This window comes from Cydia strobilella, chromosome Z (assembly GCF_947568885.1).
Source record: "Cydia strobilella chromosome Z, ilCydStro3.1, whole genome shotgun sequence".
In the NCBI taxonomy this organism is placed as follows: Eukaryota; Metazoa; Arthropoda; class Insecta; order Lepidoptera; family Tortricidae; genus Cydia; species Cydia strobilella.
The window spans coordinates 26,947,670-27,236,027 of NC_086068.1; the positions used below are offsets into that span (position 1 = coordinate 26,947,670).

The 288,358-nt window shown below is 37.3% G+C and overlaps 4 protein-coding genes and 1 non-coding gene across 9 annotated transcripts in view; 3 read left to right on the forward strand and 2 right to left on the reverse strand.

Moving 5' to 3' along the window:
* The window catches only part of LOC134754320 (proton-coupled amino acid transporter-like protein CG1139), a 79,464-nt gene extending 78,028 nt beyond the window's left edge, over positions 1-1,436 (forward strand). For all 3 annotated transcript variants that reach the window (XM_063690581.1, XM_063690582.1, XM_063690583.1), the window contains one exon: positions 1,164-1,436. In XM_063690581.1, coding sequence (XP_063546651.1) covers positions 1,164-1,411 — 248 coding nt within the window. In that variant the 3' untranslated portion in view covers positions 1,412-1,436. The remainder of the gene's footprint in view (positions 1-1,163) is intronic.
* A 23,492-nt stretch (positions 1,437-24,928) lies between these two features.
* On the reverse strand, positions 24,929-64,540 carry LOC134753902 (GATOR complex protein NPRL2-like). The gene is made up of 9 exons (XM_063689865.1): positions 64,239-64,540; positions 62,565-62,656; positions 56,325-56,481; positions 50,141-50,252; positions 47,135-47,388; positions 46,448-46,558; positions 45,992-46,126; positions 30,320-30,480; positions 24,929-29,114 (listed from the first exon to the last, which is right to left on the reverse strand). The coding sequence occupies exons 1-9, from the start codon at positions 64,341-64,343 to the stop codon at positions 28,922-28,924; spliced, it is 1,320 nt and encodes a 439-aa protein (XP_063545935.1). The 5' UTR covers positions 64,344-64,540; the 3' UTR covers positions 24,929-28,921.
* A 7,684-nt stretch (positions 64,541-72,224) lies between these two features.
* Positions 72,225-231,528, forward strand: LOC134754318 (ecdysone-induced protein 78C). 2 transcript variants are annotated; one of them, XM_063690574.1, is made up of 9 exons: positions 72,225-72,337; positions 109,465-109,508; positions 181,067-181,188; positions 195,353-195,494; positions 208,087-208,366; positions 209,930-210,104; positions 224,291-224,404; positions 228,108-228,287; positions 228,959-231,528. In XM_063690574.1, the coding sequence occupies exons 1-9, from the start codon at positions 72,276-72,278 to the stop codon at positions 229,256-229,258; spliced, it is 1,419 nt and encodes a 472-aa protein (XP_063546644.1). In that variant the 5' UTR covers positions 72,225-72,275; the 3' UTR covers positions 229,259-231,528. The 2 variants fall into 2 exon arrangements, with proteins under 2 accessions (XP_063546644.1, XP_063546645.1); XM_063690575.1 differs by lacking the exons at positions 72,225-72,337; positions 109,465-109,508; positions 181,067-181,188 and adding an exon at positions 191,964-192,049.
* Positions 173,212-173,284, forward strand: Trnas-gga (transfer RNA serine (anticodon GGA)). The gene has a single exon. It is a non-coding gene; the product is annotated as a tRNA-Ser (tRNA).
* A 22,275-nt stretch (positions 231,529-253,803) lies between the features above and the next one.
* Positions 253,804-288,358, reverse strand: part of LOC134754329 (serine/threonine-protein kinase tricornered) — a 51,162-nt gene continuing 16,607 nt past the window's right edge. The window contains exons 3-11 of one of the 2 annotated variants that reach the window (XM_063690596.1): positions 266,304-266,436; positions 265,943-266,090; positions 265,676-265,786; positions 263,748-263,989; positions 263,249-263,388; positions 262,850-263,021; positions 256,092-256,256; positions 255,001-255,164; positions 253,804-254,183 (exon numbers count right to left, since the gene is read on the reverse strand). In XM_063690596.1, the coding sequence (XP_063546666.1) occupies positions 254,068-254,183; positions 255,001-255,164; positions 256,092-256,256; positions 262,850-263,021; positions 263,249-263,388; positions 263,748-263,989; positions 265,676-265,786; positions 265,943-266,090; positions 266,304-266,425 (1,380 nt within the window). In that variant the 5' untranslated portion in view covers positions 266,426-266,436 and the 3' untranslated portion in view covers positions 253,804-254,067. Of the gene's footprint in view, positions 254,184-255,000; positions 255,165-256,091; positions 256,257-262,849; positions 263,034-263,248; positions 263,389-263,747; positions 263,990-265,675; positions 265,787-265,942; positions 266,091-266,303; positions 266,437-288,358 lie in introns of both variants that reach the window. The other variant, XM_063690595.1, reaches the window with a different exon arrangement.

The following is a 288,358-nucleotide window of genomic DNA, read 5'->3' on the forward strand; positions in this document are numbered from 1 at the left end:
TGCTGGTGTACGGAGGCCAAGGCCTTTTTCGGGGAAGTGGGGAGACGCATGCGGGAGAGGGGTTTGGATCCTCGCTCTGGGTCCTTCCTGATGCAAAGATTGTCCATCGCGGTTCAACGTGGCAACGCGGCGAGCGTCATGGGCACCTTTGCATCGGGGGGGGGGGGGGGGGGGGGGTCGCGGGACGATTTTCGGGACGGCTGAAGTGTAACTTATTATTATTAGTGTTAGTTTCTAGGATAGTATAGTTTAGAGTAAGAGTAATTTGTTATTGTGATGTATAATTCAGAATTTAATATGATTTTCTTACCGAAATGGGTATGCAAGGTAAATAGTTATTTGTACAACAAGAGAGCAAAGTTTGATATTTCTTCGAGTGCTTATTTTGAGACCCGTGCAAGAGAAACATTAGTAGACGCTTGAGCGTAGTAAGGGACTCAAAAGCGCACGAGATGTAAATAAATTTGATCTAGTGTCGTACACACAACTTTTCACCTCAGCAGTGAGAACATATTAGACAACCTGTAAAATGTATTAATCCTTCTTGATCACTTATTCACTCATGTTTTCTTAAGATATTCTAACAATTCAGTTTAATTACCGCAATCAAACACAAGAACAAAACTAAATAAATTTCAGTAAAATAATATGAAAATAACGAACATCCATTGAAACTTCAAACGACAGCTTTTTTTTGTACTTACTATTTGTAAACTATAGTAGAGACTGGTAAAAGTAGAATAATTTATTTTGCGTGATAATCTGTGTATTTTTTGAAGTTCATTATTTTAATTGTACAATAAAATACGTAAAAAGATTAGTTATTAAGAAGTCATTACTCGTACGTGTTTATGAACGATGCGTTCTGACATTTTTCGGGGTCCTATACCGTTGAATATCGTTAGAACTTTTTTGTCTCTTTCTTTTTGCTAACGACGTGAAAGGGACAATGATAATAGAATCCAAGTATTACGGTACGGCTCCACACTATTGTGATTATTATATATAATACTTTGTATAGGTACCTACTTAATAGTTTGAAATTAGTAATGTAGAATGTTACATTTAAAGTTTACCCGAAGAGTAGAAACACCCTGTAAGAGAATATGTACATATGTATATATATATATATATATATATAACCTTTGTTTGTTTGTTTGCAGTCATTCTTGCCGAGAGCATACCCCAGCTGGGCCTGTTCATCTCGCTGGTGGGCGCCATCAGCAGCACGGCCCTGGCGCTCATGTTCCCCCCGCTGATAGAGATAGTGATGACCTCGCAGAAGCAAGGAGGAGTACCCTTCCACATGCTTGCCAAAGACATATTTATCATTTTACTTGGACTCTTTATATTTATTACTGGTACTTACGAAAGTATATCATCCATTGTGAAAGCTTTCGTAGCAAAATGACAACTGGACACGATTTTTCTGTAAATTTAATTGAAGATTATTACTTACCTGTGTAAGTTATAACTAAGTTACGTACAACCGTTTATAACACTAATCAAGCTCAAATTTTAATACTTACTAATCAATTTGATAGTTGTATATTTTAACAGATTGACAATCGTAAACGAGCTATCGTTTAGTTGGAATGACAAACATTTTAAAAACTTATAGATTGCCATTAGATGTCACTGTGCAACAAATTTAATTTTACCTAATTAATAATGATATATGTTATAGCCAACTTTCTCGTGTCGAATCATTGGTCATTACTTTTATAATGAGCAGACACAAATTTTAATTAACCTCAAATGATACGTTATATCCTCATGTCTAACTCCAAGAAAGCAATTTTGAAAATAATATCATTAACAATTTTCTTTTTAATTTTTCAATTTTACAAAGTTACACAGTTCTACTTCAATACCTATTTCACGAGACTTATGGAACTATACTGCAGATACGGTACATATTAATTATAAAATGATACGTAATATCCATATATCGAACGGGAAATACCTCTTTAACCCTTTAACTGCGCCTTTCATCAGTTGGTATAGTTTGTTTAGTTTTTGACACAAAATATCAAGATTGTATCCTTCAGATACGATATATGTACCTTACTGATTTTTTTTTTCCAAATTGCTTTCTTGGGGTTCGATATCAAGATATTACCATCCATACATACAACTTTCGGATATTTTCTAGCATAATATAACCCTGCAACACGTTCTGAATATAATAGTCTTGGTTAATTTTTACTCCCCGATCCACGAACAGCAGTGGTAGTTTGCCCCTAGGTTATGGACGGTATAGAAAGGACGACAATCTCTTATGGCAGAACTATTGCAAAAGTGACCATCGTTCAGCTTTAAATAATAGTTCCTCATCTCTCCGATGGCGCTAGTTAGGCTCTGGGACATGAGTATAACATGAACCATATAAGGCAACAAATAACCCGACCAAATTACGTAGGTTGTTTTTGGTAGTATTTCGGTGTATGGTGGCGCCGCCTAATTACTGTTTTTTGATGGACACTTTTCATACATAGAGATTTGGCTCCTTTATGTAGTCTCCATGCCCTAGGTGATATGGCACCCCACACCATGACGACCAACGCCAAATGGCGGTAATGCAAACTTTTTCGGTAGTATTTTTTTAATTCAGAGACAAACTTAGTCGGGTGCCGACCATCGTTCGATATCAAGTAACATGCGATATTTGTCAAAATAGTTTGCATCTAATGCTTCATTTCGGAGGCCAAATCAAATTACTTTGTTCCTCAGAGATGTTCTAAATTTGAATGTAATTAAGGTATCCTTTTATCGATACATTAAAGTGAACATTACGATGCACCCACAGATACATGTTTGTTTGTACTACCTATCTTGCAAACTTGTCATGGTCTTAGAGTTAGACTTATCGTGTCTGAATATATTGTAGGGAGGTTATGATATGGATGTAGATAAAAGGTTTTTATAGTTCTGTGGTAGGCTAAGTAAGATGATTTAATAGTTGATTTATTACTATTGCAGATTTATTACTATTAGATAAAATAATATATAATATATGTTCCAATATCAATCTGTTCGGTCTGCGGCATACCTAATTTAACAAGAGCATCTGTCCCTGCATGCTCGACTGAACTCTACTTTCCACATAGTCGTTTGCTCGGTCATATTATAATTTAAGAAATTATTATTGTGAATACAATGAAATTGATTCACATGCCGCTCGGGATAATTTGAGCACGAGTGTTTTAATAAAAGTAGCAAATAATACCATATAATTACATTAATTACCTACGTATTCGTACTATATACATACTTACCTACATTATAATATGTAAGCCATTAACCATTTTAACTTTAATAGCACAGTGAATATATTTATGGTCGATGTATTTATTTTCAACCGAAATTCTGAGGTCTGTTGATTTTTACTATGTCTTTTCTAGTTTATTGCCACGGATCATGGAATCCTGGGGTCCGCTTGGCAACTTATCCCAAGAATTAGTGTAGGTAGGCACTAGTTTTTGGTTACATATTTAAATTTATTAGATTAGAGCAATTATACCATAGGGGCCCACTGACTATCAGTCCGCCGGACAATATCGGCCTGTCAGTGAGAACAAAAATTTGACAGTTCCGAACAACTGACAGGCCGATATCGTCCGGCGGACTGATAGTCAGTGGGCCCCTTTGTATCGATAAGACATGTAGTGTACTTACCAGTAGCCAACGCTTTGCCATTTCACTCTCTAATCTGATGATTGACCTACCTAATTACTTAGTTACATTTCACTGTGCTTTAATATATTTAGCCCTTACTAATTAGGTACTAGGTAAGTATAATAACTTGGATTGAAGGATTTTTATTAATACAATAATAATACAATATACTGTATGATGTAGATTGCATGTAGCGGAGATGAGAATGTTAAGGTGGATGTGTGGCGTGACGAGAATGGATAGGATAAGGAATGAGTATATAAGAGGAAGCCTGAAAGTTGCACCCATAACAGAAAAAGTAAGGGCAAATCGCCTAGCATGGTACGGGCATGTGATGCGGAGGGATGAAAGTCATGTGACAAGAAAGGTATTAAGAATGAATGTGGAGGGAAGTACGAGGAGAGGAAAACCGAGGAAAAGGTGGATGGACTGTGTGAAAGATGATATGAAACTAAAGCAAATGAATGATGAGATGACGGGTGACAGAGATGTATGGAGGAAAAAGACATGCTGCGCCGACCCCAAGTGAATGGGACAAGGGCAAGCGAATGATGATGATACTGTATGATGTATTTTTAATAATACAATATACTTAATTTTTACTTTAATCATACCTGATACGAAGTAGCTTTAGTAACTATAAGTCTGTGATACAGTGAGAGTGAAACTAATGTGATCGATTATGAAAACTGTATTTATTATTTTCTAAGACATTATGGGTAACATATTATTATTAGTCATAGTCGCAAGTTTATAACTGTAATTATCCAAAATTGACTTAACAATATATTATAATGATATGACACATGAAATAAAGATGTTCATATTTATGAAGAATTAATTACATACCTACTTACTTAAATAAATAAATTGGTGATAATCGATACCTGTTCTTGTGTAATTTCAATACCTATACGTATATATATATATATATATATATATATATATATATATATATATATATATATATACACACCTGCGAGTAGATGGATAGGACCGGGGTATCGGCGGAAGGAGTTTCTAAATGCAAATAACCTACATTATAAGCATCTTATTAAATAATGGTGATCACAATGATAATATTACCCACAAATATGTATAATAAATGTTGGGCTTAATCTCACACAGATTGACATAGTCCCAAATTAAGCTAGGCTTGTAGTGCATGTAGGTACTTTAACATAGATAGATAAGGCCTTATTCGTAACGAATTTGCCAAATTCAGTGCTTTTCTTGAATATTTTCTAGCCTACTATATATATACACTCCACCATTGAAATTGCCAGAATCACAAAATTATTATGCAAAATAGTACATTTCGATGCTAGTGCGGAAAGTAGGTCATTACTAAGAATGACATTTCCGCACGTGTATCGAACGACGTTTTTTAATATAGTTGCGAAAAAATAAGAAAAGCAACAAGTAAGGAATGGAATTCGAAACTTTTATATTATTAATTCTGTGACATCATTGACATTATGAAGAGGTGTTTTTCTAGCTTTTATTCGACTAAAATACATTTTGTTATTATAATAAATAAATAAAATTCTTTATTTCAGGCCAGATTGCCCATAGATTGTTAGTTATATACAGACTTATAATATTAGAGTTAGTACATCTTAACCTAGGTATTACAGTTTTTTTTTTACTTATTTGGGGTCCCGGTAAACAGGACGATGAGCCGACGCCCAGTGGCTAAAAAACGGACAATTATTATTGAACCCACTTTAATGAGTTTTTTTTTCAAATGCATGTTCTATAAGACAGAAACGATTGTAAATATTAAAACATTGTACTATTATTACCTAAATATCGTTATTTACGATTATTTGTGTATCTATAAAAACAATATCGAATGTTGCCTTTGGAAACTTAAAACATTCTTGCAGTAAGAAAATACGCCTCTTCTTTGACAGGCGTTCCGTTCCATTCAGACAACTTATTAAGAACGGTTTTTCAACATTAAAAAATAAACGTGTTATAATACTTATAATGATGAAGAGGTAAGTTATAAAATATGAAATATGAATATTTTTCGTATTATTACATTAACAGTAGGTTTTTATGTTGATTTCGACGTTTAAAGGAAACTAATATTAACACTCATCAATAAGTAGTCATGAATTAGAACAAGTAAAAATTTAAAAAAATTGGAAAAGTAAAAAGCACTAGTTCGCGAAAACCAACTTTCCGCACGCTAAACAGCCACGAAAAGTAGCACTTTTTGAGCAACTGTATTAAAAAATATTTTTTTTAACTAAATCTTAGATAATTAATTTTTTTTTAGTGATCGCCAAAAAAAATTTTACGTCAAATAGCTGTCAAAAACTTGATACGTGCGTGTTGACGAATGCTGCACATAATTAATTTCCAACACAACCTGTTAACCATCATTATACCTAATTACCTACCAATTGAAAGGCGCGCATTATTGATGAAGCGCTGGGGGCCTAGCGGTAAGAGCGTGCGACTCAATCCGGAGGTCGCGGGTTCAAACCCCGGCTCGTACCAATGAGTAATATACTAGGTATGTCCTCCAAATCGGGCGCAAAGACTTGATTTAACAAAGTCCCACACTATTGACCTATTGAACGGTATGGGGTATAGTATCCAAGGAATTCTTTGGTAAAAACGACAAGAACGATATGCAACAAAAATATTTAAAAATAAAAAAAAGATAGGTCTTGATAGAACTCAAAGCAAGAATGTGTCAAAAAACACTGTAGAATGTATCTCAGAATAATAACTAAAGCATAGAAGCCAGGCAAAAATGCTTCGCAAATATGTATACCCGTCCTTTACTTCCTTACGAATTAGATAATGTGCCGAAAAGGGATGCATATATGCTTGTTATTTCTCATTTACGTACGGTGTCATAAGTGTAATTTGCTAGGGATGTAACTGTGTCGACTTTTTATATCGATAAATTATGCATATGTTTATGTGCCGTGTAAAAAAATAATCACGAAATTGGCAAATTGATAATAGTCTATCTAATGAAAGTTGAACCTGAGAAAACGCGGCATTTTCAAGAAATCTGTAGCAGGCGGCTCGTTGAATACAAGGATTGCATAACTTTTATAATTTTATAAGAACCGCCTGATATGAGGATTTATGCATGTACCTAATAATATAGCTTTTATCTCACTTGCAGTCTACCACTCAGAACCGTTTAACTATACCTCTCATTTTCTTATCATTAGAAAGAAGGCGACCGATCTTAACGTGTCGTTTTATCGAAAAACACTTGAAAATAAGTCACAACAAATATAATATACGATCATTTACATACTTTTGCTTTCATAAGTAAAATATTGCTATATTTATAAAAAAAAACTTGTCAATAAAAAGACACGTGCAAATGGTTTCTAATGTTAAAAAATTAAGTATAGTTTCTAGTCATGTACCAAATAGGAAAAAAAAAAAAAAACGTTCGTGTAATATATTTTTTAATTTAATAATAGGGAAACGCAAAACTCGGCGTAGGTGGCACCATTACCACAATCTGAGGGTCTATCGCGAAACAAGAAAATCGAACTCGTTATCTAACATCTCTGTCACTCTTGCGTATTCGAGCGATAAAGAGGCAGATAACGAAATTTCGGATTCGAGTTTTCCGGTAGGCCCTCTGAAAACTTTTCAAAAACCTGTTAAAGGCACAGAATAACTAATAGTACTAACGTACAGAAAATTCGCTCCTTTACAAAAGTCAGATTTAGGTATAAAATTATACCTATACTCGCCGCCTGCAAGCGAAATTGAAACGTATAACCGCGCACGAACCGTGAATCTTCTTTGCGCGCCGCAGTTTTATGACCGAGCTGCGAGTGTCGGCACGGGGTTGTCACTTGACAAGTTTTTGTACCTATACCTACTTATTTATTATTTTTAAGACAAATATGTAGGAATTACAAACGTTGATTCTGTAAACATAGTTTTTTTATCCGGAGATGGTATGTCTGATTCTCACGGAAGTAGTTATGCCACAGAAGTACTTATTTCTTTGAAAATATGTCGGTCAATATAGTCCGGAATTAAAAAAGAAATGTTATTTCTGCTTCCTTGTTCTTCCGTTTATTCACACATTCGTAAACAGAACAATATCTATAGATTTAGGTTTCGAAGGCATTATGCATTTTCAATTTTGCGCGAGTCGAGCGGCAGCCCATTACCATACTCCTGCCCGGGAGGCGCGCCGGCCAAATGTACCTAAACTGCGAAGTGACACCCCCCTGCTTTTTATTTCAGATTTCCAAAGGACGAGGAATAGGGGATATTACTGCAATGTTCTGCCACCAGTAGAGATGGGTAGGGGTGAGTAAATACTGAGTATTTACTCGGTATTTACTCAAAGCATACAGTAAATACTCGTATTTACTCATTTTGGTGAGTAAAAACGATTAATAACAAAATTTCAATATTTAGGTGAGATTTAAGTACTAAATCAGTTTTTATTTAATTGTGTTAACGTGTATTAATGATATTTATGTTATAAGAAGCTTATTACGCCTAGTTTTTGGCAAAAGGGTGATTATCAGTGAGAGGTCATTTGGAATTTAGCGGATATAGACTTGATAAAGTATAGTTAACAATTTTGTTTTAAATAAGAAGGTACTTAATGAGTAATTACTTTCAAAGTTACTTAATTACTTGCGTTCTAGATCAGTTATCAGTAATTTATTGCTTTCATAGGTACAATAAGGTCTTACATTAGATAAGTGCATGTTGCAAGCTGATTCACATATTATACAGTTTTTAACCAGTTGTTTATTAAAATAAAACTGCGACGAAAATACTTTACAATATAGCTCCTACCAGATAGCGCGGCGATTGTTACATAGTATGTATAGTAGTTCTTACGGCTAACTCTATGTCTAAATAGTAAGTAAAACCGCACGTGCTACTACCTGCAAAAAAGGTTCGGTCATTGGCATATAATTCTAATAGGGTATTTGACTACTAGTCAAATCAGTTTCTTTTTTCTAACTGTCAAAACGATTTTTCTCTCTGCTCCAAAGGGAGTAAAGGGGCCCACAGACTATCAGTCCGCCGGACGATATCGGCCTGTCAGTTATTCGGAACTGTCAAATTTTTGTTCTCACTGACAGGCCGATATCGTCCGGCGGACTGGTAGTCAGTGGGCCCTTTAAAAGACTCTTTTTTAATTATTTTATTAGGTCATAAAAAGTATGAACTAACGGAACTTATTAGTTGTATAATATTTTGTAAAGCTAAAATAATGAAATTTAATCGCGTTAGACTAATGCGTTAGTTAATGACATTAATTATTTTTCCCCTCACTAGCTCGGAAAGCCGTCTTTTATCCTTTAAAACAAGCGGGGAAAAACGCATTTTATCCACTAGTGGGGACAGTAATTTGACCTTGGATGAAGCGTGTTTAAGTAGCTTTTGACAGGTAACAAAACGTAAAACGCTCATTATTCATTCATTTCATTATACATGAATCGTTCGATATTAATAATGATAAAAAAAATGGTTTGAAAATTTAATAAAAAATACCAAATTAAGCTTTATTTTAATTCATAAACTTTAAATTCCATAAGAAACATTTGTTTTTAGGGTTCCGTACCGCAAAGGAAAAAACAGTTCCCTTATAGGATCATTAGGGTTCCGTATAGCTATAGCGGTTAGCAAAATGAAACTGCACTTGATGCAGAAAGCAAGCCGCTTTGCCCAGTGATACTAGGGACCAATCTGAATGATTTCATCCGAGGAAACACAAATTTCATCCACTAAAATTAAAGATGGCGGACCTTTTCCAAAATGGCGGCTGCAAATTTAAAAAAAATTTAGACACAAAACGGGTGCACCGATTTTAGTGATTGATATATCAATCAATTCGTATTGACACCTGTAATCGGGAAAAAAATATACCATTTAAGAAATTAAAGATGGCGGCCGAATATTAAAAAAAATATGTTTTTTTTCTTAATTTTTTTCCTTCTACTGATAATAACAACTAAATGTTCTATAGTATGGTCACATATTCTTTCATTTAAATGAAACCTGATAATATTAGCTACAAAATAAAATAAAAAACTTGACAATCCGTTGATTAGTTTTTTAACAATACGCATTAAAAAAAGCGCGTAACTCCCTTCTGAAACGGCTCCCTCGCGTCAGAACTGACAACTTTGATGATATTTCTTTATATTTAAACGTAAAAAAAGAAAATAATACATATTTACTTTATTTATTGAGCTATAAATAAATGTATTGCCGCTTATTATTTGTGACGTTCCACGGAAAAAGGAACCTTATGGAAGCTGGCGCTTACGTCGCATAGCACCGCAATAGTATTGGAGCGGCGTTAACAATAGCTTAAGCGCCAACCGCCATAAGGTACCTTTACCCGTGGGACGTCACATTTACTCCTCTTTATCATCTTCGTCCGATGTGGTTGAACTGTAAAAAAAAGGCAATTCATATGAAATCATAACAAAATATACCTACCTAATATAATTAAATTGAATATATAGAAATGAACTACGCCAAACTGTCCCGCCCCTCCATTACTATTTCAATGTGTGTAGTATTGAGGTTTCATGAAGTACCTGAATAGTATATAGCATTAATTCAGGATATGTATACCAATGTCACCACCCAGATAGTAATCCAGCTGGAACCTGTGAAAAGTTTGAAATAAGCAACGGAGTCCATCAAGGGTCAATATTCAGCCCGTTATTATTTAACGTCACCATAGATTACCTAACAAGGGCTCACCAAAACCAGTGCCATGGAACATATTATATGCTCATGACGTCGCCCTAATATCAGATAATGTCAAAGACCTCCAAAATCAACTAAACATTTGGACTAAATCATTAGAGGAAAATGGTTTGAGAGTAAGCCGTAAGAAAACAGAACACATGTCATGTTTGTTTGACGGTACAACAGATCCCAACTCAATCAAGCTCTACATAAATGATGTCCCACTGCCTACAGTGAAAGAATTTAAATACTTAGGGTCGATAATCAGCAACGATGGTAAAATTGATAGACGTAAAGCGAGGTTTAGACTAGCAAGAACTTGCATGCAATTTTCATTACATTGCGGTATCTGGTAAACATGTTGAATGCAGTTTACCTTAGTAGTCAGCAATGTAACGTAAATTACGGCGACGATATTAAACTTCAGACATCAGATAAACATTTTAACAAACTGTTGCAGAACTTATTAGTTAACAAATGCTACTATAAATTGAATGATTTCTTGGAAGATAAAAATGATCACGAATGTTACTAGTTTTAATTGAATTTAATGTTAAGGTTAATGATCACGAATGGTATTATTTTTAATCGAATTTAATGTTAATTATTAGTTTTAATTATTACTCACATTATTATTTTTATTCCATTTATTTTTTACCAATTCTTATTAAACATTGCATGACATACAAATTCTTAATCTTGACATTCTTGACATAACTATTAAATAAACAAATATTATACATATACCCTACATTTTCAATGTTAAATTTAATTGTTAATAATATCTCCAAGACATTAATAAATTTGTTGCAATATAATTTTAAATTACAATGTCTTAATCATTGTCATAAGACCTAGTTTATATAATGATTACATTAATACTAATACCTAGCATACTTTAAATTTAAGACTATTGCTGTGCCCTACCAGGGTCCATGTGAAACCCACTATGTATGTACCACCAAATGTAAACCATGGATGCAATAAATAAATTATGAATTATGAATAATTGCATGCAAGTTCTTGCTAATCTAAACCTCGCTTAACTCATAGAACCACAGTAGGCTGGATGAAGTGGAGGCAGTTGACCGGTGTTGTGTGATAACAAAATGCCTTTAAAAATAAAGGGTAAATTATATAAAACTGCAGTGCGACCCGCCATACTTTATGGAACCAAATGCTGGGCATCAACATGTTCACAAACTGCATACAACAGAGATGCGCATACTTCGCTGGTCAGCTGGAGTCACCCGGAGGGATAGGATCCGTAACGAATACGTGAGAGGCAGTTTTAAAATCGCTCCTATTAAAGAAAAGCTGAAGGAAAAGCGACTACGCTGGTACGGTCACGTAATCAGGCGGTCTTCAGATCACATGGTACGAGTGACATTGGATCTACCAACGACGAAACGGAGCCGTGGAAGACGCCCTGCTACTTGGCTGACAACGGTCCAAAATGACCTGAAAAACACAAATATTGACGCCGGAACAGCACATAATCGTCCTGTGTGGAGAAAGAGGACAAGGAGAGCCGACCCCAGATAATGGGAAAAGGCTTAGGTAGAAGAAAATGAAGAAGAATGTGTGTAGTATTGAAATAGTAATGGAGGGGCGGGACAGTTTGGCGTAGTTTATCTATAAGTACCTTTCGTTTTTGCAGTTGCCTTTGCATATGCCATATGCTGCATTCTGCATTGCACTGTGCAGGGTAGACCCACCCTCCGACACGTGCAGCACATTGTTTCGCAACCTTTTTTACAGCCGCAATGGTTCAGGTATGATAATTCACGCCATATCTGGCTTCAGACCATTGCGGTTCCCAACTGTCATTAGATGACTTCCAACCCCAAGAGGATGGCAATGGCACAGAGGCATCATCAAGAATAAGGGTATATTTTTTTTTCCGATTACAGGTGTCAATACGAATTGATTGATATATCAATCACTAAAATCGGTGCACCCGTTTTGTGTCTACAATTTTTTTAAATTTTGCAGCCGCCATTTAGAAAAAGGTCCGCCATCTTGAATTCTAGTGGATGAAATGTGTGTTTCCTCGGATGAAATCATTCAGATTGGTCCCTAGTATCACTGGGTAAAGCGGCTTGCTTTCTGCATCAAGTGCAGCTTTCGATGCAAATATCGCCGTAACCGCTAGTACTATGAGCCAACCCTCGGACTGACAGACAAACGAACGGACAGATGGCGAAACTATAAGGGTTCCTAGTTGACTATACGGAACTCTAAAAACGCGATAAGTCATAATTATCTTTTTCTGTTTTTCCCTATTTCACAAAAACGTATTAAATTTCACCCTACCCCATAACATAGGTTGATCTTATTTGTTAAACGCTTTTACTTTTTGCTCCAAACCTTTACTGCTAAAAACCTTATTAAACCTTCAAAGATTAGGAGGCTTTAAAGCTTGAGGCCAAAAGAAATGAGTGAGTCACAAACGTGTTTACGTTAAGTTTTCGACACATTAGATCTGTACCAATAACTTCTGAGGTTATAAGAATATTAATGTTGCTTATTTTTTATATATAGTTTCCAGACCATATACTAAACCTAAAAATAATATTTTGTGTCATCCTAGGTATTTGCTTAGGTAAAAATTTAAGTATTTCTTTTTTCAATCAGCATTCTGTAAAAAAATATTAGAGACGAAATTCTTTGTTTCCCTGTAAAGGCAAAGTGGCTTCCGACATACACACGCATTTTGTGTCATTTTCATCCACGGGTATAATGGCATTTAATAAATACCTAATATTGATCCTAAAACGCCTAAAATAAAATTATAGTCAGTAAATGAAGTGTTGTACTTTACAGAACATTGTTATATGTTATTCAAACAAATCTGTGTCAAATTCATCCACCGCTTTTATTAAAAAAAAAAAAAACTAATTAACACCCTGTATCTGCCACAAAAAAATCATATTATTAAGTTTACGTCTACAATATTATAATACCACATTGAGACATCATTCATAATTTGGGTCATTTTGATCCACGGTTTTTTTACTATCTGGCAAAATAAAACTCAATTGAGCAAGAAGGGCGTGCGCGGGGAAGGGTACCTACGCGGGTGGGGTGCTTATTATACTTGCGGCAATATTAGCTGGCGGCACATAATCTATCTATATCTTAATACTATCTCCTTTACCCTTGTTAAGACCAACCAAGAGTGAAAGAGATGGCATTATGAGCTGTCTCGCCACTTATTTTTGCGATACAGTGTATTTATTTAATTTCGGAGGCATAATTACATTGTCTTATCAACCTTACCAATCTTACCGTAGTGTGGGAGTAGGTATGTAAATATAATTAAAAATAAACTGTAGGCTGCACTCCTCATACTGACCAACATTTGTGACGTTCCTAATCAAAAGGTACCTTACCAATCTAACCGTAGTGTGGGAGTAGGTATGTAAATATAATTAAAAATAAACTGTAGGCTGCACTCCTCATACTGACCACTTTGTCGAGGACTCTCTGACAGGTTTTTTGTATAAAGATATAATCAAATTTCGTCTTTATGGTAAACGACAAAGTGGTACCTACCTTTTGATTGAGAATGTCACATCAGCGACTTTTAAAAATTACTTTTGTTTCGATTTTTAGTAGACTTTTTATGTTTATTTTAAGACGCAATTTATTGTGATTTTTGTTATGTTTAAGCGTGGCAAGCAACATAGATTACAATGATGATGATGTACATTAAATACAAGACTGTATAATACCTATATATTTGAAAGTTATTGAAAAAAAGTGTCATCGTTTGATGAGTAGAATATTATGTTTTAATTATTTTGGTCGTGTTACAGGCCCCACCTGGTATATTAGTATGTTACAAAATTATGGCTTGCGATTATCGTTAGCCAAGCCCCACAACATACCATGAATTGAACGCTTTCGTTTTAGGACGCGGACGTCTCCAACTCCAACGGATAACATTATTTTTTATCAATATAAAAAAAAACTAAGTAATATGTGTCAAAATCTAGTAAAGTCCCCTTTGTGGATTCTAAGTTTCCGAGTTACAGCAGTTTAGTGAAAGCTCGCAAAATTTACCTAAATCCATTTTGGACAAAAACTGATACAACATTTAGTACTAATTTAAAACAGAAAACCTAGTGAAAATTGTATTGGAAACTCAAAATCCCATACAAAATGACACTTAACGCAAACGTATCAACCACCTTCTCATTGAACAACAGGAATTGCCCATTGTAATAATTTATATGTAATGTTTTTTGCGTTTTTTTTTAAATATAAATTAAGGGTTGAATAAAGAGGAACGAAAATTTGATTATTTTTGCGCTACGACGCACGGTTTAGGAGATACAGCCCTATAAAGATTTTTTTTTGGTTTTTTTTCAGTTTTTTAGGGTTCCGTACCTCAAAAGGAAAAAACGGAACCCTTATAGGATCACTCGTGCGTCTGTCTGTCTGTCTGTCCGTCTGTTACAGCATATTTTCTCCGAAACTACTGGACCAATTAAGTTGAAATTTGGTACAAGTATATAAGTTTGTGACCCAAAGATGGACATGTAACGTAAACAAATTATTTTTAAAGACGGGGGCCACTTTTGGGGGTAAATGAGAAAATTAAAAAATAAAGTTTGTCAAACTATATCGTGTTACATATCATATGAAAGAGCTTATTGTGGGAATCTCAAATTTTAATTTTTAAATAATTTTAAGATAAATAGTTTAGAAGTTATTCAAGAAAATGGTTTAGGAGATCCAGCCCTATAGTTTTTTTTTGCGTTTGTTTTGTATAAAATAATGGTTACATAAAGGGGACCGAAAAGTTAATTATTTTTGCGCTACGACGCACGGTTTAGGAGATACAACCCTATATAGATTTTTTCTTTTTCTTTTTTGCGGTTTTAAATCTTAATTAAGGGCTTCTTAAGGGAAACGAAAATTTGATTATTTTTCGCTACCATGCACGGTTTAGGAGATACATCCCTAAAGTTTTTTTTTCTTTTTTTTTTTTCTTTTTTTGTCATTGTGTTTTTTGTATATTACTTTGCGATTTAATAAAAGGGAACGAACATTTTATTATTTTTGCGCTACGACACACGGTTTAGGAGATACAGCCCTAAAATGATTTTTTTCCTCTTTTCCTTTTTTTGCGTTTTTAAATCTTAATTAGGGCATTCTTAAAGGGGAACAGATATTGATTATTATTTCTTTACGACGCACGGTGTAGGAGATACAGCCCTATAAAGTTTTTTTTTGTTTTTATTTTTTATTGTGTTTTTTGTATATTACTTTGGGGTTCCATGAAGGGGAACGAAAATTTTATTATTTTTGCGCTACCACGCACGGTTTAGGAGATATAGCTCTATAAAGATTTCTTTCCTGTTTTTTTTGAGTTTTTTTAAGTATTAATTAAGGGTTTCTTAAAGGGGAACGAAAATTTGATTATTTTTGCGCTACGATGCACGGTTTAGGAGATGCAGCCCTATAAAGATTTTTTTATTTTTATTTATTGTGTTTTTTGTACATTACTTTGGGGTTCTATAGAGGGAAACGAAAATTTGATTATTTTTGCGCTACAACGGTTTAGGAGATATAGCCCTATAAAGATTTTTATTTCTGTTTTTTTTTTTGCGTTTTTTTAAATATAAATTAATGGTTACATAAAGGGGACCGAAACGTTGATTATTTTTGCGCTACGACGCACGGTTTAGGAGATACAGCCCTATAAAGATTTTTTCCTCTTTTTTTTTCTTTTTTGCGTTTTTAAATCTTAATTAGGGGCTTCTTTTTTTATCAAAGTAGAGTTTTATCAAAGAATGAAAGAAAGTCACGGTATTAATAACCAAATTTTACTTTAGTGGTACCTTTTCCCTATCACTGTCACAAATGTATGTGGCGTTCACGTAAACGCGATATTTTTAAGCTTTCCCTGCGCAATGTTGCCAGCTCGCTCGCAAATCAAACATGTACTTACAGTTCTTTTGCAAAATGGTGTCATTGTACAATATCTATAAGTTTTAAATAGGTAAAAGATAATTCGAAGCATTCTTTGCTTGTATTAGTATAACTTCTTTAAATAAGTTGCGTTAATTTGGCGCACAGGCGAAGTAGACATGCGTTGCGTACGGCAAGGTCACGCCGCGGCCCCACCCTGCACGGCCTCCGTTGCCCATTCAGACCGCCCGCGAGCTTCGTTTGAACGCAAATAATATGTTTGTAATATTTGTTTATGCAGTGGATGCAAGTGAAACTACTATGGTTTAGGAGATCCAGCCCTATAGTTTTTTTTTTGCGTTTGTTTTGTATAAAATAATGGTTACATAAAGGGGACCGAAAAGTTAATTATTTTTGCGCTACGACGCACGGTTTAGGAGATACAACCCTATATAGATTTTTTCTTTTTCTTTTTTGCGGTTTTAAATCTTAATTAAGGGCTTCTTAAGGGAAACGAAAATTTGATTATTTTTCGCTACCATGCACGGTTTAGGAGATACATCCCTAAAGTTTTTTTTTCTTTTTTTTTTTTCTTTTTTTGTCATTGTGTTTTTTGTATATTACTTTGCGATTTAATAAAAGGGAACGAACATTTTATTATTTTTGCGCTACGACACACGGTTTAGGAGATACAGCCCTAAAATGATTTTTTTCCTCTTTTCCTTTTTTTGCGTTTTTAAATCTTAATTAGGGCATTCTTAAAGGGGAACAGATATTGATTATTATTTCTTTACGACGCACGGTGTAGGAGATACAGCCCTATAAAGTTTTTTTTTGTTTTTATTTTTTATTGTGTTTTTTGTATATTACTTTGGGGTTCCATGAAGGGGAACGAAAATTTTATTATTTTTGCGCTACCACGCACGGTTTAGGAGATATGGCTCTATAAAGATTTCTTTCCTGTTTTTTTTGAGTTTTTTTAAGTATTAATTAAGGGTTTCTTAAAGGGGAACGAAAATTTGATTATTTTTGCGCTACGATGCACGGTTTAGGAGATGCAGCCCTATAAAGATTTTTTTATTTTTATTTATTGTGTTTTTTGTACATTACTTTGGGGTTCTATAGAGGGAAACGAAAATTTGATTATTTTTGCGCTACAACGGTTTAGGAGATATAGCCCTATAAAGATTTTTATTTCTGTTTTTTTTTTGCGTTTTTTTAAATATAAATTAATGGTTACATAAAGGGGACCGAAACGTTGATTATTTTTGCGCTACGACGCACGGTTTAGGAGATACAGCCCTATAAAGATTTTTTCCTCTTTTTTTTTCTTTTTTGCGTTTTTAAATCTTAATTAGGGGCTTCTTTTTTTATCAAAGTAGAGTTTTATCAAAGAATGAAAGAAAGTCACGGTATTAATAACCAAATTTTACTTTAGTGGTACCTTTTCCCTATCACTGTCACAAATGTATGTGGCGTTCACGTAAACGCGATATTTTTAAGCTTTCCCTGCGCAATGTTGCCAGCTCGCTCGCAAATCAAACATGTACTTACAGTTCTTTTGCAAAATGGTGTCATTGTACAATATCTATAAGTTTTAAATAGGTAAAAGATAATTCGAAGCATTCTTTGCTTGTATTAGTATAACTTCTTTAAATAAGTTGCGTTAATTTGGCGCACAGGCGAAGTAGACATGCGTTGCGTACGGCAAGGTCACGCCGCGGCCCCACCCTGCACGGCCTCCGTTGCCCATTCAGACCGCCCGCGAGCTTCGTTTGAACGCAAATAATATGTTTGTAATATTTGTTTATGCAGTGGATGCAAGTGACACAAATTCATATATCTTATTTATCCTGCATTTCAAATTAATAAGATGTAAACTTTAATATCTTTAATATTCTTTTGTAACGGTGACAGCCTGTTACAATAAAATCATCAAATATCTTATGAAGCTATGCCTCAATAAGACACAAAATCATTTAATGGACCTATTTAAACGATTAAATTCGACCTAAGTACTTTTTTTTTACTTTATTTTTTTTTGTGTCATTTAGAATATTATGACATAGTATCAGATTGCATTGGACGTAATTGACACAAACTATGTTTTCACACTAAAAACACTATCCTAAATGCAACACAGTTACATGTTTTCTCTCGAATATTTTATTCTCCAAAATAATTCAAAATAAAAAATAATTACCACAAATTAACAAATTACTAAAAAAGCAAATTATATATATGACACAAAACAAAATGTAAGATTTACATCTTAACAAAGTATTGATAAGCGAAAACAGAATTAACTTTAATATTTTTATAACCTAGGGGTCAAAATATAGCCAGCGGTACAGGTCTACATGCCTAACTTCACACCTAAAACGCTCTCTTTCTAACTATATAACGAAAACTGAGCCAGAATTATTCTAGGTAAATACTTTACGCCGTTTACGCGAATTAACGTTACAACGTGACAGATGTCATCGAAAAATCATGAAGTTATACCCTAAACAGGAGCGAGCTGTCACTTTTTTTGCCATACTAAATTGAACCTTATCACCGAGCCAGAAAGGTGTTCGTACCAGACTAGAGAAAACGGTCCACATGAGATAGCAAAAGTGGGTCGCGGTGTCCCACTCGCACATGTTGCCAATGTTAAAAAAATACCATTTTGGTAGTATTTATATATCAATAACTACTAAAATTAAATACCTTCTTATATTATTTAAGTGCTATATTCAGAGTGCGGTTCTGATATCTTTTACGTAATTTGTAAATAGTTATAATATCAATATTATTAACTGATTTAACCAAGCATGTGCACAACAAAAAATACATTAATTTTAATATGGTAGACATTGTAGTAACTTTGAATATTAATTGGTATCCCCAACTTGATAAAGAAATTTTCAAAATACATGAATGGCGGCGCTCAAGATTTATTTGCGAAATAAAGTATAAAATGGGTAAAAGATGTTGTGTGAAAGGTTGCAGAAGTGAAAGTTTTGTTGATTGTGGTATATCTTTTCACAGGTAAGCCTCAACTATTAAAGTTTACGATAAAAATACAAGAAAACATTGTCAAACTCATTAGGGTGACTATGATGTCGGCACGATGTGAATCGGCCTTACAGAGTTCTTATTACATACGTACTTACTTAATGTAAAAATAAGTTTACCTAAATAAGTATATCTTTATTTCGGCATGTTTAATTATTTGGTTGATAGATAGATAGATAAATGATTTATTTGTGCACGTAATGAGAGCTATATAATTGCCAAAATTTAAATCCAAAATCCTTAAATATTACAGACACATTTATACATAATATTCTATATATAGGTAGGTTAAACACAAATTTCCGTCAGTACACTAAGGCGGCAAATTTAAAAAAAAATGGTGCAATTAACTACGATGACGCTTAAAGAATAGCTGAAGTGTGCAAAAGAGAAGCCATTACGTATATGAACATACCATGAGTGCGAAAGAGGCAGACTACAAATGAAAAAAACGTGACCATTTTTAGGGTTCCGTACCCAAAGGGTAAAAACGGGACCATATCACTAAGACTCCGCTGTCCGTCTGTCAGTCTGTCTGTCATCAGTAACAGCTTTTATAACGACTAAATTAAGTAAGGTTTTGTGAAGCGTTTTACAGAGGAGAAAAAAACTATATCCATTCTCTCTGACTCCCTATGCATGAATGAAAAAAGATCTTGGCCAAACTATACATTCCAACTTATCCTAATATCCCACATACATATGACTTATGGTCACCCTAATTAGAAAGAGATGCAACCGCCCACTTTGACTTCTCATGTGGACACACTTTTTGGCCCGTGTACTCCATCCGGTTTATTAAAATCTAAATCCGTGCGAAAAATACGTGCGTTTTCGATGTGACATTTCTGTCAACTTGGAAGCAACAATATTTGAACGAAATATTTTTTATTCGGATGTTTGTTACCGTTATATCATGTTACAAATGCATTTCCTTTATTAAATTATCATTTAAATGCTTAGTTAATCATTGTAGTTTTATCACGACTTAGCTAAAACACACGAAATAATTTTTAAGAAAAAAAAACTGACTTCAATGGGGGATGCCGCTGAAAGTTCACTTATTGTTGATGGTGCACTCTTAGATTCCAGACAATGAAATGAAAAAGACAGCATCTTTTGCCTAATAATGTAGAAAAGGAGGTAAAACCACCCACTTTAGTAGTAGCATTTCGTTTCTGTAGGGGTCGCAGTTCTAACCTAACCTAACCTACTTTTCTGATAGCATTTCGTTTCTGTAGGGGTCGCAGTTCTAACCTAACCTAACCTACTTTTCTGATAGCATTTCGTTTCTGTAAGGGTCACAGCTCTAACCTAACCTACTTTTCTGATAGCAGTTCTGTTCTGTGAGAATCGCAGTTCAAAACCCAACCACCCACCTAACCCACTTTTCTAGTAGCATTTCCGGGTCCGGATCAGAGTCCGGGTCCGTATCCGGCTGTCCGGGTCCAAGTTTGGGTCAGAGTTCGGTCCGGGTCCGGGTCAGAGTTGGGGTCCATGTTCAGACCCGGGTCCGGGTCCGAGTCCGGGTCCAAGTTTAGGTCTGGGTCCATAAGGAAGAGAACAAATCGCCAAACGTGAACTATGTGTCATTGAAGAGTTCCATTCTGATCATTATCAGCAGTTTCCATTTCATCAAATGTCACTTTTTTAAATGTAAATGCTGGATTTGTTGATAAAAAAACAAAAATCACTATATGTATGCCTTTCACATTTGAGGAGTTCCCTCGGTTCCTCGTGGGTCTCATCATCAGAACTCGAGCTTGACAAAAATATGTCTTAAAAACTTAAGTTGCTTAACAAACATAAAGAAGAGGACAAATCGCCAAACGTAAACTATGCGTCATTAAAGAGTTCCATTCTGATCATCAACAGCAGTTCCACTTCATCAAATGTCACTTTTTAAAATGGAAGTGCTGGATTTGTTTATAAAATTACAAAAATCACTATATGTATGCCTTTCACATTTGAGGAGTTCCCTCGATTCCTCATGGATACCATCATCAGAACTCGAGCTTGACAAAAATGTTTCCGAAATATATTTGCTAGACGATATTGAAAGCATCATAGTCCCTAAAAAAAATATTAAAACCTTATATCAGATATGGCTAAAAAAACCGGCCAAGTGCGAGTCGGACTCGCGCACCGAGGGTTCCGTACTTTTTAGTATTTGTTGTTATAGCGGCAGCAGAAATACATCATCTGTGAAAATTTCAACTGTCTAGCTATCACGGTTCTTGAGATACAGCCTGGTGACAGACAGACAGACAGACGGACAGCGGAGTCTTAGTAATAGGGTCCCGTGTTTACCCTTTGGGCACGGAACCCTAAAAATACCCTTAGATCAAACCCTTAGGACATAGTAATTAGTAATACAAAATAATACACATATCAACAGTTAGACCAGGCTTTATCTGTATTTACGAGTATAATAAACGATACAGCTAGCTACATAGCTAGCACTAGTCCTTACAATGCCCCAATTTTATTTATATTTTTATAGGCTGTTTTATGCTCATTAGAATGTCATCTTGCCTAATAAAATTATATTTTCTACTTGAGGTAGTCAGGAAGACTTTCGACTCCAAGGAGGCATTTTTTTTATCAAAAAGTCAAATTCACTTAAAGACGAGTTAAAACACCTCAGAACTATCTCAATCTGAATACAATTAGAAAAGTTTTAACTATTGTAAAAAGATAATGTAATGTAGTAAAATTTGGCTTGTATAATATAATAACAGGAGAATTTGGTAAAGACTTGTCAGAAGACCGTGTACAAAAAAAAATAGGTACTGTGGAATATATAATGGTTTAAGTCACAGACAACGTAATGTTAAATTAGGTTTATAATTTTATTATGTAGTTTTATAACCACAAATTATTTAAAAAAAGTGCTGCTGCTTGATAATGCACATGCATTTCAAAGATTTACGATATCATGCATGCCCGGATTTTATTGTGTACAGTCTTTACTTATGCTTGTAAAAGGGTTAAACAATTATTTGTATGACTTATTAATTCACTGGACGGTACGTTTAATGTTTAATAAAAAGGCATCCTCCGATTACCAGCTATAATGAACTTAATGCTACGGTGCTATAATATAACTGCAATACCTACCTAGGTACATGTAATACGTTTTCAGTCGAAAATCCCTAAAACACTTTTCTTGTTCATTAAAATATATGTTCTATAAGTACGCCTTATAAAATAAAATTATAATAACATAAATGAAAAACCTTAACCCATTTTAAAAATACTAAAGTACAAAGAGCCTTCCTTAAAATCTATAATACTCCAAACGATGCACGTGAATCACGCGCCCAATTTTTCGCTCAAAATTCGAGACATATCACCTCACCTATGGATACTTACAAATAATATTTGTATGATAGATACACCTCACGTTTAAGTAGTAATCACAATATGTATGTAGTATGAACGTGTCAAACCGCTTAGTATTTTGGAACTGTCAAAATGCTCTAATAAAATATATCTAAATATATAATACTATTGTCGAAATACTACCAAATTCGGCATGCTATGCTATCATAGTTGCTATCGGATTTACTCATACTTTATCAAAATTATCAATCTAAAATATGCGTGTAAAAGCGAATTTTTGTAATAATTCAGTTGTGTCAGAAATAGGGGATATTACTGCAATGTTCTGCCACCAGAGTGCAGTACTAGCCTTTTTAGTAAACCATAGAGTAACTTATGCATACTGTACCTTTAACAGGTTTTTGACAAGTTTTCAGAGATAAGTCATACTTGTTATGGCCATTTTTTGCCCGGATGCTGCACTTCATGATAAAAGCAAGCCGCTTTGCAGTGCTAGTAGGGACCAAACTGAGTGATTTGACCCGCAGCAGCGCAAGTTTCACCCCTTAGGAACAGAGATGGCGCCACTTCTTTAAAAAATATTTCAAAAAATTCTACAAGCTAAACCAATGAACCGATTTAAATGTTTAATATCTCAAATGAAAGCTCATTATATAAATTACTTTTAAAAAAATACTCAAAAAATATATACTAATTACTTTCGACAAAAAACGGCATCTTAAGTTTTTTTTTTACTCGATTGATAGTTTTTACTTGATTTCTCAAAATAAATGTATGGAACATGAATAGCTTAATGCATGTATATATTACTGAATAAATAACAAGTATTATAAAAAAACCCGACACCGATACCTCTCATACTTCACGAAATATAAATGTTTGAATGTGAGTGTAAATTTCTTCAAAATATATTTCAAAAAATTCTACAAGCTTAACTATTTGACCGATTTCAATGTTTAATATCTCAAATAAAAGCTCATTATATACATTACTTATAAAAAATACTCATAAAACATATACTAAACCCTTTTGGCAAAAAACGGCATCTTAAGTTTTTATTCTTACTCGATTAATAGTTTTTACTTGATTTCTTAAAACAAATATTATGGAACATGAATAGTTTAATACATATATATATAGTACTGAGTATATAAAAGTATTACAAAAAAACCCGACACCGATACCTTTCATTCTTCACGAAATATTTAAGTTCAATTATGCACGTTCTTACAAATAAATCCTTTAAAAGAAATCTTCAACCGCAGTAAGTGCACTGATTTTAATATGAAATGTGTCATATGAAAACAAATCACCCAATTTATTTTAATAAATAAAAAAATTATCAATAAAAACTGAATAAAGTTTTTTCCTGGTGCTGAATTACAAAAAAAATATAACAAATCTAAAATTAGGAATTATTTTTATTTAAAGTGACTACATTTGTAAACAAAAAACTTAAATGTCCTCTTCGGGTTCATATTTATTTGCAGCCATGGTTTTATAGGTATTACAAATTCTTGGTAGTTCCACATGGACCCCGTGGGGGCATACCAATATTACATGCATACTTAGGATTTAATCTTAAATCTATGTGTATAATATAAAAGTAGGTCAATTTAGTAGATTTTATACATATAAGCCGAATTGAATCAGATAATTGTCAGTGTATTAAATACAAAAATAAAAGGGCAAATAATTATTATTAGGTGATGTCAAATTATATGGTTCACCGGTAGATGTAAAACTGAAAAAGAAAAGTCGTTTTGAAGTACTCGTACCATTCCAATACTACAAAATCACTGATCATACATGAACTGGTTGCTGTAGATTACTGTTGAATTATTTTTGTGCCTAGTTGATAACCATTAAACCTATCATTTTGTGCCAGATCGCTCAGTTTGGTCCCTACTATCACTGTGCAGAGCGGCTTGCTTTTATCATGAAGTGCAGCATTTTGTTCATAACAAGTATGACGTTTGTTTACACAGGACCTACCGGGAAACGCGAATCCGAAATTTCGCTATCTGCCTCTTTATCGCTCGAATATGCAAGAGTGACACAGATGTTAGATAACGAAATTTCGATGCTCGTGGTAGTGGCGGCCCCTTCGCAGAGTTTCGCGTAATATTCCCTATTGTGTACACACCGAAAAGGTACCATGCTTGCCGCTAACTGTCTATTAAGAGGGGCTAACACAAAATTATAGTTCTTATTCTGATATTGAATTTTTACGTTTTAATCAAGGCCAAATGGAAAAAACACACTGAAACCAGATTATGTTTGCAAGTGTAGACACATGGCAGACACCAACCAAAACCTTAAAAAGTTCAAGTTGTGTTGATAGAAAAAAAAACTAAAACATGTGTCATTTTCATTTATTTTCAGTAGTAGGTACATCGTTACGCTGCATATCATACCAGTATAATTTTAGAATAAAATAGTGATATAGCTGAAGGATCTGAGCAAAATTTTAAACAGAAGTACCTATATTTTCAGAGGAATTAAGATACGTAAAAAATAGCGCGACAAGCATATATTTTATCACAAGTTTCACGCGGCGCGCCAAATCTTTCGTTTCCTTCTAATTTTTTGGCTTTACGCCCCCTCTTAAGTAGCCTAAGTAGTTTTTTGTCGACGTGACAAAAATGTTATTCAACAATATCCAATAAAGCTATATTATGTATCATTTAAACTTTTTTATGAAGTGCAGATTTTTTAGAGAGAAGGCCCATTTTAGCAGTTGATGCCATAGGGGAATGTACTGCAACTGCTAATAATGACCAGCACTGTTTAGCTGATACATTTCGTAAAATAGTGTAACCCGATGCGTGTACCTACAGTCAAGTTTTTTAAATATTTACCTTTAGTTACCTATAGATGAAATTATGCGGTTCTCATTCGTGAGTAGTAAGTAGCGTGCCTGAATGTGGCCTTCCTCCTATATAGGTAATGATATTACTATGTTAACGCAAACGGCACCAGCCATGGGACATTAAAGAGAAAATTTGGAGTATTTTTGATATTTCACCGACACCTGTAAAAACTACTACCGTTGTATCTCCTATTCATCCCTTATGTTTTTAATGTATTTAATTAAAGATACCGACTGCAATTGGTTAAAATATTATTAACAAACTAAAACAATGTTTTTTGCTCCAGTCATGGGCAGTATGGAGCCATTAATTTTAAAACAAAGAAAAATCAATGAAATATCAAACTAAAGCAGCTCTATTATTGGTTTATGATGAAATGTTGCCAGTGTTTAAAAACCGATAATACATTTTAATTAAGTAAAGGATTTGTCTAAAGTTCTAAACCATCCCATTACTCGTGCCACATAGGGGTGTTACTATAGGTATTTATTTATCTATAAATACTCACCCCCTTATTCATACAACTTTAAGGACATGATTTAGTTAAATTATGTTTTATCCCTTTCTTACTAATACATAAGTCAAAATGACAGATAAAGACAAACGATTCATAGCTAATTCAGGCCAATAACACGTTTATGAATAATAGCACAATCGGATTAAGTCTAACCTCGAAATCCTTCCAAGTTATGAAATTTGGTATGTATATTAATTAAAGGTCTTTTTTTCATGTCCACACTATTTGACATTTGGGGACCTCGAGGAATCGCAGCCATCTTGGAATATGTGTACCATCCTGGAGAAATTTGCGTTTTACTCTAAATATACGTTCTCTATAAAACTTGGAGGAATATGAATTCCACTTTTGTACACGTTCTACCCCAATATCAACATTTTACTCGACTGCGACTTAAACAGAAAGTAGGGTTATGGGTTTAAAGATTGAAAATCAGTACAACCTGTAGCTCAGGATACTGGACGGATTTTTTATAATGACATATCGGTAGATTCCTCTTGCCCTTCACAACTTGTTTACGCTTGTTTTATAAAAGAAAAATCAATACAGCCGCCTTGAGAGGACGCCGAATATTAAATCATATTTTTACTCCTAACGCCTAAACTATTGAGTGGATTTCAATAAAATAGACATCAGTAGATCCATACACGTACACGAGTGCTACGCAATACAAATTTACTAAAATAAATGGAGGAAAAATGTTTAGGACTTAAAAATGTAACTTGCAAAACAAGATTTTAGGTCTTAAATGGGGTGTAAACAATAGTGGCAGTAATGACATTTGACACCTACAATTTCAGGGATTCCTGTTTACGTGTCATAAAATTGGAGCTTCGGGGACAACGGGGATCAAACGCCATCTTGAAAAGTATGTCTTTTTTGGTTTTTCTCGGAATATCTGGGTTTAATGTGAACACTGTGTATGGCGAAACGAAAGCTTATTAAATTTCACACTAAAAAGTTATACAACACCATGTCCCAAAAACGAAGCCTTTTTCTAGAAATAGGGCTTACAAGTTACAAGGGAAGTTTACAAGTTTCCACACACTTTTTATTTATTCGTGGTTGGGTAGATAATGTTTTTGTGTTCCAAAAATTGCTAAAAAAATTATACAAGTATTTTTTCTGACCCGTCTTAAAATAATTTTTTTGTAGGAGATGATTAAGTATAACCTTTTGACTTCTGAGACATATTTCTAGAAGAAAGCTCCGTTTTAGGGACATGGTGTCTTATACCTTTTTTTGTGTAGAACTTAATAAGCTTTTGTTTCGCCATACACAGTATTCACATGAAACCCAGATATTCCGAAAAACAGAAAAACCAAAAAAGACATACTTTTCAAGATGGCGTTTGATCCCCGTGGTCCCCGAAGCTCCAATTTTATAACACGCAAACAGGGATCCCTGAAATTGTAGGTGTCAAATTTCATTACTGTCACTATTGTTTAAACCCCATTCAAGACCTAAAATCTGTTTTTGCAGTCACATTTTTAAGTCCTAAACATTTTTCCTCCATTTATTTTAGTAAATTTGTATTGCATAGCACTCGTGTACCAATTAAGGATCTACTGATGTCTATTTTATTGAAATTCACTCAATAGTTTAAGCGCTAGAAGTAAAAATATGATTTACTATTCGACGTCCTCTCAAGGCGGCTGTATTGATTTTTCTTTAATAAAACAAGTGTAAACAGGTTGTGAAGGGCAAGAGGAATCTACCGATATGTAATTTTAATAAATCCGTCCAGTATCCTGACCTACAGGGTGTACTAATTTTCAGTATTTAAACCCATGACCCTACTTTCTGTTTAAGTCGCAGTCGAGTAAACTGTTGATATTGGGGTAGAACGTGTACAAATGTATAGACAAAAGTGGAATTCATATTCCTCCAAGTTTCATATTAAGAGTATATCCCCTGAAAGAGTATAAGCGCTAAATCTGGATTCAGCTATTATTTTCTATAACAAGATGTATTTTTTCCGCAAAGATATCTAGGACTGTTTTGTGTAGAATTTAGTAAGCTTTAATGTTGCCTTACACCATATACAAAGTGGAATTCATATTCCTCCAAGTTTTATAGAGAACGTATATTTAGAGTAAAACGCAAATTTCTCCAGAATGGTACACATTTTCCAAGATGGCTGCGATTCCTCGAGGTCCCCAAATGTCAAATAGTGTGGACATGAAAAAGAGACCTTTAATTAACATACATACCAAATTTCATAACTTTGGAAGGATTTCGAGGCTAGACTTAATCCGATTGTGCTATAACGCTAATGGCGTATTGTAGTTGAAATGTCAATGTAAACCTTGTTTATAATCCAACTATGGATATGGAATGAAAAATAACAACGGTGTTTCATTCCGTTCCCTCCAAGAAAAAGTAAAACAAGTAGCAATCTAATAAAGGTTGATGTTAAATCTTAACCTTAAAATCGGTTCTGAAAAGTCATTAATAATCATGAAACCTTAACCGAAAATGAAAACTAATAAATATACTGGGATATACTGTTTAAGAAACGTGAAAAACGAGAAAACTAAATATGAATTCAGGATTTGGTAACTACAAACATAATTATGAATATAGTTTGACGACTATTGACGTTTAACTGCGCACAGCGTGACTGTACTATAGTCAAAAACGTTCAGAAAAACTGGCGTATTACCCGTGGACTAAGTATTGTCTAAGCCTTAGAAAACTTAACGCTAATGCTTAACTAGGTATTGTATTAATTAATAGAAACAGAAGGCCAAGAGAGCAAGGCATTGACATGATTACATAGTAAGTAACTAGTTTATCTCCAAATGACGGCGACGTTGGGGTCGTCCTCGATAATCTGGTCGAGCGTGGGCAGGTCGATGCGCGCGAGGCAGCAGATCTCGTCGGCGCAGTGCCGGCCGGTGAACAGCCGGCGGATGCCCATGCCCAGCGCCTCCCCGCGCCCGAACCCCGCGCTGCGACAAGGCGTCCGGATGTACACCGGGAACCTATCATTTTAACAAATACAAATACATAACTAATATAAAATAACTGTACAAGTTCATTATTCATTATTCACTCATTCTTTACTGGGTTTTTGCTGCTAGGTTTCATCTTTGCCCCTGTTATTTAGAGATATGAGTATACCGGGTCCTTGTTTTAAATACGAGTTATTTACTATTGTCATTCAAAAATGTTCATTTGGTCAGGCGCGGATCCAGGATTTCATTCATTTCATTCTTGCCAAATTACAAAAATAGTAGAAATAAATAGTAGGTATAAGGATTGGGGTTTGTAAAAAAAATTAAACTAACAACAAAATAAAAGTTAATTTATCAAGACGAGACGATTCTTATGAGTGTATAAAATCAAAAGCGTTGCGTTATTGTATATGTATACTCATACTCATATTGCGGGCACTGTTTTGTCAAAATCCGAGCGGAGCCGCGGGATCATGGAAACTATTTGTTGTACTCATATTTAAGTACGTAGGGTGGGCATTTTTTTCCAATTGAAAATGAAAAAAATGAAAAAAGTTTATTGTGTAAATTTAAACATACAGTAAATCACGACCCTGTGTCCTGAGCTAGGAAACCCTGTATTACAGGACCCAGTTTCGTTATACTTTAGTCAATTGTTGAAAAATTGCACCGAGGTAGGTCTTGTGTCAGGGGTTCAGGGGGGGGGGGGGGGGGGAATTGCCCCTAGTGCCCCCCCCCCCCTGTATCCGCGCCTGCATTTGGTGCATGAAACCATAAACATATCTAGCGCAAAAATCTTTCACGATTACGATTACCCAAATGTTGAGATGAACTACGTCTACGTAAATGTCACACACGCGATGTTTTTGTTTAAGTTGCACTAGTGAGACTAGTTTAAGATGTAAAATTATGTGCTGTGAAGGACCACCGACCTCTAAGTCAAAGGTGATGTCTAATTTAAAGTTTTCAAGTAATTCGACCTAAATTACGTGAGTAGCCCTTGACAACTGTAGGGTGCCACGATCAGCTCTCTACTACAATCTATAACTCTGTGACTATACTGAACGCGACTGCGTGTATATTTTAAAATGTCCGAGACTCGCGGCAGTTTTTTTGTTGAAATAAACTATGCGAAAGGAATATTTTCAAATGTCTAGATATAAAATCCACAGTGCCCTGGTGCAGAGCACGAAAGCATCCGTAGCACACTACAGTAGTGGGATGGGGGGTACCTTTTCAGGCACTTGATGAGGCCGTGCAGCTGCGCGTACAGCACGAGGCGGCGCACGTCGAACGCGGCGCGCGCGCCGGCAGCGTGCCGCTCGCACACGGCGCGCAGCGTCGTGCCCTGCTGCAGCGCGCACAGCATCTCCAGCACGTCAGATATCGTCGGCTGTTAACATAACATCCATACTAATATTATAAATGCGAAAGTCTGTCTGTCTGTCTGTCTGTGTTACCTCTTCACGCTTAAACCGCTGAACCGATTTAGTTGACATTTGGCGTAGAGATAGTTTGAGTCCCGGGGAAGGACATAGGATAGTTTTTATCCCGAAAATCATCCTTAAGAGGGTGAAAGGCGGGGTGGAATCATGGTGGAATTGAGATAATTAATGAGTTGCCTAATATTTGTGTGCATATTATGCTCAAATTGAATGATTGCTATAAGACTTTCTACAGGCGCTATTCTTACTCTAGCTAGGGTTAACGACTTGCGAAATCCAACAAAACGAGTATGTATTGTAAGGTCAGGCATCTAAAATAAATAACAAACTACCCGACAACTTTAAAAATATTTATAATGATTGAATCAAAAAATATAGCTAACAACTGAAGCATTTTATTACGTATCAAAATATAATATTGTATACTTAGGGTTCCGTACGTCAGAAGTAAACAACGGAACCCTTATAGGATCACTCGGGCGTCTGTCTGTCTGTCCGTCTGTCACAGCCTATTTTCTCCGAAACTACTGGACCAATGAAGTTGAAGCTTGGTACACATACGCAAGTTTGTGACCCAAAGACGGACATGTAACGTAAACAAATGAATTTTAAACATGGGGGCCACTTTTGGGGGCTAAATGAGAAAAGTAAAAAATAAAGTTTTTTAAACTATGTATATCGTGTTACATATCAAATGAAAGAGCTTGTTGTGAGTTACAGTAATAGCATATACTAATCTATAGGTATGGTTGTGAGCATCTCAATTATATTTTTGTTGTAATTTTAAAATAAATAGTTTAGAAGTTTAGGTATGAAAATAGCCAAACAATAACCGTTCCCCCCCTTTATCTCCGAAACTACTGGGTCCAAAATTTGGTTCTTTACCTATAGATCACAGGAAAACCTATTAGAAATGTCCAGTCAAGTTTAAGTCGGACTTAATTACTTTGTTTTTGATCCGACCCCTACGGATTTTTAACCGACTTCAAGATTTCAAAGGAGGAAGTTCTCAATTCGGTTGTTTTTTTTTTAATGTTTGTTACTTCATAACTCCGTCATTTCTGGACCGATTTTGAAAATTCTTTTTTTGATTGTAAGTATATACATACAGATTGGTCCCGTTTTTGTCAAAAAGCAGTTCTGATGATGGGATCCATGAGGAATCGAGGGAACTCCTCAAATGTTAAAGGCATACATATAGTGATTTTAGTATTTTTATCAACAAATCAAGCACTTACATTTAAAAAAATGAAAATTGATGAAGTGGAACTGCTGATGATGATCAGAACGGAACTCTTCTATGACGCATAGTTCACGTTTGGCGATTTGTCCTCTTCGTTATGTTTGTTAAGCAAGTTAGGTTTTCAAGAAACATTTTTGTCAAGCTCGAGTTCTGATGATGGGATCCATGAGGAATCGAGGGAACTCCTCAAATGTGAAAGGCATACATATAGTGATATTTGTATTTTTATAAACAAATCCAGCACTTCCATTTTAAAAAGTGACATTTGATGAAGTGGAACTGCTGATGATGATCAGAACGGAACTCTTCAATGACGCATAGTTCACGTTTGGCGATTTGTCCTCTTCGTTATGTTTGTTAAGCAAGTTAGGTTTTCAAGAAACATTTTTGTCAAGCTCGAGTTCTGATGATGGGATCCATGAGGAATCGAGGGAACTCCTCAAATGTGAAAGGCATACATATAGTGATTTTTGTATTTTTATAAACAAATCCAGCACTTCCATTTTAAAAAGTGACATTTGATGAAGTGGAACTGCTGATGATGATCAGAACGGAACTCTTCAATGACGCATAGTTCACGTTTGGCGATTTGTTCTCTTCGTTATGTTTGTTAAGCAAGTTAGGTTTTCAAGAAACATTTTTGTCAAGCTCGAGTTCTGATGATGGGATCCACGAGGAATCGAGGGAACTCCTCTAATGTGAAAGGCATACATATAGTGATTTTTGTATTTTTATCAACAAATCCAGCATTTCAATTTTAAAAAGTGACATTTGATAAAGTGGAACTGCTGATGATGATCAGAATGGAACTCTTTAATGACGCATAGTTTACGTTTGGCGATTTGTCCTCTTCTTTATGTTTGTTAAGCAACTTAAGTTTTTTAAGACATATTTTTGTCAAGCTCGAGTTCTGATGATGGGATCCATGAGGAATCGAGGGAACTCCTCAAATGTGAAAGGCATACATATAGTGATTTTTGTATTTTTATAAACAAATCCAGCACTTCCATTTTAAAAAGTGACATTTGATGAAGTGGAACTGCTGATGATGATCAGAACGGAACTCTTCAATGACGCATAGTTCACGTTTGGCGATTTGTCCTCTTCGTTATGTTTGTTTAGCAAGTTAGGTTTTCAAGAAACATTTTTGTCAAGCTCGAGTTCTGATGATGGGATCCATGAGGAATCGAGGGAACTCCTCAAATGCGAAAGGCATACATATAGTGATTTTTGTATTTTCATCAACAAATCCAGCATTCACATTTAAAAAAGTGACATTTGATGAAGTGGAAACTGCTGAAAATGACCAGAATGGAACTCTTCAATGACACATAGTTCACGTTTGGCGATTTGTTCTCTTCCTTATGGACCACTTATGGACCCAGACCTAAACTTGGACCCGGACTCGGACCCGGACCCGGGTCTGAACATGGACCCCAACTCGGACCCGGATGGGTGGTTGGGTTTTAAACTGCGATTCTCACAGAACAGAACTGCTATCAGAAAAGTAGGTTAGGTTAGATAGTCTAACCCGTTCGTATAAAAATACCGCAAATCGATGTACAGGTTAGCCGTTTGGCACACACATACTAGAGGCCAAAACAAAATTTTTGATCCGCAGTTCCTAAAAAAATTTCGCTGCGGGGGAGTGGTAAAACATTTTTTTTTTGTATGGAAAAATTTTTTTGTCCAAAACCTATCGAGTGTGATATCACACGAAAGGGCTTTTTGAGGCGATTCTAAAAATATATCACATCATTACATTTCGGGCATTTTTTTTTTAATTAAAACAAAAAGAATTTTCGAAACATACCAAGTTATATACCTATAAGTTATATGGCTGTTTTTTTTTTGTACAATATACCACAAATGATACGTGATATCCTCATGTCTAACTCCAAGAAAGCAATTTTGAAAATAATATCATTAACAATTTTTTTTTTTTAATTTTTCAATTTTACAAAGTGACAGTTCTACTTCAATACCTATTTCACGCGACTTATGGAACTATACTGCAGATACGGTACATATTAATCATAAAATGATACGTAATATCCATATATCGAACGGGAAATACCTCTTTAACCCTTTAACTGCGCCTTTCATCAGTTGGTATAGTTTGTTTAGTTTTTATTGATCCTTTTTATTGATTCCCTATATAAACTTCCACCCCCCTTTTCACGCCCATAAGGGGTGAGTTCTGAGATAAAAACTATTCTATGTCCTTCCCCGAGACTCAAACTATCTCTACACTGAATTTCAAGTAAATTGGTTCAGCGGTTTAAGCGTGAAGAGGTAACAGACAGACAGAAAGACACACTTTCGCATTTAAAATATTAGTATGGATTAGTATGGATGTGATAAAATTAACATAGTTAGATGTTTGACAAAAAATGCGGGTTGAAATAAGATATTTATTGTTCGCAATTGCCACTGCATGCACATAAATATGTCAGTGCATTTTAGTTTTTTTTAACGCAGTTGCACCTCCCTGCGCAATATTTTGTTTTGCAGCGGCAACGAATAAGCTCTAAACAAGCAGCAGCCGCCGCTGGTAGGCTTGTCCATATGGGCTTCCAATAACCTGTTGCTGAGCGGCTATAATATGTCCCCAAACATAGCCTCCTTGGTAAACTGCACGGAGAATAATGTTTACGTAGCGCATCTTCCGTTGGAGGCAGATTCTCTAACTGGAGATTTCTTCGGCACTCATACTCGTACTTGCACCTGATCTGAAATCAGTAACAAAATGCATAGTGTTAAAATAAGTCTAGGGTTGACACCTCGTAATTCAAATCTGTTCAGACTTAATATTGTAAGACTTACTTGTCATACAAGACAATAACAAATTTTTCCAATATTGGCAACGCCTGCTCAATATTGCCTTGTTTGCCAAATTTAAATCCTTTCGTTACAGCAGGATATGCGCTCCAAGCTTGAAATACGCTTTTTGTCCCCTTTCCACACAAATAAGAAACAGTGTCGCAACCTGAAAAGGTGTGGAAGAATGGCAAGACTTCTGTCCTTTCTGGTCCTGTAAAATAAATTATACATCTATGCGGTACAAATAAAATCATATATTTAAAGGAAGTTTGCAGCACGTGACCGTTACCCTCGTACAGAAAGCAGACATGCGCATGATGGTCCATTATGTGGCTGATGCTGTAGCCCCAGGTCACACAAAAATTATGCTAAGCACAGTGGATACTGATGTTGTTCTCGCAGTTGCATGTATATCACAATTGCCGGAGCTCCAGGAGTTATGGGTACATATTGACACAGGAAAGAATGACCAGTTCCTCTCGTGCCATGCTATTGCATCTTCATTAGGTAACTTTTGTAGTTCCTCCATTAATTGTAAATAAAATAAATATCTCACCGCAGTACGAGACAGGTCATCTGGGCAATTGGTCACGTGCTGCAAACTTTCTTTAAATATATGGTTTTATTTGTAACGCATAGATATATAATTTATTTCACAGGACCAGAAAGGACAGTAGTCTTGGCATTCTTCCACGCCTTTTTAGGTTGCGACACTGTTTCTTTTTTGGGTGGAAAGGTGAAAAAAAGCGTATTTCAAGCTTGGAGGGCATATCCTGCTGTAACGGAGGGATTTAAATACGACAAACAAGGCAATATTGAGCAGGCGTTGCCAATATTGGAAATATTTGTTATGGTCTTGTATCACAAGTAAGAGTCTTAAATTTTTAAGTCTGGACAGATTTGAATTACGAGGTGTGAATTGATACCTAGACAATATTTTAACACTATGCATTTTGTTACTGATTTCAGATCAGGTACAAGTACGAGGTACGAGTGTAAATGAGTGCCGAAGAGTACTTTATACAATCAGAAATCTCCAGTTAGAGAATCTGCCTCCAACAGAAGATGCCCTACGTAAACATATTCTCCGTGCAGTTTACCAAGGAGGAGTTTGGGGAGGAGGTTTGGGGACAGATTATATCCTCTCAGCAACAGCTACCATGCCCTGCTGACTGGGGCTGGTCCAAACAAAATGGTTATTGGGAGCCCATATGGAAAAGCTGACCTGCGGCGGCTGCTGCTTGTTTTGAGATTATTCGTTGCCGCTGCAAAACAAATGAGCAAGGAGGTGCAACTGCGTTAAAAAAACTAAAATGTACGGACCTATGTGCATGCGAACAATAGATATCTAATTTTAACCCGCATTTTTTGTCAAACATCTTAATTTTATCACATTTTTAATAACTACTGGCGGAAGTTTTCGCAACATCTTTATTTATATATTTAATTTATATTTGTATATATAGTTCTTATATACATATAGTTAGTCAAGCAAATCTTTTCAGTAGAAAAAGGCGAAAAATTTATAAAATGTAGGCGCGAAGGGATATCGTCCCATATAAAATTTTAATTTTGCGCCTTTTTCTGCTTTTCTGATTTGCTTGACCAACTATATATCACGTCCAGAAGTAATTTATTAATGTAATCTACAACCAGAAGAATAACAACTTATCAGAAATCATCTAAACATACTTAAAAATTCTAAAAGCTGCATACCGCTCTTACAACGCGGGTACGCCGCGCGACACAAAACATTTTTTCAACAGAGTTATAAAAGAAAAATGTTTGACAAGTTTACTATTCTATATAGTAGGATAACTGGGCTATTCACGGGTATTTTTTTCTAGAGCAAATTCACATAGTTTTAATTCTATAGAGGATTTTCGAAAAAAAGGTGCAGATTTTTTTTTAATTTTGTATTTCTCGAATTTTTTGTATGGATGAGTGAAAATTTAGTCACAGAAATGAATTCTTCATCCTCGAATTATACGAAAAAGACACCAAACTTGATATATTTGCTAGATGTATGCAGATATAAAGCTTAAGAGTGGGGCGCGCCGGAGGTGGATGTACTGTATGGAACCTCGGGACAGTTTCCTGGGGGTGGCCGCGGCCGGCTCCCGCAGCGCTGGCGGGGACGCGGCGGCCGGCGCGGCGGCGGCGCGACGGCGCGCGGGGCCGACGGCCCGAGCGCGACGGCGACGGCCCGCTCCTGCGCGGCCTGTGTGACGGAGGTCAACGGTGTCCGGCGAGAGGTGCAAAGTGTTTATTGTGTGGTGGTGCAGGTCATTTTAAGGTAAAGTGCCCATTTAAAAGACCAAACAAAGTGTATCAAATTGAAGAGGACGGCTACGGTGACGACGACGAACTGTACTTCATCGATGGGGTCGATGTGGGTGATTATCATAAAGACCGCAAAAAATGGTATGAAACTTTACTTGTAATTATAATCGTAGGGCCGAGACTTTTAAGCTTGATACTGGCTCGGATTTAAACGTTTTATCAATGAAAAATTTCAAAAAATTGGGTCTTAACAGTACAAGTATAGAACCTGATAATATTAGGGCCGAATCATTTTGCGAAAATTATGTACCCATGATCGGTTCGTGTATTATTAATTGGTTATATAAAGAACGTTTATATCCGTTGCGGTTTGTTATATGTCGAGACGATAGAAAGAGTGTTTTGGGCAAATATGCTTGTGAGGACTTAGGTCTGGTCAAACGCATATATTCACTTTCCTTAGATCATTATGAGGATCTCTTTCATGGCCTGGGTAAATTGCCGGGTGAGTATACTATTAGTATTGAGGAAGGAGCGCAGCCGTCAGTCTGTCCGGTTCGCAAGATACCTATGGGCGTGCGTGACAAACTACAGGGTGAATGAGATCGCATGGTTGAAATGGGGGTCATTAGGAAAGTGTCCCACCCCACACCGTGGGTCAATGCGATTGTAGTGGCCGCGAAAAAATATGGCAGTATACGCGTGTGCCTCGACCCGCGGCCGCTTAACCGCGTCGTGCGCCGCGCTCGCTATCCGCTCCCCGCGCTCGGCGAAATTGCCACAAAGCTGCAGGGCGCGCGATATTTTAGCAAACTTGATGCTCGCTCTGGTTTTTGGATGGTACAAATAGACAATGCCAGTGCCGACCTATGTACATTTGGGACACCATTCGGTAGGTACCAGTTCTTACGCCTCCCGTACGGCATAAACTGTGCGTCTGAGGTGTTCCATTCTAAGATTCGTCAAATTTTGGAGGATCTAGAGGGAGTCGAGTCGTTCGTTGATGATATTATAGTCTATGGACGTACCTTAGAGGAACACGATGCAAGATTAAAGTCGTTGCTAGACAGATCGCGCGAGGTAGGTATTAAATTTAATAAACAGAAGTGCGAATTTAGAGTAGAACAGATTACTTATCTAGGTCATACGTTTAGTCATGAGGGTATGCGCGTTGACTCCGAGAAGGTTAAGGCTATCGAGAAGATGCCTTCTCCACACGACCAAGCGTCTCTGGAAAGGTTTTTAGGTATGGTGAATTACTTATCCAAATTTATACCTAAATACTCAGAAGTAGCGTCACCTTTACGAGCGCTGTTAAAAAAGAGCACTGAATGGTGCTGGGAACCGGAGCACGAGGCAGCCGCCGGATAGCTACGGGCGTTGGTGAGCGGCGCGCCTGTGCTGGCCCTGTACGCCCCGCGCGCTCCAGTGCTGCTCTCGGTAGATGCTAGTCAGCACGCGCTAGGCGCCGTGATCCTTCAAGCGGGCCGGCCCGTTGAGTTTGCGTCTGCCACGCTGACAGACGCACAGACCAGGTACGCACAAATTGAAAAGGAGCTTCTTGCCATTGTCTTCGGACTGGAGCGATTCCATCAATACGTGTACGCTCATGGTGACGTCACAATAGAGACGGATCACAAACCTCTGGAAGCATTGTTTTCAAAACCTTTAGATTCTGTGCCAGCGCGTTTACAGAGGATGATGCTTCGCATACAGGGTTATGTATAAGCCAGGTCGTCATTTCAAGGTCGTGTATAAGCCAGGTAAATATATGTATGTTGCAGATACGTTGTCTCGAGCACCCCTTCCGGATAACATTAGTGACAAGGTATCCGAGGAAATAAACGACCAGTCATGTTTCCTATTGGAAAATGTCAGATTCAGTGACGGTAAGTTGCGTACAATAAGAGAGGTAACTGCAGACGATAAAGAGTGTCAGTTAATAATTAAATATATACATTCAGGTTGGCCGCACAGTAAATATGAAGTCAACGAAAAAGTGCGAGGACACTGGTCGTTGCGAGATAGTTTCGAATATGTAGATGGTATAATTTTCAAGGACAATTTAGTATATATCCCTAAAGCGTTGAGGTCAGATGATGTCGCGTGCACGACGGACACATGGGCATCGATCGTTGTAAACGGCACGCGCGTGACGTCATGTTCTGGCCGGGAATGAGTCGAGACGTGGAGCGCCGCGTGCGCCGCTGTGGGGCATGCGCCGCGCGCGCGCCGAGGGCCCAGCGGGAACCCATGCTGCCACATGATATACCCGAGTTACCATGGATAAAGGTAGGTTCAGATATTTTCCAACATGGCTCGAAATATTTTCTTATACCGGTTGATTATTTTTCTAATTTTATCGAAGTAAGTCAACTCAAAAACATAGGAAGTAGGGCAGTCATAGAAGCCATGAAGGATCAGTTCGCAAGACACGGCATTCCTTGGGTATTAATTACGGATAACGGACCTGCTTACGCATCCAAAGAGTTCGCGGGTTTTAAAAAAGAATGGGAGTTTGACCATATTACGACATCTCCCCATTATGCACAATCGAACGGTCGTAGCGAAAAAAGCGTGCGAACTATTAAGGATATTCTCATAAAATCAATAAATTCTGGTACTGATTTCCACTTAGGACTTTTAAACTTCCGAACTACACCCCGCGATAACCTAAGCTCGCCATCTCAGTTACTAATGGGACGCACACTCAATACAAGACTACCGTCTCACGAGAGCAAACTTCGACCGAGCCGTGATAACCGCCGTGACTACGAGAGAATGGTATGTAACCAACAAACTAGTAAGCAGCACTACGACCAACGAGCACGGGCACTGCCGGAGCTACAGCCGGGCGACCCGGTGCTGGTGGTGGACGGGCAGCGCAGGAGACAAGCCTGTGTAGAGTCACGAGGAGATCAACCTCGTTCCTATTTCGTGACTGATCGCTCCGACAAGCGGATCAGACGAAACAGGCGCCATTTAATAAAACTTGAGCCATGTTCACCCGTCAATGACAGCAACGTTGCTGACAATTTGCCGAGTGACGACGAAGCCTGGTCGAGTGCCGACAGCGACAGGTCGCCGTCGCCCGACGGAGCTGGTGCAGCTCCTGATCTCGCGCCAAACTCACAACCACATACGGAAAAATCTCGCGAACCTAGACAGCCGGCGATTAAGGCACGCATTAATCATCATCATCATCATATACTTAAGAGTAAGTCTCTTGTCGGTGGAGCAATTTCCATGTTTCGCGGTCCTCTGCCTTCTCTTTGACAGCCTGATACGACACGACGTTGAGTTTTTCCTTTATTTGATGCATGTACGCTCTCCTTGGTCTTCCCTCCTTCCTCTTTGCTTCAACTTTCCCTTCTATGATGTTTTTGATAAATTCGTCGTGTCGCACGCATTAATATAAAAACTATATTTAAGTCATTAAATTGTCCAGGCCAGTGAAAGAAGTTCCCCTTATAGTAATTGTAAAGTTAGCTTCTATTTCCACTGTAATTTTAATAATGTACTTTAGGCATTAGTACTTATGGCTTATTTTTGTAACCGGGAAGATGCTGTGTGGGCATTCATACAAATAGGTACTAGCGGGTAGATTCAATAAAAATCAGTTGCTATGGATTACGCCTTTCATTTACATCAATACCAACTGATGAAAAGGCGCAGTTAAAGGGTTAAAGAGGTATTTCCCGTTGGATTACGTATCATTTTATGATTAATATGTACCGTATCTGCAGTATAGTTCCATAAGTCTCGTGAAATAGGTATTGAAGTAGAACTGTGTCACTTTGTAAAATTAAAAAAAAATTGCTAATGATATTATTTTCCAAATTGCTTTCTTGGGGTTAGACATGAGGATATCACTTATCATTTGTGGTATATTGTACGAAAAAAAAATCAGCCATATCGTGTCTGGAGGAGCCCAAAATTGGTATGTTTCGAAAATTCTTTTTGTTTTAATAAAAAAAAATGCCCGAAATGTAATGATGTGATATATTTTTAGAATCGCCTCAAAAAGCCCTTTCGTATCATACCACACTCGATACGTTTTGGGTTTTTTTTTCCATACAAAAAAAAATAATGTTTTACCACTCCCCCCGCAGCGAAATTTATTTTAGGAACTGCGGGTCAAAAATTTTGTTTTGGCCTCTAGTATGTGTGTGCCAAACGGCTAACCTGTACATGGATTTGCGGTAATCCTTTGAAATTGGGGTCGAGCGGCTAAGAGCTGTGACCCTTACAGAAACAAAATGCTATCAGAAAAGTAGGTTAGGTTAGGTTAGGTTAGAACTGCGACCCTTACAGAAACGAAATGCTACTGGAAAAGTGGGTGGTTTTACCTCCTTTTCTACATTATTAGGCAAAATATGCTGTCTTATTCATTTCATTGTCTTGAATCTAAGAATAAGTGAACTTTCAGCGGCATCCCCCATTGAAGTCGGTTTTTTTTCTTAAAAATTATTTAGAGACATTTCACTCACGTTTCTGACGTTTCACATAAAAAATAGGTACATTGTTTAAAATTGTGTAATGTACGTAACCCTTGGAACGTGGATCCGACTCGCACTTGGCCGGTTTTTTGATCTTAAATTTGTATCTTAATTTGTTTGATTAACTATTAATTATTTTACCTAAATTGACATTTGCTTAATATTTAATTATGATTTCGATAATCCGAGCCACCAGCATGTGTATCCGTGGGACACGGCACAGATTCAAACGCATTCAACATTTGTTCGGCTTCAATGATAGACGGTACGGTACGGTGCAGCCCTACCCAGCCCGTCTACCTCTACCTCTATCCTGCACTGTAGCTAGCGTCGTGTTCTTGTTGTTGCTCATTTCTGCTTGTTATAATTTAACTTCTTTGATAATGACAATTGTAATAAACAACCCTCTTAATAACAATACCACCCTTGAATAGTTTTCCAAATATATTTTTTAATGCTTATTATTTACTAATGATAAATTATTACCTACCGTATTGTATTGTAATTTTATAAGATCGTATTAAGAGTAAAAGGGGCGAAAGCACGTGACCGCTTCACCATACACATCTAGTCCCTTATTTTCTCTGGATATTAACGACACTACAGAAAATATTTTTAAGCAATTTTATGTAGGTATATTAACCACAGCTTGATTTTTTTGGATTTTTTAATTGTTATAAGAGTTATAGTACTATGCCTTATGGGAAACTGTCGAAGAGATAGTTCAGATCCGGAAACCGCTACCAAATTTTAGTATGTTGTTGGGCATGGTACTGGGTCTCCAAAACTGCCGAGAGACAGCGGCGACGACCATCTACTTCAGCGGAATGACGTCATCAAAATGGCTCCCGCCTCGTTGCGAATATTGCATATTGCACCCCAACTATGCATTGCACATACACGTGTGGGGTATTAAATGAAAGCCAATTAAATGTTCCATATTTCACTAATACACTATGTACCAAAATATACAATAGTTTAAGAGAAATTTAAAAATAAATAAAAATTATGAAAAAAAAAATTTGATTATATGGGTTTTTCAACCAAACCAAAAGTCGGACGTTAAAGCAATGTAATACAATATTAAAGCTGATATCTCAAGCCATACAATTATATCAAAATAATCAAAATCAGACTAAAAATGTGAAAATTATGCATCAAAATGTAGGTATTTGCTAGAACAAATGCATTAAAGTTAAAAAAATCGAAATTGGTCATTTTCAGGATAATTCGCATAAGCTGCTAGTATGTTATTAGCAATATAAAAAGGATCGTAAAACTGCTGGGAGACAATCTTTATAGTGCCTGAGCCTGAGTAACAAATAAGGCGTCATACATGTGACCGCTGCCGAAATTTGCAAAATCTAAATTATAACTATACCATGAGTCATACATACACGTGTGCTATATCAAACGAAAGGTTATTAAATATATTATGATTCGTTAATACATTATTTATAAAAACAATGTATATTTTAGGAGCTACAAACAAAGAAATAGTTATTTGTTATACAAGGGTGCAAAGTTGTATTTTACCCGCGAGTGTGGAATTGAAACATGAGCAAGCGAAAGGATTCTATAGTTGAACCACGAGCGAAGCGAGTGGTTCTAAAATAGAATCCTGAGCGTAGCGAGTGTTTCAACACACGAGAAGTAAAATACATTTGCACCCGTGTGTAACACAAAACTTTTCCCCTCACTATAGCGAGGAAAGTGCAACACCCACAGGCGTTAGATCATCTTCATCACTGGAATCACTAATTTTTTTACGATATTATAATAGAAAACACTAGAAATTCTGATTTTTACGTGAGTCGGTGAGAAGAACAGTGTATGTGCTATATCAAACGAAAGGTTATTAAATATATTATGATTAGTTAATACATTATTTACAAAAACAATGTATATTTTAGGAGCTACAAACAAAGAAAAACCACTTTTTTGAGAAAAGTTCGTGTATATATATTTTATAGCTCAACTAAAAACGTTAAAACAATGTTGCGTCTAATATAAAAGAAACCAGTTATTCAACTATACGTCACAGGTAAAATTTTTAATTTCTGATAAAAACTGTGGAAGTTATACCAAAAAAACTAAAGCGCGCCAACAATTCTACCTTAATGCGCTCATATTATGCAAAGAATAGTTCTAATTATGGGGTATTAAATGAAAGAACATTACATAAAATACATGAAAACGACATTTTGGAGTGGAATCATAATTTATAAAATGAATTTGAAAAAAAAATCAAAAAATAAAAATTGACTGAAGCAAGTACAAAATAGGTGTTGAAGTCGCTGACTTCTGTGCTAGGTAAAAAAACCTGTTACAGAAGTCAGAGTCCTCTCCCAGACAATAGAAATAGGCAGAATTTGCTGTCTACGTGTAATGTATTGTTTACATGGAACTACTGAACTGATTTTGATAAATGAGGCGTCAATTCATTCGCCTTTGTAGCCCAGGTGCACAAAACTTAAATTTTAACCGACTTTCAAAGGAGTACGGTTAGGTACGAAACGAAACCGTTGTTTTGCTTATTTATCAAATAAATTCAATTTATAAATTATAATTCCAGTCCAAAATATCGTTTTCATGTGTTTTATGTAATGTTTTTTCATTTAATACCCGATAATTAGGACTATTCTTTGCATAATATGAGCGCATTAAGGTAGAATTGATGGCGATGGAAGGATAGAATCTAATAAAAAATACCAAATTTAGCTTTATTTAATGATTTTAAGTCATAAACCTTAAAATTCCATAAGAAACGTTAGATTTTTTATAATGATGTTAAATATAATTCTGAACGCACAAGTTGAGTCGATGCAATTTCAAAACGCATCGTTGACATTTCATACGTCAGAACAGAAATGTCAACATTGTCAACAAAATTTTTACTGTTCTTCTCACCGACTCACGTAAAAATCAGAATTTCTAGTGTTTTCTGTTATAATATCGTAAAAAAATTAGTGATTCCAGTGATGAAGATGATCTAACGCCTGTGGGTGTTGCACTTTCCTCGCTATAGTGAGGGGAAAAGTTTTGTGTTACACACGGGTGCAAATGTATTTTACTTCTCGTGTGTTGAAACACTCGCTACGCTCAGGATTCTATTTTAGAACCACTCGCTTCGCTCGTGGTTCAACTATAGAATCCTTTCGCTTGCTCATGTTTCAATTCCACACTCGCGGGTAAAATACAACTTTGCACCCTTGTATAACAAATAACTATTTCTTTGTTTGTAGCTCCTAAAATATACATTGTTTTTATAAATAATGTATTAACGAATCATAATATATTTAATAACCTTTCGTTTGATATAGCACACGTGTATGTATGACTCATGGTATAGTTATAATTTAGATTTTGCAAATTTCGGCAGCGGTCACATGTATGACGCCTTATTTGTTACTCAGGCTCAGGCACTATAAAGATTGTCTCCCAGCAGTTTTATGATCCTTTTTATATTGCTAATAACATACTAGAAGCTTATGCGAATACCTACATTTTGATGCATAATTTTCACATTTTTGGTCTGATTTTGATTATTTTGATATCATTGTATGGCTTAAGTCTAAGACATCAGCTTTAATTTTGTAGTACATTGCTTTAACGTCCGACTTTTGGTTTGGTTGAAAAACCCAAATAGTCGAAATTTTTTTTTCATCATTTTTATTTATTTTTAAATTTCTCTTAAACTATTGGATATTTTGGTACATAGTGTATTAGTGAAATATATAATATTTTATTGGCTTTCGTTTAATACCCCACACGTGTATGTGCAATGCATAGTTTGGGTTCAAAATTCATTCCGCTGAACTAGATGGCCGGCGCCGCTGTCTCCCGGCAGTTTTGGAGACCCAGTACCATGCCCAACAAGATACTAAAATTTGGTAGCGGTTTCCGGATCTGAACTATATTCCCATAAGGCAGTGCACTATTAGGAGTTTTTAAAACTTTGTATAGAATTTGTTAGTCGCTCCTGACTCTTACAATAAACAAAAAATCGAAAAAAGTCACACCCCCTTCGTTTGACTTGATTCTTCGTTTGATCGTTATGGTTGATATACAATAAATTGTGTACAAATATTGTGTCAATATGTAGGGAAGAAAATGGGGATTAAGTTTGCATGAAGAAGCGGCCGTCCACTATCTTCTTACTTGATTATCCTCCTAATCTTAATTATACAATACAATACAAATATCCTTTATTGCACACCTCAATAAAATAAAAAATAAAACAGAAACACAAGCAGAGGTAAACAACAGGCGGTCTTATCGCTAAAGAGCGATCTCTTCCAGACAACCTTTGGGTAGCGATAGCGATTGGGTAATTATCTACCTTTTTGACATGTAAAATTTATAATTTTATAAATAAATTAATATGAATAGGCTCTCAGAGACTACATACTTTTATGCAAGCTTTAGGTATCTTAGCAATGGTGGTAAAAGGGTTAAATATTCACTGTCCTTGTTGTACGTCGCCTGAGAGGGTTAGAATATGACGACATCATCGGTGAACAATTAACTAGTTATTACAGCATTATACCTATGTAATTTCATTGTACTTTGAATCCAAGGGGTGTAAGCCCAGGTAAGGGTAATACCAACCTTTTCCTTGCTTTCTGATCCTTTGGTGATGAAAGCCAAACATGACTTCTGTAATTCCTTATCACTAAACAGCCGGCTAAGGTTCGGAGTAGCTCTGTACATGTTTGTAAATTTAATCACTGGTATTAATGTCACCTGTAATCACAAAACGCAAATGAATTAACAAACTCAACGGCCGCCCGTAACAAACGTCGAATCCCCGTTACGAGATTAGCCGCTCCAAGCTGCTTTTAGGAAATTGAAATCATCATCACCATCCTGGACCTTTTCCCTATTTGGGGGCCGGCCATGATGGTTTTAACAGTGTTTCTTACAAATCATCTATTATCTTATTAATTAGTGAGTCACCCGTTAAATATTTTATTAGTTACTTAACTATTATCAATTATAAGAATTGGCTCAACATATGTATAAGTAATGCGGGACTCATATACGATAGTAATATAATAATCTTACCACTCCATAGTAGACAAGGTTTTGAATACAAGACTTAACCAAAGTCTTCTCCACGTTAGTGTCGGCTGCGATCTTAGACACGTGGTTGTAACCGGTAATGTGGGGTAAGATCTGTAAAACAAACAAATCAACCTACCTACATTATTTTATAGAATACCTATCTGTTTATTTGCTTTTAGAACACTTCCTTTTGCAACCCCTTAAGATTAAATTACACCCTAAGTATTAAAATAGCCTTGTGTATTGTGAAAAAGATAAAAAATATAAATTAGGAAAAAGTTACATATCAGCCTTTTTGCCTCACAAAATGTTGAAATGGCAATGATCGTAACTAGGATTAGAGATATTTACTTTTATAATGTGCTATTATCATTTTTACTACTTTGATTGCTCATTGTCAATGAGTAGTATAAAAATTCAACGCGTGGGAATCACAGTTTTGTATTGTCATAAAAGCTTGTTTTCCGGAGTATGCTTAGCTTATGCATATTATACGCAAATTTTTGGTGAAGCATCCCTAAGATAAGCTTTACGTTTTTAATCATTAAACACTATAGTTGCAAGAAATTGCCAAGTACAATAAAACAGATTAAATTAAAGTGTTATGACCTCTTCTTTGCTTACATCCTTGAATACACATATAACAGTATATTATATAGAAACTGTATTGTAAGGTATTGACGTAACTTGTCGGGTAGTGAGATCCCAGTCGTCGTTGATGTCGACGTCGACGGGCACGTCGCTGTCGAGGTGTTGCTCCTGCGCGCGGCGCGCGGGCGAGGCGCGCGCGGGCACGGCGCGACCGGCCCCGGGGCGGCGGCCCGGCGCGCCCGGCCGCGGCGTGCCCACGCTCGCCACCAGCACGGGCACGTCGTGATCGTGCACTGGCGCCGGGTCTGCGCGCACCTCCACCACCTTCAGGTGCATCACCGTGTCGCCTTCTATATTAATACATCAACAAATTTGAATGGTGTTTTCTAGTTAAGTTACGCGTTATTACGTTTTCAAAGAAAACTCATTTTCATCCGAACAGTTACTTCTTCCCTTATCATGGACGAATAAAACAAAAAGACCGACATCTATACAAAATCGCGTTGTTCCAATATTCAGTTATTGCCAGATTGCACGGCACATTTTGCTCGGCGCTTGGACTCCTGGTTTCGGGTTCGTGTTCCGAAGCGCCATCAATTGAACGGAAGTTTAAACAACTGTATTTTGAAACAGGTCTCAGTTCCATCTACTTTGCTCGGCGCTTCCTTTGGTCAGAATAATTCAACTTTCGTTGATTAGATAGTGCTGAATGTCGGAGGGTCGCAACTGTGTACATATTATTTTAGGTATAGACACCGCCAGTCTTTTCGGTTTATTCGTCCATGCTGATACCATAAGACAGACAACAATAAACCATAAGCATATACATATACACGGTGTTATTTTTAAAGTTCGTTAATTTCGAGGGTGCATTTCTGAGCTTAAATTAAGTAACTTTCTCAAAGAAATCGGTATTCTTAACTCCATTTTGGAGACAATCAATGATTTATTTTATCTGATAAGGCCCCTACGAGCGTGTACATTTGCTTTAGGGCCTGTTTACGTATTCATTAGTGTTTAGCATGAGTTTTTTAAATATTTGCTACTTGCTACTAAACGCAAGTACCATCTCGGACGATAGATATTCGAAATACCATTTATATGTCATCGTTTTCAATTGCTTAGTTAGTGGTTTTAAATATAATGTCCGTGTTACAACAACGCTACTGATTAAGTAATTTTTAGGAAAAATACAAAAAATAAGAAAAAAAAATTACTGCCAAAATCGCGAAGCGTCTGGTTGACGTAACTGGTGACCGAAGAGCTGGCGGCTTCCTCGCACAACGTATCAGCATTGCGATACAGCGAGGAAATGCCGCCAGCATCCTTGGTACAATGCCTCAAGGGCCTATTTTAGATTTATTATTCAGAGCCCACTGTGTCCCACTGCTGGGCAAAGGCCTCCCCCCTCTTTTTCCACTCGTCTCTGTTTAATGCTATATCTGGCCAGCCTGTCAAGAAGGAGTCCAAGTTATCCCGCCATCGCCGACGAGGTCTGCCGGATCCCCGGTTAGACTCGTGGGGCTCCCACTCCGTGGTTAACTTGGCCCACAAGTCATCCGGCATTCGGCAGACATGACCAGCCCAGTCCCATTTCAACTTGGCCGCTTTCCGAGCTACGTCTATTATTTGAGTCTTAGAGCGCAGCGTGGTGTTTCGGACTCGATCTCTTAATTTTACACCTAATATGCTGCGCTCCATAGCTCTCTGGCAAACCCCGAGTTTGGACTTCTGAGCTTCCGTCAAGGACCAGGTCTGAGCACCATAGGTGAGAACTGTAAGTACGCACATGTCCATAAGCCTACGCTTGAGTGACAGAGGTAGGTCTCCCTTCATCAGGTGTTACATTGACCAATAGCTCTTCCAGGCGTTTTCGGTGCGTCTTTGGAATTCTTTGTCCTGTCGCGCCTGGAAAGAGACTATTTGGCCAAGATAAAGGTATTCTTAGACATATGCGATGTGTTCTCCGTTTATCTCAATCCTACGTTTTGTGCTGTTGGTCATGACCTTGGTTTTGGACATATTCATCTTCAGCCCAACCTCGAGGCTTGCGTTGCTAAGGTCCAATGACATATTTTATTATATTTTAGATTTAAGCTAGTTATTAATTTCGTTTTCGTAGTACCACTGTATATATCTTGTATGTAAATAAATATACTACAGTACATATGGTGCTACTTTCTCGCACTAGTGCGTAAAAGAGCACTTTTCGTGCATATGTCGAAAGTTTAAAGGGCCATATGTACTGTAAAACGTTGTACGATACGCGTGCGAGTAGGTTATTCGCAACTCGTGTCGATTTAAAACACTCCCTGCGGTCGTGTTTTAATTTATCGCCACTCGTTTCGAATTTCCTCTTTTTCCGCAGTTGTATCGTAAATAACTATTAATACACTATTCACAAACACCGATCATATAAATAATAAATATAAATATTAAATATAAATAAATATTATATGGACATTCTTACACAAATTGACTAAGTCCCACGGTAAGCTCAAGAAGGCTTGTGTTGTGGGTACTCAGACAACGATAATATATATACAATACTTATACAAATACTTAAATACATAGAAAACATCCATGACTCAGGAACAAATATCTGTGTTCATCACACAAATAAATGCCCTTACCGGGATTCGAACCCAGGACCATCGGCTTCACAGGCAGGGTCACTACCCACTAGGCCAGACCGGTCGTCATATAACAAATCATTGCCCGTATATTCTGCTAAGCTTTGGAACGCGCTACCACCTCCTTTGAGACAGTGTCAAACAGTGGCATCGCTAAAATATAAACTAAAAAAAAATGGGCTAAGTGCGAGTCGGGCTCGCGCACCGAGGGTTCCGTACTTTTTAGTATTTGTTGTTATAGCGGCAACAGAAATACATCATCTGTGAAAATTTCAACTGTCTAGCTATCACGGTTCATGAGATACAGCCTGGTGACAGACCGACAGACGGACAGCGGAGTCTTAGTAATAGAGTCCCGTTTTTACCCTATGGGTACGGAACCCTAAAAAACACCGTTGGTAAATCACTTTATTGCACATATACATGTAGTATTAATTTGACATATATTTTTGTAATTAATGATACATACCGACCAGCGTTGATTTGCGATGAGTGTTGAGATCGTGCAGAAGGTGCGCCAGCAGCGTGGGCAGCCGAGTGGCCCCGCTCGATACGAAACGCGTCTCTTCCTCCATTATAGTCTACCAATAAAAATCACTTCTTAAAACAACGGTACCAAAAACGTAAATAATTATTAAATAGAAATAAAAAAAACCTACGCTATAGCTTAGGCGTAGCGTGGCATATATGCCAAAAAAATTCATTTTATGCCAAAAACTGCCTTACATTATTTTGGAAAGAGCTAATACTCTTCAAACTGTCGGATCGATTTCTATCAAACATAGCTAAGGACCACCGCAAGGAAATTGCTTTCTCATAAAAACCATGCTTAGTGTAGGGTTCCGTAATTACCATTCTGTCAGAATAGGCTAAACGGGGGCTATTAGAAAGAAAGAAAGAAAGAAAATACATATTAGTAAGTATAATGTACATTTACGCTTGTAGTAAAGGAGTACCTTCGCAGACTTCGCAGCGCTTTGTACGTCTTTTACTAGGAAGAGAAGACTTGCAATAACTCAAAATAGCACAATCGGATTAAGTCTCTCCTCGAAATCCTTCCAAAGATATGAAATTTGGTTATGTATGTTAGTTAAAGGTCTCTTTTTCATGTCCACACTATTTGACATTTGGGGACCTCGAGGAATCGCAGCCATCTTGGAAAATGTGTACCCTCCTGGAGAAATTTGCGTTTTACTCTAAATATAACGTATATTTAGAGTAAAACGCAAATTTCTAGATTTCTAGTAGAACCTAATAAGCATTTGTTTCGCTATACACAGTATTCACATTAAACCCAGATATTCCGAGAAAAACAGAAAAACCAAAAAGGACATACTTTTCGAGATGGCGTTTTGATCCCCGTGGTCCCCGAAGCTCCAATTTTATGACACGCAAACAGGGATATCCCTGAAATTGTAGGTGTCAAATTTCATTACTGTCACTATTGTTTAAACCCCATTTAAGACATAAAATCTGTTTTTGGAGTCACATTTTAAGTTTTACTCATTTTTCCTCCATTTATTTTAGTAAATTTGTATTGCATAGCACTCGTGTACCAATTATGGATCTACTGATGTCTTTTTTATTGAAATCCACTCAATAGTTTAGGCGCTAGAAGTAATAATATGATTTACTATTCGGCGTCCTCTCAAGGCGGCTGTATTAATTTTTCTTTAATAAAACAGGTGTAAACAGGTTGTGAAGGGCAAGAGGAATCTACCGATATGTCATTTAAAAAAATCTGTCCAGTATTCTAAGCTACAGGGTGTACTGATTTTCAGTATTTAAACCCATAACCCTACTTGCTGTTTAACTCGCAGTCGAGTAAAATGTTGATATTGGAGTAGAACGTATACAAATGTATAGGCAAAAGTGGAATTCATATTCCTCCAAGTTTCATATTAAGAGAATATCCCCTGAAAGGGTATAAGCGCTAAATCTGGATTCAGCTATTATTTTCTATAACAATATGTATTTTTTCCGCAAAGTTATCTAGGACTTTTTTATGTAGAATTTAATAAGATTTAATGTTGCCTTACTCCATATTTTCATAGAGAACGTATATTTAGAGTAAAACGCAAATTTCTCCAGAATGGTACACATTTTCCAAGATGGCTGCGATTCCTCAAGGTCCCCAAATGTCAAATAATGTGGACATGAAAAAGAGACCTTTAATTAACATACATATCAAATTTCATATCTTTGGAAGGATTTCGAGGTGAGACTTAATCCGATTGTGCTAAAAATGGCTGAACCGATTATGTTCGTAGTTTTCATTGAAAGTACGAGTCACGATTTTCTCATATTTTTGGACCTATGGTTCAAAAGTTAGAATCGCTCTGAAAGAAAAAAAATATGTCCCCACATATTTTTTTAGGTGGGTGTCAGGTTTCCTGAGGATATGCCCAATCCAATGCCATTCGTCTGGATCTCCTTGTGTACGGGTGTTTGTCCAGTTATTTTCCATAAGTGAGCGTTTGTAATCCAGTTAGGCCAAAAGATACGAAGGATTTGCCTTAAGCATTTGTTCACAAACACTTGGAGTTTCGTCATTAGATCTTTGCGTACAAACCAGGTTTCGCACCCGCACGGCCTTTACATTGGAATTGAAGATCCTTACTTTAGTTCTTCTCGTCAGTCTTTACTCTATCGAATGTTTTTCCAAAGTCAACGAATAAAGTAAAAACCTCACACTGCATCTCCCGAGCCTCCCGACATTGTTCTAGGACCATTCGCAAGAGGTTGATCTGGTCCGCACATGAACGCCCTGGTCTAAATCCTGCCTGTTCATCTCTGAGCTTGCTGTCAATCACTTTTGCCATCCTCGAGAGTAAGATCTTGCAAAGCACTTTTGAGCAAATGGGTATACCCCTCCAGTTAGTGCATTGGGATAGGTCTCCTTTTTTGGGTAGTTTTATAATAATGCCTTCCTTCCATGATGTTGGAACTTGCTCCTGTTCCCAAATGCTCGTCAGTAGTGGCTCGAGAATTTCACCGGCGAGATATACATCTTCAGAGCCTCTGCCGTGATCCCATCGTTACCGGGTGCCTTGGCAGATTTTAACGATGTAACTGCTTTGATGATCTCGCTTATGCTCGGAGGGTCTTCATCAGTATCGGGCAGTCTGGCAATGTACGACTGTAGTCTCCCTTATAGAAGTCGGGGCCCTAAACACTTCAGCGAAATGCTCTCGCCATGTACAAAGCTGCTGCTCCAGAGTAACCTGCAAGTTTCCGGCTGCGTCCTTCAGCGGCTTGTCAGCGATAGGCTTATTGGAGAGAGTCCTTTGTAGACTTATACAATTCCCTCATGTTTCCTGAGTACGCAGCCAGCTCCGCCTTTTGTGTTCTATGGCTTCAGTCAAAGTACGATTGTCTTTTTTGAGGTTCTGCTTGATTTTGGACTCGCATAAATAATACTCGTATGCTAGCTCTTCCTTAATTTCTACAGACTGAGCGGAATTAATTCGCTGTTTTCTTTTCGTGCCTCGCCTGAATCATCTCCCAAGTGGTTCCTGAGATCCACTGCTTCGGCTTTCGCTCGTAGCCAAGCACAACCTCGCAACTTTTCCGAAAAACGTCACTAATAGAGTTCCAATGTTCTTCCAGAGTAACCTGGGTTTTACTTATATTCTAGCAACGCTCGCGGAGTTCGTTTTGAAAACGTTTCCTTGTGGGGTATTTTTGGAGCTCCTCGATATTGAACCTGCGATGAAAAATCTCTCAGAATGGTTCTCCGCAAATGGTCTGTCGCTCAATAATGACAAGTGTTACTACATGATTTTTAAACGTGCATTCAACTCAATGGAGTGTTCTCTAAATCTCCCTTTTGCTAAATCGGCTTTAATTCGTTTTCTTGGTACCGAACTGGACCCATACTTAAGGTGGCATGACCACATAAACTATGTTGTGAAACTTCTAGGAAGTGCATGTTATTCACTAAAATCGATGGCTAAACTTAGCGATAAGTAAACCCTGAGAACTCATATGTCGAGAGTATAATCAGGTATGGCATTGAAGTATGGGGCAATAGTCCAAGTGTAAATAAAATTTTACTGATGCAAACAAAATGCTTGCGCTCCATTGAAGGTTACTTCCCTGAAACGCATAGGCATCTGTTTATAAACAACAATATACTTACAGTAATTGCATTGTATATAATATACCAAATCTGTTTATTTGTTTATAAAAATTTAAGCTCATACAAATCCAAAAAAGAATGTGAGAGATACCCGCTTCGCCGCAATTTATTTAGATCTTATGCTACCTGAATCACACTTTGCATACTATAAGAAAAGCATCAACCATATCATATTGCAATTAAAATGTACCTATATAATAGTCTTGACATAAAAATTAAGGACTCCAGTAATGTTAAGGAGTTCAGTGCAAATCTTAAGACGCCTAGACGAATATTTTGGTAAGATATTTGATTAACAAAGACTGACAATTACACTCATTTTTTTAATTTTTATTGTTTTAGACTTTTATTATTACTATTTGTAGAATTTCATGACGTATTAATCTGTATAATTATTCATTATTATTGTAATCGAAATGACCTCATCAATTTTAATTTGTTGGGTATCTATATTTTTGACATGTATAAAATTAATTGCTTATATATATTCAAATTGGTTTGATACTGTGTATCCACTACTGCACGGTTTATTCCTTATTAGCAATAAAGATATTGAGTATTGAGTATTTGCTGGCTTAAATTAAAGCTCCGCTGGATGCTTGCCACTTTAAGTTTGATTTTGGCGACAACTAGGTGGTGATCACTGTTTATGTCGTCTCCACTTTCGGCTTATCATAACATGATCGATTTGGTTCTCTGACCGTCGATTGGGTGAGACCAATTATGTCACTTTGTGGCATTTCTTGTGGAGGAATCGATCCTCCTACTACTAATATAAGTCGTTTTGGCAACAAAGATCTATGAGCATATCTCCGTGTTCGGTTCGTTGTCCCTCCGCGTGCCCCGCGTGCTTGCCTATCCACGGTTCAATATTCGAGTTGCTCTTTCCTATTTGGGCATTGATGTCTCCCATACATATAATCTATAGGTACATATAATATATATCATGGCGCTTTGTTTTCTGTAGTGTGGCCTGAAGTTGGCTGTAGAACTTGTCTTTTATTCTTCCGTCCGCTGCATTTGTAGGCGCGTAACACTGTACAACCGTGATGTGCCTTACTTTTGAGTGAAAGCGAGCTGTTATAATGCGGTCCGAAACTCCGAAACAGCATTCTAACAAGCTAATGTTTGCGTTGGCGGTCATTCACCTACGCCATATTGGTGTTTGTCAGTGACATATTTGCCGGAATAAACAAATGTCATTCCATCCACCAGCTGGTGTAGGCGACTTTCTTCTTTCAAGATTCTTACATCCGAGCAACCAATCATTGTTCGTTGTGTCATGCCGAAAGTTGTAGAGTTTTATCAATCCCGTTTCTCTTGATTCGAGTTTCAGTAATAAAATGAGCGGAGCGATTATTTCCAAAAATATTCACTTTATCAAAAAATGGTTTTTGGAGACCCGTATTCATTTTACACAACGATACTCCACACCATTGGGTTAAAGCGAAAATTTAAAAAAAAAAATTATGTTGTATGGGAGGGGAGGTACCCTAAAAAAATATGCATGCCAAATTGCAGTTTTATAGCACTAATGATCACGGAGCATAGCCGCGGACGGACAGACAGACGGACAGACGGACATGGCAAAACTATAAGGGTTTCTAGTTGACTACGGAACCCTAACAATGGGCTTCTTTTCTATGGACAATATAATTGTTAACGAGTTCGGAGGCACATGTGGCAGAGGCTTTCATCATACAGCTTTTAAGAAAGAGAAGGTTTTAATATGCCTGAAAGGGTCCAGCGAGAAAATAATATTCCATTTATTTAATAATGTCCACAAAAATTACAAATAACATATCCAAGTGTAATACAAATAGCAAGTAAACATCCTCACCAAATGTTCTCGAAGTTTCTTGACGACCGGTTCGTACTGCACAGTTTTAGACCAGCTGTCACACACGAAGCAGAGGTTGTAGAGGTACGCGTTCCGCTCATAGCGCGAGCTGTCTATCCGGATGGGGTAGCCCACTATTTTATACAAATAGCAAGTAAACATCCTCACCAAATGTTCTCCAAGTTTCTTGACGACCGGTTCGTACTGCACAGTTTTAGACCAGCTGTCACACACGAAGCAGAGGTTGAAGAGGTACGCGTTCCGCTCATAGCGCGAGCTGTCTATCCGGATGGGGTAGCCCACTATTTTATACAAATAGCAAGTAAACATCCTCACCAAATGTTCTCCAAGTTTCTTGACGACCGGTTCGTACTGCACAGTTTTAGACCAGCTGTCACACACGAAGCAGAGGTTGAAGAGGTACGCGTTCCGCTCATAGCGCGAGCTGTCTATCCGGATGGGGTAGCCCACTATTTTATACAAATAGCAAGTAAACATTCTCACCAAATGTTCTCCAAGTTTCTTGACGACCTGTTCGTACTGCACAGTTTTAGACCAGCTGTCACACACGAAGCAGAGGTTGAAGAGGTACGCGTTCCGCTCATAGCGCGAGCTGTCTATCCGGATGGGGTAGCCCACTATTTTATACAAATAGCAAGTAAACATCCTCACCAAATGTTCTCCAAGTTTCTTGACGACCGGTTCGTACTGCACAGTTTTAGACCAGCTGTCACACACGAAGCAGAGGTTGAAGAGGTACGCGTTCCGCTCATAGCGCGAGCTGTCTATCCGGATGGGGTAGCCCACTATTTTATGGCCCAAAGCATTTCTAGAATTAATTGCAATTCGTATGTCAGTATCAATATATGCTCATCATAGTCATTTCATTTAAACTGGAGGATAATTATTCCATTAACAAAATCGACAGAGACATTACTTAAGTACTCATATTGCATTAACAGGTGGATATGATGGATATTCAACATTGCAAAAAAATTTCACAGGTTAGGTCCAACATGAAATATAATAGCATGTTGAAATACCTTAACTTAAACACTTTAATTAAATAAACCCTAATAATGTAGCAAATTAAAATGTTTACACTTAGTTTCTTACGCATAGCAACCAAACAGTTTTTTTACAAACCGGTCTACTCATAGTTCATAGAGATACCATAGGTTACACAGCCAACCTATTTAAGTGACAAAAATAATAAAAAGACAAGAACTTGCAACTAGGGTTTGCAATATCCGTCCGATTTTCTTATTCGGATAATTCGAATAATATAATTTGTATTATCCGAATATTCGAATATTTCGGATAATTATAAATGAAACCAAAATATTTATTCCAAGTAATATAATTCGTGAATCTAGCGCTAAAATAAGCGTGGAGTTGATAACGGCGGAGATGCTAGACTGCTATTATACGAAGTTTTAATAATTTTTTTTGCGTAAATCAGCAGAACTATGGAAAAAAATACCACCTAGGGCTATAGAACTATTAAGGGTGCTACTAGAACTAATAAAATGGTGAGATGCTAGTTTCAGAGATACCTTATGGGATGCTTTGAGATCGCGTTATTAGGCGAAGACTCATGCAGAGTAAAAATATCCCGAATGCAATTTTTCATTTCGTTGTTGCTGATTATTAGTTTTAGACAAATTTCCCTGTTTTTTTTTCATAGTTATTATTGCTTTCATTGCTAGAAACGCAGTACTGTGGATTATACCTGTTGAAATAGGTGATGAAAAGGAAATGGAAGTAGGCACAAAACATCCATATTCTATTATTTGATTTTGCCAAAGCATCATTATGTCAGAGAGACACTGTCTAATTTTGCAGTGCTTTAAAGTGCCAGACAACTTGTTAAAAATGATAATTGTTGCCACTAAAGAAAGCAGGATGAGTGTAAAAAGCTCGTGGAGAACAACAGCCGAAATTGAATTAGTCACTGGTCTGAAATAAGGAGCCGCTCTTTCGCCAATGCTGATCAACTTAGCACTCGAATACATCGTCCGAAAATTGATTATGTGTGATGGGAGTGTAGAGTTGAACGGCAAACATAAGATCATTGTATTTTGCTGATGACTTGGGGCTATAGGCTCAAAACAAACATGGTTAGGATCATAGAGTAGGAAGGAAAGAAGATTGGTCTCAGAATCAACCACCAGAAGCGATCTGGAGGCCATGTTTTTGTTTATACATACTTATATGACGAACCTTATTGGGAAAGAAAATTATTTTAATTTATTTTATATTTTTTAGTATGTAATGTTTGACGATCATGATAAGAAGATAAGCATAATTTTGACATTGATGCAAATTTATAGTGTAATTTTTATCCTGAAATAAATAAATCTAAATCTAATCTAAATCTAAATCATGGCTCATAGTGGCGCAGAATAGGACAGAATGGCGTTCTCTTGTTTCAGAGGCCAATATTGCTTTTTGGGTCACTGATCCAGTGGAGTAAGTAAGTATTGCTTTCATTGTTAGCATTTCATTGCTACTGGATTGATAAAGACTGAATGTACGAGTAGACGAATGAACACGAGGTGAGGCACTAGATGTATTTCCAACTAGGCACCAGTGAATTCAGATAATTATAAATCCTCCTTATTAAGTACGGTTTTAAAGATAGCAGTAATATGTTAGATTCAGATTCAGATTATTTATTTGCGTAAAGTATATGTACATGCATGTTTAGCTGTTATAGTAATCATTTAAAATTGGATTACAAACCCTACTTGCAACGCTAAATAGGCTATTTGACTAATTTTTGAAAATGGTTTTAATTTATTGTTTATGACTTAATAATTACACTACATTGATATTTCCGTGAAATTTCCTGTATTAAATATAAAAAAAACGATGTTAGTTTATTTATTTTGAACGCGCCTTAAACGCTGTTTTTGCAAAGGGGCTAATCACGTGACACGTGTGACGTCACACGCGAGTAAACTCAGTCAATGACCTTAGTAAATCTCATGGTTTATGTGCATTGAATTGATTATTTCACTGTAAAATGGTATATAAATGGTGTATAGTGCCGCAATGATCAAGTACGCCTATAAAAAATCCAGATAAATTGTTTGTTTCTATTCCAACGAATCCCAAAAAAAAGAAAAATGTGGTTAAAACTAGCGCGAAGAGACCCAAAGAGCATTTTAGCGCATACAAATGTTTTTATGTGTGAAGACCACTTCGATGTAAGTAATATTTAACTGTAAATGAATATGGTAATTAAAGCAGCGGATTTTGTTATTTATTTATTTATTTAATCTTTATTGCACAAAAGAAAACCTTACAGTACAAAAGGCGGACTTAATGCCATAAGGCATTCTCTACCAGTCAACCTTAAGGCTAAGCAGAGAAATTGTGGGCGGTGCTACAAATACAACAGCAAAAATAAAATAAAAATAACATATAATCACATATATACAAATATAATATACATATATACTATATATAATATATATATAAATAACGACGAGACCTATTATGAAACTAATAAAAATACACTAAGAAACTTTCTTTCCGCTAGCATAGAAAGCACGTAAGGATTTTTTGAACGCGAACTTATTTGGCGCATTTTTTATGTTAAAAGGAAGTCCGCTTCAAAGGCGCGCCACCTGCACAGTGAACGAATACGACATGAACCCGGTTCGGTTATTTAACGAAACAAGATCTAGGTATTTAATGTATTACTACATAACCTCATAACATAGCTCTTTCAGCATTAGTAGGTAGTTAGTAGCATACTTTTTCTTTCAAACTAAAGTGCAGTATGGAGATATTATTCTCGTCATCGTATTCTATATATATATATATATCGTCGTATTCGTATCATCGAAATCGAAATGTTCGTAAATAAACAATTTCTACGTATACTCACACAGCTATTTTTACATTTCTAAGTTCCGCAGCATAGTAATCCGGATTATCTTTAAAGAAAAGTGCAACCATTAATGCGTCTATGTCTGGTAGGTTGCGCTATTAGCTTTCACATATTTCGGCTCCATTTTGAGATTCTTATGAATATTGTGCTACTAGATATACGGATAAATCGGAATATATCAGAAAACTGTGGAACAATAACTAAAATTAACTAAATACAAATAAAACAGTTAAGACACTCAAGGCAATCAAGAATTTTTACACGCGTGTGACGTCATCCGAGCGTTGACCAATCACAGAGCGTTCACGTCCCTGATGAAATTTCAAAAAATATTAAATTTTCTTTCGTTTATTTTCCAAAAAATAAACATAATTTACATTCAAATATAGTGAAATATACTTTATTAGTTTATTATCTTTCAGGATGACAGCAATTCGTTATATATTTTTAATGTTGTCAAATACCCTATACTACATCTTACATCTGTTAAAATTATCCGTACTAATATTATAAATGCGAAAGTCTGTCTGTCTGTCTATAATGTAGCTTATGGTGTACTAATGTCCTATAATTTTTTTTATAGTGGCATCTCGATTGGTTTTGAAGATTCATGAAGTAATTCGAAAGTACTGCGCGACGCTCCGTACTGAGCGGCAGTTCTATGTGGCAGTCTTTAATGGCCAATTACGGGTTTTTTTTACTTTTGCGTAACGGAATTAAAGCAATAAACAATATTTCATCGGTTAAGATGTATAAAAGCAAATCATGTCTTATTCAATCGTGCCTTGTAGCGCTATCTGTGATCAACCATATCTTGGAACTGAAAACAAAACGTTTATGTTTTAACAAAACGTTTATGTTTTAACAAAACGCTAGAGGTAACTTAATAACTATAGTTAAGTTATTAAGTTACCTCTAGCGTTTTGTTAAAACAAACGTTTTGTTTTCAGTTCCAAGATATGGTTAATCAGAGATAGCGCTACAAGGCATGATTGAATAATACATGATTTGCTTTTATACATCTTAACCGATGAAATATTGTTTATTGCTTTAATTCCGTTACGCAAAAGTAAAAAAACCCGTAATTGGCCATTAAAAACTGCCACATAGAACTACCTACATAGTACGGAGCGTCGCGCAGTACTTTCGAATTACTTCATGAATCTTCAAAACCAATCGAGATGCCATTATAAAAAAATTTATAGGACATTAGTACACCATAAGCTACATTATTGTGTAAAAATAAAAAATATAAAAAAATGCGAAGTTGAAAAAAAAAAGATATTTAATACTAACTTCCGGTTTGTTATATGAAAAAAAGATAAAAAAACTTTTTTTTATAAATTTTCTAGGAAATCAACTAATATTCTCAAATAATCACTATTTAGTTATTACTAAATCCATTGAAAGAATTGCAATAATAATTTTTAAAAAATCCGTTCCTCAAATTTTGTAGTTTTTTTAAATGCGTATAAATTTTTAACAAAAAATTAAAAAAGTAATGATGCCAAATTTTTTTGTTCACATATATGTCCAATTAATCCAACTAAGAACAAAATCCAGAACCTGACAATTTTTTTGCTGCCCGCTTGACGTGAAATGCCCCATATGTGTTATTTTATGAATTATATGAATTCCATAGTAATTTGAATTATATATTTTTTAATTTAATGCTTGTTAAGATGTATTGTTCTGAAAAGATTCTACAGCCACAATTTAAGAGGAGAAAAATCTAATAAATAATGTACAGCCCCGGCATAGTTTAATTAATTATTATTAATAGGTTAAGAGATCTGGAAGAGATCGCTCACGGCGATAAGACCGCCTGTTGCTACCATTATTTACATTGTAAATCTGTTTTAAAAATTTTGTTTCTTTGTGGTGCAATAAAGAATATTTATTATTATTATTTGTATCTCATATAAACTCACGGGTATATACATCCCGGTCATTTGATAGGCGTGCGTGGGGATACAGATCCAACACGTAGAGGCCTTTGGAGAAGTTTGCTGTTATGTAATACACCTGCTAGAACCCATTCACGGGTACAAATAGATACCCGTAAATCGGTTCCAACAGGCGTAAGGGCTATTATAAACACAGTGGAAAAGAGTGCCGGTTATATTATTATTATATTATTATTTGTATCTCCGTTACAAACTCTCGGGTTTTCAGGCCCGGTCATTTATAAGGCGTGCGTGGGTTATGGTATTGAAGTTTGGCTGGTCAAAAGATTGGGCTATTGCTGAGAGGTCCGGACACCTGCCATAACAATGTCTGTACACGTTATCGAGGCAGGTGGTGACTCGCCGCCGACTAGATGGGCCCCTGAAACTGCCGTCGTGAAGACGACCAGGAGCAACACCGGTGTGAGCGGCTCAGGGGTGTCGAGAGGTGTGCGCCGCTTTCTACCCAGTGGCTGTTAGCAGCCACTGTGCCAACTCGCGTCTTATGCATCTTTCACTTCCACCCCTGGAGCATCTAGCTCTAGCAACTCCTCTCTGGACGGCCAATGAAGGCAAGCCAGAGCTGAGAGTCCTGCAGGTCCCCTTGGGGTCCACTCCGACCGATGAAGACACGCCAGAGACGGAGACCCTGACCGACTCTCGGGAGCACTCGGGTCCGTGGGGTCGTTACTCCCCAACAGCTCGCCACAAGCTGCCCTGCGGGCTTATTATTATTATTAATCTTTAAATATGTAATCACTTGTAACACAACAGATGTTGGGACCTCAAGAACACATATTTAAGATATACTTAAGACATTACAAATGCCTTTCAGGCTTTCATCATGGTTAAAGTTGAAGAGCTTGCTTGTAACATCCTTGTAGGTAATTTATAATTTCATATCAGTTAACACGTACATTCACTGTGGTAGGGGGTAGGGGGTTGATAGACCCCATGCCAAGTACCTATGGGTAATTACCAGTTAGACTAAATAATAATTGCAGCAGCAAAGATGTTAATAATAAATAATATATTAAGCTTGTAACAAAACAAAATATTACTCACATTGTCATTGTGCATCTTTGTATCTGAGGCTTGGGGATGATGAAGGCACTTATAGAATCAAATACTTCTTTTGATATATAATCTTCTGGAAACTGAAATTACAACTAACATTATTTCAATGGCAACTTCAAATTACTGATAATAGTTTAAGCTATTGTTTCTGCTAAGAATTAAATAAACATTTGTACTAGCTAGCTACTGTGGAAACTAATTTACATGAACAAAACATTTTAAATATAAGATAAAACATATTGTGAGAAATTTAATATTATAGTTTGGCAGTGTCCTTAGATGTGTAGGGTGAGTTGTCCAACGTTGAAACAATCGTACACAATGAAACTTTGCAATTTCTCGGAAACTAGCGGTTGTTAGCTAGTGCCGTCTGTCAAGCAAAGGCAGGCTCAGTGACCCCCAGCACCTCCCCAATACGCGAGCGCGCCTCGGAGAAGGAGCACGTTGCTACGAGCATTATTGTGAATTCGTGCGGCAAAAGTAAATTTTTTCATGTATGTTTCGCAATTTTTAACGAAGATATAGAATCGAGTTTGGCGTTATTTAATTTTGTGTTAGGTTCTATGTGTATTAAAGTTTATTTGGAGCTAAAGATTTTTAAATTTCATTCACTCTTTGGTGCAGGGTGCAACACCCCCTAGTCTCACAATAAAACATTTGTATCCAGTATACAATGAAACAGGTCTCATGTTTAATGAAACATGATGTTCACTGAATACCATTTACCAGTACACAATGAAACAAAGTCATTATTTTTGTTTTAAATAATTAAAGCATATGTGAGATATTTGTGAAAGTAAAATACCATGAAAATTGATAATAAGTTGAATATCATATGGCAAAACATAAGATACTAACTTTAGAAATGGCTGAGATATGATAGTTTATATGTTGAATGTTTCAATGATGGCAAGGTATTGGTCACATGTCGAACATTGAAACAGTCGTACACAATGAAACATCACGATATTTATAAAACACTATGTTGCTAGAATGTGTATGATATCAAGCATGGAGATGCTCAAAACCCTCCCGCGTCCACCTAGTTGGCAATCATGCTCCGTGGACATAGAAGGCGTAGCTTTCTCGCAGCAAGCCATACGTGCCGACCAGATTTTCGATTCACAATGAAACTCTGGTGTGTGTACAATGAAACAACTCTTTCGCTTTTATATATTTCATCTATATTATAATCATTCGATAAGTCGGAAACCTTTTAAATAACCAATTTCAGCCTACAAGTATTTTCTTAGTTCCTTTCTCATTAATTTATTAAAAGCATATATGTATTAATGTCACTTATTTTTACACCGTTTCAATGTTTATTGACCATGTTTCATGGTAGACTATAATTAGTACATTTGTTTCACTGTAAAAATTAGACTGTTTCATTGAAAACATGCATAAATACACAATGAAACAAAACTCATTTTTTAGAAAAAGTATTATAATACAAAAACTGTTAAAGATAGGAAGAAACCAAGAATGCTATACGATAGCCAACTAAATTGTTTATCTTCATACGAAATATCACAATCATAACTTTAAAAACACCAGAGATAGGAAGGTTTGAACTTTTGGTGTTTCAATGTTCCACAACTAACCCTACGTACACTATTAGTTACTAATAGTTACTCTTCACGTCTCAATATCAAGACTAACCTGACAAGCAATTTTTGGGCCAGCTACGGGATGAAACTCGCCCAAAAAGATACATCGTATGGGGCCTTCACGCCCGCAACCCTCGTAATACCGAGTCTCCATCATGTTCGACAAGTTAATTATTATACTAGCGGCTTTTACGGTCGCCCATACAAAGCAAGTACATTCAAACTTGCCATTTGTTGATTAAATTGCTTAATAGTGAATATTTGTAATGCAATGACAGCGTTTAAGTATTTTCCCCCCACTATTATCACTGGGAGTCAAACGACCACTTATGAGAAAAAACCGTCCTCGGCTTGTTTCAAGAAAAAGGCACGTTGGTTATTATAAGACAATTCCTGAAAATTTTTACTAGCAAAAATCAAAATATCTATAACACAGAATAGTGACAGTAGTGTCACAATCACGAATGTCACATGTGACAAATGTCAAGTAGAAATGTCACGTATATGGATGGTATAGAAAGGATGCCAATCTCTTATGGCAGAATTGTTGCAAAAGTGACTGTTGAAGTTTACGGGCTATTTGAATTAAAGATTGTTGACTCCGAAGTAATATATTTGTATTAATATAAATAGTACATGTTTTCTTAGTTTTATTCGAGAATGGAGTGAGTGACGTCTGTCAGCTCATTCGTTTGTTTTTTCAACCATAGACAATAACCATTGACAATCTCAACACTCCTCCTCAAATTTAACTTTCAATTAAAAAATTAAATTTGCTGCATAGTACATACACATTTCGTACTAAGAACCTCTGAAATTAAAATTATAATTTAAGTTTATATTAATAAACTTTATTTGCTATTAAGTAAGCTTTTGCTAAAATAGCTTTAAATTAATGTTACAATTTAACTAAGATAATTAAAATAAAATTAATTATTTATTATACTGCTTACTAAAAGCATTTTAAAATATTATGACAATGTTAATTGACACTTAAATGATGGTCAGGTAACATTACCATTAATTAATCTAACAATAGTAACAATAACATAAGACATTAACATTTACTAATTAATCTAATTGTCACAGAAAATATCCATCAACTGTACTAAGTATCCGTTGATTGGACTATATTAGCATAAAAATTGGTTAACAAAGTAATTAAATTTTTCTTTACATAAACTTTTAGTCATTAAATCGGCTAAATTTTCATTTGAGTTTAGATACTCTATGTTGATGATGTTCTTTTCCACAAGGTCTTTGAGGAAATGAGCCCTAATGTCAATATGCTTGGTTCGTTTTGAATTTTCATAACTTTTTGACATAGATATTGCTCCAATGTTATCAACGAATAGAGTAGCTTCACTACTAAGTCTTAGGTGTTCGCTTAAACCTTTAATGTTAACCATCTCTTGCGCTGTAGCTGCTGCTGAAATATATTCCGATTCGGCAGTGCTCAGGGCAACACAGGACTGCTTCTTGGAGAACCATGATATGGGGTTTGCTCCATGTAGGATGATGCCTCCGCTCACACTCTTTCTGTCATTCTTGTCTCCTGCCCAGTCTGCATCGGAGTATCCATATAGTTCGGCATCTGCAGTCTTTCTAAAGATCAATCCGCGGTCCTTGGTTTCTTTCAGATAGCGAATAACTCTCTTGCCAGCTTTCCAGTTGTTCATTCGGCTTGTCTAAATATCGACTAAGATAAGATACAACAAATGTCAAATCAGGTCTTGAGGTGACTGTTAAATATATAAGACTTCCAACTAGTTCTCGGTAGGGGACATCTGTTAACATTTCATCTTGAATCTGTATATTATAGTTTATTTCCATAGGTGTCTTCATTCCTTTTCAATCTTCCATGTTAAATTTCTTTAGAATTTTGTCTATCATTGTAGTTTGTTTCAGAATTATACTGTCTTCTTTTCTGTTTACTTCCATTCCTAAAAATCTTTTAATTTCTCCTAAATCTTTTGCGTTAAATTCTTTTTCAAAGCTTTTATTGTATCGTCTGTACGTTTTCCAATAATTAAGATATCATCTACGTAAATAAGCATCCAGGTGTCTTCTTTGTAGTACATACAGTAATCATATTCAGACCTTTTAAATCCAATAGTTTTCACAAATGTGTCTATCGTTTCGTTCCAACATCGTGGTGATTCTGTTAATCCATATAATGCACGTTTCAATTTAAGTGCTGTATTTCTGTTCTTAGTTTCATAACCTTCAGGTATTTTGATGTATACGTCTGACTTTAGTTTACCATTTAAAAATGCTGTTGGTATGTCAAGTTATGCAATTTTTAAGTCTTCTTGAATAGCTTTAGATAGAAACAATCTTACTGTTGAGTGTCTCGCAACTGGTGAATAATTATTTTCAAATGTGTTTTCTTTCTTTTGTTGAAATCCTCTTGCAACTAGTCTTGCTTTCTTTATTCCTTCATCTTTTTCTTTAAAAATCCATTTAGTATCAATTGCTTTCTTTCCTTCTGGTAATGCTTTTTCTTCCCATGTTTCTAGCTTTTCTAATGCTTGTAGTTCTTTATTAATAGCTTCTTCCCATTCTGGTTGTCTTGCTGCTTCTTCATATGTGTCAGGTGCACTTGTACTTAGATAGATAACTATGTTCGTTTCAAAATCCTTTAAATACGTAGGAGTTTTGACTGCTCTCCCAGATCGGGTAGCTTCTTCTTGTCTTTCACCATTCATTACTTGGATTTCGCATGAATGCCTTCTTGTTTCTTCTATTTGTTGCGATTCATTTTCTTTGAGCGGTTCTGTTGAGATTGTCAATGGTTATTTTCTATGGTTGAAAAAACAAACGAATGAGCTGACAGACGTCACTCACTCCATTCTCGAATAAAACTAAGAAAACATGTACTATTTATATTAATACAAATATATTACTTCGGAGTCAACAATCTTTAATTCAAATAGCCCGTAAACTTCAACATGGTAGCAGATCGATAGAAAATAAATACAAAGATGTATTTCGGGTAACGATTCATGGAAATTCATGGAAATGAAATAAGAAAATATAACAAGAAAGAAAAATAAAAGAAGTAAAACAAAAGAAAAATATGACGACCGCTACAACAATTTCGTCAACAAATCATTTCAATCTACCAATTTTAAACGAAAATAGTAATTTCAGTACATGGAAATTCCGTTTAAAACTAATATTAGAAGAAAACAACTGTCGTACGTGCTTACTACAAAAAAAAGAGGCATTGGATACGACCGATAAGAAAAAAGATGACGCGAAAGCAAAATCCGTCCTAGCCCAATCAGTATCTGATAAATATATAGAAATAATAAAAAGTGGCGAAACAGCAAATGAAATGATGACATTTCTACAAAATATATTTGAAAGAAAGAGCGTATGTAATAAATTTTATCTAAAAAGAAAACTCATCACATTGAAGTGTAATGAACCTCTACAGGCTCATCTAATCAAATTTAGCTCAATAATTAGCGACCTAAGCGCTATAGATGTTACAGTAGACGAAGAGGATAAAATATGCTACCTATTATCGTCATTACCAAAGGATTACGATCACGTCATTACGTCAATTGAAACAATGGCATCTGAGAAAAAGTTGAATTTTGATTTTGTCAAAGCCAGACTTCTGGATGCTGAAACAAAAATTAAAGAGGAAGGCACAAGTCAAGAGTCGGAAGCAGCATTTAGCTCAAGATTCCATCAATACAAAAACAAAGATAAATATGAAAATTCAAAGAAAGAACAAGAGACTTCAAGAGGAGAATATAGAGGAGCTCAGACTTCAAGAGGAGAATATAGAGGAACTCACTCATCCCGCCCACCAGGACGATTCTTCGGGCAAAGTCGCCGTGGACAAGGACTTTACAGAGGAAATGGAAGATTCCAAAGTCAAGGAGCATTGTTGACTACAGAAGAAGATATGATAGAAGAAGATATAAGCTTCATCGCAAGTGAAATCGCATTAAGTGGTAATAGTGAACAGGACAAAGACTATGATATAACATTTATTATAGATTCTGGATGTACTCAGCACATTGTAAGTAGCCAATTTGAATATGAAATGACAAATGTCAGAAAATTAGAAAAAACTGTGAGAATACAAGTTGCTAACGGTGAGTACATATTAACTAATAAAGTAGGAAAATTTAAAATAATATAAAATGAAAAACGTAAAATAAATATAGAAGCATTGATTGTCGAAAATATTTCATACAATTTACTGTCAGTCAAAAAGATAGCTGAGGCAGGATATAGTATTATGTTTAATAAACATAGAGTAACTATTAAAGGAAATAATGCATTTATTGCAGGCATACTAGAAGGCAAACTTTACAAGTTACGTGCAAACATATGTAAAGAAAGTTGTAATATTAGTAAAGTCAATGATCTTGGTGATGTTCTTTGGCATAAGCGTCTTGGTCATCTGAATAGAAAATCTCTAGGTATTATGAATTTACCAATGTCTAATAAAATTTGCAGCCCCTGCTTAAAAGGTAAAGCAACCAGAGCACCTTTCAAACAAGCTCCAAGACCGAAGTCAACCTATGTCGCTGAGATGCTACACTCAGACATCGCAGGACCAGTCAAGGACTGTGGACTAAACGGTGAAAAATACTTCATGACTATACTTGATGATTATTCTCATTTCTGTGTGGTATACCCACTAGTTTACAAATCAGAAGCATCAGAGAAGCTCATCAACTATATATTGAGAATACAAAATGAAACAGGTAATAAAGTAAGAAGAATTCGTACTGATAATGGTGGAGAATACACCGCAAACAAAGTAAAAGACTTTTGTAGAAGAAAAGGGATTAACCTTCAATATACTGTACCTTACACACCTCAAGAATCAGGTTGCGCAGAACGTCTAAATCGTACACTGTGTGACAAAACAAGAACTTTATTTGCAGAAACTAAGCTGCCCAAATCTCTATGGTGTGAAGCAATTCAGTGTGCAGCTTATCAACTTAACAGGTCTCCTTCATGGGCAATAAATTATGAGACACCCTGTTACATGAGATATGGTCAAACGGATCTATTATCCGCTTTCAGCTTTAAATAATAGTTCCTAATCTCTCCAGTGGCGCTAGTTAGGCTCTGGGACATGAGTATTACATGAACCATATAAGGCAACAAATAACTCGACCAAATTACGTAGGTTGTTTTTATTGTTTTTTGTTTTTTTATTGTGTTTCTATTACTGTTTTTTGATGGACACTTTTCATACATAGAGATTTGGCTCCTTTATATAGTCTCCATGGAAGTATAATAATGTAGAGATGAAATGGGGGAGGGGTAGCAAATAACCCGACCAAATGACCAAATTACGTAGGTTGTTTTTGGTATGTTGTCAGGAATGTTAAAACGTGTTTTTAATTTTGTCGCATTGCGTATGTTCTGTCCCTCACGGTCGAACGGGTGCACATCTATAGGTATAAATACTAGGTGTATGGTCTAGGTACTTCAGTGTATGGTGGCGCCGCCTATTTACTGTTTTTTACGGTCACTTTTTGATACATGAAGATTCATTTCCTTACCTCTACCTTCCATACGCATGCGTAAAATTTGCATCATATGAACAGGCGTTTTTTAGTTTGCCTTACTTGTATATTTTTATTATATATTATTATAGGGAACTCTTTATGATTATTATTTCGTCATAATTATGATTTCGTCAACAGATGTCTCTGCTAAATACGTAATGCCTCAATATTTAACTGAAGGGGTAGTATAGTTTGGCCAGGGACTGTCTTATTTCAAACCACTAAGCATAAATTTTAGGTGGGACATATTTCAAGGTGGGGGGGGGGGGGGGGGGGGGTAGCGTCAGGTGAAGGGAGAGGGAGAGTGGTGAATTTTAAAGAGTACACCCAGATGTATCATGCCACACAGGTTAGAAAACTTTATTAATTTGTTTAATTTTCCCATACATTGCTTACATAGAATTCCTCAATTAAATGAAAAAAAAAAACAACTTTGTCAGTAGAAAAAGGCAGGAAATTAAAATTTTCTTTCGCGCCTACATTTTTTAAATTTGCCGCTTTTTCTACTGACGGAAATGGCTTGACAGACAATAGTTTTATACTTGTCTGAGACCTGTCTTTTTAGCACGACCGGCATTTTGGGGCCACAAATGGCACCAGTCGCCTTTTGCAATAACATTTTACAAGAACTCAAAAATGAATGTCGTTATAGAAACTTTGGTAAGTATAGTTGGTCAAGCAAATCTTGTCAGTAAATAAGAACAAAAAAACTATACTCATCCTTTTCTTTTGGGTGCTAGTACTAGGGTAAGACAAAGATAGTATGATTCTCTCTGTCTATGTTTGAAATGAGACAGTCCTTTGACAAACTATAGGTATGATGTCTTGCCCTACTTGCGAAGATATATTTTATATGTACAGTCGAAGGCAAAAATATCGATACAGACAAATGGCTCAAAAATATGTGAAGACGACTTAATTGTCTATGGTGTAAGAGCGTACACGTATTTTTGAAACTTTGGGAATGTATATATATTTATGCCCTTGACTGTACATACCTGCTACCTACTCAACTACTATAAATATAGTAATATAACCGTCTCCTTTCGAAATAGATAAGTACTTACCTATAGAATAGAACCTCCGAAGTAAGTACCTACCTACCTATTTGCTATTTTGTACTATAAACACATTGACCTAGTAGGCAGGTGACAGCGCTTTGCCCGTGAACCGGGAAATGTGCTCAAGGTTAAAACCGAGCATGCGTACTCTGCACCCTCTACCGTCCGATGTGACTTTGGAAATATCGGTGGGACGGTTTTTTTTATCAATATAATAGCTTATCTCATTCACTGCCAGTGCTAACAATAAGCTTCCTTCTCGTCCTTTCTGTATGTTGCGAATATTCGATCACTTCGTAGGGACGAAAATACAGTATATCGTGATTTGCGCTGAATGAGTTCAGCATGGAACGTATTGAGTACTTAATGTATTTACTTTGATTTACTTGGTTAGATAATTTGATTGCGTTGTTGACTATTTCTTAACTTAAGTCCAATAATCTACAAACAAATGAGAGCATGGACCTAACAATAGAGAATATATATAGTAAATTACTACAGAGGCCGTGAAGTAAGGGGTTGACGGCCGAATAGAATGGAAGGCCGGATAATTAAGGCCGGCAACCCGTTTTCACGCCGAGCTGAGGTATGTATAGTCCTTTTCTCAAACATGCAATGCAATAATAATACCTACAAATATGATGATGATGATGATTGTCCGCCGCATGCGCGGTTGTGAGAGAGCGTCCCATTCGAGGTAGCTTGCCGCCTGGGGATAGTTTTTTTTTCGTTTTGTTTTGTTTTTTTTTTATATATATTAATTAGGGGTCCCTAAAGGGGAAAGAAAATTTGATTATTTTTGCGTTACGACGCACGGGTTAGGAGATACTTACAGCCATATAAAAATGAAAAAAAAAACAGCTGTTTAGCCTGTTCATGAACACAGACGCCATATTTACATTAAAATTAAAATCCATCCCGGCCTAGGCCTTCAATTTTGTATGAAATTCCTTTTACGGTTCTCTCGAGTTGCTGCGCCCGGAACGTGATACTTTGAAGCATGTTATTTAAGTGTTATAACGCACACGTAATGACGACATTTCATTGCATGTTTGAGAAAAGTAAATTATTTATGAAAATATTTTGGTTTGTGTTATTCAAATAGAATTAAACACTTCTATATACATTATAAACTGAAATAGATGTCAATGATGAATGATGTCAAAGATGTAAAGAATACAAAATAATATATACCAATATACCTACCAACGTTTCGAGGCATACCTACCCCCTTACAAAGTTAGCACAGGAAGCCAGTGCCTTCCTCGGTAGCCTACACAGATTTTAGTTCCGAAACGCTGTTATCAATCGCCGGAATTGCCTGGAACTTACAGTAATATATTATACATATGATGCCTGTAGTGTCTGATAGCACTGGTCAGGTGGAAGGATCCCGCGAAATTTAACACACCATGACTTCGCATTTAGTGTAATGTAAACAAAAACAGATTGTTCATCGAAGTATTAAAAAAAATAGTGATGAGCTGCTCTGTGTTGGTGGAGGCTACGAGCTCTTCAAATATAGAAGACGATCTCTATACGTAAGTACATTTGAATCAGCGATTGTCCCTGAGCAAAGAAATTGAATTGTTTTACAGGAAATAGGTATAGTATAGTGACGTAGGTAATGGTCTCTATCGATTACTCAATATCAGCTGGACTTTTTCATGGCCTTGAGAGAAGCCTTGGGTAAAGTGTCAGTGATCTACAGGTTTATGTAAATAAACTTAACGAGCATTTACCACTTGGTTAACGGATTTATGGTATAATGTCAACAATCTATACATTATTTAAAAATAAGAGTTCAACGGTACATTGAGTATAGGAAATGATAGATATGAATATGATGTATACATTTAGTATACATAATACATATACAGAGAGTATTGCCGTTGACGAAATCCTCGGTACATTCGAGGCCATGGCCAGTTTTGGCTACGGAGACTAAGGTACCTATAATTGTATTAGCCCGTGGCCTCGGTCGGGCTCGTGTGGATTTCAATAATGTTGGTTGTACCACTTGTACCTATCTATCCAAAAATTGAATTTCCTCGATAGGTATATAATGCACTACGGCAGTAAAAGCAAATGGGAATTGCTTGTGCACATACCTCGTTAATGTGTTACTTTTTTTGGCCGAGTATAAGCTCATGAGAAAATTAATACAATGACCCTGTGTACCTAAATTACCTGCTTTTGTATAGCATATGTAATGAAAAATAATTACTATCTATATATATCCCCTCAGCAGTGAACTTATATCGAAAGATATTGTACCGGCACAGGTTTACTTTTTAGCTTGCAGGATCAAGTGTAATGATTAAATACTTTCGCTCGTACGGTGTGAGTAATTCGATGGTACGTTATGGGTTATGGGTGTATTAGCCATGAGCGAGGACGCGACCGCGACGCGACGCGAGTCGCAAGAGCCGTCACGTCACGTGATCGATGTCGTCGTCCTTCAGATCGTGATAGGCATTATATAGGCAGAGGCACCCACTATCGCACAGCACAGACGTAGGCTTGCCCGATTAGGCGGACATAATTATTTTATGGTGTAAATAATTTCTAAATGGAATTTGTATTATATAATATATATAGTATGTATCAGAACGAAAGGCCAAGCTGAAGCCTGGTTGATAGTAAAGTGGAGTATGTTCTAATAGAATACTTAATAATAACTTTTATTTGCTTTTTTTAACTTTGCTCAATCTCAACATGACTTTGAGTACTCTTACTTGCAGTCGGTTAAAAATTCTTGTAACAGCCTGTAGAAACAGTAAGACGTCAGTTTTTAAGCGTAAACAAACTAATTAAAACCAATCCAGATCATATCAGATTACTGCAATTTCAACTATCACCAGATATTGATAAGCCTAATACATACGAAACACTAAACATTTCTTGAAATTATCATTTAAGGACTATTTTTTGTTATTATTTCATTATTATTTACAACAGGGATCTTGCATATCATTGTAGTTCACTTTGACATTAATTATGACATCCCATTAGATTTGTCACCTTGTTATTTTTATTTTGAAAGAGGTCAGGTTAAATCAATTAATTTGACTTTTTCCTTTAAATTTAAACTTCAAGTCAGAGTTTGACATTCGTCTGCCAGGAAAATCTAATAAAAATAAATTTAAATTAAAAATTACTAGTAATGCCTTTAAATTTTTCTGCGGAGGAACTTGTGGATATGATCCTTCTTTACGGAGAGTGTAGGGGAAACGGGAATGCCGCTCTTCGTCTGTACGCGCAGAGGTTTCCCGCACGAAGGCAACCCAACCATGGCCGTGTGATCATCAATACGCTTATCCGACTGCGAAATAACAACCCGCCGGTGCTGATCAACCGAGGAGAGGCTCCACAATTGCACGTGTAAGACGGCGAGCTTCAGTAAAAGACTCAGGATCTCTTAAACGACTTTTATTTGCTTCAGTAACAATTATTGTGTTTCATAAAAATCCAGATATAATTTTTATCAATCAAAACGTCTGTCTCCGGCAACGTGTGCTGTCCCTTTCTCATCGCCCACCGACCGTTGTCCGCGGACGGTGGCTAAAACTATGGCGCCACTGACAGTATACGTTGGCGGAGAGTAGAATATCTATTAAAACAATTTAAATACTAATTTAATTATTATGATAGTTATTACATTACCAAATCAACGACAAATCCTAACATAAATAAACGGTAATTCTAACAATTCGGCCATCCGCAACATACACACGTCCCGTGTACAAGACAAGTAAAATTGAGCCATTGACCTAGATGTCACAAAATCATTACTTACAGGCCGCTACAATATACAACATTTTTTAGGTACTTTACTTGGCTAAAATCACTTCTACTTCGATGATATACACATATTGTGCTTAAGAACAAAACCTTATTCTATTCTATATACTTTTTTTATATTATTATATAAACTTAGATTTGCAGTACAAGTGCATTGATTGATACCGAAACCAACTTAATTAACCACGAAATTAGTGGTACAAGTCGCTACTACCTTGAAACCACCTCAATCGTGGCGCAGTTCAAGTCGCTTCTACCTTGAGCCGCCTGCCTCTACTGAACCTATTTAAAACTTATAAATGCGGTACAAGTCGCTTCTACCTTGAAACCGTAATCAACTTAATTAACCACGAAATTAGTGGTACAAGTCGCTACTACCTTGAAACCACCTCAATCGTGGCGCAGTTCAAGTCGCTTCTACCTTGAGCCTGCCTCTACTGAATCTATATAAACTTATAAATGCGATAAACAATCAACGACGAAATAGGTGGTACAAGTCGCTACTACCTTGTAACCATTATAACCACCTTACAACTAATGACAGTTCAAGTCGCTTCTACCTTGAGTCTGTCGTTCTCTTTATTTACAGCATAGCATATATTTATTCATCTCATATTAAAAGAAACTACTGGACAATTACTCATGACACAGTCTCTCCTTCGTCACTACTACTAGGGGAGGAATCAAAATTTGCTCTGTCAAAACTGAGCCATGCCTTCATTTTATCCACAGAAACTACAGCACAATATTTTCGGTTCGACAATTTTCAGTTAAGTGACCAAAAGGCATGCATTTATCGCATTTTATAACTAACTGGTTTAGGACACTGAGATTTATAATGTCCGTCTTGTAGACAGTTAAAGCATTTTATAGTCCTATCATTACTAGCCATGTTCTTGTTGCCTAATTCTAAATTAGTCTCAGGTCTAACTTTTTCTGTACGGTCACCATACGAACTATTCTTGGCGCTCTTCAAAAAAGGCAACAGCTGATCGGGACTATCGAAACGAGCTGCTTCAGCCCCTAAGCGAACACTACGGTCGTCTATTCCAAACACTAAACAATCAACGGCCCTCTTACCAGTACCCCCGCAACGGTCTAGCAAAATTATCTTATCATAGAAATATTCGTCTAATGAATCGTTAAACCCGGCACATTTGGCAAGCATTGTCGTAAGTAACTGTCCTTAATTATCATCAATAGGGAACGCTAGTTTCAACTTTTCCTGCCACTCTTGCCAGGAAAACATAACAGTCGAGAGGCCAGCGTACCATTTTTGAGCCAAACCCTTAAGTTTTGGTAACGCAAAGTGAACTGTTTGACGATCGTTCCAGTTATATATAACTGCGCACTCGTTCACTTTGTGTATCCACATCGCGATAGTCTGTTCCTTACAAGCCGGATCAAATTCAGGTATTGTATTTTGATTTGACAATTTCTCGTTCGACCCTTTTTCGCCAATGGTACGCAAAGCCTCAACCAGTTGTAAATATTAAATTCAGAGACGCGTTATTATATTTTGGAAGCAATGGAGACTACCAGTATGGAAATTAATACGTATTATAAATTAAACGAATGCTCTAAAGAAAATGTACAACATATATATTGAATCGAAATAGTTAGGTAATCTGACACAACTGTTAGAAAAACATTGTTGCTTAGCTTAGATTCTGTGTGAAGAATGAGGTTTTAATACTTTCCCTCAACAATGTGTGTAAGGCCGATTCTTTTTCTCAGCAGAACAAGCCTTGGTCTTGGCATTGGTTTTGTAAACATGTCTGCCAGTTGGTCCGTTGTGGATATCCTTTCCACAGTTAATTGTCCATCGAGAACCTTTTCTCTTACTAAGAAGTGTCTAATCCGTATGTGTTTGGTTCTTTTGTGGAACTCGGGATTATAGGCAAGGCGAACAGCAGCCTCGTTATCAACGAAGAGAGTCGGAATCTCCTTGATCTGTGTTAGTTGGCTGAATATTCTCTGGAGCCAAATTAATTCTTTTGTAGCTTCACTGGCTGCAACAACCTCAGCTTCAGTTGTAGAGATTGAGACTGATGGTTGTCTTTGACTCAGCCACGAAACAGCGCCTCTCGCGTATAAACAAGTCACACCAGTAGTCGATCGTCCTGTTGTCTGATCTCCTCCATGGTCAGCATCACTGTACCCAACAATAAAGTCTTCGGGATGGTTTGATTTGTACTTTATACCGAAACCGCTTGTTCCCTTTAAGTATCTAATAATCTTTTTGACCATGAGCCAATCCGACTCGTCAGGGTTCTCAAGTTTTCTAGATGCGATCTCAACCGCATATGCTATATCTGGACGAGTTCCTACCATCAGGTACGTCAGAGCACCTACTGCTTCTCGATATGGAAAGTCCTTTTTCCGTTCTACTACTTTCCCTGTTTCAGTAGTCAGTGTCACCGATTCCTTTTGAATGGGAGTTGATAGGGGATTACAGTCAGCCATATGAAACCTCTCTAGAATTTTCTTAGTGTAAAATTCCTGTTTTATGCTGATAGATCCATCGTCATCTTGTATAATTTCTAAACCTAAGTAGTAGGATGCAGGTTTTGTAGTTATCTTCAACCTTTTTTGCAAGTCTTTTAGAAATTCGTTAGTAACTTCTGCATCTGTAGCAGCAACTAGCCCATCATCCACATACAAAGTTATAAGAAGCTTCTTTCCATTAATCTTCTTAACAAATAGGCAACTGTCTGCATCACTCTGTGTGAAGCCTAAATCTAAAAGAATTTCAGCGAAGCATGAGTTCCAACAGCGTGGTGCTTGTTTCAGACCATATAAACTTCGTTTTAGCTTCCAGACTTTCTTTGAGCTATCATTGAAGCCATCTGGCTGATCCATGTATATGTCTTCTTGAAGTTTTCCATACAGGAATGCTGTTGAGACGTCGAATTGCGTGAGTACCAGTCTTTCCTTAGCCGCAACGCTTATGAGCGCTCTTATTGTTGCCATCCTTGCGACAGGACTGAAAGTTTGGTCATAATCAACACCTTTTCGCTGCTTAAAGCCTTTTACCACAAGGCGCGCTTTAAATTTATCTACAGAGCCATCAGGGTTTCTCTTGATTCTATACACCCATTTTGAAGAGAGCGCCTTTCTATTTGATGGTAGTTCACTGAGCGTCCACACATCGTTTTCTTTTAAAGATGCTAACTCCTTTTTCATGGCATCCTCCCATTTTTCTCTCAGAGGGCTCTTTATAGCCTCTCTGTAGGACTGAGGATCTGTAAAAGTGTCAATATTACATACATAGTCGTCAAATTTCTCTGGAGGTCGAAGGGTCGATCTTCGTCTTAAGTCGTATCTGGGCTGTACCGTATCAGAGTTTACGGAGTCAAAGAATGCTTCTCCCTCTGGTTCTTCTTCAACAGGAACAGACGCAGACGCGATTGGATTCAACTCCTCAGCTGATGCTTCGTCGTCAGCTGTCATGGATCCTTCTGGTCTTTCCTCATAAAGCTCTCGATGTTCACCAGCGCTTAGCGAATCTTCGACTTCTTGTCTTTCATCGTTTAGACATGGAATTTCACCGACGCTTATCGAATCTTCGACTTCATTTTCCTCCCTAAATTCGAACAGCGATATATTTTCTTGGCGATATATTGGTAAGTCGTTTGGTACTGGTACACCAAAGTTTAATGTTGGACGGTGTTCTGGTGATACTATCTTTATCTCCAGTTCATTGGATTTCAAATCTCTAGATTTCTGTTGAACTTTAATCTCAGAGTTTTCTCTGTTGAGCGGTTTTTCCTCAAATATGACATCGCGAGATCGTATAAGCCTATATTTGTTGTTTTCTATTGCTGCCCATATACGATAACCGTCATCATTATCGTATCCGACGAGTCTTCCTTTAAGTGCTTTCTTCGAAAGTTTCTGTCTCTTTTGTTTTGGAATGTGAGCATAACACATGCTGCCAATTATCTTTAAGTGGGATATTTTTGGCTTCTTACCATTCCATATTTCAAACGGCGACTTATTTTCGACTTTGGAGGGGCCTGTTCTATTAATGACGTATGTCACCGTGTTCACGATCTCTGCCCAAAGCGCTTGAGGGAAACCTTCGCCGCTGTACATGATCGTTCTTGCTGCTTCGACTAAAGTACGATTGTCGCGTTCACAGCAAGCGTTTTGCTCCGGCGTGTATGGCATTGTCAGCCTCTGTTTGATTCCATTCTTAGCAAGAATCTCTCTGACATCTTTATTGTCATATTCACCGCCATTGTCACTTAAAAGCGTCTTTATTGCGTGACCAGCATTGCGTGCTTCTAAAATCATTTGTTCAAGTTTCTGTTTTACTTCAAACTTGGCTTTCATAAAGTATATCAGACGATATCCAGAGTAATCGTCACGAAACAGAACGAAATAACGTAAATTTGTGATAGAGTTGGGAAATGGTCCGCACACGTCGCTATGAATTAGCTCACCTGGCTGTGATGCTCTAGTTCTCGTACCAAATTTCTGTCTGTGCGATTTACCAAATATGCAGCTTTCACATAAAGTATCATCTATGGGAAGCTCTATCCCTAATTCTCGTTTCACAAACGTTCTAATATGCCGCTTATTCTGGTGGGCAAATCTCTCATGGTAAAGTTGAGTCTCTGTTGTTAGATAGGCCACCATCTTCTTTGGTATGATATTTTTGACATCTAATTTATAGAGACCACCACATTTTTGTCGTCTTCCGATAGCCTTGACATTTCCATTGATAGATATACTGCAATTTTGAGTTGTAGATATAAACTTGCTATCGGGATTCTTATCGTGAGCCGCTAGGACCGAGAATAGATTTTTCTGGATACCTGGAACATACCATACATCTTGTAATGTGACAGTAGAGACTTTATCATTGACATTTGCTTCTAAGTCTACCGATCCTTTTCCTTTGGCTTGTAAAACATGACCATTGGCTGTTGTAACGGTATGCGTGTCATCAAAGTTATGAAAAGTTGTGAACAAGTCACCTCTATTAGTAATATGGCTGGTGGCACCATTATCTACGTACCAATTGTCCTTGTCGTGCTCAACGGCTGATACTTCTTCCTGCACCAGCATAACTGTCATATTTACTACTGACGCTTGGGAAGTAGATGGCGTACTTTCGCCCTTCTGTGCATTGCTGTTCTTCGGAGGTTTGCCATCTCGTATCCATTTTTGACAGTTCTTTACGCGATGAATTTTTGAACAGTAATTACATTTAATCTTCTTATCTTTGTTCTTCTTATCAATTACTCGTACATTATTCGAGTGAGCAACTAATGCTTCTTGTTCAGGTACGGAATTACCTTTGATTGATCTTTCGTAAGCACAAAGATGATTTGTTAAACTCTCTATTGTTCTATCTGCTTTCGGAACCAAGAGCCAGCTACTTTTAAATGATGAATATTCCTCGCTTAGTGTGTCAAGAATTTTACAGATCAAGAGGAGTTCGGGTAACTCATTTTCATCTTTTTTCAAATCTTGATTAAGTTCGGACCAAATATTCTTTAATTTACTCATATGCGTCGCTATGTCATCTTCTGAGTTCCGATTGAATCCGAAGAAGCTCATGCATAAATTATAGCTTTTATCTTCACTAGTCCCTTCAAACAATCTGTGGAGTTCTAACCAGACTTCTCGAGCAGTGTTGTACCGCATGACTTTTTGAAGAGTATCATCAGTCATGTTGCTTGTTAAGAGGAGCAAAGTACTACAGTCAGCCTTCGTATAGGTAGCAAGCTGGTCTCCTGCCCCCGCTGCCGCTGCTGCTTCCTCTACATGAGCGGGCTTCGTTAATTTACCTTCGACAACATCCAACGCATTTGGAATGCTCCTTAAGGCGATACATATTTTATATTTCCAAGTTGACCAATTACTTTTGCCTTCGAGATTTCCGATCAACAATTTTGTAGACGTTAAATTATGATCCATTATGCTTGGCACATCACCTATTAAATTCAGAGACGCGTTATTATATTTTGGAAGCAATGGAGACTACCAGTATGGAAATTAATACGTATTATAAATTAAACGAATGCTCTAAAGAAAATGTACAACATATATATTGAATCGAAATAGTTAGGTAATCTGACACAACTGTTAGAAAAACATTGTTGCTTAGCAACCATCATTCTGTGTGAAGAATGAGGTTTTAATAGTAAAACGGTAATATTATTACCGGGAACAGGCAGAGTACTCGGAGACTCGCGCACAGGTCCGCTCTCGCGTCGACCCCCTTGTGGCGAGGGTGACACGGCCGCAGCCCTGCTGTGAGCGCATCCTCTCTCGCTACGCTGCCGCGAGACCTGCTTGGACGACCGCGCCCCCGGTGACTGCTACGACTGCGTGTGCGACGCCTGTCGCAGCCATCGCTGCGGGACCGGCGTCTGCTGGCACGCTCCCGTGTTGGCCGACTGCTCCGGCTGCGCGGCCGTCGCGTGCTGCCCCGTCGACTGCGCGACCGGTAGTTACTGGCTCGGTCGCGTCCCCGACGGTTGCTTCGACTACGCGAGCGACGACCTCCTCGTCTTTCTGCATGCCTGGTCGTGCTGCGTGACTGGCGCTCACCAGAAGGTGGCGTCGTCAGCACACGCGACCTTCTCTGTTCGTCCTCCATTTCCTGAAATATACATTTCTAGCACAAGTCTCTGTCTTTTTTTTTTAAGGGAAGAAGGGAAGTATTAAGCAATAAGCATTATAGGAGATACACCGCAAAACCGAACATAAACGGCATAAAATAACAGCTTTATTTAGTACTTCTAACGCATGATGTGGTCACATGTTAAATACCTAGACCGACACCCAGAACACGATTTCGTAGTTCAAAACAATTCCATAATGTAAATAACACAATTATTGTACAGCCGGGCAATATTAGCAAGAATTACTATATATCAAATTCAATTTAGTAGAGTTATCATATTTTAAAAAAAAAAACGAACAAACCATCAAATACCTACCCAATAAATACACTATGTATACGAAAGAAAAATAAAAACAATCATAGTATAAAACATCGTATTGATTTGTATCTTTTATTTATCATATTTTTGTACTTATAAACAAATCCGCCATTTTTACTTTCATGTTTTGCGCAACAAACATTATAGCATAAATAGATAATAACAATAAGCAACAAACTCGTAAATACTAATACTGTTTTATTAGCTTTTTCGTACATTTAACACCACTGAAGACTATTTATTAAATCAAACTATTTACATAGAATCACAATAATACTTACGTTTTACTATTTGTACAAACCACTGGTTCGACTCAAGGAGTTGATACTTACTCCTTTACATCCCACTTCTGAATTTGTAAGACGGCGAGCTTCAGTAAAAGACTCAGAAACTCTTAAACGACTTTTATTTGCTTCAGTAACAATTATTGTGTTTCATAAAAATCCAGATATAAATTTTATCAATCAAAACGTCTGTCTCCGGCAACGTGTGCTGTCCCTTTCTCATCGCCCACCGACCGTCGTCCGCGGACGGTGGCTAAAACTATGGCGCCACTGACAGTATACGTTGGCGGAGAGTAGAATATCTATTAAAACAATTTAAATACTAATTTAATTATTATGATAGTGTAAGCATCACAATAGTTAATATCCTATATGTGGCCTAATACTACTGATAAATACATGTAGTATGTACCTGGCTTTATACTTTTGATTGTTGTATCTATGGTCGTTTAGTTTTAGAGAGAGCTGTCAGATTTGGCGGCAGGCCTGTGCGCGAGGTTATGTTCGATTTGATCTTTTTGTAATCTTATAATTAATCCTGTATATCAATGTAATAAAAGAAATGTCAAAGCAAGCAGTGGTTTGTGTGCTAAACCCCTTTTACTGAGCATTAAATCTATGGATGATTTCAACTCAGAAAGCGGGATTATGAATTCAAATGCCCACATAGAAATTGGATGATTATTTTCACCTGTATAGAGATGAAGCACACATCTCGAAGAATGTGAAAAAAACGCTTAGTTAAGGCGTATATCTGGAGCATTGCTTTAAATGCTTGTGAGACGTGGACAGTGACACAACGGGACAGAGAGCGATTGGAAGCCTTTGAAATGCGGTGTTGGCGGAGGATGCTAAGTATTAGCTGGACAGAAACGAAGACGCACGTTGAGGAACTGAGCATGGCAGGAGAGAAGAGATGCCTGTTAGGCACAACAGCTAACAGAAGGGGCAAGATGGTTAGTCATCTAATACGGCACGACCCGCACGACAGATTCTTTTTAAACATCCTGAAGGGCAAGATTGAGCGAGAAAGACGCAGAGGAACACATATCTCAGCCAAATGAAAGATAGAGTTTCTGTCATGTTGTACGAGGGAGTCAAAAGGCTAGCCCAGCAGCATAGCTCTTAAAATTGATGATGATGATGAAAGAGGTACGTAGTAATGTAAGTTGCTTGGTCTTTTGAAAGTTAATTTCATGATCAAGACAATAGAGTGTATATATATACACGTGTATCATATATAGTGGGTATATATGATACATTATTCCTTTTATTATGTAATAGGTACTTAGTGTTTCTTTTTGTTTATAGGATCCGACTGAAAACCAGCGTTGCAGTAAATTTACTGCAACATTATGCTGAGTCGAGACTCCTTTTTAACATCACGCTGTCTTTAATGCCAATGTCAATTAATTTAGTTAAGAAGTAATGTATCTAGTTAGGTACATTAGTAAACTATTAACCTACATATTTTATGTTTCATGTTTTGTGATGTTAAATAAATTTTCTCTCTCTCTCTCTCTCTCTCTCTCTCATACACGATTTCATTAGTTTGTTTTGTACGGTAAACAAAATGATTGACAATTGATTTCATTTGTTTAAAATAAAAGTTGTTTTAAATTTGCAATGCACTGGACATTTGCTATGTATTGATCTAGTTATTAACCTGTGTTTTTTGTCATTGTTTGTTTTTGGACTGACACGTTGAGACACGTTGGAATAAGAGTTTTGAATGATTCACGGTTAGTTTCACTAGACTTATATTGACCGGGATATAGACCGTGATTACCTTAATATAAGTCACGTTGTAATACAATGAGAATAGATCTCGACGAAAATGCAAGCAAACAACCATCACGGTGAGATTGGTGAGACGCAGAGAACTATCATTAAGAGCCAACATGGTTATAGGAAGTCAAAATGGTAAGGATGGTATTGTGCACTGTTCAGGTACAATGCAGGTGCTCAGTGAAGTTAATTATTAACAATGAGTAGTTGTATAATGACATTAGTTGAATATTTACTAGGTATTATTACTATTATTTTTTGGATAGTCTAATGACACTAAAAGGTTTTTTTTTGTTATAATAATGCATGAGTATATAATGCCTATATATGGTAAGAGATAACAAAAAAAGGTGATTGATTAGTATTGCAGAGGTTATTGCCATGATGAAATGATGAGATAGCAAAGATGAGAGGTAGAGACTGACAGCGGGCTAGAATTGTAGGAGATTGGCCCATGACGGTTGTCAATGGGAAGATTTAGAAAAGGCCTTTACCAAGCACCACACTTATTGAGATAAATACCCCGGTCTCTAATTCAGAATAAAAGAATCTTAATAGATAAATGTGCATATAAATTATTTAGGTGAAAAGATAAAGAAATTAGTTTTTGTTTTGATGCAAACAAATTATTTATAAACATTTGTATATAGGCAAATGTAAAAAAAAATGTTAATTAAAGATATTGAATGATATATTCTACATAGTAGTACTGTAGGTACATGCATTTAGTTGCCAATCATTGTTGTACTGAAAATTATTAGTCTGGATACTCCAAGAGAGGCATATAGAAACAATAATGAATTAATGGAATTGCACACAGTATGAATTCTAAATTTGAAATGAATGACATTGATAGTTTTACATCTATTTCATACTACTGTGTTAAATGTTATGCATGTCTGGATACTCCAAGAGAGGCATATAGAAACAATAATGAATTAATGGAATTGCACACAGTATGAATTTTAAATTTGAAATGAATGACATTGATAGTTTTACATCTATTTCATACTACTGTTTTAAATGTTATGCATTTGAAAATCAAAGTAACAATTTCAAAACATCATTATTATCATTCAGGGAGCATGATTTACATGATGACTGGTTGCGTTGTGGATATTGACATAGCATATGAAAATGAAAAATGAAAAATAAATGTTTATTTTCTGTTAACAATAAGTACAGTTCACTTTCAGTGGTTAAGATCTCCTAGTAGGTATTTAAAAGAAGTTATATTTCACTCTATTTAGAAATCTTGAATACCTACTTCATACCTTTGAATTGGTGACAAGCGGTATTTATATTTAAACCTTAATGCACAAAATATACACCAATGTACACATTTGTTTCTCTAAATTTATAAGTTTAGTGCAAGTCCTGTCTAGTAAAAGCAGATTGGCTAAACAAGAACAGATTACTTTTTCCATGCTGTTGACACAATATTTGTATTAAGCATATTGCATAGTATTCAGTTATATTTTTAAATTTTTACTAGGTATGCAAAATTGAAACAATGCAGTTGTACAATACAATAACAAACCACAAATGAAACTATGAAATGTTGCTATGAAATACAATTAATTTGTGACTTTATGGTTTCATTTGCATAAAGGGTGAATCTGAAATAATTATTGTATGACAGATTCAGGTTAAGAAATTTTACAGTTAGTGATGCCTAACTAAGTTAATCAAACTCTTAGGTCACAAATTATAAAATTCAGGTTACTAATAGGTAAGGACCATAAAGTGTCAAGAAAAGGCAAAAGCAGCATACTTGTGTATACATTATCAAATTAAGAAAGTCTATTTATAAAATTAAAAAGTTTACAAAAACAGTGCCTGTTTGAAAAGACAAGACTTAAAGAATTCTTATTGAAAATTGACTTGAAATGCAAAATCGATGAATAGGTACAACCACTGTCACAAGTGTTAGTACAAAATTTTAGTATGGTCCTGAGTAGAAGTCTGTGACTGACCTTAACAAAAGAATCAACACCAGAGTAGGTAAGTTAAATAAACGAAGCTAAAAGTAGATAACATTCAAACTTAAAGAAGCTTGGAACTAATTTTTATTTTCATTTCAATTCATGAAACTTTGTATTCTTAAAATTTGCTTGATCAGTAGGTTTAACAGAAGGTAGGTACATGTATGATTTTATGACAGAGACACAGTGATGACAAGAAATAAGTTGGTAATATTAATTAAAGTATAGTAAGGCAAAATAACCATGATTCATAAAGACAAAATGTATGGTTGCATTTTTGTCATTTAGTGCGTTGTCGCCACGATTAGCATAGCCAGGAAATATTGGCTGTATCAATTAACAAAAAGTGAATAAATGTATATTGGAATAACTTTTAATCACTTCCAATACTTCCAATAATATAGTAGGTGGGGTAATGACGCTAGTATATGCTACGGTGTACTCGGTGTAGTACCTATACGCTATTATTTAGAGCTACTTTTTTTGGGTGCATGTCATCCCGAGATATAGTTGCTGCGTTCTTGCCGATTCCTGAATCCTGTGGCTGAATATTACCACTGTGAAATATTGAACGAAGTTTAGGACGAAACATCAGGATCATAAGGTCATGGAATAAATAAATTATCTGTTTATATAAATAAATTAATAAAAACCTGTTTTAAGTGTAATCTTCTTAAAGTTGATGAATCGATGGAATATTTATCATTTTATTTAATTAATGTTGAGGATTTTTCGATGAAGATAATGACTGATATCCATGACGTCAGATTACGATTTCAGTAACGATGAGTAGGTATCTAAGGAAGATCTTAGGTAACAGAGGTCCGAGAACAATGATGATGTATATGACCGAACATATCGATTACAGTGTCGATGTCAACGAATGTTTGCCTCGATGTCCACGACAGGGTCAATAACTGACCATATCGATGATGAAAACGGAGCTGAACGACTTCGATAACAATGTCGGCGATAAGCTTGACTGACCATATTGATGATGATATCGATGATGATTACCGAACAGATCGATTTTGATGACGATATAGATGATGATAGATGATGATTAGGTATATAGTAAGATTAATTGATGATGATAATGATTGACTGAGTCGATGTTTATATTTCAATTATTAAATTGTTGAGGATGACTGTGACTAAAATTATCTTTGCTACTGCTAATGATTATAACTATTTTTATTTTTGTATGTTTCAACGCTGGTAACCTGGCTGAACGGATGAAGTTGATGATAAGCGAGGGCATCGCAGCAAGAGCTGACTGAAGCAATGGAGGTGAAACTGTTAAGAAAGTGCTGCCAGCAGTGGGCAGGGCCCAAGCTGCCGTTGGTCAGGGCCGCAGAGTGAGGAACCGACGTACTATGCGCCGTGTCCACGATTACCGTCTTATGCATCTGATCCAGCGACTCGCCGAGAGTCTCGGTGTTGGTCGAGACTCTTCGCTGACGAGACTGCTAGTTATTATATTAATATTATGAATCTAGAATATAACCGTTGAGTTTTGGCAGACTGTCTAGTGCAGGCCGTAATGGCAGACTGTTTATTATGTTAGTTTATATTTTGGCAAAGATAGGTACTTGTAATATGGACCTTGTAGTTAGATTAAAAAAAATATAATTAGTTATACTTTGGCAAACTGTCCAGCGCAGGCCTTGAGGGCAGACTGTCTGGGGCAGGCCGTGATGGCAGACAGGCCATAACAAATTAAATGATTAGGTTGGCTATAGGTATGAATGTTGGCAGACTGTCTAGAACAGGCTTTGATAGCAGCCTGCCTGAGCAGGCCGTGATGGCAGACTGTCTAGACTGGTCTAGTCTAGAGCAGGCCATAACAACAGTCTAAATAAATAATTAGATTGACTAGGTTGATTATTGGCAGACTGTCTAGAACAGGCTTTGATAGCAGCCTGTCTTCTAGAGCAGGCCGTGATGGCAGACTGTCTAGACTGGTCCAGTCTAGAGCAGGCCATAACAACAGTCTAATTAAATAATTAGATTGACTAGGTTGAATGTTGGCAGACTGTCTAGAACAGGATTTGATAGCAGCCTGTCTTCTAGAGCAGGCCGTGATAGCAGACTGTCTAGACTAGTCTAGTCTAGAGCAGGCCATAACAATTTTTATACTTTGGAATGATATCTAGAGCAGGCCTTAAGGGCAGACTGTGATTGTTTATGATGAATTATACTTTGCCAAACTATTTAGAGCAGGCCTTAAGGGCAGGCTGTGATTGTTTATGATGTGTTATACTTTGCCAAGCTATTAAGAGCAGGCCTTAAGGGCAGACTGTGATTGTTTATCATGAATTATACTTTGCCAAATTGTTTAGAGCAGGCCTTAAGGGCAGACTGTGATTGTTTATGATGTGTTATACTTTATACTTTGCCAAATTGTTTAGAGCAGGCCTTAAGAGCAGACTGCGATTGTTTATCATGTGTTATACTTTGCCAAGCTATTTAGAGCAGGCCTTAAGGGCAGACTGTGATTGTTTATGATGTGTCATACTATGTCAAACAGCTTAGAGCAGGTCTTAAGGGCAGATTGTGATTGTATATGATGTATTATGCTTTGCCATAGAGCAGGCCTTAAGGGCAGACTATGATTGTTTATAACGTGCTATACTTTACCAAACTGTTTAGAGCAGGCCTTGAGGGCAGACTGTAAATGTTGATGTTGGTTTATACTTTAACAGACTGTCTAGAGCAGACCATGACTGTAAGTTAGTTCATATAGTGAAAGACTAGAAGAAGGCTGTAAATGCTACTATAGGTGCTGGTTGTATGAAATGATTGTTTACATGATCTCAGGTTAAAGCATGTGAGGATTGATTTCTCAATAAGGTTGATATACATATTGTCACTGGCTGCGAATGATTAATGAGGGACTGAATAGCCAGAAGGTTAAAATAATGTTGTTATGTATGTTTATCTTTCGTTAGTGTTAAGGTGGATGACATGTTATGATATATGGTTGTTGATATAAATGTTTAATTACTTTTAGTGAGAGGACTCACTAAAATAAAAAGGATGGCCGAGCTGTAAGCATCACAATAGTTAATATCCTATATGTGGCCTAAATCTACTGATAATTACATGTAGTATGTACCTGGCTTTATACTTTTGATTGTTGTATCTATGGTCATTTAGTTTTAGAGACAGCTGTCAGATTTGGCGGCAGGCCTGTGCGCGAGGTTGTGTTCGATTTGATCTTTTTGTAATCTTATAATTTTCTTCCGGTTCGAGCGCCATCTTGATAGTTAGCATCGTGATTAATTACTTTGTTTTTTGCTTATTAATATTGTTTAAAGTGTAATATCGATAGCTTATTATACAGTAAACTAATGTGGTAGTGTGCAGTGAATGGAGAATTAATTTTGAAGCGCGTTTAACCACCATCTTGGAGTCAACGGCCGGTAGTCCACGTGCTTCTTGTAAAGACTAGCTATCGATTTACAAGAGCTAACAAATCACCGTACACTGTCTTGTACAACCGTACAATTTTTGTCGTTTGTAAACCTCTCAATACCTTGATACTGGCGAAATAGTCCCACTGGGCTGAAGCCATAATTTTAAAAGAAGAAGAAGAAGAAGAATCTTATAATTAATCCTGTATATCAATGTAATAAAAGAAATGTCAAAGCAAGCAGTGGTTTGTGTGCTAAACCCCTTTTACTGAACATTAAATCTATGGATGATTTCAATAGTTATTACATTACCAAATCAACGACAAATCCTAACATAAATAAACGGTAATTCTAACACACGTGAGAGAGGATCTAGTACGAGACGTGCAGGACGCATTTTAGGCATGAGTCACTCCTCCGTCCATCGAATACTAAATCGGGATCGACAACACTCTTTCTCTATTAAAAAAGTTCATGCGTTACAAGCCGACGATTATGACAAACGGACTGAGTATGCAAATTGGGCTTTGCAAAAAATAAGACAAAATTTTGAAAAAAATTTTTTGGAGTGACGAGAGCACGTTTGCTAGAAACGGAATGTGGAACCGGAGATGTGTCCACCATCGGGCTCCTAAAATTAGTGTTTAAAAGGGAATCACAAACTCGCGAAGAATTACAAGCACGGATAATTCAAGCATTTGATAAAATTAGACACCGTGTCCGAAATTTAAATAGTGAACTTCAAGGTCAAATCAAAAACACAGGAAAGATGATTGCTTGTGCAGTGAATGGGTGTCACAACGCATCAAATCATAAAAACATACCGCCTGATATAACATTTCACGCGTTAGTATCGAGTTTAATGTGATATTTTTACGTAATCGTAAATACATAAATCCAAATTTTCGTCAGCCGCCATTTCTTATAAATGTTTCCAGTGTAGTGAATATTTTTTCCTCCAAATGGGACATGACTTACATTCTAAAATGAATACGCTTAATTGAAGTTCCTTGTATAATTATAGAAAATTATATTTTAACATTTTTTATTATTTTATTTTAAAAATTAATGTTTTTTAATCAAATAACATTATTAGTTTTTTTCTTTTTTTTGTGTAGTTCGTTTTAAATTTAAATTTCGGTAAATTTCAGTTAAATGCCTATGATGATACGAAAAAAAGGTTTACTTCCATCGTGTTTTCCTAAAGCCACACAATGATTTTTATTATTTTATGCACATTTGTTAAATAAAAAAAATAGTAAAAACGTATCAGCTTATTTATTGAAACAATATTTCACAAAGTACAGAAATGCAATAAATCCCTAAAAGAAACATAAAATGCTTTTCTACAAAATCAAATCTACACACTTCCAAATTATTAATAACCAAGTGTAAGGATGATGTTAAAATTTCCCTACTTCGATGGAAATAAATATATACTGGCAACACATTTTTGTATATATGTGTGTGTTGCTGAGCGTAAAACAACAGCGTTCCACGCACACATCAATCGTGTTTCGGCTTCACTTTTGGCCGATTAGCCGTATGGGGACTATCTGTCTATGTGTAATTAGTCTAAGGCGACGCATATATTACTTGAAAAACGTCCGGCACTTTTTTGACAAGATAAATGGAATGGAATTAAAAATGCAGTGAAAATGTTTTTTTCTTAAAAGGTAATATATTATCATTAAATCATTTTACGGTAAGACTCACTTGTTTTAGTCACTCGCGCAACATGTTTCGGAGAGCCTAGGTCTCCTTTCTCAAGCACTAATAGTGCGAGCAGCGTTCACGACGACCGTGTATTGCGTACTGCCGCTGCCACGCGCCGAGAAAGCCGGTTGTGGAGGTCTTGCGCTATCGTTGTAGGCGGGCACAGTGGTGTGTTTGGGTTTGGGTCACCTAACACTTGTAGCGCCACACAGCACGAACTCACTATGTACACTACACTGTCACAACACTCACCGGCATTCTGCTGAGGAATCACAGGCTTCCATGCTGGCGACACAGCCCAGCCGCTATCCCGATTGAAATTAGGGCGCCGCCCAATCTCGATCGCTTCACGTATTTTACGTGGTACGTAGCATTTTTCTCGTACCAAAATTCTCGCCTTGTCAAACCGAAGATAGTGCGACGCGCCTGTATCTAGGGCGTGCTCTGTCACTGCGGAGTTGCTGCATTCCATCTTCTTTACACTCCGTATGTGTTCTAACAGTCTAGTGGACACGTTGCGTCCGGTTTCTCCTATGTAGGATTTATCGCAGTCGCATGGTATCTCGTAGACGCCCGGGTTACCCAGCGGATCCTTGTCCTTTGGAAAGCGCAGCACATTTCTCATCTTTACATGAGGACGGAAAATTGTCCTAATGTTAAACCTCCGGCGTAATAGGCGTCCAATTTCGTCCGTCACTCCCTTAATGTACGGTAGGTACGCAGGTGCTCTCTCCGCTGTATGCTTCTTTCGCAACGCTGACGAACCTGCTGCACGCTGGCTCTGTCTCCAACCATACCCATTCCTCTCTAACACATGTGTCGCAGCTCGCCTTGCAGATATTGCGGATCACAGAGACGCACAGCTCTGTTTATCAGTGCACGTGGGACTGACGACAGGTGTGCGGGATGATGATGTGAGCCAGCCTGCAAGTATCTGTCTGTGTGTGTGGCTTTCCTATACACCTTATTCGACAGATGTCCGTTCTGATCCCGCATAACAAACACATCGAGGAAAGGAAGTCCTCCCTCGGATTCCTTCTCAATGGTGAACTTTATCTTGGGATGCAGCTCGTTCAGATACGCGAGTAGCGGGTTCACGTCGCTATCAGCCACCACAGCAAACACGTCATCTACATATCGCCACCAGCGTCTCTCTATTCAATCAATCAATCAATCAATTAATAATTTATTGCAAGAACATAGTATTACATAAGTAGATAAACATTTAAAAGAAGCGTGTCTTATGTTCTACCAGACAGAAGGCATGCAATATTTACAATATTTATTTACAAGTACAATTAGAGACTAACAATGTATACACTACCACCAAAATATCACAGCAAATTAAATGTCAAGATATTACACAAGAATAAATTTCATAGTCAAAACAGTATCTAACAATTTTATAGTATTAAATCAGAGTAACTTATGTCAGAAATTAAAGTAAGTTGGGATCTTAGCAACGAGATATTAGGTGTATTTGCTAAATAGTCCTTTACTGAGTAAAAGCATTTGTCTAGTAGCCATTCCGTAAGTGTTTTCTTGAAGCGATGTGTAGGACATTCCAGGGTACATTTAGGCAGCTGGTTATAAATTTGGATAGCCATACAGAACGAGTTGTTTTTGTGAAACCTGACTCTAGAACTTGGCAAGAATAATTTGTCTTTATTTCTAGTGGATCTTGGATAGAAGGTACTCTGTTTTTCAAAAAATTCAGGGTGTTCTCTTACAAACATGCACATTTGTTTAATGTACAAGCATGGAAGTGGTAAAACTTTTATTTCCTTAAATAAGGGCCTACATGGTTCTAAGTAGTGTGTGTTGCACACGGCTCGTACACATTTTTTTTTGTACCAGAAAAGCGTCATTGATATCTACGGAGTTCCCCCAAATAATCAAACCGTAGCTAAGTAGAGATGACACATAACCATGTTACGACGTATTAACTCATTGATCGCATGGTGTCTCGGGAACCGCCCCGCAGACCGAGAGCAGCTCAGGCCGTGGTGCCCATTCGCTTCAACCATCACTCCACATATACAGCGATGGGGTTCACACACCTTGGAACCCAGCCTTAGGGCGACACCTACTCTCAGGGTATCGTTGTCTAGTAGGGTCCCCAATTGTGGCGAAGGCAGTGCCTGTAACCAGGCCCCCGACTCGGGTTGCCTTACCGCTTTAAGCCGGGCCGCGTCCCCCCTAGCCGCCTGAGCCAGTAATTGTGCATATGATCGCTCACACAAGGTGTCATCCCAAAGTCTCTACAAAGCGGGGTTGTCCGGTTGCGCCCCTCCAGACGACCGAGTCGACCACTCGTCAAGATCCTCCTGCCTGAAAGGAAGGCATACGTTGCCACCGTCCACGGAAATAATTTTCGCGACAAGACCCGCCGAAGCATGAGAGGAAGCAAGGAATGACACAATTCCAATGTCATGCATACGACGGATCCCCAGACCCCCATACCGGACGGGGAGTGTCGCCTGGCGCCACTGCTCTTCGACCAGTTGAATGTTTAATAGACTTTCCAGACCCTGTTTGAGAACGGTATCATAATCTTCTGTGTCTTGCTTAAACATCCAAGTGGGCGCCGTCCGCAGAGCGTAAGTTTTCCGTGGCATCGTGAAACAATTACGCAGTAGCGTGAGTGATACATGCGCTGATAGATGCTTCAAGCGTTCGTAGGAAAACTCCAAAGCGGATGTCTTTGCCTGAAGCATCGATCTCACGTCCTCAGGGAAAATACCCTAATAAGGACCCTAACGCCCGGCAGCAAAGACTCGAATCTGGACAAGGAGCTTATCGCCAGGGGACTGCAGTCATACAACTCACACTTTGAGGAACTCACCTCTAAACCAATAGCCCGTAGTGCTGGCAAAAGCTTGGCGACGTCATTGAGTACGACATTGGAATCACCTCCTATGGTCCCATCGTCCAAGTACCAGACATTCAGAGGTGACTCCAATGCCGCAATAAGATTTTGGGTTGCCAGACAAAATACGAGGGGTCCCAATGGATCACCCTGTTGCGCACCGACCTGTGAGGTGATTAAACTATCTTCGTAAAAAAGGTTACTGGGAAAGGCGTAGCACTGGTAGAGGAATGGGTACAGCGCGGGGGCACGAAGTTTCACTTGCTGCAGAATTGCATCCCTTTCAACAAAATTAAAAGCATTCTTCAAATCCAGTTTAACGATAACAGTATCGCTATTCTCATGCCCCATTGAAAAATGTCTTGTCGCGTGGATTGCCGCCTCGCACCCCAAAGGAGTACCAAAACCGACCTGGCAAGGCTGGAGGTAGGCCGCCATCTCGTCTCTGACGTAACGGCAACCCAATTTGGCAACAAGACGTCTAAAAGTAGTGCCAATTTCTTCGCTAAAGCGCACAATCACGCGCCATAAAGGTGAGGGCAAACCAAGGGATTGAGCATCCCGCGCAGAAGGAAATTGCACAGCTTTGTTAATGATTCTAGCAATTTTGAACCATTATCTCCTGCTTTGGAAGAGATGAGTTCCTTCAAGTGCTGAGGGCGCAAACCATCCAGACCTGACGCCGAACCGTTGTAAAAAGAATCAATTGCATTCGCCACATCCGAAACCGAAACCGTAAGAAATTGACTTGAAAGGTCCGGTTCTGGTGGGTAAGTAAGTTGCCTAGATGGCGAAGGGTGTTTGTCCCTCAGAGCTCCCAATGTATCAGCGTTCGACGGGGCAAGGGATGAATCGGACAATAGTATGCGGACCGCGCCCCTCAAGTCCCCATCATGGACTTTGGCCTCAATCGTGCGGTAGACTGACCTAGGCTTTTGGTTCGGTTCCTCAGGGAAATATACATTTAAATCAACGACGTTTTGCTTGACTTTCGAAGTTAACGACTGGGACGCCCCACTCTCAGAAACCCTCAAAGCTGTAAAAGAGAATGCAAGAAGCGCAAACCAATCATCAACGTCGTTCGATCGCAAACAAGCTTCAATTAAAGCAGACAATTTGCCCGCAGCGAGGTTTCTTGCACCTTTAGGGATATGTTTTAAGACACGTACGCTTTTCTTTAGCCCCGGGAGACTCTGTAAAGTAATGTTATACATATAAATGCAATCGGACATGCATAATAATTACTTATTATAATACAAATGTAAAAAACTGGACAAGTGCGAGTCGGACTTGCCTACCCAGGGTTCCGTACTTTTTAGTAAGTAGGTATTTGTTGTCTGTAGCGGCAACAGAAATAATACATCATCTATGAAAATTTCGACTGTCTAGCTATCACGGTTCATGAGATACAGCCTGGTGACAGATGGACAGACAGACGGACGGACAGTGGAGTCTTAAGGTGACTGTCCATTTATAACTGCCGCTGCACTGCAGTTGCGACTTTACGCGGTGCCGCACTACTGTAGCAGCACGACTGCGGCTGTTGCGGCGTGCAGTCGCGACAGCGTTCGTTGATGGCTTGTCAATGTCAAGTCATATAATGTCAGACGTACAAATAAAATACTAATTTACTTTTGTATTTTTTACGTGAAGAAGCGAGTGACGATAATGCTACATGCTACATGAAAAAGAAGACCAGTTTGCCTTTCTACAATAGTCAGAGTCCGACGAAGGCAGCTACGCAATATTAATAAAAAATCTGATATTTAATGGTGATCGTTTATTCAGGGAATATTGCCGATTAAATGAAAAGCAATTCAACATTGAATGAGACTTAATAATTGACGAAATACAATCAAATTACTCAAATGAAATTAATGCAGAGGAAAAATTATTCTTAACATTAAGGTAAGTTCACAATGTGAAATTTTCTTCCCCATCCTCTTGGCTAAATGCGTGACCACCAGGTGACCACCGCACACAGCAATCCGATGTGATGAATAAAATTATTTGTAAGAGCTTTAAGTAATTGCGCAATTTACACTTCATATTGTCAAGTTTCCTATTTGAAACAAACACAAATTAAAATCCCTCTCGTGTTGCAGGTGTCCATGGGCGGCACGGCACTCTTTATGATATGACCGTGCATCCATATAAAACTTGACGGGCGAAACAAGAAATCCTTTATGAAGAAAGCTATTTCCCTCACCTTGGCCGATAGAAAGAACTTCTAATGAATTAATTTGAATAATAAATGGTTTCCTCGTGTTGGTGTGATGAAAAATTGCGTGTTGCACTGTAACAAAGTTTGTTTAACCCTCATGCCTTAAGACCCCCGCAACTGTCAATATTCTAAATTTTAAACCATTCGCTTCTCTCGTGGTTCAATTTTGTATCCTTTCGTATGTTTGGATATCAATATATTACCAGGACCAGAAGGTATTAAACAACATCTTTGCTCCTTGTAATAAAAATTAATGATTGCTTCGTTTATTTAGCTCAGGAATGGCTTTGCAAATTTTGCAATGACAAAATTAGAAAGTGTCGCCATAAACGACATTATATAATATGACATTACGACTAGAGTTGCCAGGAATATTCGGCAACTATTCGGCTTATTCGGCCACTTTGCCGAATATTCGGTATTCTATTTGCCTCTCTATCGCTCGTGCCCTGTCGAGCTTATAGCTATCCTCGCAAAACAACGAAAAAATAAAAGAACAGTTTATTTAATGAATTTATCATGAAATGATAAAAAAAAAACACGTAGGAAAATATAGCTTGGCCAGGATTAGGGAATATTACGCGAAACTGCGTAGAGGCGCCAGGGCGCCACTACCACAATCTGAGGGTCTATAGCAAACCAAGATGAAAATCGAAATTTCGTTATCTAACATCTCTGTCACTCTTGCATATTCGAGCGATAAAGAGGCATATAGGTCCGATTTTCCGGTAGGTCCTCTGTAAACAAACCGCCTTGATGCATCAATGTCATATTTTATTATCTCTGAAAACTTGTCAAAAACCTATTAAAGGTACAGTATGTATACGTTACTCTATGGTTTACTAAAAAGGCTAGTCCTGCACTCTGGTGGCAGAACATTGCAGTAATATCCCCTTTTGTCTTAGGCTAGTATACTAGTACCTAAAGGAAATAGATGAGTAGATTTTTGTTTGTTCTTATTTACTGACAAATTAGGACACTATTTCCCCTCTGCCGAGGTACAAGATCAATTGTGCATGCATACAACTAGCGCGGTGCGTGTTGTACACAATTATTGTGTGCAACACACAAGTTTCCTAACTGGCTCTGTGATATGGCTCAATATAGATTAGCAAAAAAGTTTACAGTAGGGACAGTCGCCATCAGATATATCGGAGCGACCGAGGTGCTAAAAATATCTGAACATGCACTCTAGCGCCTTGACAATAAAGGCGTGTTCAGATATTTGTGAGCTCCTTGGGCGACCCGATATATCTGCGATATATGGCGACTGTACCATCGGGGTTGTATATCCTTGGGTGTAATAAGCTCCTTATTAGAATGTAGTGGTTAATCCTCTTTGCTTAAAACTACTAATATCTGTGACCCAAAGACATTTCAGTGCAGGTGACAGATTTGACGTGCGGTCTGCAGCCGCAGTTGCAATAATACACTAAATACGCAAAAATGGCCATGCTACGTGCAGTCGGTCTTGTCATTAATTTTACTATGGAAATTGACAATAACACCGACGTGTCGGAGCAGTAGTGCAGCTGCGGTCGGGAAAACGTTAAAATCACCATATTACGTGCAGTCGATATTGTCATTCATTTTACTATGGAAATTGACAATAACACCGACGCGTTCAGGCCGCTGCAGTAGTGTCGGAGCAGTAACGCAGCTGCGGTTGCAAATGGACTGTCACCTTTAGTAATAGGGTCCCGTTTTTACCCTTTGGGTACGGTACGGAACCCTACAAAAGGCACGCCTAGGCACCGCTACTTTACTACTAAGGCCCACTTGCACCATTCCACTGACCCGAGGTTAACCGGTTAAACCTGGAGTTACCATGGTTACCAGTACAAAATAACTTAAAGGCAATCGGCCGTCCGTACTCCGATTGACCCTCACCTAATACTAGTATGATAAAAAAAAAATGTAAGTGGCGCTAAGTATTATAAGTTGTTTTATTTGGCCAGCCAGTCACACACGGAGTCTAGACGTCACACTGGGTCATTTCCTTTCTCTGGGTTTGCCCGATTAGGCGGACATAATTATTTTATGGTGTAAATAATTTCTAAATGGAATTTGTATTATATAACACTAGAGACCCGTAGCGGCGTCAAAACGCCGCTAGAGTATGGTTCTAAAATTAGGTTGCCTGTCCACTGGAGCGGAGCGGTAAGCGGGAAAAAAATCCAGCAATAGAATTTCATTAAAATTACAGAGCGGAGATTTTATGCCATTCAATCGGTGGATTTTTTCCTCGCCCATCGCTCCGCCAGTCGCCACCTTCGCTCCGCTCCTGTTGGTAGGCAGCCTAAGACTGAACGCTTAATGAAATAAAAAAAACTCAAGAGCAATAAAAATGGGTACATAAAGTATCCTATCAAAACATTACATGTAAAAAGATTCATAAAATGTTCATTCATTCAGGCATTCATGTTGATGTGTAGTAGTTGTTGGTGCTGTTGTTGGTGCAGTAGTTTTGTTTTCTAAAGGGAAATAGTAGATTGTTAACCAAGGGATGAAAGGCACTCATTCCTGCCGAGGTATTTTGGCGCTCGAACGCAGTGAGAGCGCCAAGAGTCTGAGGCAGAAATGATGCCTTTCACCCGAGTTAAACACTCTACTTTTCATTTCGAATACGAGAAAAGTAAAATGCATGGGTTTTTTAAAAAACATGACTAAGTATACATTTTTATAGTATTTCTTGAGGGTACTTTGAATTAACAATTCAGGCAAAAGTATCGTTATTTATGGAATGGAGAGTCAAATACTAGAATGGAAATTGTATAACAAATCCATTTAAACTTAAATTTCAATTGCTTATTGTAAACAAATTAATAAAATCGTACATCGAACGTAAAATGCTCTAGTGCAGACACGTATCATTTTCTGCACACCTTTTAGAACAACAATGACCCTCTTTCAGAGCATGAGAAATGAAATAGTAGATTGTTAACCGAGGGATGAAAAGCACTCATTTCTGCTGAGGTGTTTTGGCGCTCGAACGCAGTGAGAGCGCCAATAGTCCGAGGCAGAAATGATGCCTTTCACCCGAGTTAAACACTCTACTTTTCATTTCGAATACGAGAAAAGTAAAATGCATGTATTTTGTTAAAAACATGGCTAAGTATACATTTTTATAGTATTTCTTGAGGGTACTTTCAATTAACAATTCAGGCAAAAGTATCGTTATTTATGGAATGGAGAGTCAAACATCAAAATGGAAATTTTATAACAAATCCATTTAAACTCAAATTTCAATTGCGTATCGTAACAAAATTAAAAAAATCGTACTTCGAACGTGAAATGCTCTAGTGCAGACACGTATCATTTTCTGCGCACCTTTTAGAACAACAATGACTCTCTTTCAGAGCATGAGAAATGAAAAAGTAATGAAGTTGTACTTTTAGTAGAAAGAAAAGATCCACATGCGAGCACTTCATTCCCGCAGCTCGGCCTTCGGCCTTCGCTGGGTCTCTGCGCGTTGTTTTCTTGTCTTGCCATTTGGCTCTCATGCCTAAAATTTCATAGGGCTAATGTATAATTTTATATTTTCAACACACTTGCTCAAAACGAAGTTTTTATTCCACCGATTTTTGGCTCATAATCCTAGATATACATAACACGTCTTGTGCTTAGGGTTCCGTACCCAAAGGGTAAACACGGGACCCTATTACTAAAACTCCGCTGTCCGTCTGTCCGTCTGTCCGTCTATCCTTCTGTCCGTCTGTCTGTCACCGGGCTGTATCTCATGAACCGTGATAGCTAGACAGTTGAAATTTTCGCAGATGATGTATTTCTGTTGCCAAAATACTAAAAAGTACGTAACCCTCGGTGCGCGAGTTCATGAGACTGAAGTTTACAAACATTTTACAAACATTCCGTGACATTCCGTGTCTGGGCTATAACAACGAAAATCGAAGTTTAAATTGCGGGCATCTTTCTCTGTCACTCTAATTACGCCTTCATTGGGGTAAAAGAGAAAGATCCCCGCAATTTGCGAATTTCGGTTTTCGCGGTAGACCTAATAATAAACATAGTATATACACGTAGTTATAAACATGAAACCGAGCGACCAGGGGTAAGAGAAAGACATATTTATGTATTGACAGTTTCGTGTATGGCAGCATAATCCTTTTTCTCTTCCACTTATAAATTTCGGCATTTCGCCATCGCCTCCTTGCTATGATGCCATAACCCGACCATGACAAAATGCCCGGTCGGTGATAAAGACAAAGCATGGCACTATTTTCTCTTTCCTCTTATAGGAATCGCAATAAGACTATCTTTCTCTATCAAAGAGTGTCTCAGGCCCTTGGACCTAATTTAGTTTTTTTTTAAATTTACTTTTCTGAAAGTCTGTACAACGACTGGACCGCGACCTTGGTACCGTCAAAATATCTCTTTCTCGCTCTCAGCATACGGCGGCCCACCTTAAGCGCCTAACAGATTACCGCACCGCACCAAGGTCATTGTGCGATGCACCTAAAGCGCGAGAAAGAGATAGTGCGCAAGGTGGTCACCGTACCTACGTTAAGGGCGCAGCTTTAAGTTAGAGCCAGAAAGAAATCTTATAGCCGTATTTAACAGACTATCGTATAAGCCGTTAGAGACTACCACACCTCACCGCGGCCTTGGTGCGGTGCGGCGCACGTATCGATAGTTTGCAAGGTGGTCACCGTACGTACGTTAAGGACGCAGTTATAAGTTAGAGCAAGAAAGAAATATTATAGCCGTATTTAACAGACTATCGTAAAAGTCGTTAGAGACTACCACACCTCACCGCGGCCTTGGTGCGGTGCGGCGCACGTATCGATAGTGTGCAAGGTGATCACCGTACGTACGTTAAGGACGCAGTTATAAGTTAGAGCAAGAAAGAAATATTATAGCCGTATTTAACAGACTATCGTAAAAGTCGTTAGAGACTACCACACCTCACCGCGGCCTTGGTGCGGTGCGGCGCACGTATCGATAGTGTGCAAGGTGATCACCGTACGTACGTTAAGGACGCAGTTATAAGTTAGAGCAAGAAAGAAATATTATAGCCGTATTTAACAGACTATCGTAAAAGTCGTTAGAGACTACCACACCTCACCGCGGCCTTGGTGCGGTGCGGCGCACGTATCGATAGTGTGCAAGGTGATCACCGTACGTACGTTAAGGACGCAGTTATAAGTTAGAGCAAGAAAGAAATATTATAGCCGTATTTAACAGACTATCGTAAAAGTCGTTAGAGACTACCACACCTCACCGCGGCCTTGGTGCGGTGCGGCGCACGTATCGATAGTGTGCAAGGTGATCACCGTACGTACGTTAAGGACGCAGTTATAAGTTAGAGCAAGAAAGAAATATTATAGCCGTATTTAACAGACTATCGTAAAAGTCGTTAGAGACTACCACACCTCACCGCGGCCTTGGTGCGGTGCGGCGCACGTATCGATAGTGTGCAAGGTGATCACCGTACGTACGTTAAGGACGCAGTTATAAGTTAGAGCAAGAAAGAAATATTATAGCCGTATTTAACAGACTATCGTAAAAGTCGTTAGAGACTACCACACCTCACCGCGGCCTTGGTGCGGTGCGGCGCACGTATCGATAGTGTGCAAGGTGATCACCGTACGTACGTTAAGGACGCAGTTATAAGTTAGAGCAAGAAAGAAATATTATAGCCGTATTTAACAGACTATCGTAAAAGTCGTTAGAGACTACCACACCTCACCGCGGCCTTGGTGCTGTGCGGCGCACGTATCGATAGTGTGCACCGTGGTCACCGTACGTACGTTAAGGACGCAGCTATAAGTTAGAGCAAGAAAGAGATATTTTGACCGCACCAATACGGCTTTTCGAGATATTCTCGTTCTCGCTCTCACTTATGGGTGTGGCGCACCAAGATCGCGGTGCGGTGCGGTAGTCTGTTACGGCTTTTACACACGATCGCACATATGCCGCACCGCACCAAGGTCGCGGACCGATGCGGAAAATTGGCTGACTGTTTACCTTAAAGATCCGACATCATTTAACATCCTCATAAGAACAATTCTCGCCGTACGTGCTTTTTGAAATAAATATAAAACTTGGCTTTTTCATAAATTTTGACTGATTTGCAAATCTGTAGCATGAGACCATCCAATGACATATAATTTATTAAAATCGAACCATAACTGTAGATCTGATAGCCATAACATCCGTCAATGGTCGGTCGCTTAGATTTTTTTGCCGTTTTTAAAGATAATAATGGTACGGCACCCTACGTGCGCGAGTCCGACTTGCACTTCGCCGGTTTTTTACATTTAGTCAATATGCTATAGTGACACGGAACCTTTTGATCACGAGTCCAACTCGCACTTGACCGTTCTCCACATTTTAAATAGGTATGCGAAAAAAGTTTGCATATATCAACATTTTTAAAATGAAAACAACCTGGCAATTTAGAGTATTGACATAATATTCCCCTTAAAAGTTGACACAATATGTTTACTGTCATTCATTGTCAACAAATTGTAATAGTTATTTGTTATACAAGGGTGCAAAGTTGTATTTTACCCGCGAGTGTAGAATTGAAACACGAGCAAGCGAAAGGATTCTATAGGTGAACCACGAGCGAAGCGAGTGGTTCTAAAATAGAATCCTGAGCGTAGCGAGTGTTTCAACACACGAGAAGTAAAATACATTTGCGCCCGTGTGTAACACAAAACTTTTCACCTCACTATAGCGAGGAAAGTGCAACATCCACAGGCGTTAGATCATCTTCATCACTGGAATCATTCATTTCTTTACGATATTATAACAGAAAACTCTGGAGTTTGTATATTTTTACGCGAGTCGGTGAAAAAAGGTTTTAAGTAAAAAAAAAAGTTGACAATGTTGACATTTCTGATGTATGAAATGTCAACGATGCGTTTTGAAATTGCATCGACTCAACTTGTGCGTTTAGAATTTTATTTAACATCATTATAAAAAAAAAAAAACGTTTCTTATGGAATTTTAAGGTTTATGACTTAAAATCATTAAATAAAGCTAAATTTGGTATTTTTGATTAGATTCTCAAACCATTTATTTAATGATAATTAATATCGAACGAACCATTATCATGAGCGTTTTACGTTTTGTTATCTGTCAAGCTACTTAAACACGCTCCATCAAAGGTCAAATTACTTTCTCCACTAGTCTGCTCTGCTCTGTCCAAAGAGTTGCACTTCGAAGCTTGCGGCATTTTAATACCTGACCTAAACTGTATAGTGGTGTGTATATACAGAAGCCCCGATAGCGATATATTCTTTTTCTTTGAAAGGTTGGAAGTTTTACTTGACAAATTAACACTGCGTTCTCGTAATTTTAAGCGCAAAGTAATTTTGGCAGGTGATTTTAACATTAATTTACTAAGTAACGATTCAGCAAAGCATTCTTTCATGTCTTGTTTAAATAAGTATAACTTTAAAGCCAAAATTATAGAACCGACTAGAATCACGAATACGTCTCAAACGTGCATTGACAATTTGATCTCAAACTTTCGGCAATGCACAGCTAAAGTCTTAAACTTGGGTATATCTGATCACACAGGTCAGATAATTACTTTTCCTACCTCACTTGGCTTCAAAGAGAAATACTGGTTTGTTAAAAGTAGACACATTGATAAGCACATGGAAATTTTTATTAAGTACATTTCACAAACAAAATTCTCTGATGTATTCGAGAAACAGGACCCCAACAGTGCTTATCAGACATTTATTGATATGTTTAAGTTAATATTTGACTTAACAATACCTCTCGAAACTGTTCGTAAGACGTACAAGAGTAATCCTAACTGGAAAACGAGAGGTATCGTAAAGGCAAGTAAAACCAAGCGTAAAATGCACTTGTTAACTCAGAGGTACAAAAATATCCAGATTTTGACTAATTATAAGATGTACTGTAAACTGTACAAAAAAGTGATACGTCGTGCAAAAATGATCACAAATGATAAATTCATCTACAACAGTGCCAATAAATCTAAAGCTTCATGGGCACTGATTAAGCAACATACTTCTTCCGTAAACCCTCTGCAGTCAATGATAAAAAAAGTAATGAATGATGGAATTAGTATATCGAATCCCTCAACGATAGCCGAAACTTTTAACCATTTTTTTCTTAATCAAAATTCGAGTAAAGCTGCTTGTGATAAATCTTATAAATGTATTTCCCAAACCGTCTGCAAAAGCATTTTTCTAAACCCTGTTGACAAAAATGAACTGAAGAACATTGTAAACTCGTTAAGCAATAAAAAAAGTGTTGGTCACGACTCTATTCCAGTACAAGTAATTAAAGCTAGTATTGATTTTATCGCTGATCCTTTGATACACATTTTAAACCTAACTCTTGAGACGGGAATATTTCCTGAAGATTTAAAAAAAGCCTTAATTAAACCTTTACATAAAAAAGGTGAGAGGGATCAAATTAATAATTACAGACCGATTGCTCTGCTTCCAACTTTTTCGAAAATCTTCGAGAAAGTTATTTACAGTAGATTATTTAGCTTCATACAAGCAAACAAAATACTTAATTCAAACCAGTTCGGATTTCAGAAGGGAAAATCTACATCATTTGCAATATTTAAGATTTTTATGCACATATGGGATCAGATTAACAATAAGAGACCATGTTTTGCTCTTCTGTTAGACCTGTCTAAAGCCTTTGATTGCGTGGTTCATAATACTGTTTTACGTCAATTAGAAAATTTAGGAATACGAGGAAATGCTCTGAAACTTTTCAAAACTTATTTATGTAATAGGAAGCAGGCGACAGTTATTGAATCGTTTAATAGTTTAACAAAAACCATAGAGCAGGAGCAATCAGACTTTGAAACTGTCAATGTAGGAGTTCCGCAAGGAAGTGTATTAGGTCCGCTTATTTTTCTAATTTATATTAACGAATTACCCAAAATTGTCAATGAATTATGCGTTCTATTTGCTGATGACGCTACACTTTTATTTTCAGGATCACTAACTGATGAGCAACTTGAACACAATATAAACAACACACTAGGCACTGTAATTGAATGGCTGAAAACACTAAACCTTAATGTTAACTTAAACAAAACAAAACTCGTTCAAATTAGAAATTATAGAACTTCACCTATGTCTATCACCGTAACACAAGAAGCGGTGCCAATAGAACAAGTGGACAGTGCTAAATTCCTAGGAATTACAATAGATTCTCATCTCAATTGGAAGTCTCACATTGCTGATTTAAACTGTAAAATTGCAAAAGCAGCTTATGCCTTATCTATACTCTCTGAAACATGTTCAGAAAATGTAGTTAAGAGCGCATACTATGGAAATGTACATTCACAACTCACTTATGGCATAATTTATTGGGGTGACTCTGTTGATGTTCTTACTACATTCAGGTTACAAAAAAGATGCTTACGAAACATGTTTCACTTGCACCACCGTCACTCAGTTAGAAATGTTTTCAAGGAAAAGCAGATTTTGACTCTAACTGGAATCTATATACTCGAGCTTTGCCTCTTTGTAAAGCGCAATGGAGAGTATTTCACAAAACTGTCCTCAATTAATGATAACTTGCGCGTGCAATATAAATATAATTATCGTATCCCAAAGGTGAACAATAAGCTTATGGATAAAAGTGCCTACATTGCAGCAATAAAAGTTTTTAACAAGTTGCCTGTTGAAATAAAGTCAGTCGAATGCAAACAATTTAAAACCATTCTAAAAAAATGGCTTATTAGTAGAGTGTTCTACAGCATGAAAGAATTTGACGCTTATGACAATAGTGCATGCATGTATTAATTTTGTTATTTAGTTATAGGTTAGTCTTAAGTATATTGTACGTCCGTGATGGACAAACTGTTGAATCCTAAATGTATTATTACCAACATCGTACACAGTTATACAATAAATATTATCTTATCTTATCTTATCTTATCTTATCTTATCTAGTGGATAAAACGCGTTTTTCCCCGCTTGTATTGAAGGATAAACGACAACTTTCCGAGCTAGTGAGGGGAAAAATCATTTTTGTATTTTCGTACATGTTTTAAGTGTTGCGGATATCTTGTTGCCCTCAAAAATAATATTTCATCATGCTGAACAACTTACTACAGGTTTAAGTGCAATTCATGTTTATTATTATTTGGTCATCTTGACATCTTGAGTCAAAATTGGGAACATGTCACGTGGTCAAACTCACAAATTACCTTAACATTTTCAAATTAATTTGTCAGTACTTTTTCAGAAAAAAATTAAAAATCCAGGAGTTTTATGCAACTCCAGCATGAGACGAATCTAATGACATATCATTTATCAAAAACGGACGATAACTGTAGATCTGATGGGATGAACAAAAATCGGCCTCGCGTAATATATATATAGATATATATATATATATATATTATATCTAAATAACCTTTCATCTGTGGGAGAACCGAATCGGGCATCAGTTTTTGCGCAATTTTAAATTCAAAATTTCTTCAATCTGTTTTTGTTTACATTACACTAAGTGCCTTACCACGAGTTTGACACTACATATTCGCTAACGTCTTCGTAACTTACTTTTTATACATATACTTAACGCATATACTTAAAAAAGATAATATTATTTCCTCCTTTTTGAAGTCGTTTTTTTTTTGTAAAAAGTTTTTATTTCGAAAATAACAATGTATAAAATGTGAAACGTTATTCGACCCAAATGAAAATCTTCCAATAATAGTTCTGCTAATTTACACAGAAGCGAACTGAACTGTATGTGAACCAAGAGTCTGCGTAACGTTAGTCGACCAAAAGTTACATCTACAAATAAATCACTGCGAATATTCGGCGAATCGTTGTCTGCGAATCGATAATCTGCTAAAAATTATTCGGAGAATCATTAGGTACCCATTGTGGAACCTTCTTCCTGGATTAGCTTGCCGTCTATTGGTATCGAGGTTTCGAGACCACTTATCAGATGTGAGTTTGGAGCCGAGGACTAGCCAAACCTAGGAGTACATATATACATATAAACCAATTAGTTGTTTAGGTACCTAAGTACCTACAGACTACCATTGAGGAATCAGTCAGGTTTTCAACGCTTCACGCGACAAGTCGCCAAATTCCATCCTTATACATGAATTACTTACTGTAAAATCTCAAGAGCCTGCCCATTTTATGTTCAAGTACCATGCCTTCTATTAGCTAATTTTTAAATGAAAATGCTTTCGTTTCTAACTAGGAAAGTTTTAGTGCAAACTTTAATAATTTGAACGAGTGCCTTTGCATAACATAACAGGCTTGTTTCAGTAAACACAATAGGTACATCAGCGATTCAACATATCTACGTCAATTCGATGGTTATGAAGAACATTAAAACTAAAAATACTTTTTTTTTATACAGTTACATATATATTCAATTGAGTTTTTTGGTGTAAATTTTGTAAATATAATCTGTATCGCCAACACGAAGGATAGCGAGTCACATAAATGCATAAAGAGATTTTCGTCACTTACGTTTACAATTCAAATCAGAAGTCCCAGTCTCCGATACCCCTCAAATTCGATGTCGTGTCGGACATAAAAGAAGTAATAAAAACTAGTTTTTGTCCTTGAGGCTTACTGGCTCCCCAATAACCTAGTGGTCAATAGGTAATTATTCCATTTTTTGTTGACTGCTGTTGCTCATAGAAGCAACTCCAAAATTTCTAACAGCAATTTCACAATTCGTCAGAATATTTGTTTTTAGGTACTTATGCATAACTAAATTTCTCGATTTATAGACGCGTTTTATCGTCTGAAAGGGTAAAAAATATCCTCAGATCTTATAATATTAATGTTTTTTTCTGGAATCCTGGAACAATAGAGGAAACTGTTCAAATATTATTTAGGCAAGCCTAATTTAGCGATTTGGGTATTTTATAGTAATTTGCGCTTTTACTCTTTATTAGTTTAAGAAACTTTATAAAATCAGGAGAATAATACATACATCTCGTGGTACATACATACATACTAAAAGTACTCGGGGGTGGGGGTGTGTGCTGAGGATGTGTGTGTGTGTGGGGGGGGAGGGGGGTACTTTTTTCAGATTTTCTGCGTAAAATTTTCTACAAATTAAATCATATTCATTTTTACTCTACGATCAATACTTTAGGAGCTACTAGGATGTTTAAGTTTTATACATATAATGACTTGGCCATCGCACGGCTGCATAATGACATAAGGATCATCATCTACTATTAAAAATAATTCTAATTGAACATAACGCTAGCGTTAATCACATGCAGCTTGAGCATTACACATATTTAGAAGTACGGTACGAGTAAAGCATTATGTGCGATTGACAAGTCATTAAATGTATTAAAAATTAAAGATATCTAATATTGATGCGGTTTTAGTACCCCCTGGCTGGCACTGACTAAAATAACCGACTTGGTATCACATTACATCTCTAAACTTTTTTTGTAGTACAAGTATTGCGTTGCGATGCGAGACTGGCATCTTTTTACATGTAATGTTTTTGTAGTACAAGTATTGCGTTGCGATGCGAGACTGGCATCTTTTTACATGTAATGTTTTTGATGGGATCTCATCTCTTTTTGTAGGCAGTCCTTCTTTTCGGGTACTAGGTACTTCTTGTACGTCAGCTACAACTGTTCTTAAAACTCATACTCATACCCGTCCCACACTATACTCGTACTCATACCTGTACAATACTCATGGCCATACCAAGCTATAATTGTATTCATACAATACTCATACCCAAGTCCCCATCCCACACCATGCCCGCACATGAGTGCCATATGTATGGTATGAACCTATACCATACTCATAGCCATACCATACTCATACTGTACACATCTTTATACCTACTCACATCGTACATCTTAGACCTTACATTACCTACTATTTGTTGGAACTGCAAAAGTAACAATGTAATAGCATATATTCATATGGGACTACAAACTTACTTATGCAGTTCCTAAATCTTTAAAACGTGACTGATATTGCAATATTTTTAGGTTTTTTATGGCTTGTTAAGCTAAAAACTACTTATGTTTAAAATTTGAAGCTTGTTAATTGGCTAGAAGTACCTTAGAATTATGATGATCGGTGAGTGTGTCAGTGACAAAAGTAAGGAACTTTGACGTGCAATAATTCTTAAACTACAAGTTCAAATTAAATGTTCTTGGGAATATATGTAAGCCATATCATCCCCTATATGTCACTGAAAATTCAGGCCTCTAGGTTTAGCCAGCACAAAATTACAGGACGTCGAAAATGGCTTGAATGGCTTCGAGAAAAGGATGGTACGGCCGTGCCTCTTTGTTTTGCTCGACTTGGCGGGGGCACTCCCGTGCCCCCAGATCAGTTAAAACGATGAACTTAAATATAATACTTGAGCACGTCAAAAAAAACAATGTTAAACAGTTATCAGCGGAGTAAGAATGCCTCGTTTTAGGCATGCATTCACTTATGTAGTATACTGTATTGTCGGTACAATACTGTATATATTTAGGTAGGTTTTCCAAATTTAGGGTTTTGATCCAAATCTATAAATAGTATAAATAACTTATTTGCTGCTTTAAGTGGCAAAATCTTAAACATGTACAGGTCTAAGTGTGTCCTGTAATGTATTGATTAGATTTAATTTCGCTTGTTACAGGTTCAAAGAAGAACCTCTTTCTCCAGAGTCGGAGAATTTGACAGGTTAGTATTTAATGTAATGTATGTTCTAGATACGCTTTATTCTCTGACTATAGGTACTACTATAGTGGTCATACTTTCTATGAAGAAAAAAGAAGTACAACCTATACATAAAAGTACCTAATAAACTTAATCTTCACAAGCCTTCCTTTATTCTATTATGAAATAGTATTAATCAGATCTATGTGCCAAATTTGAACTCATTTGCTAATGATTTAGTGGTTACTGGTTACTATTATATTTCTCAAGCTTCATTCTTCAGATATAAAAACCAGGTAGTCCTTTAACCTACTAGGCAACTCATCGCATGTTTAAAGTAGGTAGCAAAAACTTTAACTCAAACAGGTCTATCCCTACTTTTCCACCTAGTCTTGATGGGGCGCGCGGCTTGCCGCCATTGCTCATTCTTTATTCTTGCGAGGCAACGAACGCACGTAAAATCATAATTTTGTTTCAAAGTCGTTTAAAATGCCTATACGTCGTGCACTCAGTGCAGACATTATACGATTTATTCGAGAATACGAGAGAAGAAACTCAAGCAAAATTGCCGAGTGATAATAGATTCTTCAGATCCTGAAGAAAAATCAGATACTTACTTAAGTGTAACTATTTTAACTATTTTTGTAAAAAACTTACACTTTGTGATCAAATACCTTGCATTTACTTAGTACCGCGCGGGCCGTGAGTCCACGACTGGTAACTATAAACCTGGGGGGCAGCCTAGAGTCGTCACGAAGATAGAACTTGCTTGGGGTTGGCCGTGAGTCAACTTTAATTAGATTCAATAATAATAATAAATTGTTATTAAACAATATAACGTCATAATGACATCTAAAAGGCCTATTAGAGCGACTACAAGCTCCCGTAATATGACAAATTTTGTGATCTGCTTCAAGTGCAAATCTAATGTAGACCCAAGAACTACTATCGTGTGTTCTAGTTGCAAGAAAAGGTATGAATTTGACTGTGCAGGCGTTTCAGAAAAATTGCACCGATTAAGAACACTCAAATCCCGGAAACAGTGGAAATGTAGAATATGCATCGAAAAGACAACATTGAAAAATGACGTGAATACCAGTGCCACTTCTCTGTCAACAGGTGACAGAGAAGTGGCACTGTGACAAGAATCTAGACCAGGAATATGCACAATCACCGGCTCCTGAAGCTACACAAAGGGAAAATGAAGTAAGAGAACCATCAACGACCCCTCAAACACCTAGGAGTCAAGATATTGTACATGAGCACCAAGAATCCCCCAATGACAGGGACATAAACAGCAAAACATCAAATGAATCGAACTCTAGCCTTCCTCCAAACAATGGTCCTATCATCGAAATACCGAATACCAATGACTCCGACTTGCTTCCAGAGAATAATGACACTACTGCCAATATACCGCATGAATTGGACTGTTGCGTGCCCTCAGAGGATAGAAACATGCCATACGGATTGAACTGTAAGTTGCCATTAGTCATGAGCAAAATTTGTAGCAAAACGGCAGATGTAACTTCTATTGTATCATCGTCATCACCACCAGAGAAGTTTAATATAGACGAACCACGCGAAAATGAAGATATCCAATTGACATCGCCCAATGCACCCGATGGCTCGTGGACGTTGGATCCTCATAACACCACGGAAAGTGAGCTTCTAGACTCTTTGAGCAACGACTCTTTGTCAGAAACTAGCAATTTATGCAAGAGCGTGGACGGCCTGACACGGGAGACTTGCGCATGTCCAAAATCTTATGGACTTTATGAGAAAATATCTACACTCGAAATTGCGCTTGCGAGTACAGAAAGTGAACTAGAAAATAAAATAATCGAAAATAACGAGCTTCATAGGAAAGTCGACCAATTAACTAGGGAAACTAAAGTACTACATTCCTTATGCTATTGCACAACGTCAGAAAGTAAAACTGGCACTAAGAAAAAACAGAGGCACTCCCTGTTAATCAATGCCTCGTCAATGCCATCCTCGCCTGCCTGTGGTCTTGTTGCTGAGAAAAGAACAGACTGTAACAAACGTTTATTCAAGATGCAGCTTAAAATAAATGACCTAGAAAACCTGATGAAAAATGTGGAAAACGAGATCTTAAGTATCGCAAATCAATTAGAAAGCTTGACAAAAAAAAGCTATCATTCTCGAGACAATGTTTTGAACTGTGTAAACCAGCCCGCAATGCCCGAAGCCAACTTCTCCACACGCGGTGATAAGCAGATTTCTACTATAATGGATCAAGTCGCATCATCAAAACATTCCAAACTATGTGTGATTAGTAACCACTCAAATCATATGCTAAAGAAGATACAGCAGACATTTCCCGATGAAGACGTATGTCTTTACCTAACACCTGGAGCAGGGACACGTGAGCTTTTTAATAACCTTCCAAGTAAACTACAAATTTTACCCTATCTGATTTTTGCATATTCTACATCGGAGACAAAGACTTTAAAAATAGTGTAGATTACTATAAGTTAGTGCAGTTCATAAGAGAACAGCTTTCTGTAGTCCAACATACAAATATTATCATCTGTTTGCCTACATATAAGATTTCAACTTTTTCCAACTTATTCATCAAACGTGTAGAAATATTCAATGACATTTTATACAAGGATAATTTGACATATAACTATAGCTATATAATGGACTCAAATTTGAATTTGACGTATGATAATTACATGTTTTCCCGTTTTGGTAATGTAAGTCGTCAGGGGTTTATTACAATATTTAATGACTTAATGGATCTTTTCTCAACCATTCTCATAAATGCTACCAGGGAGAAACCTAGTCTGACATGTAACAATATAATTGATTCCACAAAAACAGAAGAAGAGCCTTCGACATTTTTTCGATCCTAACATAGATAACGAGAATAATAAGGCTCATACTAGTTCCAAATATATATACAGGATCATGCACCAAAATATAGCCAGCATTCTTGCAAAAAAGGATCAACTAGAAATAATATTGTCAGAAATATCGGAATCAGGTAATGAAATAGATGCGATCTGCCTAACAGAAACATTTGTAAGAAACGGTGATGAGAAGAATATCATAATCAATGGCTTTGAATTAGCTAGTAACTATAGTAGAAAAACTAAACGGGGGGGGGGGGGGGGGAGTATGCATTCTTACAAAAAAGGGCACGGATTTTAAAATTGTAAAATCAATCAATGTTTTTGAATGCTGTGCTATAAGAATATCCACGATAAATGTTGCTACTTATTTGTATATACAGATCACCTTATTCTGATATGAATACATTCTTCAAGAAATTAGAATTTTTACTTTAACCGTTTCAATTAAATACCGTAAGGAAATTTTTTTTCTGGCTGGTGACTTTAATATAAATTTAACTAAACCGAATAAATGCACTGCATATCTCCAAAATCTAGTATCTAACTTTGATCTAAAATGCTATATTACTGAACCAACAAGGGGCAAAAACTGTATTGATCACATCTATAGCAATATAAAACAAGCTACTGGTGCAGTTCTACCCCTTGGCCTCTCTGATCATGACACAGCTCAAACGTTATTCTTTAAAGTAACTAAAAAACCAAAACGTCCTAGTTATAAGTCTATAGTGATTGCTAAAAGAGACTACTCTAATGAAAACATTAAAATTTAAGAATTGCCTAAACAAATTGTCATTCTCTGAAGCGTACGAAACTTCTGACATAAATGATAGCTTTGACAAATTCCATAACTATCTATGTCTCTTTTACAATCTCTGTTTTCCTGTCATAAACGTAAAGGTTTATACAAATTCAAAACCGAAATGGATTAGCGGAGGGTTAAAAAGAAGCACAAAAAATAAAAGAAGGCTGATGCTCAATTATTATAAAACTAAGACTGAACAAAGTAAAATAGAATATACCAAGTACTCGAAAATATTGAAGAAATGTATTACATTAGCTCAAAAAAACACAAATAGTAAATTTATACGAAATAGCAAAAACGTATGCAGAGCATCTTGGAACATTGTAAAAAACGAAGTAATGACTACTCGGGATAATGGTTGTATAAACAAACTAATCTTAAATGGTAGAAGTGTTACCCAGGCTTCTCACCTTGCGGAGGAACTAAACAATCACTTCATCAATTCTACAAATATGTTAAGAGACAAATTTTCAAAGACTTTGGAAACTGATGCTAATAGAATTGCAAACAGTTTATTCCTGATGCCTTTTAGTGAACAAGAAATCTTAAATATTATGACAGCGCTGAACAATACTAATGCTGAGGGCTATGATAATATCGCAACCAATATCATTAAACAATGTAAATACGAACTAGTACACATTCTGACATACTTAATTAACTTGTCCATAGAAACTGGAAAATTTGCCGATAAATTAAAAATATCAATTGTAAAGCCAGTGTATAAAAAAGGAGACAAAACTAATATTGAAAATTATCGACCTATCGCTTTAGTACCAATACTCTCAAAAATCTTTGAGAAAGCAATGCATTTACGACTGAATGATTATTTCCTTAAATTCAACATAATCGCAAACGAACAAAATGGATTTCAGCGAAACAAATCGACCACATTAGCAACGTTTAATCTCATACACGAGATTGGGACAAAGTGTGATGATAAAATTTTTACAACCGCTGTTTTCTTTAACATGTCAAAGGCCTTTGACTTCGTAGTGCATGATAAACTGCTAAGTAAGCTTGAATCCTATGGTGTCAGAGGACTAGCGTTACAGTGGATTGATTCATATCTGAAGAACAGATCACAATGTGTGGAAGTAAAAAGTATTAGTAGCAAGAATTCGTAGATAATTACACTTAGACGAGCCTGAATCTTGTCATCAATAGTTTACTGTTCTGAGCCTTCAAAAATTCCGTATCGCGGACAAGCACTGCTAGTGAATTTTAATACATTTCACAAAAGGACATATGTCTTATGAGTTTACTCGTATTAAACTTTTTCAAATCGAATTAAACTTAATGCAAAGTTGACCACAAATTGTATGGAATCTTAGTCAATTAGGTTTTATGAAGAACAAATTAGATTTTGTTTAAATATCCTAATACGTAAAAGTATTATATATATATATATATATATATATATATACAACCTGGCTATACCTAATATATGAATACCTTTTTGAACCTGCATTGCTAAACTTTCCCGTGCTTCTTAACAATGCCTTATAACTCAATTGGAACAGTAAACTTGTGTATAACATACACATATGTACATGGTAGATAATTATTCCTACAAATATGTTTTCAGAAATAAATATGCTATGATAACATTGATAATGGGAAAGAATGCAGCAAAACTTTCAACTCTTAACATCTACCCGGTTTTTATATCTGAAGAATGAAGCTTGAGAAATATAATACATGATCAAACGAACTTCAAAGTGAAGTTCGATCAGTATTATATGAGTAAGCTTCATTCGAAGATATAACTACCCTCCCTCCCTATACCCGGAAAGAATGTTTTGCTTTAGAAAGTAAAGTCTCTAAAAATAATGAGCAATGGCGGCAAGCCGCGCGCCCCATCAAGACTAGGTGGAAAAGTAGGGATAGACCTGTTTGAGTTAAAGTTTTTGCTACCCAGGGACCGGACAACCCTTTCCGCGATAAAACCCTTTCAATGGGCAACACTTAAACACGGCTAACACATTGAAAGACTTTCCCTTTTGAACTGCAAGCCCATTCATACCCTTACCTTTGACTAACCCTTACCGAAAAGCTAACCAAAAATAAGGCTAGCTCTTAATAAGGGTTACCCTTATCTTTAAGCGCTTTTTATAAAGGTTTCCCTTTGCGTGAAAGAGACAGGATTAGTATATATCTACGGTAGTGTATGAAAAGGAAAGAAAATACGTGCCTAGTCAAAGAACGCAGACGTCTCCGCCGACGATCGCTCGGATTCGAAGTAATGTGTGCTTTATGAACAAGGTAGACGACTTAAATTAGCACGCTTATATGCTAAAAGGGAAGCCCTTTATAAGGCTAACCCTTATAAGCAATATGCAAGGTGTTGGTGAGCGGATGATAAGGGTTTTGTAAGGGTATTTGGGCTACCGATTACTCAAATGTGGTAGCTTTATATAAGGGTTTTTAAAACCAAAACAAAGGGTTTCGTCTGGCAAAGGGTATGGTGAGTTAAGCCTTATGCAATACCCTTATAAAACCCCGATAAGGGATAGCGGGCCGGTCCCTGTTGCTACCTACTTTAAACATGCGATGAGTTGCCTAGTAGGTTAAAGGACTACCTGGTTTTTATATCTGAAGAATGAAGCTTACTCATATAATACTGATCGAACTTCACTTTGAAGTTCGTTTGATCATGTATAAATAAATAAAATAATAAAATATTTATTGTACATAAGGAGCCGTTACATAATAAAATAGTACAAAAGGGTACAAACATGACAGTATGTAGAGGTCAGACTTTCGACCCCTAAACTAGGTAAGCACCTGTGCCTTAGGGGCTAAAGTTCGTCTAAATTCGATGTCGAAACAAAATGAAGGTTGTGTAATAGCAGTAAGATGGTAAAAACATTAAACTAATTGCTATAAATAAATAGTTATTTAAGTTATTAAAATTTATTTACTTACACTTTAATTATACATTAGCTAGTTGCCTCTGCCTATGTTATTATAACGAGGAGATTTTCAGTCTCATTGTATGTAATTTAGCAGCCAGTCTTGTAATTTAATTTTGACTTCCCGTCTTGTCAAGCTATAAATTGCGATTAAATTATTGATTTTGTTATAGTATAGACGTGCGCCCGCGCTTCGATCTGTCGACGGCCGAACGATGTGCGGAAAGACACCGTTTTACAGACAGGGTGTCCCTGTCGTTTTTGGGCATTAATATTATTAAATGGCACTAATGAATGCTGTCTCAAAATTATACGCAGTAAGTATATGCCTTACGGAGAGCACTTTGGACTCTAAGTAGAGTTGAGTTGTAGGGTAGTCGCGTTTTTTAAAGTGCATCAATTTGAGGATTGCCCTTTGCGCTCTCTCTACCCTGAGCAGTGTGGTTTTATAGGTTCCGCCCCACACTGGGATGCGATAGGTAATGACAGCTTGGCACAAGCTCTGATAGACTAGGGAGAGGATTTCAGTAAATGCAGTGTGCCGAAGCTTCTTGAAAATGTATATTAGCTTGCGGAGTCGAGTACATAGGGCGTCAATATGCGACGACCAATCAAGCTTGTGATCCACATACACGCCTAAATACCTAATGTGGGGGACTACAGAGAGGGAAGTACAAGTGCAGTTTGTGGATTCAGGGGGGCAGGTGTAGACCCTCACTGTATCGGTAATATCCGGAGGTTTTGAAGAGTGTGGAAGACGGAAACGCACTGCTTTCGATTTTTCAAGGTTGAGCGTTAAAATGTTCTTCTTCAGACACTCCATGACCTTGACTAGTGCGGTTTCAGCGTTGATCTTGGCCACTTCCCAGGTGTTATGCCACTTCACAAGCAGAGCCGTGTCGTCTGCGTAGGTGTATATGTCGCAGTTAGGGATAGAAATTTGGCATAGCTCGTTAATGTATACAAGGAAGAGAGTTGGACCAAAGATGCTTCCTACGATTGGATCTATGATTTTGTGATTTGCGATAATCTCATCTCATGCAAACAAAAAAATACAAAACGAACCCAAAACAAAAGTAAACATTTCGACAGGCATAGTTTTACATACCTACTTTTATAACGGCGGTCGTCACACTGCTCCGCATCTCGCAGCGGCGGCGTCCGTTGATGCGTTTTTTAACTTTGTATGTAGAATCTTGATTTTGTATAGAAATATCGCAAAAGTAATTCCAAATCTATTTAGTTTTATAGTATCGGTTTTAATAGTAACCTAAATATAAGGAATTCTTATAAAAGTATAATTGACGTAGTAGATTATTACTTACTTGAGTGTAAGCCAAAGTTTTTCTTCCGCTGTAATAGAACGTCGAAAATTTGTGTCCGCGCCAGTAATAATCACTCAAATTTTGCTTAGGAAATAATCAAATGACTCAGTTGACATACGCGTGCAATACATTTTTTTTTCTTCGTGTTGCCTTAAATCTTGGTAATCTCTAGCAAAAGACCCATTTATAAGTCTGGTTTGGTTTCATGACTCGATTGTACAAAAACCAAACTGAAAGTATAACCGCAGCGTTCTGAATAAGTTCCGTTTCCATTTTATCGACAAATATGTGAAATGAACGCGAGACGGAAGTAACGCGGGACGTCGCGCATCGCAGCTCCGGACGGAGATGCGGAGAAAACTCGGACGTTGGTGCGTTGTCCCCGCATGCGAGTCCGTTGCGGCAGTGCGACAACCACCTAATAGCTAAAACGAGCTACCAAAACATCTTCAAAGCAAAATTATTGGTGGGATAATTTATTTGCATACATTTTTGTACGGCAGAATTGTATCATTTATAGTTACATTCTGGAAAACGTTTTAGTATACATAGAGCTGAGCTGATGCTGAACCCTAGCTGTACCTAGTGGAACGCAGGTTTGGTGACACATAGGCACACGCTGTTTTGGTCTTCCGACACGTCTTGATGAGCAATTAGAAGAGCAGTACCCAATATCGAGATGATGCTGAACCCTGGCTGTACCTAGTGGAACGCAGGTTTGGTGACACATAGGCACACGCTGTTTTGGTCTTCCGACACGTCTTGATGAGCAATTGGGAGAGCAGTACCCAAGACGGAGCTGATTATGAACCCTGACTGTACCTAGTGGAACTCAGGTTTGGGGAAACATAGGCATCTTCTGTTTTGGTTAACCGACTCGTCTTCGTGTGCCTATGTTGCAGATGGATCGATAGACTTTTTTTTAACCGCCTTAAAAAAAGGAGGTTCTCAGTTTGACCCGTATGTTTGTGTGTATGTATGTATGTTTGTTCGCGATTATATCGCGTTTGGCTGAACCGATTTTGATGCGGTTTTGAGAAAAGTAATTGTTACATTCTGGAGAAGGTTGAAGTATACATGGATGGTTTGAAAGACCAATTGGACCCGGTAGGTTGCGCTGCTATCGATATACCTATCGTCTTTGATTTGCTGAAACCGATTTAGATGAAATTTTGTGATAAGATGAAATAGTTGTATATAGTGGGAGTGGGAGTGCGAGTGGGCGTGGGAGTCGGAGTCAGTCAGATTCCTGGAGCCTGGAACTGGGAATGGGAGTGGGACTGGGACTGGGACTGGGAGTGGAAGTGGGAGTGTCTAGGTAAACTAAATCTTACAATAGTTACAATAGGACGAAACGTAATACCTATACCTAACTACATTTACAAATCGCTTAGCACCGAAACGTCAGTTTCGTCGCGAATAATTTTCAAGGTTGGCCATCGCCTACACTAGAGTACCTACAAGCCCAAAACTAAATGGGGAACCTAACTGTAAACAAACTAATATTTTATCCCAAAATCTAAAAATCTAAAATAAATCGTTAAAAAGTAAAGTAAAATAAATAAATAATAAAAGATGATAAAAAATTGAAACAAAAAACAACTATCACTAAAAAGTAAGAAATAAAATTTAATAAAAAAAAATAACAAATAAAAATAAAAAACAAAACAAAAACAAAAAAAATATGTAAAAACAGTAATAATTTAATTTCAATTCTTTTTAAAAAAAAAGGGAACCGCCTTCAAAAACCAACCCACTAAAAAGCACAAAATAATAACCCCACCCCCTATCCCGTCGTAAAGCAAATTTCTGCCAAAAAGTAATTAATACCTAATACTTAATAAGCAAATTAATAACCATCCGGGTAATGACTTAGTTTTCGAACGCGGTGCCAAACCAAAAAAAAAGACATGTTTAGTTCTTGCACTACAAACTACTTCTCGTATTTATTTTTCTATTTCTATTTGGCAGCAAAGAAACTTTTTGTTGGTTTGGCAACGCCTTAAAAAACTAAGTCATTACCCGGATGGTTATTAACTTGCTTAAATTAAGTATTAGGTATTAATTACTTTTTGGCAGAAATTTGCTTTACGACGGGATAGGTACTGGACAAGGATAGGGGGTGGGGTTATTATTTTGTGCTTTTTAGTGGGTTGGTTTTTAAGGCGGTTCCCTTTTTTTTTAAAGAATTGAAATTAAATTAATACAGTTTTTACATATTTTTTTGTTTTTTTTTGTTTTTTATTTTTATTTTTTTTATTTATTAAATTTTATTTCTTACTTTTTAGTGATAGTTGTTTTTTGTTTCAATTTTTTATCATCTTTTATTATTTATTTATTTTACTTTACTTTTTAGCGATTTATTTTAGATTTTTAGATTTTGGGATAAAATATTAGTTTGTTTACAGTTAGGTTCCCCATTTAGTTTTGGGCTTGTAGGTACTCTAGTGTAGGCGATGGCCAACCTTGAAAATTATTCGCGACGAAACTGACGTTTCGGTGCTAAGCGATTTGTAAATGTAGTTAGGTATAGGTATTACGTTTCGTCCTATTGTAAGATTTAGTTTACCTAGACACTCCCACTTCCACTCCCAGTCCTAGTCCCAGTCCCACTCCCATTCCCAGTTCCAGGCTCCAGGAATCTGACTGACTCCGACTCCCACGCCCACTCGCACTCCCACTCCCACCATATACAACTATTTCATCTTATCACAAAATTTCATCTAAATCGGTTTCAGCAAATCAAAGACGATAGGTATATCGATAGCAGCGCAACCTACCGGGTCCAATTGGTCTTTCAAACCATCCATGTATACTTCAACCTTCTCCAGAATGTAACAATTACTTTTCTTAAAATCGCATCAAAATAACAAATAAAAATAAAAAACAAAATAAAAACAAACAAATATGTAAAAACTGTAATAATTTAATTTCAATTCTTTTTTTAAAAAAAGGGAACCGCCTTCAAAAAAAAAATTTAAATTATTAGTTTTTACTTTTTTTTGTATTTGTTGTTATAACGGCAACAGAAATACATCATATGTGAGCATCAAGCAAGTGATTTACTTTGACAAGCCATTAAGAACAAAAGACGAATGATTATTCGCCAACATTTATCACATTTCATAAACAAAAGCCTGTATTTTTTACAATATAAGTACAATTCGTAATTTAAATGTTTACGAGTGGCCAGTAGTGCAAAACATTCAGTGTGGCCTAAGTATGATAGAAAGAAAACTAAATTAAAGCGTTTTTAAAAATTCATCCCCCAAGGTGGTAAAAAAGGGTTTGAAAGTTTGTATGGAGATCTAACAGTTTTGTGAGTGCGGGACTAGAATCTGTGTAAAGGCATATTATTAGAATAAAAGAATAGTACATTTCCGCATGTGTATCGAACGACGTTTTTTAATACAGTTGCGAAAAAATTATAAAAACAACAAGTAAGGAATAAAAACTTTGGAATCTTAAAACATGCTTGCAGTAAGAAAAAACGCCTCTTCTTTGACAGGCGTTTCGGCAGCTATTCCTACAACGTAGTGGTTATATACTCTTTGATTCCTACCTCTACCTTGCATAGCTATTCCGTTCCATTCAGACAACTTATTAAGAACGGTTTTTCAATAATCAATAATAAACATAAACGTGTTATAATGATGAAGAGGTAAGTAATAAAATATGAAATATGTATATTTTTCGTATTCTTACATTAACAGTAGGTTTTTATGTAGATTACGACGTTTAAAGGAAACTAATATTAACATTAAGAGCCAACAGGAGCCGAGACCAAACTCAATTTTGAGATTTGAAAGAGAATATCGTCGTCGCGCTGACGGGGGCGGTACCGCGTACCGAGGGACTATCCCAGTGTGTGTGGTGCACGCACACCGACGCGCACGTTATTTGCGCTCCTCGCCGGCCTCACGCCGCTCGCGTTTTTAGTAACTATATTCAATATCCTTCTACAACCTGCAATCTAATTAACATTTCGAGTTACAGAATAGTAAAAAAACATAACATACATGGACATACAAGAAAACATTGTTGTATAAAAACATACAAGATAACGGCTGTTAAATTAATCCAATTAAATATTTTTAAATATGATAAACAAAAATATTGAATTATAGTCGTGAGTATTTTAAAAGTAAAACTCCCTTATACCTTGATTTTAAACAAAGTATTTTACTTATAACTTACTTGGTTCGTATGAATTAGTGACATACCTAATTAAAAAAGAAAGCTATAACTCCCGCGGGAACAATATAGGCCTTTTCCCTTCAGTACACCTGCATGAAATAAGATCTTTTCGAGCAAGCGTCTTGAAAAACAAATTTGCCGCTCTCCGGCTCCGTTGAATAGAAAAAAAGAAAGCCTCAGGTTAGATAAAATTATCATAATAAAGAAACATGTGACATGTGATATTTCTTACTTTGATGTAATTATACAGTTTTATTGATGGTCCGTTTTTTTATTTATGTGTCAGATTTTGATAAAAATAGGTATAAATTGAAGAGCTCCTAATTCTGATCGGAATAAATATGAAACCCAATAAATAAATAATAATAAATATTAAATCAATATTATAGGACATTCTTACACAGATTGACTAAGTCCCACGGTAAGCCCAAGGAGGCTTGTGTTATGGGTACTCAGACAACGATATACATAATATATAAATACTTAAATACAAATAGAAAACACCCATGACTCAGGAACAAATATCTGTGCTCATCATATCATATCATCGAACCCAGGACCATCGGCTTCACAGGCAGGGTCACTACCTCCTAGGCCAGACGACCGGTCGTCGCCCAATATTTTGGGACAATAGTCTAGTCTACAAAAGGTTCAAGGTGGTGAAAAACATAGTGTAAGCTGTTCGCATAAAAAAACCGCAAATCGATGTACAGGTTAGCCGTTTGGTACACGTATATACTAGTCAAAACAAAAATTTTGACCCGCAGTTCCTAAAAAAAATTCCCTTAGGAGGGGAGTGCTGCAACCTTTTTTTGTATAAAAAAAAACTTTTTTTTAAAACCTATCGTATACTTCTCATCTATCATACGAAAGGGCTTTTTGAAGCGATTCTGAAAATATACCACATCATTGCATTTTAGCCATTTTTAGGGTTCCGTAGCCAAATGGCAAAAAACGGAACCCTTATGGATTCGTCATGTCTGTCTGTCTGTCGTCCGTCCGTATGTCACAGCCACTTCTTTCCGAAACTATAAGAACTGTTGAAACTTGGTAAGTAGATGTATTCTGTGAACCGCATTAAGATTTTCACTCAAAAATAGGAAAAAAAAAATTTTAGGGGTTCCCCATACTTAGAACTGAAACCCAAAAATTTTTTTTTTTTCATAAAACCCTATAGTTATCTAGTTAATAGTGGTATCTATGGATAGGTCTTCAAAAATGATATTGAGGTTTCTCATATATTTTTTTTCTAAACTGAATAGTTTGCGCGAGACCGAGAGACACTTCCAAAGTGGTAAAATGTGTAACCCCCCCTCTAACTTCTAAAATAAGAGAATGATAAAACTGAAAAAATATATGATGTACATTACCTTGCCAACTTTTACCGAGAACTGGTTTGAACGAGATCTAGTTAGTAGTTTTTTTTTAATACGTTATAAATCGTAAACCGCAATTTACCTTTCACTCACGTTTCACATAAAAATACATTGTTTAAATTGTGTAATGTACGGAACCCTCGGCGCCCGATTCCGATTCGCACTTGGCCGGTTTTTTCTTAAATTGAAAGAAAAAGAATTTTCAAAACATACCAAGTTTGGGCTCCTCCAGATACGATATGGCTGATTTTTTTTGTACAAATGATACGTGATATCCTCATATGTAACCCCAAAAAAGCAATAAAAAATTTATTTAGTTTTTTTTTTTCAATACAAAGTGACACAGTTCTACTTAACCCTTTAACTTGACCCCAAACTTGGTGTGTTTTGAAAATTCTATTTGTTTTAATTTACAAAAAAAATGGCTAAAATGTAATGATGTGGTATAATTTTAGAATCGCCTCAAAAAGCCCTTTCGTATGATACCACACACGATAGGTTTTTGGAAAAAAATGTTTTTTTTTTCATACAAAAAAAATGTTTCAGCATACCCCTCCTAAGGGATTTTTTTTAGAAACTGCGGGTCAAAAAATTTGTTTTGACCTCTTAGTATGCGTGTGCCAAACAGCTAACCTGTACATCGATTTGCGGTTTTTCTTTGAAATTGGGCTTGTACGGCTGCCACTAATAGAGATACTAACTCCTAAAAATACGTATGATACCTCATTGGATTCAGAATGATGTCTAGAAAAATGTATTCGAAGCGTTTATTCCCACATAAAAAAAGTTCAAAGCTATTAACAAAAAACGGCCAAGTGCGAGTCGGTTCCGTACCATTACGCAAAAAACGGCAAAAATCCCGTTTGTTGTTTGGGAGCCCCACTTAAAAAAATATTTTATTCTGTTTTTAGTATTTGTTGTTATAGCGGCAACAGAAATACATCATCCGTAAATATTGCAACTTTTTAGCTATCACGGTTCACGAGATACAGCCTGGTGACAGACGGACAGGCAGATTGACAGACAGACAGACAGATATTATTTTAAAGGTATTAAATATTCTTTTAAAAATTAGGAAATAATATGGTGTATTTAAAACATATCATGGAATATACTACGGTTATAAATTGATATTATGTAAAGTAATTTTTTCAACAAGTTAGGCAATTATTAAGTAACCACATTTTTTTCGAACTTTCGTCTTTGTTGTAAATTAAAAAAAAAGAAAATAATTGGCGTAAAAAGTATTTCGCCTCGTGGAGCCCCTTTCATGAGATCACGTCACAAAAGTTTTAATAAAATTAATACTTTGTTTAAAATAAATTTTTGAATAATAGTGAAAATTGTAAAATATAAAGCAATATACCTATAATAATACGTACTTAGAACTGATACTTTTCTAAATAAAGAATGAATAAACTAAATTGTGTAATTAATTTTTAGTGCAAATCACCACAATTTGCTTCTAAAGAGCAAATCTGTGACCAAAAATTATATATAGTTTTAATTTTTCGTTCGTATATTCAGATTTGTGTATGAAAATGTGAAACTATTATTTACACAAAATGTATACCAAATTTGATCTCATATCAAGAGATAGGTAGAAATAGAGGCAAACTGGACCGCAGAAGCCGACTTTTCCCCTCCCTTTTTGGGGGGTAGCCAGGACTTAATCTCGTAGCTAGTGCGTCAGCTCAGCTTTGTATGAACCAAGGAATAATAAATAGTGTTAAACGATATCCCCTAAGGCCAAAGTGCATACTCACTTTACTTACTTCGCCTACTAAGAGGCAAATCGCGACTTTGTTATGGTTTATCGATAACTTATCACATCACTAGATTATCGACTTTCAATGTCGACTATTGCCCATCACTTTTCTGTCCGTGTACGTATTTAGAAACTTGACCCCGCCCCTAAAATTAGTGCGATAAGGACAACTGCAGCTTAGGCGAAAAATCCTGCGTAAAAATCTCAAAAATCGAGGTTTCGTACTCGACTGTTTCCTCCTCCAAAACTTAAGCAATCGTAACCAAATTTGGAAATCTAAATGATAATGAAATTGTCTGTGTCGGACTGTTTTGATTTTTTGGCTAATTGATACCAGTTTTGAATACCACGCCTCTCATTGCGGCATAGTCAGTGAGGCCATTTTTGGCCATGTTTGAAGGGCTCTAGCGCCTTAAAAAACAAAAATATCAAAAAAAGCAAAACACACCGACACAGATATTGACAATATTAATCTGTGTTGAAAAAATCATTCCTCTAGCTTCAAAAACCAGGGAGGAAACAGTCGAGTACGTTTGTATGGAGAAATGACCACTCCTGTTGGCTCTTAACACTCATCATAATTGGAACAAGTAAAAATTTAAAAAAATTGGAAAAGTAAAAAGCACTAGTTCGCGAAAACCAACTTTCCGCACGCTAAACAGCTACGTAAAGTAGCACTTTTTGAGCAACTGTATTAAAAATTATGTTACCTACCTGCGGGTGAATACATAATTACATACATATATAGGTCATACTGAGCAACTTTTACTTCAACTTTTATTCCAACGTTTGCTGCATAATGTTCTATGGCTTCTATGCTCGTTTAGAATGTATAACCACCAACATACAAATCCATGCGTATGAAGTCGCGGCCACCAGCTAAGTAGTAGTCTATAAAAATCTTAATCAAAGGCCGTATTTATCACTACAAAAGGAAAAGCTTCCATCTAATATAAAATTCTAACATAATCTCGGCTATCGGCATATCTTATGAGACAGGCTAACCAATCCACTAATGGTAACTTCCTTGTTCCCTGCAAAATAAATAGAGCTTTATTCGCTTTCCAACACGAATCGATTTGTAAAGTCCTTTTCTAAAAACACGTTTGATTAGATATTGCAAACCTGTTACCTAATTACGTTCTTTAGTGTACAGCTCTTAAAGTGTGCTTTAGCATAGCGCCGGACATCAAACAGCTATACTCAGTTCAGTGACCTGCGTAAAGGTTTGCTTCCTGTGCTAATGCCTTCGCCATAGAAGCAGCACGGCTTTTTATGTGAGCGGTCACCGCGGGCCGCGCAGCGCGCGCGCAGCCAGCCAGCGTGAAGTTGCACTCACGCACGCGTGTGTGCGGCTCGGCTGCGGCTGCGGCTGCATGTTATGTGTTGACGGAAGATTGGACAATAGCGCGGGTTTACCTTTTATCTCAATTACTCTGAAAATAACTTCTGTTTAAAATTTTGCTCGTCAGATCCTTTAAATATATTTATACTAAAATTATATTGTTGTTGTATGCAGATATGACCCTCCCCACTCCTTATCATCAAACCTGAACCGCATAACAGGCAGTCGAACTCTGACTATCGCTCAGCGCGCAAGTTTCTGTTCTCGACGCTCCAAAATATTGCAAGTTTTCCCAAGTGTTTAATTGGTTTTTCTGACGTTTTCATAAAGTTTTTTTGATGGATTCCAGTTATTCAGGTAAGAATTTATATCTTAATAATTTTATACTACATTTTTGATATTTATCATATATTTTGAGCTCGTTAAATATGACCCTTCACAAAATGTTGTTTTTTCATAGATTTTGATTTTTAATGGTATTTTTGTTATACTTCAGGGTGCGTCCCTGTCTTGTATTGTATATGCCTGAACAGATTACTTAGTCGTCTTTATGGTGTTTCAGAAATTAGCCGCCACTAGCCGCCCCTATGTGGTCTTAGAGGCTTTCAAAGATAACCTATGGAAAAAATATATTTTCGCACATTAAAAAAAAAATTGTTAATTTAGTTTTATCTTTTTACAGGTGAACCCAGTGCTTCGGGGAGAAAAGTATTTGCTCGAAAATATATTTTTGAGCAAATACAAGAGCAAAATTTGCCAAGTTTAAGTGAAAAGTGCGATTATTATGAAAATTATCTAACATCGGAAGAGCTCAAAAAATATATAAAACATGAATTTTCTTATGTGAAATCACAAATAAAACAAAGGTGGTTGAAAGCAAACAAAACAATAAAAAAGTTTTTAAAATTGAATGAGTCTTGGTTGGAAGGAACTTTTGAGATTCCAGTGGCATCCTCTAACACGTCAGGACGACCGTGTAAATCCTTTGGGGAATTAAGTGAGCGAAGCAAGAGAAGGAAAACCGAAAAAATTCGAGCTGCCCTACCTGATGAAATTATTGTTCATGCAGCACAATCGGTTCTTCAAACTAGTGGCAAAAGAGATGCCTCAAAAGTGCTTAAGGATGTTACTAATACTCCAGAATGTGCTAGTAAATATTTTTTCTAACATCCGATCCACTCATCAGCAGTATGAGACCAAAAAAGCAATCGCCTTGCAACAAAGCCTTTCTTCCTGAGACGATCAAGCTTTTGTTGCCTGCCGAACCATTATATACCAGAACATGAAAGAAGCATTGAAAGTGAAGTGAGTGATGTATAAAGTGAAAGTGAAGTGATATTTAGTTATTTTTATTGTAGTGTAGATTTGTGTGTATTTTAATTATGTATTAAATAAATTTAAAATATTTTTTTTCATAATTTTTTTAATATTTTTTTTATATATATATATTTTTGTTTTTAATTGACAGAATACAATTGATTTTAGTATAAAACAACGATTTTACATTTTTTATCCCATTTTGTACCGATTTATACCCTAAAATAATTTTTGCCGCCTAAATCGGTCATATCTACGTCTGTGCGACGTAAGCGCCAGCCGTCATAAGGTACCTTATTCCGTGTAACGTCACATATCTTTACTATTTCATATCTAGTGAATCTCTAATTCATTTCCCGAATCGCGCCGTGTGAAACTAAGGTTAGATTAACTCTTTTTCGAACACCATATTTTATGATTGATATTAACATTTCAATAAACTCGAGGACCCGAGTCGCTCAAGACATAAAATCTCAAAAAAAAACTATCAACTTTCTTGGGTTTAGTCGTATTAGAGCTAGCGACCTAACCATGTTTAACCTAGATAAAAAAAAATAGTTAAGAAAATAGGCTTGCTTCTCTACATACATATTTAATGCCGTAGGGCGTAGAAGAAGGAGGCGTTGGGTGCGTATTTTTGTGACAAGTGGTCAGTCAGTCATTAAAATGCATTCGTAAATGTATGTAAGTAGGTAATCCTGATTATTCTTTCTATTACAAATTAAAAATTATATCATATTAATATTTCTTTTGATGTTTAGTAATATTTAGTATGGGTACAGTATAAGTTAAGAGGAAAGGGACGATCGCTTCTTCACACCAACGTAGTCCTCATTTTCCTCTCAGGATATTGACATTATGGAAAATATTTTAATAATTAATCGTTTGTTTTTATTTTCCATTTTGACTTAATGTATTTTGTAAGAAAGGGATAAAACATTGACTAATTGAGGTTTGTAAAGTTTTATGAAAAAGGTTGTAAGAAATTAAGCTTAGGTACACCTACAATGCCTTACACATATTATACATGATGTTGAAACGTAACAATATATAAATACAAAAAAGAAGTCGTTATACATACCTACGCGTATATAACATATAACAAAAAACGTTAAATCTATTTTCTCCTGTTTCCCTGGAAACAACACCGAAGCTCGGTTGTTCTTGACCGATTTCCTGCACAGCAGTTTCAAAGCGGTCAACATTATATAATCATTTGAAATTCAATGGTTTCCGTTTTTTCGATACCTACCTATAGTTTTTTGTGCTATTCGGTTTCCGTCTGTTAGATACATAAATTACATATATCGAAGAATAATATCTATCGAGGTTTTGTCCTTTATGAATTGTATGACGTTATAAGTACTTAATTACGGTTATGAAGTATGTAAACGTTGTTGTGTAGGCGGTTGGCGTTCATAAAAATAATTCATACTTTAAGAATTGTAAACGTACGTAGATCGAGAATATCGAGGCTCGCTTAAATAAAGAAATTTAACATGAGGAGTGTTAACATTATAATTATGCGAGTTGGTGTTTTGACGCCGAGCGCGGGCGCGGGCCGCTAACGTCATGCCCTCAACACTGGCCTATAAGAATTACAAATCGACTGCAACTTAAAATTCAGACAATATTTTCAATGTTCACCCGATGTCATTTTAATACGGTTATAGCTATTAAACTCAAAGAATGAATTATTGAATGATATAGGTACTTAAGTATCCGTTACTTATTTGCTACGAATTTGATATTATTACTACACTAGTTCGCCCCAAACTGAGAACTTGCGATTCGCCAAAGCCTTGTTGCTTGTTGTCTGATTAAAATTTTAAATAAATAAATAAATAACTAAAGCAAAAGTAAAGTAAAATTTTATCTTTAAAATCAGTTACATTTACATCGATTTAGTGGACCCGTGACTCCACGGTAGCGCATTATATTAATAGCGATTTTTATAGGTATATTTTACCTAAAGGACAAATTTATATTTTAGTATTACATTTTAAACTTAATATAGAGTACAATTAGTTACTTATAAATATGAAAATAAAATGTCAGAGTTTCGTAAGTTGACGTGCAATTGACAGCCTTTTGACCACAGAATTATATATTATAGAGTAGCCATTTAAGACATCTAATTTTCGACGCGATTAAATAAAAAAAATTTTTATTCGAGTCGACGGCCAGTTTGTACAACTAGAGACCCGTTGCGGCGTCAAACCGCCGCTAGAGTATGGTTCTAAAAGTTAGGTTGCCTGTCCACTGGAGCGGAGCGGTAAGCGGGGAAAATATTCAGCAATAGAATTTCATTAAAATTTCAGAGCGGAGATTTTATGCCATTCAATCGGTGAATTTTTTCCTCGCTCATCGCTCCGCCAACTCGCTCTGCTCCTCTGGACAGGCAGCCTAAGACTGAACGCTTAATAAAATCAGGAAATGTGACGTCTTCAGATGAATCACTGGCTGTCACTATCTATTTGATGCTGACTACATCTGACTATACCCACAGAATATGAAATCTTACACATAATTATTTCTTATAAAATGGCGACAAGTTTGTATAATTTTAGCGTATTATATTACCAGAATGTTTTGTGATCGTTAGTTTTGATGCAAAAAAGACATAATTATTGTCTATCTTTTCGCATCTTTCTAAACTAAAAATCATGATACGCCACCGCGATATGATAAGGTAAATCAAGATTTCGTGGATAGGATGCCTTCTTGTCATTTGGCTCTCATACCTAAAATTTCATAGGGCTAGAGTACAATTTATATTTAATTCTCTTTTTCCTATTATTCATGAGACTGAAGTTTACAAACATTCCGTGACATTCCGTGTCTGGGCTATACCGCGAAAATAGAAGTTCAAATTGCGGGCATCTTTTTCTAGCACTCTAATTACGCCTTCATTGGAGTAAAAGACAAAAATCCCCGCAATTTGCGAATTTCGGTTTTCGCGGTAGACCCTCTGACCTAATAATAGACATAGTATATACACGTAGTTATAGACATGAAACCGAGCGACCAGGGGTAAGAGAAAGACATATTCATGTATTGACAGTTTCATGTATGGCAGCATAATCCTTTTTAGGGTTCCGTACCCAAAGGGTAAAAACGGAACCCTATTACTAAGACTCCACTGTCCGTCTGTCTGTCACCAGGCTGTATCTCACGAACCGTGATAGCTAGACAGTTTTCACAGATGATGTATTTATGTTGCCGCTACAACAACAAATACTAAAAAGTACGGAACCCTCGGTGGGCGAGTCCGACTCGCACTTGGCCGGTTTTTTCTCTTTCACTCTCATAAATTTCGGTATTTCGCCATCGCCTCCATTTCATTCAGCATTTTTTTCATGGTCGGGTTATGCCATCATAGCAAACCCGACCATGAAAAAATGCCCGGTCGGTGATAAAAATAAATAAAATGGCACTATTTTCTCTTTCCTCTTATAGGAATCGCAATAAGACTATCTTTCTCTATCAAAGAGTGTCAGGCCCTTGAACCTAATTTAGTTTTTTTTTAATTTACTTTTTTGAAAGTCTGTACAACGACTGGAGTACTGGACCGCGGATCGGCGTACGGCCCCCACCTTAAGCGCCTAACACATTACCGCACCGCACCGGTCATTGTGCGATGCACGTATAAGTAAGAGCGAGAAAGAGATATTGCTTTCTCGCTCTTACTTACCCATAACGTACTTACCCACGTGCGGTTCGGTAATGTGTTAGCCGCTTTATAGCCGTATTTAATAGACTATCGTAAAAGCCGTTAGAGACTACCACACCTCACCGCGACCTTGTCAATCCCTACAATTGAGTCAAATTTGTGTTATTTTAATGCCCTGGATGCCAGCCCTTTAAGCCAAATCTCATAGAAAAAGGGGCAAGCTATGATGGCGCCATCTCTGCAAACCTTTGACAGTTGCCAACCCCATTGGCTGACCGTTTACCTTAAAGATCCGACATCATTTAACATCCTCATAAGAACAAACCTCGCCGTACGTGCTTTTTGAAGTAAATATAGATGCTTTTCCCCACCGTTTTGTATGGTTTATGGTGGGCTGGTGGGCTACAAATTCTGTCCCTCACGAGCGCACGCGGTAAGCCACTTCTATAGGATCCTACCTTCTATGTGCCAAAGCAACAATAAAATAAACATGTGTCATCTTGATGAGTACGATGTGGATGACACATGTCTGACATGTTGTCAAACACAATAATAAAATTTTATGGTGTTTTAATATAATTTTTAGTGTGGTGTATGCATGTTACAGTCTCAAAACAAATATTTAAATGGATTGGATACCTTACATACATTGGATATAGGTTTGAGTTCAATTCAATCTCGTCAGAACAAAGGTCACGTGGTACATTTTTTCAAATTAACTTTTTAGTACTTTTTCGGGAAAAAATCAAAAAACTAAGAGCTTATTGCAAATCTGTAGCATGAGACAAATCAAATGACATATAATTTATTAAAATTGGACCATAACTGTAGATCTGATGGGATGTACAAAAATCGGCCTGGCGTAATATATATATAGATTTTGACAACGGATGTATATCAGTGGGTCTTTCGTACATTCCTTATATATAAATTTTCAACATTATCAGAACAAAATGAATAATTTTAAGCTGACGGCTGTTTTTAGGGTTCCGTAGCCAAATGGCAAAAAACGGAATCCTTATGGATTCGTCATGTCTGTCTGTCTGTCCGTCCGTATGTCACAGCCACTTTTTTTCTAAACTATAAGAACTGTTGAAACTTGGTAAGTAGAAGTATTCTGTGAACCGAATGAATATTTTCACACAAAGATAGAAAGAAAAAAAAATTTTGGGGTTCCCCATACTTAGAACTGAAACTCAAAAATTTTTTTTTTCATCAAGCCTATACGTGTGAAGTATCTATGTCTTCAAAAATGATATTGAGGTTTCTAATATATTTTTTCTAAACTGAATAGTTTGCGCGAGAGACCCTTCCAAAGTGGTAAAATGTGTGTCCCCCCCCCTGTAACTTCTAAAATAAGAGAAAGATAAAACTAAAAAATATATATGATGCACAATACCATGCATACTTCCACCGAAAATTGGTTTGAACGAGATCTAGTAAGTAGTTTTTTTAATACGTTATAAATCGCAAACCGCAATTTACCTTTCACTCACGTTTCACATAAATATAAATACATTGTTTAAATTGTGTAATGTACGGAACCCTCGGTGCGCGAGTCCGACTCGCACTTGGCCGGCTTTTTTAATAAGTTGACTACTGATTCATATTAAGGAGCCCTTCGAATCCTCAGATATTAATTTTCAACTGATCAGACCAAAACAAGCAGAATAGCCGACATGTTTATTAAATTTTGACTACGAATTCATATGCCGTGTTCCCAGTTGATGCAATCGTATCCAAGTTGACGAAGTAAGTTCGATGACTAACTATCACTTTATTATTTGATCACACTTACTCATATTTAAAGGGCGACGTCACATTATACTATAATGATTATAGGGTCATAGCATAGGCGTACCTACAGGGCAGAAATATCTGATTTTACTCTCTGCTCCAAAGGGAGTAAAGGGGCCCACAGACTATCAGTCCGCCGGACGATATCGGCCTGTCAGTTGTTCGGAACTTTCAAATTTTTGTTCTCACTGACAGGCCGATATCGTCCGGCGGACTGGTAGTCAGTGGGCCCTTTAAAAGACTCTTTTTTAATTATTTTATTAGGTCATAAAAAGTATGAACTAACGGAACTTATTAGTTGTATAATATTTTGTAAAGCTAAAATAATGAAATTTAATCGCGTTAGACTAATGCGTTAGTTAATGACATTAATTATTTTTCCCCTCACTAGCTCGGAAAGCCGTCTTTTATCCTTTAAAACAAGCGGGGAAAAACGCATTTTATCCACTAGAGGGACAGTAATTTGACCTTGGATGAAGCGTGTTTAAGTAGCTTTTGACAGGTAACAAAACGTAAAACGCTCATTATTCATTCATTTCATTATACATGAATCGTTCGATATTAATAATGATAAAAAAAATGGTTTGAAAATTTAATAAAAAATACCAAATTAAGCTTTATTTTAAGTCATAAACCTTAAATTCCATAAGAAACATTTGTTTTTAGGGTTCCGTACCGCAAAGGAAAAAACAGTTCCCTTATAGGATCATTAGGGTTCCGTATAGCTATAGCGGTTAGCAAAATGAAACTGCACTTGATGCAGAAAGCAAGCCGCTTTGCCCAGTGATACTAGGGACCAATCTGAATGATTTCATCCGAGGAAACACAAATTTCATCCACTAGAATTAAAGATGGCGGACCTTTTCCAAAATGGCGGCTGCAAAATTTAAAAAAAATTTAGACACAAAACGGGTGCACCGATTTTAGTGATTGATATATCAATCAATTCGTATTGACACCTGTAATCGGGAAAAAAATATACCATTTAAGAAATTAAAGATGGCGGCCGAATATTAAAAAAAATATGTTTTTTTTCTTAATTTTTTTCCTTCTACTGATAATAACAACTAAATGTTCTATAGTATGGTCACATATTCTTTCATTTAAATGAAACCTGATAATATTAGCTACAAAATAAAATAAAAAACTTGACAATCCGTTGATTAGTTTTTTAACAATACGCATTAAAAAAAGCGCGTAACTCCCTTCTGAAACGGCTCCCTCGCGTCAAAACTGACAACTTTGATGATATTTCTTTATATTTAAACGTAAAAAAAGAAAATAATACATATTTACTTTATTTATTGAGCTATAAATAAATGTATTGCCGCTTATTATTTGTGACGTTCCACGGAAAAAGGAACCTTATGGAAGCTGGCGCTTACGTCGCATAGCACCGCAATAGTATTGGAGCGGCGTTAACAATAGCTTAAGCGCCAACCGCCATAAGGTACCTTTACCCGTGGGACGTCACATTTACTCCTCTTTATCATCTTCGTCCGATGTGGTTGAACTGTAAAAAAAAGGCAATTCATATGAAATCATAACAAAATATACCTACCTAATATAATTAAATTGAATATATAGAAATGAACTACGCCAAACTGTCCCGCCCCTCCATTACTATTTCAATGTGTGTAGTATTGAGGTTTCATGAAGTACCTGAATAGTATATAGCATTAATTCAGGATATGTATACCAATGTCACCACCCAGATAGTAATCCAGCTGGAACCTGTGAAAAGTTTGAAATAAGCAACGGAGTCCATCAAGGGTCAATATTCAGCCCGTTATTATTTAACGTCACCATAGATTACCTAACAAGGGCTCACCAAAACCAGTGCCATGGAACATATTATATGCTCATGACGTCGCCCTAATATCAGATAATGTCAAAGACCTCCAAAATCAACTAAACATTTGGACTAAATCATTAGAGGAAAATGGTTTGAGAGTAAGCCGTAAGAAAACAGAACACATGTCATGTTTGTTTGACGGTACAACAGATCCCAACTCAATCAAGCTCTACATAAATGATGTCCCACTGCCTACAGTGAAAGAATTTAAATACTTAGGGTCGATAATCAGCAACGATGGTAAAATTGATAGAGACGTAAAGCGAGGTTTAGACTAGCAAGAACTTGCATGCAATTTTCATTACATTGCGGTATCTGGTAAACATGTTGAATGCAGTTTACCTTAGTAGTCAGCAATGTAACGTAAATTGCATGCAAGTTCTTGCTAATCTAAACCTCGCTTAACTCATAGAAACACAGTAGGCTGGATGAAGTGGAGGCAGTTGACCGGTGTTGTGTGATAACAAAATGCCTTTAAAAATAAAGGGTAAATTATATGAAACTGCAGTGCGACCCGCCATACTTTATGGAACCGAATGCTGGGCATCAACAAAACAACATGTTCAAAAACTGCATACAACAGAGATGTGCATACTTTGCTGGTCAGCTGGAGTCACCCGGAGGGATAGGATCCGTAACGAATACGTGAGAGGCAGTTTTAAAATCGCTTCTATTGAAGAAAAGCTGAAGGAAAAGCGACTACGCTGGTACGGTCACGTAATCAGGCGGTCTTCAGATCACATGGTACGAGTGGCATTGTATCTACCAACGACGAAACGGGGCCGTGGAAGACGCCCTGCTACTTGGCTGACAACGGTCCAAAATGACCTGAAAAACACAAATATTGACGCCGGAACAGCACATAATCGTCCTGTGTGGAGAAAGAGGACAAGGAGAGCCGACCCCAGATAATGGGAAAGGCTTAGGTAGAAGAAAAAGAAGAAGAATGTGTGTAGTATTGAAATAGTAATGGAGGGGCGGGACAGTTAGTGGCGTAGTTTATCTATAAGTACCTTTCGTTTTTGCAGTTGCCTTTACATATGCCATATGCTGCATTCTGCATTGCACTGTGCAGGGTAGACCCACCCTCCGACACGTGCAGCACATTGTTTCACAACCTTTTTTACAGCCGCAAAGGTTCAGGTATGATAATTCACGCCATATCTCCCTGGCTTCAGACCATTGCGGTTCCCAACTGTCATTAGATGACTTCCAACCCCAAGAGGATGGCAATGGCACAGAGGCATCATCAAGAATAAGGGCATTGGCAAATGAGAAAATTAAAAAATAAAGTTTGTCAAACTATATCGTGTTACATATCAAATGAAAGAGCTCATTGTGAGAATCTCAAATATATTTTTTTATAATTTTTAACCGACTTCAAGATTTCAAAGGAGGTTCTCAATTCGGTTGTTTTTTTTTTAATGTTTGTTACTCCATAACTCCGTCATTTCGGGACCGATTTTGAAAATTCTTTTTTTGATTGTAAGTATATACATACAGATTGGTCCCGTTTTTGTCAAAAAGCAGTTCTGATGATGGGATCCATGAGGAGTCGAGGGAACTCCTCAAATGTTAAAGGCATACATATAGTGATTTTAGTATTTTCATCAATGAATCAAGCACTTACATTTAAAATAAATGACATTTGATGAAGTGGAACTGCTGAAGATGATCAGAACGGAACTCTTCAATGACGCATAGTTCACGTTTGGCGATTTGTTCTCTTCGTTATGTTTGTTAAGCAAGTTAGGTTTTCAAGAAACATTTTTGTCAAGCTCGAGTTCTGATGATGGGATCCACGAGGAATCGAGGGAACTCCTCAAATGTGAAAGGCATACATATAGTGATTTTTGTATTTTTATCAACAAATCCAGCATTTCAATTTTAAAAAGTGACATTTGATAAAGTGGAACTGCTGATGATGATCAGAATGGAACTCTTTAATGACGCATAGTTTACGTTTGGCGATTTGTCCTCTTCTTTATGTTTGTTAAGCAACTTAAGTTTTCAAGACATATTTTTGTCAAGCTCGAGTTCTGATGATGAGACCCACGAGGAACCGAGGGAACTCCTCAAATGTGAAAGGCATACATATAGTGATATTTGTATTTTCAACAACAAATCTAGCATTTACATTTAAAAAAGTGACATTTGATAAAGTGGAACTGCTGATGATGATCAGAATGGAACTCTTCAATGACACATAGTTCACGTTTGTTGAATTGTTCTATTTCTTATGGACCCAGACTCAAACTTGGACCCGGACTCGGACCCAGACCCGGGTCTGGACATGGACCCCAACTCGGTCCCGGACCCGGACCGAACTCTGACCCAAACTTGGACCCGGACAGCTGGACACGGACCCGGACTCGGATCCGGACCCAGACCCGGACCTGGAAATGCTAGCGGAACAGAACTGCTATCAGAAAAGTAGGTTAGGTTAGGTTAGAGCTGTGACCCTTACAGAAACGAAATGCTATCAGAAAAGTAGGTTAGGTTAGGTTAGAACTGCGACCCTTACAAAAACGAAATGCTACTAGAAAAGTGGGTGGTTTTACCTCCTTTTCTACATAATTAGGTAAAAGATGCTGTCTTTTTCATTTCATTGTCTGGAATCTAAGAGTGCACCATCAACAATAAGTGAACTTTCAGCGGTATCCCCCATTGAAGTCGGTTTTTTTTCTTAAAAATTATAAAGTAAATAGTTTAGAAGTTATTCAAGAAAATAGGCAAAAAATGACCATTCCCCCCCCCCCCCCCCCCTTTATCTCCGAAACTACTGGCTCAAAAATTTTGAAAAAAAAACACAAAATAGATCTTTACCTATATATCACCGGAAAACCTATTAGAAATGTGCAGTCAAGCGTGAGTCGGACTTAATTACTTAGTTTTTGATCCGACCCCTACGGGTTTTTTAAAGACATTTCACATAAAAAATACATTGTTTAAATTATGTAATGTACAGAACTCTTGGAACGCGAGTCCGACTCGCACTTGGCCGGTTTTTTTTAATGATGTTGAATGTAATTCTGAACGCACAAGTTGAGTCGATGCAATTTCAAAACGCATCGTTAGAAATGACAACATTGTTAACAAAAATTTTCTCACCGGGTCCGACACGTAAAAATACACAACTTCCAGAGTGCTGTTATAATATCGTATCATCGTAAAAAAAAACGGCCAAGTGCGAGTTGGACTCGCGCACGAAGGGTTCCGTACCATTACGGAAAAAAAACAGCAAAAAAATCACGTTTGTTGTATGAGAGCCCCATTTAAATATTTATATTATTCTGTTTTTAGTATTTGTTGTTATAGCGGCAACAGAAATACATCATCTGTGAAAATTTCAACTGTCTAGCTATCACGGTTCATGAGATACAGCCTGGTGACAGACAGACAGACGGACAGACGGACGGACAGACGGACAGCGGAGTCTTAGCAATAGGGTCCCGTTTTTACCCTTTGGGTACGGAACCCTAAAAATGAGTGATTCCAGTGATTAAGATGATCTAACGCCTGTGGATGTTGCACTTTCCTCGCTATAGTGAGGGGAAAAGTTTTGTGTTACACACGGGTGCAAATGTATTTTACTTCTCCTCTGTTAAAACACTCGCTACGCTCAGGATTCTATTTTAGAACCACTTGCTTGGTTCAACTATAGATTCCTTTCGCTTGCTCGTGTTTCAATTCCACACTCACGGGTAAAATACAATTTTCCACCCTTGTATAACAAATAACTACTAATGGTTGTTTGAAATTGACTTTATTTTTGTGTCTGTTTGACAAATGGGCATTTTATAATTTATGATTCTTTATGATTCGCGTCAACCACACTCGCTCAGAGAGGCTCTCTTCACTTATGATTCGCGTCAACCACACTTGCTCGGAGAAGCTCGCTTCACTTATGATTCGCGTCAACCACACTCGCTCGGAGAAGCTCTTTTCATTTTATCCTCTAAAAGTGCAAAGTAATTCTGGCAGTATGCACTTTTAAGCGATTATTTTGCACAGCTATATTCTTTATTAGATAATATATGTACTTAATGTTTAAATTTGGTTTAAATTAACTAAAATAATTAAAATATGTACTAGTTGCAGTATTTTTCACGCGGCGGTAGGCGAACATTTATATGCTACACTCAGCTGCAAATACATAATACACCGCTCGTGCTAATATTGAAAGCCTCGCAACCACCTCGCAACGCTCAAGATTTATCTTTTTTAAGCCTTCGTCGTTCAATTAACTTGAAATATTCACTTGCTCGGGTCTCAACGGGTAGCACGAGGGGTAAGTAACAAATAACTCATATTTAACAACCAATATTAGACACAACTGCTGCTTTAAAATAAGGTTGAGGTGCCAAAATTTAGATAAAAATAGATTTTGTCAGCCATTTATAATTTCATTAAATCAAAATCGGTAATACAACGTGTAAGTGTACCTAGTACCTAACTATATTTAAAGTTAAAAAATGTAACATACAAGTACCTACCTACAATATAAAATTTCGTAAAATCTGGCCTATTCATTTCTATACCAAATCTACTGTTGGTCAACGATCATTTTCAGAATAATAATGTGGCTGCCCCGGGTGGAGGCTTAAAAATGTTTTGAGGAGTGTGCTACTGGATGTAGATAAGCAATTCGCTTGAGCGGTTTGGTTTGGCGCGGTGCGGTTGTGTGGTGGCGAGTTGGCGAGCTTGAGGAAAGCTCAGTGCGCGGGTAGTGACTCGGGCCGGCGCACGGCGCTCGCGCAGCTCACGCCGCCGCAGCCGCACTGTGACATGTGCCGACTATGGACTTGTGGAGCGGCCGCCCGCCCGCTTGCGCCGCATCCCCGCCCTTGACGATCGAGGGCGAAGGGTTCGCCCTCACTTTCTTTGATAAGGACGGCGCCACCGCCCCTACGCCACCGAAACAAGGTGTGTTGTGTTTGTTATTGTTTTTTTTTTGTCTCGGCCTGGTCAATACAATGTTATGTCCGTTTTTTTTGCTGTAGTAATTAAAAGTTAAGAAGGAAAACCTGTAAATTACGGATGGATAACACATTCATTCAATTTCACGTCATGCACTTTATTTTAAGTTATATATTACACCTTATTGTAAATAAGAGAAATAAAACACCCTGCCATTAAAGTTAACCGTTGATCCATTTTCAGTCAAGTCTAAATATTTAATACCTAATTGGCAACTTGCAATCGCACCACTACATCTAAAATATTGTTGGCTTCAGCGAATTGACCATACTACGTTTTATATAGGTATGTAAATTGAACATTTGGTCCCTCTGTGCTTGTTTTCGTTTTTCGCGCTAAATTATTGTTATTGCGTTCTTTGCTTAGTCCCTGTAACACCCCATACGCTTAGGGTCTGTTTACATATTGATAAGTGTTTTGTGGGAGTTTATACATTTGTTACTTGCGTTTATTAGCAAATGTTTGAACTCGCACTAAACACTAATCAATATGAAAACAATTATTTAAGCTTTCGCATATTAAAAAACATTAAGTGGATAGAATAAAATGTTTACTGGCAAAAAATAGTCTATAGGTATGTGTAAATAGTAGGCGCAGCGAGTAGCGGTAGGTAGGGCACAGCGAAATCTCGTATTATCTCGCTCGAATCTGGAGTAGGTAGCTCAACTCGGGAAGTAGGTAACTCCCCTCCACCTAGGAGATGAACGAAGCCATAATAATACTAATAGGTACTCACTGTAGGTAACGTTATGTTCCTGCTGATGGATAGTAACTCTATATTAGTAAGGTTACCAGTTACCAGAGACCCCTAAGCCTAAGATGCACTGTGTTTGTTAGTGGTTCACGAGTTGAAGCTGGATATACATATTATGTGCCTGTTAACTCAATGAATTCTCGTATAATAGTTACAGTAACCATCAAATATATCGGAGCGGCCGAGGTGCTCAAAAATATCTGAACACGCACTCTAACGCCTTGACAATAGAGGCGTCTGCAATATAGTCCTGGCGGTTCACCCCGAAATTCCGTAAAATGCTCCAAATGGTGTGGCTATGAAAATCGGCACGATTGATCTTTAGTCCATCTAAATCCATTTAAATTAAAATACAAATAATTTTTTAAACATACCAAGTTTGAGCTCCTTCAGATACGATATGGCAGATTTTTTTTTGTAAAATATACCTCAAATAATAACTAATATCCTCATGTCTAACCCCAAGAAAGTAATTTTGAAAATAGTTATTTAATTAATAAATTGTAATAGTTATTTAATGTATAAATATCTGAACACGTATAAATATCTGACGTATAAAATGTAAATTAGGCCCCTTTAGTGTAAATTCATAAGGCGGCGTCAATTAATTACGTGAGGGGTTTTTGAGGATTTTTTGACCCCCCCTAATGAGATGTCGTGAGATTTTGTCTCCCCCCCCCTCATCTCACGTGAGATCGTTCTAATTTTGTATTTTGAGTATAAATGCCTGTGATTTATTAAACAACACAATTTGAGTTATTATTTTTATGAAGAGTAGGAAAGACGACGGGGACCGAATCTTTCATATTACAATCAATATTAAATAATTGTACAATCTACTCGTATTCATGGCTTTTAATAAAGTGAGATTCGGCTTGACCCCTCCATCTCTCTCTATTGGTTTCATCGTCATCCGTCATCAGCCTCACACGTCTGTTTGTTGGGCACAAGTTTTCTCCTAGAGGGAATTGTATTATTTGGTGGTAATTGAGCGCTGGTGGCCTAGCAGTAAGATATTGTGGCTTTCAAACTGGTTGTGGGTTTGAACCCCGACTTGTACCGATGTTTCTTCGGACTTATGTACGGAATATAAGTAATGTATTGTTTACCAGGCTGCCTAGCCAAGGTGACAATCGCTATCGCTTCGCCATCGAATCGCTTTGTGTCTCTCTATTACTCTAACACACACTATAAATATATGCCACGAGAATCCTAACTCTAATAATTATACATTATATATATCATCGTCTAGTACTGTACCCACTACGCAAGCCTATTGAGCTTACTCTGGGACTAAGTCGATATGTGTAAAATTGTCCTATTATTTATTTAATTTATTTATAAGTAATATGCTGGGACTAGGCTATGATTTACTTTTGGCGGATAAGTATTCGAGTCAACAAAAATGATTCAAAATGTTGTCTGTCATATACCTATCTGCCATTTACTATTATGTAAATATGTATTACATAAATATGTATGCACTTATAGCAAGTTAGGTACCAATTAGCCAATTGCAACCCTTTTAGTGTTTTAAGTGTTCAACCATGGTCCATCACGGCAATAATTGACGTAGAATTTTCCACGTATTTAATAGTAAGTATTTTTAATACCATTTGATTTATCATGCGGAAGCAGTGCAAATCCGCACGAACGCCATCGTGCTGCCTACATATTCACAAATGTTGTGCTCACCTGTGATCTCGCCCCTAATATAATTTCATCGTGAGATACGTCACGACTATACGTAATCGGAGATCAATGTTATGCTGGTGCGCCTGCGGCGATGCGCACACTAAGGTGTGAACACTGTGAACAAGTCTTGCACAGACGCTGGGAGATCACTGCTCCGACGCAGGGAGTTGGGGGGAGGGTGTCGTTGACCGCTAACGTTATGCAATGCCTGTAAGCCTCCGATAAAGAAGTCCGTGATATTGCACCTTTATTGTTTAACCTGTTAGTGTTCCGTACCTAGCCTGTTTTTACTGTTCTCAAGTTCTCATACCTATTCGCCTTTGTCGTATTCCAGCGTAAAATACCGGGAAATAAGATTTTGTACTATATTGTAGACATTGTAGTATACTTAATTAAAAATGCAGGAAAGCGTTAGATGGGGGCAGCTTCGGCAGCGAATGTTACGATAGGTCTTGCCCAGAGGTGTACTTCTTTCGGTTATTATCTGTGGTCTGTTGGATCGGAGCTAAATGTGCACCAACTTCATACATCATCAGATCCACTCACATGGTGGCCGGGTTTACCGTGGCAAATTCGCGCCGTAAGCCTGATCCGCCGTTGCAGTCCTTCCCTTACACTCCTTTGATTATTAATAAACATATATCTCAAACAACAGACCAACAAACAAACACACCGAAGTAGGAAATGAAGCAAATTGTTGTACGGAGACCCATGCATTAATTTCTCAGTCGATTAAATTTTGCTTGGTTATTGTATAGTATGAGCCGAAACTAACATTAGGCCAAGCATTAAGAAGGTATAGAGGGAAATGCTAGGAACACAATTTTTAACTTTGTAGCTTTGTTTGGACTAGTTAGGAGATGAACATATCAAAAGTCCCCGGCCGTAACCCTGGTGCTGGGGGGGAGAGGGGGGTTTGAAGGTTCCATTTTTCGGTTTTTCGATTATATCTCGGGAACTATGCGTCTGAGCGACTTGGCCACTTGTACAAAATGAAAAGAGATTTAATTTGTTACAAGGTTTATTCAGTCAAATTTTTCGATATCTTGTACAGTTTTTGAGAAATCCGCTCTTGAAGGTTTATTTAGGGCTCTCATTTTTGTCTTGATTATCTACATCAGTAAAGCTGGTAACGTTTTCGTATAAATTGGGGGTGCTGAATTCATTTATGGTATCAACATTGACACCTTTCAGAAGTAAAAACATATAAACTTTAAACAAATAACTTTTTTTTTAAACTCCTCTTCACGCTTAAACCGCTGAACCGATTTAGTTGAAATTTGTTAAATAGGTGTTTTAAGTCCCGAGACAGGATATAATATAGTTTCTATCTCAAAAATCATACTTTGAAGTGGTGAAGTTTGGTGTGAGGGGAATTCAGCTTCTTCGCCGAAGTTGAATTCCTGAGGTTAATACTGTTTAAATTTAGGTTTGAAGTCATGTTTGGTATCATTATCAACTAAATCAAACATGTAGACCATCCCAAATATTATTTAAATAGATTCAGCGGTTATTGATTCCCCAGACAAATTTCCACCCCACTTTTTACACCCTTAAAAGATGATTTTGGTTATAAAAACTATCCTATGTACTGTCCCGTGACTCAAACCATCTCTATACCAAATTTCAACGAAATCGGTTTGGCGGTTTAATCGTAAAGAGGAGTTTTGTAAAAAATCTTTTTTTTAAATTTTGTTTTTATTTAGGAATGGCGTCAATGTTGATACCATAAATGAATTCAGCACCCCCGATTTATACGAAAATGATCCCAAACCCGGCCCAGCAGCTTCACTGATGTAGATAATCAAGATAAAAATGAGAGCCCTAAATAAACCTTCAAGAGCGGATATCTCAAAAACTATACAAGATATCGAAAAACTTGACTGAATAAAACTTGCAACAAATTAAATCTCTTTTCATTTTGTACAAGTGGCCAAGTCGCTCAGACGCATAGTTCCCGAGATATAATCGAAAAACCGAAAAATGGAACCTTCAAACCCCCCTCTCCCCCCCAGCACCAGGGTTACGGCCGGGGACTTTTGATATGTTCATCTCCTAACTAGTCCAAACAAAGCTACGAAGTCAAAAATTGTGTTCCAAGCATTTCCCTCTATACCTTTTTTTGGGCATTTATGGCCTACATATAAATATCCAAAAAAAAAAAACACCTAAGTTAGGTACTTGCGATCCTCGCTCCGGATCGTAGTTATCTAGTCCAACAGATCTCCTTGGCAACTCAACGGGGCAAGGGGCAACGCTGCCAGTGTCATGGAGACTTTTGGGCCGGCTACGGTCCGAAGTGGAGACTTGGCCTAGTTTAATTTAGTGTTTAAGATTGACAAAGCCTGTTGCGGATTATATATACAAATCTGTTTATATATTGAACCGAGTAATTCCTCCGTCCAAAATTATTTTACCAAATAAGTTATTTGGATCGGTAGGTATGTGATACTAGAAAAAATTCAAAAACTGTTGTCAAACATGAGAATATTTTTTTATGATAATTCCTTTTTTTAACCGACTTTGAAAATTCTTTTTCTAATTGTAAGTATATACATACAGATTGGTCCCGTTTTTGTCTAAACGCAGTTCTGATGATGGGATCCATGAGGAATCGAGGGAACTCCTCAAATGTTAAAGGCATAGATATAGTGATTTTAGTATTTTCATCAACAAATCAAGCATTTACATTTAAAAAAGTCACATTTGATGAAGTGGAACTGCTGATGATGATCAGAACGGAACTCTTCAATGACGCATAGTTCACGTTTGGCGATTTGTCCTCTTCGTTATGTTTGTTAAGCAAGTTAGGTTTTCAAGACACATTTTTGTCAATCTCGAGTTCTGATGATGGGATCCATGAGGAATCGAGGGAACTCCTCACATGTAAAAGGCATACATATAGTGATTTTTGTATTTTTATCAACAAATCCAGCATTTCCATTTAAAAAAGTGACATTTGATGAAGTGGAGCTGCTGATGATGATCAGAAATATCAGAATGGAACTCTTTAATGACGCATAGTTCACGTTTGGCGATTTGTCTTCTTTTTTATGTTTGTTAAGCAAGTTAAGTTTTCAAGACACATTTTTGTCAAGCTCGAGTTCTGATGATGGGATCCATAAGGAACCGAGGGAACTCCTCAAATGTGAAAGGCATACATATAGTGATTTTAGTATTTTCATCAACAAATCCAGCATTTACATAAAAAAGTGACATTTGATGAAGTGGAACTGCTGATGATGATCATCAGAGTGGAACTCTTCAACGACATGTAGTTCACGTTTAGCGATTTATTCTCTTCGTTATGGACCCAGACCCAAACTTGGACCTGGACTTTTTTTTGAACTGCGATCCTCACAGAACCGAACTGCTATCAGAAAAGTGGGTTAGGTTAGGTTAGAACTGTGACCCTTACAGAAACGAAATGCTATCAGAACATTGGGTTAGGTTAGGTTAGAACTGTGACCCCCCGCGGGTTGCTCACCTTGTCGTGGTAGAGGGGCTTAGTAACCGTGGCTTGGTCACCCACGGTGAAGCGAAGAGGCAACCAGGGCCGGCCTGTTTGGGTCGCGGGCTGGCCCGAGGAGGACGCTCCAAGTGGGCTGGTTAAGCCCGCTTGTGATGCGCCGAAGGTGGACCGTCGAGGAAGAGGAGTGTCGGTATTGCGGTAAGCCGTTCTCCCTATCTTCGGCGGCCGAGGTTGGATCGCAGGGGAAGAGGAGTGATGGTATTTCGATGCGCCACTCTCCCTATCCCCTGCGAACTTGGCGGGGCCGTTCCGCTGTAGCGGCGTTGGTGGGGCTGCAGAGGAAGAGGAGTGTCGGTGTTACGTTGTGCCGTTCTCCCTGTCCTCTGCAGCCGAGTTGTGGTTTTGCGGCAGAACCATAGACCTGATCTGTCGCCGGGCGCCGGGGAAATTCCTGGCGCCCGTGGCTTCCTTGTGGCGGGCTCGGGGGGGTCCGCTACAATACAGAATGGAAGCCGAGGAGGAAGGCGCGTCTTACCATCTGGCGCGCCTAGCGTGAAGGGCCTTCGGGCATCCGCGAAGGAGCCGCGCTCGTGGGCGGTGGGGTCGCAGATGACAAGCGCAAGCGTTCCTGTAACCCCACCAATAGGGCGGCGAGGCGGCATATGGGGGGTTTTTTAGTGGGTACACCGTGGGCCTCATTAGCCTAGACGGGAGTCCCACATAACCACTCGGGTCACCCCCCGCACCCGGGTGGTATGCGTAATGCATTTTTCCCTCCTAACAAAATAAAGGTTAGAACTGTGACCCTTACAGAAACGAAATGCTACTAGAAAAGTGGGTGGTTTTATCTCCTTTTAGTTAGGCAAAAGATGCTGTCTTTTTCATCCCATTGTCTGGAGTGCACCATCAACAATAAGTAAACTTTCAACGGCATCCCCCATTGAAGTCGGTATTTTTTTCTTAAAAATTATTGACGCACATTTTCATCGGAAAATTGCTCTATAATTTAGAACTATTAAAAACTGAGAGTGGAAAATTTCTCAGTCTGATTTCTTTTTAATATACAGGGTGACTGGTAATTCGACCTATTCCTTGAAAGGGGTTATTCTATAGCTTATTTGCAATGTTTTTAGCCCAGTCAACCAGGGGTCGAAACTCAATGGTTTTCGAGTTATTCGAGTTTTTAGTTTTTTTCGAAAAAACGCCACCTCTTGGCCTATGAATGGCAAGTGTATGAAAAGTACATGCATTAGGATGGTTTATTTTTATTTTTTTGGTAGCCAGTGAACAAAGGAATACTTTTAACATAAAAACATGTCAAAAAAAATACGAAGGCTTTAAAAATAAAAGGTTATAAGTCACAAGTTAAAGTTTCTTTTTGCCATTTTTTTTAAATCAAAGGCGATTACTCAAAAAAAGTTGTAAGATACTTCGCGTAAAAATTACATAAATGAATTCCGTTATTCATACCCTTTCCAAAAATGTACAAATGTTGACATGTTTTACTCAGTTATTGAAAATAATAACATTAATAACGGAGCAGGTAGAGAGTCTGCTGGAAGCGTACTTGACCCGAAGTCGGTTTGTGTCGGGTTGTCACATTGTTTTTGTTTGTGCTTTGTTTGCCTTCGTCTTATCTTGACTTATCTTATCTTTTGCGTACTTTGGAATTCAAGGTCGGGTTATCAATTAATGAGTAATAATAGGTAATTTCGGTAAGATTCGGATAATGTTCGTGATAAACCGAGGCTTCATTGTCTTTCTCCTTCAAGTAATTAATCAGTTACTTTCAACTAATCCTTCCAATCGGTCATCTTTCTTTACGTAATGGCGGCTTATCAATTTGAAGAATACGCGGATATCCTGTATTTTTACGGATTTGCTGATGGTGACGCTGCTGCAGCACGGAGAGAATATCAACGACGGTTCCCAAATCGCCGCTTACCTGATGTAAGCGTGTTTGGTGAGACTTATCGACGAATTCGAGAATCGGGATCGGTTCAACGACGCCAAGCTAATGCTGGAAGACCTCAAGTTCGTAATCCTGTTCAAGAAGAAGAAATCCTGGAGCTGTTTCGGGCAGACGGCACTATTTCGACGAGAGAAGTGGCTCACCAGCTCGGCATGAGTCAGTGGAAAGTTTGGTTCACACTGCACTCATCACGGCTGTATCCATACCATTACACTCCGGTACATGCCATCGAGGAGGGAGATCCTAGAAGAAGGCTAGATTTCTGCCGATTCTTTTGGTCAATGCTGACATTGAAGATCCGGAATACCTGAAGAAAATCTTGTGGACAAATGAATCGAACTTCGACCGTGATGGAATCACGAATTATCACAACCTGCATTTTTGGGCCCCTAAAGGTCAAAACCCTAGAAAATCAAATGAAGGAACTCACCAGCACAGATTTTCTTTGAATGTATGGATGGGAATTATGCATGACAAGTTGATCGGGCCTTTCTTCCTGCCAGCACGTTTAAACGGCATCGCCTACGGAGAATTTTTAAAGGAACAGTTACCCATGCTGCTGGAGGATGTACCGCTGGGTACAAGGATGACCATGGTTTACCAACATGACGGCTGCCCTGCTCACTACTGCCGGGATGTGCGACAGTGGTTGGACGTTAACTATCCAGAGAGATGGATTGGGCGAGGCGGCCCAATCCCTTGGCCAGCAAGAAGTCCAGATTTGACTCCATGTGACTTTCACATTTGGGGTCACATGAAGGCATTAGTTTACGACAGGCCAATACAAAGTGTAGAAGACTTGAGAGAAAAAATTTTAGCCGCTGCCGCAACAATGAAAGAAAACATGTCGACCCGAGTAACAATAACTGCAGTACGCAAAAGGATTCGTGCTTGCATGCGAAATGGAGGCAAGCAATTCGAACAAGATTTGTGATTGTTAATAAGAAAAATTGCTCTGATTATTTATTTTAAGATTGATGTTATCCTCTTGTTGTTTTAAGATTGATTTTGCTTGTTATGCTTGTTAATAACATTTAATTAAGATTTAATACGATTAAGTTTAAGAAAACCTTTGTAACTGTGATTAAGATTTTATTACAATTAGTTATTTTAAGAAGGAATTTGATCCTTAAATGGTTGTTTTAGTTCTTTCAATCACTCTTACCAGCAACAAACCCATTTTTCTGTTACAAAAACACAAACAAACCGGGTTTTGATAAGAAATTCCCCATTATTACTCATTAATTGATAACCTCATACGAACATGTCCGACTCTTACCGAAGGCAACCTGCCCCAACCTTTAATTCCAAAGTACACTAAAGATAAGATAAGTCAAGATAAGACGAAGGCAAACAAAGCACAAACAGAAACAATGTGACAACCCGACACAAACCGACTTCGGGTCAAGTACGCTTCCAGCAGACTCTCTACCTGCTCCGTTATTAATGTTATTATTTTCAATAACTGAGTAAAACATGTCAACATTTGTACATTTTTGGATAGGGTATGAATAACGGAATTCATTTATGTAATTTTTACGCGAAGTATCTTACAACTTTTTTTGAGTAATCGCCTTTGATTAAAAAAAAATGGCAAAAAAAAACTTTAACTTGTGACTTATAACCTTTTATTTTTAAAGCCTTCGTATTTTTTTGACATGTTTTTATGTTAAAAGTAATCCTTTGTTCACTGGCTACCAAAAAAATAAAAATAAACCATCCTAATGCATGTACTTTTCATACACTTGCCATTCATAGGCCAAGAGGTGGCGTTTTTTCGAAAAAAACTAAAAACTCGAATAACTCGAAAACCATTGAGTTTCGACCCCTGGTTGACTGGGCTAAAAACATTGCAAATAAGCTATAGAATAACCCCTTTCAAGGAATAGGTCGAATTACCAGTCACCCTGTATACTGTAGTCACGTATACACTTAAATCCAAAATATCCAAAAGATATATCATCCGGAACATCGTAATTATGGAAGCGAAGATAAATCCATCCCGCGGTTACGTTACGCAATAATGTACCGTCTTCCTTTAGCAATTAAGTGCAGATTAGCGTCCTTGTGCTACTAGTACGACCCGACCGCGTGACCCGCAGCCCGCACTTAAGTAGGGAGTTGTCGTTATCACTGGTATGAGTGGCGTGTGATTCTTTACACTACATTTAGTGATTTTTGCAAGCTTTTATTTAACTTGCAATGTATGTTTGTACAGGTCAAATTTTGCAAGTTAAATTTGACCCACTTTCCGGTTTCCGATGAAACTGAAAATTTGCACACATATGTAAGTCGGGTGACAGTGCAATATTATGGTACTGTCGAGCTGATCTGATGATGAATACAGGAGGTGGCCATAGGAACTGTGATATAACAACGCAACCGGAGATAAAGGGGGGAATGGTCATTTTTGATTTTCTTGAATAACTTCTAAACTACTTATTTTAAAAATATTAAAAAAATATACTTGAGATTCTCATAATGAGCTCTTTCATTTGATATTTATTTATTTATTTATTTTCGGAGAACCAACAGCTATCAATTATACAAAAGTTATATAAGTAAATAACAAAAAGCCAATTATAGGTTCCCACCAATAGCAACAAGTTAACACATAATTGGTGGTTAGCACTAAAATTTTACAACGTATTCAGCTAATACTAATTTCAAAATGTGAATACCTACTTATCAAATACCCACCATTCAATACTCTTAGTATACTGAGCTAAGAAAAACAAAACTTATTAATAAAATACATCAATCGATACAGTGATATTATTATGAATATGCTATCGCATACGACTCGCTCACTTAGGTAATTTGTTTGCCAGAATCCGTCTTATAGTTGTGATGTTACTATTAAAAACGTCAATATCACACTCTTTCGTTAGTTCATTTAGACTTTTACCAGCTCGCAATAGAAAGCTATTCTTTCTGTAATTACGTGATGAAAATGGAATTGAGAGGGGAGGGAAGTATCTTTTAGGTCTAGATGGAGTATATGTAGGAGTATAGGTATAGATATGTAACACGATATAGTTTGTCAAACTTTATTTTTTAATTTTCTCATTTACCCCCCAAAAGTGGCCCCTGGGTTTAAAATTAATTTGTTTACGTTACATGCCCATCTTTGGGTCACAAACTTACATATGTGTACCAAATTTCAACTTAATTGGTCCAGTAGTTTCGAGAAAATAGGCTGTGACAGACGGACAGACAGACAGACAGACGGACAGACAGACGGATAGACAGACAGACAGACAGACAGACGCACGAGTGATCGAGTGACTTTTGAGATACGGAACCCTAAAAATTGCCATTCAGTGGAGATAATCCGTGTGTAAGCGTATTTTGGCATAGTTGTAGATAAAGGTGCCTGAAACAACATAGGTACAAAAAGTTCTGATGGATGGGGGTGAAGCTAACGGGTAGAGGGGGGTGAAAAGGTCCCTTTTTTAGTTTTTCGTAAATAACTCGTAAGCGGTGGCCCATAGTAAAAAATGTCCTCGTACATAAATAATCTACATAAAATTGCCTACAAGAAAGATTTCATACACTTTTTCGCTAGAATCAATATTTAAAAAGATATTTAACGAGAAAGCTAATTAAAATCAACTCTATGGTGTTTTTTTATATTTTTGTAAATAACTCTTAAACGATGGCCAATAGCAAAAACTGTTGTTGAACGTAAAAAATCTACACAAAATTTACTACAAAAAGACTATGCATCCTTTTTGCTAGGATTAATATTTAAAGATATTAAAGAGGGAATGTTAATTATAATCAATTCCTAGGTTTCTTTTTTTCAGTTTTTCGTAAATAATTTGTAAAGTATGAGCTATAGCAAAAAAATTCTTACACACAAATAATTTACATAAAATTTCCTACAAGAAACATGTTTAGTTTATTCATTAACCATAACGTAATACGATCATTACAGGGTAAGTTAACATTTCATACAATATTATACTTATAGAGAGAGCATTATGGATTTACACAAAGTAAATACGCTTAATAATAATTAAAATCTAAGATTTACAGTTTGCGTCAATTAAAATATGTTTTAATGATAAATATTCAGTAATCGAATTTTTTTTTTTTTTTTTTTTTTTTTATTGAAAATTTAACAAAAATTATAACATTATAAGTACCTTAATCTAATGTTCGCCAAACTGTGAAACAGTTTGTTGGCGGTGCGCTCTAAAATAATCTTAAACTAAATAGGTACACTAAAATTAAGTAAGCAGTTAAGTAGTTAGGTATAGCATTAGGAACATACTTATACGTAGGTATCTTAAATCTATCATGCGAGACGGTATCAACTGTCCATGCGTAGATCCTATCTCGTTGAGATAAGGTCCACGTTTAGTAACTATTATATAAAACTTTATTTACTTATTTAGCAACCGAAAATAGGCAAGAAAGTAAGTAACTAGGTTATGTTTTCATATTTGTGTAGTAAAATCTGTTTAAATTTTGATTTCAAACTACCTATGTTTAATTTAGGTGTTTCGAGTAGGAGAGGGTAATCATTATATATTTTAGGGATCAAGTATTCTTTTGTTCTTCGTCCATAATAGTTTTTTGCTGACGGTTGTGTCAATCTTATTTTCTTAGCAGACCTAGTATTACGCTTACTTATTCTCGGTATTTTACAATCATCAGTGTAGTAACTATGTAATACATTTAAATATACAGCCTTACAATGCACAGGAAGTATCTTACAGGTTGAGAAAAGTGTATCATAATTATGTTTGTGTTTTTTCCTACTATTATAATCGACTAAATATTTCATTAATCTAATCTGAAGTAACTTTATTTTATCTAAATAAGTTTTAAAGGTAAGTCCGTAACAGCTTAGTCCATAGCTTAATAATGCGTCAGCAAGTGCATAGTAAACAATGCGCAAGGTGCGTTTGTTAACAATTCGATTTAGGTAGTAAAATTGTCCCAAAATAGACCTAAGCCTATTGCATAATTGATTTATGTGAAGTTTGAAATTGAAATGTTTATCTATTAATAATCCCAGATACTTAAACTCCTCTACTACTTCTAATTTATTACAGGTGCAATTATTTTTATTTTTATGTAAACATTCATATGAATGTCCTATGACATTAATATCACATGCCATTACATTTTTTGCTATTTTGTTGTACGGAGAAAATATATGCATACATTTAGTTTTATTTAAATTCAAAATTATTCCATTGTCATGGGCCCATTTAGTGACATTCTCAAAATCCACCTGCACTCTGCTCACCATGTCCGTGACGTCCTTGCCAGCGAACAACAGGCACATATCATCCGCATACATGTAGACTGTGCAGTTTTGGACTACATTCGACACGCTGTTCACATGCATGATGTACTGTACCCAACCGGCCCATACACCGAGCCGGTCGGCACACCGAGAGTGACGTGCGCGTCGGATATAGAGGGCATGGTTTTGGAAAAAAATGACTGTGTTTTTATAGTACATTATGATACAAGTGTGCTAAGTTGGTCACTACACACGAGGCGATATTGTGCGCGCGAGCTGTAAGCGAGCGCGCAATAAGAAAGCCGATGTGTGTAACGACCAATGCACACGCGTTTCATATGACGTTTTTCAACACACTTGCGAGAAAAAAAAATAAACTTTCATATTAATCAAATTTTAATAGTTAAAACAGTTAGTATTGTGTGTTTCATCTGTCATACTCGTGCCGGCCGGCCCTCGCTTGCCCCGGCCGCGGGCGGCGGTCGGGCGCGCCGGTGCCCGCCAGTCCGACCATTTAAAGAAGGCTCCCTTTCCATGCATATTATTAGCAATCAGTTAGCTTCTTAACTCAGTCGGATAATATAATGAAAAAGCACGAGTGGAATAATACACTGAAAGATATAGATAAGATACCACACGTGTTTAATATCTAGGATTATGAGCCAAAAATCGGTGGAATAAAAACGTCGTTTTGAGCAAGTGTGTTGAAAAATAAATTAAAAGGTAAATCCGTGACATTTGTGGGCAGTTTATTAAATAGATTTATTTTAAAAAAAAAACCCTGTGTTTGACACTTTTTTAATCTTAGTGATGGAAGTATTAGCTACTTATTGAAAATTTAAGGGTCTCCGGCAAGCTTGGTTCTCCATACAGACGTAGTTCCGCTCTCATTTTAAAACGACCATACTCGAAACTGGAATTCAAGACCAAAAAAACTACGGTAATATTACCACTGCAATAAAATGTTTGTACAACAGTAAAGCCTGATCAATATGATCACGTGCCATGTTGCGGAATTTCACTGGAACAATTTTTTTCATACTACTTATACTGAACTGTCACCCTTTACATGAGAATGAACAGCGCCCTCCTAACAATGATCATAATTATATTACTGGTCAGGCTTTATATTCCTTTTTTAGAAAAAAAAACGCAAAGATAAGATTTATTTATTGGTAATTTTAATTCTATGATTTGAAGATGTAATTTTATTTACTTATTTTTACATAAATACGAGTACAAGACGCCCTAATAAAAACTTAAACATCCGTGATTTTTGGATGAAAAGCTGGTATTGTACTTGTAACACTTCGGGTATTCATAACATTTGGTGCAATAATTTACAAATAAGTTAAAAACGAACTCGGATGTAATTTATTATATTACATACATCTAGCTAATTGACAAAATCGCAGAATAATAGTGTCTCGCTCGCTTTATGGTGGTTATCGCCGCCATTTTTATCGGCTACCGGCCGTAACTCCATGGTTTCTCTAAAAATCATAAAAAGTATAAAAAATATGCAATTCTTGTAATCAAAGAGCCGCCTGATATGAGGATTAATGCATGCTAATATAGCTTTTTTAATACAGTTGCTCAAAAAGTGCTGCTTTACGTAGCTGTTTAGCGTGCGGAAAGTTGGTTTTCGCGAACTAGTGCTTTTTACATTTTCAATTTTTTTAAATTTATACTTGTTCCAATTCATGACTACTTATTGATGAGTGTTAATATTAGTTTCCTTTAAACGACGTAATCAACATAAAAACCTACTGTTAATGTAAGAATACGAAAAATATACATATTTTATAATTCAATTACTTACCTCATCATCATTATAACACGTTTATTTTTTAATATTGAATATTGAAAAACCGTTCTTAATAAGTTGTCTGAATGGAACGGAATAGCTGCCGAAACGCCTGTCAAAGAAGAGGCGTTTTTTCTTACTTTTACTACCTACTAGGAGGAGTTTTAAGTTTCCAAAGTTTTTATTCCATACTTGTTGTTTTTATTATTTTTTCGCAACTGTATTAAAAAACGTCGTTCGATACACGTGTGGAAATGTCATTCTTCACTCGTCCCGAATCTTGCCTCTCGCCTACGGCTCGTGGCAAGATATCTCGGTACTCGTGAAGTAATGACGTACTTTCCGCACTAGTATCGAAATGTACTATTATCTCATTTGCAGTCTACCACTCAGAACCGTCTAACTATACCGCTCGTTTTTTTTTATCATTAGAAAAAAGGCGAGCGATCTTAACGTGTCGTTTTATCGAAAAATACTTTGAAAATAAGTCACAACAAATACAGGGTGACTTTAAATTGGTGATACAAAATCAATGTTTTACATACATCTTCCCTAAACTAAGCCCCTCAATTAAGTCTGATGCTTTAAAAATAATCAAAAGTAATTTGTTTATTTTTTTTATTTTATCCAGTTTTTTAGGCTTCACATGGTTATCCTAACATAATGATAAACAAAGAAAAGGTTAAATTATTTCAAATGAACACTTTCCTCTTTGGTTATCAATCACCTGCCACAGTTTATGATGTAAACGTGTCACTTGTCAAAGAAAATAAGATTTTATGCAAGATTTCGATTTTACAATAAAATTTTAAATAAAATAAGTTTTGAGAAACGTTGACGATTTTGCTACAAGAAGTGCCGGAGCAAAATTTGGAGAATCCTCATTTCCGGCAAGATGGTGCACCAGCGCAGTTTGCTCTAAGTGTGCGAAATCATTTGGAGCAAGAGTTCCCTGACAGATGGATTGGACGAAACGGCCCAGTCGCAAAGCCGTCTCGAAGTCCCGATCTTCGCATGGCCGACTCGACATCCTTTGTGGGGCGAAATTAAAAGGAGAGTGTACGCACGGGAATCAAATACCGTCTATGAACTTCGCCAAAAGATAATTGAGGTGTTCAATTCTGTGAAAGCCAATGCAGACTCAAAATCAATCATATGAATTAGACTTCGTGTCCAGGAAGGCGGTGGTCATTTTGAACACATCTTAAAATACGTTTAGGTAAAGTAGGTGCACACTACTTATTGAAACGTTGGTATTTTAAGATTCTGTTACATTCGGTAGATTACGTACATTAATAAATAATTTAATTTAAATTGATTCGCTTATTATTACCATAAATGTATCAGGGTACATAAGACTAAACAGCTTAATTCCAGTCCAGACGGGAACAGTTTTGTGCTAATCTGATTAAATTGTCTGATCAAATCAGGTGGTGTGGATGCAAACGCCAATTTGGCTCGCCGATTCCCCTTTTCTTCGATTGTAGGTAATGAAGGTTTGTGACGCCAGTATGCGCGTTTAGGGGCATTATTTTTTAATTTAGAGCACTGAAATGTCACCATAATTCTCCCGTCCGTCAGGACTGGGCTTTAGTTACACGAGTGTCACTAATGGTGATATCGATAATTATTAACTTACATTGAAAACATCGAGTGACAGGTATGACAGTTAGGTATTTAACGTGGGGTAACCACACTTCGGGACTTTAATTATTTGTTTTATTAGAAAATTAGCGATAATTAAATACAGCTAATTTTAACAACGGAGTTACTGTAGTATACTATTGGGCATTAACTGAGCCACGATCAAATGTTTTGTATTACCAATTTGAAGTCACCCTGTATAATATACGATCATTGACATACTTTTGCTTTCATAAGTCAAATATTGCTATATTTATAAAAAAAACTTGTCAATAAAAAGACACGTGGAAATGGTTTACCTTTTTTTCCAATGCTAAAAGACTAATTACTTATAGTTTCTAGTCATGTACCAAATAGGAAATGATAAAAAACGTTCGTGTTATATATTTTTTTAATTTAATAATAGGGAATATTACGCGAAACTTGGCGTAGGTGGCGCCACTACCACAATCTGAGGGTCTATCGCGAAACAAGAAAATCGAACTTTCGTTATCTAACATCTCTGTCATGCACTCTTGCGTATTCGAGCGATAAAGAGGCAGCTAGATAACGAAATTTCGGATTCGAGTTTTCCGGTAGGTCCCCTGAAAACTTGTCAAAAACCTGTTAAAGGTACAGTATGAATAAGTTACTCTACGGTGCACTAAAAGCTAGTGCTGCACTCTGGTGGCAGAACATTGCAGTAATATCCCCTATTCCTCGTCCTTTGGAAATCTGAAATAAAAAGTTGAGTTTTGTGAGATAGGTAAACCAACAATATTAATAAAAGGAACATTCATCAATGATCATTAATGTCTTTTTTATTAGGGTTCCGTACCAAAAGGGTAAAAACGGGACCCTATTACTAATACTTCGCTGTCCGTCTGTCCGTCTGTCTGTCACCAGGCTCTATCTCATGAACCGTGATAGCTAGACAGTTTAAATTTTCACAGATGATGTATTTCTGTTGCCGCTATAAGAACAAATACTAAAAAGTACGGAACCCTTGGTGCGCGCGTCCGACCCGCACTTGACCGGTTTTTAGTATTATACTATAGTCTGGCAAACACAATCTGTCAGTAAGTAAGAACAAAGAAAACTATAGGTACAGTCGAAGGCAAAAATATCGATCCAGACAAATGGCTCAAAAATATGTGAACACGATTTTATTGTCTGAGCGTACACATATTTTTGAGACTTTGGGAATGTATATATATTTATGCCCTTGACTGTACTCATCAATGTAAATGTCGATAGGTTATTGATCTGAGGTCGATACATCACTATGCCAAAAATATAGCCTTTCATACTTAGCAGAAAAGTTAGAAAATATATGCAAAAATCTATATAGACTTGAATGCAAGTAATAATTACATAAACAACATATCGATTTCAATGTTAAGGGTAAGGCCTATATAGTATTTTATACAATCGTGATATAATAGAGAGCTTTTCAGTCGAGTACCGTGTTTAAGCAAAGAAGCTTGCTGAGTTGCTTAAGTTAAGGTACGAGATTGAAAAGCTTGAATTTATCACTATTGTATACAATACTTTTTCTACGAGACAAAAAAATAAAACTTTCAACTAGTAGAATCATATAGGTAAACAAACCAAAAGTATACAGCTATACGCGAGCTGCTGCAGCCCGCGATACCTTCATACTCGTACGCGCCCCGGCCGCCGGGCCTAGCGCCCCCGGCGGGTTGGTCAACGACACCTCCTCGTAACTCATGAGGCTCTGGTACCTGCTCTTTGCTAAATTCAATTTTAAGACAGTTTTTTTTCTCGATTTTGGCCACCGTAGCCTATGGAGACTAACAAGCAACGCTAAGCGGTTTTCGTAGGGTATGAATGTTGCTATATGAAGGGTGTCACATGCGCGTTTCTGACTTATGAAGCAATTGTTTCTACTCCAACATAAAATAAAATGTTTTTGTTGGCCAACCAATCACAAAGCAGATGCGACGCAGCGTGTTTAAGTAGGCTAATTTGCATTGCATCGAGTCTCCTTAAACAAGAAATATTTTATCGAAATGTATGAAGTTCTATTTTCAAAAATTTTATACTTGACTAAACCGTATCGATAAAATTCTTATGCTTGAGTCGGAAGTGCCATAGACTATCCAACGTTGAAAAGAGTAAGGTTGTAGTGTTGCATATGAAGTTGTAATACACAGATTATACTCCACGAGTAGAAAAAATTAATTTCTTCAAAATTTAACAAAACTCACCGATTTAAGGTTATCGGTTCGTGCGTATTTTCTTTTCTTCCTGTATGCGATTTACAGCCCTTGATCACACAATACATTATCACAAAGGGAACTTCAAACCATTACAAATAAAAACTCAGCACGTTTTCCAACAATCTTTCAGGAATAGCAACAATATAATTAAAAAACCCGGCCATGTGCGAGTCGGACTCGCGTTCCAAGGGTTCCGTACATTACATTACACCATTTAAACAATGTATTTTTTATGTGAAATGTCTTTAAAAAACCCGTAGGGGTCGGATCAAAAACGAAGTAAAAGTCCGACTCACGCTTGACTGCACATTTCTAATAGGTTTTCCGGTGATCTATAGGTAAAGATCTATTTTGTGTATTTTTTTCAAAATTTTTGACCCAGTAGTTTCGGTGATAAAGGGGGGGAATGGTAATTTATTGCTTATTTTCTTGAATAACTTCTAAACTATTTATCTTAAAATTATAAAAATTATATATTTCAAATTCTCACAATGAGCTCTTTCATTTGATATGTAACACGATATAGTTTGACAAACTTTATTTTTTAATTTTCTCATTTACCCCCCAAAAGTGGCCCCCGTGTTTAAAATCAATTTGTTTACGTTACATGCCCATCTTTGGGTTACAAACTTACATATGTGTACCAAATTTCAACTTAATTGGTCCAGTAGTTTCGGAGAAAATAGGCTGTGACAGACGGACAGACAGACAGACAGACAGACGCACGAGTGATCCTATAAGGGTTTCGTTTTTTCCTTTTGAGGTACGGAACCCTAATAAACCAAGATGACCGCTGAAATTCCCGAAATATTTCAACTAAAATAATACGACTATGTCAAGTTGTTACAGTTGACACCTACCTGTGAAATAACGAACATATATTTTATTTGGCTGGATTATATTATAGAACCACAATGTATTTTCCTCCTTTCACACTTTCCTTATGACAATACTGAAAAAAACGAAAGAACTTGCGGATTGTTGTCTCACTCACTTATAGACAAAAAGTGATAGCATGTTGTAAATACGATACCTTTTACCAAGCTTTTATTTTTGCCTGGCTTCTATGCTTTAGTTATTATTCTGAGGTAAGGACAATTACATGATATTAATTTTGTGACATATTGCCATACAAAAACAAAAAAATATATAAATACTTTTTAATTTTTTTTGAAGTGTTATCACGGCAGTGACACCTCCAGATTTTTCAACAAAGTAGGCCTCTTTAAGAGGCCTTATTCCTACAAACGAGCGTATTTTGCAAAATGCTTCCTTTTTCATTCAACATTACGACGTAACTATTTGTATTTATTCAAAAACTGTTAACGTTCTTAAATAATCATTTCCTAAACTAGCGGCTGAAATAGTTTGCATTTTCTCTTTTTAAACCTAAAATAAATGAGTTTTCCTGGGAGTATTTTTCAAAATTTGCAGTAAGAAGTGTCGTTTCGGTTGCCAATTTTGCAGTAAACAAGAATCATTTGGTACATGAATGATTACAGTTCAATTCACCATATCTTGTACGAGGGGCTGAAATGATTGAAAATCAAATATTCATTTAAAAAAATTGATAAAATACCTTCCAAGTTTTTTTCATTTTTTCGGTGAAAACAGGGTCGCATTATATTTTTTTATCGCAAATTGTACTTATATTTTGCCCTCAAAATAATATTATAGCAAACTCTTACTTTATGTGAACCCATAAAAAAAAATCATAACTATAGGACCTATTTTCCCGTAAATTTAAATATTTTTAAAAGACGTATAAATCACGCTGCACCGACACTGCACGCTCAGTCTCCGCCGAGAGCGCTTAGGGGACGGACCTGTGCTTGATCGTCAGGCGTTTGTTTCGTTCGTAACCAACGAGCTAGTTCCGAGAAGTGGTGTATACTGCGATTAGAAAATCTTGATCCTTAGGTGATCAATGTAATCATAGGTACATTTTATAGCACAAATATTAAATTTGTTCGCCTAAATATTAAATTTTTATCGGGTCTGTTCAGGGTGCCTAGCCAAGATGCCAACCGTTTACATAATGGTGGATGGTGTAATGTAGGTGTAATGGTTTACCTATAGTTTACATTAAAACCACTGGCCTCTAAATGGGTAGTAGAAACGGGTTCCGTATGTCTTTCCCTTTCCAGATGACCAAGGTGCCTAACCAAGATGCCAAATGTTTAGGTACCTAGAATATAATTTACATTAAAACCAAATCTGTAGCTGGCCTCTAAAATGGGTCATAGAAACGCGTTCCTTGTGTATTTCGCTTTCTAGATGACCAGGGTGCCTAGCCAAGATGCCAACCGTTTAGGTACCTATAGTTTACATTAAAACCAAATCTGTAGCTGGCCTCTGAATGGGTAGTAGAAACGGGTTCAGTATGTCTTTCCCTTTCCAGATGACCAAGGTGCCTAGCCAAGATGCCAACCGTTTAGGTACCTAGAATATAATTTACATTAAAACCAAATCTGTAGCTGGCCTCTAAAATGGGTCGTAGAAACGCGTTCCTTATATCTTTCGCTTTCTAGATGACCAGGGTACCTAGCCAAGATGCCAACCGTTTAGGTACGTATAGTTTACATTAAAACCAAATCTGTAGCTGGCCTCTGGATGGGTAGTAGAAACGGGTTACGTATGTCTTTCCCTTTCCAGATGACCAAGGTGCCTAGCCAAGATGCCAACCGTTTAGGTATCATTAATATAATTTACATTAAAACCAAATCTGTAGCTGGCCTCTAAAATGGGTCGTAGAAACGCGTTCCTTGTATCTTTCGCTTTCTAGATGACCAGGGTACCTAGCCAAGATGCCAACCGTTTAGGTACGTATAGTTTACATTAAAACCAAATCGTATGTGTTTCGCTTTCTAGATGAACGGGGTGCCTAGCCAAGATGCCAACTGTTTACGCTCCGTAGCGAACGAAACGCAACCGTCTCTGTCGCACTAATATGGAAGAGTGATAGAGAGAGATTACCCTATCGTTCGCTGCGGAACGAACGACTGGCATCTTGGCTAGGCACCCAGGTTACCTATAGGTACCAGGTAAGGTACCTATAGTTTATATATTGAATATAATTACTTTATTTTATGTGTGGTATAACAAGGTGTTTTTTTTTTTTAATTGAATACATCACTATACATTTATTTGCATACCCGCTCGTTATAACTAATCGCTTACAAACTCTTTAGAGAATCGTGCACGTTCGTCATGAACACTGGCCACTGACAAAAAAAATAAAAAAATTTAAAAATGTGAATATATTTTTTCTGTGCCGTAAAAATCATTTTGAATATAATTTTGTTGTTAGTTATTAATTAAGACTTGCGATATCGAAAGTTTATTTGAAAAAACCGGCACAGAAAAACATATTCACATTTTTTATTTTTATTTTTATCAGTGGCCAGTGTTTATGACGAACGTGCACGATTCTCTAAAGAGTTTGTAAGCGATTAGTTATAACAAGCGGGTATGCAAATAAATGTATAGTGATCTATACATTTATTTGCATACCCGCTCGTTATAACTAATCGCTTATAAAACTCTTTAGAGAATCGTGCACGTTCGTCATGAACACTGGCCACTGACAAAAAAAAATAAAAAAAATTAAAAATGTGAATATATTTTTTCTGTGCCGTAAAAATCATTTTGAATATCATTTTGTTGTTAGTTATTAATTAAGACTTGCGATATCGAAAGTTTATTTGATAAAACCGGCACAGAAAAACATATTCACATTTTTTATTTTTATTTTTATCAGTGGCCAGTGTTTATGACGAACGTGCACGATTCTCTAAAGAGTTTGTAAGCGATTAGTTTTAAAGAGCGGGTATGCGAGTAAATATATAGTGATGTATTCAATTATGAAAAACACCTTGTGATACCACAGATAAAATAAAGTAATTATATTCATCTGATAGCTTATTAAAGAGGCCTACTTTTTTGAAAAATCTGGAGGTGTCGCTGGCGTGATAATATACTTTAAAAAAAAAAAATTAATTTATATTTTTTTTTTAAGTTTTTGTACGGCAATATGTCACAAAATTAATATCATGTAATTGTCCTTACTACATGCACAATATACGTGACGCACGTCAAAATCGGCTGGCTAGAAAAAAAAATGAAGAAAGATCATATTTCGTTTATTTTTTATTTAACTATAAAGTTTGGGGAGCTGAAATTTGGCATACTCGCTAATAGAAAGACATCAATAAAAAAAATTACAAGCCAAAACTCGCTGGGAGCAGACTCACTTAGATCCTGGCATGGCCTTTGTAAAAAAATTGTGATTCAATATTTTTTCGAGGTAAGTAAAATATTGATTTCGTGGGTTTGAGACCATTATTGATGTCATTAAGCAATGTACGAAATATTTGATATGTCAATTAAATTTGATAGTCGGTTAACTAAATACAATTTCACAATGATATATATAGTCCGTTGGCCTGCTTCATGAAACCCTACCTGATAAAAAAATAGAAAATGCCTACTGTGTACTAGCTGACTTTTAGTAGCTTCAACTGCTCTTGGTCGGCCGCGACTTATCCTATCCGCAAATTTTGTGCAAATGGTAAAAAAGTGGTACACAAATTCATCAAAAAAAATCTTATCGAAAAATATAATGAAACTTGTATGTCAGGATAGCTACCTATGAGGACAGTAAAAAAAAGTGGTCGGCCAAATCCTGTGTTGGCAGGTTCCTGTGTCCGACCGAATTAAATTATGGTACCACGTGGCAGCTACAATCTACCTAATCGAAAAATAGAATGAAAAAAAACGGATTGTAATAGCTAAATTAAACCTGTTGACGTATGTCTTGGTCGGCCTCACCTTAGCCTGGCAGTTTTTGCAGTCCAACCACATTTATAAAAAAAATTTTTTTACTTGAAATATTGAAAATAATATGGTTTCGTCATTGCTTAAACAAATTTTTGAAGCATGTCAGTACAAAAAAAATAATAGCAACAATACAATTGTAACTTAAGACTAGTCTAAAAGTCGCCCCCTAGTTGTCCCCGGCGCGGCGCAAAGGTATCCTGACCCATCACTCTCTTAGCCGCGTTACCACGTTGAATTGCGATGGACAACTACAGGAACGAACCCGCGCGGACGTCAGAATATAAATTAAGTAACATTAGTTCTCGGCCACCCCGCTCGGCCGAGAACGGGCTTGAGGGCTTGAGGGACGTCGTTTTTTAATTGATTATCTTCCCTATTAAAATAAAGCCAACAAAAGAAATGTTTCAAAAAATACCTGTTTTGTATCAAAGTAATTCATGTGGCCGCATGCTTATTAACAAATACTTCGTTAAAATCTGCTTTAAAATATAAAAGTATTTGGCGGCCGAAAACAGGATTATAAAAAGTTAACTAGCTAACTTATGACGGCCGAGAAAAAAGTAAAATTTATTTAGTTTGCGGGCTTTTGGGCCCTTGAAAAAAAAAAACATTTTTACAATATTTTTAGCAGAATCTGTTTTTATACTACGTTGGTGGTCAACAAGTATACGGCCCGCCTGGTGTTAAGTAGTCACCGTAGCCTATGGATGCCTGCAACTCCAAGGGTTACATGGGCGTTACCGACCCTTAAAACCTCCGAATTAAAAGTCGCACGTTGCTAGTTAGGCCTACAAAATGTCTTATTTTTATATTTTGAGTAATGTTTTGGAAAACTATTTACGAGATGTAGGTACCATAAAATTTCCCATTAACGTTCCTTAATGTAATACATTGTACCATTGAATATTTGTTGTTTTATTCAAAAATAATTCATATTGATTGTGAAATAAGAGTCATTTACAAACATAAATACGAGTAACAGCTGGCGACAACTAGTTAACCAGCCGGGCTAGCACATGATTGGCGCGAGAGTATCTCGCCGCGACATAGACTACCCGTCCCCCTTTAATTCATACAGTTAGTAAAAGACGGGTAGTCAATCTGGCGGCGAGATACTGTCACGCCAATCATGTGCTCGGCCTACAGCGGCCGAGAACTAAAAAAAATTACCGAAAACCACCTAAATTACTTCTCTTATATTCTTAATTATATAAATAAAACTGTAATTAGTAACGGATTTTGATACAAACATGGTAAGTGTATTATATTTTTAGTCCAAAAATGAATTATGAAATTGACAAAGATTGGTCGAATACATATATATTATTGTTCATAAAATACATTTGAATTCGAAATTTTGCTAAACTGGCCCACAACCGGCTAAACTACCCTACGCAGTTTGACCAAAAGCCCATCGATCGTTATGATGGACCGACGGGTGATCCATTGTTTACGTACAGTCATAAAATGCGCTAAAGTCCTGAAAAATATGCTCTCAAAACTGATAACTATATTATTTGAAGCGAGACATTTTCGGAGACCATCGTGAGACAGTCGGAGCAAGGACCTCCCTGCATCAAGTCTTTATACCTTACTTACTTACGACTTACCACTATTGGTTTTATAACATTAGGTTCAAAGTCTCTCCGTTATGGTTACATTAGGCACTAGATACCAAAGGAATAGTTTACTTACCTATAAAATTACCACTGCAATAATTATGATAAAAGTTTAACTCACGAAACCACCATACATATGTAATGGGTAGGTAGGTAGGTAGCTGTGGCTTCAAAGCGTGAAAGTATACAGTTTTTATCAAAACACAAATGGTCCGATGAAATTCTTACGTAACATTTATCCTGGTATCGCTTTGTCAGTGAGTAGACTAGGTACCTAGGTACGTTAAGTAGTTGGCGGTACCGGTACGTAGGTACGCTACGCGATCGCCACGGCTCGGCTTCGGCACCGTCCACTGACGCGTCGTTATGCAGGTTAAATGTTTCCCAGACAACCGTACCATCAGTGGAACTATATTAACAAGTATAAGATACGTTACGACGTTAGTAAAAGACAAGAAAGCTTTTATTGTAGTTGCGAGAAAGAGATAGAAATAACTGTTAGTGCAGGTTCAATGATCGAGTCGCGCGCAGTTTGTTGAACTGCAATCATTGCTTTGGGAAAAGGTTAGGGTTGTTGCCGATGTTGGTGTTGCTACCTTTTATATTTTAATTTGTATTGTGCATCAGTAGAACGGAATATTTAACTATAGTAATACGTTACATATTATGTACCTATAATTTTATATATATAATAAATGAGTATATTAGGGGAAGTTTGAAAGTAGCACCAGTAACGGAGAAGATAAGAAGTAGTAGGTTAGCGTGGTGGTATGAATGCCATATAGGCAAAATAATGTTAGGGATGAATGTTGATGGACGGAGAGCGTATGGTAGACCCAAAAAGCGATGGATGGATTGTGTGAAAGAGGATATGAGAAAGAAAGGAGTGAGTGCTGAGGTGACGAAAGATAGAGGAGAATGGAAGAGAAAAACATGTAGTGCCGACCCCACATAACGTGGGATAAGGGCAGGAAGAAGAGAAGAGAGAATTTTATATTTAATTATGCTATTTAAAAACATTTATTAAATATTAAATAGAATAAAATATACTTAAGCCAATTTTTTTAAATATTTTAATCATTGCTATAATGAAGCCATGATAAATGTTAAAATTATTGTAATATAAAGAGCAGCAGTATACTTCTGTTGACAATTATGTATATCCAAATTGATTATGCCAGAAATAAGATATGTTAAATATCAGTTTAATAATGATGGAGCGAGCCTACTGCTCGGCTCGGCTACAGGCCTACAGGCAAGGCAGCCCTGTGTTTTAAGAAAGTGTCAGGCACGGGCCCACTAGACCAGGACAAGCCATCAGCAACAGAAAGCTCCGCAAATCATTACCTAACTACATATTAGTCAATAAGTGACAGGCAAACATTCTAATCGAGTGGCTACTTTTGCACATTTCTATTGAATATCATATCACTTGAAGCACCAGAACTATTTAAATGCTTCTCAAAATACGAAAGAATATTTGTTTGCTTTAAAAAGTAAGTATGTAATGGTTAGTTTCAGAAAGTAAGCGTCATCTTCATCGTTAGCACAGTCAGCATTCATATCAATATCACCAGTAACGTAACGTACTCGTACAGCTATGAAATAACGTGCCAAAACTATCTGCTACCCTCGAATACTTTTTGAAATAAATAGATAAGAGTTCGTGTTCAATAGTATCTGTAACAGTCATATTATCTCTTTTAATTTGTTAAGCAAGCAGAGGACGGTAGATAGGTTACTTTTGATTTTGACCCATAGTCTGATACGATAATTTTGATTATATCTGTGTCTGTACCTAAGCCACAAAAGTCATAGGGACAGTCGTGTGCAAATTTTATAAATATACATTTATACATATGGAGAAATAGTATATTGTGTCACAAGGGAGCAAAATGACATATTTACGGCGAGTGCGTACATTTAATCCTGAACGAAGCGAAGGATTCTAACATAGAATCTTGAGCGTAGTGAGAGATTCAAGTGATAACGCCCAAGATGGAAATAATTTTTCACATCACCTATTCGAAAAGGGAACTTTTCTTCCCTGCTAGGAGGGATCAAAGTGGCACTTTTCTGTTCAAGGACATTTTGTTGCCAGTATGAAATATTGACACAAAGACATATGAAATTAGTATGCAGATAATCGATTACAATTTCTTTATAATCGATTACGTGCATACAATTTTTCTAACTTAAATAATATTTTGTTGTAATTGTAAACAATAAATGTAATTAACGTATTTTAAATTAATTAATATCATATTTAAATTAAGTAAATTAATTAATTAGCGTAATATTTACAAAGAAACGTAAAAACACTTGTTTAATAATTTAATTTTTATTTTGACATTTTAGGTCTCCTTAAACGCAGCCATACTTGTCTATGCAATTTAAAAAGTTTAAATTTAAAAAAAATTGTACAAATATTTCACAAAGCATTATGCGGTTCTGTATTCTGTATAAATTTGTAAATACTTAGTTTAAATCAATAATAATTGGCCTTTTCATCTGTGTCAGATATTTTAAGCAGCATCCCGGTAACGACACTAATAATAATAAATATAAGTGATATCAGTCTTCATAGTGTTCTTCCGAAGATTTGGTTCAAAGGGGTAAGAGCTAATTTGTTATCAGAAAAATCTACAAAAATAATGTACTTGATTTTCATTGTCTCATTTTAGTTATTTGCTGCTGTTTTTGAAAATATATTAGGTACATAATTATGAGCTGTAGGTACTTTTAATTTGTCACTACAGTCACGTCTGAAAATATCGATACGGACAAAGTGCCAGAAGTATGTACCTATACTAAGGTCGTGTACACATATTTTTGGCACTTTGTCCGTATCGATCTTTGCTTAAAATAATAATGTTTTGAAACCTAATATATGTTAGTATGTAATTTCCTCATAGGTGATGTGAAAATCAGTATGTGTCACATGGTAGCAAAATTATTTTCACCTATTTCTCAGGATTCTATTATAGAATCCTTCGCTTCGTTTAGGATTCAATTGTACGCCCTCGCCGTAAATATGTCATTTTGCTCCCTTGTGACACAATCTACTATTGCTACCATGTGATACATACTGTTTTTCAAATCACCTATGAGAAAATTATTATGTTCTAAAATATTAATTACCTAAAAAAATAGTATGCAAAAAAGAAAAAAAATCGTGTCCTAGAACAGAAAAGTGCCACTGATCCCTCCTAGCAGGGAAGAAAAGTGCCACTTTGATCCCTCCTAGCGGTGAAGAATAAGCCCTTTTTCGAATAGATGATGTGAAATAAATATGTGCCATTTTTAACCAAAAAGGTACTTATTGTCGGTTGTCAATAAGGCGCTATTTCCATAAAGCTTCAATTTGAAATCAACCTTATCAAGCAAAACCAATAGAATACATAGATTATGTCTAAGCCAACCCTGCACCGACTTGCACGAGACAAGGTGTGGGAGTGACACAATAAAAGCCATGTTTTCATAGAAATTGACGCTTATGTTGACACCTCCATAACAATTATATCACTCATTCTGACAGGGTGGTGATGGTGATCCCTCCTGAGTCCTGATTGGTATTAATTAGCAGCCGGGTCGAATAGTATGTGCAGTTTCGAAGATGGATTAAACATCTTTCATCCTGAATTATCTTTAAAGAAATAATTAAATTTTACTCATAGGTAGGTGCTTACATTACATATAAGAAGCTTTTATTAAAGTGAATATATACATTAACGGTGAAATCAGGTACGAGTAAATGATTATCCTATATCACCCAGGAACTGGTTCAAGAAAGAGAAGGTGCTTTATCACACATGATTATCATGACTTCAGCGAGTTGTTCATATCGATAATTATATTGCTATCCTAACCCAAATCAGTCTTCTGTATCCAGCCAGTTTTATTTTAGGATACACCCATAGAGATACAATAGTATCGAGATGAAATGGGGGAGGGGGGAGATGACCGTACGAGATGCTCTTATGGAACTTTCAGTAGGAGTAGCAGAGAAAGCGCTATTATTGTTTGTCCTGTCATAGTCTCACTTTTCCTTTCTGCCTACTTCTAAAAAGTCCTAAGTGACGTAGCCGTTTTTGTTTCCAACCGTTTTTATGGTGCGTAACAATAAAACCGACCAAATTACGTTGGTTGTTTATGGTATGTTGTCAGGAATGTTAAAACGTGTTTTTAATTTTGACGCATTGCATATGTTCTGTCCCTCACGGGCGCACGCGTATGACACATCTGTATAATACTAGGTGCACCAGAATCAGGAATACCAGAATCAATAAGATCAAAATCGAGACAGGATACTAGCCAAATCACACTCGAACATTCGAGACTTATTGCAATTTCTTCACTCGTCTACTTGGTTATACAGACAGACACAAAAACCACACAAGTTGTCTCTTGTTGCCTGTCTACTATACGCGAGCGAGGCTGATCAACGTAGTTTTGGCCTGCATACAAAATTTGAACACGTTTTTCACATAATAGATAAGCTGCAAATGTTTTTAAGTATTCTTATAATACAGGGTGTAAATTCAGTCACCTTCAATTAATACCTATATATAGGCCATACTGTGCCTCTTTTACTATGGTACCAAAACCAACCCCGAAATCGCGAAAAATAAAACTGACTATCATACAAAATATCAACAGACCAGACAAAATGTATGAAACAGCCAATATTTTTTCGCGATTTGGGGTTGGTACCAAAGTAAAAGTTGCTCAGTATGACATATATATGTATGTAATTATGTATTCACCCGCAGGTAGGTAACATAATTTTTAATACAGTTGCTCAAAAAGTGCTACTTTACGTAGCTGTTTAGCGTGCGGAAAGTTGGTTTTCGCGTGCTTTTTACTTTTCAATTTTTTTTAAATTTATTCATGTTCCAATTCATGACTACTTATTGATGAGTGTTAATATTAGTTTCCCTACTATTAATGTAACAATAAGAAAAATATACATATTTCATTTTTTATTACTTACTTCTTCATTATTATAACACGTTTATTTTTTAATATTGAAAAACCGTTCTTAATAAGGTCTGTCTGAATGGAACAGAACGCCTGTCAAAGAAGAGGCGTTTTTTTGGACTGCCTCGCGCCCCCCGCCCCCGCCCCATCAGCGCGTGCGCAACGAGCGACGAGGCGGGCGGCGCGGGCAGTGCACGACGTACAACCGCCGCGGACACTCGTGCCTGAGGAAGGATTCCCAAAGAATCCGAAACACACCCCCGCGTCCAGCTCCCAAGGAGGCATGTCGCTGCGTGAGAGGTGGTGCGGTAGGCCCTCACCATCCTCTGGGCCACCACCCTCTGCGGCCGACGGAGCAGCGCCTTCGTGGCCTCCGTGGGTCGTCCGGCCCAGATTGGGGCTCCTTAGAGCGTCATACTCCTGACGACCCCCGCATACAGCCGTCTGCATGGGGCATTCGGCCCCCCTAGGTTGGTAATGGTAATGTCAATGTCAATGATGTCATAGAGTTAATAATATAAAAGTATCGAATTCCTTACTTGTTGTTTTTCTTATTTTTTCGCAACTGTATTAAAAAAACGTCGTTCGATAGACGTGCGGAAATGTCATTCTTCACTCATCCCGGTCTCGGTACTAGTGAAGTAATGACCTGCTTTCCGCACTAGCATCGAAATGGACTATTACACCCTGTATATCGCTTTAAGCTTAGATGATTCCATAACTGGATTTTTTACTCCGTCGATATTACCAGTGGCCAGTGGCCACATAACGTGCAGTCGGGGAAATACTGCGTAACTTCGAAACTTCAAAAGTATGGACCCCACCGTAGACATTTTTGGCGCGGACCTCGCGGGAGAGTTTATAGACCGCGAGCCAGGAATAGATTTCAATGACCATAGCCTCAAGGGTGAAAACTCGTAGTTAGCCACTTTCTGCATTACGGCCTTCAGGGTATCCGCTGACGGTATTTGCACCGGGATACAGCTGGCTGACGATATAATTTATTCACAATAGCGTACAAACAATCATCTGACCAAGTATCAATCGGGAGGCGATGACAATTTTTTTACGTGTTTCGGTGGCTGCCATGTCACCCACCAATGTAGCGGCAGCTGACGTCCACGAGGATTAATTAAACATCGCCCTTAACCACTTTACGAGTTTTCGGCCGGGATGTGATGATGACGTACCTAGATAGATCAATAATGTACAGTCAGCTGCAGAGAAAAGGCACCCCCCCCCCCGCCCCTGCATACAAAGTTCTGTAAATTGGTATGGGCGTGGGGTACCTTTTCTCTGCAGCTGACTGTACAACCTACGTACCCTCCTACGTACTACCTAATTGAATGCTACATTTTCCTGCGTTTTTAGGGTTACGTAGTCAACTAGGAACCCTTATAGTTTCGCCATGTCCGTCCGTCTCTGTCTGTCCGAGGCTTTGCTCCGTGATCCGCTAGAAAGCTGAAAGGCATGGTTATATAAATCAATTAAACCGACAGTCGTACAATAAAATGAAATAAAAAACTTTTAGGGTACCCGCTACACGTAAAGTGGGGGTGTTTTTTTTCGCTTTAACCCTACAGTGTGGGGTATTGTTGGATAGGTCTTTCAAGACGAATAGGGGTCTTCACTCTTCAACAAAAAAAAAATACAGTATATTTCTGGAAATAATCGCTCCGAAAGAAAAAATTATGTGTCCCCCCACCCCTCTAACTTTTGAACCATGGATCCAAAAATTATGAAAAAAAATGGTAGAAATAGAGCTTAAGAAAGACATTAAATGAAAACTATAGCAAACATGATCGGTTTAGCCGTTTTTGAGTTATCGCAATAAGTCTCCCCTTCATAATAAAAAGACGTACTACAGCCACAGCTAGTTAAACGTTATTAAGACATTAAATGGGTTTTAGTTATTTGGCATTACTTATGTAAATAAAGTAAAATGTTACATAAAAATTGCTTATTTTACTCATTCAATTGTTATTTAATATTGAATTTCTCTAAAACAGATTCATTGGGTTAATGAGTAATGCCGTTGCCTATTGGCTACCTATATGTTTTTTTTCATAAATATTGCAATTTAATTTATGTTTTTCGCTATGGATTATTATGATCATGCAGGGTGCGTAGCCAAGATGCCAATCGTTTACGTTGCATAGCGAACGAAACGCATGTCTCTGTCGCACCTATATGGAAGAGTGATAGAGGGCTAGTACCGTATCGTTCGCTGCGGAGCGAACGATCGATTGGCGTCTTGGCTAAGCACGCACCCAGACATGCGAAGTCTCCGATTGAAAGTAAGTCCTAAGAAAAAAACCATGCCTATACGTCTGTTACTTTAATTTAAATTAATGAAATTTGCTTTCTCTTTGTGGTGTCCTCGTATTCGATATGAAAAGAGTGAAATGTGAAATAGATCCGTTGGTTAACAATCTACTATACTATTAGCTCCCGTTTAGCCTATTGCTTGTGACGAAAGGGTAACTACGGAACTCTACACTGAGTATGGAACGACATGCTCTTGGCCGGTTTTATTAGAAAACATGTAAACTAATTCTATGTAGTAAGTATTTATATTTTCTTTTGTAAAAATAACAAAAGACTCATTAAAGTCTCCTTTCTAACCTTCATACCTTCTAGTCATAACTGAATCGCGGAGGACAGTAGTCACCTCGTCATTGTGTCCACATTTCTTGTGTTATTTTTAATAGGTAGTTTTCTTTGTTTTAAGTGACACAGAAGTTAAAATAGTTATTTTCACCTCAGCAGCTCGAACAAGGGTACTTTGCTGTTTAAAAACAGTGAGCACTCACTGTGTGAGACAAAATGACATTCAAGTGACAAGTGACAAGTGAGTGAGTGATGTGAGTGATATTTATATTCGAATATCATTTCAACGTGCGGGGCCTATACAAGTTCGAAATACTTCGATTTTATTCCCTCTGTCCCTTTATTAGCAAAACGAAAGAGACAAAAAAAAAGTTCAAACGTTTAACGGTATATTAGGTTTATAATAGTCCCCTAAAATAAATCAAAACGCATCTTTCCAAAACACGCGTATGAATTCGTAATAATTAGTTAATGAAAAAAAGTCTAAAATTTGATAAAAACTATATTTTACGTAAAAAAGTATTGGGAACATCAAATTATTTTATTAAATATTTTGATGTTTTTTTTTCTTACTAAGATGGCATATAGTCGAGAAATTGGGACGGGTACCGCCGTGGCGAGGTGGCCTAGGGGTTCATGGCGTTAGCCGGGATAGCTAAAGATGCCGGTTCGAATCCGGCCTTCACCACTGGAGGGCTTCGTCACTTTCTTTAATATATGACATCTATTACAGTTTTTAATTTTATATTTTACGTATTTTACTGTAAAATTAAAGTAATGAATACAAAGATTATCATGAAAAAATAATAGTTCTTTTTTTAACAATCTCCACTATAGTTCACAAATACAACAAATAGCCGCCGTCCGGAATTCGGACCGTTTCATAAGGGCCCTCCACGCTCATGCGCGAATCACGGCGCGAAGCCGCGAACGTAAGTGTGGCGTCGATTTCGCTGATTGTTCACGCCTTCGCGCCAAGTTCCCCGTTTTTTGTCGGTTTATTAGCCCGCGTCAAAGGAGGCGCGAAGCGAGAACTGGCAAGACTCCACATTACACACTATTTTGACTCATATGTTGCAAGATAAATAATAATATTATTATATAAAGCGGCTATATTTTACGGTTTTACAACAAAACAAAATGGACAAATAGCTAAATCACGTATGATGCCATAGATAACTAGCAGTTAAACTCGATCACCTGATGCTTTTCCGCCATCTTGGCGCGAACCAAACTGCGAAATCGCCGTGAAGTTTGCGCGCGAGTGTGGAGTCATACGTCAACGTCGCTCGCGACATGTTCTCTCCGCGAAGTCGCGCCGCGAGTCTGGAGGGGCCTTTACAGTTTTTTTTTCCAAAAAAAGTTGTCTATGGAATTGTTAATTAGGCCCCATTTGCACGAGAGCTTAAAAAGCGATGCGTCTGTGACGCACCCATAAGTAAGAGCGAGAAAGAGATATCGCTTTCTCTCTCTTACTTATGAGTGCGTCGCACACGCAACGCTTTTTAAGCTCTTGTGCGAATGGGGCCTCAACGTTCGTTATTTCCATATTATTTCATTGAAGTTTATTTCGTTTTGTTAATGTATTTTATGGCGGTAATTAAACTTAATTGTTAGAATATCTTATGAAAACATGAGTGAAAAAGTGATGAAGAACGATTACATTTTTTCAGGTTGTATTTTTCCTTCCAAATATGTTCTCACTGCTGAGGTGAAAAATCTTGTGTACTACACGAGATCAAAGTTACATCTCGTGCGCTTTTGAGTCCCTTGCAATGGACAAGATTCTAAATTATAGAATATTATAGAATCTTTCGCTTGCACGGGACTCAAAATAAGCACTCTATAACTATTGTTATACAAGGGTGCAAAGTTGTATTTTACCCGTGAGTATGGAATTGAAACACGAGCAAGCGAAAGGAGTCTATAGTTCTAAAACAGACCTGAGCGTAGCGAGTGTTTCAGCACACGAGAAGTAAAATACATTTGCACCCGTGTGTAACACAAAACTTTTCACCTCACTATATTGGGGAAAGTGCAACATCCACAGGCGTTAGAACATCTTCATCACTGGAATCACTCATTTTGAATTGATATTATAACAGAAAACTGGAGGTTGTGTATTTTTACGCAATTTTTACGTGAGTCAGTCGGTGAGAAAAGTTTTAAAGTAAAATTAATGTTTGTTGACAATGTTGACATTTCTAACGATGCGTTTTGAAATTGCATCGAGTTAACTTGTGCGTTCAGAATTATATTCAACATCATTATAAAAAAACATATGTTTCTTATGGAATTTTAAGGTTTATGACTTAAAATTATTAAACAAAGCTAAATTTGGTATTTTTTATTAAATTCTCAATCCATTTATTTATGATAATTAATATCGAACGAGCCATTATAATGAGCGTTTTACGTTTTGTTATCTGTCAAAAGCTACTTTAACACGCTCCATCCAAGATCAAATGACTTTCCCCACTAGTGGATAAAATGCGTTTTTACCCACTTGTTTTAAAGGATAAAAGACGGCTTACCAAGCTAGTGAGGGGAAAAAATTCTTGCGCCACATTTTGTAAATAATATTTGTTGGCAAGTCCAACAGAACATACTTGTTATATAATGTATTAACTCCTTTTTACACTCTGTTATTTTACTTTTTCTGTTTCCATGTAAACGGATAACAATTAGAATCTATCCTTCACATTCACCTTACAGGTGCTTACATTGTGTGTGCTTTAAATATAATAAATTGTGACCATCAAGACGGGCTTTCCTTCCTCGCCTTACTGAACCAGACATTCCACCTCACCGCTGAACAATATTAAATAAGATTGATCCATTAAAATAAAAAACCGGCCAAGTGCGAGTCAGACTCGCGTCCCAAGGGTTCCGTACATTACACAATTTTTAACAATGTTACTACTTCACATAACTTCAACAGTTTCCAAAATATGACACTTTCAATGATACGCTGATTATTTTACATTATCCTGAATAACTCGAAAACCAAAGAAGATCGAGGACTGATATTAAGCGTAGTGTTCTTAGGTCCTGCCAGTACCAGGGAGGTGTCACTTCGCAGTTTAGGTACATTTGGCCGGCGCGCCTCCCGGGCAGGCGGATGGCAATGGGCTGCCGCTCGACTCGAGCAAAATTGAAAATACATAATGCCTTCAAATCCTAAATCTATAGATATTGTTCTGTTTACGGATGTCTGAATAAACGAAAGAACAAGGAAGCAGAAATAACATTTTTTTAAATTCACTGACATATTTTCAAACGAATAAGTACTTCTGTGGCATACCTACTTCCGTGAGAATCAGACATACTATCTCCGGATAAAAAATAGTACATTTCGATGCTAGAGCGGAAAGTATGTCATTTCTTCACGAGTACCGAGATATCTTGCCACGAGCTGTAGGCGAGTGGCAAGACTCGGGACGAGTGAAGAATGACATTTCCGCACGTGTATCGAACGACGTTTTTTAATACAGTCGCGAAAAAATAAGAAAAGCAACAAGTAAAAGGAATGGAATTCGGAACGTTCGGAACTTTTATATTATTAATTCTGTGACATTATTGACATTGACATTATGAAGAGGTGTTTTTCGTCTAGCTTTTATTCGACTAGAATAGATTTTGTTATTATTATTGAACCCACTTCAATGAAAGTTTTTTCTTCAAATGCATGTTCTATAAGACAGAAATAATTGTAAATATTAAAACATTGTACTATTATTACCTAAATATCGTTATTTACGATTATTTGTGTATCGTATATTTATAAAAACAATATCTAATTTTGCCTTTGGAAACTTAAAACATTCTTGCAGTAAGAAAATACGCCTCTTCTTTGACAGGCGTTTCGTTCTATTCAGACAACTTATTAAGAATGGTTTTTCAACATTAAAAAATAAACGTGTTATAATACTTATAATGATGAAGAGGTAAGTAATAAAATATGAAATATGCATATTTTTCGTATTCTTACATTAACAGTAGGTTTTATGTTGATAACGACGTTTAAAGGAAACTAATATTAACACTCATCAATAAGTAGTCATAAATTGGAACAAGTAAAAATTTAAAAAAGTTGGAAAAGTAAAAAGCACTAGTTCGCGAAAACCAACTTTCCGCACGCTAAACAGCCAAGAAAAGTAGCACTTTTTGAGCAACTGTATTAAAAAATATGTTTACAGAACCAACGTTTGTAATTCCTACATATTTATCTTAAAAATAATAAATCAGTAGGTATAGGTACAAAAACTTGTGGCGTGACAATCCCGACACTCGCAGCTCGGTTATAAAACTGCGGCGCGCAAAGAAGATTCACGGTTCGTGCGCGGTTATAAGTTTCAATTTTGCTTGCAGGCGGCGAGTATAGATATAATTTTATACCTAAATCTGACTTTTGTGAAGGAGTGAATTTTCTGTACGGTAGTACTATTAGTTATTCTGTGCCAGTACACCACCTGAAAGAATGACCAAATGCGTCGTTGGGGGTACTTCTTGTTCGCTTAGCCTGCTAGACCCTTTAGAACTTAATTGGTCCAGTAGTTTCGGAGAAAATAGGGTGTGACAGACGGACAGACAGACGCACGAGTGATCCTATAAGAGTTCCGTTTTTTCCTTTTGAGGTACGGAACCCTAAGAATAACTTTACCCCATTAAAAAGTATAAGGGCCCGGGCCCGCGACGAGGTTTCCGTCACTTCTTTTTCTATGACAGGTGATCGGTGATCACGTGATGTCTTCTATTGAAAACTGAAGTGTCGGACGTCCCGGCCCGGGTCCGGACCGTTGTTGCGTGAGTCATCCTTAAGGGGTTCCCTGCGGTTTTCATCGATTTTTGACAAGTTTTGAGCCGTTACTCCTACATTTGCACTACAGATAGAATTATAAGACCAACTTTCGCAACTAGATTGCTGTGAAGGATCTTACATATAAGAAATCTACATATTTGGGGCAATTTCTATGAAAAGTGACCTTATTGTCGATGGCGCTTACGCCGCACAGCGTCGCGCGGCATTATATTTATATCGGAGCATCGTTAATAATGGCGTTAGCGCCATCGACTATAAGGTCCCTCTTTATAGAAAATACCACATTTGGGTTCGTCTTTGACGTCTCTAAAAACTGGTCATGAGATTTTAATTTTAAACTAATTAACATAATAGCCAGAAAACCAGTTTTTTGGCCTAAAATTGTTCAACTTTAATGTCAAATATCTCGAAGACAATGAACTGAAGTAAATATGGGATACAGGTAGAAGAGCCGGCTGTAGTTTCGAACCAACGTGATACCGCGATGAGATGCACAATGGTTTCCCATAAAAGTGATGCTAAGTCCGAATTTGATAGTCTGCCACGGCGGAACTTGCCGAAAGTACAAAAAAGATAGCCACTTCCGGTGCGAAAAATGGGGGGTCATTTAACCCATCTGACACTGCAATAATAGCTATGTCATCAGTTAGAAATTTACTGGTAGATACAGAAAATCGAAATCTGCCAGTATGATTCCTTCCGGAAGTGCTTGGCATACGCTCTCAAAGGTGACCATCGGGACCCCTAAATTAACCCATCTGATACCAGCATGAAACCAATTCCAGTCGGTAGAGATGAACCTTCTCTTCAGGAATATATAAGTCTGCCAGGGCGTTTTCTGCCGAAACACCTTGACATACGAGATTTTGTGGCGCAACATCCGTGGTACCCGTATTTCGGAATTGTACATATTACGGACATTTCAAATACTGCAGGCTTATTAATTTATTACTCTATGCTTATATTTGTATATTATTACGTTATTAATAACATATATTTATAATAAATTAAGTTAAAATAAATTAAATAATGTGATTAATATGATTGATAGTCATTGAATTAGCTATATGAATCGTTTGTCTTTGTCTGTCATTTTGACTTATGTATTTGTAAGAAAAGGATAAAACATAATTTAACTAATTCAGGCTCGTAAAGTTTTACGAATAAGGGGGTATTCATAGCTAAATCAGGCTTGTAATGCGACATAAAATGATTTTTGGTGGTTTCTTTTACGCTCGAGGCGTTTTTTCACCTATTTGGTGTATCTAATCACTATCTTATGTAGGGGAGAGAGGGGCAAGACGAGTAAGACGGGGTAGCGGCTTTATATGGCGACACGACTGACCAACCATCAGAATCCCGTTAGTGCATGACGATGCGTCGCCATCATGGCAATCAGTTCGCACAGTGACCGGCTAGACAAATGGTGTCGTTAATTATTTATTTGCAAAAAAACTGTTTTTGCCATATTCCTTGTTATGTCTAGGGTTCCGTACCCAAAGGGTAAAAACGGGACCCTATAACTAAGACTCCGCTGTCTGTCTGTCTGTCTGTTTGTCTGTCCGTCTGTCACTAGCCTGTATCTCATCAACCGTGATACACATGAAATTTTCACAGATGATGTATTTCTGTTGCCGCTATAACAACAAACTATAACTAATTGTTTATAACACCTGTATTCATTACCTGTAATGCACAATTGATGAATAAATGATTCTAAATTATTCTAAAAACATAATAAAATAAATATTTAAGTGGGGTTCCCATACAACAAATATGACTTTTTTGCCGTTTTTTGCGTAATGGTATTATGGTACGGAACCTTACGTGCGCGAGTCCGACTCGCACTTGGCCGGTTTTTGTGTTTTATTTGGTTTGCGTTTGTTTCCTTATTATCACCAGCACATATATACTGTTAATTTATTCCTATGGCCCAGCAATCACGCCAACAGCTAAGGACTTGTTTGGTTTCAAGTACGGATTTTTTTACAAAAAACATTCGAATTTCATTAGGCACATGGGGCAAGATGGGGTACATCTTGACGGTCGTAGTTTTAAAGTGATAAACTGATGAAGAATTGCGGATTTGAATTTATTTATTCTTCTCTTGTAGAACGGCGAAAAAGTATAAAAGAAAGTCAAATAGAGGAGAGTGGTTAGAGGCCAAGAAAAAAGCGGCGGATGCTGTTATAAAGGGAAGATGGGGTACATGTTAGCTGTAAACACATTTTCTGTCCCTCAGACGACTTAAGAAATAAAAGTAAAACAGTTCGTGAGAAGTTATCAGACGATGGACCCAATAGCCAAAAATTGAAGTTTTGTTTAGGCCCTAAATATAATATTTCTATGAATCATTCTTATCTTGTCCCGTAGGGGTTCCCCATCTTACCATACCAGAAGGCATTTTTAATTTAATTATCTAACTAGAGACTTCCTAGTAAGTGTTGATTATGAAAGACTGATTACCAAAGATAAAAATAAAAATAACAAAAACTTAAAAAGAATAGCATTTTCAGTTTTATTGGACTTGAAACATTAAGTATTCCGTCATGCCCACCTCTCCCCTACATTTCTTGACGTTGACGCAAAAATGACGTAGTTTAACATTCAGGGTGTTGTTTTACAACACTACAAATTGAGATAACTAATCTATTGACGACCGGTCTGGCCTACTTACTGCCTGCAAAGCCGATGGTCTTGGGTTCGAATTCCGATAAGGGCATATATTTGTGTGATGAAAACATATATTTAATCCTGAGTCATGGTTGTTATCTATGTATTTAAGTATATATTTATAAGTAAGATAAGTATATATGTATATCCTCGCCTAGTACTCATAATACTCCCAATATTTATAAATAACAACAGAAATATATCATGTGTGAAAATTTCATCTGTCTAGCTATCACGGTTCATGAGATACAGCCTGGTGACAGACGGACAGACGGACGGACAGACGGACAGACGGACAGCGGAGTTAGTAATAGGGTCCCGTTTTTACCCTTTGGGTACGGAACCCTAAAAATGATGTAAAATGTTCATATTTGGATTATTGGTAAAAATCGTCCTTGACGTTGAAAATCCTGTCTTTTCACACCCGTTTATTTATATTGTTGATTTGTCCTATAAAGAATGTCCTATAATATTATAAGTAATAAAGCCTTGATCGTGATATTATAATAGGGATGTTTTCTGTGTTTAAAAGAAATTATTTTACACCATGGACGAAATAAAGCACAGGATAATTATTATAAAAACGTAGAGAGCAGGTATTTTGGACACAACTTGTATTTAATAAATCGGATAGAACTAAAAAAGTAGGTGACTTGACCGTGACGTTCACTTTTCATATAAGTTCCATAGTTTCTTATCGTTTTGACAGTTCGTAAAAAGGAACTGATTTGACTAGTAGGAACTACCCTATTATTATAAGTTATCACAGAGTTTGTTATCATGTACTACCTATTATTTGCATTAAGCAGGAATGTAATCATATTTATTCCGTGTATCCGGTGTCAAAATCATAATTGAAACAAAAATTATAATAGGTATTGCCACAAGCGAAGTGTTTATGACTACAATATATTATGGTTTAAATAAGCATTTAGAGGTAACGTGACGTGTTGTTTGAAATACGACATTATGTAGTCGGCAGGTACGCCGCCGACAGCGCCAGCGCGGGCAGCGGGAAGGCGGCAGCGCCGTGCAAGGTGTGCGGCGACAAGGCCTCGGGCTACCACTACGGCGTCACCTCCTGCGAGGGCTGCAAGGTAGGTCTTTGCCGAACTTATCTCCCGGTTTGATGCAGAGCGGTAATTCCCAATATTCGGTAATTATTCAATATTCGGCAAGTTTTCAATACAACTAGGGAACAAAAGAAATTATTTTTCCCCTCACTAGCTCGGAAAGTTGTCTTTTATCCTTCAATACAAGCGGGGAAAAACGCGTTTTATCCACTAGTGGGGAAAGTAATTTGACCTTGGATGGAGCGTGTTTAAGTAGCTTGACAGATAACAAAACGTAAATCGTTTATGATAATGATTCGTTCGATATTAATTATCATTAAATAAATGGTTTGAGAATCTAATGAAAAATACCAAATTTAGCTTTATTTAATGATTTTAAGTCATAAACCTTAAAATTCCATAAGAAACGTTTGTTTTTTTATAATGATGTTAAATATAATTCTGAACGCACAAGTTGAGTCGATGCAATTTCAAAACGCATCGTTGACATTTCATACGTCAGAAATGTCAACATTGTCAACAAATTTTTTACTTAAAAACTTTTCTCACCGACTCGCGTAAAAATACACAACTTCCAGAGTTTTCTTTTATAATATCGTAAAGAAATGAGTGATTCCAGTGATGAAGATGATCTAACGCCTGTGGATGTTGCATTTTCCTCGCTATAGTGAGGTGAAAAGTTTTGTGTTATACACGGGCGCAAATTTAATGTATTTTACTTCTCGTGTGTTGAATCACTCGCTACGCTCAGGATTCTATTTGAGAACCACTCGCTTCGCTCGTGGTTCACCTATAGAATCCTTTCGATTGCTCGTGTTTCAATTCTACACTCGCGGGTAAAATACAACTTTGCACCCTTGTATAACAAATAACTATTAATTAATTTTGCCTAGCCTTTCAAAATATAGCACACACTAGAGAATTTGGCAAGGGTACCGCCGTAGTGTGTTCCTGCTAGTTAGTTAGGAACCTGAAGACGCGGGTTCGATTCCTCCAGAACTTTTCAAGTTACTCTATACCAGGTAAACATTTTCCGTTATCATTAAAACGCATGATGAGTCGCGTTGAATCTGTTTTGATTATTTGGCGGGGGTTGAAAATTAGTTTGCGAGTCCCTTGCCTTGATCTGTTTATTTTTAGGGAATTGCCTAAGAAGTGGTTAATCTTTTGCTGCCTATTTAAGTAATTGAAGCGTTTCCGAATGGTTTGTTAGAATCATAAAGATGAACCGAATAATATTGTCTTCGGTTACCGCGATAGTTACTCATGAAATAAAACCGGTCTGTCCTCGTGGGTAGTGACCCTTTATTTGTGTGATGAGCACAGATATTTGTTCCTGAGTCATGGGTGTTTTCTATGTATTTAAGTATTTATATATTATATATATCGTTGTCTGAGTACCCATAACACAAAGCCTCCTTGGGCTTACCGTGGGACTTAGTTAATCTTTGTAAGAATCCTATAATGTTTATTTATTTATTTAAAACTATGAAAACGGATTATATCGCGTATATTGAATTTATAATACATCCCGACGTTTCGAACCCTTAACAGCGTTCGTGGTCAGCGGGTGACTGAGGAAAAACTAAAGTGCGTTTTCGTTTCCGCTTTCCGAGGTTTTCCCGAGGGGCTACAGTATGGGGTTCTTCAAAAAAGGAGTGTACAGGTTTTTAAAGGGTCGGCAAAACGCGTGTAATATCTCCGGTGTTGCAGGCGTCCATAGGCTACGGTAACTGCTTACCATCAGGCGGGCCGTATGCTTGATTGCCACTGACGTGGTATAAAAAAAAATCCGTTTTCATAGTTTTATTTCATGAACCGAATAGTTCGGCCGATTGTTCGGTTCGGTAAGATTTGAACCAAACATTCGGCCGAAAACTCCATATTCGCCCCATCTCTAGTTTGAAGTACTTATGATACCAACCCGGCTCTTCTCTTCACTTATATGAAATGATTTCGGTTATAAAACTCGCATGAGTGTAGGTTCTATAAGGGAACATAAAATATAAGTTTTAGTTTTTTAACACCCGACGCAAAAATAGGGGTGTTATATGTTTGACGCCAATGTCTGTCTGTCTGTTGCGCGTTGCCTTGTGGTGGTCCTTAGCTATGTTTGATAAAAATCGATCCAGCAGTTTGAAGAGTAAGTTTTGTCATGAAATTGATTTTATTGGCATAAAGCGTAGGAGGAGTTTCAAAATGTTTAATATAATAGTTATTTGTAATAATAACAAGCCGAATAATATTTACACTAAGTCCGTTTCTAAGAATATTTGACTTGTCCTTAAAATATTTGAAGAATTTCATAATGCAACGATCTATTTATAATTTTTTCAAGTGTATATTTGTAAATTAAAAACTGTAATAGATGTCATATATTAAAGCAAGCGTTAGCCGCGATAGCTAAAGACGCCGGTTTGAATCCGGCCTTCACCACTGGAGGGCTTCGTCACTTTTTCTTTAATATATGACATCTATTACAGTTTTTAATTTATATATAGTAGTGTGACTACTTAAAAAACACAAATCAAAATATTATAATTTGATTTGTTCCCAAACTTGTTGTATATTTGTAATTTTCTTGGGATAGGAACATCATTACAACCGGGTTTTTTAAAGACTATCTAATGCAAGATTTATTTTACCCCAGAAATAAGATTGATTTGTCGGAAATTGAAATAAAACTGGGCATACTCTCTTTTATAGAGATAGCCCCAGAAAACAGTACATGATAATATTGATAACAACAGCAACGAAACTTGACAGCAAGTTGCTACAACTGTTCATTGTTTTTCTCTCATCATCAAGAATCATTTTCCTAGCTCTCCGCGTATGAACTATACCTTTCCCAAGTTTCATACTTTCAAAAGTTTTGCGCTAGAAACAACGTATACCTACACTTGAACCTCTTGCATCAGTATGACCGTACCCGTAGGTCAAAAACATACGTTTATACCTACACTAGCTGTTGCCCACGATAGCGATAGTCTAACCCGTTCGTATAAAAATACCGCAAATCGATGTACAAAAATTGGAAAATTGCTTTCTTGGGGTTCGATATCAAGATATTACGTATCATTTGTGGTATATTGTACAAAAAAAATCAGTAAGGTATATCGTAGCTGGAGGATACAATCTTGATATTTTGTGTCAATAACTAAACAAATTATACCAACCGATGAAAAGGCGCAGTTAAAGGGTTAAAGAGGTATTTCCCGTTGGATATATGGATGTTACGTATCATTTTATGATTGATATGTACCGTATCTGCAGTATAGTTACATAAGTCTCGTGAAATAGGTATTGAAGTAGAACTGTGTCACTTTGTAAAATAGAAAAAAAATTGTTAATGATATTATTTTAAAAATTGCTTTCTTGGGGTTAGACATGAGGACATCACGTATTATTTGTGGTATATTGTACAAAAAAAAACAGCCATATCGTGTCTGGACTCTGGAGGAGCCCAAACTTCGTATGTTTCGGAAATTCTTTTTGTTTTAATTTAAAAAAAAATGCCCGACATGTGCCTTTCGTATGATACCATACTCGATAGGTTTTGGGATATTTTTTTTCCATACAAAAAAAAATATTTTACCACTCCCCCAGCGAAATTTTTTTAGGAACTGCGGGTCAAAAATTTTGTTTTGATCTCTAGTATGCGTGTGCCAAACGGCTAACCTGTACATCGATTTGCGGTATTCCTTTGAAATTGGGGTCGAGCGGCTTCCGCTACGACTTCGTACGCGTAGATTTGTATGTTGGTGGTTATATAAGTCTTTTAGATGAGCATAGAACATTATGCAGCAAAAGATATCAGTAGGAACGGTTAATCATTAATTAATAACTAGAGACCTGTTGCGGCGTCAAAACGCCGCTAGAGTATGGTTCTAAAAGTTAGGTTGCCTGTCCACTGAAGCGGAGCGGTAAGCGGGGATAAAATCCAGCAATAGAATTTCATTAAAATTTCAGAGCGGAGATTTTATGCCATTCAGTCAGTGGATTTTTGTCTCGCTCATCGCTCCGCCACCTCGCTCCGCTCCTGTGGACAGGTAGCCTAAGACTGATCGCTTAATGAAATCAGGAAATGTGACGTCTTCAGATGAATCACTGGCTGTCACTATCTATTTGATGCTGACTATACCCACAGAATATGAAATCTTACACATAATTATTTCTTATACGCCATTTTATAACCGTACGTACGTTAAGGACGCAGCTTTAAGTTAGAGCGAGAAAGGAATATTATAGCCGTATTTAACAGACTATCGTAAAAGCCGTTAGAGACTACCACACCTCACCGCGGCCTTGGTGCGGTGCGGCGCACGTATCGATAGTGTGCAAGGTTGTCACTGTACATACGTTAAGGACGCAGCTATAAGTTAGAGCGAGTAAGAGATTTTGACCGCACCAATACGGCTTTTCGAGATATTCTCTTTCTCGCTCTCACTTATGGGTGTGGCGCACCAAGATCTGTTACGGCTTTTACATACGATCGCACATACGCCGCACCGCACCAAGGGCGCGGACCGATGCGGAAAATGGGGTTGGCCGGTCGACATAATTAGCAGAGGGCGCCAGCATAGCTTGCCCTGTCAATCCCTACAATTGAGACAAAGTTTTGTTTTTTTTAATGCCCTGGATGCCAGCCCTTTAAGCCAAATCTCATAGAAAAAGGGGCAAGCTATGATGGCGCCATCTCTGCAAACCTTTGACAGTTGCCAACCCCATTGGCTGACCGTTTACCTTAAAGATCCGACATCATTTAACATCCTCATAAGAACAAACCTCGCCGTACGTGCTTTTTGAAGTAAATATAGATGCTTTTCCCCACCGTTTTGTATGGTTTATGGTGGGCTGGTGGGCTACAAATTCTGTCCCTCACGGGCACACGCGGTAAGCCACTTCTATAGGATCCTACCTCTATGTGCCAAAGCAACAATAAAATTAACATGTGTCATCTTGATGAGTACGATGTGGATGACACATGTCTGACATATATGTTATTAAACACAATAATAAAATTTTATGGTGTTTAATAGTACATTACTACAGAGGCCGGGAAGTAAGGGGTTGCCGGCCGAATGCATATATACGGCCGAACGTAGTGAGGCCGGATAGTTATGAGGCCGACAACCCCTTTTCACGCCGATGTATGTATAGTGCTTTTCTCAAACATGCAATGAAATAAATAAAGAAATCTCCACGAAATCAAAGTTTTAATTCTAAAGAAACTACAAGTAAACTAGGCACAAAATATAACTACCACCTGTACCTATCTTTATCACACGTGTCGTATATTTTAAACATGTAGTTAATCAATTTATTACACAAATGTTCATAGGTATATTTATGTATCTTTGATTTTTCGCCTTGCATCCTTCTGACTGTAGCTTTAGCCACATAACTAAAATTACATCGTTTTTTATGTTGATATGATGTATGTAAAACATCGTTGCCTTAAACATGGAGTATAATTAACAGGTATTCATTTAATATTTTCGTCGGAACTCATATTAAATAACACAATAAACAACGCACAATAAATCCAATAAAATAGAATTACAGATACACAATGAAAAATGTTCAACTTTACCTCCAAAACGATTAAAAAAACACCAACGCGTGTTTGAGTAGACATTTTTACCGCTAATATTTAAATGAAATATAGTTTGTCAAAGGACTGTCTCATTTCAAACATAGACAGAGATAATCATACTATCTTTGTCTTACACTGGTACTAGCACCCAAAAGAAAAGGATGAGTATAGTTTTTTGTTCTTATTTACTGACAAACTGGTTTGACCAACTATATTTTAAATCTGTATTTGAAGGTAAATTTGCAATTCAATATTATTGGAATTTGTTAATAATGTTTTATTTATATATTTTTTGTAAATTCGATACAAATAAAACTGCAAAATATATTAATTATCGTTTATTGTTTTTTTTAAGGGGTATTAGCAGAATGTCATTCGGAACCATAAGCAAATATTGGTTATAGTTTTTTTTGGCTGAATGCCATGATGCTGTGTCACAAATATATGTGAAATGGAAATTAAAAAAAAGCCACTTCCCGGCCTAGGCCTGCAACTTTGTATGAAATTTCATTACAGGCCCCTCGTCTAGCCGCGCCGGAGTCGTGATACTTCCCAGCCTAATATAAAGAACGTAATATCAATATTACATAGCATGTTTGAGAAAATATAATTTTTAGTGTGGTGTATGCATGTTACAGTCTCAAAACAAATATTTAAATGGATTGGATACCTTACATACATTGGATATAGGTTTGAGTTCAATTCAATCTCAAGTCAGAACAAAGGTCACGTGGTACATTTTTTCAAATTAACTTTTTAGTACTTTTTCGGGAAAAAATCAAAAAACTAAGAGCTTATTGCAAATCTTTAGCATGAGACGAATCAAATTACATATAATTTATTAAAATCGGACCATAACTGTAGATCTGATGGGATGAACAAAAATCGGCCTCGCGTAATATATATATAGATTATACAATGCATGAAATTTGTCTTTCACAAACTACGAAGTTTCAAGCCCCTAACTAAAATAACTGTTCTCGATACCCACTCAACCCTCTTAGAAGATTTTCAAGTATAAAAAAAAACACTACTTATTTTTAAAAAATCGCCAAAGTGCGAGTGGGACTCGCCTACCGAGGGTTCCGTACTTTTTACTATTTGTTGTTATAGCGGCAACAGAAATACATCATCTGTGAAACTTTCAACTGTCTAGCTATCACGGTTCATGAGATACAGCCTGGTGACAGACAGACGGACAGACGGACAGCGGAGTATTAGTAATAGGGTCCCGTTTTTACCCTTTGGGTAAGGAACCCTAAAAAAATGTTCGCTCCCGATCCAAACTTTATGAATACTTCAAAAACGGTGAAATCAGTTTTCGTCTATTTTAATATAATGCCCTTTTACCAAGTTTCAAGCCGCTGTCACTGTCACATTTCGCAAGAAAGAACGGGAAAGATCATGCGCGCCAAGTGTAAATTTTGATCGAATTATGTCGATTTTCATTTATTTTAAAAACGTTACCTTACAATATCGAAATTCGAAAGCTATGAAATTACTATTTAAGTTAAGATTGTTTTTTAGGGTTCCGTACCTAAAAAGGAAAAAAACTGAACCCTTATAGGATCACTCGTGCGTCTGTCTGTCTGTCTGTCTGTCCGTCTGTCACAGCCTATTTTCTCCGAAACTACTGGACCAATTAAGTTGAAATTTGGTACACATATGTAAATTTCTGACCCAAAGATGGACATGTAACGTAAACAAATTATTTTTTCTCAAACATGCTATGTAATATTGATATTACGTTCTTTATATTAGGCTGGGAAATATCACGTTTCAGGCGCGGCTAGACGAGAGGTCTGTAATGAAATTTCATACAAAGTTGCAGGCCTAGGCCGGGAAGTGGCTTTTTTTAAATTTCTATTTCACATATAAATGCGGCACAGCATCATGGAATTCGCCATTTTCTGCCATATATATATATATATTTATTTGTTTAAACTTTATTGCACAAATTTACACAAAAAGAGTACAAATGGCGGAATAGCGGACTTAACGCCTTGAGGCATTCTCTACCAGTCAACCATTGGGCTAAACAGAGACAGTTAGTTTGGTGCAGGATTGTAAAGAGTGAATATGAAAAAGATCCAAGTCAGACTACTATATATATACACTATATATATACTATATATATATATATTTTTTTGTTGAACCTGACTTGGGCTCTAGCCATTAGAGCTACTATATATATATATATATATATTTTTTTTTTTGTTGAACCTGACTTGGGCTCTAGCCATTAGAGCGGTAGGACTGTGTGGGGGGATGGTAGCCTGGGGAAAATCCAGGAACCTTCCGCATCACACGAGACGGTTTTGCTACGCTAGAATACTCCTAGAGTTTAAAAAAAAACCAGCCAAGTGCGAGTCGGACGCGTTCCAAGGGTTCCGTACATTACACAATTTAAACAATGTATTTTTAATGTGAAATGTCTTAAAAAAACCCGTATAGGAGTCAGATCAAAAAGTAAGTAATTAAGTCCGCTCACGCTTGACTGCACATTTCTAATTTCCGGTGATCTATAGGTAAAGATATATATTGTGTATTTTTTTTAAATTTTTTGACCCACTAGTTTCGGAGATAAAGGGGGGGGGGGGGGGATGGCCTATTTTCTTGAATAACTTCTAAACTAATTATCTTAAAATTATAAAAAATATATATTTGAGATTCTCACAATGAGATCTTTCATTTAATATGTAACACGATATAGTTTAATAAACTTTATTTTTTAATTTTCTCTCTTTTTTCTTTTCTCTATAAAATACATTGTTTAAATTGTGTAATGTACAGAAACCTTGGAACGCGACTCCGACTCGCACTTGGCCGGTTTTTCTTCTTTTTCTGTTTATAGTATCACATAATAAATAACCAAGTAAAGTTTGATTAACGCATTCACTGCCAGGGGGCGTGGCCTAGGAACAAGAACAAACTTGTATGACGGTGAACGCACATGTGCGTTGGGGGCAGTGAATGTGTTAAAAGTCCGAGTTAGAGGTTACTTTGGGAATTAATTGTATCGAGCCAAGTGTCATAAATTTCATAATTCGTGTATCGAAAGATATGTTATTAAAGATAATATAGTCAAGAACTACAATTATTTTTTCCCCTCACTAGCTCGGAAAGCCGTCTTTTATACTTTAAAACAAGCGGGGAAAAACGCATTTTATCCACTAGTGGGGAAAGAAATTTGACCTTGGATGGAGCGTGTTTAAGTAGCTTTAGACAGATAACAAAACGTAAAACGCTCATAATAATGGTTCGTTCGATATTAATTATCATTAAATAAATGGTTTGAGAATTTAATAAAAAATACCAAATATAGCTTTATTTCATGATTTTAAGTCATAAACCTTAAATTCCATAAGAAACATTTGTTTTTTTAAATGATGTTGAATGTACTTCTGAACGCACAAGTTGAGTCGATGCAATTTCAAAACGCATCGTCAGAAATGTCAACATTGTCAACAAAAATTTTCTCACCGACTCCGACACGTAAAAATACACAACTTCCAGTTTTCTGTTATAATATCGTATTATCGTAAAAAAATGAGTGATTCCAGTGATGAAGATGATCTAACGACGCCTGTGGATGTTGCATTTTCCTCGCTATATTGAGGGGAAAAGTTTTGTGTTACACACGGGTGCAAATGTATTTTACTTCTCGTGTGTTAAAACACTCGCGGGTAAAATACAACTTTGCACCCTTGTATAACAAATAACTATTTCCACGTCTACGAATATCAACACCTCTTAGAAAACATGATCATATGAGGAGATTTTTCGCATTCTGGCTCAGGGAACTGCCGTAAAAGAAAACATGTACCACATATAAACTTTCAACCCCTTTTTAACCCTTTTAAGAGATGAATATTTAAAAACGCTTATATTACTTTTCTTATATTCTAATAATATGCATTTATACAATGATTTAAGTGCCGCACTCAAAAAAGGTTTGATCTCCATAAAAACTTTCAACCCATTTTTTACCATCTTGGGGGATGAATTTTCAAAAATGCTGAAATTAGTTGTCTTCTCTTTTCTTATATATCTTTCTACGAAGTTTCAAGTACCTAGCTTAGAATAAAATTAGGACCCCTACAAACTTTCAACCCCTTTTTAACCACTTTAGGGGATGAATTTTCAAAAACGCTGAAATCAGTTTTCTTCTCGTTTAATAAAATAATAATAATAATAAACCCGCGGGGGCAGCTTGTGGCGAGATGACGGTGAGCGACACCGCGGACCCCTATTCCGGAGGGCCCTGTCATCTGGCCCTCGCCTCTGTGCTTGCCTTGACTGGCCGGCCAGAGTGGAGTCGCAAGAGCGGGACCTATGCTCCAGGTTGGAAGTGTAAAATGTCATAACGCCGGCGGCCTGCTGAACGGATCAACAAATATCCTTAGCCATTCAGCGTGGCAACGCAGCTGGCATATTTGGCACATTTGGGCCAGGTAGGGAACAGTTCGGGACTTAAAAGGAAATTTTTGACGGGACTAGTTTGTTATTAATAAGTTTTTATATACAGTTTAGGTTTACTAGGTTAGTTTTAATTTTATAATATTGTAGTTTTGTTTTCTTAATTACCTATGACCGTCTGCTCACCCGTTCATCTGTCTGCCTGTTTTTGTCCACTGCCAATTTACTTGAAAACTATTAATTCTTTTTGTATAAATGCGTATGTCCTGACTGACTGACTGACTCACCAACGTAAAGCCGAAACTGCAAAAGCTACAAAGTTGAATTTTGCACATGGTCACATTTATAATGTGTACAAGCAATATGAACCGGTTTTGAAAAGTTCAATTCTTAAGGGGGTTAGAAAGGTATAAGTCTTATTTTAAGCTAGGAATTTGAAACATCGTAAAAAAGTATTTTATTAAAATACAAAGAAAATCAGTATAAGCGTTTTAGAAAATTCGTCCCTTAAGGGGGTTAAAAAATAGATGAGAGTTCGTATGTGGTACAGAGTCTTATTTTAAGCTAGAAATTTATGACTTCATAAAAATAGGTTTTATTAAAATGTAAAAAAATACGATTTCAATCGAGACAAAGGTTTAAAGATCTCATCCACATGTAACACAATGTAAGCGCAAACAAATCTCAAGTTGAAAAATCGAATATCTTGAGTGTTGTGTGTCGATCCGGTGACATCCCTAGTGCGCACAACGTTCAAGTTAATAAACAAGACCAAGTGTGGGTAGTTCGAAAAACTCGCGCGCCTAGAAGATGTTGATGTCAACTTTAGCCAGTCCTTTCCGAGACAACGCCGTCCTCGAAACGTGGCAGGTAAATTTAAAACCTTTTTTTATGCGATTAAGTCCCGTCGTTGAGAATAATAATGAGTAAAAATCGTGAAAGTTTAAATCAGTGATAAGAAAAGTTATTTCAGCGTTTTAGAAAATTAATCTTCTAAGGTAGTGGGTTAAAGGGGTTGAGAGATTGTATCGGAATCGGTATTTTTTTTTTATTGGGGACTTGAAACTTTGCAAGAGCATGTTAGTGTAGGTAATACAAAAAAAATTCAGCGTTTTTGAGAATTCATTCCCTGCGCCACTTGCACCATCCCAATAACCTTGGGTTAAGAGTTTAAACTGTTTACCAAGTGTCAAATTGTAATGGTAACCATGGTAACTCCAGGTTTAACCGGTTAACCCCGGGTTAGTAGGATGGTGCAAGAGGCGCTAAGAGGGTTAAATTTTTTAACTTAAAAGGGGTTGAATGTTTGTAAGGAGTGGTTCAGTAAAAAAGTAGCAGTGGATTATCTGGTATATTTTTTTATCTTTTGCTAATTAAGAAGCAGTTATTTTTTTTAGTAATCTGTTTATATAAACTATAAAATAAATAAAAAAAAACCTGTTTAAAAATATGAGACTGATTGATTTTTCTCGTTTTTATTTCAGTGTAACTTAGAAAACTTTTGAACAACGCAATTTGACAATCTTCACTTAAGTTTTCCACAATGCCACTTGCATTTCCATTTTCACTTGTTTTATGCTTTTAGGAATATCATGTTACGAATAAGTTTGGAATAACCAATTAAATGGATTTTATCTTGGGTAGTCAGGAAGTCTCTCCAATCTAACCTCTCACAGAGGTCGAATTTAAACTGTTGTGAGACATACTAACATTAAATAATTTTACGGTTTAGACTCACTTGTTTGTAGGGTTCCGTACCCCTTTGGGTAGGAGACCTAGGGTCTCCGAAACATGTCGCGCGAGTGACTAAAAACCGGTTTAAAAAAAGGTTTTTCTATGGAAGACAAATTTCTGTAAAAAAAAAAAATCACATTTTACTTCATAAGTAAATTTTTAGGGTTCCGTACCCAAAGGGTAAAAACGGGACCCTACTACTAAGACTTCGCTGTCTGTCTGACTGTCTGTCCGTTTGTCACCATGCTGTATCTCATGAACCGTGATAGCTAGACAGTTGAAATTTTTACAGATGATGTATTTCTGTTGCCGCTATAACAAAAAATACTAAAAACAGAATAAAATAAATATTTAAGGGGGCTCATGGGAGGAGTTGTATGGACAACAAACGTGATTTTTTTTGCCGTTTTTTGCGTAATGGTACGGAACCCCTCGTGCGCGAGTCCGAATCGCACTTGGCCGGTTTTTATTTTTCACTATGAAAAACAAATAAACAAAAAATTTAAAAAAAGGACTGACTCTGCCCCTCTTTATATTGGGAATTTTTCATAATTAATTAAAAAAATAACACTTCCAATGTGTTAAGGTTAGCGCTGTTCATAACATATTTAGCAATGTGACAGACAGACAGACGGACAGAGTCGCACCATAAGGGTTCCTTTTGTACCTTTTTGGTACGGAACCCTAAAAAAGTTAAATATTTAACAAAAGCTCATTAAACTTAAAGAAAAAACTATGTTATAAAGAATTTATTGAAAACAAAGGAACAAAATCGAATAATATGTACGAATAATCAATTAATTATAATATTTGAATAATAAATATGTAATAATTGCAAGCTTTTCTTCGAAATTGTGATCTCAATAAACAAATAAGTTGTATATAAATAATATGTAATTTAAAATAATTAAGTACCTAAAATGTAAGTTGTGACCTGTAATATTACAATTACCAATAAATGATGTCTATGTCTATGTCAATGAGAAACACAATGTTAAAAAAGTGTTAGATGTATCATAAAAGGCGAAAACTTGAATTCGCCCTTTTATTTTAAATACGATTGTATTTATATATAGAAAAAGTGACAAATTTCTTTAATTATGACATCTATTACAGTTCATATTTAATTTATATAAGCCTACTTAAAAAAACACATTAAAATATTTAATTAAATAATTTTATTTGTTCCCAAAGTTGTTTACGATTGTATTTAATTTTATAGAATGGTATCTACTAATAACTATAAAAAATGCACTTCTTAAAAATTATCACAAAATATTTATAATGAAAAATCCACATAATGTGCTGCCACTTTTTTTCCGAACCACTCTTCATCGGGTACACACTTTGACACTTCTTCGAAAGACATAATATAGGATCACTCGTGCGTCTGTCTGTCTCCGTCTGTCACAGCCTATTTTCTCCGAAACTACTGGACCAATTAAGTTGAAATTTGGTATACATATGTAAGTTTGTGACCCAAAGACGGACATGTAACGTAAACAAATGAATTTTAAACACGGGGGCCACTTTTGGGGGGTAAATGAGAAAATTAAAAAATAAAGTTTTTCAAACTATATCGAGTTACATATCAAATGAAACAGCTCATTATGAGAATCTCAAATATATTTTTGTTATAATTTTAGGATAAACAGTAGAAGTTATTCAAGAAAATAGGCAAAAAAATGACCCCCCCCCCCCCTTTATCTCCGAAACTACTCGGTCAAAAATTTTGAAAAAAATATAGAAAACAGATCTTTACCTATAGATCACTGGAAAACCTATTAGAAATATGCAGTCAAGCGTGAGTCAGACTTAATTACTTAGTTTTTGATCCGACCCCTACGGGTTTTTTGAAGACATTTCACTACGTTTTACATAAAAAATACATTGTTTTAACTGTGTAATGTACGGAACCCTTGGAACGCGAGTCCGACTCGCACTTGGCCGGTTTTTTCGTAGAAAGTCACAATATTTGAAGACAAGAAAAGCAAGTTCAGCGTTGTTGAAAATTCATATCCTAAATGGTTATATTTTTTTCTGCACAATGTTCATGTAGGTATCTAGGTATACAACAACCAACATAAAAAATCCACGCGTACAAGCAAAGTGGCGGCCAACAGCTTGTGTATCTATATTATATTATATTAATATATGGTGTATTTTGTTTGTAAGCCACTACTTTACTTAAGTAGTTTAGTAATCAACCATTCGATAAGTCCTTAAAACATTGAGGCATTAAAAAGCTTGTGGTAAAGTATGTATGTTCTATCGTAGATACAATTGTCTGGTAAATGTATAAATTTATATTGAGCTAAATTTACACTGAACCGTTCGAGCTCTCTCCATATGTATTGATTTGAAGTTGTATCAGTATTATGAAAGTAGGTCTGTCACAATTACAATACATGAATAAATGAAATATTTACTTTTGGGCAGGGTTTCTTCAGACGGAGTATTCAAAAGCAAATAGAATACCGGTGCCTGCGGGAGGGCAAGTGCCTGGTGATCCGGCTTAACCGCAACCGCTGCCAGTACTGCCGCTTCAAGAAGTGCATAGCCGTCGGCATGAGCCGAGACTGTAAGTACCTTACCTTACCTTACCTGTCCCGTCTATAATATTACCTATACATCAATACGCTCGCTACACAAGCATTATTTGGAATGCACTCTGTCTGTGTATCACGCGCTCACAGCACGCTTCATTATAACTATTATAACTAATAAAAATAATTTAACCTAAACATCGTAACACAGCAACGACAACATTAAAATTCTTGGCTGGGCCAAGGATAGGTCTCAATAGTGAATTTATAAAAATTACTTTTTTAATACAGTTGCTCAAAAAGTGCTACTTTTCGTGGCTGTTTAGCGTGCGGAAAGTTGGTTTTCGCGAACTAGTGCTTTTTACTTTTCCAATTTTTTTTAATTTATACTTGTTCCAATTCATGACTACTTATTGATGGGTGTTTATATTAGTTTTCTTTAAACGTCGTAATCAACATAAAAACCTACTGTTAATGTAAGAATACGAAAAATATGCATATTTTATATTTTATTACTTACCTCTTCATCATTATAAGTATTATAACACGTTTATTTTTTAATGTTGAAAAACCGTTCTTAATAAGTTGTCTAAATGGAACGGAACGCCTGTCAAAGAAGAGGCGTATTTTCTTACTGCAAGAATTTTTTAAGTTTCCAAAGGCAACATTCGATATTGTTTTTATAAATATACGATACAAATAATCGTAAATAACGATATTTAGGTAATAATAGTACAATGTTTTAATATTTACAATTGTTTCTGTCTTATAGAACATGCATTTGAAAAAAAAAACTTTCATTGAAGTGGGTTCAATAATAATAACAAAATCTATTCTAGTCGAATAAAAGCTAGAAAAACACCTCTTCATAATGTCAATGATGTCACGGAATTAATAATATAAAAAGTTTCGAATTCCATTCCTTAATACTTGTTGCTTTTCTTATTTTTTCGCAACTGTATTAAAAAAACGTCGTTCGATACACGTGCGGATATGTCATTCTTCACTCGTCCCGAGATATCTTGCCACGAGCCGTAGGTCTCGGTACTCGTGGAGTAATGACATGCTTTCCGCACTAGCATCGAAATGTACTATTACCTATCCTACCTACCTATCCTTGGCTTTATAAAAAGTAATTTTTATAGTAGTAATTTATAAAAAACATTTGTCAAATCCAACAAACCGTTAATAATCGTTTGTCCTTATCCGTCATATTGACATTTCTGTTAGTTAGAAAGAGATAAAATTTAACAGAGGTGTGTAAGAGGTAACTAACCCATAATTTAAAATAGGTGTAGTTTTTAGGGTTTCGTACCTAAAGGGTAAAAACGGGACCCTATTACTAAGACTCCGCTGTCCGTCTGTCCGTCTGTCTGTCACCAGGCTATATCTCATGAACCATGATAGCTAGACAGTTAAAATTTTCAGAGATGATGTATTTTTGTTGCCGCTATAACAACAAATAGTAAAAAGTACGGAACCCTCGGTGGGCGAGTCCGACTCGCACGTGGCCGGCTTTTTTTTAACTACAAGTATCGTTAGTGTGGAAAATTCCGTTTCCCACCTAGGGTGTTTTTTTTTGTTTGTATTTCGAGCAACGGCTAACAGCCATATATGCCATATTATTCAATTAAAAGCTCTTATATTAGCATCCGTATTTTCAGACCAAGTATTATCGAAATTAAATATCAATTTTACTGCATTATAAAAAAAAATACTACTTGTATTTAATATTTTAATGTCATGAAATAAACATATTTATAAATGACGATGAATGTTTAAAATATTATCATTAGGTACATGACATTCATTATTATCACTTTTTTTAAGGCGCGTATACATACATACATTAAGGCCGTTTCAGACACATCCCAATTTGTAAATGGCGCCAATCCCAGTATCTAATTCTCTTAACCGTCAAACAATTTAATTTTCTTGTGTTTGACTCCTCATAGTCGAAATGAAAAGTAGAATGTTTATCTCAAATGATTTTTACGCCTAAGAGTCCTAAGACGGTAACCTGTTAAACAAAAGCCATTGTTCCTTTTCTGTGAGCGGTCGGCCATTGGTGTGCCATTGAGTCTGAGCGCGTGCTACGGCGTGTGCCATTGTCAGACACAATGGCATACAATGTCCAACCGCTCGCAAAAAAAGGAACTACGGCTTTTGCTTAACAGATTACCGTCTTGGACGTAAAAATCATTTCAGAAGATGCAGACTATAACCATCTCACCCTCGAACTATTGGCGCTCTCACTTCGTTCGACCGCCAATATATCTTGGGTCGTATGGTTCGCTTGCCACCCTTATATTATATTCACATCACCATTTCGGGAAAGGGCTTTTTCTTCCCTGCTTGGAGGGATCAAAGTAACACTTTTCTTCCCTGCTGATGGGAGGGATCAAAATGACACTTTTCTATTCTAGGACACTATTTTTTTACTTCTGTGTGTAAGTGTACTATTGTTTTTAGTTTAAATAACATTTTGAAACATAATAATATTAATAATTACCTCATAGGTGATGTGAAAGCAGTATGTGTCACATGGTAGCAAAATTATTTCCACCTTGGGCCTTGGGCACTTTAATAACACTTAATTAAATCCCTCACTACGCTCACAGGAATTCAGATGCCCCGAATAGTGGTTTTGGCCGAATACCGAATATTCGGCCCCTCTCGGCTGAAGCGCCGAATATTCGGCATGATATGCGAACATTTTGAGTCTCAATTATTATATTGAGATAAGATATATTTTTGTTGAACAGAATTAACAAAATCAGACCCATGATAAATAAGTAGATTGTGTCACAAGGGAGCAAAATGACATATTTACGGCGAGGGCATACAATTGAATCCTAAACGAAGCGAAGGACTCTATAATAGGATCCTGAGCGTAGCGAGGGATTCTAACTGTTAGAAAGGTAGGGGCGTCAATGAAACAAGACGATCCGGTATAGACTGACGTTTAATGCACAGATAGTAAACCCATATACATAACACTTTTCCCTCCTTAAATGTTTTACTACAATTAACGATTTAATTTTAGTAACTAAGTACAACAAAGTAAGTAGGTAGGTATACTATACTGACTAAACATATTTTAGTGTCACTCAAGTTACCTACGAATAGCTATAGGTACATTGATTGGTTTTAAGCTTTAATGTTAGAATTTAGGAAAGATATACTTGTGCCAAATGCCTTATAAGTAATACTTGAAACGTGTGGATAAAAAAAAAATGTAATTAGATGTAAACAACATGCAGGGATAGACAAAAAATCATTGGCGTAAGGCAGGTACATTGACATGCATGCAAGTATCTGCCTTATTCCTAGTACATTAAGGTTCAACATCAAAATTATATTGCACGTAAAGGAATATCAGTTATTCCTACGATAACACGACAAACTAAAATTGAACCTTAAGTCTCTTATTAAAAGGTCAAGACAACATAATTTGTATCACATGCATTTTCGTGTTGATGTTTTTATCTTAGTAGGTATTTACAACGAAGATTGCATTTCATCTTTTGCATGTCATTTAAGTCCTAAGGTTTTTACTATACATATGAGATGAAGATTAATTCTCTAAACTGTACATATTTAACACTATATGACGTGGTAATAGGGAAGACATTAGAAACATTATTATGACATGTGTAAGTATAAATAAATAGGGCAATGACTGCAACTAAGCATTACGCAACTTTTCTAGGCATTTTAAAGCCGCTTTGCGCTTTAAACGAGGACTACGATCGGGTGCGGACACTGACGGTACCTGTGCGGGCGATCCCGGGGGTGCACCCGGTGATGCTGACTCAGCTGAGTGTGCCGCTAAACTGTCATAAAACTCCTCTATATCATCCACGGGCCTGTGGGACGTTGTCTTAGGACTTCCCGATGACTCATTAAGTACCTGACTGAGCGAATGGCGCGATTTCCTTAGACAATTTGTATTACTGCTTGTTAAAATTTGTTCAACATGACGCTTATGCATACGCCCATCGCTCGTTTTTAATTCATATGACACAGGACTTGATCTTTTTGTCACGACCCCTTCCTGCCATTTACTGCCTGCATTGGAATAATCTCTAAGTAATACCTTATCTCCGGGGTCAGCGACCCGCAGTGCGCCCTGGCGGCGCTGCTCGTGCGTCAGCTGCGCGGCGCGCACGGCCTCCTCGGTGTCCGGGCGCAGCAGATCGAGCCGCCCACGTAGCCGCCGGCCCATCATCAGGACCGCGGGCTCTCGCCCGGTTGTAGTTTGCTCCAAGTTTCTATAGGTGAAGAGAAACCTACTAAGTGCGACATGTGGGTCTTCGCTTTCAAATTGTGCCTTTTTAGTACGCGTTTAATTGAGCGTACTGCATTTTCAGCGGCTCCGTTACTAGCCGCATGATACGGAGCTATCAACGTATGCTTTATGCCGTTACGCAGCAAATATGTGGCAAATTCCGAAGACGAAAAAGGAGGCCCATTGTCGCTGACTATTCTTTTTGGCAAACCGAATCGAGCAAACATTTTCCTCAGATGGCCTATTACCACGGGCGCTGAAGTGGTTTTTACTTTGTCAACTTCAATCCACTTCGAGTGCGCGTCTATAAGTACTAAATAATAGTCACTACAAAATGGCCCTAAAAAATCTATATGAAGACGAGACCATACCTGGGTTGGCCACGACCACGAGTGCAGCGGCGCCACCGGCGCCACGGGCCTCTGCGAGCGACACGCCAAGCATTCGTGCGCCACGCGCTCGATGTCGGCATCCAGGTTCTCCCACCACACGTAGTTACGGGCGATTTGCTTCATTTTCACGATGCCCGGGTGTCCGTCGTGTATTTCTCTTAAAATCTTTTCACGTAAAGATTTAGGGACCACAATCCTGTATCCCCACACGAGACACCCCTGGTCGACGTGCAAGCTGTCTTTCCGGCTAAAGTATTGTTTTTCAATTTCATTTAGACCGTTAGATGGCCAGCCAAACATCACGTACCCATATATTTTACACAGCAAAGGATCTTTCGACGTTTAAGTTTTCATATCTTAGAAACTGAGTGGAAAGTTGTCCTCTATGAAATGCAGGTAACTAAACTCTTCACGACACTTCGTTCTGGATCGAACCTCAGTCGATCCTAGAGGAAGGCGAGACAGAGCGTCAGCGAAACAATTTTGAGTGGACCTTACAAATTGTATCTCAAAATCATAGGCAGCTAATTTGACGGCATATCGTTGTAAACGGCTAGCGGCCGTCCCCGGTATTCCCTTATGCTTACCAAATATATACCTAACTTAAAGGGTGATGGTCGCTACGCAATATAAAACGCTTACCGTACAAATAGTGGTGGTGTCTACTCACTCCAAATACAATAGCGACCGCCTCTTTATCCAGCTGAGAGTAGTTGAGCTCGGCGGTGTTGAGCGTGCGCGACGCGCAGCACACCGGCCGCTCGCAGCCGTCCGGCCCACATTGGGTCAGGGCCGCCCCAAGGCCGTAAGAGCTACTGTCAACTGATAAGATTTGTGGACGCGACGGGTCGTAGTGTGCCAGTACAGGAGCGCTGCTTAAAACTTTTTTAATTTTTATAAATGCCCTTTCGCAGTCGTTACCCCATTCCCACTTTACATTTTTCTTTAATAAAGTATATAGTGGTTTCAATATATCACTCATATTTACACAAAACTTAGCATAGAAATTTATGAGTCCATTAAAACTTCTTAACTGAGTTACATTAGTTGGAGTGGGAGCTGCTACAATGGCCTCAATTTTTTTCTCGTCTGTATGCAGACCAAATTTGTCAATTTTATAGCCCAGATAAGTAACGCTATTTTGGAAAAACGCGCATTTACTAAAATTGATACGTAAACCGTTATCTTTGAGCCTTTGTAGCACCGCCCTTAAATATGCCAGATGAGTGGGCCTGTCTTTGCCAGTGACACAAAAACTGCAAAAACAGCCGTTGATGACAAACCACTCAACGTTTCTTCCATTATTTTCTGAAAATTTTCAGGAATGCATTTGATGCCAAACGGTACACGCTTGTAAATAAACGTACCGATGTGAGTGGTTATCGCCGTCATCGGCTGCGAATTTTCGTCCAATACACATTGTTGAAATGCATTAGACAAATCTAATTTTGTGAACTGCTCGCCGCACCCCAGCGCCGCGAACAGGTCCTCGATCCGACTCAGCGGATAGTGGTAATCTTTTAATATTGGATTTATAGTGATTTTATAATCACCACATAGTTTCGTTTTGACCACTGGCACGATCGGCGTGCCATAGTCAGATCGCTCAACTTTATAGATTACCCCCTCCCGCTGCAACCGATCGAGCTCGCGCTCCACGGGCTCGCGCAACGCAATCGGCAGCGCCCGCGCTTTCACGAACACAGGCGTTTTATCTTACTTAAATGTCCCCAACCCATCTGCAAAAACCTGCGGGAATTCATCTTTCAAGGATCTCGCCATTGAGTCGTCGTCAGCAATATTATGATTGAGATCAAATAACAATTTTGTTGAAACTGGGCAGGAAGTTGAGAAGGAAATAAAGAGGACAGAGTATATAGAATGTAAGAAGAAAGCAAAGCGTGCAGTTGCTAAAGCCAGAACCGCAGCACAGGACAATATGTACGAGTCTTTAAATAGCCCTAAAGGCGAAAAGCAGCTGTACCCCCTAGCGAAAGCGAGAGAAAGAAGTTCTCGGGATATGGCTCATATAAAATGTGTGAAAGATGATGCAGGTAAGGTGATTACGAAAGATGAAGCGATAAAAGAACGTTGGAAAGTCTACTCGAAGGTTGATGAATGAAGAAAATGAATGGGGCAGGGTGCTAGAGCACAGGCTGATAAATATGGGTGCAGTGAAAGAAATATGTATGGATGAAGTAAGAACGGCTGTGAGAAGTATGAAAAATGGAAAATCTGTAGGACCAGACGATATACCAGGAGAGGTATGGAAGTTATTGCGTGAGGATGGATGTATGTGGCTGACTTTATTCTTCAATAAGTTGTTGCATGAAGAAACAATCCCCGACGAATGGTGTGACAGTTTGCTGGTGCCCATTTTTAAAAACAAAGGGGATGTACAGGAATGCAACAACTATAGAGAAATAAAGCTGATGTCACATAGCATGAAAATATGGGAAAAAGTGATAGAGAGACGCCTGAGAGATGAGAGTGATATAACACAAAACCAGTTCGGGTTTATGCCGGGGAGAGGTACAACAGACGCCATTTTTGCACTTCGCCAAATGTGCGAAAAATACAGACATGCCAAAAAGAACCTGCATATGGTGTTTGTTGACCTCGAAAAAGCATACGATCGAGTACCCCGAGAGGTTTTGTGGTGGGCTCTGAAAGAGAAATGCGTGCCTGGGAAGTATGTGGAGCTAATCGGGTCAATGTACAACCGATGTTGTACACGCGTCCGGTCAGCCGCTGGCATCACCGACAGGTTCAGTGCCACAGTAGGCTTGCACCAGGGATCGACTTTAAGCCCTTACGTCTTCCTGCTAGTTATGGACGCTCTGTCGTCGGACATACAGGAGGAGGCACCTTGGTGTATGCTGTTTGCTGATGACATTGTGCTTGTAGGTGAAAACGAACTAGAGGTGCAGAGCAGACTTGAGAAATGGCGGCAAAAATTGGAGAATGTTGGCCTAAAGATCAGCAGATCTAAAACAGAACACATGTTCTGCGATTTTGGCGGTCTCTCCAGTTTTGCTGCCATAGAACTCAATAGCGTTACATTGCCGGTCTGCTCCGACTTCAAGTACCTCGGTTCGCTCGTACAGTGCGATGGCGATATTGACCGTGACGTGAAAAACCGGATTAGCACAGGATGGATGAAATGGCGACAGGTTACGGGAACCATTTGTGACGCCCGTATGCCCCTTCGGTTGAAGGGTAAAATTTATAAAACGATCATAAGACCTGTCGTCATGTATGGATCAGGGTGTTGGGCCCTAAAGGTGACGGATGAAAAGAGATTGCATGTAGCGGAGATGAGAATGTTAAGGTGGATGTGTGGCGTGACGAGAATGGATAGGATAAGGAATGAGTATATAAGAGGAAGCCTGAAAGTTGCACCCATAACAGAAAAAGTAAGGGCAAATCGCCTAGCATGGTACGGGCATGTGATGCGGAGGGATGAAAGTCATGTGACAAGAAAGGTATTAAGAATGAATGTGGAGGGAAGTACGAGGAGAGGAAAACCGAGGAAAAGGTGGATGGACTGTGTGAAAGATGATATGAAACTAACGCAAGTGAATGATGAGATGACGGGTGACAGAGATGTATGGAGGAAAAAGACATGCTGCGCCGACCCCAAGTGAATGGGACAAGGGCAAGCGAATGATGATGATCAAATAACAATTTTAACTTTCTGATCCATGTTCGACCCATCAATGGCAGTCCCCCGTTTTTAAGTGTTTCCACATTATCGCCACAAACGACATCGACAATCAAATAGCCTATTGGTTGAATGGGGTGACCAATATATGAACGAAGTATAATATGGTATATTCGAAAAATGTTTTTGATAAAAAAATACAGAAACGGCCGAAATTCTACTTCCCGTGTCTACTTCGAAGTTACATGTGACGTTTGCCACTTTTAAAGACACGTAAAACGGGTCGTCACCCTCATTGCTAGCTACTAAATTATAAAAAGAACAATCGTCGCTGGCGTCGCTATCACTTGTCTTCGGAGTCGTTAAAATGTAACTGACCACTACCGCCTGCACTTTTAACTTTGCACATTACCTTTAAGTGACCCTTTTGTCCACAACTGTCACACGAATAATGCTTGAATCGACACCTGCCATCGATGTGCCCCGCCTTGCCGCAGCGGCCGCAGACGCGTTGCTTGGTTTTAGCGCACGCGGCGGCAGCGCCGGCGCCCTGACACGAGCTCAACCGATGCAAGCCGTCGTCCCCTTGTGCAGGTTGCGTAGCCGGGAGCGCTGTGCCCTCGGCGCCGGGCGCGCACGCGGTCGCCGCGTGCCGCTCCGCCGCCTCCAGCGCCAGCGCCAAATCCACGGCGCGTTTGTAGTCAATATTCTGTTCGGCGAATATCCTGGACCTCATATCTTCATTGAACAGCCCCGACACGCACTGATCACGAAGGCAAACCTCAAGCCAGCCGCTAAAATTGCACGTTTTGATAAATGTTTTAAAGCTTGAAGGTAGTCTCGAACACTTTCACTTTGCCGTTGTGTTCTTTGTCGAAACACATGCCTTTCCGCTATCTCCGACCTTTGAGGCTCAAGGTGTTCTTTTACTAACCTTACGAGCTCTTCGTATGTTCTATCATAGTATAATTATGTTTGATTAATAAAAAAAGTGATTTGTCAGTTTATTGTTTTTCTTTTATCCTAATACAAACCTATTTGAAGTTAGTGACAGCCCTGAGTGTTTTTTCTAATCACCCCATATGACGTGTCTATCGACACCGTTTTACGGATATGACGAAATCGGGTAGTTTTTCTCCATTTTTTCTAAAATAAGCGGGTTTGATTTAAAAATACGTATGCAAAATTGAAGAACCAACTAAGACTCATACAAAAAAGTACAAAAAACTTTATTTATTAAGATACTTGAATTCCTTCTGAAAATCCAGCTAGAAGTTCAAAATCGTGTCTACCTATATTCACCCCGTTTTACGGTACTTGGATATTATTGATTTTAAATATAACCAAAGATATAGGTATGTCACTTCGTATTAGATAAGTAAAGTCTAAGAACAAAACGTACCTCGTATCGGAAAATCAAGAAAAAATTATGCTCGAATAGATGGCGCCATACCTTTGGCTTATACTCCTGTAGATGGCGACACCGTTTGATATTTAACAATTTTAACACATATCAGTAGAAGAACATGGCGTTCTATATAAATCTATATATATAAACGTAAAAGTCCTGACTGACTGACTGACTGACTGACTCACTTAAATCAACGCGCAGCCCAAACCGTTGGACCTAGAGAGCTGAATTTTTCACAATAGGTAGTTTTTATAACGTTACTATCCACTAAGAAGGGATTTTTTAAAATTCATCCCCTAAGGGGATGAAATTAGGGTCCAGTTTGTATGGGGTTCAAGTTTTATTTTAAGCTAGCAATTTGAAACGTCGTTAAAAGATATATTATTCAAATACAAGAAAACTAATTTCAGCGTTTTGTAAAATTCATCTCGTAAGGTGGTGAAAAGGGGGTTGAAAGTTTGTATGGAGATCAAACATTTTATTGAGTGCGGGACCGGAATCTTTGTATAAAGGTATATTATTAGAATACAAGAAAAGTGATTTCAGCGTTTTTAAAAAGTCATCCCGTAAAGTAGTTAAAAAGTGGTAGAAAATTTGTAGGGGTCCATTTTATTTTAAGCTAGCTAACTTATTTCAGCATTTTTGAAAATTCATCCCCCCAAGGTGGCAAAAAAGAGGTTGAAAGTTTGTATGGAGATCAAACCTTTTTTTGAGTACAGGACTTCAATCTATTATTAGAATACAAGAGAAGTAATTTAAGCGTTTTTAAATATAGGGGATGAATAAAGGGTTAAAAAGGGGTTGAAAGTTTGAATCTTACAAATGCTTATTGAAACTTCTTAGAAAGGCATTGTATAATATTACAAAAAAAGTTATTTCAATGTTGTTAATAATTCTACCCCTAAGGGTGTTAAAAAGGGGATGTAAGTTTATATGTAGTACAAGTTTTCGTTTTAGCTAGGAACATGAAACTTGGTAAAAGGCATTATATTTAAATAGACGAAAACTGATTGCACCGTGTTTGAAAAGTTTGTATTAATAAAGTTTGCATCGGGAGCGAACATTTTTTTTTAAATAGTGTACTTGTAAATCTAAGTGTTGAGAGGGATTATATCGAGAACAATTTTTTCAGTTAGGGGCTTGAAACTTCGTACTCTGTGAAAAACAAATTTCATGCGCTGTATTAACAAATGATTTACCGTCCCTACTGATATCTTTTGCTGCATCATGTTCTATGCTCATTTAAAATATATAACCACCAACATACATATCCATGCGTACGAAGTCGCGGGCAACAGCTAGTAATAAATAAAAATAAAAATAATTTATGCATATCACTACATAGTATAAAACAAAGTCGCTTCCTGCTGTCTGGATGGATGTCTGTCCCTATGTATGCTTAGATCTTTAAAACTACGCAACGGATTTTGATGCGGATGTTTTAAAAGATAGAGTGATTCAAGAGGAAGGAAGGAAGGAAGATGAGGATTGCACCCGTGCGAAGCCGGGGCGGGTCGCTAGTATATATACACATATACACAGGGTGATACATGAGACGAGAGCAGGACTAATCCTGCACACTTAGTTACTGTTCACTGATCGATCACCGTCGTATTTAGTTGAACATAACACACTTTTTCTTATTTTTCAACTTTTTGGCGAGGACAAATTTTAATTCTCTATAAGCATGGTTCTCTGTAAGCAGGGTACAACACCCAATTAATTGAGTGAGATAAGAGTTTTCAAAAGTAACCAGACTGATGACAGGATGACAGTGATGACACTCAATTTGACACAGAATATCGGTAGTTTAGTACAAACTTTCTAATTGTAGGGCGACCATGCATGTTGTAAATAAATTAATAACTTTTTTGTTCAACTCGACCACAGAATAACTTATAGTACTCGACTAAAATGTTAACGTTAGAGTTTTGAAATAATACAAAAGGTAATCACGGTCTATATCCCGGTCAATATAAGTCTATGTTAACGTTAATCTCACTAATACTGATACAAAACAGTAGCTTATACTATAAGTTACTGAATGTGTAGGCTTAATCCTGCTCACGTCTCCTGAATCACCCTGTATATGTTTTTTTTTTTTCATATTTTAATCATTTATTAAAATTTTAAGTCTTAATCTGTGTCGAAAGATGGCAGTAGTTTTACTATGGCAATAACACTCTATAGGTACTCTATTCTCTTTGATATAACTTGTAATGTAACCCCCTAATCCAATCAAATTAGACATATAATTGCAAGCCGTCCACCTTTACCTGCGCTACTTTACCCAACGGTAATAACGCCATTTCTTACAGCTTTACCTGCGCTACTTTACCCAACGGTAATAACGCCATTTCTTACAGCTTTATATAATATCCACACCACACCACACCACATGATGGCTCGTATTTTGCAATAGGTATTTTATTTACGGAATGTTGTCAATAAAATGCATCCCGTGTTCACTTTCACATGCACCGTATTTTCTCTCCCTTCCCTTCTGATTTGAATTACTGGGCTTCGGCCTATCCTCCCAAGTCCCACCTATTTACCAATTGAAAAGAAGAGCCTCAATACAAGTGCATTACGCAGTTTATCAGTCGCATCGCATACGAATCGTACTCGAATCGTTAATGAACCTACGTCAAACGGCTATGTGACACATCTTATTTAATATCTACAATCGAAGTGACTATTAACGCTCCCAACTCAATCAAACCCTCAGAAAAATATAATAATATTATTAGCTCTTTAATTATTTTGTAATTTTAATAGTATTTACGCGTGATACCTACAATATAAAATTAGTTGAGACCAACTCCAATATGTAATTATTTTATGTATCTAATGAGAGCTCACTCCCCAGCTGTGAGGTACGGCAGAGTACCGAAAAGGCCCAGGGAAGTAGTAAGCACCGATAGCATGCCCGACCTGAGCAGAAATCTGCCCGCGTTGGGGGTCGTTCCCATCGCGGGCCTAGAGGAGATGGACGGGGACTGCCTGCGGCACGGCGTGGCTAAGGAGCTAGCCAAGATGGTGACGGCCGCTCACCGCACCAACAACTCCTACACCGAGGAACTGCGCCGCTCGCTCACGCCACGGCCCATCTTGCTACACCTCCACGACTCCGACGACAACGAAGGCAAGTGCCTACACTGCCTATCTACTAGGGTGCTACTGCTACTGCTACTACTACTGCTACTACTACTGCTACTGCTACTGCTACTGCTACTGCTACTGCTACCTACCTACTACAGAATACATTTTTACAAACTCAATTGGTATGCAACACCAGTAGGCGTATTTGTATTTATAGGTAATATTTATGTTGAATCTTCCCAATATAAACTAGGGCATTGCGACTTACGAGTAGATCATAACTTTTTCTTCCCGTTCCCCATAGTAGAAGGAAACGAAACAATTACGAGTAAATACCCACCTTAACCTTTCGTATATCTTGTCTAACAATCTGTAGGTATTGAAAGAATAACCTTGATTTGATATTCCAAACGGACTGGACCGATACAAAGGACGAAGGAGGAGGATGAAAGGGAAGGACGGATACGGCGGACACGGCATACAAAGGGTTAAGGGCGCTAACTAAATGCTACTTATGCTTAAAATGCTTTGCATTTAGGTATTGTTGTTCTTAATACATTTTGCACTTTTAAATAACTGAAACTAGTATGAGTAATATAACTTGCATAATAACCTACCACCAACAACCAACAATAAACGGTAAATTAAATGTCTACGAAAAAAATGTACCCAGTTATTGTGCAACAATGCCCTACCAAGATATTTAATGTCTGATATTTATTTATTTTATTTATTACTCAAATAAGTGACACAGCATTACAGTAATAACCAAGGCACTGTGAAACTACAAAATAAGAATACAAGGAAATAAACCAAAACTACAAATAAAAACTAAAGAAATTAAACATTAGATTTATTTGGGCGACGACATAACAGCGTGACTTGGCTCAGTTGCGTCGTGTCGTGTGACGTGTGACTTTGTGAAGGATTGGGCAAGTTGGCCCGGAACCGCCGCGCCGCGCCGGAACACCACACACCATATTACCTATATATCACCCTTCCTTCACCCTTCGGCCATGCAGAAGTCCGCGCTAGCGATGGTGTCCTGCTCCTGCAGCGGCCGCGGCACAAGCACCAATAATACACTGAATATGATGTTTATTTAACGATCAAAACTAAAGAAACAATTACTGAATTTTGAAACTAGGTATTATATTGGGAACTTGGTATTTCACCTAGTTATATCACAGGATACATCGTGATTAAGGGTGGTATTCTACTTGCCCAATGTGCATTGAGTCTCACTCTCTCACTAAGCAAAATGTGAGATGCAAATACACATCGGACCGAGATATTGGACAGATGGAATGTCATCCTTAGCCATGAGGCATGGGTGTCCAAAGTACGGCCCGCGGTTCGGGGGGCCTACCGCGAAAACGGAAATTCGCAAATTGCGGGAATCTTTCTCTTTAACTCCAATGAAGGCGTAGCTAGAGTACTTTACAGATAAAGATGCCCGCAATTTGCCAACTTCGATATTGGCGGTTAGAGGCCAGGTTCAACACAACAGGCATAAATCCTAGTTTTCATTTTTACGCGCAGATCAGCCCTCTGGTTAAACAGTTTGGAGAGTGTTGATGTTGATAATAGAATGATGTTGTGGCAGGTAGTGGCGGCGAGGAGGCGGCGTCGTCGACGACGGACCGCGCGACGGACGCGCGCGCCGCGCTCTGGCAGCACGTGGCGCTGCGCATGACGCCCGCCGTGCAGCAGGTCGTCGAGTTCGCCAAGCGGCTGCCCGGCTTCCATACGCTGCCACAGGACGACCAGCTCATCCTAATCAAGGTATACAACTACCTGCCCTACCTATCTACCTACTTATTCCTTTCAGCCGTTGCCTTATAATGGTTTTTTTATTAGCCTGTTTTTAAACCCCTTTGCCTTTGCCCAGTAGTGGGGTACTGTGTCCACCATACACACGTACACCACGTGGGACACCATAGTGTTCCGTGGGTCCCACTGAGTACCCATTTTGGCCCACCTTTCCGGGTGCATGAGACGCCTTACTCGTACATATAAATAGTTAACCAGTCCAGTCCCACTTAAGCTTAGCAGTCTTAACACCTACATCTACAACTCCGTGTTTCTGATTCGATCAGTTCTACGAACGCCTATTATACCTACTACGTTCCATCGCACGCATTGGCATATTGTAATGTATTTAAAAAATTGAATCCATATTGTTAATTGACAACTCTAATTGAAAATCGGGTCAATTGTGTCAACGGCGCGTAGGAACATAGACACACGTAAAAAAATCGGTCAAGTGCGAGTTCGTTTACCTTGCACACCGAATATAAATACAATAAGTTGCCAAAACATATTATTGCAATAGATAATATAACTGAATTTAAGAAATGCCTATGAATTTTTGGTACAAAAAGCATACTATTCGATAATGGAATATTTACTGGACATATTTTGAATTTAAGTTGTTTTAGTTTTAAGTACACTCTTATTTTTGTTTGAGATTTAACATATTATTTTCGTTTGACATCTGTTATAATTAGTGAATGCTCCATCTCTTCTTGATTATATTTGTATGCCAAATGGCAAAACATAGTGAAACATAAATTATTGTATAAGATCTATATTTAACCTATGTTTACAAATAAATAAATTTTGATTTTGAGGGTTCCGTACAAACTTCAAATTATCTCATGTACTTGTACCTTGTACAGGTTGATTCACGAAAGTTGTCACGGTACTAGTGGAATGAAGGAAACTTTCATTGTATGAGTGACACCTGAGCTGTATCGATATTACAGTCGGAGCCACCATTTTATTGGTTAATGTGATACACGCATATATATTTTTATTCACTCATTGTATGAGTGACACCTGAGCTGTATCGATATTACAGTCAGAGCCACCATTTTATTGGTTAATGTGATACACGCATATATATTTTCATTCACTCATTGTATGAGTGACACCTGAGCTGTATCGATATTACAGTCAGAGCCACCATTTTATTGGTTAATGTGATCTGTATCGATATTAGAGTCAGAGCCACCATTTTATTGGTTAATGTGATACACGCATATATATATATATATATATATATATATATATATATATTACGCGAGGCCGATTTTTGTACATCCCATCAGATCTACAGTTAAGTATGGTCCGATTTTGATAAATGATATGTCATTAGATTCGTCTCATGCTGGAGAGTTGCATAAAACTCCTGGATTTTTAATTTTTTTCTGAAAAAGTACTGAAAAATTAATTTGCAAAAGTTAAGTTAATTTGTGAGTTTGACCACGTGACATGTGATCCCTATTTTGACTCAAGATGTCAAGATGACCAAATAATAATAAACACGAATTGCACTCAAACCTGTAGTAAGTTGTTCAGCATGATGAAATATTATTTTTGAGGGCGACATAATATCCGCAACACTTAAAACATGTACGAAAATACAAAAATAATTTTACAGTTTGTTGACAATGAATGACAGTAAACATATTGTGTCAACTTTTAAGGGGAATATTATGTCAATACTCTAAATTGCCAGGTTGTTTTCATTTTAAAAATGTTGATATATGCAAACTTTTTTCGCATACCTATTTAAAATGTGGAGAACGGTCAAGTGCGAGTTGGACTCGTGATCAAAAGGTTCCGTGTCACTACATATGCATATTGACTAAATGTAAAAAACCGGCCAAGTGCGAGTCGGACTCGCGCACGTAGGGTGCCGTACCATTATTATCTTTAAAAACGGCAAAAAAATCTAAACGACCGACCATTGACGGCTGTTATGGCTATCAGATCTAGGATCTAGGTACAGTTATGGTTCGATTTTAATAAATTATATGTCATTATTGGATTCGTCTCATGCTACAGATTTGCAATAAGCTCTTAGTTTTTTGATTTTTTTCCGATAAAGTACTAAAAAGTTAATTAGAAAAAATGTACCACGTGACCTTTGTTCTGACTTGAGATTGAATTGAACTCGAACCTGTATCCAATGTATGCAAGGTATCCAATCCATTCAAATATTTGTTTTGAGACTGTAACATGCATACACCACACTAAAAATTATACAATACAACACAATACAATAATTTTTATTTGCAAAAAAAGGGTAACGTTTACAGGTGTTAATGTAAGTAAACAGTGGTCTGTTTCACCTTTTCAGCTGTGTACAACAGCATGCAAATCCACGAAGGCATCTTAAAAATATGTAATTACATTTGAAAACTTAATAACTAACAACAACTGAATAACTAACAATATCTTATTAATATTATCAAATATTATATAATAACAGCCATTCATATATGGTAGTTATAACCATAACATTACATTAAAAAAACAACATAAAATTTTATTATTGTGTTTGACAAAAATGCAGACACGTGTCATCCACATTGTACTCATCAAGATGACACATGTTTATTTTATTGTTGCTTTGGCGTTGGCACATGGAAGGTAGGATCCTATAGAAGTTTAGTGGCCTACCGCGTGCGCCTGTGAGGGACAGAATTTGTAGCCTACCAGGCCACCATAAACCATACAAAACGGTGGGGAAAAGCATCTATATTTATTTGAAAAAGCACGTACGGCGAGAATTGTTCTTATGAGGATGTTAAATGATGTCGGATCTTTAAGGTAAACGGTCAGCCAATTTTCCACATCGGTCCGCGACCTTGGTGCGGTGCGGCATATGTGCGATCGTGTGTAAAAGCCGTAACAGACTACCGCACCGCACCGCGATCTTAGTGCGCCACACCCATAAGTGAGAGCGAGAATATCTCGAAAAGCCGTATTGGTGCGGTCAAAATATCTCTTTCTCACTCTAACTTATAGCTGCGTCTTTAACGTACGTACGGTGACCACCTTGCACACTATCGATACGTGCGTCGCACCACACCAAGGCCGCGGTGAGGTGTGGTAGTCTCTAACGGCTTTTACGATAGTCTGTTAAATACGGCTATAATATTTCTTTCTCGCTCTAACTTAAAGCTGCGTCCTTCACGTATGTACGCTGACCACCTTGCGCACTATCTCTTTCTCGCTCTTACTTATAGGTGCATCGCACAATGACCTTGGTGCGGTGCGGTAATGTGTTAGGCGCTTAAGGTGGGCCGCCGTATGCTGAGAGCGAGAAAGAGATATTTTGACGGTACCAAGGTCGCGGTCCATTCGTTGTACAGACTTTCAAAAAAGTAAATTAAAAAAAAACTAAATTAGGTCCAAGGGCCTGACACTCTTTGATAGAGAAAGATAGTCTTATTGCGATTCCTATAAGAGGAAAGAAAAAATTGTGCCATGCTTTGTCTTTATCACCGACCGGGCATTTTGTCATGGTCGGGTTATTGCATCATAGCACGGAGGCGATGGCGAAATACCGAAATTTATAAGAGTGAAAGAGAAAAAGGATTATACTGCCATACAAGAAATTGTCAATACATGAATATGTCTTTCTCTTACCCCTGGTCGCTCGGTTTCATGTCTATAGCTACGTGTATATACTATGTCTATTATTAGGTCAGAGGGTCTACCGCGAAAACCGAAATTCGCAAATTGCGGGGATCTTTCTCTTTTACTCCAATGAAGGCGTAATTAGAGTGACAGAGAAAGATGCCCGCAATTTGAACTTCGATTTTCGCTGTTATAGCCCAGACACAGAATGTCACGGAATGTTTGTAAAATGTTTGTAAACTTCAGTCTCATGAACTCGTGCATCGAGGGTTCCGTACTTTTTAGTATTTGTTGTTATTGCGGCAACAGAAATACACCATCTGCGAAAATTTCAACTGTCTAGCTATCACGGTTCATGAGATAAAGCCCGGTGACAGCGGAGTCTTAGTAATAGGGTCCCGTTTTTACCCTTTGGGTACGGAACCCTAAAAAGCACGAGTGTTATAATATCTAGGAATTCTAGGATTATGAGCCAAAAATCGGTGGAATAAAAACGTCGTTTTGAGCAAGTGTGTTGAAAATATAAAATTATACATTAGCCCTATGAAATTTTAGGCATGAGAGCCAAATGGCAGGACAAGAAAACAACGCGCAGAAGACCGAGCTGCGGGAATGAAGTGCTCGCATGCGGATCTTTTCTTTCTACCAAAAGTACAACTTCATTACTTTTTCCCTTTGGAAAACAAAACAACAGCACCAACAACTACTACACATCAACAACAGCACATGAATGCCTGAATGAATGAACATTTTATGAATCTTTTTACATGTAATGTTTTGATAGGATACTTTATGTACCCGTTTTTATTGCTCTTGAGTTTTATTTTATTTCATTAAGCGTTCAGTCTTAGGCTGCCTGTCCACAGGAGCGGAGCGAGGTGGCGGAGCGATGAGCGAGGAAAAAATCCACCGATTGAATGGCATAAAATCTCCGCTCTGTAATTTTAATGAAATTCTATTGCTGGATTTTTTCCCCGCTTACCGCTCCGCTCCAGTGGACAGGCAACCTAACTTTTAGAACCATACTCTAGCGGCGTTTTGACGCCGTAACGGGTCTCTAGTATATTTTAATTCGCTCATTCATTCCATTCGTGCCAGCTCTTGTGAAACAACCTGTGACTAACTTATAAACACGAAAAACTTTTGACCTACACTAAGCATAATTTGTTTACCGATATCTATCGGCAAATCAGCGAATTAATTTGCGCGACCTAAGGGTAGTATTCCACCTGTCCGATATTAGTCCAATGTGTATTTGCGTCTCACATTTTGCTTAATGAGAGAGTGAGACGCAATGCACATTGGACCAAGATATTTGAATCCGGTTCGTTACAGCCAAATATCATAATGCCCTTTTACATATTTTACTAAATCTCAAATTGGCTTAGTTGCAAAATGCCTAAATTCCCAAATTGACTTATTTTCAGTACAATAAAATGTCATAATAATATTTACACATAACATCCAACATCCAAATTGTATAGTTGGTAAAATGAACAATAACTTCAAATACCGAATTATTATTAAGACTGAGAGTGAAAATATATTAGTTTCATAATTACCAAAATTCAAAAATGCCTTTTGTGTACAGGCCCAAAGATTAAAATGACACTGTCTCATAATACCTAAAATTTTAACCACGCAGTATAAAAATAGTAACAAGATACAAATTGGGATGCCTTGATAATTAATTTAATTACTCATTGCTAAAAACTGTAAACTTCAACATAATTTTAAATATTTTCCATAGATAGTGAGTTTTAGATATTTTTTGACAATGTGACGTTTTTGTATCTAGTTTATTTGATTTTTAGACATTTTGGGAAATGGTATAATTGAAAATTCATCAAAGCGCGATAGTCTAAATGAATTATAGTCATATTAAGAATACGGTAATTTAAGAAGTAGGCTTAAGTCATTTTGAGCTTTAGAAATTATGAGAATAATCTGTTTTGACATTCTGATATTCTAGGAACACGTTATTACGATATAGCACAGGTAAAATAAGACTAAATATGGCCATTTGGCGGCAAAATATGTACATCCATGAAACTTTGTTTATTATCTTTATCTTGGAACTAGAAATGAGGATCTGATGAGTCCTATCAACATTTAGGGTTCTGACCCCCTTTTCGGGGGGAGTGGTCAGGGGGTTCATTAAAAAAAAATGCACAGTATACAAACTGGGCATGTGAGGTATCATTTTCGTGTAATTTTTTTACGCTGAATCGAATGAGACCATATTCATACTTATAGGGTCAATATTTTGTGAGATATGTATGGTTTTTGTTGAAAAAAATGAAAAAATCAAATATTTCAACAAGTTTGGGAACAAATCAAATTATTTTATTAAATATTTTGATTTGTGTTTTTTAAAGTAGTCACACTACTATATATAAATTAAAAACTGTAATAGATGTCATATGTGGCGGGGTGGCCTAGGGGTTCATGGCGTTAGCCGCGATAGCTAAAGACGCCGGTTCGAATCCGGCCTTCACCACTGGAGGGCTTCGTCACTTTTTCTTTAATATATGACATCTATTACAGTTTTCAAATATTTCAAGTCAAATTATGTTTTAATCAGCAAAACAATTGGAAAACTTTTATTTATTGATTTAATCTTTATTGCACAAAAGAAAATACAATCGTACAAAGGATGGACTTAATGCTATAAGGCATTATCTACCAGTCAACCTTTCGACACAGCAGATAAATTATAGACGGTGCAACATCATGTTGTAGTATAAAAACAAAGAACATACTTCAGTTACAACACTCATTTATTTGTGGCATGAGCACGAATATTTGTGCCCGAGTCACGGGTGTTTTCTATGTATTTAAGTATCTACATATTATATACATCCTTGTCTAAGTACCCACAGCGCAAGCCTTAGAGCTTAGAGAGAGATAGTACTTGCAAAATTCCACCATCTGAAGTTCGTTTTAAATAGGGCTACTATGTATGCAGTGTACTATGCTCTAGTGGACTCACTTTTGTCGTATGGGCTGTCAAGCTACGGCCGTACATTTAAAACGTATCTAGATAAGATAAAGGCATTGCAGATTAGATTCATGAAATTAATGGTTGACGAAAAAACTAAATTTAAATGTAAAAGTACTACCTATGAACAACTCTTCTTAGAATGTAAAATTTTAACAGTCCATGAACAAGTCACATTATTATTAGCTTTGGAACAAATGTGTAATGATGAGTTTAAAATACCTATTGTCAAGCAAAGGTTAACGAGAAACAGAGATAGTAATAAATTGCTGGTACCTAGTTTTACGAATTACTTTGGCCAAAGATGTAGAAAATATTTAGTCCCTATGATCTATAACGAGTTGCCGTCGGATTTAAGGACCACAAGGATGACAAAACAAACATTTAAAAATGATGGGCACCTTGCCTAGGGGGCAACATTTAGAAGGGCCTTTTATGTAAGTATTTTTAAGTTTATTTTTACTTTAGTATTATTTAGTATTATTATTTAGTTTGTGATTTGTTTATTGTCTATCTTTTAGTTTTTTCTTAATTCTTTCTGTAATTAATTTTATGAATAAATGTCTTTGTTTTAAAAAGAAATTAAGTTACTTTTTATTAAATAAAATAAAAGGTCAAATACATTACAATACATAACCCTTATAATACATTACATTTGTAAACTGTACGCTCAGATTAGAAAGTTAACCCCTTACTTTATGTCAAAAATAAAATAAGTATTTGGTTAAAAGTAAACTTTAATAGCCAAAAACATAACATCCATATTAGGCTGCGCATGCAGTAAAGGGTTAAGTAGGTAAGTTTAGGTTTAAGATAAAGTTAAGTTACATATCAACCGCTTACACAAACGCAAAGGAGCCTCGTCTGCCGACAAACCACTGTGTGGTTTGGCAGAAGAAAATATGTATTTAATTGTAAGTAAGATCTTTGAATAAACGTTTATTTATTATTTATTATTATTATTAAGCTCACTATAGAACTTAGTTAATTTGTTACTCGTAATGTCGTATAATATTGATTTATACAACTAAACATGTATACAAGTAATATAAATAATACATAGGCATATTACATACATATAGTATATTATAAAAATACATATACATACACATACATATAAAATCAGATGACTCAAATTAGAAACTTTCAGAATTTACCTTTCTGCCAGAAAAGTAGGAATTTTAAATGCAAATCTGTTTGGACACTGTCTAATTTTAATAGAGAGACTATTCCAATGGTGTCTACCTGAATGAAGAATGAATTGGGCATGTAACCTGTTCGGTGAGATGGTATAGACAGGGAAAGGTATTAGCCAGCAGAGTGAAATTGACGAACGCGAGTAACTATAGAAGTTGAAGAAATACAGATACCTAAGAAGAACAGATATTCGGGGAATTGAAGATCGTTAATGACAGAAAAGAGGGTGTAAAGCATGCAAATGTTGCGACAACTCGTAGGTATAGGAAACCAGCGGAAAGAGTAGAAAATTTCTCCTATACGATCATTTAATGATCGTATTTACAGAGACAGAAAATAAACCGAATGCAACGATTTAGTAAATGATCTAACTTGTTCAAGAGCTTGTACTTATAAACATGTTTAGTTATTAATATTATATTTATTCTTAATTTTCTCCGAAATCACTCAGTTTATCGTCTTCGTTTTGTTCAGGGGCCATGCCTTTGTCCAAGTCCGAGTTGGAGCAAGAACGCCCCTCGCATATTTTGCATAAGACTGCAGCACACTCCTGTAGGGCAGGATTTTTTTCGAGGATTTTGATGAGTTGTTTTTTACCTTTGCCGTAAACAGCGCTGGTTTATTAGTTATATTACTTGATAAATAAATAAATATTATAAGACATAACGAGTACTTCACAAATTGACCAAGTCCCACAGTGAGTTTAATAAGGCTCACGTTTTGGGTACTTAGACAAGGGTATATGATACCTATATAGATACTTAAATACATAGAAAACACACATAACTCGGGAACAAATATTCATGCCACAAATTAATGAGTTGTGTAATTAAATAAAGTACGTTCTTTGTTTTTATATTACAACATGATCTTGCACCGTCTATAAATTATCTGCTTTGTCCAAAGGTTGACTATTAGAGAATACGATTGTATTTTCTTTTGTGCAATAAAGATTAAATAAATAAATAAAAGTTTTCCAATTGTTTTTGCTGCTTAAAACCTACTTTTGACTTGAAATATTAAGTTTTTCATTTTTTCAATAAAAACCATACATATCTCGCAAAATATTGACCCTATAAGTATGAATATGGTCTCATTCGATTCAGCGCAAAAAATTACACGAAAATGATACCTCACATGCCCAGTTTGTAAACTGTGCATTTTTTTTAAATGAACCCCCTGACCATACCCCCGAAAAGGGGGTCAGAATCAGAACCCTAAATGTTGATAGGACTCATCAGATCCTCATTTCTAGTTCCAAGATAAAGATAAAAAACAAAGCTTCATGGATGTACATATTTTGCCGCCAAAATATGCTATTTTTCCTGTAGTAATATTTGGCTGTAACGAACCGGATTCAGATATTTCCCAGGTGTAATAGCACCCTAGCGTATATAACATACATATTGCATTATGTATGTTGGTTTTGTTCAGGGATAAGTAATTCTTTATACTGATTTAAATTAACACGAATTTACTCATAATTTTAAAACTAACACGGGACTTACGTCTTAACGTCAGGCCATAAATAAACGTAAGTTTGTACGCGATTAAGACACGTGTTAGTTTTAAAACTAACACGGGACTTACGTCTTAACGTCAGGCCATAAATAAACGTAAGTTTGTACGCGATTAAGACACGTGTTAGTTTTAAAACTAACACGGGACTTACGTCTTAACGTCAGGCTATAAATAAACGTAAGTTTGTACGCGATTAAGACACGTGTTAGTTTTAAAACTAACACGGGACTTACGTCTTAACGTCAGGCCATAAATAAACGTAAGTTTGTACGCGATTAAGACACGTGTTAGTTTTAAAATTGTAAGTAATTTTTTATCACGTATAGTGATTTGAACATTTGTGGTATTTTCTATAAAAAGGGACCTTATTGTCGGTGGCGCTTGGGCCATTATAAACGATGCTCTGATATAAATACAATGCCGCGCGACGCGGTGCGGCGTAAGCGCCATCGACAATAAGGTCCCTTTTCATAGAAAATGCCCCATTTATTTAAATTCAAAGATGGTGTCTTTCTGCCGGTGTCGTATGTGCGGCCTAGCCAAGGTGACGATCGTTAGCGCTTCGCTATCGTATTGCTTTGTGTCTCTCTATCGCTCGTCCATATTAGTGTGACAGTGAAGTGACAGTTGCGTTTCGTTCGCTACGTATAGCGTTAGCGATTGGCATGTTGTCTACGGGGCCTGATTATACTCATATAAAGCCTGACCAGGAATATATGATCACGCGCCATGTTGCAGAATTTCATTGGAACTAATTTTTTCATACTGCACTGAACTGTCACCCTATACATGAGAATCAACAGCGCCCTATTGACAATGATCATATATTACTGGTCAGGCTTTAGATTTGAGGAATAACAAACACACACAAAGTGACGTCGTCGCTGACGTCATAATGACGTCTAAACGCTACCTGAGAAAGGACAAAATTCGGATTTTTTTTTTATTTATTAAAAAAGTTACCAAGACAGAGGTGCGACGTGTGACTATAGATTATGTTAATGTTATGTAAAAAATTAAAAATCTGATAATTTTTCGCGGGTACACTTCGGAAATATGGAGGAATGATATTTTTTTTCATATTTTCCTTCATACATTTTTTTTCCACTATGAAACTATTTGGAGTGTACAATTTGAGTTATTTCAAATGATACCCTACTTGACTGGGTAACTATTAGACTGAAATTTTGCCCCCTCTTATGCCATAGTAGGGTATTCCATAGTTCAATGTGTCTGGGTTAGTTATGTTCATGACTATTCCAAATTTCAAATCGATAGCTAAAGCAGTTCTCGAGTTATTTAGCGATGTGACAGACAGACGGACGAACAGAGTCGCACCATAAGGGTTCCTTTAGTACCTTTTGGGACGGAACCCTAAAAAGCTGCATATCATCAGATTTGGATTTCGGAAAACCCTGGTTAAGGACTCAAAATATCCGGGGGCCGAGCGTTTTCCAGCTTAGTTCTACTGTAGGGACGCAGAAAGAATAATTTAAGAAACCACTTACAATATAGTTATTTGTTATACAAGGGTGCAAAGTTGTATTTTACCCGCGAGTGTAGAATTGAAACACGAGCAAGCGAAAGGATTCTATAGGTGAACCACGAGCGAAGCGAGTGGTTCTAAAATAGAATCCTGAGCGTAGCGAGTGTTTCTACACACGAGAAGTAAAATACATTTGCGCCCGTGTGTAACACAAAACTTTTCACCTCACTATAGCGAGGAAAGTGCAACATCCACAGGCGTTAGATCATCTTCATCACTGGAATCACTCATTTCTTCACGATATTATAACAGAAAACTCTGGAAGTTGTGTATTTTTACGCGAGTCGATGAGAAAAGGTTTTAAGTAAAAAATTTGTTGACAATGTTGACATTTTTGATGTATGAAATGTCAACGATGCGTTTTGAAATTGCATCGACTCAACTTGTGCGTTCAGAATTATATTTAACATCATTATAAAAAAACAAACGTTTCTTATGGAATTTTAAGGTTTATGACTTAAAATCATTAAATAAAGCTTAATTTGGTATTTTTTATTAGATTCTCAAACCATTTATTTAATGATAATTAATATCGAACGAACCATTATCATGAGCGTTTTACGTTTTGTTATCTGTCAAGCTACTTAAACACGCTCCATCCAAGGTCAAATTACTTTCCCCACTAGTGGATAAAACGCGTTTTTCCCCGCTTGTATTGAAGGATAAACGACAACTTTCCGAGCTAGTGAGGGGAAAATTATTTTCCCATCACTAGCTCGGAAAGCTGTCTTTTATCCTTTAAAACAAGCGGGTAAAAACGCATTTTATCCACTAGTGGGGAAAGTAATTTGACCTCGGAGCGTGTTTAAGTAGCTTTTGACAGATAACAAAACGTAAAACGCTCATAATAATGGTTCGTTCGATATTAATTATCATTAAATAATTGGATTTTTTTTATCATTAAATAAATGGTTTGAGAATTTAAGAAAAAATACCAAATTTAGATTTGTTTAATGATTTTAATTCATAAACCTCAAAATTCCATAAGGAACATTTGTTTCTTTATAATGATGTTAAATATAATTCTGAACACACAAGTTGAGTCGATGCAATTTCAAAACGCATCGTCAGAAATGTCAACATTGACAACAAAATTTTTATATATATGTTATACTATATTGATGATGATTATACCTATAATTAACCTGATGATGTTTATAATGTGTACAAATAAAGACTTATTATTTATGAGCTGTTTTTTGCATGTTGCACTTTCCTCGCTATAGTGATGTGAAAAGTTTTGTGTTACACACGGGTGCAAATGTATTTTTTAATACAGTTGCTCAAAAAGTGCTACTTTTCGTGGCTGTTTAGCGTGCGGAAAGTTGGTTTTCGCGAACTAGTGCTTTTTACTTTTCCATTTTTTTTTTAATTTTTACTTGTTCCAATTCATGACTACTTATTGATGAGTGTTAATATTAGTTTCCTTTAAACGTCGTAATCAACATAAAAACTTACTGTTAATGTAAGAATACGAAAAATATGCATATTTCATATTTTATTACTTACCTCTTCATCATTATAAGTATTATAACACGTTTATTTTATAATGTTGAAAAACCGTTCTTAATAATTTGTCTGAATGGAACGGAACGCCTGTCAAAGAAGAGGCGTATTTTCTTACTGTAAGAATGTTTTAAGTTTCCAAAGGCAACATTCGATATTGTTTTTATAAATATACGATACACAAATAATCGTAAATAACGATATTTAGGTAATAATAGTACGTTTTAATATTTACAATTGTTTCTGTCGACGCATTTGAAAAAAAACTTTTATTGAAGTGGGTGCAATAAATATATATTCTAGTCGAATAACACCTCTAGAAAAACACCTCTTCATAATGTCAATGTCAATGATGTCACAGAATAAATAATATAAAAGTTTCGAATTCCATTCCTTACTTGTTGCTTTTCTTATTTTTTCGCAACTATTAAAAAATCGAAATGTACTATTACTTTTCGTGTGTAAAATACAACTTTGCACCCTTGTATAACAGAGTCAGTGGCGGATTAGCCACGTGGCAGAAGTAGCAAATGCCACGGACCCCACGCGTTTGGGGGCCCCGTGCACCTACGCACTGTGGCCGTAAAAAACCTTTTCCCCTCACTAGCTCGGAAAGTTGTCTTTTATCCTTTAAAACAAGCGGGGAAAAACGCATTTTATCCACTAGTGGGGAAAGTAATTTGACCTTGGATGGAGCGTGTTTAAGTAGCTTGACAGATAGCAAAACGTAAAACGCTCATAATAATGGTTAGTTCGATATTAATTATCATTAAACAAATGGTTTGAGAATCTAATAAAAAATACCTAATTTAGCTTTATTTAATGATTTTATGTCATAAACTTTAAAGTTCCATTAGAAACGTTTGTTTTTTAATAATAATGTTAAATATAATTCGGAACGCACAAGTTGAGTCGATGCAATTTCAAAACGCATCATTGACATTTCATACGTCAGAAATGTCTACATTGTCAACAAAATTTTTACTTAAAAACTTCTCACGTAAAAATACAGAATTTCCATTTTTTTGTTATAATATCGTAAAAAAATGAGTGATTCCAGTGATGAAGATGATCTAACGCCTGTGGATGTCGCACTTTCCTCGCTATAGTGAGGTGAGAAGTTTTGTGTTACACACGGGTGCAAATGTATTTTACTTCTCGTGTGTTGAAACACTCGCGGGTAAAATACAACTTTGCACCCTTGTATAACAAATAACTAAAGTTTCACTTCGTTCACTTCGTACGACAAAATTAAAAACATCCATGGGCCCCATGATAGAATTAGCTACAGGCCCCGAGCTGGCTTAATCCGGCACTGTAACGATCATTAAAAATCATCCTTGATTAAAAATCAAACATGAGGAAATAACTCAAATATTGCATCACATTACTTTGCCACTCTTGTGGATAAAATGCAACTCGCTCACGATTTTGTTTAAGAATAAAAAGAGCCTTTATCATGTATGGTGAAAATGAGTAATCCTAATTAATATGGTTTTTAAGATTCTTCCAGCTTTCCTCTCGTATCGTGTTTAGCAGCTGCGAACTTACATAGATACCTACAATTATTTGCGTATTGTTTTTTTTTTTCAATTCAAGTCATTTCTTTGTTGACAAATTAAAATGTTACATCTCAGGTACAGGTACAATGCTTACCTAATGCTTAATTAAGAAGGTCTCACATAACTTACCAGTAGGTAGGTTCCGTTTCGTGCTGGCGTAGGCATGTAGTAGACCCTAACCTAATAACATGTATCATGTTTTCAGCTGGGGTTCTTCGAGGTGTGGCTGTCGAGGGTGACCCGGTTGTCGACCCCAGATTGTATCGTGTTCGATGACGGCACTACCATTACTCAGAGCCAACTGGATATAGTATATGACGTATGTAGTTCATTCATTTATAGGTACTCGGATATTTAAGACGATTCTCGCTGATTTGGCCTTGAGCGTCTCTGGGCAAATGTACCCGCTTCACCCCGCACTGCGATCGTACGTGAATTTTGACTCGCGGCACGGCAACGAGGTTCAAAGAATATAATAAGACAGCCCAGAGGCGCGCCGATGGCGCTATACTCGTATTTGTGTATCTTTTGACTGCAAACACTGCTTTGCAGCTATTTTGTCCTTTGAGTATGAGTAGATTATGCATTATAAGAAAAATATATTAATTAATAGTGCTTTTATAGTTTTTAAATCTCTTTAATAAATTAATAAATATAAATAATGCAATAGATAGTTGTAAACTTAGTACTACATTTTTAGAATCGTTACCTTACTGTTAACCGATTTAGTTGGAATTTTGTATACAGATAGTTTGAGTCCCAAGGAAGGACAGGGGTGGAAGTTTGTATGGGGAATCGATAAAATGCAGATTGGATAAAAAAATTACTAACTCTACACAGACGAAGTCGCGGGCAGAAGCTAGTACCGTAATATATCGTAAGTAATATATATTTTGGTACTTATACCTTAAGATGTTATAGCTCGGTGTATTACGATATATTTTGGTATATTTCGTCCCTCTCAGTCCTCTCACAATGTAGGTGCTAGACAGAGAGCGATATATATATATATATATATATATATATTTTGGTATCGTTGACGTGTGTGGTGCTTAGCTATACTATAAGATATCTTACAGTATATTAATATATATCCCATCAAAAACATTACATGTAAAAAGCTGCAAGTCTCGCAACGCAATTCTTTTACTACAAATATCTAATATTGATACAGTTTTAACACCCCCTGGCACTGACTAAAATACCGACTTGGTTTCACATTACATCTTAAAAAAAATTTGTAGTTGAAGAATTGCGTTGCGAGACTTGCATCTTTTACATGTAATGTTTTTTCCTTAAAAAACATGACACAAAACACGAAACCATGAAACATGAGATCCCTTGATCTCATCTCTTTTTGTAGGCAGTCATTGTTTTCGGGTACTACTTCTTGTACGCCAGCTACCACTTTTCTCAAAGCACATACCCATCCCACACTATAGGTACTCGTACTCATACCTATACAATACTCATGGCCATACCTAGTGATGTGCCGTTCTCGAGAAAGTGCGGGAACGTAAGAATGTTGCGGGCATGTTCTCGAGAACATTCTCTCGGGCGGAAATTTCCGAGAAAGTACAAAATATGTCTACGAATTCAGTTTTTTTTTGTTTGTGTATCATTCTATAAGTGCACATAAATGTTTAAAACAGTTTGAAAACGAACAAATTATTCTAAGGGCAACTTTCTCTTCATTCTCAAGAAATTCCCGAGCATGTTCTCGGGAATGTTCTCGCGAGAACTTTCTCGGCACTTTCTTTGTCCGTTTATTGTAGGAAACATACTAAATTATTGGGATAATGTTTCTTTTTTGCTCAAATAAATGTCGTATATGTGTTTTATTGATATTAGTAGAGCGACCTGGTTTCGAAACAATATTTTAAACTTAATAGAGTAAAATTCTCATTTCTCTCAAGAATATTTGCTCGGGAAAGTACTCAGCAAAATTATGTGCTAATATAATTTTATATAAAAATGGAAATCTAATAATACGAGACGCTTTTTTTTGAGATAATATCAACAACTTCGAAATAACTTAAAAGGGTACATTTTTGAAGAGCACCATCTTCAAAAATGTACCCTTTTAAGTCATTTATATGGCTTTTTTTTTTAACATAATTCATAATCATCGTTTTAGGAAGGGTTTTATAACAACAAAAAATATACTGTAGGAGCCACCACTCTACTTTTTATAGTTGACTAGATATGGACGTTTAAATATCGACATTTGTATGGCACTATTCAGCTATTTGTAAGGCGCGTTTGACATATATATTAGGCATTTTCTGTGAAAAGGGACCTTATTGTCGATGGCGCTTACGCCGCACAGCGTCGCGCGGCATTGTATTTATATCGGAGCATCGTTAATAATGGCGTAAGCGCCATCGACAATAAGGTCCCTTTTTTATAGAAAATACCACGTATAGTATTTTTTCGAGATTTTATGTCAGTATAACATTTAAAACTTTCGCTTTTTGAACACATATTAAATCACATTTACAATCGGGTCACTTTTCGTCGGGTAGTCACACAAATCTCTGTTTTGACATTTTGCTGGGACGTCAGTTAGCCGCGACCACGTCCAGTGAAACCTGTGTCGAAACGTCAATAAATAAAGGTAACAAAATAAATTCGCGATAGAACCGATTGTAAATAAATTTATAGCAGTATCAAATTTTTTTTGGCACTATAGTTTATTTTGTGGCATTTGTAAGACCCTGACGACATTTGCATGGCACCTTTCCGATATTTATGTCGTCATTTTTATGTCACATTCGACATTTGTACGGTCAAAGTAGCCATACAAATGTTGACATACAAATGTCGGCAATAATATTTTTGGGCCATTTTCGTACATTATGTACCCGATTCACGTATTTATTAAACACATCATTCTTACACCATATTGCTAACTTGTATTAAAGTGAAACACATTTTTATTTCAATTGTATATCAATAAATAAGGACCCATACAAATGTCGTAGTGGCCGTACCAAAATACGTCGTTCGAAAAGATCTAAATTATTTTTTCGGTCAAAAATACCGTTTCTGTGTCCACTATCGTTGAAAATAGAAGCCCAAGTAATATACCTACCATTGTATCGTTAATTAACATGTAATAGTAGATCAATAGACAAACCAGATTTAGGGAGGTATCCTTGAGTCATACAAAAACAGTGCCGCGCGGGACAACCACAAAAAGGCTTTCCTGCTTTTAATAAATAACGCATTATTTTTTTATAATTAGTTAGTAGGTTAGTTTATCAACTGCAAAATGTTAGTGATCGCAAAAACGGAATTCTTTTTGATGTCACCACAAATTCATACCTTCAATTGCGCAAAATCGACTCAAAAATGTTTCCGATAATCTTCTCGAAAGTATAATATATTTTTTATTTATATGGCTAAAAGTGCAACTTAATAAGTTATTCCAAAAAAACACATTTTTGGTACCAAGCTATTATCGCTTACCGTACTTTTCTTTCCATAAGGAACTAATACTCATCAAGACAATTCTAACAACTCTAAACACAATTAGTTATTGTTGTTTTATCACAGAGATCCCATGGTCACTTCCTGTCTCCGTCATCAGATCAGTACCATGTCATCATAATATTGCATTATCATCCGAATTACATATGTATGCAAAATTTCAGCTCAATCGGAAATCGGTAATTGGGTCTAGCTTCCAAGCTTGACTCACACTAACTAACAGGGCAAGTTAAATAAAAGCTTGTAAAAACTCATAAGTATCTGAAAAACACATGTACGACACGAAAATCACAAAGCCAAAGAAAATCTACATAGTAAATAGTTTGTATTCAAAATACTACGGACGGGTTATTAGGAAATGTGCGGGAGCATGTTCTCATCGAGAACATTCCCAAGAATATGCTCGGGAATTTCCCGAGAGTGATGAGAAAGCCGCCGTTATAATATACTATTACATTTCAATGTTTGCGGATGTCTATCAATATCATGATAGATTACTTATGTAATGTTGTGTAAATGTTGTCATGCAGGTGTCGTTCTCGAGGGGGGCGCTGCGCTACGTGCGCGACGTGTCGGCGGTGCAGCTGACGGAGGAGGAGTTGGCGCTGTTCACGGGCGCGCTGCTGCTCAACCCCGCGCGCGCCGGCCTCAACGAGCCAGAGCGCGTCAGCGCGCTGCACCGCGCGCTCGCTGACGCCCTACACAACACCGTTAGTATCCTTAACGCTCCTTTACAACTCCTTTACTGTACTACAACTCGAATACCTATAGGTGTATTGTAGTCCGTCTACTCGCATGCGACTTCTCGCACTGTCTATCTGAGCCTTTACTGTAAAACGCCTATTAAACAGTAGGTAATAACCTACTGTCGGAAAGTAGGCTTCCGACCGATGTGAACTTTAGTTTCCAACCGTGTAGTAGATAGTTTGCCACCACAACGTATTGTGGCCCGTCGAGGGTCTGAAGCTTAGTTGGTCACAGAGTGCCGCTTAAAGTCGAATACCTTTACAATCTCCTTGGCATAAGTACCAATTTAGAAAGCCATTTCTTACATTGAGAAATGTTTAGTAAAATGATTCCGAGAGTAGCAGCGACCACGCGTTAAGCTTAATATATGTATGAGGTATATATTATATATAGGTATATAAGGTTTCCTCAAACAAAGGAGCAAAGGAAGTTCTAAAGGTATTCTAACTAGCCTGCTCGACGCGGAGTCAATGCTGCAAGCGGGGCTATTGTATTTTAACGAAATACCTATCCGAATGACATACCTATCGGGATCTTAGAATAATAGCGCCGTATTCTGCAGCAGCATATGTTGCAGAGTTTGCGAGCGACGTGTATAGTAAACAACAGTGAATGTGTCGCATGGTTGTCGCAGGTGACGGGATCGGTCGGGGGCAGCGCACGAGCCGAGGCGCTGGGCGCGGCCACGCGCGATGTGCAGGCGCTAGGGCTGCGCCACCACGAGCTGCTGGCGTGGTGCCGCGTGCACTGGCCGCGCCTCGTGCTGCCCGCGCTCTTCTCCGAGATCTTCGACATCCCCAAGAGTGAGGACGACGAGGCAGGCGACGCCGAACGCGCCGAGGCCACTGCGCCCGCCGCCGCCGCCGCCGCCGCCGCCTCCGCCTCGCCGCCCGCCGGACAAGGCACCGCCTCGGCCACGCAATTGCAGGGTTGAACATCGATCACCATCTGAATGAGCCACTTCACATTACGAGTATAATTATTAGCATTTAAGGGAGCGTAGGTGTGTTAATATTTAAAATTAGGTAGGTACTCGTGTGTTACCTACTTTTATTTTCTTTCAGTCCCCTCACAACGTGTGTAATAGTATTTGTAACACACTACAATCAGTATTATTATCAAACTACATTTAAAGGTACTAATAAAAAACCGGACCAGTGCGAGTCGGACTTGTCCACCGAGTTCCGTACAAATTTAACTTATTTTAATTTTTTACAAATTCTTGGTTTTGAGATTTTTCCCTGTACTTTTAGTGTATGACGATATTACTTGCCAAATTTCATACTTCTAGGTCAACGGAAAGTACCCTATAAATTTTGATTCCGTTGAGTGTCGAAATATACGTTTTTTGCGGCATAAACGGAAGTATCTTTTTTTTACGTTCCATAGACCTGAGCATGTCTTAATTTCAACTCAATATCTTCACGCGTTCCCGAGATAAAGAGTCTTGACAGACAGACGGACGGACAGACGGACAACATGACGGATGTACAGTCGAGTTCATAAATATGTACACAGTTCTTCACCTTAATCCATTGCAATAAGGTGAAAAAATTTACACATATTTATGAACTCGACTGTACTATGTAAGAATAAAATTGTGAGTGCTTTGAGACTAGAAAATTTAAGAAAAAAGTTATACTTTTAAATTATTATTATTTAAAAATATGATACTTTTATATGTACCTACTTCACCTATCCTTCCTTCCTATCCTTATGGCAAAGCTTATGTAACGTAAGCTCTGATTAGTGCTGAAATCATTTTAAACCTCACAAACCTTTGGTCACAAATATGTCAATGACTAATTGTTTTTTTACCGAAAGTTATAAGGTAGAGCATGCCACAGCCACAACACGCACCAACACCAACCGTGTGTTACATTGGAAAATTCATTCAATTATACAGGGTCATTGTTGACCAGTGAGCCATATGAAGGTACTTTTTTGACATTTTTATCCACCATAAACAAAAAATATGGTCACTGTCACGTCACTGTACTCGTTTGTTTCGATTCGTGCAATACTAATGGCAAGCACAATGCACTAGGAAGTATGAAAGGGATGGTACAATCTTATAGCCAATCAGGGCATCGCAAACGACTGAATGACGGCAAATTACGACGTACTTTAATGTAAGTCCAATGGGGTTGGCGACTGTCAAAGGTTTGCAGAGATGGCGCCATCATAGCTTGCCACTTTTTCTATGAGATTTGGCTTAAAGGGCTGGCATCCAGAGCATTAAAAAAACAAAAATTTGACACAATTCTAGGGACTGACAGGGCAAGCTATGCTGGCGCCATCTGCTAATTATTTCGACCGGCCAACCCCATTGTTCATCAAGCGCATCTAAGGTACACCAGTACAGTACGAGAGCGCACTCCTTAAGTAGGTATGCAACGGGTACTACAGTACCTAAAGGGGCCCACTCATTATCAGTCCGCTGGACGGTATCAGCCTGTCACTTGTTCGGAACTGTCAACTTTTTGTTTTAACTGATAGGCTAATATCGTCCGGCGGACTGATAATCAGTGGACCCCTTTAAGGTTTAAGTTACAGTGGCTAAGCAAAGTTCTACGTACCTGCGCTCCACCAGAAAGTGTCATTCATATGGCTCACCGAGCAGTTCACCTAACAGGCTTGGACGACGCGATTAGTGCCCTCTCTAGTTATGAAGATTATTTATACGGGTCTCGAGGTCATATTATGCTGGTTCGCTCGATCGCTGGATGCACTTTGTGCTCTCGTCTCTTAATAAGACCTATCGCTCGCGCGTAAATTTTGTATGAAAAAGTCGGCACGCTTGGTTTCAATACAAACCGTGCTATTTGCGTTATCTAGCGTATATATTAAATCTGTGGGTTTTCCTGTGTAACATACCGCTGTTTATACGTGGTGGCGCGACAATCAAGTACGTATCTACCTTTTTTATGTTTTGTCACATTGCAATAGGCACAAAAATTTAAGTATTATAACTAGGTAGGTAGGAACCTACTTTGATTTCATTATCCAGACGTACGATCTTAAATGTTGACAGATTAATTACATAAGTACCTACCTACTTGATATTTTTTAGAAAAATAATACATTAGAATAGGCGCCTAGTTGGCTTTAAAAACCTGGGGTGCACTAGAAAGAATACTTTAGAATTAGTGTGATTTCAAATCCGATCTCAACCTTGAGACTGATCAACGCTGTATGTACAGTCATCAGTCATCAGTATGTATGCAGGGGTGCTAAGCTATACCTAGCTTTGGTTTGGTGATTGTACCTACATGTACACCTATGTTATTTTCCATTACGAGATACCACTACGAGGTCTAACACATATTTACGTTTTTATTTATCTAGCCGACGGACAGAATTGCTGTTTGATTTGCTATTACTATTTAGTTTTTGAAAGTATAAAGCCCCATTTACACGGTGCGACAACTTGCATGCAATATTTGTTACATTGCTTAACTGCAGAGTACAATTAATACAGGTAGTCGATCGAGAGAAAAACGCAATGTAATGAAAATCGTAATGCAAGTACTTGATCCGTCTAAATGGGGCTTATAAAGTAATACCCCGTCTATACGTTTAAATGTTTCCGCTATTTACCGACACTAGGTTTTAAAGAGTCCCTACACTAGTCGCCATTGCGAATTACCATAAGTTAAAATATAGCTGATCTTAGTTATGTAGTCTCCTATTTAATAATTTCGAATGCCAAATTCAGCAAGTCATCTGATCTATTCTTGCCATGAACATCTGGACCCCAATTTATTTAGTTAATATAGCTACAACAAGTTAAGGTTGACAATATTGAGGGTCCTTTTGGCGGACTACGCTTAGAGAACTTAAATAATTGTTACTTGAAACTATAAAATGGCAAAGACTTGTTTCCAGGCTCAATGGCTAAAAACACTGTACCTATACAGCCTTAGCGATATACTTATATGATCATGTGCACTTGTGAATATCATATAATAGTGTAGGTACCTATGCCTAATCACGGCTGAGGGGTGCAAAGATTATGGTACTTAAATATCAATAAGTAGGAATTAAAGAAATTGTTCAAACTCCATAAGTCCATACGTAAGTAGATATAGGTACAAGTAAGTACCTTACCTACACCTACAGGTACATTTTGTCTTACTAAAATGAATCACCAACTCGTAGGTAGGTCTGGAAATTTTGGCCAGTTGTTTATATTATGTAGTCGTAGTGGTGCCTCTCTAATTTAGCTACTATTAAAGTTTCGTAATAGGTAGGATTAACATTATACATACATATATACTGTATGTGGTTGTTTTAAATAGAAAATCTTTTAAAAAGTATGTATTTTTGGATCATAATACCTATTAGGTCACAATGTTCAAATAGATTATGCATGTACAGTCGCCATCGGAGCGACCAAGGCGCTCTGCACAAATATCACAAATAATACACGCCTCTATTGTCAAGGCGAGGCGTTAAAGTGCTTGTTCACATATACTTATTTGTGAGCACCTCGGCCGCTCCAATATATCTGATGGCGACTGTACATGATGTATTAATTGTATATATCAAATAATTGTGAATCTAGTAACAAATTATATTACATAACAATAAGGCGGTTATAGACTTTAACTAACATATATATATATATATATATATATATATATATATATGTAAAGGTAGACTCCGCGCTGGGACACTCGCAAAACTTGCAGATATTTTGATGTGCTGTTTTTTAGGGTTCCGGACCCAAAGGGTAAAAGTTAAACGGGATTACTAAGACCGCTGTCCGCTGTCTGTCTGTCCGTCTGTCACCAGGCTGTATCTCACGAACCGTGATAGCTAGACAGTTGAAATTTTTACAGATGATGTATTTCTGTTGCCGCTATAACAACAAATATTAAAAACAGAATAAAATAAATATTTAAGTGCGGCTCCCATACAACAAACGTAATTTTTTTGCCGTTTTTGGCGTACCTAATGGTACGGAACCCTTCGTGCTCGAGTCCGACTCGCACTTGGCCGGTTTTTTATTTAAACGTTTTTTTGTGCAGTGGTGAAGTTGCACCAGGCTAAGTTGGCAGCGATTTTGATATCACAGACTGTGCAAGTGTTATATTAAACGTCATAATTTCATAGTTTAAAATAACACTTGCATAGTGTGTACTATCAAAATGGCTGCCAACTAAGCTGGATCTACAGTACCGGCCAATAATATATCACCTCTGTGTTTTTACACTATAACTTTTTTTATATATTTGTGAGTGACTTCCACCTCACTGCTTTAGGTAATCTAGTAGTGTTCCTTTGTACGGGCGATGAGAAAAATTGGTCTCATGTAATGGTTTTTTCATAGAGGTTATTTTTAATGTATTGTTAACTTAATTTTTTTTACTAGAGGTTTTTCAGTAATATGCTGAGTATCCTATTGTAATTCACAGTACTCCATTGCAATATTGATCATACATTTATATAAAATGACTAGTAAAATATGCAATCTACAAACTAACCTATATTGTTTACTCTATACAATCTCATACAGTAGTCATTTGTTATACAAAGGTGCAAAGTTGTATTTTACCCGCGAGTGTTTCAACACACGAGAAGTATAATACATTTGCACCCCTGTGTAACACAAAACTTTTCACCTCACTATAGAGCGGAAAGTGCAACATCCACAGGCTATAGATCATCTTCATCACTGGAATCACTCATTTTTTTACGATATTATAACAGAAAACTCTGGAAGTTGTGTATTTTTACGCGAGTCGGTGAGAAAAGTTTTTAAGTAAAAAAAATTGTTGAAATGGCAACGATGCGTTTTGAAATTGCATCGACTCAACTTGTGCGTTCAGAATTATATTTAACGTCATTATAGAAAACAAACGTTTTAAGGTTTATGACTTAAAATCATTAAATAAAGCTAAATTTGGTATTTTTTATTAGATTCTCAAACCATTTATTTAATGATAATTAATATCGAACGAACCATTATCATGAGCGTTTTACGTTTTGTTATCTATCAAGCTACTTAAACACAGTCCATCCAAGGTCAAATTACTTTCCCCACTAGTGGATAAAACGCGTTTTCCCCCGCTTGTTTTAAAGTATAATAGACACCTTTCCGAGCTAGTGAGGGGAAAAAACACTTAAAGGTGATATATACATAATTGGCCGGCACTGTAACACTGTGTTTGTATTTAAAGTCCGTTAATTTCAAGGGTGCATTCCTGAGCTTAAATTAAGTAACTTTCCCAAAGAAACCAGTATTCAAATTAACTCCATTTTGGAGATATACGAGTAGGTCAGTCAACGAATGCTCAAAAAAAGTTATAGAGTTCCCTCTATAACTACCTTTTATCTTGGAAACTGCGTCTTAGCGACATGGTCACTTATACAAAATTTTAATTATTCACGTTATCTTTAATAGTTTTTGAGATATCCGCTCTTGAAAGTTAATTTATGGCTCTCAGTTTTATTACCCCCCCCCCCCCCGCCGCTCTCCCCTCCCGGCTCAATGGCTACGGCCGGGGACGTTTGATATGTTTGTTCACCTCCTTACTGTTTGGTGGATTTAAATAATGTCCGTGTTACAACAACGGTATTAATTACTTTTTTACAAAAAAAAAAAAACTATGATTCAGTTTCCTTAAATGTTCTTAGCCATACCCCGAAGTTAACGGAGTTTAAATACAACACCGTGTATATCAATCGCCTTAAATCTGTCGCCAAAATAGGTACTATGAGAATGCACGAGTTATTGTCTCATTATGAAATGTAAGTAGTTTGTTAATAATGATATTAGTGATAAGAACATTGCTTAATTAGTTATATTACCTATATACTTGAGGGTGTTAATATCATACATACCTACTAAATTAAACTTGATGTAGCCGCATGTCTTGCAAATTATGTCCAGATTAAAATATTCTCTAATATCCAGAGTTCATAGTTTCATTTAAGTTTTTAAAAACATTAAGAATAAGAATAAGAATATTTATTTAAAAGAAAAAAACCTTAATAACATTAGATATTATCCTGTGGCCCCACACTAGGCTATGCCTGTCACGTGGTAGCCGGATTCGCAATATACAACCAAAGGTTAAGTAAAAAACTAGGTGACATTAATATAAGTAATAATTAAAGAAATTAACTAATTTAAAGAAAGCAAAATTAAGGAAAAAGTTTGTGTGTGTGTGTGTGTGTGTGTGTGTGTGTGTGTGTGTGTGTGTTGGGTTGCGCATGTAAGGCTACAGAGATTGTTACCGATTGTGACCAATAACAAAATAATAATAATAATTAAATTGTTCTTAATTAGCTAGAGTAGTTTCGCGGCCTGGGAACATCTCCCTACTTTTGCCTACAAAAATTTCCATATTCCTCATACAAAATCAAACCGTACTTTAACCGCTATAATCAAAGATAACTTATCTCATCCATCATTTCCCAGTGCAAATCCTACCGATACACACTAACTAGACCACAGCGCCCAAACCAATCCGAAATATAAGTGCAAGGTAATCGAACAAAAAATATCCGATGGCAATTTAAAAGGAGCGACTAGGTTACTATTTTCTAGTGACACTGGCGTCTTACTCAGGCCGTGCTCAGTGCGTTACAGGATAAGCATCCTGTCGCTTCCGCGTCTTCACTTTTACCCATTGCGCCGGGGCCACCAACGGCCTCTCACCAACCGCTGCAGGTAACAAAAGCTGCAGTTGTGCATGCTATGCTCTCTTTTCCTGCTGGGTCAGCTGGCGGCTTAGATGGAATCACACCGCAACATTTAAAGGATTTGACCAGCCCTCTTGCGGGTGACGCCGGTGTGACATTACTGGAGGAGCTTACGGCACTGACTAACCTGATGCTCGCAGGCAAAGTTTGCCGGGAAATTGCTCCCATACTGTACGGGGCTAATCTTATTGCTCTCAAGAAAAAAGACGGCGGTATTCGGCCGATAGCAGTGGGAAATACTTTTCGGCGACTCACTTCAAAAATTTGCTGCCGCGAGTTCCATTCACGCTTAACAGAGAAGTTTGAACCCATTCAGCTGGGGTTCGGCCTGAGGGGCGGTTGCGAGGGAGCGGTTCATGCAGCCCGTTCTTTTATAGATAGCCCAAATTTTGAAATTCTGGTGAAGATTGACGTGCGTAACGCGTTTAACTCCATCGATCGCGGCGTTCTTCTGACCCAAGTAAAGAGCTGCCAGAAATATACGGTTACCTTTGGCAATGTTACGGCTCCGCCTCTAGCCTCATGTACAAAAATAAGGAAATACCTTCTTGCGTAGGCTGTCAGCAGGGGGATCCGCTAGGTCGGTTTAGGCGGGGTATGTCACATGCTTAAGAGGTCACTTTCGAGTTAGGTCACGTTCTGAGGACGTCAGTTTCTGTACGTCACATTCTGAGTTTGTCACATTCTGAGCTCGTCACATTCTGAGTACGTTACTTTCTGAGAACGGCACTTTCTGAGGACGTCACTTTCTGTGAACGCCACTTTCTGAAGCCCTCGCTTTCTGAGTACGTCACTTTTATAGCATAGTAAGATTAAAGCGTATACCTGCATGAACAATGGATACCAGCAATCATAACAGCTGTACGGCATACGGCCGTTTTTATGCCGTACAGCTAATATGATTGCTGGTATCCATTGTTAATGCAGGTATACGCTTAAATATTACTTTGCTATAAAAATGACGTACTCAGAAAGTGACGAACTCAGAAAGCGAGGACCTCAGAAATCACTTTCGAGTTAGGTTACGTTCTGAGGACGTCACTTTCTGTACGTCACATTCTGAGTTTCTTCACATTCTGAGTACGTCACTTTCTGAGAACACCACTTTCTGACTCAGAAAGTGGTGTTCTCAGAAAGTGTGGTACTCAGAATGTGAAGAAACTCAGAATGTGACGTACAGAAAGTGACGTCCTCAGAACGTAACCTAACTCGAAAGTGACCTCTTAAGCATGTGACATACCCCGCCTAAACACAGAGATAGCGCTACAAGGCACGATTGAATAATACATGATTTGCTTTTATACATCTTAACCGATGAAATATTGTTTATTGCTTTAATTCCGTTACGCAAAAGTAAAAAAACCCGTAATTGGCCATTAAAGACTGCCACATAGAACTACCGTTCAGTACGGAGCGTCGCGCAGTACTTTCGAATTACTTCATGAATCTTCAAAACCAATCGAGATGCCATTATATTTTTTTTTATAGGACATTAGTACACCATAAGCTACATTATTGTGTAAAAATAAAAAATATAAAAAAATGCGAAGTTGGAAAAAAAAAGATTTAATACTAACTTCCGGTTGGTTATATGAAAAAAAGATAAAAAAAACTTTTTTTATAAATTTTCAAAGAAATCAACTAATATTCTCAAATAATCACTATTTAGTTATAATTAAATCCATTGAAAGAATTGCAATAATAATTTTTAAAAAATCCGTTCCTCAAATTTTGTAGTTTTTTCAAATGCGTAGAAATTTTTAACGAAGCAATATATTAAAAAAGTAATGATGCCAAATTTTTTAGTTCACATATAGGTCCAATTAATCCAACAATGAACAAAATCCAGAACCTGACAATTTTTTTGCTGCCCGCTTGACGTGAAATGCCCCAGTAGTGACAGGTGGTGCCTGTAGCGATTTGCGGGTGGATTTTTAACATTTCATGGCCGTTATGTGAAATCGGTTTTGAGAGTGTTAATATTAGGTCATTTTGCTCACCTATCTTTGCTTCTAGTGCTGACTTTATTTTTACCAGGGAGGATAGTGTCTTCTGGAGTTCGCGTACTAATTTTTTAACCACTTTATTCGCCATTATACTTAGAATTATAATTAAATACGCTGCACACGATCTGTCACCGCCCGCGGGGCGAGGGGTATCTCGCCCCCCCCTGCCGCCACCGGCGCCCGCGCCGTCATTGGGCGCGGAGGGCTGCGGCTCGCAGTCTGCGCCGGTCCGTCACCGTCAACGCAAGCTCCTGATGACACTCCTCCGTACGGAGTGAAACATGTCGAGCGTTTAATATGTCTGTGTCTCACGGAAGTTTTGTTATTAAAATTTATTTGAAATAAATGAAATGGCAATTTTCTTTTTCAAATTATTTATGAAACCGTATAAATTAAATATCAGAAATGAATTTAGCATCCTCGAGTTACACGAAGACGATACCAAACTTGACCACATAGCAATACTTTGTTTTTTACAAATTTCGGGGGCACCAAAATTTTCATCAAAAATTCGATTGGCTTCCCCTCCTAAATTAATCTGTGAGCAAAAGGAGCAACTGCAAAAGGAAATCATTTGCCGTAAATCGCACTTTTTTGCCGTGTTCACCGCGGACTATAGCTGAGCGTTTGTGATCCAGTGTGGCCGAAAGATGCGCAATATTTAATTTACTATACCTACTGATGCTACCCAAAAAGCAGAACTGCTACTTGCTCGATCAGGTTCCGTTTTATCGGTACGTATGGGAGATGAATTGGCTGTTTTAACGCATTCTTCAGTCCTTTTCTTTCGTTTATTTTTGCATGCTTAGAACACGCTTAGGAAATAACAATTGACAACTTTACTGCACTACTGCATTGCACTGCTGACCAATGACCATTAGTTATTATCCGCTCCTATCCCAAGCGGGATTAGCTAGACCAAAATAAAAAAAATATGAAGACGACCCCTACAGTTCATGTCTGATACACGACATTAATATATTGTTGTGGGCGTGGCCAATCTATAAATTGCAAAGTTTAAAGCAGAGTGAGTAAGGTTGCCAGAGCTCGAGGGAGAGGAGTGTTAGGGTCGGCAACGCGCATGTAACTCTGGAGTTGCAGGCGTACATAGGCTACGGAGACTGCTTAACAGGGCTCGGAACCGGTATTTTTTAAAAACCCCGAAATAGCCCAATATTTTGAATTTTTTTATGCTCATTACGTAGGACTGAATCATGTATTTAGGAAACAATTTTGCATTATTAAAACGTCCCATTAAAAATGAAATTATAAACAAAAGAACGTAATAATACCGGTATTTTTGTATGGAGCAAATACCAGTTTCCGACCCCTGCTGCTTAACATCAGGCGGGCCGTAGGCTTGTTTGCCACCGACGTAGTATAATAAAAAAAAAAGATTTAAAAGACTATCAAGCAATTTTATCGTGATGTCCAGTGGTACCTAACAAGTTTGACTTTTTGTCAATGGAGACACCATTTATTTCCAATAAGCATAAATGGGTGGGGACCAATGGGATTGAGTAAAAGGACACATAGAAAGGGGAATTAAATAACATTTTCTTTAATGCTTATTTGTATTGCCACTTTCTTAAATTACAAGGAAGAAACAAAAAGTGTCAAACAAAATACTTAAGGCCAGGATTACACTCGTAAGTTTTACTTACGAAAGTAGGGACACAGCTATACTACAGAATGAGATATGAATATCGTTATCTCATTCTAGCAAATAGCTTTGTCCCTACTTACATAAGTAAAACTTACAAGTGTAATCCTGGCCTTAAACTTACAATTTAAGAAATTAAATAATTCATATTTTATTTTCAATAACAATAACAAAGCAAATAGCTAATTTTAGAATGTAAGCGACTATCATCGCGGATTAAAAAAAGCGTTTCGTAAATCTAACTCTTTTATTATTATATATATATAAAACGAATCATTACACTTCTAAAATGTTTGTATGATAATCTTTATTGTTGATTCAATCACTTTATACCTAGTTGGTTACTAAGGTCTGTTACCACAGTTTTCACGGAATAGAAGGAAGAAATAGGTAGCGATTTTAAATTATTGATGTATACAGTTGTAAAGCTTATTTATAAGTGATAAGCTTACAATACAACCTAATAAACAAAACAAAACCAGAATTTGCTGAATTCCATATAGCTCGTCAAAAACACGTCAAAAGTACGCTCCCTGTTCATGTCGTTTTTAAATGCTTTTTATTTCTAATCATAATAAAGATGTGTCATTCTTGCGCAATTCGATAGCCAATTTATTTTTTTATATATATAGTTTACGTGGGTTTGCTTGCGTATACGTAGTCTACAGAGTTTTCCAAGCCTGCCTACTGCACTTCCTGCACAATAGGGATGATGACACATGTTGAATTTTATAACGAAATCTAGTAAAATAGATAGCAAATGACCAATTTATCACAATAATGTGGATATTAAAATAATATATGGAAATAATACGAAAATACAGGACCTGAAAGTTTCAAAATTTAAGTTTTTTGTTAACTTACAAAAAGGAAAAAAGTAAGGGTACTATTCGATTCCTTACATTTCATCCAAAAAAAGATTGTAGAGCAACTATATGTACATAAACGCAATATTTCACCGACAAAAACGCGATTTTCTTATTTTGTCCATACTTCAAGATGGGCTGTCACTGACAGCCTTGACGTCACATTCACTTATCGTTTTCTTAGGAGCGTTTCGCGAGTGAAGTAAGACTGTCTGACTTTGACTATGATTTCTGACTTGTATTGCTTTAATGCAATGGGTTCCATATAGACACATGATCCTAAAAACCTGAACGATTGATACCATTAATGAAAATGTGTCATCTAGCCTATTGTCAAAATTTATACGTTTTCGTATGAAACTGAAAAATATGCAATGTTTGGAGGGGAATATCTTAGGTATAAACTAGTAAAAAAAAAAAATGGTGGTCACAAAATTTGCAGTAATATAGAGGCCTCATTAAAACAAGCAATTGAACCTTCTGGCAAAGTTGCAAGATTGCATTGGCCACACTTTTGTAAAGTATAATTTTCAAAAACTGACCGCGTTTTTATGTCTTCAGGCAATCTGAAACTTTTCAAGGATTCCCATAAATTCTCCATCTGAATTTTATATTATTATATCATGTTTTGAACATTACAAAATAAGATATCAAACTGTGCCTAAACTTTTTTATTAGCTTTATTTTATATTTAATTAGTTGAAAACTTAGTAACAGAACTTAGTGACCGACTAGGTATATGATGATATAATAATATTATAAGAAAAGGTATATCTTAACAGAAAATTATTTAAAATCTTGGGCATAACATAAGTACGACATATAGACGAAAATTAAATATTTCAAAATTCTTGAGACGAATATTCGAAATTAATGCATACGATAGTATGAGTACTCATACTCACTGGTCAGCATACCTGAATTATGAAGAGTTAAACCAAACCATGACTGTTTTAGTATATCTACAAGCGTGTTGAACAGGGCAGGCTTTTTTGTTTTGACCAGCTCCCCAAGCCCCAAGTAGTGTTTTGACAAAAGAAACAAAGACTGCGACAGTACAGTAGAAAGATTGTATAATAATACCCCTTTATTGTTGTGCATGGGAGCACTGTCGGCGGTAGCTTGGCGTTAAAACCCTGTAACGCGTGTAGCACTCACAAAAGCAAAGTATTCTATGTTGACTAAGCACATTTATGCAACCTTGCAAACTTGCAAACCATTAAAATCAAATATGCTACATCATACGATAGTAGGGGAGCAAAAAACGCTTAATTACGAATGATTTACTCTAACGTCGTGGGGACTTATTGGATTTGAAAGCTTAGTTGATAGAAAGGATAAAAGCTTATATAGCGTTTCCTTTTTCAGTGGTGGGAGAAGCGAGTACTTATTTAGAATAATGTAAAACAAAAACATGGAAATAACTGAGCGCGTAATGTTAAGTGAACCTACAAATGCTAGGCAAGGTAATGTTTTTTTTTTGTAAATTGGTTACCCTCCCATTACATTTCGCTGAAATCGTAAGGTTAGGTCGAAATGGACACTTTTTAACATGTCATTAATCCACTATATCTTAGTCACGCGCTCGAGTATTTCTGCCGGTCGAATTTAAAGGACTCATACATGGTGGAGGTACTCAACAGGATGCAAGGTATCTCCCCTGATTGTTGATCTGCCGCGCTCAAGTAAATTTCAAAATCCAGGCTTGGGGTCTCTTACTACCAAGTTCCTTATTTCATTAAGTTATCCGGTGATCCAGTAAGAGATGTGTTCCACTGTACCCTGTTTAAAAATATTTGTCATAGGTTTGATCTAGTGTGCATACGTCAATACTTTTGATCCAGCTCGTACAAGGGTCTGCCGCATTACCTGCAGAGTACATTTCATCGGTGTCTTACATGTGCGGTGAGACACGATGATGTCTCTAGTATTAATTGTTACATGTTATGCGTTTTTACAAATATACATATTTTTAAATTACTTGTAATTGATCATTAAAACAACCTAATCGTTAATTGCACTATTTAATAGGTTTTAGCAAGTTACGTACTATTATTAAGACCAATTAACAATACCGCGCATAGTATAATGTACAATTAGCAGAAATGCTAATACATGATTCGTTTTAGCATTTCATTCGATTACTATTAGTAGAAAAGAAGTGAAAAATATAGTGCATCTAGCATATTCAATAGAAAATCTAACGAACAAGACTTGAAATTGTACTTCCATATTTTACAAATATATTAAGTATTGCTGTTCATGTGTATATCTAGTCTATGAGAGGGGTACAGTAAGTCAACTATCTAAAATGTACGTACCTATACGTAAGCGTGCAGGCGTCGCATTGAACAATAGGTACATTTACTCGAATAAATCACGTGTAAAAATACATTTCAGTATCAAACTAGATTAATGAATGCCAACGGCACTATGAAGGAGGCACTGATGATAACACACTGAATACAATTTTACAATATAAAAAAGAAGTATTCTTGGTTGAATTGAGGTCAACGCTACTCAATTTAAGGTGCTTTTGTGAGCTTGAGGCTTGGAACGTAGGTACTTATCCTAAATGGGTAGATTCCTAAGAGGGTCGTACACGCGGGCGACGAATAAAACAATATTTTACTTTAAAACGTTCCAAGCCGGTAAGTCATTGCCGCGCATGATAGCGTATTTATACTGTTTATCCCCGCGCCGATTTTTCAAGGCGGCCCATACAACGTATATTGTGTCACATGCTAATACGCTAAACATAAAAGGAACTGACTATTCCCAGCTTTAAACTAGCTAGCGGCAAGATAGATCATTCAAAGTTAGAACGATATTTGCAAAATATACAAGGCGAGATTAATTCACTAAAACCAATGCTAACAAGCCTATTCGTATTCGTTCGCTCTGGGTTTATCAGATTATCTACATGTGTGTAATGCCGCACTGCAGTCTTCCCGCCTCCCCTTTGTAAGTTAATGTTCAGATGTATAGGTATAGGTAAAGGACATATTACCGTGTCCTGTGGCCGTGAGAGACCCCGGCAAGCTCGGCCGAATTTCACCTTCCCATACAAACGGAGTTTCGTTCTCATTTTAAAACTACGTGTTGGATTGTAATGAAACTTTGCACATACAATGACATGATATCTAGGTCTGTAATTCGTTTATAGCTCCAGTTTATAAACCAAACGCAATAGAGCAAGTTTTGTATGAAACAATTAAATTCGGTGTATTATTTTAACTATGGTAATGTGAAGCTACAAAAACTAATTACAGACATAGATATCCCACCAAAAACATTTTCATGTATAACTAAGGTGTAGAGTTTGTGAAGTTAGGGCTTGTATAGAGTTGGAAGCTTGGCTCTACAAGAGATCTGATAACTTTTTGACAGTGCGAGCCTTATGGTTTCTTCTTGGCAACATTTTACATGAAAATGTTTTTGGTGGGATTTCACTTCCTCCATCCCCTAATTTAAAGGGTTGGGGGAAAACTAATAAAAATCCTGAAATACGTATCTGGAAGCATCTTTAACAATCTGCTTTTTACTGATTCCCCATACTCCTAACGCTCTTTTCCACCCCTTATGGAGTGATTTTGGGGTTGAAAACTATTTTATACCCTACCCCATAACAAAAAACTATCTACATACCAAATTTCAACTAAATCGGTTCAGCGGTTATTTATTCCCCATACACAATTTCACCCCCTTAGGGGCTAAAAATTTCAAGTTTTTGAATTTTTCTGTTGTTTGTGTACTACGACCATCTTACATATTAAATTTCAGCTTCCTAGGATTTCAGGAAGTACCCTAAAGGTTTTGATGATCATCAGTGTATGAGTGAGTGACGAAATCGTTTTTTTTTTAGATATGAATAAAATCTAAAGATAAGTGGAATTTTTATGCTTAATAAGTCCACAAATGACATCATATCCCGAGAATTTTGTTTATCTGGTATAATCCAAAGTTATGAGGGTTCAAAAACAAAACGAAGCGATTCGAGAAAAGGTAGTGCCCTTACGCTTCGCTTTGCTCGTCTTGGCGGGGGCACCCCAGATACCTTATCCTATTGTAATTACAAAGTTTCAAAGCAAACTAGGTATTAACTCTAATTTTTTTTACTTGCCGCCTAGTTGAAAAATAAAGGAAATTAAACGACCTGTTTAATTACAAAAACATGTTAGCCTATCCATCCCTCGAGCCCTTATTCCCTGGAGCGTTCACCGATTTCACGAAATAACACTCAATAGATGGCGTTAAAGCGGTACGCGAGCGCCGGCAACTATAACGCGTTTTGAACGCAGAGAAGAATAATCTTGATCGTTGTCGATTTAAATAGCAAGTAACATTATGTTTGTTGTTATAGCCACTCTTTTATTTCATTTTATATGCATGGTAGTAGTCAATTCAGTTCATTGTGTTAAGAAAATATACATACTTGTACCCAGAGATGACCAGGGTGCCTAGCCAAGATGCCAACCGTTTAGGTACCTTTCTATTACCCATTACAGTGGCCAGCTATAGATTTGGTTTTAATGTAAACTATAGGTACGTTTTCTAGATGACCAGGGTGCCTAGCCAAGATGTCAACCGTTTAGGTACCTATGGTTTACATTAAAACCAAATCTGTAGCTGGTCTCTGACTGGGTAGTAGAAACGGGTTCCGTATGTCTTTCCCTTTCCAGATGAACAAGGTGCCTAGCCAAGATGCCAACCGTTTAGGTATCTATAATATAATTTACATTAAAACCAAATCTGTAGCTGGCCTCTAAAATGGGTAGTAGAAACGCGTTCCTTATGTCTTTCGCTTTCCAGATGACCAGGGTGCCTAGCCAAAATGCCAACCGTTTAGGTACCTATAGTTTACATTAAAACCAAATCTGTAGCTGGCCTCTGAATGGGTAGTAGAAACGGGATCCGTATGTCTTTCCCTTTCCAGATGGCCAGGATGTCCAGCCAAGATGCCAACCATTTACGCTCCGTAGCGAACGAAACGCAACTGTCTCTGTCGCATTAATATGTAAGAGTGATAGAGAGAGATTACCCTATCATTCGCTACGGAACGAACGACTGGCATCTTGGCTAGGCGCCCAGGTTTAGGTACCTATAGTTTACATTAAAACCAAATCTATAGCTGGCCACTGTAATGGGTAATAGAAACGCGTTCCGTATGTGTTTCGCTTTGCAGATTACCAGGGTGGCTAGCCAAGATGCCAACTGTTTACGCTCCGTAGCGAACGAAACGCAACCGTCTCTGTCGCACTAATATGGAAGAGTGATAGAGAGAGATTACCCTATCGTTCACTGCGGAACGAACGACTGGCATCTTGGCTAGGCACCCAGGTTTAGGTACCTATAGTTTACATTAAAACCAAATCTATAGCTGGCCACTGTAATGGGTAATAGAAACGCGTTCCGTTTGTGTTTCGCTTTGCAGATGACCAGGGTGCTAGCCAAGATGCCAACTGTTTACGCTCCGTAGCGAACGAAACGCAACCGTCTCTGTTGCACTAATATGGAAGAGTGATAGAGAGAGATTACACCCTATCCTTCGCTGCGGAACGAACGACTGGCATCTTGGCTAGGCACCCAGGTTTAGGTACATATAGTTTACATTAAAACCAAATCTATAGCTGGCCACTGTAATGGGTAATAGAAACGCGTTCCGTATGTGTTTCGCTTTGCAGATGACCAGGGTGCCTAGCCAAGATGCCAACTGTTTACGCTCCGTAGCGAACGACACGCAACCGTCTCTGTCGCACTAATATGGAAGAGTGATAGAGAGAGAGATTACCCTATCGTTCGCTGCGGAACGAACGACTGGCATCTTGGCTAGGCACCCAGGTTTAGGTACCCATAGTTTACATTAAAACCAAATCTATAGCTGGCCACTGTAATGGGTAATAGAAACGCGTTCCGTATGTGTTTCGCTTTGCAAATGACCAGGGTGCCTAGCCAAGATGCCAACCGATTACGCTCCGTAGCGAACGAAACGCAACCGTCTCTGTACTAATATGGAAGAGTGATAGAGAGAGATTACCCTATCGTTCGCTACGAAACGAACGACTGGCATGTTGGCTAGGTACTCTGGTCATCTGGAAAGCAAAACACATACGGAACGCGTTTCTATTACCCATGTCAGTGGCCAGCACGGATTTGGTTTTAAGTGGTTTTAACGTAAACTGTAGGTACTAAACCCGAGTGCCTAGCCAAAATTCCAGTCGTTCGTTCCGAAGCGAACAATAGCGTAATCTCTCTATCACTCTTCCATATTAGTGCGACAGAGACAATTACGTTTCGTTTGCTACGGAGCGTAAACGGTTGGCATCTTGGCTAGGCACCCTGGTCATTTGGAAAGCGAAATACATACGGAACGCGTTTCTATTACCCATTTCAGAGGCCAGCTGCAGATTTGGTTTTAATGTAAACTATAAGTACCTAAACGGTTGGCATCTTGGCTAGGCACCCTGGTCATCTCTGGGTACAAGTATGTATATTTTCTTAAAATAATAAACTGAAATTACTACTACCATGCATATAAAATAAAATAAAAGAGTGGCTATAACAATAAAATTAATGTTACTTGCTACCGCGCGTCAATGCCATCTATTGAGTGTAATTTCGTGAAATCGATGAACGCTCCAGGGAATAAGGCCTCTTAATGTAAATTATATTATAGGTACCTAAACGGTTGGCATCTTGGCTAGGCACCTTGGTTATCTGGAAAGGGAAAGACATACGGAACCCGTTTCTATTTCTACTACCCATTCAGAGGTCAGCTACAGATTTGGTTTTAATGGTACCTATAAGTACCTAAACGGTTGGCATCTTGGCTAGACACCCTGAACAGACCCGAATCACCTAAGCGAAAAAAAATAATATTTGTGGTATAAAATGTACCCATGATCACATTGATCACCTAAGGATCAAGATTTGCTAATCGCAGTAAACAGCACTTCTCGGAGCTAGCTCGTTGGTTACGAACGCAATGAACGTCTGAAGATCGAGCACAGGTCCGTCCCCTACTAAGCGCGCTCGGCGGAGACAGCGCAGTGAGCGCGCAGCGTCGGTGCAGTGTGATTTATACGTCTTTTAAAAATATTTAAATTTACGGCAAAATAGGTCCTATAGTTATGATTTTTTTTTATGGGTTCACATAAAGTTAGTTTGCTATAATATTATTTTGAGGGCAAAATATAAGTACAATTTGCGATAAAAAAATATAATGCGACCCTGTTTTCACCGAAAAAATGAAGAAAACTCAGAAGGTATTTTATCATTTTTTTTAATGAATCTTTGATTTTCAATCATTTCAGCCCCTCGTACAAGATATGGTGAATTGAATTGTACCAAACCACCATTGTTATTCATGTATCAAATGATTCTTGTTTACTGCAAAATTGACAACCGAAACGACACTTCTCACTGCAAATTTTGAAAAATGCTCCCAAGAAAACTCATTTATTTTAGGTTTAAACAGAGAAAATGAAAACTAACTATTTCAGCCCCTAGTTTAGGAAATCATTATTTAAGAACGTTGACAGTTTTTGAATCAATACTAATAGTTACGTCGTAATGTTGAATGAAAAAGGAAGCATTTTGCAAAATACGCTCGTTTGTAGGAGTAAGGACTCTTAATTTACATACACTCGAATGATCAGTTTCTACGACTTCCTGTACGTGTACTTAGGCTTAATAGTATAATCATGTGAAAGGGATAGCACAGAATAGTTAAACATTTAACACTTCAGTTTCCAGAAATGCTTGAACGTGTAAAGGCGGGATTCCACCAGTGTGCGGCACTGTGCGGCACAAGCATGTTTGTACTGTATATGGTTGTGCCGCACACTGGTGGAATCTCGCCTTATAATATTTTTATATTTGACTTTATCTCTTAGATTTATGAGGATACTCAAGAGTTTAGACTACTTGGGATGCGTCTGTCTACAAAACTTTTATACTGTTACCTATACGTATAAATATGTTTAGTATACTATATGCACTGTGAAGTAGATATAATTAAAAACGTAATTTTGGACGGCATTTTATTCCAAGTGAATTGAACAAGACCTGACTAGTACCTACATAGGAGCATTATATTCTAAGGCGGGAGTGTTGTTTGTGTAGTAATAATAATAATATTTAGATAATGCATACACCATATATAAGTAGTACGAGTATTTGCTTGCCGCATTTGTTTTCAAGCATATATAATTTTAAAATAATTATTGAGTAGCTACGTAATAGTGATAATAATAACATCTTTAAGTTCAATAATTTCTTTTTTTAAACATTTTATTAACACTAATAGATTTTACCTGTTATGCAAATTATCCTATGTATTTGCTTTCAACATATCATCTGTTAGGTTAGATAATGTATTTGTATACCTAAAACGAACAAGCATTTCTGAAGCACAGATGGATCAAGAAAATAGTTCGAAAAGGAATTCAAATTAATTAAACTTATCTCACTTTGGCCAACTCACAATATATCGACTATGAAACAGTAGTAGCGCAGCCTTAGGTAGCAAAATTATCATATCCCTAACCATTTGTTTTGATAATATTTGTATATCAGACGTCTCGAAGGATATAAAACCTCAGTCATAATCATAAAGGATACACGGTAACCATATACATGAGTCAAAAAATAGGAAACTATAAAACAGTAAATCTATTCAAATAACCTTGAGCATTTTAGTTAAATAAACACTGAATTCAAATGTTTTATTTTTTTTAACCCAGAACCTGGAAAAAACCTTGGAAAAATATTTTCTGTTTTTGTTTGTTCTAAAGGGTTAGTCATTGTCAACAGGTTAGGAGTTAGGATATGAAGATGGAATCCTACACATTTTCTTTCGCACTTAAGCCTTTAAATATGCTGTTCTCGGGCTAATGGCATAAACGTGTGTCCCTATTTGTCATTTTGACATTTCCGTTTATTAGAAAGAGACAACATTTAAAGAAGGTTTGCAAGAGGTTGCTAAGTTTTATGTAGGATTAGTTTGATGAAATAAGGGGATAAGGCCTTAGGGGGATAAGAGCTAGACGCAAGTTTTTAGTTTTTTAGACGAGCTCTACAACAAAATAAAGCCTTGCGGGTAGAATTTTGTTAATTTATATACTAGTCTATTATAAATAACACGTCTTAGTAAACCTTATGAAAATGCAAAAAAAGTTAATAATAAACGGTAACGGTGCGCATCTGGACGTGTTTGGCGGTCATGAGATTATACTACTCTAAGCTCCGGGACTATATAATAACACGTTCACTGTCCCCATACAAAATAATATGACAAAGTCACACGTGCGAGTGTGCCTTCACTTTGAAGGTCGCGGTGCGGTGCGGTTGTGTGTTATGGCTTTAAAGGCAATCAGGTTATACAGTCTCCATGCAATCAGGGTTCAATCCGTCATTTCATGTAAGTTTTTAATACCTACGTCACATCGAGTTACATCAAGGTCGCTGTGACGCCAAAAGTGGCGCACTGGACGCGATTTCTGCCATATTTTGCTGTCAGTCCACGGAATACCTCGTAAGTTTACTCTCTTAAATACAAAGACGATTTGTCGAAAAATAAATCCGTTTGAAAATCGCCGACATATTTCATGAAATCAAAAATCGCTTAACAGAGAATCTCCTCCCTGAAATTTTATAAACGCACACTGTCTTCTAATTAAAGTTCTTTCGAAGATCAAATCCACAGGCCTACTAATATGTTTACACAAATTCCATGCGGATATTAAGTCAAACTGATCACACCCTAATTTTTTCACTAATACATTCAAATAAAGCCAGTAGCATTACATAATTCTGACATTGCCTATAAGTTCTGTTGAATCTTTTTAGTATTCGGACTGAGGTATCTTTCAACACATGTTGAGAGCATATTTAGGAGAAACTATCCTGCTAACAAGCATCGTGGCGTCCCAGTGGCAACACTCTATCTTTGAATTCCGATATAGAGGCTAAGAAAGGCGCCCCACCCACTGGTGCGTAGCGTCGCGTTGTTTCGTCGCAAGCGTCATCACAGCGTCAACGCTGCGTTGTTTTACATTTATTTTTATGACAGACCACATTAAATGCGTTGCGACGACGCGACGCCACGCAACGCAATGCACCAGTGGTGCCTCGCCCTAAGGCGCATATTAACGTATGTCTGGTGCAACTTAATCTATAACAGACTTCAGCCTTTAATTATTTCACAATGTTTGTTGTCCAAACTTGTACAGCAGGGCCATGCTAATCCTGACGGGAAATAAAACGGCCGTTGACGGATTACAGAGGTTTTCTTCCGGACTTTCATCTTTAAAAATGAATGCTATAATATCAGTATCACTTAACTAGCAAATAAACGGAAATTTTATGTATGTATTAACATATTACAGGCTGGCCCAAAAATACGTTGACAAAGTTTTTTTTATAATTATTTTATTAAGTACTTACGTAACTAGTACAAAATAAGTTGAAAATGACACACACGATAGGCGTGGCGTTTATGTGCGCACTCCATTTCAAGACATTCTTAGTCAGGGAAAACTGTCCGGATTACAGGGATCACTGGATTACCGGGGTCCGGATTAGCGAGGCTCTACCGTATGTAAAAGTTTACTAGGTCGCTTCTCGCTCGTCCGCTCGGTAGCGCATGATCCAGCGCTTGAACAAACGGGTAACGGGTACTTACTGGCTGACTGATTACTAAGATGCCTGTTCTCATCACAAATAATCATATTGACTATATAATCTAATGAAAGTCAGATAACTGTTTGTTAAAAGTAAATTTATTTTAAGTGTTCTGTATTCTGTACTTGGAACGTATTAACTATTTAAAGATTTTTTTACAGACGTTCGTCCTACTAATAAATAAGTGATTGATCGAACAATGATTCTCTTCCATACTTGACTTAACCTGAGAAAATTCATGAATCGTGCAATAACTACAATGTTCGGTCTCGTGTTGGGTGCAACCTGCCGTTATATCTGTGGCGTGACTATGAATAATTCATGAATCGTGCTAGTTATTTGCAATGACCGCAATGTCCGGTCTCGTGTTGGGTGCAATGCAACCAGCCGTCATATCTGTGGCGTGACTATGAATAATTCATGAATCGTGCTAGTTATTTGCAATGACTACAATGTCCGGTCTCGTGTTGGGTGCAACCAGCCGTCATATCTGTGGCGTGACTATGAATAATTCATTAATCGTGCTAGTTATTTGCAATGACCGCAATGTTCGGTCTCGTGTTGGGTGCAACCAGCCGTCCAGAGATGTTAATTATTTGAAATAAATGCATTTGAAATACAAATACTAAATACCTATTTTTATTTTGTATTTTAAATACTTTTATCGAAAACTATTTTGTATTTTAGTTCAAATACTAAAAAGTACACGTATTTAGCATTATGAAAAACTTTAAAATACAAAATGCTTTTTGTAACTTTTTAAGGTAAAACGGATGACACCGAAACCAGGCGCGTGTGTCCATTCGATGCGTTCGAAAGAAAAGTAATTCTATCTTTCTCTGTCTCTGACAACTCTAGCTGTGATGTAACATTGACAACACCTTCGAAAGCGTTTGCAAACAAATGCCGCAGCCGCAGTGCAGTGTATTTCGAAATTTTATGTAATGCCGGGAAATGTGTAGAACATATAAATTACAATTAGGTGCAAATTATACAATCGATCGATCAAATGCCGCAATCTAGAAGAATCGCATGCTATTTGTTGCAACAAGGATCTCCATAGAGGCAGTACTGGTAGTGGTACCGCCGCGCGCCGGCCACACCGTAGGAATATGAAAGACAGCCCGTTTGAACAATTAGTGGTACTGAAGACATCATTAAAGCCTGCAAAGATTTAAGGTTTTTTTAAGTTCCTTTACCTTTCATTTTTACCTTTACAGAGTAAGGTATTTTATTTGAATAAAAGTATTTTGAAAATACCTATTTTGCATTTTGAATTTCAAATACCTTTTAGTGAAACTATTTTGTATTTTTATTTGAAATAGGTAAAATATCAAAGTATTGGCATTTTTTATTTAATTTTTTTTTCTGAAATAGAAGGCAAACGAGCAGACGGATCACCTGATGGTAAGCGATTACCGCCGCCCATGGACACCCGCAACACCAGAGGGGTTGTAAGTGCGTTGCCGGCCTTTAAGATGGGAATACGCTCTTTTCTTGAAGGTTTGAAGGTCACATCGGTCCGGAAATACCGCAGGCGACAGTTCATTCGACAGTTTCGCTGTGCGAGGCAGGAAGTTATTACACTACCTATTTTTAACATCTCTGCAGCCGTCATATCTGTGGCGTGACTATGAATAATTCATGAATCGTGCTAGTTATCTGCAATGACTGCAATGTCCGGTCTCGTGTTGGGTGCAACCAGCCGTCATATCTGTGGCGTGACTATGAATAATTCATGAATCGCGCTAGTTATTTGCAATGACTACAATGTCCGGTCTCGTGTTGGGTGCAACCAGCCGTCATATCTGTGGCGTGACTATAGTACCTACTTATTCAAATTCAATCCAACAATAATTATAGTGTCATTTAGAAAATTAAAAGCGTCCATGCCATCATTATAAATGCGAAAGCAACTCTGCATGTCTGTCAGTTATCTTTTCAAGATTTAACCCTTAAATGCATGATTTTTTGTATAACTTTTTAATAAATTGAAATAGATGTGTCATGCTGTATAAAAGTAATAAATGTGATTTTGGATAGCTGCATATTGAGCCACGGACCATCAAATATACGATGCATATATACATCATTATGCATTTAAGGGTTAAATACTGAAAAGATTTCTATGAAATTAGCATATGCCCTGGAGTGACCATAGACGGAGTGACCATAGACTAAGTGCCATAATTCTGAGGATTTACTCCTTACCCTTACCTAGTCCATCGAGCAACAATACAGTGTAGTAGTCAATAAATAAAATAATTTACAGGTGGCATAGGAAATATCGGGTTACAACTTTGAATCGTACAATTAATTACACCAGAAGAAATGCGGCGAACTTTACTCTTTACACTAGACCCATTATCCGGAAAAAATAGCATGATTTACTTTTGTAATTTCAGTTTTACTACTTTCATACACGCCAGTATGATATAGCCATGGAACACCAACAATATATGATGGATACGTTTTATTCTCTTGAACTCGGTTACAATATTTTTGTTTGGAACAGCAATATTTCCATATTGTAAAAAGAATGTGTAAATGTGTTGTGAACTTCATTTTAATCGCTTTTATGAATCGACAGCTAACAAGTCGTTGTATGGAAATAAATAGTCGATATGTGTGTAAAAATAACAAGTTACAGACTAAAACAGAGAGCACTCTAGTATAGTATAGTATAAATCCAGGTCAGCTAGGGTGATAGAGACGTCAGTGTTAAGTTAACATAGGCGCGATTAGCGGGGAGGGGCAGGGCGCAGGGCGCAGGGCGCAGGGCGGAGCCGCTGGATGTGAGGGGTGTCGGCGCTCACTTCTTGGTGGGCGTGCCGCGCTGGGTGAGCCCCTCAAACCGCTTGAACGTGTAGTTGATGAATACCCAATCTTTGTACGCCACCTCGCCGTCCTGCGTGATCGGCGCCGCCGCTGCAACAAACAAACAACACACAATTCAATATCAGTACACTTGTTTTAAATGTAAGAGTGATTTGTATTTTTTTTTTAATTATGGGACCGACCCCGAAATCGCGGAAAAGTTTTTGGCTTTTCCATAGAAAACTGACATCTGATCAGCCAAGATGTATAAAAATATAACATCGGTAACATTTTCGAACTTTCCCCCGTTTGGGTCGTACAAGTGAATCCACATTAGTTCTTGACACTTTTCGACAAGTTGCAAACAACGTTTGATTAGATTCTTCCATGTTTCAGCTTCTCGTCTACCCTTTTTTAAGTGCATCTTCACATTGGTCTTGTGCCACTCGATGGGGCGGAGCTCAGGGCAATTTTGGTGAATTGACTTGTTTTTGAACGAAATCAATGTTTTTCAAATAGCTCCACTGTATGACCAGCATAGTGGGCACTTGCCAAATCAGACCAAAATGAAGGGGTGACATTATGCGTCTGACAGACGGAAAGTACTCGTTTTAGGATCCATTATTTTCTGTAAAAGTCGCCACCAAAGTTCTTATCTAGGTAAGAAAGTCGCAGTCATCTTGCTTAGAAACAAAATTACAGCCGGTTGAAATTGCCAGTTGATTTTTTCGGTACGAGATTTATTTACATATATAATAAACTCGAAATAAACAACTACGATAATGAAAACTACGGTTCGTCTGTCATGATCATCGCGGCATGCAGTTCGTCGGCATATCCTTCGGAAATCTGTTTTTTGGCGGAGATCAAATAGGATAAATAGGATAGATAGGATAGGTGATAGTGCGGTGGGGTGGTGGATACGTACGTATCTCGAGCTTGACGTCGGGGAAGTCGTCGAAGTTGGAGGTGTCGTCGATGGAGCGCACCTCGACAGAGATGGCGGCGGGGCGCTCGCGCACGTGGCTCCAGTCCACGCCGCGGAAGAACGGCACTGACTTCACGTCCTCGATGCCGCGCCCGGAACCCAGCCTACAACATAAACACGCGTACAACACGCATTCAACCTACTTTCCTTCACATACAATGTTTATTTATCATAAATAAGTATACAGGCCATTTTTATCCAAAGAGGGCATGCATTCCAATTAGGCTTACAATAGGGTATTTGACTACTAGTCAAATCAGTTTCTTTTTTCGAACTGTCAAAACGATTTTGCTACTATGAAATTTATATGAAACAATTGTTATAAGGTACCTTTTTTCATATTTTAATATATATTTTTAAAAGTTTTAACAAAATTTCCTACAAATTTGGTTATGTTTATTTTTACTCTACGATCAATACTTTAGGAGCAACAGGCTGTTTGCAGGCGGAGCAACAATCGTCTATTTTTTATCTCTTTGTTAACTTTAACAGCCTGTAGCTCCTAAAGTATTGATCTTAGAGTAAAAATAAAAATAAACAAATTTGTAGGAAATTTTATGTTAAAACTTTTGTCCTAAGTAATTATAATGCTAGTCGTGCAGATATTCGATACATGCGCAAAACTATAAAAAAGGTACCTTCTAACCTAACGCCCTCAGCACACCCCCCACCCTCGAGGACTTTTAGTATGTTTATCTGGACACCACAAGGTATAACTATATACATTTTCAAAACTTTCTTCTTCCTCGATTCCTCATTGCTGAGGGTCGCGACCACATGAGTTCTTTATTTTATGTTATGTACCGAGGCTCGCCATTCTGCATGATTCTCCGCCTTCCTGATAATAGGCCCTGGCAGGCCTTCTTTACAGTGTCTACCCAGCGGGTTGGTGGTGAATTTTCAAAACTACACGAATTATTTCCGCTGATTGCCCATTTTCGGCTTAATATCACGTGGCTGAAGTCCTAGAAAGATAGCGATGTTTTCTGAGTATGCCTGATGGCTTGTGTATTTCCCAAAAATAAAGTAACCTGCGGTCCGGTTCGGAGCAGAAGCGCAGAATGGTTTCCCTTGCCTCCTCGCTGATGGGTATCTCGGGCGGGAATGTGAGCGACTCGCGCCACGACATCACCTTGCGGTACGTGTCCTGCGGAGACTCGGAGCAGAACGGCGGGTACCCGATCAGCATCTCGTACCTGCAACGCAGCCGCGACACTATTTAACTGCTGCACGTGCTTCAAACAAACTACTACCTATTCACTATTAACTCGCTCGACATATATGTTAATAAAAGAGATACATGTACAGGGATCGTTGATCGGTGAGCACTGAGCATTCGCAGTTCGCACAGCAAGTTCAAGTACTTCTACCTTGTAGTTTCTAGCTTTACTTGCATTGCTTTAATAGTCGGTAGAGATGGGTAGTGAGTAAATACTCAAGAGTAAATACCGAGTAAATACTCAGTATTTACTCAATTTACCCGTATTTACTCGTTTATACCCAATTTGGTGGGTATAAACTATTTAGAGTGCTGACACTGCTGACAGGGTATAGAAATCTGAAATAAAGGTGTATTTTGTACTGGATATTAGTAAAAATTATATTTTAAGAGGGGCGTTCCATACATGTAACTAAGTGTCACAATAAAAAAATCTGAAACCACCAACGTGTGGCACATCATTAAATTGGTCTTTAAAAATAACTTCAATGTTACTATGCACTTTTTTCGATAAATTTAATACTTTTGGGAAAAAACCGTTTCCAAAGGCCAAAATAATGTTCATCCCTCTATAACTTGTGGAACAAAGTTTAATAAAATATGAAAAAATATCGAGAAAATAGACCATAGAAAACACTTTGAGAAAAAAATACTTTAAACATGACCGGTTGGGTCATTTTTGAGTTTTCATTAAAAAACTCTTTATAAAAGGACGTAAGTGCCGCGTAAACACGTAATTTGGCGTGTACGGGGATTCAGGATTCCAAAAGGCGGACCTGTGGATTCTATTCCAGTCCTCAGTCACTTATTTTAATGGGAGAGTGGAACTCAGCGTGGAACGACGCTTTCTAAGCAGCAGTTGACCGCAACTAGATGGGTAGTTAGTAAAAACCCACCAAATATTTACCTAAAAACCCGTATTTGCCGTATACCGTAACTATGTAGTTAGTGTGGTTAAAATATGATTTTACTTTAGTCGTTAGTTTTCAGGCTGGCCCTTTTGGTTAACTCTTTGTTTATTGTAAGTAAAACCGCACGTGCTACTACCTGCAAAACAAGATTCGTAACTTTGACCGCGTATACTATACGGCTATACTATGTATAGTCGTTAATTTTCAAGCTGGCCCTTGCAGCTAACTCATTGTCTATTGTAAGTAAAACCGCACGTGCTACCCACTCAATAAAAAACGGTTCGGTCGATTTAACCGGTTATTGCATTACAATTTCTATGGAACTTGCAATAAGATTCAAAATTAACTACAGAAAAATTGCGAGGCTGTGTGGGGTCCCTCTACGGTTACTGAGTTTCGGCGAGTCGAACGCTACAGAACCAGTCTAAAATATGTCAACGAGATGCGTAACAAAGGCGCACACAAAGACGCGTAGAGAGGCGTAGACGCGGTGGGAGCTCTGAGGGAATTCGGAGTGGCAGCGGAGGGTAAGGGAGAGGGAGTGGTGGCAGTCTCGCTGGACATCGCCAACGCGTTCGGCTCCCTCCCCTACACGGTAATCGCGGAGGCACTCCGCTACCAAGGAGTGCCGCATTACCTAAGGCGCGTAGTAGAGCACTACCTGACAGGGTGGGTGGTGCTCTACGAGCGGAGGGGGGTTAAGAGTGTGAGGGCCATGGAGTGCGGGGTTCCGCAGGGGTCTGTCCTTGGGCCCCTCCTGTGGAACCTCGGATACGATTGGGTCATCCGGGGGGTCCAGCTTCCGCGCATGGTCACCATGTGTTATGCGGATGACACACTGGTGGCCGTGCGAGAAAAGGAGCTGGAGGAGGTGCTCAGGCGGGCGGCGGTAGCGACCGAGCTCACGGTCCACCGCATAGGCCTCCTCGGGCTACAGGTCTCACTGCCGAAAACCGAGGCCATGGTCCTCGGGGGACCAAGGGGCTGGGGCGGCTGCCGGCAAGCACCGCTGTAAGGGTTAGGGGCGAATCTGTCCAGGTCAGGACCCACTTTAAGTACTTGGGACTTGTCCTGGACAGAAGGTGGACCTTTAAGGAGCACTTCACGAGAATGGCTCCTCGTCTCGTGGGTGCTGCCTCGGCTCTGGGCCGCCTACTACCCAACCTAGGGGGGGCCGAATGCCCCATGCAGACGGCTGTATGCGGGGGTCGTCCGGAGTATGGCGCTCTACGGAGCCCCAATCTGGGCCGGACGACTCACGGAGGCCACGAAGGCGCTGCTCCGCCGGCCGCAGAGGGTGGTGGCCCAGAGGATGGTGAGGGCCTACCGCACCACCTCTCACGCAGCGGCGTGCTTCCTTGCCGGCACGCCGCCATGGGAGCTGGACGCGGAGGTGTTTGCGGAGAGGCACGAGCTGAGGGCGGAGGCCAGGAGGCGTGACGAGCCCCCAGACACGGAGGAGGCCGAAAGGATGGCGCAGGCAGCCGAGGAACGCCTACGAGCGAATATAAACTTACATCCCCTTTTTAACCCCCTTAGGGGTTGAATTATTAAGAACATTGAAATAACTTATTTTTTTGTAATATTATACAATGCCTTTCTAAGAAGTTTCAAAGCATTTGTAATGGATTCAAACTTTCAACCCCTTTTTAATTAGGGGATGAATATTTAAAAATGCTTAAATTACTTGTATTCTAATAATATGCCTTTATACAAAGACTGAAGTCCTGTACCAAAAAAAAAAATTGATCTCCATACAAACTTTCGACCTCTTTTCAATTAAATGAATGTTCAAAAATGCTGAAACAAGTTTTCTTCCCTTTTATTTAAATATCTTTCTACCTAGTTTAAAATAAAATTAAGACCCCTACAAATTTTCAACCCCTTTTTAACCACTTTACGGGATGAAAATTTTAAAAACGCTGAAATTACTTTTCTTGTATTCTAATAATATGCCTTTATACAAAGATTCAAGTCCCGCACTCAAAGAAATGTTTGATCTCCAGACAAACTTTCAACCCCCTTTTCACCACCTTGGGGGATGAGTTTTCAAAAACGCTGGAATCAGTTTTTTACTCTTTTAATGATATACTTTTTTACGAAGTTTCTAATTCCTAGCTTAAAATAAAATTTGAACCCTATACAAACTTTCAACCCCTTAAAGGGGTGAATTATTAAAATCGCGGAAATTACTTTTCTTCTATTCTAATAATATACCTTTATACAAAGATTCAACTCCCGCACTCAATAAAATGTTTGATCTCCATACAAACTTTCAACACCTTTTTCACCACCTTAGGGGATGAATTTTCAAAAACGCTGAAATTAATTTTATTGTTTTTTAATAATATATTTTTTTACTGAAGGTTCGAATTCATAGCTTAAAATAAAACTTGAACCCCATACAAACTTTGGACCCTCTTTCATCTCCTTGGGGCACGAATTTTGGAAAACCCCTTCTTAGTGGATACTAACGTTATAAAAACTACCTATATTGTGAAAAATTCAGCTCTCTAGGTCCAACGGTTTGGACTGGGTGTTGATTTAAGTGAGCCAGTCAGTTAGGACTTTTACGTTTATATACCGTGTGTTTCTTGTAACAGGAGCAATAAATTAAGCTGTAGGCTGTACTCCTCAAACTGACCAACATTTGTTCAGCGACTTTTAAAAATAACTTGTGTTTTGACTTTCATTACACTTTAAAGTTTATTCTGAGACGCAATGTATTGCAAAATTTGTTATGTTTAAAGGGTGACAAGCAGCGTCAAACACACAGATGGCAGCGTACATTGAAAATAATATTTAATATAAATTTAATTAGTATGAATCTAAAAATTTCATAATTTTAAAATCTTGCTGAACAAATATTGGTCAGTTTGAGGCGTACAGCCTCCAGTTTAAGTTATTGCTCCTGTTACAGGAAACACCGCGTGTATATAGATTACAGTTTGAATGAAAATTGTTAATATTATAAATATCCTTTCATCTCTGGCCGAGACACGAATCGGGCATCAGTTTTTGAGCAATTTTAAATTTTTTGAACTTCATGGTCACTATTTAAATAAAATATCTTTGACAAGCCACAGATGAAAGGAAAATATAAGTAGGTAGGCTTAAGGTACCATTTCTAACTGTACCAGCATTCCTGCTGTAGTATTGTGAAGCGACATTGCTGCTTCACTGCCAGACAAAATCAATCTTGACGGACAAATCGTTGACATTTTCGGAAGCAATTGTTAGATCTGTGCGTAAGGGAAACTATAAGAACATCATACGAATATGTATATTGTCTAGAGAATAAGCACAGATAACAAATTTAGATTATTCAGCAGCAAGGTCGAAAATAATGTGACGGCATTACGCACGCGAACAAAAGCTGTATACCTATTATTAAACATTTAAACTTGTTCCACGTGCGTTTATGCAGTTACCTATAAAACAAGATTCATTCAAATTTTATATTCAAGGAAAAAATGGAAAATGTTACACTTCCGGCAGGATTTGAACCCGCAACCTCCGCAATCCGTGCGTTGCTCTTAACCAATTGAGCTACGGAAGCCTCAAGCTCAATTGGTTAAGAGCAACGCACGGATTGCGGAGGTTGCGGGTTCAAATCCTGCCGGAAGTGTAACTTTTTCCATTTTTTCCTTTAATATAAAATTTGGAGTATCGCTCGCAGCCGTATCTGCATGTTAACAAATGATTCTTTCAGTTTACGAAGACACATTCTAACAGCAATAGTCTGAATCCGAAAGGCACCTTTGACAATTTACAACAGTGACAATTCATTGTCTTTTTCGTGCTTTGTGTCTGTTTAATGTAAGCTGCTGAAGTTCACTCCTCAACCGAATTCCAAAACCTGGTGATTAGTTCGTCCTTTGATCTGACCTCTAATAAACCCTGTTCTGTTCCCTCCTTCACTTGCTAAACATATTCTGGCACACCAACTGGCAGTAGAAACATCTAATTAAAAAAGTAGGCGCGAAGGGTTGACCTCCTAATTTTCTCCTCACCTAAGAAAATATGAAAATCGCCCAAATATGGATGACGCCAAATGTCACATTCTACAAATATTATTTATCAAACATAATAACAGTGACATCTATTGTTGGAATTAAATTTATTTAATCATAATGCGCAGCTTAAATTTTTCATAGACCGTAAATATGGTAGAAATTTTCAAAAGTATCAAGACCATTGAATCCATTTTCTGTGGTGTTGTCACATACTGATTTTTAAAAACTACTTCTTATCGAGCGCTGCAGACTATTCTTGGTCTAACTATACACAATTGATCGAGTTATTGTAAACCAACTTACTAACTTACTTACTATTTTTATGGGCGTTTATTATGGAGTGAAATAAGCATAAAATTTCAAAGTTGCGTATTAACATAAAATAAATCATTTGTTTATAATTTCGCAATCGCTGTATATTCGCAATGCAATATTTATTCGGGAACAATGAAGGTGTCAATTGTATTTCTAAATAATCAAATATAAGCACATTATTTTCAAATCGCACAATTAGTGATCTCATCTAGCAGAGCTAGAACACAATAACATTGTTGTGTTTATATTTCCTATACATACGCATCACACAAATGACTGTTATGAGAGGCTAGAATGCCCCGTTAGCACGAGCATCAATAATTCACTTTTCAAAGAACGTTGAATGATAAGGCATCGTTAATCTTCCTTTCCTTGTTTACTCCCTGTTGGTGTACTATGTATTATCTACGTATCGTAAAAGCATTTCAGGCTATCAATCTAAACGTCACTGGCACTTGCACAGCTCTAATTACCGTGACACTCGCCATGCTCTAGCTAATTGGTTCAAACATTAAAGTTCAAACAAAAAGTCACTCGTAAGGAGCATTTAGTTGCGACGTCTCGACGTCGTACGATGCGATGTCGTGTAACGTCATATCACGTTGCGACTCGTAGACTATATTGTTATTGTGGATTGATGGTTTACTAAGCAAATTGTACTTATTAATTTGGGTGTTGATTCGGGATTATCTCACTCAATTTCCACATACACTTAGTGCCCCTTGCACCATTCACTAACCCGGGGTTAACTGGTTAAACCTGGAGTTACCATGGTTACCAGTACAATTTGACACTGGGTTAACAGTTTAACCCCGGGATAGTGGGATGGTATTGGTGCAAGTGGCGCTGATACATTTAAGCGTAATTATTCATGTCTAATGATTATTAACATCAAGTGCTAAATACATGACGGCTATTATAATTATTTTTGATGTTAAAATCTTAGGCCAGTCTTAGGCCTTATTACCTTGCCAGCGTAAAATAAAGCTTATTAGTAAGGTTTTAAAATCCTTTTCTTGTAGCTTTGTTCACGGTTACAGCTGCCATTTTTTTAGTTCATTTTGTAGTGTTTGTCATTAAAATTGAAAGATGTTGATTAAACAGCTATTTTTCATTTTATGAACAAACTCCCTTAGGTAGGACTTATTACCCTCCGGTACCGTAATCTATATTCGGGCTAATCATACATATCTTCAAGCACAAGCGATTTTGCAATCGGTGCCACTACCAACAAGTTGAAAGATTATAAAAGAGTCGTTCGCATTAGAGCATAAGAAGGCGACAAGTCGGATAATGTATCGGATAGTATAGGTATGTGGTGTGCTTACATGATGACGCCGAGGCTCCACCAGTCGGCCTGCGGGCCGTAGCCGGTCTGCAGGAACACCTCGGGCGCGATGTAGTCGGGCGTGCCCACGGTGGAGTATGCCAGCGCCCGCCGGTTGCGCTTCCAAGACTCCGCGCGCCGCTTCGAGTCCATCGCCGACGACGATGTCGAAACTGAAAAAAAGTCTAACGTGACGCACCAACTAAATTATTCATGAATGATAACGACATGGTTAAAATAAAAATACGAAAGCATTAAAGGAATAGCAAGTACAAATGAGTTTTATAACATGATATATTCAATGTTCATGTATGATTAGATTCGAAAAGAGACAAGTAATTGTTAAATTCAATGCGCACCGTAGGTTTGAGTGGCAGTGAAATGGATGGAGATTACTTACTGAAGTCTGAGGGCGTGGCGCGCGAGAGGTCGCGGTAGAAGTCAGTGCGGTGGCTCTTCTTGAGGCCCGTGCACAGCCCGAAGTCGCTGAGCTTGATGTGCCCGCGCGCGTCCAGCAGAAGGTTATCCGGCTTTATGTCCCTGCGCGTAACGAACAAATATTACCTACTTCAGGTTTCAACATATCTCACCTATAAAATAAACTTATGGTCAATCAAGTTTTGGCCAACAAATATTAGTTTCAACCATGTTTCAACACATGTTTGCCGACTGAACCTTTTTGCAGAGTCAAGTCCATAACTTCTTCTAGAGGCGATTTAAACAAGGCTACGATCGACGGGAATGCGTCATTTTATTGCAAGAGTTCCCATGACCAATTTCCGTGGACTAGGCTCCACTCGGTGATACCCAAACATTTAATTGTCTCCTATCCTAAATATCAACTTTATCAGAAAATTTAATCTATTTAGTATTAAGCATGTTGCTTGCATGTGATTTACCTGTGAATGAAACCGAGCTTATGTATACTGTCGATCGCCAGTGCTGTCTCAGCGACATAAAACTGCGCACATTCTTCGCTAAGGGTGTCTTTTTTCATGAGTAGGGTCATCATGTCCCCGCCGGGCAGGAACTCCATGATGAGGTATAAGTTCATGGGATCTTGAAAACTATAGTACATCTTCACTACCCACTGGTGGTCCGCTTCTACTAGGATGTCACGCTCGGCCCGCACATGAGCCACCTGTCAAGTTACAAGTAAACTATTAATTTGACAGCACAGCAGTGCAGATGAGGGCTTGTCACGAAGAAGCTCTGTTTCTGTAGCGTTTATCACACTAGTCAAAGATTAAAAGCTTTCTAGTTGGCAATATACATATATATAGGGTATTAATCAGCCAGGTTGCATTTTTGAAGAGTTTACAAGGAATAAGGATGTTGACTGTATTTAACAGTAGATTGTTAACGAAAGATAGTTGGAAAGTGAACCATACCCCCCGAGATATTTTGGCGCTAATAGTTCGAGGGTGAGATGGTTACTTTTACCCGAGTTAAACACTATACTTTTCATTTCGACTATGAGGAAAGTCAGACACGAAAATATTTTGACGGATAAATGAATTAGGGACTGGAATAGGCGCCATTTACATTTTTAATCGAAAAAAAAATCTAAAACCATAGACAATCCGATCTTAAATTGGGATGTGTCTGAAACGGCCTTAATGTATACGCGCCTTAAAAAAAGTGAAACTGTATTAATGAATGTAATGTAAGAACGGATTTTTCAAAATTCATCCCCTGAGGTGGTGAAAAAGGGGTTGAAAGTTTGTATGGATGTATGGGTTGAAAGTAAGTACGTAGGTACTTGAAACTTCATAGAAAGATATTTAATTAAAAGAGAAAAAAACTTATTTCAGCATTATTGAAAATTCTTCCCCCAAGGTGGTAAAAATGGGGTTGAAAGTTTGTATGGAGATCAAATATTTTTAGAGTGCGGGACTTGAATCTTTGTATAAAGGCATATTATTAAAATACAAGAAAAGTAATTTAAGCGTTTTTAAATATTCATCCCCTAAAAGGGTTAAAAAGGGGTTGAAAGTTTGAATCTATTACAAATGCTTTGAAACTTCTTAGAAAGGCATTGTATAAATTTCCAAAAAAGTTATTTCAATGTTCTTAAAAATTCAACCCCTAAAGGGGTTAGAAAGGGGAAGTAAGTTTATATGTGGTACAAATTTTCTTTTAAGCTAGGAACTTGAAACTTGGTAAAAAGGGCATTATATTAAAATAGACGAAAACTGATTACTTACACCGTTTTTGAAAAGTGTGTATTAATAGTTTCGGGAGCGAATATTTTTTTCAAATAGTGGACTTGTAAATCTTCTAAGAGGGTCGAGAGGGATTATATCGGGAACATTTTTTTTCAGTTAGGGTCTTGAAACTTCGTAGTTTGTGAAAGACAAATTTAATGCGTTGTATAATTATTAACAAATGATTAACCGTCCCTACTGATATCTTTTGCTGCATAATGTTCTATATGCTCATGTAGAATATATAACCACCAACATACCTACAAATCCACGCGTACGAAGTGGCGGGCAACAGCTAGTGTTATGTGAGTAAAACTCTGTTTCTTTTTGAGCATGTTGCTGTCTTTTCTCTTGTTTTTGGCTCTCTGTCAAGTTCTCATCAATAACGTTTAAACTAAGAATTATTTAATTTAAGGCATATTAATTTATTGCGTTATAGACAGCAGTTATTTTTTTATACAATTTCTATTTTACCAATGGAATAAACTAGGTAGGTAAAAGAGTAGGTAACTTGACGTCATTTGTTGTGTTTTATATTAATTCCATAGTGGCCCGTATGCTATGGAATAGGTATGATGAACTTTCCAATATAATTGATTTCATTGTACATGTAATCTTACTTGTTCTTTTTCAAGCATATCAGCTTTTCTGAGTATTTTCATAGCGTAAACATGACCGGTATCTTTCTTTTGAACGAGGCGGACCTCACCAAACGCGCCTCGCCCGATGACCTGTAAACAATCCAATATTTAGCACCTGTCGAAATATTTAGATTCTGTATCTTAAGTACCTATCTAAAGCTTTATATGCGCTGGCTCCAACACAAATGTGTTGCAAACTTTGTCTCACTGAGTTATCAGTACACTTTATTCCGAGAGCTAACTTACTTTGAGCGGTTCAAAATCCTCTACGCCGAGCCTCGATCGCTTAAGCCTCAAAAACTCTGTTTCTTTTTGAGCATGTTGCTGTCTTTTCTCTTGTTTTTGGCTCTCTGTCAAGTTCTCATCTTTGAGTGACTCCTCCAGCTTCTCGAGCCTAAAATTAAATTCAGATTTTAACTATGTTATAATTCAGTCCCTAGTTCAGTTAGCGCCACTTGCACGATCCCACTAACCCGGGGTTAACCGGTTAAACCTGGAGTTACGAGTACCATAGTTACCAGTACAATTTGACACTGGGTTAACGGTTTAACCCTTAGCCCCAGGTTAGTGGGATGGTGCAAGGGGCGCTTAATGTAAGTCTGATTACCTCTGTTTCCTCTCATAATGTTGAGTTATGAGATTAGTATAGAAATTTTCTAAGGTGACCTTGGCCTTGGTGGCCTTGTCGAGCGTGTGGCCGCTGAAGCGGATGTTGTCCGTGGCCGTCATGTCCAGCACCCCTGGAACCGGACAAGTTGCTAATTATTCACTTGCCCTCCTTACGCCACACTAGCAGTAGCAGGGGATGTTACCAAGTAATCATACGTTTACACCAATCAGTTACTGGTTCTCCCCTACTCGTAATACAGGCCTTGCCTTGTGCGTGGACCCCTCGCAATTTGTGTTAACTGTTAGGCACATTGACACAGTCTCTGACTCTGAATAGGAGTCGGTTTAACTTTTATGAAAAAATTACTTGCACAAGGGTGTTGCACAAAGACACATTTTTATAGGTGTTGTTGCAGGCGCGTATCCACCGTTGTGGGCACGATGGGCATGCCCACAACCCTAATTGAGTCCCCGAGTAAAATTACGCCGATTTTTCGCACACGCTTACGCAGAAATTTCAGTACGCAGAGAAGTTGGCATAATATTGATACGCGGATTTACTTTTCATAGAATGATCGTTTTTCGTCACGATTACCCGAGTACATAACCATTGGTCGAAACACCAGTAAGTAGAGTGATCATTTGGTATTAATTAGAAATTCTTGCATGTTAATATCAGCTGGCCACAGAGTCCTAATTATTTGCAAGAATAAAGATTATTTACTAACAGGGGCAATTATTTTTAGCTTATGGGAGTTATGGGTCTTATAAATCTTAAACATTCACAAATATTCGTACAATTTCCTAAAATAATGCCAGCTTTTAATTTACAGCTGTAGGAGTTTTTAGCGTAGTTGGCGTAGCGTTTAGTTTTATATTTATCTATGTATAAAAAGTGCTATCTATGACCTATGACTCAATGAATCAATGTGGTAAGTAACGCAATTGCTAAGTTACTAATTTAACTGTAAAATTTTCACCACACCAGCTGGTAAAGGCTGATTGTTCAAAAAGTGATGAGAAAGTTAAATTAATTAATAAGATGCAAATTTTGAGTTGTTTTTTTATGTTAGCTGGTAGAATTGACTTTTAAATGATGATTTTGAATGATAAATATTTAATGACGTTCATTTGGATTTTGGATTTGATTTTATTTGATATCTTACAGTAAATATTTTCTACGGGCTGGTGTGGTGAAATTTTTTGTAACCCTCGCAACGCTCAAGATTCCATTTTTCGCTACTCTAACTCTATTAATTATAAGGTATTCAAAAATCATTTAAAACTGAAAAAATGTGGTGTATATTAAACACGTCAAAGCATGTACTACAGCTAGAAATTTTCTTAAAGATATTTTTTTATAAGTTAAGCAATTATTAATTTAAAAAAAATCTTGAACTTACGTCTTTTTTGTAAACTAAAACTTAAACTTTGCTAAAATTGTTATATTATCTATTCAAAGCGCTAAATACTTTATCATATAAAGGTTACCTAGTTGTTTTTTTTTTTATACTACGACGGTGGCAAACAAGCATACGGCCCGCCTGATGTTAAGCAGTCTCCGTAGCCTATGTACGCCTGCAACTCCAGAGGAGTTACATGCGCGTTGCCGACCCTAACACTCCTCTCCCTCGAGCTCTGGCAACCTTACTCACCGGCAGGAACACAACACTATTAGTAGGGTCTAGTGTTATTTGGCTGCGGTTTTCTGTAAGGTGGAGGTACCTCCCCAGTTGGGCTCTGCTCTAGATCTGGAATGACATCCGCTGTCCTGTGCCCTACCACACAAAGCGAGATGTCATTCACAGTGCCCATACCTCTCTTTTGGACGTAGTTTAATTACATACCCGGGTCCAAGATGTTAAGATTATTGTGCTTCAAGTCATCCATAAAAACGAACAATAAACATATACAATACCAAACATACAACCTCCTTTAATGAAGTCGGTTAAAACAAAATAATTTTAATTATACAGTCCACTAAAGTGTATGTTATGTAATAAGTTTGTTATTATGGCTGACCTATTTACCTATAATATTAATCTTGTATTTAGAAATAATCTTAGGTACTAAAATGTCATGATTGTTCGTACTCTGACTCGTACTTGCCGATTTTCGTGTGGCTGTGACCACAACCTTTTTTGGGGGCTGGATCCGCGCCTGTGTTGTTGAGATGGTTTGGACACGTGGAAAGATTGAGTGAAAGAAGGCTAACAAAGAGAGTGTATAAGGGAGAGGTAGAAACGGGGGTTGGAAGGGGTAGACCTCGGCGGACTTTCTCTGATCAGATCGGGGAAATCCTGAAGAAAGGCCAGGTCAAGAGTACCCTAAACCGGCGAGCGTGTATGAGGAATTTTATGAAAGTGAAGGTAGCGAAAGAGGTATGTCAGGATCATAGCAAGTGGAAATCCGTGGTCTCTGTCTACCCCTCCGGAAAATAGGCGTGATTATATGCATGTAGGTATGTATATATTTATTTCATATATCTAAATTCATGACACCAATCAGTTACGGGTTCCCCTAGGGAATATATATTAGGATATATATACAAGCCTTGCCGAGTGCGGGGACCCCTTGCAATTTGTGTTAGGCACATTACCGCAGTCTCTGAATAGGCGTCGGATTAACTTTTTTCATTACACTTGCACTTGCAATATTGATAAATATTTAAAGTTATGTCTATAATATTAGAAGCTCCCTCATAATTTGGGAATTTTTATAGTAACTCGAGCATATGTTCTCCAAAAGCGACATTTGAAAAAGTATAACTGTCAACGAAGACCATTAAATGATGGTACTTTATACTTTTTTGTGAAATAAACAGTTTTGGGCATACCTCCTATTGCACAATGTATGTGTAATGATAAAGAGATTTTATTTTCCCCTCACTAGCTCGGAAAGCCGTCTTTTATCCTTTAAAACAAGCGGGTAAAAACGCATTTTATCCACTAGAAAGTAATTTGACCTTGGATGGAGCGTGTTTAAGTAGTTTTTGACAGATAACCAAACGTAAAACGCTCATAATAATGGTTCGTTCGATATTAATTATCATTATGTTTTTTACGAGATAGGGTTCAATTATCGCTTGCGGGTGAAGATTTGAAGCAAACGCGTCTGGTCTGTCACATTATTAATTGAAAACTAAACATGAGAACCTATACGCTAGGTAGGTAGGTAGGTATACGGGGACGGAAATCGACAAAACATATCGCCCACCAAAAACAACAGTTTTTACTTAACTAAGCAAATACACAACCTAAAACTTACGTACAACATAGTTGCTTGAATTGATGCATCCAAAACACATAAGTACCACAAGCACTAATATCACAACCGTTTGTTTTAAGTTCAACACTAATAAACAAAACTAATGATTTCAATGCATTTCACTTGCATAACAACAAATTACTAACTACAATCCGAGCGACGCTGGCGGGAGCCAAAGCAAGATGATACTGATAAATAATATTCAATTTCTACAAGTAAACAACTAACTGCCTGCGTCGAGTAGGTAATAATTACGTGCCCGGGTAGGGTATCTTTTGTTAACATTTTAGTACCTAAGATTATTTCTAAATACAAGATTAATATTATAGGTAAATAGGTCAGCCATAATAACAAACTTATTACATAACATACACTTTAGTGGACTGTATAACTAAAATTATTTTGTTTTAACCGACTTCATTAAAGGAGGTTCTATGTTTGGTATTGTATATGTTTATTGTTCGTTTTTATGGATGACTTGAAGCACAATAATCTTAACATCTTGGACCCGGGTATGTAATTAAACTACGTCCAAAAGAGAGGTATGGACACTGTGAATGACATCTCGCTTTGTGTGGTAGGGCACAGGACAGCGGATGTCATTCCAGATCTAGAGCAGAGCCCAACTGGGGAGGTACCTCCACCTTACAGAAAACCGCAGCCAAATAACACTAGACCCTACTAATAGTGTTGTGTTCCTGCCGGTGAGTAAGGTTGCCAGAGCTCGAGGGAGAGGAGTGTTAGGGTCGGCAACGCGCATGTAACTCCTCTGGAGTTGCAGGCGTACATAGGCTACGGAGACTGCTTAACATCAGGCGGGCCGTATGCTTGTTTGCCACCGACGTAGTATAAAAAAAACAACTAGGTAACCTTTATATGATAAAGTATTTAGCGCTTTGAATAGATAATATAACAATTTTAGCAAAATAGCTTGTGTCGCAAATCTTTGTGCTTGTGTATTGAGTGGTACGTATTTCTAACTAGCTGTGCCCGCGGCTCCGCCCGCGTGGAATTCGGTCTGTGTCAGTAAGCGGCTAATTCACCCCTAATTTCTCTCCCTCTCCCCTGGAGGCGGAACTTAATTTTTTTTTCATACTTTTTGGGTTTTTATTTCGGAATGGTATCATTTTGATATCATAAATTAATTCGGCATTAGGTACGATTACGATTTTTGAAATCACGAATTCCGAAATTTTAAATTCCGAACCACATATCCCGATTATAACAATTCCGACAGTGACAAACGCCGAATTTAACATTTACGATTTTCAAAATCACGAATTCTGAATTGCCCTTATTCCGAATTGACGTGGTTCCTATAACGATATTCCGAATATATTGTTAAAGTTCGTTTTCTTGAGGGTCGCAGTTCTAACCTAACCTAATCCACTTTTCTGGCAACGGTTCGTTTTCTTGGGGGTCGCAGTTCTTTTTTTTTTTTTTTTTTTTTTTTTTTTTTTCGTTGGAAAAATGCTTTATGCATACCCACACCCTCGGGGGAGAAAGTGCGGGTTATGTGGGACTCGGCAAAAGGCGCCACTACCCACTAAAAAACCAACGGTATGCCTGCGCGCCGCCAATGGGGCGTGGCCACGGGTTCTCTTAAGTACGCAACCGTGACCACGCCGGCGCCGCCCGCCACTACCACATGCAGCGGGCCCTTCTCTGGGGGGGGGGGCTAGGGAGTAACTTCTAGCCCTGCCTCCTCAGAAGGCGCGTGGGCACACCACGCGCGCCTTCTCTGCGAGGCCTATGTAATGGGCAGCGACGCCCCCGCGCCGCTGCCCAGACCTCGCTAGGTAGGGGGGAGGAGATGGGCATACGCCCTCCTCCGAGCCCCTGCGCGCTTGCGGCGGATCGGGTGCGAGGCTGGGTCGGCCTCCCGTTCCCTCTCCGCTGCCTCCTTCTGCGACATTACATCCTCGCAGAAGGAGAGGACCGCTTTCCACGACCTCTCGTCGGCGACCATAGCCTTAACTACGGCCGGCAAGGAGAGGTCGTCCCCCACCACTGCCATGAGGTCACGGCGCTGCCCCGCCCAGGCTGGGCATTCCTCCAGGGTATGCTGCGCCGTGTCCTCGCCGCAGCTGCACTGGTGACACTCGGCCGTCACCTCCCGTCTTGCGAACCGGTGCAGGTAGCTCCCGAAGCAGCCATGACCCGTGAGCACCTGCACCAACCGGAAGGTTAGCGAGCCCCGCTCTCTTTCCAGCCAGTCTTGTAGGACCGGCCGGACCGCCTCGACAGTCCTGTGTCCTCCCTCGCGCCCAGCTAGTTCTTCCTCCCATTGGAGGACGATGGACTGCCGGACGAGGAGCCTCTGCGCCTCTACTTCCCTGGGCGCAGGATGGTACTCCTGGAGCCGGAGGTCCCTGCGCCACTCGTACAGGGCCGCTTGGGCCTCCGCCTCCAGATCCCAAGGAGGCGTTCCCGCTAATAGGCACGCCGCATCATATGAGGTGGTGCGGTACCCGCGTACGACGCTGATGGCCATCGCCCTCTGAGCCTTCCTCAGCAGGGCGACATTTCGGGCCACCAGAGTCACCGCCCAGATCGGCGCCCCGTACAGGGGTCGCAGTTCTAACCTAACCTAACCTAACCTAACCTAAGCCACTTCTGGCAACAATTCGTTCTCTTGGGGGTCGCAGTTCTAACCTAACCTAACCCACTTCTGGCAACAGTGCGGGTTCGCGGGGTCGCAGTTCTGCCTAATTTATTGATGCCGAATTTTAATGCCAAAAATATTTTATGCCAAATTTAACATGATGCGGCACGACAGGCACCCGTAATAATTACTAAAACGTGAGTTTTCATTTGAATATCACGGATTGAATTTTTTCGACCTTACAAAAAACCGAATTTCTGAATACCGAATTACTAAAACGTGAGTCTTTATTTGAATATCACTAATTTCATTTTTCCGACCTTACAAAAGACCGAATTTCTGAATACCGAATTATTTTACTTCCGATCGGACAATGATTTTTTGGAATTTAAGAACTTACATCCCCTTTTCAACCCCCTGAGGGGTTAAATTTCCAAAAACGTTGATTTTACTTTTTTTGTAATCGTCTATTATGCCTTCCTAAGAAGTTTCAAAGCATTTGTCCAATACAATACAAACTCAAACTTTCAACCCCCGTTTAACCCCGTTATGGGACGAATTTTTGAAAACGCTGTAATCACTTTTTCTGTATTATAATAATATGCCCATATACAGTTTCAAGTAACGCACTCGAAAAAAAATTTGATCTCCATACAAACTTTCAACCTCAATTTCACCTCCTTAGGGGATGTATTTTCAAAAACTTTGAAATTAGTTTTCTTGTACTTCAATAATATATCTTTTTACGAAGTTTCAAATTGCTAGCTTAAAATAAATCTTGAACCCCATACAAACTTTCATCCCCTTTTTAACCCCCTAAGGGGTGAAATTTCTCAAATTTTTATAGCCTATAACCTGGCCGTAGATTTTTTCGACAGATTAGTAAAGTTTTCATCAAAATCCGTTCAGCCGTTTTCATTTTATGCGCGGTCAAATAAACAGACAAACAGATAAACAGACAAACAGACAAAAATTCTGAAAACTGTTGGAACGTGTTCTGTTATCGATTCTAAGTATCCCCAGCCAATTTTTTTTCGAATATCTTCCATGTACAGACTTTCGACCCTCTTCCGCTTTATTATATGTATAGATAGATTACAACTATAGGTACAGTCGGCCAGCATTATTTATCTAAAATTTATTAACGAACGTATTCAATTTAACCGCCCACCATAGCTTATTATTTTTCACTACAGATTAGGGGTCACAAAACCGTGCATATTTTTAAAAGCCGGTTTTTCGGTTTTTGTAGAACAGCAAAACCGGGTTTCCGGTTTTTTCGAGTTTATGTATAATTTGTAAAATAAACAAGTACTTACTTGTAGAATCAAAGATTTAATAATCAGTGTGCAATAAACATTTTTAACAAGAAATACTAGTAGAATAGAGATTAGAGATCTATTAACGTGATACATGCATCACATATAAAACATTTTCGAGTTTTTCCCGAGGGGCTACAGTATGGGGTTCTTCAAAAAAGGAGTGTACAGGTTTTTAAAGGGTCGGCAACGCGCGTGTAATACCTCCGGTGTTGCAGGCGTCCATAGGCTACGGTAACTGCTTACCATCAGACGGGCCGTATGCTTGATTGCCACCGACGTGGTATAAAAAAAACATGGCCGTTATTGTTATTACTTTTTATTATTATTATTATTATAAACTGATCGGCGATTGGCCCTAGTCACACCTGATGGAAAGTGAAGACAGGGCCTAAGATGGAGCTCACCGGTTCAGTAACAGCCTATTCACTCTTGTTTTAAAGAGACCGAGGTCATATTGATCAGGGAATACAGATGGCGGGAGCGCATTCCATTCCTTAGCCGTCCGTACCAAAAAGGAGGAGGCAAAACGTTTCGTCCGAACGAATGGAATGTGGACCACAACGGGTGCATTCGCTCCCCGCGCCTGGATGTCCGATGATGGAAAGGGGAAGGTGGGATCAGGTCGTCGATGCAAAGTGCGGAGCCGATCAACAAACGTCCTGCCTGCCTCTACCAGCTCCCGCGCGGGACTGAGGCCGCAAGCGCGCGACACCGGTATTATACCAATAAAAGGGGAAGTTTTTAAAAAATCGTCAGAAAATAAGTTGCAATTTATATAAAATGATGTACAACAACAGTTGTACAACAACAAAAACAACAACATGCATTTGTCCGAAATAAAGAAATTTAAATTCTTTTTTTATTTTTTTTTAATACATTTGCACCCGTGTGTAACACAATTTTTCCCAAAATTTTACTACTCGTGTTTCAATTCCACACTCGCGGGTAAAATACAACATTGCACCCTTGTATGTATAACAAATAACTATTTTGTAAAATATTAGAATGAGCCCAATAAATTAATAATTTCTGGCTGGGCTGTAATTTTACTTCTGCAATTATAAAAGGAAACATTTCGTTCTAATTTATGTCGAAATTTATAATGCAGATTTGTGTTTTTTTTTAATCCATTTATTCAAGTGAAAGAAAATCACACTTTGTACCTTCTATAAAACCCGCTTATCGAACAGTATCGCTACTCGAAATGTATGAACATTTCATGGCACCATCGCAATAGTACATTTCGATGCTAGTGCGGAAAGTAAGTATGTCATTACTCCACGTGTAAGATATTTTGCCACGAGCCGTAGGCGAGTTGCAAGACTCGGGACGAGTGAAGAATGACATTTCCGCACGTGTATCGAACGACGTTTTTTAATACAGTTGCGAAAAAATAAGAAGAGCAACAAGTAAGGAACGGAATTCGAAACTTTTATATTATTAATTCTGTGACATCATTGACATTGACATTATGAAGAAGTGTTTTTCTAGCTTTTATTCGACTAGAATAGATTTTGTTATTATTATTGAACCCACTTCAATGAAAGATTTTTTTCAAATGCATGTTCTATAAGACAGAAACAATTGTAAATATTAAAACATTGTACTATTATTACCTAAATATCGTTATCTATGATTATTTGTGTATCGTATATTTATAAAAACAATATCGAATGTTGCCTTTGGAAACTTAAAACATTCTTGCAGTAAGAAAATACGCCTCTTCTTTGACAGGCGTTCCGTTCCATTCAGACAACTTATTAAGAACGGTTTTTCAACATTAAAAAATAAACGTGTTATAATACAAGTAATAAAATATGAAATATGCATATTTTTCGTATTCTTACATTAACAGTAGGTTTTTATGTTGATTACGACGTTTAAATGAAACTAATATTAACACTCATCAATATGTAGTCATGAATTGGAACAAGTAAAAATTTTAAAAAATTGGAAAAGTAAAAAGCACTAGTTCGCGAAAACCAACTTTCCGCACGCTAAACAGCCACGAAAAGTAGCACTTTTTGAGCAACTGTATTAAAAAGTAATATTTTACGCGTCTTGTTTATATATCCCTTAAATCATTTACTTTAAATAACCTAAGAGAAAAACGTTAATATTGTCGTACTGTCATATTAGGTTTATCATTTAATAGCAAAATCTTTATCTTTATAAGAAAATAATGGAAGATGTTTTATCTGACGTCTAAAATAGTACATTTCGATGCTAGTGAGGAAAGCATGTCATTACTTCGCGAGTACCGAGATATCTTGCCACGAGCCATAGGCGAGTGGCAAGACTCGGGACGAGTGAAGAATGACATTTCCGCACGTGTATCGAACGACGTTTTTTAATACAGTTGCGAAAAAATAAGAAAAGCAACAAGTAAGGAACGGAATTCGAAACTTTTATATTATTAATTCTGTGACATCATTGACATTGACATTATGAAGAGGTGTTTTTTAGCTGGGTGTTATTATTATTGAACCCACTTCAATGAGTTTTTTTTTAAATGCATGTTCTATAAGACAGAAACAATTGTAAATATAAAACATTGTATTATTATTACCCAAATATCGTTAATTACGATTATTTGTGTATCGTTCATTTATAAAAACAATATCGAATGTTGCCTTTGGAAACTTAAAGCAGAAAGAAAAACGGCTCTTCTTTGACAGGTGTTCCGTTTCATTCAGACAACTTATTAAGAACAGTTTTTCAATATTCAATATTAAAAAAATAGACGTGTTATAATGATGAAGAGGTAAGTAATAAAATATGAAATAAGTATATTTTTCGTATTCTTACATTAACAGTAGGTTTTTATGTTGATTACGACGTTTATAGGAAACTAATATTAACACTCATCAATAAGTAGTCATGAATTGGAACAAGAATAAATTTAAAAAAATTGGAAAAGTAAAAAGCACTAGTTCGCGAAAACCAACTTTCCGCACGCTAAACAGCTACGTAAAGTAGCACTTTTTGAGCAACTGTATTAAAAAAACGGTGAAAATATCCTCGAAAGTTGTTAAATCAAGGCAATTGTTTGTCTTTTTTCTTTAGCGGAATATAATAAGATTAATAACCGTGATATGATGTGACATGGCGTACTCGTAAGAAGCCGGCAGTGTGACGATTCAACCGCGCGGTCCGCGGAGGAACGCCGAGATTGCGTCATGGTGTGCGAGTGCGACCTTGCTGCATCGTTAGCAATACTATACTAATTATTGAATAGAATAGAATGGAATAAAATTTTATTCGTAAGCACAAACAAACGAGACATTACATAATATAAAAGAAAACATAGAATAAGATTAAAGTGCCATGAAATGGCACTGTTCTTCCGATGAGACCATCAATGGGCCAGTCATTTTAAGCCTAAAAAGGGGGTCAACCTCGGAATGAGAGATAATAAGCTGGAAACTCGTATACACCTTCGTTATGACGTATTATAAAGGTTCTCTTAAAAATCGACTCATAGATCGTGTGCGCGTCAGAAGTTATTCAAGGTCAAATGTCATACAAATCGGTTTTTGGCTGATATCTAAATTTCTAAAGCTCCAATGTTATTTACATGTAGGAAAGAGTTGTAGAGCATAAAATTTACGACAAGTTAGGTACCAAATAGTTTTTCATGACATGAGACGTTTTAAAGATATAGGGCACAGAAATCGTAGTGATCAGACATTCGTACTATGAGGCAAGGTCAATCGTGAATATCGGCGAATAATACCTAATAACGGCGTACTTACAGGTTATTATTGAAATCGATGTATGCCGATGATATTGCGCTCGTAACTCAGAGTAAGGACTGAATCTGGAGGCAAAATTCTCACATCAGATCTCAAAGCTGTGGCCGCATATTTCAGCGGATGGAGACTTGTGCCAAGTACGAGCAAGACTGAGGTGTCTTGCTTCCATCTTAACAATCAGCTAGCCGACTACCAACCAGTAGTCTACATAAATGGTGAAGCTCTAAAGTACAATCCCTGCCCGAAATATTTGGGAGTCACTATGGATAGATCCCTAACATACGAGCCCCGATGCAAATTAGTTCGTCTAGTTCCACACAACAATTTTGTTTATTCTAAATCTAATAAATTTTATACATGAAGATAAAATGACCCAGTAATGGGAACTGTAATAGTAATGTTTAATCTAGTTTATTTTGATCGTACAATAAAATTGCATGAGACTCTTATTGTTAAAAAAATGTACTTTTCAAAAACGTTCTCCAAATCATATTGTCCTCTCCTATGTCTCTATATCCAGCACTGCTGCATGCATGGGCTCGAAACAAAATTGTCAGTACATTGGTAGAGCCGTGTTGCTTTCCCTAGTAATAGCCCTTTTGACATCTGTTATATTCCTACCCATCAAATAAAAAATAAAAAATCGTTATTTTTTTCTTTCAGTACAGACGGTATTTCTTGTATTTGGACTTAGTTATTGGAGAATATTACCATATAAAATTAAACTACATTAGCATTAGCATTAAATGTTAGTGATATTTTAACTTAAGAGGCCGTAGTCGATTTTGGAGCAAAAATGTAAAATTTATAGATTTAGTCGTTGAAATTATACACGTTTTGTTACGTAATATCTAAATAACAAGTATTGGTTTCTATTAGCACGTCTTCTCATCTTACCTTTTAATAATGAGGTCGCGAGCGTGCGTCACCGGTAATATATGAAAAGAAGGGGCAGTTTTTAAAAATTCATCAAAAATTTATGGTGGTAAATTATACAAATTGATGTATAAGAATAGTTTCAGCAAATGTTGTAGATTGTTTAAGTATCAAAATTGCGTTGAAATTAAGTCGACTTTCAGAGAAATTGTCACTTGTTTTGAAGTAATTTCTGGAAAAAATTGATTTCGTCTAACTTTCATTTACACTACTTCAAAGTTATAATAATAAAAATGTAGTCTGATAAACGTCAAGTACAGGATATGTGTAATACAAAATTACCATGTTTAGCCGTCCAAACTTTACGAAGTTTACAAATAAGAGCGACAAAATCAGTGCTTTACGCGCGTTTACCTAAACGTCCATCAGAAAAGCAAACATTACTAATTTAGTGTCTGTTTTTAAAAAATTGATCTGATAAAAGGTAAGATAAGAAGACGTGCTAATAGAAACCAGTACTTGTTATTTCAATTAGGTAACAAAAGGTGTACAATTTCACCGACTAAATCTATCAATTTTACATTTTTGCGACTAAAATCGCCACCGGCCTCTTAAACTTTTTTTAATCTTAATTGTTACTAACCGTTGTGGGCTAGTGTTGTCTTAAACAAATAAATTGAATTGAATTAAACATTATTTTTGTACAAACGCGAGAACCTCAAAAAATGGTCTGACTAGACGAAAACATATGCATCGGGGCTCGTATAAGACTCACCTATCAAAAGTCTCACAGAAGATCGCGACCAGGAACAATCTCCTACACAAACTTTGCGGGACCAGTTGGGGAGCTTCTGCTGATTGCTTACGCACCTCAGGCATCGCGCTTGTCTACTCAGCGGCTGAATACTGCGCACCTGTGTGGCTTGGAAGCACACATGCCCACAAAGTAGACGTTAAGCTGAATAAGACTATGCGCTACATCTCTGGTCTGGCACCATTCGATCAACGCCCGTCCACTGGTTGCCGGCATTGAGTCATATTGCTCCACCTCATCTCCGACGACTAAAGGCTCTGAAAAGGGAAACCGAGAAGATTGTTAAAAATCCCGCGCTGCCAGTTCATGACGAGTTCTGCCATCCACCTCCCCAGCGATTAAAATCCCGAAATCCACCCTGTTCTGCAGCCCAGACTCTGAACAACTTCGATATCTCAGATCGGTGGAAAGCGGAGTGGCCTTCTGCTACAACAGGGCTGACCGCCTGTTTAACCGACCCGACAAAAAAAAACCAAAAGGGTTTGACCTCCCTCGCAAACTTTGGTGTCGCCTAAATAGGTTGAGAACCGGGCATGGCCGCTGTAACTCGCTAACACACAAATGGGGTTGGAAAGACTCTCCACTCTGCGAGTGCGGTCAGGAAGAGCAGACCACTGATCACATATATTCCAACGCTGTCCCCTTCACTCGTATCCTGGACCAGCTGAAGATTTGGACTCAGTCACGCCTGAGTTGGTTACCTGGCTTAGCGACCACAAAGCTATACTCTGATTGTCCTTCTTTATGCATGCCATTCGGATACGAATTAATAAATAGATTTAAATCGATCGTACACTGAGTTCCTATTACTTTCTATGGCCATCTAAGGTTCCCATCAACAGATCAGCTCGATGTTATTACATTTGTCATCGGTCTTTATAGTCTAAGATACGGCATATAGGCACAGAATAACTAATAGTACTACCGTACAGAAAATTCACTCCTTTACAAAAGTCAGATTTAGGTATAAAATTATACCTATACTCGCCGCCTGCAAGCAAAATTGAAACGTATAACCGCGCACGAACCGTGAATCTTCTTTGCGCGCCGCAGTTTTATGACCGAGCTGCGAGTGTCGGCACGGGGTTGTCACTTGACAAGTTTTTGTACCTATACCTACTTATTTATTATTTTTAAGACAAATATGTAGGAATTACAAACGTTGATTCTGTAAACATAGTTTTTTTATCCGGAGATGGTATGTCTGATTCTCACGGAAGTAGTTATGCCACAGAAGTACTTATTTCTTTGAAAATATGTCGGTCAATATAGTCCGGAATTAAAAAAAAATGTTATTTCTGCTTCCTTGTTCTTCCGTTTATTCACACATTCGTAAACAGAACAATATCTATAGATTTAGGTTTCGAAGGCATTATGCATTTTCAATTTTGCGCGAGTCGAGCGGCAGCTCCATACTCCTGCCCGGGAGGTGCGCCGGCCAAATGTACCTAAACTGCGAAGTGACACCCCCCTGATATAGGTATGGTCGACCTTCACCCATACGTCTGACGGATGAAACTTATATTTTATGAAAGAAAATATGTTCCTGAACATAAATAAATAGGGTTGCCTAAAGAAATATGGTCAAGGCTATTTTTAAGAAATTTTTGAAAATATTTTTTTTTCTTCAAATTTCACCGATTTGTCTGACGAACGAAATAAGTTCCAATGGAAAGTATACAACTTGTATAACATGAATAAATTAGGTTGCCTATGTTTTTCCGGTCACTATTATGAGGTTGCCGTGTTTAAACGGGTGAGTTAAAATCGATAATTGCACCCATCTGTCTGACGCTTGAATTACATATCAAAATAATGGTAATTTTATTGCGAATACAATGGTATAGGGTTGCCTGCAAAAATCCGGTCACAAATAAGGGTTGCCAGGCTTTAAAAGAAAGTAAGAAGGAAAGACTTTTAGCGATAACTCAAAAACGGCTTAACTGATCACGATTGTTTTAACTATTTTAAAATTTATTAATTACTATTTTTGTGTTTTTTTTCATAATTTTTGGATGCATGGTTCAAAAGTTAGAAGAAAAAACCCTTTTTTTTCCTTTCTAAATAATTATTTCCGAAATGATTCACTTTATCAAAAAATGTTGTTTAAAGACCCCTATTTATTTTGAAAGACCTATCTAACGACACCCCACACTATAGGGTTGACAATAAAAAAATAGTCACACACATTTTGTTTCTTTCAAAGCGATTATTTCCGAAAATATTCACTTTATCAAAAAATGTTTTTCTAAAATCCTTATTCAGTCTAAAAGACCTATCCAACAATATCCAGCACTGTAGGGTTGAAACGATAAAAAAAATTGTTACACACATTTTGTTTCTTTCGAAGCGATTGTCTCCTAAAATATTCACTTTATCCCTGTGGTGTGGGATGTCGTTGGATAGGTATTTTAAAATGAATAGGGGTTTTCTGAAATTAATTGTTGATAAAGTGAATATTTTCGGAAATAATCGCCTCGAAAGAAACAAAATGTATGAAAGGATTTTTTGGTTAGTTTCAACCAAAGAATATAATACTCACTAGGAGAAGAACGATAACTCCATACAAAAAAATGTCCCTTTCAAAAGTTCGTTTATACTAGTGGCGCTCTGGTTCTATAGCAAACACTAAAATTGACAACCCGTTTAGCCTAGCGGGTATTAGCAGTAATTAAATTCAGGTAGCTAATGGTCCTGGGTTCAATCCCAGCGAGGGAATTTCTTTTTGAATTTTTTCTTTTTTGTTTTTGTTGGGGTTAATTTATTTCTCAATTAAATAAATAAATATGTGAAGAGATAATGATTTTTATTATATTTAGAAATTCTTACAATACAAAAATACAAACAGTTATTAATTATGATATAAATAAATATTTTCATTCCTATTACGTAGGATCAAAAGAGCTTGATTAGAAAAAAAATATAATAGGCAGAAAAAAAGGTGTATTCTGTACAAAATTATGCATCGGACGGAACTAACTGTGGAACTTGTTTATATCTATCAGTCCAAAACAAAATAAATACATTAATTATGGCAAATGGCAATTGAAGTTGTTATTACGTCTATCCGGTTATGGGACATTTTCTACTCCACAGCTCAGCGCAGCCGTCTTGGTCACCGGGAAACTAGTCTGGATATGCGGCAGATCCTTGCCCTTTGAGCTTTTTCAAAGATATTATATATGACGGTCCAGGGTTATACTATCATCTCACGCTCAAGCCATCTGTTGATTTACTCTCTAAAACAAAACAGTCGCAAATTAAACAATATTAGGTACTTCCTTCTCACTAACCTCGCTTAAAATTGCTACCAGGGGTCTAAATTTGCCAGCTTTGAGCTTAAACAATATGTGAGGTTTTGCATCTATCATCAATGCTGAACTATGATTGTAATTTCGGACGCCATATAGCGTCTGCGGGACTTAAAGTGATAGTAAGATTAAATTATTATATTTGAATTTGGCAATAACTAGTACGCTTATTTTTTTTAAAGATTTATATATTTCTTACCTTGAAATAATTATTGTTTCTCGTTTATTTGTACAACGGTTTAAATTTAACCGAGTCTGTGCGAGGACGCATTTAGCATACGTTGCAAGCGCATATGATTAGTTTTAATTTTTAAAACTACTAAATAAAAATATTTTAAGCAAATAAATCGTTAGTTTTATATGAAAACTTTGATTTTTTGCGTTCAATGACTTTAATGACAGCATCGACATTAACGATTTTCTCTATGTTCTTAGTTCTTACCAGCCAGACCCAAGTGCAAGAGGCACGTCAACCCTCTGTAGATTTTATAAACATTGACAAATACAAACTGAAATAGATAATAATTTATATCAAAAATAAATAATAATTTACATATAGGTAGTAGTGTGACTACTTTATAAATACAAATCAAAATCTTTGATAAAATAATTTGATTTGTTCGTTCCCGGACTTGTATAGACTAAGCCCAAAGTTGCTGTTGTAAAATATTTTTATGTTAATTACTGGCAACTTTTACTGAACTCTTTGAGAACGGACAACACATGGAAGCTTTTGGCGGGTCATATATTTCTAAGGAAGTCAATAGGCCTTGGTTTCAACCCTATAATGTGGGATGTCGTTGGATAGGTCTTTTAAAATAAATAGGGATTTTAGAAAAACATTTTTTGATAAAGTGAATATTTTCGAAAATAATCGCTTTGAAAGAAACAATATGTGTATATGTGTGTGACAATTTTTTTATTGTTTTAACCCTATAGTGTGGGGTGTCGTTAGATAGGTCTTTCAAAATAAATAGGGGTCTTTAAACAACATTTTTTGACAAAGTGAATATTTTCGGAAATAATCCCTTCCAAAGAAATAAAATGTATGTGTGAATTTTTTTTTCCATTTCAAACCTATAGTGCTGGATATTGTTCGATAGGTATTTTAAAATGAATAGGGGTTTTCAAAAATCAATTGTTGATAAAGTGAATATTTTCGGAAATAATCGCCTCGAAAGAAACAAAATGTATGTAAGGATTTTTTGTTTCGTTTCAACCCTATAATGTGGGATGTCGTTGGATAGGTCTTTTAAAATAAATAGGGATTTTAGAAAATCATTTTTTGATAAAGTGAATATTATGAAATAGTGACCGGAAAAACATAGGCAGCCTAATTTATTCATGTTGTACAAGTTGTATACTTTCCATTGGAACTTATTTCGTTCGTCAGACAAATCGGTGAAATTTGAAGAAAACAAAATATTTTCAAAAATTTATTTAAAATAGCCTTGACCATATTTCTTTAGGCAACCCTATTTATTTATGTTCAGGAATATATTTTCTTTCATAAAATATAAGTTTCATCCGTCAGACGTATGGGTGAAGGTCGACCATATATGCCGTATCTCCTACTATTAATAATGTATAGAAACCATTAAGTAGCCGAGAAATGGTGGGCAAATTTTGTAGCCAAGTTTCATAGTTAGATACGCACATCGGGAATTAAATAAAAGCTTGTGTAAACATTTGTATGTATTATTATAACTTAAAATGTACCTCTTTCCTCTAGAAATACCTAAAGTTATAGGCTATAAAGCTTAATTTCCTGATTAAACCTGTGTAAAGGGATACCCTTTTTATATTAAACTATGTCATAAAATTATTACATATATGCACACAAGCTGTTAACTAATGTCCACAGGAGGGGCAACTTTTGGTTTAAAATCTATGTATGACCCACAAGTGTCATTTTAACGATTTAAAAACTTTATAGAATGTAGTATTCACAGAGATTACCAGCTAACCTTGCGTCATAGTCTCATAGTGCGTTTGGCTGGCCGCTGCGCCTTCTAGGCCGTATATTTTGAAAACGGCTAATCACATGAAAACATTTTTGGTACCTAATTGTCGCAAATTGTATGCTCTACAACTCATTCCTACATGTAAATAACATCGGAGCTATAGAAATTTTGATATCCGCGAAAAACCGATTTGTACGACATTTGATCTTGAATAACTTCTGACGCGCAGACGATCTATGCGTCGATTTTTAAGAGAACCTTAAATACGTCATAACGTAGGTGTATACACGAGTTTCCAGCTTATAGCAGACGAAGAAAAAATACGGCATACGGTGAACAAATAGTTAAATAAGAAAAAGTTACACAGCAAAAGATACAACATAACGACTAAATTAAATTAAAATTATTTATATAAAACAAGCATCGTACCCATAACACTGTATCGGTCCGGTCCAACCATACCTTGGCTGAACATTACAGCTGCATATGCAACTAGCGCCAACGGTAGCTACACGAACTAAAAGGCAATGACAGACCAAACGAATAGTGAGCCTTCATGAAATCAATTTTATAAGATTTATTTTATTTTTACACAACACAGCATCAGGGGAAGACGAATACTAACATAATAATACTCTAATATTAAAGTATGGCGTATTAGGAATGATGAACCCTTGCAAGGCCAAAGGAACAAAACACTTGTGGTAAGCATACGTAAAATTACAAACTACAGGCAGCTCGTATCAAGCATGTAGGTTTCCTGGTTAAGTTGGTGGTTAAGTAAATACTGTTTAAGGTTTGACTTAAAACATTCATTCTTTGCATGTTTCTCAAGGGAGGAAGTATATTATTCCAAACCTTCGACGCGGCATAGCTAAACTGTGACCGACCAACATTAAAGAATAACACTGCGATTATGTTGCCATTCAAATATTTTGATGTGTAATAACTAATCACTGTTACGTCGTTTAGAAAATAAAAGCAGTACAATAAATGTTCTATAAATCCACTTGAATATGAGCAGTGAACTTGAACAGAGTGACCGGTCAACCTCAACTCAACTCTAGCTTAAAGCCCGGTTCACATTTGTCTGTCGTGTCGTGTTGTGTTGTGTCGTGACGTGACGCATATCGGTTTCATACATTTAAAATGATTGCGTGCACATTTGTGCGGAAACATGTTGTATGACTTTTGGAAGTCGATAGTCTGCTTTTAGCCATTTTTTTCCGGTTTTCCTTGTGGCTATTATGTACAGTTTTATGCTGTTTTGAAAGTATTTCATACATAAAACTTGCAGTTTTGGTAAATAAAAATACACAATGACAGAAGTTTGTTTACTTTTTACAAGACAGGTGTTGGATTGCCATATAAAATTGGTAATGTTAGTTCCCGTTTCTGCCACGACGCTTCTCTTTCCGCACAGACTTTATCAAAGTAAACCCAGGATTCAAAGTAACCCCATTTCACGGTACTAACGCGGGGTACGCGTTAGCACCAGGGACCGGCCCGCTATCCCTTATCGGGGTTTTATAAGGGTATTGCGTAAGGCTTAACTCACCATACCCTTTGCCAGACGAAACCCTTTGTTTTGCTTTTAAAAAAACCCTTATAGTAAAGCTACCACATTTGAGTAATCGGTAGCCCAAATACCCTTACAAAACCCTTATCATCCGCTCACCAACACCTTGCATATTGCTTATAAGGGTTAGCCTTATAAAGGGCTTCCCTTTTAGCATATAAGCGTGCTAATTTAAGTCGTCTACCTTGTTCATAAAGCACACATTACTTCGAATTCGAGCGATCGTCGGCGGCGACGGCGGCGTTCTTTGACTAGGCACGTATTTTCTTTCCTTTTCATACACTACCGTAGATATATACTAATCCTGTCTCTTTCACGCAAAGGGAAACCTTTATAAAAAGCGCTTAAAGATAAGGGTAACCCTTATTAAGAGCTAGCCTTATTTTTGGCTAGCTTTTCGGTAAGGGTTAGTCAAAGGTAAGGGTATGATTGTGCTTGCAGTTCAAAAGGGAAAGTCTTTCAATGTGTTAGCCGTGTTTAAGTGTCGCCCATTGAAAGGGTTTTATCGCGGAAAGGGTTGTCCGGTCCCTGGTTAGCACGCAAATACTCGATTCCTTTAGATTCGTCATCGGTCCAGGTTAATGCTTAAAGATTTAGCACACCAGAGATTAAAATACGCTAAAACGCGACGCATTAAGCCCGGTTCACATTTGTCTGACGTGTCGTGTCGTCGTGTTGTGTCGTACCGCATATCGGGTTCATACATATAATATGGTTGCGTTCACATTTGTCTGATGCACGCAGCGTATTTACAAACTTCTGTCATTGTGTATTTTTATTTACAAAAACTGCAAGTTTTATATATGAAATACTTTCAAAACAGCATAAATCCCTACATAATAGCTACAAGGAAAACCGGAAAAAATGGCTAAAAGCCGACTATCGACTTGCAAAAGTCATACAACGTGTTTCCGCTTATGACGGGTATTTATGTTGTTTTTAATATTAAGATAATAATATTCCCGGGTGAATCACTTTTTTTTTTGTTTTTTGATAAAGAACAAATCAAAATATAAAATTACTTCTTTTTACATTTTTATGAGGTTTTAGCATATTACATATATTGAACTTTCATATTTCAGGAGTTGCCGCGGACTTTTATGATTATTATATTGTTTAATATGACCACAAAGTTATTTTAGGTTTAAAGTGGTCCCCTGGGTAACTATGGATAATTCAATAAAATTGCATGTTGAAAAAAGTGAAACCAATGCAATGTATACATAAACACGTTTTTGTTAATTACACATGTAAATTACGGCAAAATATTATATAAGTACAAAATTACAACAAGTAGTTATGTCTCTTGAGTCACTGTTGACAAGAACATAAAAAAACTTTTCTATTAATTAGTAATAACCAATACTAATAAAACAAACATCATAACTTTGAATTCTCCCTTTGTTTTAAACAAAATTTATGTTAAAAGCTAAGGTAAAACTGTAACGATTCCATACAAAAAGATTAAAAATATGTAAATTTTTTTTGGTTACATGTTGGTCACCCAAGAGAAAAACGATAACCCAAGAGACTTTTTATTTTACAAGTTGGTTACCCAAGAGACAAATCGATGACTCAAGAGACTTTTAAAATGGAACAAGCTTGATTTATATTGTCGTATGATATATTTTTTGGGATTTTTTCATATCATCATAGAGATCATTAAGAACAGCTTGATTGGGAATCAAATGAAACAAAATATTACAATAGAAAAATGTATTATCAAAGTAAATAAAATCAAAAGCATGTCGAAACTACCATAACCAAGGCACTGAGAGTGTTTGGAATGTGTAGAACGGCATATGGCAAAACATGGGGTTTAAGCCCAAAGGTACTGAGATGGATCTATACCATGATGGTAAGACCTATCATTTTATACGGATGCCTGCCATGGTGGCCAAGGACACTAAAGAGCACATGCAGGGATGCCCTTATGAAAATACAAAGAACGGCATGCATGGCTATTACTTGCGCGTTTAGAACGACGCCAACAACGGCGATGGAGCTACTGCTAGACCTCCCGCCGCTACACCTAGTGATACAATCTGAGGTGCGGAAATCGTTACACAGGTTGGCTTTGACAGGCCTCTAGAGCGATAGCAAGCCAAAAACTAAACACACAAATATGGAATGTGACAATTTCATGAAAAGGATTACGAATATGGGCTGCGATAAGATGCAACCCAAGTTTGTGTTCCGTAAGAATTTTTATGTTAAAGTTCCAACAAAGGCTGAATGGACCGAAGGTCTTGAAGCACCAATTTCTGATGAAAATGATATCATATGGTACACAGATGGGTCCAAGACAGAATCTGGTACTGGGGCAGGCATTTATGCAAATGACTTTAGTAGTAGCATAAGCATGGGCAATTACGCCACTGTCTTCCAAGCTGAGACATACGCTATAATTGTCTGTGTGCATGAGAATATAGTTAGGCAAAGGGAAGAATATCTATATACTCAGCGACAGTCATGCTGCACTCAAAGCGCTTAAGGCGCCCAGAGTGGACTCTAGACTGGTATACAATGGCATCCAAGCTCAGAACAAGCTGGAAGGCAA

What these genes read in the sequence shown, in the direction of transcription:
- LOC134753902 (XM_063689865.1), bottom strand. Translation starts at nt 64,343, where the DNA reads ATGATGGAGACTCGGTATTACGAGGGTTGCGGGCGTGAAGGCCCCATA. An exon ending in TCGCAAATCAACGCTGGTCG is followed by an intron (nt 47,389 to 50,140) that starts GTATGTATCATT and finishes GTATTAATATAG; the next exon opens with AAGGCGACACGGTGATGCAC. An exon ending in GATCAGAAAGCAAGGAAAAG is followed by an intron (nt 30,481 to 45,991) that starts GTTGGTATTACC and finishes TTATGTTAACAG; the next exon opens with CCGACGATATCTGACGTGCT.
- LOC134754318 (XM_063690574.1), top strand. Translation starts at nt 72,276, where the DNA reads ATGAGCTGCTCTGTGTTGGTGGAGGCTACGAGCTCTTCAAATATAGAA. An exon ending in ACCAGCTCATCCTAATCAAG is followed by an intron (nt 210,105 to 224,290) that starts GTATACAACTAC and finishes TCATGTTTTCAG; the next exon opens with CTGGGGTTCTTCGAGGTGTG. An exon ending in CTGACGCCCTACACAACACC is followed by an intron (nt 228,288 to 228,958) that starts GTTAGTATCCTT and finishes TGGTTGTCGCAG; the next exon opens with GTGACGGGATCGGTCGGGGG.